At 37.6% G+C, this 288,358-nt stretch overlaps 1 protein-coding gene across 1 annotated transcript; it reads left to right on the top strand.

The window, feature by feature from the left end:
- The first annotated feature begins 47,747 nt into the window (after nucleotides 1–47,747).
- Nucleotides 47,748–251,857, top strand: CDH2 (cadherin 2). The gene is made up of 16 exons (XM_004455761.4): nucleotides 47,748–48,733; nucleotides 76,012–76,123; nucleotides 195,669–195,895; nucleotides 197,587–197,733; nucleotides 199,431–199,586; nucleotides 203,704–203,848; nucleotides 206,511–206,683; nucleotides 214,233–214,370; nucleotides 215,011–215,196; nucleotides 217,402–217,655; nucleotides 219,023–219,165; nucleotides 221,812–222,045; nucleotides 222,341–222,574; nucleotides 224,499–224,638; nucleotides 240,360–240,524; nucleotides 250,473–251,857. The coding sequence occupies exons 1-16, from the start codon at nucleotides 48,674–48,676 to the stop codon at nucleotides 250,677–250,679; spliced, it is 2,721 nt and encodes a 906-aa protein (XP_004455818.2). The 5' UTR covers nucleotides 47,748–48,673; the 3' UTR covers nucleotides 250,680–251,857.
- The last annotated feature ends 36,501 nt before the right edge of the window (nucleotides 251,858–288,358 follow it).

Below are 288,358 nucleotides of genomic sequence, written 5' to 3'. Positions count from 1 at the left end.
TAGTGCTTGGAAATCCAGATAAGCAAAGAATGACAGTGGACCCCTATTTCATGCCTATATACAAAAATTAACTCAGAATGGATCAAAGATCTAAATATAAGAACCAAAATTATAAACTCCTAGAAGAAAACATAGGAACATATCTTTAGTACTTTGTGTCAGACAATGTTTTTATAGATTTTACACCAAAAGCATGAGCAACAACAACAAAAACAATAGATAAATGGGTCTTCATCAAAATTTAAGAATTTTCTGCATCAAAAGACTTCATTATGAAGGTAAAAAGATAACCTAGAGAATGGGGGAAATATTTGGAAACCACATATTTGATAAGGCTTTAATATCCGGAATATATTATACAAAGAAATCCTACAACTCAACAACAAAAAGACAAACAACAAAACTAACAAATGGACAGAGAACTTGGATAGACATTTCCCAAAGAAAATATACAAGGAAACAAATAGCAAATGGAAAGATTTTCAACATTATTAGTTATCAAGGAAATACAAATCAAAACCATAGTAAACTATCATTTCATACCCACTAGATTGGCTACTATTGAAAAATGAACTATAGCAAGTGTTAGAGAGGATGTGGAGAAATAGGAACACGTGTTCGTTCTTGGTAGGAATGTAAAATGGGGCAGCTTTTGTGGAAAACAGTTTGGTGGCACCTCAGAAAATTAAGTATAGAATTACCAAATGATCCAGCAATCGCACATCTAGATATATACTCAAAAGAGTTTAAATTAGGGACTTGAACAAATATTTTCTCACAGATGTTCATAGTGGCATTTTTCACAATCGCCAAAAGATGGAAACAACCTAAGGTCCACCAACAGGTGAATGGATGAATAAACTGTGGTATATACAAACAATGGAACATTTTTCACTGGCGAAAAGGAATGAAGTTCCGACATATGTGACAACATGAATAAACCTTGAAGGCATCATGTTGACTGAAATTGTCCAGACATAAAAAGGCAAATCTTGTGTGATCTCATTGGAAAGAAAGAATTAGAGTAAGCAAATTCATATGGTCAGAAACTAGAATACATGTTGCCACAGGCTAGGGAGGGTAGGGAATGGAGAATTAATGCTTAATTGGTGTTGAATATCTGCTTGGGGTGATGGAAAAGTTTTGGTAATGGATGGTGGTGTAGCACAAGATTTTGAATGTGATTGACACCATTGAATTGTATATTTGCATGTGGTTAAAAAGGAAAATTTTAGTTCCAATGTATGTTATTAGAATAAAATTTTTTAAAAATGACATAGGAATTACAACACAAACTTTAATGTAAACTATGGACTGTAGTTAATAATACAATTAGAATAATATTTTTCTTCAATCGTTTCAAAGAAACCACTCTATTTGCAAGGTATTAATAACGGAGGGGAGGCAGTATATAGGAACTCAATTCTGTATCTCTATTTTCTGCAAGATTTTTTTTCTGTAAGCCTACATCATCTTCTCTAACTAAAATTTTCAATCTTACCTGCTGGGAAAAAAAGTGTAACAGCTAATTAGAAACTTGAATATATGATTAAGCTTCGATTATTCTTGGGATAAAGCTTACATTTTCATGGTTAAAAAATCATAGTAGGACTAATGACTACCTCAGAGACCTGTCTAAACCAGACAATCTAAACTAAATAAATTAGATTGCTTGCATCAGTAGGCAGTTCAGTCTATGTAACAGTTCCACATAGCCACATCCACAGTCTTTGTAAGAAGCATGTTGAATTAAAAATAGTAACAACCATCAGTCAAAAATTACCTACAGATTTTATTGATAAGGATTTTTATAATAATTGTCAAATATTTGACATATAGAAGTTAAACATAAAATCTTGATCAAACTCTAAATCTTGCTTCCAATATGACATGGTGGACAAATCAGTACTTTTGAAAGGAGCAAAGAAACAATATAAAACCACAGAAAAAATTATTCTAGTCTAAAACTTACTGGGTCAAGTTTGAGTATATATGAGCTACACGCCCTCAAATATACTGGGAACTTCTCAAACAGGAGGTAACCTGAGATTATTGAGGATTTGGAGGAAATCTATGGTACTTTTATTAAAAAAAACATTGCCCCATGACTGGGAATTTAATGAAGCAATGCAGTTGCCTCTCATTTCCCCACTGGATAGTGACAAAGAGATTTGGGAGTACTGCTAGCAGTCGGCCCTAAGGTAGTCTTCTCCTATTAGTATAATCTTTTTTTCCTGCAGAAGTAATAGTTTAAAGAATGTGCATGAGAACAAAATTAGTCCCATCAGGTGTTTTCTTCTGTGACTTTGAATGAGAATTCCTGCAATCCTAGTAGGTGATAGCAATCCTTTCATTCATGACAAAACCACCTGAGAACAAAGCCAACTCATGGCAGAGATAGATCCAACAGTGTCAAGAGGACCAATACGGTGTCTGAATTCTCCTCTACCTTGGGATGTTTCAATTACCTGCCCCAATAAAGACTATTATTAAGCCACTTACTTGTAACAAAAGCATGCTAACTGAAGTAAAGGGATGACCTCTTTATCCAGAGTTTAGCTGAAGTCAGTAGGCATGTTTTCTATTTCCCAAGTCAAAAGATAAGAGTTAGTCAACCAGTACTTATTGTGCTCTGACAGTGGTAGGCCCTCTGATTTGTTATCCATTGGAAAATGTGGACATATTGAGCTACATAGTTGTGTCCTCCCAGATGCTGTCACTTAAGCAGATAATCTGTTTTAGGTTGTCCCATAAAGTTTCTACAATAAATCTAGATCTAAGGTGATCTAGATCTAGATCTAGATCTAATTGGCTGTGACTGCCAGTTTGGAAGTCTGCCTCCCTGACCTCCTCACACTGCTTTTCCCAATCAATGAAAGCCTTTGTGTCAGAAGGTGAGCATTCCTGAAAATACCTGAAAATGGATAGCTCAATTCTGTTTCAGCCCCACTACTGGGAATGAATAGAACACCTGGGATTTTGTGCTTTCAGCCACTCCTCATGTTGCCTGGAGATCTAGGCTTAATCAGTTTCTAAGACATGAAAGGATGAAGTGGGAATTAAAAAAAAGAAAGAACAAATTGTGTTCTCTCACCCTTCAGGATCACTGAGGTGGCTGGTATAATCACCTGCACTGAAATTCCAATCCAGTGGTCAAGGGTTTCCTTCTCTCCAACCAGTACAGAGGAGGAAGCTGCAAGAACCTTTTAATGGTCCCAGATGGAGTTGCTGGTTCCAAAAATTAGTAAATAACCAGAAATATGTGGCTTTATTTTCTTTGACGAACGTGGACATGGATATATATGTAGCTTGTCCATCATCTAAAACTTCTTACCCCTCTGTGTGTCTGAAGAAAATAAAGAAGCAGGTACCTGTATATGCTACTTCAAGTAAATAGAATAGAATATTAAGTTGAAAGTTTATTGTGGCACCAAAGTTAAAAGATATGAGATTCTAAACTGAGGTACCTGATGAAGATGTGCATTATCAAAATAAACATTTAAAACTTGTTGATATGGATTGAATTGTGTATCCCGATTCGGATATGGTCTTGGTGTGCATTCTGCTGGAATCCACTGTAAATAAGACCTTTTCAAGATGTTACTTCAGTTGCAGTGTGGCCCAACTGAATCAGGGTTGAACATTAATCCAGAATACTGCAGCCCTCCAGATTACTGGAGAATGAAAGTCAGATGATTTAGAAAAGCCATGGGAAGCATCCAGAACATGGAAGTCAATGGAACTCAGAAGAGAAAGGACAAGACACCATCATGTACATTACCATGTGACAAAAAAAGCCAAGGAACCTAAGATTGCTGATCAAACTGAAGATATCCACCTTGGAGGGAAGAAGCCTTTTCACCTCTGAAACCATGAGCCAATATATTCCTCTTTTTAAACCAACCTATCATATAGTATTTGTTTTAGCAGCTAGGAAACTAAAACACTTGTTATGAGTTGCACAGGGAGGGTATAAAAAGAGAGAGTTGTTTATGTGCTGTGAACCTGGCCCACTTCTTCCAAGGTGTGCTCAGCTCAATTTTCTAAAAAGGACTCCAAATGATGACTGGAAAATCTTGGAATTGAGGGATACAGTGGACTGGGTCTGACTCTTGCCCACACCCAAATGTTCTATCTCCTTGGAAGAGAAGAACAGCAGGTTGCTGTTACACTGGGGTAAAAGAAAATGGTAGGTCATACACACAGAAGAGGACTAGGGGTGGGTTCACATTAGGTCCTAACAAAGAAAGGTCATCTTAAGGGTGAACAATCCATAGTAGAGAGAAGTTGACCCGGATTCTTGGGAAAAACAGAAAGAGAAATGTGGATCCAGAGGAGAAAGGATGGAGCAACAATTTCCCAGAAACTCCTTGATCCAACCCCTAGACTGATCAGAAATCAAAGCTAGCAAACTAAGGAGGATCTGGGAAAGAAAGTGCTGCCATTTCCTACTTCACCAACAGTTTTCCAGCAATTTTGAACTTTATGTGAATTATGACATTGTAATTTTGGACTTTGGTAAAAGGGAGACTCTAGCATAATTTTTACCTAATAGTGATCAGAAAAGTCAAGAAAATCACCAAATTTTCACTTGGTAGAGTGGAAAGGGAAGAACTTCCCTCATTGACACCAAATTTACAGGGATAATAGAAATCAGTATATAGTTATTTAATGATCTTTAAAGCATTACTAGAGTCTTTAAAATACATTCAGATAATAGGATCTTAAGAGAGGAGATGAGATTTGGGTTGGGAACATCTCAGTCATACCAAAGAGTCAAGAGGTAACAGAAAGGTAGACGTGGGAGCAAAAGGCTGTTGTTCTATATCTGATGGGTGCAAAATAGACCTCATTCTGCAACATAAACCTCATTCTTATCTCTGTCAGTGGAAGAATTTGTGTATAGACAGGACACTAAGACTGATAAAAGCAAAAGGCAAAATGAGCTTCAACAGTCTTCCTAGATAGAGATACTTGTAGAAGGTTTGTTGAATGCACGAACAATCTTCCATATTTAATGGCCATGCTTTTGAAATTTGTTGTGGTCTAAATGTTTCCTCCTTATATTAATATAATTGAATTTAGTCAAACAATGAAAACTCACTAATATACAAAGTAAAGCAAGGTTGTTCACTACTACAAATGTATTGCATTATGATCAGTATACATTTTAAATCTACAGCTCATGTTTCCTCCAAAGAGCTTAAAGCAAAGCAATTATCTCAGGTGTCTCTCTGAAGTATGCACGAGAGTTCATTATTGTGAAAACAAATAAGGCATACTGATTTGAAATGATTTTCCCAAATTCACACCATGAATTGACTCATGGCAGAGCTAAAATTAACTGCCTCCTTCTTAATTTCTAGCCTAGTGCTCAACAGCATTAGCATGCCTAGTCACCATTTTTAATACAATCTTGAAAATGCATGTTTTATAACCTTATTCATTAATTTGAAAAATATCCATTTGGTTCTTGCCCTGTCCAGCTACTTTGTTAGATGATACTCTAATATATAGTTTTAAAATTATAAATGGCTTACATAATAGGAACACTTGTAATTGTGACAGGCATTATTAAGTGATTTATTTTTGCTACTAGTCCAAATATTTCAATATTATTTTTCCTGGAGATGGAAGAAGGAAATGTGGAGTCCTTCATTGATTCCCTTCCAGCCAATAGATTCTTTACCTCACTGATTATGAATAACAAAAAAGTTTTATGTCAGAAGCTTAGAGTTTAATTCTATTTTCATTCAAATATTTATTTTTCTGCATTATTTGGTTTTCATTTTTAAAGGTATAAAAAATTTTCAAAACAGTTAATTGTATTGCATTGCTCTTGCTTTTTGGTTTCTTGTATAAGCCAAGATGTTACTGTTTCTATGCTTTTTTTTTTTTTTAATTCTAATGACAACAATGTTAGCAAATAACAACCTTAGGATAGATGGATGCATGCTCTTATGACTCTTTGTGTGTGTATGTGTGTTGACTGGACCATGAACTCTTTATCAACATGTACTGGCAAAACCTATATATCTATAATAGTTCCTTTTTACATCAAGTTGAAAGGAAAAATCAAGTTCATAGACTATGTCTCTAGCTACCTGTGCTTTCTGTGCAGCCCAGTCCCAGTTCTCCACCACGACCTCCCTTAGATCTCTGTGGCTAGAAGCCTGGCAATTACATTTCACACAACCTTCCATCAGGATTCCAGGTTATATGTTGCCAAGGAGAGGCACTTATGAAATATTTGAAAGATGGAAGAGATAGAACATAAGTCATATCATTGCTCCTTTGACAACGGTGGGCAGAAATACGGTCATCAGAAGATTGGAGGTTTTGCTGTAACCTCAAAAGGAATGGTAGGAATGGATTGTAGTGAATCACTTACTTTGGTGCTGTAGGCAGCTGCAATCATCCAGGCAGTTTTTTGTAGTTTCTGAAATTCCCTGCCCCTCTGTAAGCCAGTGGTAAACCTCAGAGTTAGCAGAACTCTTTCAGGAACTTTATTTCTCTAGACATTCCAACAATTAGAAAAATACCTCTTGACTTCTATTAAATTCTTTTCTGCCTAAAATAACCCAGATTGCTGCTCTTTTCCAAGGAGTGCCTCCTAAGAAACTATTTGGTGCTAGAAGTCGTTCTAAGAAACAGACTTTGAAAACAGGAGGATCTGGGATGTCTTGTCTTCCCTGTTAAGTTTAGAGATAACCTCCTTGCCAGAGGTGAATGGTGAATGAGATACTGGTGGCCCATGGCATTCAGTGATTTTTTTTTTAGCACATAAATTGTAATTTATCATTTGTTCCCTGAAATGAAGTGTTCATAACCATTGGTTGAGATGAAAGTGGGACAGTTATATGGATGTTTTTGCACAATAGACTGGTGCCACCTGAAAATGGATTGTAGCAGTGTAACTACCCTCACAGGTATCCCTGTCGAAAAGAAATACTTCACACACTCCTTCTAGTTGGTTTCTTTGTCTGGGAATAGAATTGACTAGAGTTCAGGTCTATCAGCTTATAAAAAATCTCTAATGATAGAACTAATGGTCTTGGAAGTAATAAGAATGATAGATTGGCTACATAGAAGTCTGTGGAAGAAGTGAGTGGACATGGAATAGCACAGAGTGTGAGCTTGCCTGTGTTCTATGTGAATGCTTGCCAAAGGAAATCCTATAGTGGAAGCTCTCAAAAATCAAAAGCCTCTTTCCTCAGCAAGCCATGGTTTGCCCATTGGGATCACAAAAGAAGTGTGCACTGCAACAAGGATAAAGGTCATGCTGGAACTCTAGAACTTGGAACTTTCCTCTTCAAGCCTGATTCGATTTTTGAAAGTGTTTCCAATGAAGAAACTCATTTTATTGTGAAAGAACTAAGGCAAAGGGCTCAACACATGGGACTTGTTGGTTTTGCCACATGCAAATCATGCAGAAGCAACTGATAACATAGGTAAGCGGAATGGTCCATTAAAGATGCAGTTATGAAACAGAGAGCCAATAACTTTCAGGATGGTTTCTACAAGGTGCAATATATATTCAATGACAGTGATGGTCCTCTTTCTTGCAAAACCAGTTGTGGCTCCTCTCACTATTACCCAAAAATTTCACTGGCAATTTTTAAAATCAACTCATTTTTTATTTAAAAATCACCCTTAGAAAAAAAGCTACAAGTACAGGACAAATAACATTTTCTTAAAGCTTTCAAAAGTAAGCTGCCAACATGAACCACCCCACCATCAAATATTTTAAAAGATGTTTTCTAAAACAAGGACATTCTCCTACATAACCATAATACAACAATCAAAGTCAGGAAATTATGATTGATACATTATTTTCATATACTCTTTAAATAACATTTAACTTTCACCAGTTGTTCCCACAATGTCCTTTGTAGCCAACGATCCAGTCCAGGAACATGTGCTGAATCTAATTGTAATGTCTCTCTTTTTAAAAATTTTTTATTTACTTATTTATTTCTCCCCCCTTCCCACATTGTTTGCACTCACTGTGTCCGTTTGTTGTGTGCTCGTCTTCTTTTTAGGAGGCACTGGAACTGAATCAGGGGACTCCCATGTGGAAGGGAGGTGCCCAATCACTTGAGCCACCTCTGCTCCCTGCTTTGTTGAATCTCTCATTATGTTTTCCTTCTTGTGTCTCTGTGTTGCATCATCTTTTTGCATCAGCTTGCCATGCCAACCCATCCCATCAGCTCGCTGTCTTGCTTATCTTCTTTAGGAGACACCAGGAACCGAACTTGGGAACTCCCATGTGGTAGGCAGGAGTTCAACCACTTGAGCCACATCCACTTCCCTGTAATGTTTCCTTAGTTTCTTTGAATCCAGAACAGTTCCACAGTCTTTCCTTGGCTTTCAATTCATTGACACAGACCCATTACTTTGTAGAATGTCGTTCAACTTGGTGTTTACTGATATTTCCTCATGATTAGATTCAGGTTATACATCTTTGGGCAAAACAGTAAAGAAGTAACTCTGGGCTTTTCTCATTGTAGCTTATCAGGTACCTCACAATTTCTAACTGTCCTATTACTGATGATATTAACTTAGTTCACTCAATTAAAGTGGTGTCTACAGGCTTCTCCCCTGCAGTGGCACTCTATGAGGATTTTTGAAGTTTATACATATTTTGTGGAGAGGTACTTTAATAATACAATGTGCATATCATATTCCTCACCAAATTTGCAATTTATTTGATTCTATTAATACTGATTCGCAGTTTCATATTTTATTCAGGGGGCTATAATTTAGTATTATTTACTCTAATATTCACATTGTGTCTGTTGGAAGCTGCTTCAAGTGTCTTCTACACGTTTTTAAAAATTTTTTAAACATTTACTAAGGTATATCACTCATATACATAAACATACATAAATAATAAGTGTATAGTAATAGTTGTGAACTTACAAAGCAAACATATATAACATCATACAGGACTCTCATACCTCACCCTACCACCAATACCTAGCATTGTTATTAAGCATTTTTAACTAATGATTAAAGAAAATCATGGGAATATTACTATGAACCAAAATATTTTCCCCAACCCACCCATTATTATTGTTATTATTATCTTTATATCACTTATATATGAGCATATATAAACAATAAGTGTATAGTAAAAGTTAACTTACAAAGCAAACATGCATAACATCATACAGGGGTCCTATACATCTACCCTCCACCAACACCTTGCATTATTGTGAGACATTTATTACAAATTATGAAAGAATATTGTCAAAATCTTACTACTGTAGTCCTTATCTTACATTTGGTGTATTTTATCCCCAACCCACTCTATTATTATTTTTTAAATATATTTTTATGACAGCAGTTGTAAACTTACAAAACAATAATGCACATGTGCAGAATTCCCAGACAACACCCCTCTATCAACATAACACACTGTGGTGGAACATTGTTACAGATTATAAGAAAATATCAATATGTAACAATGGGGATTGTTACCATGTCCATAGGGTACATTTGGCACACATTTTGCATACTCTGTCATTATCAACACAGTACGTCTTTGGCATAGATGCAAGAATATTACATTACTATTCCTGAACACAGTCCATAGGTCACTCCAGTTGTATTTTTCCCATGCTTCTTCCCATTCCCAACACCCTGCAATAATGATGTACATTTGCTCTAGCTAACAAAGGACACTCTTGCATCTGCACATCAGTGACAATTCTCATTCACCTGGGGGTTTACTGTGCTATCCATTTGATAGATTACTCTCTAGCATTCTGTCAATTGGCATTTACATCCCTAGACTACCATTTTCAGCCACATCCCCATTTATAAACTGGCTATTACTCACAATGTGTTACCATCCGCTCTATACATTTTCATACTTTTACAGTAAAGTTAATTAAAACTTCTGCATACATTAAATACCAGTAGTCCATCTCAGTCCTCCTCTTAACTCCTTTAAAAATCCATCACCTACCACCAGATCTTGAAGATATTTTCCTATATTTTCTTCTAGAAGCTTTATGGTTCCTGCTTTTATATTTAGGTTTTTGATCCATTTTGAGCTAATTTTTGGATAAGGTGTGAGATAGGGGTCCTCTTTTCTTCTTTTAGCTACGGATATCCATTTCTCTCAACACCATTTCTTGAATGGACTGTTCTGCCCAACCTAGGTGGGTTTGACAGGCTAGTCAAAAATCACTTGGCCATACATGTGAGGGTCTATTTTTGAACTATCAGTTTGGTTCCATTTGTATAATTATCTGTCTATATACCAGTACCATGCTATTTTTACCACCATGCTAATATGAATTAAAGTCTGGAGATGAGAGTCCTCCAACTTCACTTTTTGTTTTTAAGATGTTTCTGTTTACTCAGGCCCCCTAAACCTTCCAAACAAATTTGATAATCATGTTTTCAATTTATTTTTAAAATGCTGGTAGAATTTTTATCAGGATTGCATTGAATCTGTATATCAGTTTGAGTAGAATTGACATCTTAATGATATTTAGTCTTCCAATCTGTAAGCATGGAGTACTCTTCCAATTATTTAGGCTTTTTTGTTTCTTTTAACATTGAGTTGTAGTTTTCTGAATGCAAGTGCTTCACATTGTTGATTAAGTTTATTCCTGAATATTTGGGTTTATCTGTCATATTTTATTTTCACCACTCTTTTGACACTTTCAATTACTTTTATTGATCTAATACTCATTTCTATACTCTCTTACAGGCCTCTATCCCTTGTCTTCTTTTCAAGCTCTCTAGCACACCCTTTAGTATTTCCTGAAAATCCAGTCTTTTGGTTAGAAATTCTCTCAGATTCTGTTTATCTGTGAATATTCTAAACTTGCCCTCATTTTTGAAAGATAATCTTGCTGGATATAAGATACTTGACTGGGAGTTGTTCCCTTGCAGTATCTTAAATATATCATACCATTGTGTTCTTGCTTCCATGGTTTCCGGTGAGAAATCAGCACTTTATCTTATTGGGTATCCCTTATATGTCATGCATTGCTTTTCTCTTGCTGTTCTCAGAATTCTCTCTTTGTCTTTGGCATTTCACATTCTGACTAGTATGTGTCTCGGAGTTAATCTATTTGGATTTTTTTCAGATGGGAGTATGTTGTGCTTCTTGGATATGGATATCTGTGTCCTTCAATAAGGTTGGGAAATTTTCTAACATTATTTCTTTAAATATTCCTTCTACGCCTTTTCCCTTCTCTTCTCTTTCTGGGACACCCATGACATGTATGTTTGAATGTCTCTTGCTATCATTTAGTTCCCTGAGACCTTGTTAAACTTTTTCCATTCTTTTCTTCATCTCTTCTTTTGTATGTACACTTTCAGAGGCCATTTCTTCAAGCTCACCAATCCTTTCTTCTGCCTCCTTAAATCTGCTATCATATGATTCCAATGTATTTTTTTCTCTATTTTTAAATGTTACATTAAAAAAATATGAGGTCTCCATACACCCCCATTCCCCTCGCCCTACTCCTCCCACATCAGCAACCTCTTTCATCATCATGGGACATTCATTGCATTTGGTGAGTACATTTTGGAGCACTGCTGCACCACATGGATAATGGTTTACATTTTAGTTTATACTCTCCTTCCACAGTCCACCCAGTGGACCATGGCAGGACATACAATGTCCAGCATCTGTCCCTGCAGTACCAGCCAGGACAACTCCAAGTCCTGAAAATGCCCCCACATCATAGCTCTTCTTGTCTCTCCTTACCCTCAGCAGCTACTCTGGCCACTTTCTCCACATCAATGCTACAATTTCTTCCATTACTAATCACAATTGTTCCATAGTAGAATATCAGTAAGTCCACCTTAATCCATACTCTATTCCTCTATCCTGTCGACCCTGAGATGGTTATGTCCACTCCACCTCTATGTCGAGAAGGGGCTTAGATTCCACATGGATGATGGATGCAATTCTCCTGCTTACCATTGTAGGCACTCTTGGCTCCCTGGTGTGGTGGTTGACCTTCTTCACCTTTCTGTTAGCTGACTGGGGTAAGTCCAAAAATCCAGAGGAGCTGCAATCTATTGAGGCTCAGGACCTGGCTGTCACATGGACAGTCCAGAGATTCAGGTCCCCTGAGTATACACCAACCCCAGAGCCAACCACAGGTCTGGCAAAAGTAACAGAAGAGGCATATGTAGAAAGGTCACATCTGAGTCCAACTCCATCACACTCAGGAACACAAACTCCAAAGTAGGGCCAACTGACATGGCACTGAACTCCAGAGCCATCTGCCATGATCATGGAACCTGTGGGTCTCTGTAGCCCTCAGGAGAACCCATACCAGGGCTTGTATATACTTTGGCTATCTTTGGGACCCTGCTGAGGCATGCATAAGCGCAAGTCCTGACTATTTTTGGAGACTCATAGCCATATAAACTCATTTTTAATTTCATTTATTGCACCTTTCATTCCCGTAAGATCTGCTATTTTTCTACGTATGCTTTCAGATTCTTTGTGTTCACCCAATGTCTTGTTAAATATCCTTAATCTCTTTAGCCATCTCATTGAATTTATTAAAGAGATTTGTTTGAACATCTATGATTAATTGTCTCAACTCCTTTATGTCATCTGGAGGCTTACATTGATCCTTTAACTGGGCCTTATCTTCCTGTTTCTTGGTGTGGATTGTAATTTTTTGCTGGTGTCTTGGCATCTGGCTTACTAGAGTGTTTATTCTGGGTGCAGTTTTTCTCTTCAGTTTAGGGCTTTCTCCCTTGCTGGTTGTGCAGTAGGTGACAAGGATGTAGTTGGCGCTATAAGCTGTGAAAGTTCAAGATGCCCTCATTGCCTCAGGGACAGATGAAGCTTCTCCCAACTTTCTCCTTTGCTAGGGGTAGGGGCAGAGTCCCAGCTGTGTGGAATAATCCAAGTCATGTAGGCCTAGACTGTAGTTGCCCAGAGAGACTGATGAAGCTTCATGCCCCTTTCTCCCCTGCCTGGGGCAGGGATGGAGCTGCAGGTGTGGGCAGCAATCTATGCATTGTGGGTCTAAGATGACTGCAGTTGCCCTGGTACATTCCCAATTTTCAGTCTGTGCAGCCAAAGGTACCTGCAGTTATCTAATAGGCTAGTACAGGGCCCACCAGCTTCCTCCCAGCTAGAGTTGGGACTGAAGTCTAGGCTAGGGCTGCAGGCCTATCTGGGTGAAAGATACTGGTCCCTACCATCACTATGATTTTTGATCAGCCAGGCTTCCCCTTGGGCTGGGGGCAGAGTCAAAATGGCAGCTACCAGCCTCTTTCCAACTTGGACAGGTTAAAACTTCAGCTTTTCTTGGTGTTATACATTAACCAGCTGAATTTACTAACCAGTAGCTGAAATCAGTGGCCAACTGTCTCCTCTCCCTGACTTGGACTGGCTTAAACTTTAGCTGTTCTCAAGACTGTACTTTAGCCCACTGAATTTGGTGCCCAAACATCTCTTCCTCCCCTGATTTTGGGAAGTGGAGCTTTAAATTCCAGCCACAGAACAGCTCCTGAGGCAGCTTGTGCCTCCAGTGGAGGATGGGCACTGGCCTCCGTGGCACCTCCATTTCCAGTCCAACATTACAGGATTCCTTCCAGTAATCCTGTAATCCAGTAATCCAGTCTTCTTGGCAGATGGGCAGTCTCCTCCTTTCATTCCTTCAAGGATATTGCAGGATGCTCTTCTGGTCTTCTGGAGCCTCCAAACAGGTGCTTCAGCTGGTTCCAGAGAGTGCTGGGTGTTTGCTAACTGCCCTGTAGCAGAAGCTGACTCTAGGAGCTCCTTATTCCACTGTCATCTTGCTGATTCTCTTCTATGTAATTTTTACATGCATCCATCGTTCTTTCAGCATCTGTGTTTTTTTTTAAGATTTATTTTATTTATTTCCCTACTCCTTTGCTGTTTGCACTTTCTGTGTCTGTTCATCTTCCTTGTCCCTTAGGAGGCACTGGGAACCAAACCCAGGACTCTGATTTGGGAGGGAGGCATCTAATCACTTTACCCACCTCTGTTCCCTGTTTTGCTGTGTCTCTCATTGTGTTTTTCTTCTTGTGTCTCTTGTTGCATCATCTTTTTGTATCAGCTTGCCGTGCCTGCCTGTTAAGCCAGCTTCACTGTCTTCTTTAGGAGAGACCACGAACTGAATCAGGGAGCTCCCATGTGGTATGCAGGAGCTCAATTGTTTGAGACTCATCCGTCTCCCTAGCACCTATTTTCTGACACAAGATGTTCTAGATTCACCTTCAGCTTCCTCTGCCCTGGCTCTGGAGTCAGTCATTTATCCAAAGAGCCCTGATTTCTTTGTGGAAGAGTGGTATTTGGAACCAAGGTCTGAGTACTAGGTATGGTCATTGTTATTAGGGTGTCTCCTCGGTAGACAGAGACATGTAATATATGTGTGTTTAAATATGTATATATATATGCATATTTACTATCAACACCTCCATTTCCAATCCAACATTACAGGATTCCTTCCAGCTTTCTCTTTCTGTATTTTTAACTCCCTCCTCCAACAGCGAGAAATCTGGCTTTCTTTATCCTCCATATATTAAATTATTTGATCAACACCTGTGTGCACTTGTAATTTCCATTGCCTCTGCTCCCCCCTGCACGGATGATCTCATCACTCTGCTCAGGGTCTGACATCTGCCTGGGGCACCTCCCTTGCCAACACCCTTGTCACCTTGCCATCACCCACTTGTGCCAGGCCACCCTTCCCTCTCATGCAAGCCATCCTCACCTTGTTCAGGTCCTAGCACTTCTGCTGGGCTGCACTTCCCTGACCCACCCACCCCTGCTCAGTCTCCAGCACCTTGTGCTGGCTATTTCAACTCTTCAAAATTGTCTATATATTTGAATCTATTACTTATATATCAATAGAAATTAGTTTGGGCGGAATTAATCTTTTTTGTGGGAATGTCCCCACAAAAGAGGAAAAGATTGACTTAGAGTCACATCTTATTGGACTTTGAGAAAAGAAGAAATGTTGACGCTAAATGAACTAAAATGCAAGCGTAAGTACCCACAGAGGGTTTAGGGAGCACCACAGAGAAGCAGTTTCAAAACTCTAGAACTAAAACAGTTTGGTGGCTCCTCACAAAGTTTAACAGAGATCTACCATATGATCAGGCAATCCCACTTCTGGATATACACCACCGAAGAGCTAAAAACAGGGACTCAAGCAGATATTTGTACACCAACGTTCACAGCAGTTTTATTCACAATAGCCAAAAGGTGGAAACAACACAGGTGTCCATTAACAGGTGAATGGATAAACAAAATGTGGTATAGACATACAGTGGAATAATATTCAGCCTTAAAAAGAATGATGTTCTCCTACATGCCACAATGCGGATGAGGCTTGAAAACATCACAATGAGTGAAAGAAGTCAGACAGGAAGGGACAGATATTACTGTATGATTGCACTTAGATGAAATAGCTAGAATAGGCAAAATCCTAAGGACAGAAATTAGAGTATGGATTACCAGGGCTGGAGGGGCGGGGAGAATGGGGGGGTTAAGGCACAATGAGTATAGGTTTTCTGTTTATGGTGGTGTTTTGGTAACAGAGGGTGGGTGATGAGGGTGGCACAATGTTTTGAATGCAATCAGTCTTACCAAATGGTATGCTCTGGAGTGTTTGAGATGGGAAAGTTTATGTTGAATATGTTTCCACAATTTAACAACAACAAAAAAGAGCAACTAAAAAGGCAATGACTATTAAAAATAATTCATGATCCTGGACAGGATCTAATAATGGAGAAGAAAAACTCAAAAGGACATTATTAGGGCATATGAAAAAAGTGCAATATAGAGTATAAATTTAATATCAGTGTTAAATTGCTTGACCTTGATAATTGCATTTAAAGTGGTTACATAAGTGAATATACTTGTTCTTGGGAAATGTACATGCAAGTATTATGTATTCAAGAGCATGATGAATACAACCTACACTCAAATGTTCAGAAGATAGATGGATAGACAGATAGATAGATAGATAGATAGATAGATAGATAGATAGATAGATAGACAGACAGACAGACAGACATGGTAAATACGACAAAATGTGAAAATTGGTGGATTTTGGTGTCTGGGGTGAGTATGTTAGAGTTCTCTAGAAAAGTTTTGTATTATTTTTACATTTTTCCTTTAGGTCTGAAATTATTTCAAAATAAAAGTTAAATAAATCTATCTAAACACACACACAGAACTGGCACCTTCATTTTCCTCTAAAATGTGCTCATTCAGAGACTCCACATGAAAACCAATTTAAACATAACTTAGGAATAATGGAAAATGCTGTAAATGTCCTGGGGTTTGCTCTGGATGAGGACAGAATCTGATTTCTCCTGCCCCTCCACTCACTTTGAGGTTTTATAAATTTGGTTCTCTAGGGAAGCCCAAATCTAGTATTTGAACTCAGACATGTGAGGCCATTAAAAAAACAACTGTAATAGCTTCTGCTGTTTAATGCTGGTGGACCTGGAGGGGCAGGGAAGGCTAACCACGGTGCTGCCATGACCACGTGCTGGACTCGTGGCCACCCAGGGCCTCAAGCTTGGCCTAAGTGTTTGAGGTTGGACATTGGGTAACAGACATTCACTGTCAGGGCTGAAAGATGCACATGCTCATTATACCAGTTGAGACTGGGTCCTGTTACCAGACTGTATTTGTTTCCTATGGCAGCTGCTACTACCACACCCTTGGTGGCTTAAAGTCACATGCAGAACTTAGAGTTCTAGAAGCAGAGCAAGGCCCTGGGGGAGAATCTGCCTCCTTGCATGTTCCAGCCTCTAGAGCTGCCTGCATTCCTTGCATCCCTCAGGTCTTGCCCCTTCCTCTATCTCCAAGACCAGCAGGCTAGCATCTTCAAGTCTCTTTCTGCTCTGTGCTCATGTTCTCCTCTGTGGTAAAATCTCCCTTTATCTCCCTCTCATAAGGACACTTGTGATTGCATTTAATGCCCACCCAGAGAATCCAGAATCATCTCCTATCTGGAGAACCTTAATCACATCTGAAAAGGGGCATATCAGTAACATTCACCGGTTCTGGAAATTAAGATATGAATGTCTTGGCGGCCATTATTCAGCTTATCATACATACCAAGTCCTCAGTAGAATAATATGAACTAATGCTTTTTGTAAATTCCAAAGTGATGCACGCTCAAGTTCGGAAATTACATCTCTATTGCCTTGTGCCTGAACAAAGCATTACTTTGCTAAATGTAAATATCGAAACTATTTTATAACCTTGTCTGGGCATTTTTTTTTTTTTTTCCTTTTTAAGATATTGTAGGACCATCAAAATATGGCCTATCTAGGCCTCTCTTAACATCTTGGAGATCCTTTCCAAGACAGATTTTTGAGAAAACACTGTGCTGGTCCTTTCATTTGTGAAAGCTAAGGTCTGAGGTTCTGAAATGGGACAAAGAAAGCTAAATATTATTGTTTTTTTTTTAAACGAATTTTCCACATTTCAATTGGTAGCTTAAGAGGGAAAAGTTTTGGAAAAACTCTTGGACTTGGGGAAGGAAACGATGGGAGAAAGACCCTGCAGAGTGTGAGAGCAGGAGTCAACCACAAAGCATGAGACTGGGCCTTCAGAAGAAAGATGGCTCCCATGGAGAGAATCTCTGTGACCTAGAAACACTGATGTCTGATCTTGATATGCAGGAGTAAGATGTTTATTGGCCCCATCTGTATTCCCCATCCATTAATTCGCATACATTCTGGAAAATTACCCTACATTGTAAGAAATACAAATGTAAATGTTACTGTTTTTTTCAATGCTGCCTCCCAGGACTAGAACACCAAATGGCATATAGTAGATGCTCAGTTAAAAAAAAAAAAGGAATAATGAATGAACTAATAGGGCTTTTGGAAATGACTACATGATGCTTTATCCATGCTTGGGATTAAAAGTAAGGAGTGATAAATGCTAGCTTTAATGATGAAACAGCTGTAGGCAGGGGGAAAAAGTGAATTAGCAGCTGTGATTAGGAGTCAGAGTAAGAGATGCAGACACCAGGTTTATATACTCTGAACCGACAAACCTTGGAAATCCTGGGGTGGGCACAGGTTCTCCATCAATTACTTTGGGATGGAGACTCATGTGATATTATATTATGTACAAGGGAAAGATTGACTTCAAGAGTTTGAAGGACTTGGGGACATTGGGTAGCATATAATAGATCCATTTCAGCTGAATCTTATAAATGTTCACTCTGCTTGGTAAGAATTATAAATTACTGACATTGCTCTTGTCTGCATAGGGAAACTGCAAAAAGTAAAGGTACACAGTCCAATTTTAAGCCAACCAGGATAAAATTGAAGCTAGAAACCCTAGCAGCTGTCTAAGTATAAATACCATCTGATGGGCTCTTAGATTTTATGCTGGGCCCTTGAAAAGAGAGAATCCCTCTCCACTGGAGACTGAAAGTTGTTATTTGTCATGGGTGCATGAGACCCCTGAGCACATCATGAATGAGGCACTAAGCCTGTCTTTGCAGGGGCCCAGATGGAGAACTGTGACTGTGGGAACAGTGTTCCCAAGCACACAGATGTTCTGCCTTCTCGTTGCTCTCAGAAGGGCTGTCCACTCAAATTTAGCTCCTGTTTTCTCTGTCCTCTGAATAGGCCCAGGGGATGAGCAGTGTAACAGAATGGTGGTACCTGGGCCACAGAAACATCTTTGTTCTAGGTAGGCTAAGAAGCGAAATGTGGTATAACAAAGCTATACTCTAACAAAGGACAAAAACATCCTTTCTGAATGTTTCCTCCCCAGCAGTCCTTAACTTGTATTTCAATTTCAGTACAATGCTCCTACTAGCAAACCAGGCACTAATTTTCACATACAATTTAGGTATGCAAATGGTGAATTTCTGTGTTTCTCCACAACAGAACTGAATTTAGCTCTCAACCCCCAATTTCTGCTGCTGATGGTGAATGTTATGTGGAATTTAAGGTTCACTCAAATTAATGATTCAGTAGTACTTCCAGGAGTAAACTCAATTTCTTTGGGGTACTTTCACAGTCTATCAGGATGCAATCCCTTCTCTTCCTTCTTCACTTTTCTCCAAGGTCCATCTAAATTATGGTTGGTTGTGTGTGCACATGGGGAAGGCTTATATATCATTTTTGGACTGAGGGAGAGGCACTTGATCTAGAACAGTGCTTTTCAAAGTGAGGTCCTGGGGCCGGCAATCTCAGCAGCACCTGGGCACATGTTCTAAATACAAATTCTTGGTCACCACCCTAGAGCTTCTGAATCAGGACTCCAGGTGTCTGTGTTAACTGGTGATTGTGATGCATGCTCAAGTTTGGCAACCATCAGTCCAAAGTCTTCAGCATCCACTTAACTCTGTTGTTGATGAGATGTATGATCCTTGCTTTGATTTTGTGGCACCTAGCTCATTGTATCATGGCTCAAATGTCCACATCTGCCTCAGCTCTCTGGTCACCTCTCTGGTCATTTGGCCTCAGAAGAGTCTGCTGACCAGATCTGCTCCTCTCCATTTATGGGCCAGTGCAAAGCTTGGGATACTGTTGGATGCTCTTCTCCAGCCAGTTCTCTGTTACAGCTGAGGTTCCACACTGGGCAAAGAGCTGCTCTAAAGGCTTGCAGTCTTGCCACTACATTCTGGAACCTGGGCAATGTTCGATTCTTCCTTGCAATCACCCCAGACTTACTTGGAGCTTCTATCACCCTTACTCATCAGAGATTTAATCTCAGGAGAAGGCAGAACGATGGGCTCAATTCTCAAGTCCCTGAGCCATAACCTACTCTGCCATCCTCCTCTTTACCACACCTCTCTTCCTCCCCCACAGTCAAGCAAGTTTTTTGCTTTGTTTTCGTTTGGTTTGGTTTGGGCTGTACCTCCAATCTAAAGAGGTAAAAAAATCCTGGCTAGATACACATAAACTCCCAAATTTACCATTTTTGGAAAGGGCCCTTCTCTTTATACAAATTATTTTTCTCTGATAATGTTCATTATTATAATTGAAAACCTTCATTGCAAGATGATTGGCTCTTCACAAGTTTCAGAATATTTTCTAATATCACAAACTTAGTACTGAAAAGTTTTGCATCCTTGCTATAACAGTCCTAACATTTTCCTTAAGATAATCAATGATACCTCTGACTGAATTAGGAGGATGCAGTATAAGGTATGTGGTAAACAAACACTTAATAAAAATTTCAAGATATTATCTCACCACACCTGAATTAGAAACACTGCAATCACATCTTAAATGTACTCCCCAATTCTAATCACTGCACTCTCAAATCCTTCTGCTACGAAATTAATTCTTACAAAATACTTCTTTTAACATATCATTTTTCTTCTTGGTTTCTTTCAATAGCTCCATTTTAAACATAATTTGGTAGACATTTCTCCACATGTAAAATGCTTGAAAATGAATGAATTCCAAACCATCCCTGGCCTGTTCTGCTACCTGTATTAAACATTATTTCCAATGTATCATTATTCCCATCATACTGACTAATTAACCTAGCAAACAGATTCACATTAAAGAAGCAACTTTTTAAAAATTCAATTCCACCTTCCAGGAATGTGTCCCCACTAGAATCCCATCTCTGGTCTCAACCTGACTCAAGCATCAATCCTTACCTTAGATGAGGAATATGTAGGCAACTTTTCAACCAATGTTCTAGACTTAGAAATAAGTCACCCTTTTGGCTGATCAGGATCTGCTATAATTAGGGTTCTGCCTTATTCCCAAGAATCAGTCCTTACCATATTCCAAGTCAATATTTGTTTGGCTTTCTTTCTACTCAAATTTAATAACAAAAACAACAAAATTAAATATTCAATGATATTGTTTTAATTCATTGGGATTTTTCATATTAATTTGTACTCAGAGTATTTCCACTGGTATTTGCAATATCAAAATTTCCCTCCATTGTGTGCAGTATTAGTACTATGATATGAACCAGAATGTATTCCATTTGTCAGGATTTCACAGAGTTGGGAGACTGAGCCCTCTTTAATAATTTGTTCCAATACCTTGGATTTGATGAAATAGTCATATCCAAATTCAGAGTAACTGATCATAATTTATGCACTTGTATAATGTAATCTTTGTAGTTTCTTTTTCATTAAATATAAAGATTACAATGGCAGTTCCTATTCTACATTTTTAGTCTTCTGCATTTCATATTTCATTGCTTTGTGAAATTCTGTGAAACAACGGAGGGAGCTATAATAGTTCGTTAAAAATTTCTCACAATACACCACGTCAAACTTTCTACAGCTTTGGGCACTCTATTTGATGACAAAATCATTTCCTACTGTTGTCCCAGGTAATATAGAGTATTTTATTATATGCTGTGTCCTTTTCTGTTCTATATCGCCACCTTTCAATGCACTTCTGTAATGAGATCGTAGCAATACAGAGAAGCTTCGGGGTTATTTTGTGGTTCTGTGTGACTCTTTTTGAAACCCTCTTTTTCTCACTCTCTCTCCCTCCTGGCAGCCTTTCAGTTTGGAGAAAGATCCACTTGTTCAAAATTACCCATATAGCCATGCGTTGAATTAGTTAAAGAGAAAGGATCTCTGTTAGAGTCAAACGACTCCATGACAGCCACATTCTGGTCTCCCTGGGAGCTGCATGGAAAATTAAAGACATAGATTGGCTAACACTCTCTCATATTTTTGTAATTCTATTACAGTATGCTAATTCTTGCAAAGTGAAATTGAAACTCTGAAATGAAAATATTTCTTTATCTAAAATAACTATAAACAATAACTCAGATTTCATGTCGCAGAAAAAACATGAGTGCACATATTTTTAAGAATATTTGTGTTCAGGGGCTTTGAAAAGAATCTAGCCTTTTTCTTAAAGTATGTAAACTATTACACCTATAGAGAAGCTGATGTGAGTCAAATTTTAACCTACAGTGATTTTTACAGCCAAATAATAGGTCTTTGAATAAAAGAACTACTATTATTAACTCAATTGTCAATGAAGGCATTTCTTTCCAGAGCATCCATTCATAATTTGAAATATTTCTAAATACTCTAGACTTCTGGCATTACTACAGCACCATAGAAGAGAAGAGCTACCAGCACCAGAATCTTTTTCATTTTTTGGTTTAAGAAACTATTAAAATTATCTCTCAGAGATATTGTAAGAAAATAACATCATGTAATTAATATTGTGACAAGAACTTCGATGTCAACGAAAACCAATTCATTGTCTAGATTAAATTGCTACCAGACCTGAGAGTAGCCTTCTGACCCAAAGGCCTTTATATTTATTTAGTATTTCAACACCAAGAAAAAATTAAGGTAAAAGAATTCTTAGTTTTAAAAGTGCAATCAATGTATTCAGTAGATTCATTGGCTCTAGAAAACTCTTCAAAAATGTTAAGTATAAATGGCAATTTATATACCATTTATTTAACAAATAATAGACTAATAGGTTGATTTTTTAAAAAGATTATAACGTAGACAAATATACTTGCCCTTATCTTAAATAACTGAAGATTGTTGTTTTCTTTAGGTAATCCACATTAAAAAACAACAAATCGAGATGAGATATTTACACAAATAAGTTGAATATAAAAGTATCACAATATACTATGAATAGACCATAGTATTTTATATTAAAATTATTTAAGCTTACAATTGTGAAGCCAAAAAGACATTAGGCTTTGCTGAGATAAAGTCTTCTTCCTACTCTCCTGGTGAGAGCGAGGTTGGCTATTTTTAACCCTACATTGCTTGAGATTGGAGCAGAAGTACCTCGGGAAAGAGAGACTGAGGAATGAGATGGGGAAGGATGGCAAGGGCTCACATCCCTGCTGGCCCGGCAGGACTGGAGAGGGTCCTGATGAAGTGGGGCTGGGCACAATCTGGGGGAGGGAAAGAGGGGTCACCATGGAGGGCCAAGAGGGACTTCCAGGGAAGGAGGAGAAGGGAATGCTAATGTGGCCATTCCAGGAGCTTCTAACTGGGAAATTAGCTAGCAGTTCAGACTTCAAAAATAAATCCTTGCAAACCAACTAACAGTTTTGTTAAGTGAATGTATGAATGTTGCATTTCATCCCAAATGTTAAGCACCTGGTGAAAATCTCTGCTGATCAAAGATCCAGAATCATTTTTAAATCAGAAAATAGCATGTAATGTAAGTACAGTATGTTCCTAAAAGAAAGAGAGAAAAGAGTCTAGCCAAAAGATTTGACCCCCAAACTTTGCTCTTTCCTATGATGCATGTGTATAGCACCTAAAACAATGGAGGAAATATTTAGGTTGGTGACAATTTTTCCATCTTTTTTATTTTTAAGAGGCACATCAAATCTTTTTTGCTCAGACTGGAGATAAATATGGATTAGTATTTCCTAGTTAAATTTAAAGGTTACCAATCTCCATGTAATCTACAAAGGACCTGCTCGACACCATGAGACCAACTTTAATGCAAGCAGATTTTATGAAGACTGCATGGGGAGAGTAATATCATTCCCTGAAAACCCCTCATGGTTTTGCTATACTGGTTTCTACCACTTCATGATGCATATGTCCTCTGGGCAATTTAGCTCTGCAGCAGAATTTACCCAGATCTCAGACTGCTGACTAGCACCCTTTGTGGTAAATTTACTAGTTCACAAAATGTTTATTTCTGAAAGAAACTTCTGCTGCTGTCTTAGTTTTCCAGACCACTATGACAGATACCACACAATGCTTTGGCTAAAACAATGGAATTTATTGGCTTGCAATTTTGAGGCTAGGAGAAGTTCAAAATCAAGGTTTCAGCAGGGCAATGCTTTCTCCCCAAAGTCTATAACATTCTGGGGCTGACTGCCAGAGATCCTTGGGGTTCCTTGGCTTGTAGCCCTGCTTTGGGTCACAGGGTGATGACCTCTTCTTTTTCTTCCAGCTCTATTGACTTCTGGCTTCTGACTCCTCCCTGTGGCTTTCTTTAAATCTGGTTTCAAATTTGTTTCTCTTTATAAGGCCTCCAGTAACTCAGATTAAGACCCAATCTCATTCAGTTGGGCCACACCTTAATTTAAAATAACATCTTTTATAGATCCTATTTACATTGAGTTCACACACACACAGAGGAATGTGCATTAAGATTAAGGACATGTTGAATTTGGGACACATTACTCTGCCACAGTTGTCATCACCTGGTGCAGAGCTTGGCTCCCCTGCCAGTGGCCTGAGAAACCCTGAAGGTCAAGCAATAAGTTTCAGAGCTCAGCCACCTACCTCCCACTCTAACCCCACACCACCTACTGCCCCTATCCTCTAGTACTCCCTGCTCCCTTTGCCAACCTTCCCTCCTCCTTTCTCTTCTAAGATTTCCAGGTCCCTCATTGGGTATCAGTGGTCTAATACTTGTGCTTTAAGTTTGTCTCACAATGATTACAGGCTTTCTCTAAGCTAGACATTTCCCAAGGTTTTGCGAGTTCCAAGAAGAACTCTTAGAACATAAGTCCTTGAAGAACTTTTGGTAAACTGGGGGTAGATCTCCCATCAGACAAGGGAGAACGATGTAGATGCCCACAGAGACTTTATAGAGTCAGAGCTTACAGCTCCACAGGCGGCTTCAGTCAAGGCTTCCTGGAGCAGAAGACTCTTCGACTAATCTTGAAAAATGAAGGCAGATTAGCTATTTAAGGAAAAGTGGGAAGAGCTTTCAGACCCAGGGAATAAGTAGCATAAATGAAGACTTCAAGGGTTATAGTATGCATATGCATTTGGATCACTTAGAAAAGTATACTTAGACTGTCAAGCTTGAGGACTGTAGTAGGTGAGATGAGACTGGAGACATAAGGGAGGAAGAGGCGGAAAAGAGGGTGGGAAAAAGAGACAGACACCACTCAGAAGAAGCTTTGGAGAAGGGGAAAAGGGAAGATCATTCCTTAAGGTTCTTGGAAGCAAGTCATATATTAGGCATCCTCAGAGGAGACCCTTCACCTCACTTCCTTCTCCATCATTCTGCCTACTGTTTGCAGTGATCAATTCCATCCCCTTCAGATAGCTGTCCAGATCCATTGAAATTCTGGTTCACAGTTCACTTCTACCTTGTCTCCAAAGTGCAAAGAAACTGGAGGATTTAGGAATATTTCTCTGGCCTTTCAGCTGTGAAAGTAGTGTTCCAACAGTTCTTACAATACGCAACTCCAGATAATAAAATTCAAAATATTTGATATTAGGGTAAAAGATGCAACCATTTAAACATTCCAGTTTTCTGAAAAGAGGACTGTGTAGAGATATACTGATGCCAAAGTTTACATGATTAATTATTGAAGACTGGGAAGGAAAAAGTGGGTAACGGAACTGATATTAGTAAACAAGGGCCTCTGGTGCTATTTTGATTAATGAACAAAAGTTATGAATATATCTTAATAATGACAAGGTAACCACTAGCAGAATTAAACACAGATTTCCTGCTTTCTAAAGCACAGAGAAGATAAAAGTAAACAAAGCAGCCTGTAGAACAAAAGGCCAAATGGTGAGGAAACAGAAAACAGAAAACAAAATTATCTAAGTCAGACCAACATAATTAGTGAATTAATTTAAATTTCCCTACTAAAAAGCCAAATATATCAGGATGAATTTTTAAAATCCAATGATTTTATTTCAATCTAAATAATAATAATAATAAAGGCAGAGGTGACAATTTACAGAGTTCAGTTGGGGACTAAATAAAGGGTTGCTATATATTGGTAGAATAACAAACACTTAAAGAACGAATGACAATTTAAAGCATAATAACTTAAATGAATAAAACAAAATTATCAAAAATAAAGGGAATGCCATTTTAAACACACAACATTATATATCTGAATATAATTATATACGCTGTTAAACATAACTCTGGATAGAAAGAGAACAGAGAGAAAAACATAATTATCTTTTTATATCTATCTCTATATCATCTATATCAATATATATACCTACCCATATCCAGCTGACATAAACAGTTATAAGAACTGTGGACAAGGTAGAACTCATAAACGTGAAAACGTATCTTCTTCTCACCTGTTGGGAGATAATTCCTTATGGGTGCCTTGCATTTCTGCACATCTTGCTAGCAGAGGCACTAAATGCCTTTGTTCCAGATTATCTTTTCAAGGATGTATGTGTAGAGAACAACCTTAGAAGAAAGAGATAGCATCTCCGTCTAGAGTAAAGGACAGATGTGCCTACTGCCAATTATAAAAGATTCAGGTACCCTAAGCTTAGGATTCCTCTCCTATAAAGCAATCCACTGTGTGTACAGGTGTCACCTGGTCCTTTTCACATCATCTGTGAGATTCCTTTGTCTGAGAGCTAGGAATTGCACGTCTTCCCCCAGCATTCATCAAAACATGGAAGCTAACTTGTAAGCTTTCAAGGAGAGTAAGAGCTCAGATCTTTCCCAGTTTTTGCCATCACCAATAAATTTGTCTGTGTAAAATATGCAAGAAGTATATATGAAAATTGATATCAGATCAAAAAGAAAGTCAGTAATCCAATAGAAAGCATATCTAAATGTGGACCATGTTAGCTAACAATAGAATTAAAGTATATTTTTTCTGTTATTAAAAATAAAGTTTAGCCACTTGAAAATTAAAACATACCTTTCTAAGTAACTACTGGGCCAAGAAAGAGATTAAAAATATACAAAAATGTCAAAACAAAAGTAAGTGCTCAAAAGTGAATTCATCTGGACAAATATTTTTCTATGTGTTTTAAAGAATGCAAGTTAAAATTTTAAAAACTCAGTTTGGAATAAAAGGAATTAGGTAAAAAAAACAAGCTAAGAGAAAATAAAGAAAAATAGAGATGTATATATAGTTTTAAAAGTAGAATAAAAGCACATGTCTAATAAAATTATTAGTAAATACTACATAAAATTATAAATGGTATAGGCAATATAATGGTATTTTTATAAATAAGTAAATACAAAATTCCTCCAAGGATATCAATTAAAGAAAAAAAGCCATACATCTCCAAATAAATGAGAGTTTTTAAAATCCCAAATAAAACCTTAGAACTCTGCACTATGTAAACAAACTATCAAGTAGAATTAATTCCAAAAATGCAAAAAAGATTCACTATTATAGAATTTATTATTATAGTGCATTAAATTATTAGGTCAATTAAGAAAAACAGTACTCTTTGAACAAGACATTGAACATAATTCAACAGTCACAATTATTGAAAACACCAAAGAATGCAGAACATGCCATTAACATAATTTAAAAATAGTCTCTACTACCATACATACCTATGGTAAAATCCAAGAGAGGCTACAATTAAATCTGGAAAAAAAATTATTGATGTCTAACATTCTTATTAAAAGGTTCTTGCCAATAGTGGAAGACATTACATAGAACTAAAGAGGTATAAATTACAAGAAATAAAGAAAAATTATTTATTTTATAAAAATTCAAAATGACAATATAGGAAATACATACAATTCTTATATTTATTTCAAGAGAAAACTACAAAAATAATAGCATGCCTACATGTAGGTAATGGAAAAAATTATAAAAATGAAATTATATGAAGAAATTTCAGTCATTGTTATCACAAAATTATAAAATGCCAAAGACTATTTCAATAAAGGCACATTTAACATACAAAGAAAATTACAAATATTTTTGAGAGATATAAAGGATTTACAAGGGAATACTAAATATTTTATAGACATCAGTTCTTATGAAATTAATTGGTAAGTTAGCACTAATAAAATAAAAATCAAATATGATTTGGGGTAATCTAACAAAATAATACCAGACTTTTTCTGGAAGGATAGTCACATGAGAATAACAAAGAATATTTTAGAAAAGAACAATAAAAGGAAAGGAATAAGCCTTCTCATATAGTAAATGTATTAAAAGCTAAGAATTAAAATAGTGTGGAACTAATGCAAGTACAGAAAGACCCTGGTCAATGATCCAAAAAAGATATCCCCAAATACTTTAAAAATACTCATAAAACACTCTTAATATATGATCACAAATTACAGATCAATGGATAAAAGGAGAATTATTCAGTGAATATACTTGGAAAACCAAGTTAGTAATTAATGATGGGGCTGGAGATGGAATTGACTTTCAGTCTTCACTTTGCACGTTTCATCACCAATCATCTGCAGTAGACATGTACTGTGTGTAAGAATTAAATCTTTGGTAATTTAAGCCATTGAGATTTACGGGATGTTTGCAAACACAACACAACGTACCCTATCCGAACTAATAGTCGTAGTCCAAGATATGATTTTTCCAGTAAAGTTGAATGTTGGCTCTTAACATAATCAAACACTTGAAATACCTATGTCTATATTAGACAGCTAACAAGGGGCTTCAGTGTCTTATGGAACTAGGGTGCAAAATCCTTTGTAGCCAATAGGTGTCACCATCTACATTTATGCAGTACAGGCTGAAACTGCCTGGACTTAAACTTCCTATTTGGGTACCAAATATATGAAAGTGAGTAAAATAAAAAGTTCATGTTCACTAGAAGTTAGCTCCAAGTAAAGAAGCAAAAGCAATTAGCTCCTTATTTTCTCAGTTCTACAATTTTAAATTTTTGAGAATCAGTTTCTTTCAAAGAGGAAATGAAAAAAATTAATGTTCCGAGTCGATATTTGACCATCACACCGAACTTAATAAAGCTATTGAAACCATCACTAAATCAGTTAAGTAATTTATGCATTGTTTTCTATCGCTGCAGTTTTTGTACAGAACCTTATAACCTCTTAACAGTAACTTCTCTTGCAAATAACTAGCCCAAATTCTTTTCCACACAACTTTCTTCCAGACAGTGTTTTAGGGTCCAAAGGAAACCTATCGGGGATTCCTGGTGGCCTGACTCATCCTTTAGTCACGGAATACATGGGTTCCATGTATTGTCCATACTTTATGCCACACACTTGTCAAGTAGCCAGTTTGGACCTTGCAAATATAAAGCTATAATGCCAGAAAGAAAATGAATTGATAACTGTCTGAATGACAATCGTAATCAACAGTTGTGAAACTGCTTTAAGCAAGTAGATTCTAGCCTGTAGGCAGGTTCAGGACACAAATGTGCCCTCCTATTACAAAATTCTCTAAAGCCCTTGGGAAAATCTGCCTGAAGACCACTGCTCTATACTGATTAACATCAACTCTCTCTCCTGAGGCAAAGTAGCTGAGAAGTTTTCCCTCCTCAAATACATGTTTTTCTTTCAACCTGATGTGTTTTTCTGAGGGCCTATTGGTGTTCTGTGGTGATAGATGCCACAGAAACATTTGTTTTTTGGACTAATTGGATGACTTCAGTTTCCAGAGCTGTCAGCTTGGCAATTTTTACAAGTAGTAAGTTGGAGGGAAATTAAATTTCTAAAATTAAAGATAAGTTCTATGAAATAAACTAGACTAAAGCAACCTTAAGGGTTTGAAGAGTTTGTTCTAAACTATGAGTACCTCCTAATGGCTGGTGCCAAAAGCAGGGTTACTCCTTTTCACCTTAGAAAAAGTCAAAATGTGGACAACTGATTATCTTTTTCTTCCTTTCCATCTACTCCCTACTTTTTTTCTTGCTTGCCTGTTTTTAAGATATTATTTTAAGCTGACTCAGAATAAATACACATTATATATTTTTTATTGCATCAATTATGAAGAGCTAAGAAATATCAGTTAAGAGTTTCAAAGCAAAGGAGAACAAAAGTAGGACTTCTGGGAAGATGGTGTCAGAATAGCTGGCCAGGGCTCAAATCTCTCACAAAAACAACAGAGGAAGGGCAAAAAGCTATCTGAGGGAGCTGCTTTGGGGATCTGCCGACTAGGAAGGTGCTGTGCATCATCCAGGAGGGAGAGGGACAGAGAGACAAAGAGGCCAAACAAAAACTGTGAATTACTCGCCCCTGTGGCTGGGAATGGCACACAAGAGACTCCCTACTCTGCAGTGAGTTTTACCAGTTGGGCCCACTTTGAATCTCGGCTATAGTCAGCCCAGCAAGTGGAGGGTGCAAGTGACCCATCTGTGGGGCAGCTGAAAGGCAAATAAGTGTGGCACAGGCACCCAGCAAACTCAGAGAGAGAGAAGTGTAAGGGGAAGGAGAGAGAACGCAGGCAGAACAGAGGGGGAAAAAAAAAATATATATATATATATATATGTATATAGACCCCAGCCAGCACTGAAACAGCCCCTGGGGTGAGGGGAAGGGAAATCAGATCAGGTAGGCTGTCACAGCCACCCACCCTGAGAGAGAGAAACTATTTCAGTAAGCAGGTAGGCAGGCAGGTCCCTAACCCAGGAGAGAAGAAAGCCAGGAAAGGTAGCCGCTGGCAAATTGCTAGAAGCCCAAATAAGGGTACAGAAGGAGGGGAGAGAGAGATAAACTTTCAGAATGCCACCTAACCTGTGGAGCAAGGGTAGCTCAACGGACTGATACCTGCCTCACATCTACTGGGTCCCTGGTTCAATCACAGGTACTGCTTATGAGAAGGGATCCAGAGAGGGAGCCAGAGAGTGATCCAGTGGGTTGTCAGGCATCTGGCTGGTACCTTGTGACAGGGAACTTATAGACGGAGGCTTTTTGTGTGGTTTCTTTTTAGGCTTTTTGGTCTGTTATTTTATATTTCTTAACTTTTATCTTTTTTTATTCTTTGATTCTCTGAAATCAGTTAACTCACCTGTGGGGGGTAGGCTACAGGGTGATTGATTGATGAGCACTGGAACCCTGAGATAGTTCCCAGTAGCCTAAGAGTGAAGTCCATTTTTCTTGGGTTATTTGTTTGTTTGTTTATTTATTTGAATGTTTTTTGCATTCCCCTGCCCCCTCCACCCAGGAGCTTGCTTGCTGTCTGCTCTCTGTGTCCATTTGCTGTGCTTTCTTCTGTGTGTCTGTATTTTTATTTATCCTTCCCCCGCCTTGCAGCTTGCTTGTTGTCTGCTCTCTGTGTCCATTCGCTACGCGCTCTTCTGTGTTTTCACTTGTCTCCCTTTTTTTGTTGTGTCACCTTGCTGAGTCGGCTCTCTGTGGTGCTTGCGGGTGGGACTCCACGGCACCCGGGCCAGTGGCTCTCTGCAGCATGCAGGCGAGCCTGCCTTCACAAGGAGGCCCAAGGACCCAAATCCAGGGCCTCCATATGGTAGACGGGGGCCGAACTGACTGATCCACAGCCGCTTCCCTGGGATGTTTTTTGATTTTGGCATTTTCTCCTTCTGTTTCCTTTTGTTTCCTTTTCCTTCTTTTTTTTTAGTTTCTTTATTCCTTTTCTTTCTTTTGTATTTCCTTCTTTCATTTCTTCTCTTTCATTCTACCTTCTCTTGTTTAGTCTCCTTTTTTTATTTTTTTCTTTTCTCATCTTTTCAATCTTTTATAATATTTTTTCTAATTAATTCCTCTTCTTGTTTCATTTTTTTATTCCACCTCTTTTATTCTCATACTTTATACTTTTTGAATTTTTTTCACTCATTACTTTTTTTTTCCTGACTCTTTTCTTTTCTACCTTCTTTTTTATTATTATTATTACTATTATTCTTTTCTATCTTTCCTTTTCCATGGTCTTAAATTTTTTTTCAGGAAAACACAGACAACTACAAGGATATAGAATAAGTGGAGTCAAGTGTAAAAGAGGAAACAAACACAAAACAAAACAAAATGAGACCCTAAAGTAGAGAGAGGAACTAACAATCTGAATAAGCCCATCAAGAAAAACAGATGCCTAGACACCAATAAAAATTCCAAGCCATACTAAGAAACAGGAAAACATGGCACAGTCTAATGAACAAACTAAAAAACAGGAGGAGAGGCAGAACATGGAACAACTAATCAAGGATGTCAAAACAAATACCATGAATCAACTTAATGAAGTGAAGGAGATAAAGGATAGGAAGAAGACACTGGGCCAACATACAGAAGAAGTTGTAAAAATACATAAAAGATAACAGATCTGATGGTGTTAAATGACACAATGCAAGAAATCAAAAATACACTAGAAGGACATAACAGCAGATTTGGACAGGCAGAGGTAAAAAATGGTGTTATGTTGAAGATAATACATCTGAAATCTAACAGATAGTAGAACAGATAGATAAAAAGATAGAAAAAATCCAGCAGGGACTCAGGGAATTGAATGACAACTTGAAATGCACAAACATATGCATTATAGGCATCCCAGAGGGAGAAGAGAAGGGAAAGGAAGCAGGAGTGTTGGAGGAAATAATGGCTGAAAGTTTCCCAACTCTTTTGAAGGACAGAAATGTACATGTCCAGGAAGCACAGTGCACTCCAAACAGTGTAAATCCTAACAGGCCTATCAATTCTCAAATGCTCAAGACAAAGAGAGAACACTGAAAGCAACCAGAGAAAAGAGATCTATCACATATGAGGGAAGCGCAATAAGATTAAGTGCTGATTTCTTACCTGAAACCATGGAGGCTAATGGCAATGGTAAGACATAGTTAAAGTGCTAAAAGAAAAACACTGTCAGCCAAGAATTCTGTATCCAGCAAGGTTGGCATTCAAAAATTAAGGAGGGGGGGATGCGGATGTGGCTCAGCCAGTTGGGCACCTGCCTATCACATGTGAGGTCCCAGGTTTGGGTACCAGTGCCTTCTAAAGAAGATGAGCAGACACCACACCTGCCACAATGAGCTAGACACCACACCCACTGGAACAAGCAGATGCCATAACCACCAGATGTCACAGTCCTTGGGGAGCAAATGTGGCTTAGGCCATTCAGCATTCACTTCCCATGTGGGAGGTCCTGGGATTGGTTCCTGATGCCTCTTGGAGAAGGTGAGCAAACAATGAGGAGACAGATGAGAGAACCATCTTGGGAGAGAGAGTATATAAAAAAACTAATAAATAAATAAATCTTTTAAAAACAAAAAAATTTAAGGAGAGTTCGAAATATTCACAGATAAACAGAAATTAAGAGAGTTTGTCAATAAGAAACCTACCCTTCAAAAAACACTAAAAGGAAGTCTGCAGGTTGAAAGGAAAAAAACAGGAGAGAGAGGATTGGAGGAGAATGTACAAAGGAAAATTCCTAATAAGAATAACTAAAAAGATAAAAATAGAAATAAAAACAAAATATGACAAAAACCTAAAGAAAATATGCCTTAAGAGTAATAACACTGGATGTTAATGGATTAAACTCTCCAATCAAAAGTCACAGATTGGCAGAATGGATAAGGGAATACGACCTAACTATATGCTGTCTACAAGAAACTCACCTTAAGCCCAGGGACTCAAGGAGGATGCAAATGAATGGCTGGAATATGATTTCACATGCAAACAATAAACAAAAAAGGGTGGGAGTAGCTATACTAATATCAGACAAAATAGACTTTAAATGCAAAACTATTGTAAAAGACAAAGAAGGACTCTATATATTAATAAAAGGGGTAATCTCTCAAGAAGAAAGAACAATCATAAATATTTATGCACCTAACCAGGGTTCCCCAAAATACATGAGACAAACACTGGAAAATCTAAGGGGAGAAATAGATACCCTACAATTACAGTGGGAGACTTTAATACACCCTTATCACCATTAGACAGAACATCTCAACAGAGGTCAATAAAGAAAGAGAGACCTTGAATAATACATTAGAACATCTGGACCAAATAAACATATACAGAACATTACACCCAAATATAGCAGGATATACATTCTTCTCAAGTGCACATGGATCATTCTCCAGGATAGAGCATGTGCTAGGCCATAGAACAAGTATCAACAAATTCAGAAAGATTGAAATTAGGGAAGCAGACTTGGCCCAATGGATAGGGCATCCACCTACCACATGGGAGGTTCAAGGTTCAAACCCCGGGCCTCCTTGACCCCTGTGGCCCTGGCGCATGTGCAGTGCTGATGTGCGCAAGGAGTGCCGTGCCACGTGGGGGTGTCCCCTGCATTGGGGAGCCCCACGTGCAAGGAGTGCGCCCAGTAAGGAGGGCCACCCAGCACAAAAGAAAGTGCAGCCTGCCCAAGAATGGTGCTGCACACACACAGAGCTAACACAACAAGATGACACAACAAAAAGAAACACAGATTCCCGGTGCCGCTGATAAGGATAGAAACGGTCACAGAAGAATACACAGCAAATGGACAGAGAGAGCAGACAACTGGGGGGGAGAGGCGGGGCAAAGGGGAGAGAAATAAATAAAAAATAAATCTCAAAAAAAAAAAGATAGAAATTATACAAAATAATTTATCAGACCACAACAGAATGAAGCTGGAAATTATTAAGGGGCAGAGAAACAGAATAGGCAGAAAGATATGGAAATTAAACGCTATTTTAGATAATCAGTGGGTCAAGGAGGAAATTGCAAAAGAAATCAGTAATGATCTTGAAACAAATGAAAATAAGAATGCAACATATCAAAATCTATGGGATGTAGCAAAAGCAGTGCTGAGAGAGAAATTTATATCCATAAATGCCTATATTAAAAAAGAAGAAAGAGCCAAAATCAAAGACCTAACTGCATACCTGGAATTAGAATAAGTACAAAAAATTAATCCCAAAGCAAGTAGAAAGAAGGAAATAACAACAATTATAGCAGAGATTAATGAAATTAAGAATGAAGAAAAACAATACAAAAAATTAACAAACCCAAAAGCTGAATCTTTGAGATTAATAAAATTGACAGACCCTTAGCTAGACTAACAAAGGAAAAAAGAGAGAAGATGCAAATATATAAAATAAAAAGTGAAAGAGGAGATATCACCACTGATCCCACAGGAATAAAGAGTTTCATAAGAGGATACTTTGAAAAATTATACCCCAACAAGATGGATAATTTAGATGAAATGGACAAATTTCTAGAACACACAAGTAGCCTACATTGGCAAAAGAAGAAACTGATGAACTCAACTGGTTAATCACAAGTAACAAGATTGAATTAGTCATTAAAAACCTCCCAGCAAAGAAAAGCCCAGAACCAGATGGCTTCACAGGTGAATTCTACCAATCATTCCAGAAAACAACACAATCCTGCTTAAACTCTTCCAAAAAATTGAAGTGGAGAGAACATTCCCTATTTCATTTTACGATGCCAGCATCTCCCAATACCAAAGAAGCCATAAGAAAATGATAGACCAATCTATTTAATGACTCTGGATGCTAAAATCCTCAACAAAATACTTGGTAATTATATCCAGCAACAGATCAAATGAATTATACAGCATGAGAAGTGGGTTTCATCCATGGTATGCAAGAAAATCAATCAATATAATACACCACATCAGCAAATCAACAGAAAAAAGCACATGATCATCTCTCTTGATGTAGAAAAAGCATTTGACAAAATACAGCACAGTTTCTTGATTAAAACATACTTTAAAAGATAGGAATATAAGGACATTCTCTCAACATGATTAAAGGTATATATGAAAAACACACAGTTAATGTCATATTCAATGGAGAAATGCTAAAGCCTTTCCCTCTAAGATCGGGAACAAGACAAGGATGTCCACTGTCACCACACTTATTTAACATTGTTTTATATTCTAACATGTAGAAGTACTTGGTCAAGCACTTAGGCAAGAAAAAGAAATAAAAGGCATCTAAATTGGAAAGGAAGAAGTAAAATCTCACTATTTGCAGATGACAAATAGTGTCATAGAAACAAAGCTTCAAGAGCGAATAAATGAGCTCAGTAAAGTGGCAGGATATAAGATCAATACTCAAAAATCAGTAGTATTTCTGTATACTAATAATGAACAATCTGAGGAGGAAATCAAGAAAAAATTCCACTTATAATAGTAACTACAAGAATAAAATATCTAGGAATAAACTTAACTAAATATGTAAAGGACTTGTACATAGAAAATTTCACAATATTGTTAAAAGAAATCAAAGAAGACCTAAATAAATGAAAGACTGTTCCATGTTCATGGATTGGAAGAAAAAACATCATTAAGATGTCTGTCCTACCGAAATTGATTTACAGATTTAATGCAATCCCAATAAAAATCACAATAGCATTTTTTCCTGAATTGAAAAAGTTAATTATGAAATTTATTTGGAAGGAAAAGGGGCCCTGAATAACCAAAAACATATTTAAAAAGAAAAACAAAATTGGTGGAATCAAGCTACCTGAATTAAAAGCATACTACAAAGCTTCAGTAGTCAAAACTGCATGGTATTGACACAAAGACAGACATGCTGACTAATGGAACTGAATAGAGAGTTCTGATATAGATCCTCTCATATATGGCCAAATGATATTCGACAAGGTCACCAAGCTCACTCCATTGGGATGGAATGGCCTCTTCAATAAATGGTGCTTGGAGAATTGGATATTCACATCCAAAAGAATGAGAGAGGATCACCATCTCATGCCCTATACAAAAAATTAACTCAAGATGGATCAAAGATCTGAATAGAAGAGCCAAGATCATAAAGCTCCTAGAAGATAATATAGGGAAACATCTAGAAGATCTTGTATTAGGAAATGTTTTCATAAATTTCACACCCAAAGTACAAACAACAAAAGAAAAAATAGATAATTGGGACTTTCTCAAAATTAAAAACTTTTGCATATCAAAAGAGTTTGTCAATGTGAAAAGACAATCTACTGAATGGGAGAAAATATTTGGTAATCATTTATCCAATAAGGGTCTAATATCCAGCACATATAAAAAAATCTTACACCTTGAAAATAAAAAGACAAACAACCCATTTAAAAAATGGCAAGAGATTTGAATAGACACTTCTCCAAAGAAGAAATACAAGTGGCTAAAAAGCACATGAAAAGATGCTCAACATCACCAGCTATTAGGGAAATGCAAATCAAAACTACAATGAGATATCATCATGCACCTATGAGACTGGTCGTTAATAAAAAAAACAAAACAAAACAGAGAACTACAAGTGCTGGAGAGGATGTGGAGGAGAGGGAACCCTCATCCACTGCTGGTGGGAATGTAGAATGGTGCAGTCATTGTGGAGGACAGTTTGGTGGCCCCTTAGGAAGCTAACTGCCATATGATCCAGCAACACCACAGCTGGGTACATACCCAGAAGAACCGAAAACAGGGACACGAACAGATATATGCACACCAACGTTCACGGTGGCATTATTCACTATTCCTGAAAGGTGGAATCAACAACAGATGAATGAATAAGCATGTTGTGGTATATACATAAAATGGAATAATACTCAGGTGTAAGTAGGAATGAAATATTGACACAAGGAAAAACATAGATGAATCTTGAAAACCACATGTTAAGTGAAGTAAACCAGTCACTGAAGGACAAATATTATATGATCTCACTCATATGACTTAAGCAAATTGAGCAGACTCACAAAGCTAGAGTCTGGAAGATAGGTTATCAGGAGATAGAAAGTGCGTAGAGTGTGGAGAGGTGATGCTAAGGTGGAAGGAGGTGGTTGGGAAATGGATGTGTGTGATGTTGGTGCAGGGATGTGAGGGCGTTCAACAGTGCTGGAATGTGATGGTGAGCAGGGTGGGGGGGGTTGCATTTGACTAGCCATGGAACAGGGGACAGGGCTGAAGGAAGGAACAGGTGAACTCTGGGGATTTGTAGGTCTGTGGTTAAAACTACTACGGTGGAAATGTTCTTTTGGTAAATATGGCAGTGGAGGGTTACTGGTTGCAGGGTGTTGAGGATAGGGGGATATGTGGGATAGGGTGTACCTGGGGCTTGCTTCTGTGGAATATGAAAATGTTCATCTTATCATAGTGTGTTATCTCAGTGGATGAACACCCACACAATAAAAAAGAAAATATTAAACCCCCATCCTGGGGAGCCATGTATGTTCTCAATTAGGGGGTCAAGAATCTCTTGAGCATATAAGCAGTGCCTAATAAAAGACGACAGACCAATATGTCAAGTCCTCAGTATTAATGCATGTAACTATGAAACTTCTTCTCCAAAAATTGAAACTCAGTTGTTCCCATAGTTTTGAAGGGAGGGGAATGGAAGAATAGAAGAGATGGAACATAGGGCATTTTTAGGCCATTAGAATTGTTCAGCACCATCTTGCAATGATAAATACAGGCCATTATAAATTTTGTCAAAGCCTATAAAAGTGTATGGTGCAAAATTAATCCATAATGTAAACCACTGACCATGGTTAGTAGTAATACCTCAATATTTGTTCATCAATTGTAACAAATGTACCATACTCATGTAAGATGTTATCAACAGGGAAAATGTGAGACGGGGAGAGGGTACAGTATATGGGAATTCCCTGTATTTTCTATATGACTTTCCTGTAATTAAAGCTTCTTTGAAAATAAAGAGAAAAAAAATAAGGGAAAACATACAGAAGAAATTGTCACAGCACATAAAAGATAACATCTTATGGTGATGATAGACATAATAAAAAAAGTTTTTTAAGTTAAATATTTTTTATTATTTTTGTATGTTATTTGTCTTTTACTATTATTTTAAAATTATATTTACTTTATTTTTTGGCTTTGTGTTTGGAGAGGTTTTGGATTGCAGAAGGGTCACAACTGTGACTGGGGAGGATCACTGGTGTGGGGTGTGGGTGATGGGATGATGTGTGGGGATGGGTGCACTTGGTGCATGCCTGTATGGAATATGAATATGTTTAAGTGGTCATGAGGTGTTGTCTTGGTGGACTGAGACCCACCAAGGATATTGAATTCCCATCCTGGGAAGCCCTGGTACATTTTCTAATAGAGCGGCAAGAATCCCTCGAGTACATGGAAGTGCCTAGCAAAGGACTGACCAACATGTCAGTGCCTTTACAGTGAGGTTGCACTTATTAACCTTGTTCTTGTGAAACTGAAACTTAGCTTAGTATTATATATTGCCTAAGAGTTACCTCCTGAATGCCTTCTTGTTGCTCAGATGTGGGCTCTCTCTAAGCCAAACTTCACATATAAACTCACTGGAATGCGCCTCCCTGGTACTGAGGAATTATTCCCAAGCACAAACTAGCAATGGATTTGAGAAAAGACCTTGACCAAAAGGGAAAAATATTAAATACAAATGAATTTTTATTTTTATTTTTCAAAGTGAGTAGGGAGGTCATTCCAGAGGTTATGCTTACACTTGTCTCAGCAGGATCTCATTGATTGCCACGGTGAACGGTATCTCAACCAGCGGGCTCCTGAGGGCTCTAGAAACAACTTGACACTGTAGCCAGGGTAGACAATCTCAGGAATTTGGCACCCTGTCAGAAGGCCTTACCTTGGAATATGTATTCCCAATATAACAGAGCTAGACTCATTTATTATTTCCCTATACATGGCTCTTCTGCCCCTTTCATTTGAACCTATAATTAGCACTACAAGTACCAAATACATGTACAAGAGACTTAAACCTTCAGTCTTTTCATATGCCAGTTGAGTCCCAAATCTCAGCAGAGTTGTAATACCTACCCTCCAGTTGACTAGACTCACCCAGGACAACTAGCAAAAGGATGATAATGGAGAATGACCATCCTCCAAAACAGAGAGTTATGTACAACTGCCAGTAAGACAAATCCATCCATCTGCCCCATGGACTCTAAACCCCTCCTCAGTCAGAAACAGAGTGGGCATCACCATCCCAGAATCCTCAAGACTGAGGAATGAACAAACATAAGGGGGAAATACAACTATGGACTAAAGTAGATATTATTATTCTAGCAATGGAAGAACTTGTAACATGGGTATAAAGGCAGTGGTCAACAGAGTTTCAGAGGGGAGGGTGAGGGAAGAATAGGTGTAACATGGGCAATTTTGGAAACATTGGAATTGTTCTGAATGACATTGCAATGACAGATACAAGCCATTATACATTTTGTCAAAACCTATAAAATTGTGTGGTGCAAAGTGCAAACTATAATGTAAACTACTGACCATGGCTGGTAGCTGTTCTTCAATATATGTTCATCATTTGTAACAAATATACCACACTAATGAAAGATGTTGTTAATGGGGGAAAGTGTGGGAGGGGAAAAGGGTGAGTTATAGGGGAATCCCCCTATAGTTTTGATGTATCATTTATGTAATCCAAAGCTTCTTTAAAAGTAAAAAACATTTTTAAAGTAGAACAAAGGAGGATAAAATGTTTAATGAAGACTAGGCTCGAAAGCAAATATTTCTAAATGAAAATAGAAACTTGTAAATTTGTGAAACAGTAAACTAGAAAAACAAAATATTTATTTTTTATTTTCAAAGCTTTGTAAAAAAGTAAACATTCTATTTCTGGAAAAATAATAATTATGATATTGGTTGTTTAATATAAATGCAATTTTTAGAAGGACCATGTTTGTTTGTTTTAATTCATAGATACTGAGGATTTTTTAATTCAGATTTTTTTAAAACATTAAATTTGGAGAACTTTTTAAAAACAGCAAATATATCATCTTTAACTTTAATAATAAGAATATTTTATTAATCTGATTATGGGAGATGGTGTCAGTAATCTAAAATACATGAGTTATAGAGAATGTAAAGGAAACTACTAAAGGTTTACCAGGTGCAAGCAATTGGTATGATCTGATAGTTCTTAAAACACACACATAACAATGAAGAACACCTCTAAGATTTTAGGTAGGCTTTTTTTTTTAAAGATTTATTTTATTTATTTATCCCCTGCTCCCCTCCCCCATTGTTCGCATTCACTCTCTGCTCTCTGCGTCCATCCATTGTGTGCTCGTATTCTTTTTCTTTCTTTTTTTTAGGAGTCATCTGGAATCAAACCTGTGACCTCCCATGTGGGAGGAAGGCGTCCAATGGCTTGAGCCACCTCTGTTCCCTGCTTGTTGTGTTTCATTGTGTTTCCTTGTTGTATATCTTTGTTGTGTCATCTTGTGTCAGTTCACTGTCCTGCTTGTCTTCTTTAAGAGGTACCAGGAACCGAACTCGGGGATCTCCCATGTGGTAGGCAGGCACCCAACTGCTCAAGTCACATCCGCTTCCCTATATAGGCTTTTGAGCTTAACTTTTCTAAATTTGCTGATCAAACTGAAGAAATCCCTCTTTATCTAAGGAGGGTGATTTTCCTCTAGCAGTAGTTTCATGAACTCTTCATTTCTTCACTGCTAGCTTTTGCCAGGCACCTGGCAAAAAACCCCATACTTTCATGCTTCACCTCACCATGGTGCTTCTTGCCTTTCCAGCTTATTGGCTGTTCCACAGTTTTCCTAAACTCTGTAGAAGGTGCACAGCTGGAGGAGTGTGGTTTTCCTCCATATACCTAAAGAGCACTAAAAAAATTCCTTATTGGCTTAGTGTTCTTTTCTTACTCTGAGATAAGATCCTTCCACTTAGACAATATCTTTTTAAAAAAATATTTTTACTTAGAGAAAGGATTTCTTTTGTAAGTAATAATAGGCTGTTACATCCCATATGTTAGTAAGTTTACTACTAATCAGTCATCAATCTACCCAATTTTACTCTAAGCTAAAAGTCAATATTCTAACCAGGAAAGACACATTTCTTAGAACTGATTATCTGGAAATACAACTTCTGGGGAAATGGTTACTGATTTCTCTGCATCTGTTAAACAGATTCTGATATCCCCTTTATCTTTAGGCTTGAAGTCATCATGCTGATAGAATTTAACAAACCCCTATAAGGCAAAGCGAGGGCACACTACTGTTGACTATGATTTGTCCTTATCAAGTGATGCAAACTCTGGGGAGAGGACAGATTGAACAGGCCTGGGTGGAGAGTTATATATATATGACTTGCCACATCAAGTGACCTTTCCTATCATTTTGGATGGTGAAAGCTTGTCTTCACTCTCTTATCCGAATTCTATGTCCCGTTTTTCTTTGTGACTCACTCCTAAAACTGAGCAAGTATTCAGGCTCTGACCTTGTCCATATCCTGTACTTTTGCCTGACAGTCCACATTCAGTCTTGAGCGCCTTCTTGCCAGTAAGAGCACAAACTTCAAGTGCTTTAGTTCATCCTTCTCCTGAGGTCCAGGAGCCCGTTTGTCCATGCCTCTGTCTCGGCTCTGATGAGCAGGCTTCTTTTAATTTTCTGTCTGGTTGTGTCATCATATTTTTGGTGTGCCTCTCCACACCGGGGGCCTGTGCCTCTCCACGCCTTGGAGGTCTGGGACACCTTTTTTTTTTTTAATCAGGAGATCTAGGGGATCAAACCAGGTCCTCCATATGGTAAATGGGAGCTCAATTGTTTGAGCCACAGCTGCTTCTGATGAGCAGGCGTCTTAATATACACTTTTCTAAGTTTGAGATATTCCCTGCCCCAGGAACAGTATGTGCTCAACAGTGAGCTTTCAAGAGTTTGGAATTTCATATAGGTTGGATAAATTAGTTTTGGAATGCAAACACAGGTTTATCATTAGCTGTCATAATGGCTTTAGAAGTGAGAATATCCCATTTCTTGTGAACTCATTTTTGAAAAACTTTTCTCAACGATGACTCAAAATAATAGGAAAATGTTGTTTGTGATAATCAGTCTTTTGAGTTATGTAAAGAATGGATGACAGTGAAATACATTATAAATCCTATAGTATTGTGAATATCTGTTTTATATCCATTATTTAAAAGGAATACTTGCACCATCTCTTCCCAACTAGTACTGTATTCTAAGGAAAAGTAAGTATAATCTTTTATAAGAATGGTTAAGGTACATTTAATTGAATATAGTTTTCTCAAAGATCTATGGATGAATATGTGCTGCTTTTGTAAAGGAAAAGATAAGAATATTACTTTTAATATCTATGGATAAGAAAGTGAAAAAAAAAGATTTAACAAGCACTTAGTGGCTTGTTGGTTATGCCACATCATTATAATGTGATTTAAATGTAGACACTCAAATTTATTCCTCTTATGATAGGTGAATCCACAGGCTTAAATAATACCATGTATTTATCTAGAATTTCTCTCTAAAGAACTAAATAAGCTTTATCGACATTATTTCTTAGTCCTTCCAGCATTCCTATGAGGAAAGGGGCTTTATTTCTGCTCCATAGATGAGAAAACATGTAAGGAAATTAAGTGGAATGCTTAAGATTATTCAACCAGCTATAGAGCTGGGAACAGAACATGGGTCTCCTGAGTCTAACCCAATACTTTATCATCTGCCTTGGTTTTCATTGGAGGAAAGAGTACAATCAGAATAAGTTCAGCTACTAAGTATGTTTTACTATCCTCCAAATACTCACAGTTGTATTTCAGAGCTTTCTGGAAGACAAATCTTTGTTTTTAAAAGGACACAAGGGCAAAAGTTTGGTACAACTAAATGTTACCAATGTCTTCTGTATGATGTTTTATTTTTTCATGATTCATTTATCTGACTTCTAATCAATCCAAAGTGCTGGTGTTACCCCATACATACCCACACTTTGGGTGCTAAGGTAGATTTCTTGATTATCATGAAAATAATATTTTCTCAAATGTAGCAGAAAGAGGGCTCCCAAAATCAGCACTGGAGACTCCAAAAACAGTAAAAGCCAGGTTGGCAGGAGAAAGGTCCTAAGCAAAATGAGTTTTAGTCCTGGTCTTGACATTATGGAATTGTGAGATAACTCACAAATGAATTAATTTTCCTATATCTAATCAATAAGTTAATATTGAATATATTATTTATCAGGAGTGATTTCATATGCCCAGATTTGGTTTTGTGGAGATTATAAAGCCACCATATTTTCATAACTTCTGTCAGTCTGTAGATAATTTACTCAGTCATTACGTTCTGCATTAGATTTTGTGCTGTTCTCTAAAAAGAGAAAAATTTCTATTTTTGAGTTAACAGGGCTGGGGATTGAACCCTGGCCCTAATATGTGGGAAGCCAGTGTTCAACCACTGAGCCACATTGGCTCCCGAGTTGATGTTTCGTTTGTTTGCTTGTTGTTCTTTGCTTTTTTTGTTTTGTTTTTAGGAGGCACCAGGGATTGAACCTGGGGTCCCCCATGTGGGAAAAAGGTGATCACCTGCTTGAGCCACACCTGCTCCCTGTTCTATAAAATTTTAACCTCCTAAAAAAACATATGATAAAAGTTTCATTTCAGTTTTTAACTGCAGACATTACTGGGGAAAATGGGAGGAACATTCACTAGAATTGCTAAGGAACTTTTCTCCAAATCAGCTACGGAAATACGCATATTTAATACGTGTACACATAAAATGTCAGCCCCTACTGTGTTTCCTTTTGTTTCCTCAGAATTACTGGTATTATATTATTCACATTTTAGAGATAATGAAAAACTGGCTTAGGAAAGTCAAGAAACTCACCCAAGGTTTTAGAGCTAGGTCTACCATAAGTTAAAGACCCAATCTGTTTATGACAACTACTACTTCCCAGAATGGGATTCCTTTTTTTGAGTGTGCACAATTCCTTGTAATGCAGAGGCTGCTTGTGAATTCTTCCCCTCTGCTGAGGAGCTCATCAGGCAAATTTACTCGACTCTCTCTATATCAAGTCACTTAGAAATATTTTCTCTGATATACTTAGATATATTTTCTATGAAACCAGTAAATGTGATTTTTAAATACTAAAAAAAAAAAAGGTAAATAATATCTCCAAGCAAGAACAGATTTTTAAAAACACAAAACAGCCAGGTTTTTCTTTTAATATTGGAAGAGATAACTGCCTCTCTGGTTGAGTACCAGAGGAACTACTGGCTTGTGCTTAGCAGCCAGGATGTTTCAAACATGGATCTTTAAATGCCAGAATCACACTAAGGTGAGATGGTCACATTAAGAAAGGCACATGAGAACTGAAACCAGGGAAAAGAAAGGCAGAGTCATGTGTTCTATCTTACCCATACTTCTGAGAAGAATAAACCTAAGAAAAATAGTGGCCAAGTCTAACATCATTTAAATTGTCTGTTTTAACAACAACAACAACAAACCTACCTCCCATCCCACAAGGTTGAATCTTCTAAAATTCAAAGGGACTCCCCCAAAGCAATGTCAAGAGTCTAGAAAAGCCCAGGAGCATAAGAGAGCAAGGGTCCCATCCTGAGTTCCCTACTTGCCAGCTAGTAGCTTTGTGTACCTCTTTAAGCCTCAGTTTCCGTATCTGTAAAATTAGGGGGGGGGGACACAGACATCTGTAAGCTTCACTTAGACATTCCATGACTCCACGAAAGGGAAATTACCCAGGAAAGGTCAGCCTTAAAGTAAAGGAAAGCTAATTGGGGAGGAAAATGCAATACGAGGGGAAGGGATGGCAATTCTATCTTGTCCTGGAGAGTGGGGAAAGAAGCATGGAGGAGGGTCTTCATTCAACATTTGGAAAGGACACTCTGCTGTGTGTTAGAGATAAAGGCAAATGCAATTCCTGTCTTGTTGTAGGATGCAGACTGGACTGATAAATATTGTTTGGCATTTGCTGAAAAAATGAGGACCTTTTACCCAAAGCAAAGGTCAGAAAGCAAGGCTGATTTTTTTCTAGGTATGAGCGCAGCCTTAGTTTTTAAAATTATTACTAGTTTTTCTCCTCTCCACACCCACCCCCACCTCAGAGTGCCTCTCTGGTTACTGAAAAGCCTCCTTCACCCCTAAGCTCTGTAGGCTAGGCTGTTGGCAAGCTAGTTTTCAGACTGGCAATGCTTTGAGCAGCTGCTAAACATCTGAGGGCTTGTTTACCACCTGTCCAGTGAACTGAATGGTCCAACTATGTAATCTTAAGCATGAGTCTAGGAAGGTAAAGCTGTGTTGGATGCCACAGTCAACTAGATTTACTTTTATTAACATCAAATGAATGCACAAGATTTTAGATTAGGCCTTTTTGTGATCAAATGCCAATTAGCAAGATTAGGCTCACCACAAGATCAGGTTACATTCAGACAAGATTGCAAAACAATTTACAACCACCGAAGAGTGAGAGACAGGTAAGTTGGATTTAAAAAAAAAATACTGGAAGCACTTACCTGTGTGATCAAAAACTGTTGGAATAAGATTGATTGATTGACAGGCATTCCAAAGCAGAATGTGAAGTCAAACTAAGAGTTTAATTCATTAAGGGACACGCTATTTAAACTTTCAAGCAGATAATACTAATAGGTAATAGAGTTATTTGTGCTGAAGTTTTTCTACCTTTAAACTAATCAGAATGGCAATAAACATTGATGACTAGCTACTGCTGAGAGTGGTGAGGATGTAACTAAGACCCTGTGTCCAGGATCACAGTTTAATAAATCCTAGACATGGAGAGAAATCTATAAATCCCATTTCGGAATGCAACAACAAATAGTATCTCCCGATTGCTGTTGAATGTTTTATTATTATGGATGACTCCATAAAAGTGGAATTTATAAATATCCTATTGCAAAGACAATTTTTAGGTCTGTTAACAGTAATGTGACAATAATATGTAGTAAAAAAGAAAAAAAAAAAAAGCAGTTATTACTACTGTACCAGCCAAGCTTTTTATGTTTTACATTTAATTAACATAACCTTCCCTATACTTTTGAGAGGAAAGAAAAAAAAGGAAAATTTTTTAATTTCTTAAAACAGTGGTCTACAAATTGAAAACTGAAGAAAACCCTATGAATATCAAATTTTTTAAAACCTAGTCAGCAAAATCCTTTATTAAAGGCTACATCGGTTATGTCAAAGAAATTGGTAAATGACCTTTAGAGGCTCATCATCAAGCTTTTCAATGATTACTATCCAGCAACACAAATTCAAGTAATGCTTATATTTGTTAGCCAAACAGAAGAGTAAGCATTAAGGGCAAAAATGTTCATTAACTGCAAAAAAGTTCGATGACCTCTAAAGTGTTAAAAGGCTTAGGTAAAACGGTTGTTTTTATTTACCTGCAAAATCTTTAAAACAAAACCAAAAACAAGTAATGGTTCCGGGGGGAAAAAAACGTATTACCTCGTCAAAATCAACTGTTCCCGCTCCCTCACTTGTTCAACAAATACTTGTGACCGAAACTTGTAAAATCTCTCACTTTTTGTGTTCCACCCCAAGTTCGTCTTCTGCTCTAAAGGGAGGAAGTAAAACTCCATTACTTGGTGTGAACTCTCTACCGGTCATTTTATCTTTTAGATAATCCTATTTTCCCCGGTGCACCTGCGGGTTCTTGCTTTTATTTATTTACATTTTCTTTTGTGTTGTTATTGGGGGTGGGGGGGTGCAGGGAGGCAAAGACCCTGGAACTGTTTGCTAAAAGAAATGCGAATCGCACCTCTAATGGGTAAAAATAGCGAACAGGCGATTTCAAATAAAATAACAGGCACCGCAAACTTCCAGAGGGGACAAAACAAAACAAGAACCGAGAAACTTGGGCTGTTTCAGCAAGTCGGCGAGGGTGGGAGCTGGAGACCGGCGAGCGCCCGAGAAATAGGAGCCGCGGCCTCCGCGCTCCCCCGCCCGCAGGTGGCTCGCGGCTAGCGCCGCAGACAATGGCCAGGATGGACTTTGCCTTCGTACCTAGTTTGCTGTGTCTGCCTCTGCCCAGAAAAATAATCCATTGCCAAAGAATGACAAACAGAAAGAGGTGGTGCGTTAGGCTACCCAGAAGGCAGGTCCCCCCCTTCCCCCAGTGCTCTTCTCCACCCGATTCCCGACAGCGGTCTTTTAAAGACTGTGAACCTGTCACTGATCAAGTTCCTGCGCAAGTTATTTCATTTTCCGCAGCCCTCCACCTGCCGGGGCGGTGCTCCGCGCACCCCCCGGCTTCCCCGCCGGCGACCCCCCGCGGGCTGCAGCAAAAAAAAAAAACGGGGCGCTCGGGCAGGGCGGGGGCGGGCGGCTGCCGCGGATTCGGCCGGCTACCGCCGCAGCTTGTGGGCCTCCGATTGGCCACGACGCGGGCGGGGAGGCTCGGCGGCGGCGGGAGGCGGGGGCGAAGGCGGCGGCGGCGGCGGCGGGCAGGGAGAGGAGCGGGGAGCCGGCCGCGCAGCCGGGCAGCGCGTGCGGCGAGCTCGGGGAAGCGGCTGCGGCTCGCCGGATCGCGCTCTCGGGGACCGAGCGGGGACTGCGCGGGCGGCGGCGGCGGGGGGCGGCGCAGGGCGAGGGCCGGCGGGCGGGCGCTCGCACGCAGGCTGCGAGGGCGGCCGCGACGGGCCCTCGCCTCCTCCCGGCGCAGCCGAGGCCGGAGAACAGTCTCCAACTCGCCAGGAGAGGAGCGACGAGAAGCGGCCCCGGGCCCCCGAGCAGACCCGGCGCAGGGCAGCGCTTCGCCGCCCTCTGAATTGCGGCACACGCGGCCCGCGGTACTCTCCCCGGCGTCTGGGTCGCGCCGAGTAGCCCCGGAGAGGGGACCCGGCGGCAACCAAGCCACGAGCCCGAAACCTCGCGTGGCAGAGCTGCTGGGGAGCGCCATCCGCTCCGCCTCCGCCTCTTCATTCTACCGGGCCAAGGTCCCAGCCTCCCGCATCCCTCGCGGCTTCCGCCGGGCTCTGGGCCGGAGCGGAGCCGCCTGCGCTGCCATCGCCGCCTACTCGCGCACACACACACACGCGCGCGCGCGCACACACACACACACACACACACACGCACGCCGCCCGCCCCTCTCCCCCGCCCGCTCCCCAGCCCCTTGATCTCTCGGTCTGTGTTATTACTCCTGGTGCGAGTCCCGCGGACTCGGCGGCCCGCTATTTGTCACCAGCTCTCTCTCCATTGGCGGGGAGAGGAGAGCCCCGGAGAAGGGGGTGGGGTGGGGAGGGAGGGGAAGGGAAGGGAAGAGAAGGGGTGGAAACTGCCTGGAGCCGTCTTTTCGCGCTGCTGTTGGGGCTGCCGCTGCCTTCGCCGCCGCCGCCGCCGCCTCCGGCTCCTCGCTCGGCCCCTCTCCGCCTCCATGTGCCGGATAGTGGGAGCGCCGCGGACCTTGCTGCCGCTGCTGGCAGCCCTGCTCCAGGTACGTGGCGGTCCCTGCGGGCGGGGTGGGGCGGGTGGTGCCGGGTCCCTTTGTTCCCCGCGCGACTGCGGGGCTGGGCTGCGCACCCAGGCAGGGAGTGCCGCACCGTGCGGCCGGGAGCTGCGCAAGCACGAGGCTCCGGCGGGCGCTGGGGCAGGGCTGGCCGGGCCAGCAGGTCTCCCGCGCCTCTCCTGGCGGAGCCGCAAGGGGCCGATTGCGGGCACCCTCTAGCCCTCCTTCGGGGCCGGCGAGCGCGCGGGGGATGTCCCCAGGCAGCAGAAGGGTGAGACAGGGGACCTCCTAGGTTTTGCAGTTTTGTGCGCTTTTCATCACCACCACCCCCCGCATTGCACTTTGCTCCAATTTTTGTTTGTTTGTTATTTCTGCAGGAATGGGTCGCGAGTTTGCAATAGGAATTCTCACTCTGGTGTCTTAGTTACGGGACTTGCCTCCACCCCACCCCACCCTGCCACCCGCGCGTCTCCGGTGCCCAAAGGCTCCAATCTCCTATTGTCTTTATCCCGGGCCAGAATTGCCTTTTTTCTTGCTTTCCTGACTCAACAGTTTTCTGCGTCAGTCCCACCTGGAAAAAATATCTTGCCGCCTCGCCCGGAGGGGTCTTTGCCGGCAGGCGTCTGCGCTTACAACCCTGGCCCCGCGCGCCCCAAATCCCGCCGGGTGGGGAGAAGTTACGTTATTCGGGTATTATTCCTTTCTCTCGGTTGGGTGAGCTTTATCCTGTGTGCGGCCCGGGGACGCGTTGGCCAAGAGCCTCGCGCACTTTTCACACCCGCGGGAGAGCGCCAAGCTTTTTCCTTTTAACAGTATTGGAAGGCTGCTATGCGGCGGAAAGCACCTGCTCAAGCCAGGCTGGTTGCGGTGCCCTCCTCTCTCCGCGCCGCGGGTGGCCCCAGCCCGGCTGCCCAACTTTCCCGCGGCCTCCGGCCCGAGGATCCCTCGGGGTCCTTTTCGGCCCACCAGCCCGGTCCCGGGAGGCCACGCTGCGCAGCTTCGCCCGCAGCCCCAGCGCTGGGCGGGGACAGTGCGGGATCTTCGATTCTGACCCCACCTGCGGTGGGTCCCCGGGGCGGCGGCAGGAGAGGGGCGTGTCTCTTCTCATCGTGGGACAGGGCCCCGGGGAAACCCGCGCGGGAAGGTCTCCTGCCTACCGCCGGTGGGTAGGGGCGGCCCGCCGGCTGGAAGCCTCGAAAAGTGCTGGAGCGGCTTTGCAAGTGCAGCTGCGCTGGGGGCGGGCCGGGCGGGGACAGATGGTGTGGATCTCCTCTCCTCTTGGTCTTCAAGGGTCAGGGCCTGGGCGCGCTCCGGCCGCTGGGGGTGCTGCGGGCGCCGGGGGCGGGCGGGGGCAGGCCTTCTCTGGAGATTTCTCCCGCTCCCCCCTAGAGGGGTGTGGGCCACCGCCGCGCCGAGCCCTGTCCATGGTGCGCCGTGGTGCGGCGCGCCCGACCCTGCCCAGCCCTGCCGCGCTCAGCCGGCTCCGCGCGCTCCTCTGGGTCCGGCTTCCCACTTTCTGGCTCGCTCTCTGTCACGGGCTATTGGGCAGCCCCGGCCCCGTCGTTCCTTTCTGCTTTCTTGGGTTTCTCCTTTTGTTCTTTCCCCTCCCACCGGTCTTTCTCCCTCCCCTTCCCCCACTCGCCAGAACTCCCTCGGCTTTTTTTTTTGACTCTGAGATTTCAGAAGTATTAAACTAGACATTTTTGGCCTCTGCAGTTTGGGAGAGTGGATGGAATTTCTTCCAACTTGGGGGAGGAGACCTGCCAGTCACTTGCTAACAAAAGTACCTCCTGTTATAAAACCGCCCTTTATTCTTGGAGTGCGCACTCCTCATTCTTTCTTTCACCTCCTGTCACTTCATTTATTGTTTCTTCTTTAAAAAGAGGTTAGGCTGAAGGGAAATAAAGGGAAAACGTGTTTTTTCACATGTTTGAAGTTAAGCGGAAGGCAAGGCAAACTTAAGAATCCTATGTCCATCAGATATTTTCTTTCTTGTCTTTTTAACAAAGGAATTGCATGGATCGAAAAATCTTACTTTTAACAACAGTATCATTTGGACATCATTGGGTGGACTTATTTAGGAACCACTTAAAAATTCTCAGAATGTGAATCGAGCAGTACGTGGTTTTCAGTAACTTTTTGATCTGAAAGTAAGTTTTAATTGCACACTCCCTGTGCAGGGAAATTAGGACAGGACAAGACATTTGTTGGTTTTTATACTGGGTGTATCCTAAGTATGTTATGACTGGAGCAGTCTCACTTCCTCCTTAGTCTTTTTGCCTTGAAGTCAGGTGTGAATTTTGTAGGTCATTTTCTTTTTTTCCTTAAGCATGTTTTTAAAATACCACTTACAAAAGTCGAAGCATGTGCTTATCTTTTCCATCCTATATTCTTTATCAGTTTCTTCTATACCAATTTTGCCGTTTATAAACCTTCATGGAAGGGGAAATTATAACTTTGTCATCAGGTTATTTGGCAGTCTTCTAAGTGATGCGTGCAAGTCGAGCAGTAACATTGAGTGATTTGCAAGGTCCTTAGGAGTGGAAGCAGAACAGTTTATGCATCATGAGTTTGAGGGTTATGGGCGTCATGTGGATTGTACATCTGAGATTAGAAATGACTTCATGCTAATGGTCTGCTTTACACACCAGAGCTATCTGCAAGGGGAAAGTGCTTCTCTGCAGTCATCCTTATGGTTTTCTCAGGCCACACTAAGCCAGCCAACAGTTTTAGAAAAGAGATTATGTAGGTCATTAGTTTAGATATGGAGCAACCTTATTTTTTTCAGACTAGTTAAAGAAAAGTAATTGAATATTGAAAGAAGGCTCTGTATAGTTGACTCTGTATTCCTGGCTTTACTTTGAGAGATTATTAGCTCTCAGTTATTTTGTTATCTAGAGTTGCACACATCTAGTCAGTTTTGCATTTTATGATATTCAGCTGCAAGATTTTCATTTGTCTTCCTCATTTTTATTTAAGGTATCAGTACTGTCCTCTGCAAAAAACAAAGAAACAGAAAACCAAGACAATTTCAGTGGTAAACTTCAGTAACCAAGGAATAAAATATTTAAATCACAAAGTTAGGCAAAGTTATGACAAGCTTCTTTTAAATTTCTAGAAGTGACTTTCAGATTCTTAAATAGGCTTATCATTAGGGGAAAAGTAAAAAGCAATTTTACTTTTACTACCTGTTAGTAATTACAGAATAGAAACTTGTTTTGTTTTACTAGTTTACATTTTAATTGCCTAGCTCTGTTGTACTTTGAATATACTTGTATTGGATTATGACGCATCAAAGAGATTATCTTAATGTTCTTTAAAATACTGGATTCTTTATCACACAGGCCCTGCTTTCAACTTTGGATGAATGACTTGAAAAAGCCTTGTATGTTTTTAACCTGTTAGATATAGAATTTAAAGAGAATAACATTTAACATATAAAATGCAAATAAAAAAGAGAAGCTTGTTTTAATAGATGTGAAAAATCTAGGATACAATAGTCATTTCCGGATAAAATTCATGTATTTGTTCTTAGTGTTCCTTTGATTTTCATGTGTCTTTGTAACATAAGTTCTTGTGGAAGTAAAGAGAATTAACTTAGACCTTGGTGTTAAGAGTTTATTTTCCTTATTGGATGTTGTTATACATATCTCTGCCCTTTTCTTTTCATCTTGTGACCTGTGTTCATTATTAATAGTTGGTGCATTGTAAATGAGCTAGAGTAATTCCTACATCCTAAAATTATTTGTGGGCCTATACTCAAAGGAATATATATATATTATATTTAAGTATATATGTACAAATATATATGAAGCCTCATTTGATAGTTTAGAAATACATATAGGGTGCTTTTTGACTATCACATTTCATCCAAGTCTCTGTTTTTCTTCTAAAAGTTTGAACTGAGATTTTTAAGAGGAAGTTCTTTTTGGATTGTCCTTATTTTTAATATGTAGAGACAGAAGTCTTCCTGATGACAGTGTATTGCACTGAAATGTACTTAATTTCCTTTTCATTAAAAATCTTCAATTCTTAGATGTTTTTGTGCCTCATTAACCTTTAGGGTATGTCAAGACTTAAAGCAACAGTTAATCTTGCTTTTTTTTTTTTTTTAATACGAAGTGACTCAAATTCCCATCCTGTATTCAGAAGGATATTCTCATGTTAGAAGAGTGATTTTTTAAACACAAATCAGATCCATCAAATTTGTTCTTTTGGCTCAAATACAAAAAGTATTCAAGTTAAACACTTGGCAATGATTTTTATCAACCATTTAAAAATATGATGCATTTGAAATTTAAGTTATACCATTTGTGTAAGTATTTCATATCTGCCACCAGTACACCTTCTAGACCTAGGTATATTCAAACTGGGTTAAGAATTATAATCTGAAACAGCATACCAAGGGATTATTATGCCTCACATTTCTGTTTTGTTCCTACTAAAAACTTTTAATTTTTTAAAAAATTTTATCAGGGATATGTGCTGGTCTTAGTTTTAACTAAATACCTTTAATTAAAAGGTAAATTTTAATTAACTATATTCATGCTGGGGAATAGGTAAATTCAGATTAATCTTTTAATAAGAACTCTTATCTTCTCCATGGATAAAGTGATGGACTTAAAGTAGGACAAAGGTCAAGTCAAAGCTAAATGGGATCTTTTGAAATATTTAGACTTTAATATTATGATTTGTGCTACGATAGAGTTTTTAAAAAGGAAACCTTAGGTTAGACATAAATCCTGTGCAGTTCACAGTCCTCTGGTGCTCCCTGTGGTACGTTGCGCTCTCCCTCTCTGAGCTCCCAACTGTACTTAACCTCACTGCGTTGTGTTGCTGCCCTTAGGTTGCACATAGGTATGTGTGAGGACTTTCCAATATGTGTGTCTTGCAACATTCACCACAGTTTGACATGAAGTGTCAATAAATAGGTGATTGATTACTTTGTGGGTGTAATACAGTGTGATTTGGGCATCAGGAGCCTACTTTGTTCTGTGCAAATGAGTTGCCTTTGCAAAATGTCAAGGGCAGGACCTAGTGTTACGGGCAGGAAGCATGGGGTTCAGATCTGGTCCTCGTGGAGTCTGCTCTCTCAAACTCCCCTGACCTCATTTTCCTCAACAGTGAAATCTCAGGCCTGGTTGGATTGGTTGATCTCTAAGGGACTTTCCAGGTCTGTGATTCTAGAGACTGCTTAAAAATATCTCCAGTATTCCTCCTTTTCCTTTATATTCAAGGGCTTTGGAATGACTTTAATTTTCAAACTAAAAATGTGAGTATTTTGCATATTCAGTAGAATGTGATTTCTGAGGCCTTATTAACAAGCTTATCATATATATAATGTTAGAAGCCATCTGCATTTTTAATATGCTTGACCTTTAAACAGAATTTTTCTTCATTGGATATGCCTACTTGTACTTGTAAAAGTAAACTTTTTGGGGGCAGGCGACTAGGCTTAAAGGAAAGTAAGTGTAATATTATTAAGAATAAAAATCATTCATCTTACTACTTTTATACCCTCATGTTTCTTTGAGAGAGAGAGACATAGTCTTCGTGAAAACCATTGAATTCAGTGATGTAGGTCAACTTTTAATACAGCCCTTTGACATTAGCAAGTCCTCCTCTAGTTACTTTTCTATAGCTACTTTTCTGTAGATAGGCCAGCATCGATGATATACACTTGCTATAGATAGATATTCATTGAAGCATTGTTTATAATTTTTAAAAGATTGGAATAAACTGAAATTCCATCAGTAGGAATTGATTAGATTAGTTATGATGTACTGCACAGTCAGATTTGAGAATCCCTGGTGTGAGGAACAAAACACGTTAGTTCTACAAGTTACAGTTCAAACGAATGATTGCTAAACCACCCCAAGTTATTGGGATGGCCATGAACCTAGAAAAACTACAGAGAAGGATAGACAAAAATAATCAGTGGGATTTCAAGCCTTATGAATGAGGCTAAATTGTACAAAGACATAGATATGCAGTATTTATACAAGATAGAAACTTACAGAACAATCAAGCAGAGTAGAGATGATCAGGTAGAGTAGAGATAAGATGAAAATGAACTAAACTAACACAAAACAACCTAAAGTTGTTATGCAGGCTGAGCTGTAAGTAGGTTCAAAGGAAGATTGGCTGAATTAATAGCTACTAAATAATGGATTAGTTTCTAGGTTGACATAAAGATGACCACATGTGCTGAGTTATCTGTGCCTGAGAGATTATACTAATTGGTTAAACCACTGTGGTATTTCTTGAATCTCTTAACTGGATATTTAGTGTTTTAGCTGTCTTGACATTGGAAGTATAGTCTATTGCGGGCATTACTGGTATCTTGAATTTGAGAGATAGAACATATAGTTCAGGAATTGGGTGTGCTGCTCTACTTCTTTGATTGGTTGGTTGGGTAAACATTTGAACATGGGTTTTTCCTAGGTTGCATTGTGTCTAGCTTTTAAAACAGCTTAAGCTATTTAAAAGAAAATGCTATTATAAATGTAATATGGCACTCCTAATAGAGTAACTTAGAAAGATGCTTGATCTCTGAAGTTTTCTTTCACAAAATATGCCTACCTATAATAAAAATAAATAATTGTAATAATAGTGTCTTTTTATACTACCATATGTTGTAATTTAAACATTGGTTCTTGGTCAAATATACTTGACTATCATAATTTAAAATTTTATACTCAGTTTCCCCCCATTCTAATATGTTATTTAAGGTTTGGGGTAGTTTAAGGAGCTAGTAAAAATAAATAAATCAAAAGGAGGCATAATTGGTAATCACTGTTATTCCAGGACTTACTGGAACTAGGTATGTGAAAGGACTATTTTTTCCTTCATTTTATAAGAAAAAAATTGAGTTTATTCAACTTTCTTCTGTTACACTAAATATTGAACTTTTGTGTTACTGTTTTCAGAAAGGATTGCAAGGATGACCCTTTCAGTTTTTTTTTACATCCACAGTTTTATGACATTTCACAATTTATTTTTAGTATTTTGTCATTAGATAATTCATATAACGCAGAAGAGCTCACAGATGAGAGAAAACCAGTGAAATGTTAGATAACTTAAATATAATATTTAGATGCCACCTCTTCAAATATTCTTTTCAAGCTAATCCCAGGTAATAGTAAACAAACCTTAAAAATCAAGTGTTTGTTCAAAGGAAGTAAACTTTTTGCATGATATCTGTGTGCCTGGCACTGTTCTAGGAGCTTTTCATGTTATAATTATTTCTATATGTTAGATAGGTACTTCTACTCCCATTTTAGAGATGATGAAACTGGAACTCAAATATTTTGAATATTAGGAGAGTCCAGAGTAAATAATGCCTCATCTGTCAGAGTCAAATCTAGCTCTATTCCAAAGCACATGGATTTCTCCCTCTACGAGGCTCCTACCCTTTTAGTATGATCCTTGGGGAATTAATATAGGATCAGAGAGGAATTTCAGTTCCTCTCTATTGAGTTTATATGAGGATTTTTTTAAGTTAATTTTGAGTTGTACACTCTATTTGGTCTCAGCCTTAAATATTTTACCTGATTTTGGAATCTGATGTCAAAATTTAGTGCTTGGCTAGGATTTTTATTTATTTTTGATATATTCTTTTGGAGAAAGAAAAATCTTACCGAAATGATTCATAGTAACTTGTATAATGTTTTTCAAATAGCCTTGATAAATAAACAATATGATAGTAAGTGCTCAAAAATAATTTTTTTGAGTGCATCCTGTAACTGAAATACTACCTAAGAGCCTAGAAACTCTCTGGCTACTTGTTTTTTGTTTTTTTTTTTTTGGATACTGCATTTTCTTCCCATGTTCTTTACTGTGAAAATAAATTAATAAAGAGATTTCATCACTAAGCTTTGAAATACTCTGATGGCCATTTTTCCATGCTTGAATAATTTGAATTACTTTTTTCTTCCGTAAATGAATTTATTTGGCACCTTTTAAAACTATATTCCATGTCTCAATAAGAGCCACATTACACTTTCCTGTGAGTATTTTGTAGAGTAATTGAGTGTAGATACTGATTTGTTTGCTGCAGAGAAAGCCTGGAACTATTTTGTTTGTAACTTGACCTATTGTCAGTGGGTGGATACACTTGGTTTGACTATAATCTTGAACAAAATGTGTGTTAGTTGTCTGGGGAATTATTAAGTAAGCTCTGAAATAAATGACTAAAAAGCCATTAATTTTATTAAGTTTAGAGGGGATACAATATAATCCACTCCTTCTGCTTAACATAAATCTTTATTAAACTGTGACTTTTTATTTTTTTTTCTTTTGTTCTTTTAATTGGTTAACACAGAGGTTCAAAGTCTGAAGTTCATTCTTTATGGCTTTCTGGTCTAATAAATAAAGAAGTGTGTGTTTTGTGCAGCCAAAATGTTAGCCTTTTGCAGCTCCTTTAGCACCTACCCCCAGGAGAGTCTGTCTGTTGCCAACATCTCGAAGGTCAGGTTCTAATGTCCTGCCTTTCCATATTACATTTCATGGAATTCAGAATTCAAATTATGCACGTTTGCATGTGTGTGCATGCGCACACCACTCACTGTATGAAAGTATAGATGCATACGGGAAAGTGCACATATAAGTGGACAGCTTGATGAATGTTCATAAACTGAACAAATAATTTAGTCGCAATGAGATCAAGATACTGCATCACTAGTACCCCCTTCCAATCTTTAGTTATCCCCCAATAGTAATCACTCACTTGACTTCTAACAGCATAGATTAGTTTTGTATATTTTTGTTTATATAAATGCAATCATAATATGACTCTGGCATCTTCCACTCAATTTGAAGAATCATCCATATATTGGTATCATAAATATTTTTGATAGTCCCAAAAGTAGGAAGACTCATGGATATTCTAGTTCATAATAGAGGAGAGATTGGTTCTTTTAGTGCAGTAAAAGGTCACTTTCATGTTTATGTTGCTAAGCCTTGGAATGTCTTCTGTGGGCTTTCCTAAACTGATATCTTTTTTCTGAAATCCTAGTCATGTTGGCCATATTGCTTCAGCCACAAGCAAAAGACATTTGGGATTCAGTAGTTTATAACATTTCTTGCCCTGACCTTTATCAGAAGGAAGGTGAAGTCAAGGAGCTAAATATCTTTTTGACTTGACATCTTGAAGGTTTGGGGGGTTAAGAGAATCAAATCTTTTTGGTGATACTTAATTTTTTGTCTGAGCTTACTAGTGACCACTTCTCAATAAACCCCTATGCAGGTTTTTTTTTATCTGTAAAAGTTTAAATCAAGTTGTTAAATACAACAAAATGCTAGTTTTCCAGTTGTCCAGTATATGCTCATGTACAGTTGACCCTCGCGTTCATGTGTGTCATTTTTTTAAGATTCCAGAGGTTTGCCACAAGGAACCTAGACCTAAGATCTTTGTTTCAAGAGACCTTTTCTCTCCATTTACAATAGTGGTTTAGTAGATATAAAAGCTTTAATACAAGATACAACCTGTAAATGGAGAATTTCAAGCAGAACAATGAGAACTAAGGAAAGAAATTCCATAGGTAATTGCCTACTAAGGATTGTTTTGCTTCATGGCTTCTCTCATGTGTTTATGTTCTTACACATGTGATCTTTGTGTAGCCTTAGTTCATTGATACTTGCTTTGCCCCCTCCATGTACTTTTTCTACCTAAAGAGTAATTGTTTACATACAGTGTTTTTATTTTCAGTATTCAGTTTTATTCACAGCTCTGTTTTTCCTGTTTGACAGGTAACTAAGAACATTTAGGGGAGAATATCATAACCATTGATTTCATTTATGAATTGGTTTAGACTTGTCAATGAAAATGAGTTAAAGCCATGATTTAGTTTATAGTGTTTCCCCTTATCTGAGGCTGTCTTGACGGAGCAGTGTTTTAAAGGGGGCATAGTGGTATATTTAAATATGTGGCCATGGACTATTTGGCAGGTCACTTACAACATTTTGGGGCTGAAAATGAAGACATTTTGAAAAAGAATGAGGTTAGATTTTTAGTATTTGCATATATAATGAACATTGCCATGATTCTGATACCTTATTTTCCCAAGTCCAACTCTTCAGGATTGAAAGAAAAAAGATATATTATGTGTATCTGGAATATTACTCTTTGAAGGGAGACCTGACATATAAGCTGAGGCTTGTCAATCTCCAAATACAGCGGTTTTTTTTTTTTCATTTAAAAATTGTATTAAAGTATATCACTCATACATAAACATACATAAGCAATAAGTATATAATAAAAATTGTGAACTTACAAAACAAACTTGCATAACATCATATAGAGCTCTCATCCCTCATCCTACCACCAATACCTTCCATTGCTATGAAGCATTTTTAACAGATGATGATAGAGCATCCTCAAATACGGTTTTCTCAAGCCTTATGCTATATTAAATTTTACCTATCCATTTATAGTTTCTCATTTGGGTATCTGACTTATCTGGCATTTATTTTTATATGTGATGTGAGGCAGGGGGTCTTGCTTTATTCCCCCTCGCCACATTTCATATATGTAACATGTATGTACACACTTACAAAAAGGTGACCATCATTTATCAAAGAAGATTTTTGTGAACTGAAATGCTTCCTTTGCCAAATATAACATTTCTGTAGATATTTGGATCTATTTCTTTTTATGTCTTCAGTTATACTGATTTATTAGTCTCGAGGCAGTGTAGCACAGTGGCTGAAAATGAAGACTGGAGCCAGACTACCTGTTTGTGTCCTGGCTCTCCCACTTGGTTGTTGTGTGAAGTTGGACAAGATACTTACAGTTCTGTCCCTCAGTGTCTCCATTTGTAAACTGGGGATAATGCAGAGTTTCTGTCATAAGGCTGTTGTGCAGAGTAAGTGGATTAATAAATATAAATCAGGTTACAGTGCAAGATGCAGGTGCTGCTAACCTTGCCCAGGCCTTTACTTCTTTGATAATAGTTGTTTTGTAGTAAGTTTTAGGTCCTGGTGAGCAATGTTTCCATTACCATTTACAGGATGATTTGGGAGCTTAATTATGACCCATGATTTACGCCAACACAATCAAGGGATGATTTAATTACTTGAGTGAGTTTTGAGCACTTGATGGGTACAAGGCTTTGCTCACTATTACAGCCAGGTAACCTGTAGCTCACATGGACTACCTCCAGTGTTGTTTAGACTACTCTCGGAAGCCACAATTGAAGGGCACGTGTTTCAGCATTCCTCCTTAAATTCTACCAGATGTTTCCTAGGCTGACACAATTGTACTGGTTTTATAACTAGGGAAAGGATTAATGTATATAAATTGTTATGCTGCCAGTGATTTGATTTGGGAGTACCGGGGAACCAGTCAGGAGCTATTCTAGTATCTTCTCCTAGGTCTGCCCTTTGTTTCTTTGATTTGATTCTTTAATGTCCTGACATGAGCCCATGTGCTCTTGTGTGTGTGTGTGTGTGTGTGTGTGTGTGTGTGTAAACTAGCATGGAAGCAGTTACTCTGCCTGTGAACACTTTCAGCATGATGCTGAGGGCCTAATAAAGGAGAAGGTGAGTGTAATGATGTTATGTTAGTTGGTACCAGCACAGAATTTCCCAAAATAGAGGGAAGTAGATTCATTGTTCTCTTAGATACTGAAGGCTTACTGACAATTCATTGTAGGAAATGTGGCTTTCAATTCAGTATCTTTCTATCTTAATAATGGCTTATGGTTTTTGGTAATTTCTATGTGCCAGACCCTGTTCTAAATATTTTACATGTATTAATTCATTTCATTATACACACACATGCACCCATTTTACACGAGGACATCAAAGCACAGTTGGGTTAGCTAAGGTATCCAGTGCTATTTTGCCAAGTGGTAGAGCTAGGATTTGCATGTGAGCAGTCTCATGTCATAGTCTCTGTTCTTAGGTTTGATATTTATTTGAATCATGTAAAATAAAAAACCTAACACATGGTTGGCATCCATTTCTATTGTGTTTGTGTGTATGTGCTCATCCTTTTAAAAAACTGTTAATTTAAAATGTGGTATATATATGTGTGTGTATGTGAGTATATAAAACATATATGTTAGTTGAAGAATAATTAAAGTATATAAAATGGCAGCAGTATATTATACTCTGTATAAAGAGGTATGCTGCACTGTACCTCTCCCATTCTCCGTTTTTTTCCAGAGATAACTGCTATTCTAATTTTTCTTGTATTTATTCAGTTTTTCTTTATAGTTTGATCATATATATATGCCTTATATATGTATTTAGAGAGATGTTATATGAATTCATATATCATGGATATCTGTATAAATGTATCGTGCACATTTGTGTATATGTGTATACATATAATGCATTTTTCTATGATTTGCTTCTTGTGCTTAGCATTATGTCTATAAGATTTGTTCACATTGAACCATGTGGCTATAACTTCTTCATTTTCACTGCTGCTGAGTATTTCATGCTGTATTAGTATTTGAGCTATTGTAGATGGACTTGTTTGTATGGTTTCAGATTTTGCTCCCATGAACATTCCCCTACATGTCACCTGGGCATAAGGGCTAGAGAAATTCTTGGATTATGCTTCCTGAAACTTAGCTTGCATAAGAATCACTGGGAAGTTTGTTAAAACATAGACTCCTGGCCCCATCCCCTGGTTCAATCAGTCTGTGAGTGGGGCCTGAGAATCTGTATTTTAAGCAAGCTCCCAGGTGATGCAAATGCTGGTCTGCTTTGGAGAGTGTGCCGCTGACTCAGATCTCTGGGTTGTAGGCCATGTGCATGTTCAACTTTGCTAGCTAATGCAAGAGTATTTTCTAAACTAGTCTACCAGCAACATGTATATTTTTTTTGTTTTTTTGTTTTAGAATACTTGTTGTGTAGTCTCATTCAAATATTTTTTTAAGTCTGGTAGGCTGCATAATGAGATCTCATTGTGGTTTTATTTTACATTTCCTCTGGTTACTAATGAGGTTGAGGATCATTTTTGTTTTGTTTTGTTTTGGTTTTTTGATGTACTGGGGATTGAACCCAGGACCTCAGGCGTGGGAAGTAGATGCTCAACCACTGGGCTACATCTGCTACCCACCGAGGGTCTTTTTACATGTGTTTTGGTCTTTTCTTCTTCAGCAAGATGTCTGTGTGAAAACTAGCCTTTTCCATGAGCATTATACATGTCTGTGGCTTGGCCTTGCTGTCTGTTGCCCATTGCCATCACCTAACACGTTCAGGCATGGCTCGTATGAAGGTGGGTGTCCAAGGGCTGTGAGGCTTTCTGAAAGCTGACTTGTGATTAAGTCTAATATTAGATGAATGCTTACTGACTACCAGGCCAAATGCTTTCCTTGCATTGTCTCATTTCATCCTCACATAATTCCCTGACAGAGGTAGGCATTATGATCATTCTCCATTTTATGAATGTCAGAATGAGCCTGGCTTAAACCATTTACCCCAGAGCACATGGGAGTAGGTGACAGATCTGGGCTTGAACAGCACAGGGCTTCCTGGGAAACAACTCAGCTAGTTGCTTGGGAATCTGCAGAAGAGTCAAAACCTGGAGAGCAAGACACCTCTAGTCAGACTCTGCAGGAAGATTTGACTTCAGAATGAGGATTTCACAGATCACAGTTAGGAAGAGTAAACTGTGCGCCTTATGAAGGGGGAAATCTTAACATATTGAGCCAGATACAGGACAAAGGTGATTTCAATGGCCAGGGGCCACTTGGTGGTGATACAAGTATCTGATGAGTGATTGACAGTTCTGTGAGTTGCCCTTTTTCTCCACCTCACTCCAGCTTGGCCCAGGCTATACTGCTCCAGTGTTCCAGATAGTAAAGGTGCCTTCCTGTTCCTAGCACTTAGGCTCCCCAAAGTCTTCACTGTTTGCTCTCAGACCCTCAGGGCCAAGGCATTCTAGTGCGACTGTGGGGCTGCTGCCCATACACCATGTTATCTGGCCTGTCTTCTTTTTTATCTTTTCTTCTTGACCTTTGAGCGTTAAGATGGAGACCTTCTAGGTATGATATCTTTAAAGGGATCTAATAAGTAGGTCCTGCCTAAGTTTTGGACAAATATAAAATTAAACCGAAAAGCCAGTAGATAGAGAACCAAAATACCTCTTTTATTAATGGTAAAGACCGGTTGAGGAGTGTGTCTTAAATGTATTGGATCTCAGAATTATCACCCCCCTCAGCTCCTGTCTTGGACAGTGCTGGGTGAGGTCTGGCCTCCGCCCCTGGGGATCCTGTCCACATTAGAATCACAGCATAACAATACTCACTCTGTAGGCAGGTTGGCTTCTGAGACCAAACAGGTGGTGAAGCAACAGGACTCTGCCCAGTTCCTCCATCCAGACTCACTGAAGGGGTAGACAGAGAGCCCAGGAGGGTGATTGCTGATGTAGCTCCCTCTACAGGGAAGGAGTGGATCCACTCTGACTTTGGATTAACCATTGAGTTAATGCCATGCCCTTAACATCAGTGTGCGCTTGTCTAGAAGTGTGACGATCCTTAGACGAGGGGAGATGGGCAGACTGCCAGGAGCCTTAGAAGATCTGTAGCTTTCCTTTTTTTTTTTTTAAGCACTTTTTAAAATTAAAGGTAATAGATCACAAAGAACGTTACATTAAAAAATATAAGAGGTTCCCATATACCCCACTCCCCACCCCCACCCCCATCATTTTTGTAAATTGTATTTTTTGAAGATATATACATCTCAAAAAATGTTACATTAAAAAACATAAGAGGTTCCCATATACCCTCCACCTCCCCACCTCACTCCTCCCACTGTAGCTTTACTTTTTAGAGTCCCAGCACCTAAAGGGACAAGCAGGATGATCACTGCAATAGTTACATACCCTACACATTTAGAAAGCAAACCGATCCCTGCTCCTGGAAGTGTTATCCCAGGCTCTGTCATGTTCCCAGAACCCATCCCTGGTGTTCCAAAGACTATAATAGAGAGCCACTGACACCCAAATGAAGGACTTGGGGGGGGGGGTGGTTCCACTGTAGCCTTTCCTGGATGCTAATCTGTCTAAGCCAATAGTCTATGGTAATCCATGACCTTTAAACTAAATACAGAGTTGAAAGGGGAAATGGAAATGGGAGGATATTGAATGTGCTGAATAAGAAAGAAAAGTATCTAAAAAATGATAGGGATTGTCACCATCGGGCATTTCTGCAAGTAGGTGGCAATACCTCAAATGCCAGCTTTCTAGGGAAAAAACCACAACAGTATCAAGGGTAGATTTCTCCTCACTCTCCCCCTACCAGGTGGTAAATGCATAGATAGAGTTAATTTAACCTTCCACTGGGAGTCTCTCCCAATTGAGTTCCAGTTCCTAACCAGTACATTCAAAACCTCCTGGTCAGCACTTCCCTTGAAGCCCCTCGTGTGTGTATCACCAGTGTGGACTCGGCCTGGTGGGTGAGCCAGGGACCCTATCTTGGGATCAGGTAGTTTCAGTTGCTGCCACATTGGCTCTTTGCATGCCACCCTCTGTGGGGTTCCTCTGGCTGAAGGAACCTGTCTCCCAGAAAAGACTTCTTCCTCAGGTATAAAGACCAGTCTAGATCACTTGCTGGAGGTTGGCCCGAGCCTGTGGTCAAGCTGAGAAAATTCAAGATGTGCCCCCTTGGCCCTGTGAAACTTGAGGCAGCCAAGCCAGCACTGCCCTCACAAGCCTGTCACTAATAATTGAAGGTGGGAACACTGGTCTTGAACACAGTATCATTTTGAAATAGGAAATATTGTTCAGCCCATGAGTCATTAGGTGTTGTCTGTGAAAGTACTTGCCCATTTCTGAGTCTCAGCTGCTCTGCTTATGCAGGTCTGGGGACCCCAGCATCCCTAGAAGTCCTGGGCTGCCTCGGATTCTCACTGAGACCAGTGCCTGCACTGATCCAGGGCAGGCTGTACCCCGCAGTGCCCGCTTTTGGCTAAGTTCACTGTAAGTCCTACCTCTTTTTTGGGACCCTTGGCCTATGACCTTTCCTGACATCCACTGCCTTTGCTTTGCCTGAGATCCTAACTCTATGGAAACATCTGCTTTCCTGGAGAAGTTGCCCTAAGTTGTGGTCACTCATCAAGATTGGACTACTCTGGTTAAGGAATGAAAACCTCTTGATATTAAAAGTCACCTGCTCAACTATAAAAACTGGCTGCATTGCATGATAAAGGCTGCAAATCACCAAGTTAAAAGAAAAACATGCAGGGCCTGGAAAAAGCACCCTTTCTGCCCTGCCAGAATCCCAGTCCCTCCACACGTATTTTGTTCCTCAATATCCCACTCCGTTTAATTTCTCAGGCTTCCCAGCTAGTATACCAAATGCCTACATGTTTGAAAGGACCCAATATATAGGACCTCTCTTCCTCCCTGATTTCTACTCCAAGTGAAATATAAGCCAAAAGCTAGCAGGTAAGAGCTAGCAGAAAGGAAAATATCACCAAGATTCCAATAAGTGCTGGGCTGGAAGGTATGGCTTTTTATCTGTGGTCACAACTGCTTTCTAATGCTGAATTCCAGAATTCAAGCAGACAACCTACCCAGTTGAAGACAATAATAGACCCCTCCTCCCTTAATGCTGCAGGAGATCTGCACCGCCCAGCAGGGAAAATTAGATCATCACACTTGTTGTTTGTGGGCGGGACAACTCCCAGGTGGGAGGAATAGAGAAGGAGCCTGGGCACCAGCTGTCCGGTTGTACTTTCAGATGCAGCCTTCAGATAAATTCAGGCCATCCCTTTTCTCTCTAGGGCAGCATTTCAAAGGATTTTTGGTCTCTAGATCTTTTGACACTCTTGAAGATTATTGAGGACCCAAAGAGCATTTGTACATGTGGGTAATATCTATTACTGTTCACCATATTAAAAATTAAACTGAGAAAAAAAAATATTTATCATCTAAAAATAATAACACCATTCATGTGTAACATAGATACAGTTTTTTAAAATGAAAAATAACTATATTTTCCAAAAAAAATTGTGCCAAGTATACCACATTTTACGTTTTTATAAGTCTACTTTATGTCTGACTTAATAGAAGACATCTGGTTTCTCATATCTGCTTTTGCATTCTTTCCATTGAAATATTACCTATCGTGTAATTTCTGGAAAACTCCACAGTACACTTGTAAGACAGTGAGAGTGCAAAAGGCAAATAATGTTTTATTATATTGTGAAAATAGTTTTGCCTTTGCAGATTCCCCTAAAGGTTTTGGTAGATCACCAGCGTTCCTGGTCCACACTTTGGGAATCGCTGTTTTGGGGCTGTTCTCTGGAGTATAAAGAGGTCAACTGTTATAGATAGTATAACTCCTTCCACATGAAAAAGAAATATCCGGAGCGGGGATAAGCATGTCCTAACCAGACTTAAATCATTCTTGAGACCCATGGTTGGAAAATGGTCGACTTTACTCCTTGAGTAGAAGCTGGACTGGCCATATTAGCTCTGTAACTCTCAGATTGCCTGCAGGACTTTATTGCTAGATCACCACTACTGGACAGGACGTTGCTTCAAGCACAAATTCAGGACTAGCTTCATGCACCAATGTGTTGGCGGTCTCTTCTGTACGCTGCAGTGCTTTTCTGGAAGCTGTGTCATAAATTTTGTTTTCTCACAAGAATAATCTTAAACAATTGGGTTGTGTTAATCTTATCAAGGACTCAGAGTTAGATAAATCATTACTATGGCCAGCAATTTAAATTAAAAATCAACGTTATGGGAACTGTAGACAATGTAACCATTTTTAAAAAATATTTTTTAGAAAAGGTATTTAGATTACATAAATGTTACATAAAAATATAGGGGAATGTAACCATTTTTAAAAAGTGAAACCCTTTTATGAGAAGGGTCTAAGTGTGCATGAGCACAAGGGACTCCAGAGTATGGAAAATGTGCAGAGAGTTTATTACAGACTCTAATTATTTCCTCATAAATATTACCTACTGAAAATTAATATGCTAACCAAGAGAAGTACGTATTGATAATTTTCTGTGTATACCTAGGACTAGAAGCCTTTGGGGGAGGGTGTTGATTTGGATGGCATGGAAAGCAAGACGCTTAAGAAAGTATGACTTGTAACTTTTCCTCTCCAATTTTTCCATAGTGAGCAGAAGCATTGAAATCATTTCATTGGCATATCATATATAACATAAGATCATCTATGAAAATCATATTTTAGGAAAAATTTCACAGTGTTAGTGGGAAAAACTTTTACTTGGTCTTAATTCATATAGGACAATTTCGAGCCCTCAGCCAGTTGAGTATTATATGTCAATGCATATGGATGCTTTTGGATGCCTTTTTAGATGGTTGGGCATTGGGTGGGTAAGGGTGCTTCCCAAAGCCATTAGGTCCTGGTTTGAATATCTTTGTTAGGTTAACTGGCTAAATGACCCAGGGAATTTATTTTCTGGCTGCTATCTCACCTGCAAAATGACACTAAGAGTACCCACCTTATAGACCTGTGAGAATTTAATAAGATAGAATGCACAGAAAGCATGGAGGGTAGCACAGTTCCTGACATAAGATATGCCCTCAAAAAATATTATCAATTGTCATCACTCATTGTATTTAATTGAATGAAATCCCAGGTTGATTGTAAACACAGTCCACTGTCAAGTACCATACTATTTGATGACATCTTGAGCATCACATACAAGCATGTTGCAATCTCTGGAGAGGGTAGTGAGTAGTGGGGTGGAATCAATCTAAGCCGTGATTGGCCATCCCTACTGGAATTGTCTTAGGTGTTTCTGGCACTTTTAATGGCAGCCAAATTGCATAGTTGCTTGAGCAGTTAACAAGTGCCAGTGTTGTACTTTTACAGGCCAGCTAAATCTTTAAGTGTATTGTTACTCATTGCATTAAACATCCAGCAAACTTACGATAAGCTCCTGCCTATCTTTGAGTCACCACTCAGCTTCACCCTAGGAAGCCCTTCTCACTTGTGGGCTTACACAGATCTATGTGGTCTAGACCTGTATGTTTGCATATTGTTCTAAACTTCAGGTTCAACCTCTGAGAAGCCCACACTGATGGTGTAAAGCACATTTTGTATGTAGGATTCAGATTTTTGTCTATCAAGCTTATGTACGGTGTATTGCTTCTAAGAATTCAGTTTCAGCAGAGTTGTCAGTTTCTTGTGCCAGCATCAATACTGTTATGTGGCTGTTCTATTTTATTTGTCCTATCTTGATTACGAGAAATGACAATCAGAAAAATAAAAGTTCTGGCAGTAGAGATATCCAAGGACATTTCCTAATAATACTGTTGAAGCAGAGAAGGAGATCATTAGGTGGGTCAAAAGGAACAAAAATGTGGCCTCAGTGAGGTAAGCTTTGCACCCAAGTTAAAGAACCCATAGAAGGGGATGTACTCTCCCTCCACACAGTATGTGACGAAACAAAAATATCCCTGTCCAGTGTTAAAGTATTGCACATTTGAAGCATATATCCAGGGATGTTAATTTCAAAGTGTCATCAACGTCATAAATGACACAGAGAAAATCTTTAAAGAGTGGCAGTAGTTCTTGAATAATCTTCTTAACATAGCCTCCAACATCTTGAGTGAGATCCTGTAAAATGTTGAGAATCTGGCAAATGAAATTGTATGGTGATAAATAGGATTAAAAATTTTTTTTTAAATTGCATTGCAGAATTGGTCTTGAACAATTCCATTCTATTACCATGTACCCAAATAACTATCTTAAAAAATGCCTTCATTAATCATTTATATTCACCTTACATCATTCGGAAGACTCAACTACCTAATAAAAATATTACCATAGTTGAACCCATCCCTCTGCCACCAAAACCTACACCCCCCCCGCCCCCATCCTGCAGAGCACTTATTACTAAAGAGATTCCATTTGTGTTTCTTTTCTACATGTTTGTGGGATGAGTTTCTTACTTCTTGTGACTTTGCTTTTTTTATGGTATTCCTACTTCACAAGATTCTTTAAAGATATTTCTCAGGCAAAAGATAGACGTGTAAAGAGATAGATGTGTCTACAACAAAAACAAAAAAAAGATAGTAATACATAATAGCTAACCCTTGTCTTATGAAGAATCGGGTGTTGTTTTTAAGCCTTTTATACACTTTACAACAATCCTGTGAAGCTGATATTCTTTATGTTATTATTATTATATTTATTTTTACTATGACTGTTATTGTTGCAGAAGGGAAAACTGAGGCCCTGATGAAGTTCTAAAACTTGTCAAGGTCACACAGACTGTAGGGGTGGAGTCAGGATTTACACCTAAACAAATTTGCTCCAGAGTTCTTGGTTTTAACCAATACACATTATTACTTGCCTTCATTTCTGTAAAGAATAAGAAGAACAAATAGTGGTTGAGTGCCTGCTTCCCAAGTATAAGGTCCTGGGTTCCATCCTGCTAAAAAAAAAAAAAAAAGGAAAAATATTAAAATGAAAGGAGTTTTCAGCTTCGTTGACTGCTGTTGGGAATCTGTTTCACAATAACCTAAGTGCTCTTACAAGTCTGGCCATAGAATATCTCATGGAAGAGATGGATGCCTTGGGTAACAGCAACAGATTGAGTATAAGAGTTTATGAAAACCAGCATATTCTGCATTTAGTTAGGCAGTCTTCAGAGTCAGAAATAAAAGGTAATGATTCCAGTAACTTTGGCCTACTTTCAGATGTGACATTCTAAGCAAATAATCATAAATGTTCTTGATCAGGAAGAAGATGAAGGTTGAAGTCTCCACATGGAATATGTAAGAGTTTGGGATTAGGAGGAAGCTAGAAAACAGAACCTGTGACCAAGGATGATTCTGAAAAAGAATCATAATGGCAACTTCAAAGAGTAATGCTCAAGGCTTTAAAGTTTACAGAAAGTATAAGCTTTATATTTATACTTTATGTACTTATAGAGAGTATAGAAAAATTTTGACTGTAAGTTCAATGCCAGAAGAGATAGACTCCTACTAACAGGCAAGCAGAACTTCTCAAATCCTATTATACATCCGGCCTTTTTAGACAAGGAGGTCGATCTTCAGCCTGGAAAGACTAGAGCAAGTACTTGTAAGAGGAAATTGAAACTCAAGATAGGTGAGCTGATTGTGTGAGGGCACGGAGCAGCACTAAATGAGTTCATCTCATCTGGCCAGCATGAATTTTGCCCAAGTGGGCTGGGAAGACTCGCCGACTGCTTTTAAACTTTGAGGAATTGTGGAGAAGAGGGGCATTACTAAAACCTGGAGAAGGGATGATATTCCAAGTAAAAACAAAAAAAATTCTCCAAATTAAAAAGGTATAGGTTTCAAACCAAAGAATAGGGAGCCCCATGCTGACCTTGTCATTATGAAAGGATGGCTTACAGTTTTCCTTTTCAGATGTACCCGGTAACTAGGAGACGGCATGGGATGGCTGAGAATGGGAAAATAATTGTTTTCAATTACTTTTTGTTTTTGCTAAGTTTTTATACTTTAAGACTAGGGCAAAAGGTAGGTTCACCATTCTGGTCTTCCAAAAGGTTTTGGGATATAGAGAAATATCTCCTGTATATGTGTGGCACTTGTGAAATGAACAGATTTCTCCAGCCTATGGCTTGAGGTCCTGTTTTAATGAGTGTGCAGTTGGGACCCAGGAATCTGTATTTTAAACCTATGCCCCAGATTGCTTGCTAGCTGAGCAAGTTAGGGAATTACTGGGCTGTTGTACGACAGACATTTCCATGAGTTGGATTAATGTTGTAATAATAGTGTGAGTACGACTATTGCTGCTAGCTTACATGTCAGATAACCCTCTGCCAGGCACTCTCGTAAGTGCTTTACACATCTTAACTCATTTGATCCTCACAACGAACCACCCCATGAGTAGGGAGCTTTATTATTGTGACTGTACAGGTCCGGGATCCGAGTTCTCTGAATTTGCCAGAGAAGGGGCCAGGGCTCCCACTCAGGCGCTCGGGCTCACTGCCAGCCGTGCCCCTGGCCACTCCACAGGACTGCCCCTTCTCCAGAGCTGTGCTACGAGTCAGTGGATGGGCATGTCCAGGGATGTGACACACCTTGGCTTTAGCATCTGAGCAGCCACCTGTCCTCTCCTCTGGGCTCCCCTCACCTCTCAGCATTTCTCTACCTCAGCGTAGCCAGCTTATGACGAGAGCATTGGGGTGCCTCACTAGACTTCCAAGACCTAAAGCTAGGAGGAATGTCCAAAGCTAGCTGGAGTTATTCACTTATCACGATCAAATATTAGAGGGTTAAATGTAAATTGTACCCCTAGAAGCCCCAAATCAGCAGCAAAAGGACAGGAGGAGAACAGCATGGCAACAGTTATCTGATAAAATAGATCAGGGTTGTTTTGGCCGACTAGGAGCTTAATTGTAAATCAGCATGGGCTTTTCCATTTCCAATCCCTCCTTTTGCCTGGAATGCCCTTTCCCTTTTCCTCCTCTTGGCAAATTTTTAATCATCTTTAAAGACAGAACCTAAATGTCACTTTAGCTCTGGAGTCGTCTTTGACTTGCACAGGCAGATTTATCATCCCATTCTTTCTGCTTCTTTAGCACTGTGTTCCTGACATTATATTTTTATGATTATCTTTCTTAGTTTGGGATACCCATGTGCACAGTCACCCAGCTGGAAAAGTGGAGGAGGATATCATTTCTTCCCTTCTTCCCCTTCCACTGCGAGTCCCTGTTCTCAGAAATTCCTATCCATTTTAACTCTGAACATTGATAAATCTGCCCCTTCTTCCTGCCTGCAGCCCCTGTCCTGATTCAGGACTGTGTGCTAACTTGGCTCTCAGCTGTGGCTTCTCCTCCTTCCCCCCCACCCCCACATTTACATTTCCCACAGCGCTGTTGGAGAATTCTCCATCAAACACAATCTATCTGTACTTAAAAATCTGTCTCCGGACTCCCTCCAACAAACAGGATAACCCCAAGCTGCCCCGGCAGTCGGGCCATCTATGATCTAACCCCATCTAACTCTCCAGCCTCTCCTTCTGACTATTGGTCTTGCTTCTTGGGCTGCAGCGACAGTGAACTCATTGTCATTCCCCAGGCACTGTGCAGTTTCTTGCCGCCTTGTTCTAGCTCAAGCAGTGCCCGCCTGGGCTGGCTTCCCCGCCACCCACTATGGCCTGCTGCTTCCCCCGCTCTGCTTGGGAGACCCTGGCTCCTCCCCTGGGGTCTCCCCACGCCCTCTGCATATTTCTCCCTAAGGGTCACCCCTTTCTATTGTGAGCATCTCTCTGCTTTGCAGCCAGGTTACTCTGAGAGTTCCTAAAGGACAGGGACTGTGCCTTGTTCTCTGTGTCCTGTAGCAAATAGACACTCAGAACATGTTTCTTGAATGAACTGTGTTGTAATTATTTGTGCTTGGAAAGGGTTAGAATCCTGTGTCCATCTCTTACTGGATGTGTGAGAACTTACTTGTAAATACGCATAATTTCACCTCCCTTAGGCGGAAACTGTGAAAATTAAGTGAGATAGCAGTGTTTTCTTTTCTCTTTTTATTGAGGTACGGTGGCTGGGGATTGAACCTGAGACCTTGTATGCTGGAAGCCTGCGTTCGACCACTACATTTGCTTCCCCAAGTTGTTTTCTTTTGTTGGTTGTTTGTTTTGTTTTTAGGAAGTACAGGGATCAAACCCAGGACCTTGTATGTGGGAAGCAGGCCCTCAGCTGCTTGAGCTACACCTGCTCTCCAGCAGTGTTCTATTAAAACTGCACTCTATTCTAGGCACCTGCAAACTCCGCTCCTGTTGCCTCTTATTGTGTAGCCAAAGAGCCAGGAATGTTTTTTTCCTATCTTTAAAGGCTGAAATGCTTTCAAAAAATCAAAAGATGAATGCTATTTTGTGACACTTAAAAATTCAAATACCAGAGTCCATAAATAAAGTTTTATTGGAATGAACTCAGCCACCCTCATTCATTTGCCAGCGAGCCATGGCTACTTTTGCCCTGCATCGGCAGAATTGAGTACTTGAGGCAGAGGGCCTAGGGCCTGCAAAGCCTGAAATATTTACTACCTGGCCTTTGACAGAAAAAGTTTACCAACCCCTGCGTTATTCAAATATTAGGAAAGTGTGTTACTCATAACCTCTTCCTCACTCATGGTGAACTTCATGAGAGGAGGTTCCTCTTTATCGTCTTTCAACTTCCAGAGCCTCGTCCTGGGCCTGGCATTTTGGTCAGTTAATGTTGGGAATCAGTCATCGGGGCTGAGTTTTGGGAGCATGTTTTTTTTTTTTTTTTTGGTAATGAAGTGTCATGGACTTTTTGAGGAAATCGTGTGCTCCCTCCTGCTGGGCATGTTTAAGGGTGATGGATACCCCTTTTTGGGGGTTGTTGTAGAAAATGTTTCTCAACCTGGGCACTGTTGACACTTCGGGCTAGATAATTCTTTGCTATGGGTGCTGTCCTGAGCATCGTACAGTGTTTAACATGATCCCTGGCCTCTTCCCACTAGATGCCCATAGCTCCCCTCTTGCCAGTTGTGATAATCAAAAATGTCTCCAAACTTCTCCAGATTTCCCCTGGGTAGACACAGTTGTCCCTGGCTGAGACCTGGGGTGGGGGATTCAAGTGTTAGGTGTGGGTTAGACTAGAGAACTTACGTCCTTAAAATGCTGTTGCTGCCAGGAGCTTCAGGACTGGAGGCAGCTTCCCCCGGTGGACCTGACCTGCCAGCCCTGTCTCAGACCTGGCCAGCCCCAGCCTTGCAGGGGAGAATTAAATGAGGCACTGATGGCAAAGTACTTAGTAGCACAGTGCTTGGCACAAAGTACACCCACAGTATCTCCAGTTTAGAGATTGTATTCATTTGCATGCATCCTGTTTGTTGTTTGCGCATGTTAATTTTATTGGTGTTGGACTGAGCTGAGAAGGGAAATTAATAAATTAATAATTAATAGGGACATATATCTAATATAAACAATTTTATAGATATTTTTAATAAAACACTATAGATTAATAAAGTATATTGTTTGTGAAATCTTTTTTTTTTTTTTGGTGGGGGAAGAATTTAGTAAACTTAAAAATGAATACAAACATCTCAAAGGTAGTACACAAGATGCGTGAGTAATATCAGTAGCCAGCATTTGTTAGAGATGTGCTTTACAAACATTGTTTCAGTAATTCTCATAGCCAACCTGAGTGCATAGGTACCATTTCATATAGGAGGAAAACGAGGCACGGAGAGGTTAAGTAAAGGGCAGCCTGGTGAAGACGGAGATTCGGAGATTCCTTCTCTGAAATACGGCGAAGAGTAAAACTCAGAGGCAAACATTCGTATTATGCCTGATGGACTTTGTGTTACTTGAAATACCAATCCTATGAGTATCTACAGGGCCTGCTGCTGCCCATTCCCCCTTCCTAGGGCAGAGTGACTGGAAATCAAGACACTTTTGGGACAGGTAAAGAAAAGCAAAAAGTTTTTGTCTAGTCTTTAGACTTCATTGCTCCTCCATTTTCACCTATAAAAAAGAATGCTGCCCTAACCCGAATGCCCGGCTGAAATGTGATGCCTCTTTTCTCCAGGCCTTTTGTTTGCTTCTGGGGGATTGGGTCCTTGACTTTATTTTTTTATTTTTTATTTTATTTTTTATTATTTTTTAAAGATTTGCTTATTTATTTATTTCTCTCCCCTTCGCCCCCAACCCCGGTTGTCTGTTCTCTGTGTCTATTTGCTGTGTAGTCTTCTTTGTCTGCTTCTGTTGTTGTCAGCGGCACAGGAATCTGTGTTTCTTTTTTTTTGCATCATCTTGTTGTGTCAGCTCTCTGTGTGTGTGCGGCACCATTCCTGGGCAGGCTGCACTTTCTTTCGCGCTGGGCGGCTCTCCTTACGGGACCCACTCCTTGTGCGTCGGGCTTCCCTACGCGGGGACACCCCTGCGTGGCATGGCACTCCTTGCACGCATCAGCACTGCACATGGGCCAGCTGCACAGGGGTCAAGGAGGACCGGGTTTGAACCGCGGACCTCCCACGTGGTAGATGGACACCCTAACCACTGGGCCAAGTCCGCCACCCAGGGTCTTTGACTTTAACAAACTTAAAACTTTGCTAATTTGATGAGTAGAAATTCAGTTTTGCAACTAATAGTATTTTGAGATTAAAAGTGGTGTGGTACTTAATAAAGTTCAGTTTTATTTTCTTCCGGATTTTTTGCAGATTTGAAAAGAACAGTTTAACTATTTGGTTAGTCTGGATTTTTGTGACATTAATATTTGCAAAAGTTTACATGTATAATCCAGGTAGTCCTTTAATTATGAAGTTATGCTCCAATTGCTTCATCCACATGACTGTTGGGTCGATCTCTGTTTCTGGAGATCTCTCCCTCCTTCCTCCAATCTCTGCTTCTCCTCTCCCCGGCAGACTGTCCCTAGTGCTGTCCACTAGGTTACTCAAGTCTTCCTTCTTGTGGCCTCCATCCATTCTAACTCCTCCTGTTTTTGGGTTCCCACTAGTGCTGGTTGGAGCCTTTTAAAAATTAATACAAATGCTACCTGCGTTCTACTAAGAATGACCTATTCCTGGGACTGTGTCAATGGGATGGGACGAAGTAATGAAATTGACCTTGAGGTTTTGGTGATAGCACCTGCTATGATTCAGTTTTGAGCTTTCTGGGGAAATTAACAGTAATTATAATAGAAAGATGGCAAAAGGTACTTAGTTATTTTCTAACTTTTAAATGGAAAAATAAACATTTTATTCTCTTTAAATAAACATAATTTTATTCTCTTTAATGTATTCTTGTCTTCAAATTAAAAAAATATATGCTTTTGGTTGACTGGTTTTACTTATACGAGACACCATATATCCTGCCTTATGTTGCAGTTTTGTTTTTAATGAACATGGTATATTGAAACAGTTTTCAAAGTCAGAGAATTACATGAGATTATCAAAATCTCTTTACTCAAATGTATACATTTTTCATGCTTATATGAGAAGTTGAGTTATTAGTAGTGATTTATGGAGCGTAAATAATGCTTGGCTGTCTCCGGCGCCCAACCCTGATTGGTAGTTTTTCAGTTACAATGATCATTTTAATTGAAATATTCAGTCCTTAGAAGAACCTAGAATGTGTGTTATTGAGATTTTACCGGACGAGACAAGTGGGATTTGTTTCTTCTACTGCAGTTATCAAAAAGATTAACCCTTTGCCCTCTACATTCTAATTGTAACCATTCAGAAACAAAGGGGGTGTTTGTACAAGATAGTTGAAAAATGAGGCTTTATGCCAAGTGGAATGTTTCTCAGTTGAAGGAGGTAGCAATCATCGCACACATTTCTTCTTGTGTTGCAGGCTTCTGTAGAGGCTTCTGGTGAAATCGCATTATGCAAGACTGGATTTCCTGAAGATGTTTACAGTGCAGTCTTATCGAAGGATGTGCGTGAAGGGCAGCTTCTTCTCAATGGTACTATCTCAAAAGATATATTTGTACATATAGTGCTCTATGCTCTTGAAACAAACTAGCCATTAAAGAAGTCTCTAAATCATCTCTACTGTATAACAAGTATGAATTTTTCACAATCACTCTAATGAGACTGTGGGGACTTTATTTTAGGATTAGAGAGGAGCTCATGAATCTCTCATGCACATAATTGGAAGGCTCATGATCTCTTGAAAACTTCAGATTACTCTCTTTTTAAATTTGCAGTAGAAACCTTTGCACAACTCATGTTTCCTCTTTTTCTGCATACATTTTACTTATTTTGAAGAACAATATTTATCAGACATCTAGTTCTAATGGTTGTAAAAATTATTTATAGCAGAAATCCACTTAGTATTTTGAAGGAAAAATAGGAAACTACTATAAAAATCTTTAGTGAAATATGTCAGACTTTGCTATTTAGCTAAATTATAATGAACAAATTTAATAAATTTTCAGTGCAGGAGCATGAAATACGTATTTTTGTTAAGGGATTGTTTATAGAAATTACCAGATAGCTTATTTACTTGTTGCTTATGTGAATTTCAAATATTGACTCATTTCCCCTTAAATGTGGGTCAAGTTCCTTATAGTTATCCCAGGAAAACTCTTGTCAGTAAATCTTGATAAAATCTGAAATAAAACTTGAACATTGAAGGGAAAATTGAAAGCTCCTTCCTTAGCTCTAATTGAAAACAAATAAAACTTTGGTTAGTAGTATTTGCATGGACTTATTTATTATTACACAAAATGTCATTGAAATGTGAAGACAAGAAGAATTGATTAGTAAGTTGTATTTAAATTTTAATTCCCCACAAATCTCGCACATCTCTGAGGCTGTTTTAGATAGCTAGCTGCTTTTAGAGAATCTCTGTAACCTCAACTAATTAATTTACGGGAGGCTCTGCCACACAGCCTTAATTGAAGTGTTTGCACAGCACTGACAAACCTTAGTGCCTGTACTTAAGAATACCATAGCCAGAGGACTTTGAAATGTAAATGACCTCTTAGCTACTAAAGCTCTTTGATGCTGGCTATTATTTTATTTTAATTTCTAATCTAATTATGATTTTCTCACACCTGTGTGATCTTCTGAATTTGAATTGTTATTTAGATGTCCTCCTGTCCTCTTGTCCTTGCCTCCTTACATGGTATTTTAATGAGCAAATGTTTGAGCTATCAGTCTGTTTGTACACGGAATTGTTATCTCAAGTTAGTGGGTAATTGGCATGAGGGAAGTTTAATTTAAATCAAGGTTTATGAATTTTGTCACCTAAAATAATTCAGACAGATAAAAAAAATAGTTATTGGGATTTGTTGCATTTATGCCACTTATTTTTGAGATTTTTCAGTGGGTAATTCCTTTTCCTCTTTTCTTCCTCAAAGCTTATAATTCATTGGTTACAAATAAACACATTTTCCATCACTAGAAATTATTGACTTCAGATTAATTATATTGGCATGTTGGATGGTATTTAAAATTCAAAGCCGGTTTTCTGATTAGTAGGTATAGTGCTGATGACAGTGGAAATTGAGCATAGCTACTTGCCAATACCTTCTTAGTATATTCTAGAAAGATGCCATTTTGCTAGCATGGTAAATGTGAAAGATTGAAAATATTTTTGACTTTGTACTCTTGTCATCACTGAGAGAAGTGAGCAGATCATGCCTGCGGTTTTGGTACCACCTTGAGCTTTTAGTCTTTGTTTTAGAGCTATTGTTCACATGATACATGATTATCTTTTTCTTAATCTTTTTCAGAATGTTATTAGTATATGACATATTAGATATTAAATATATTAATGAATATATTAGAATATCAGAATATGCTGTCTTTTTTAGAATATGTTAAAAGATGCTGGCATCTTAAAGCTTAAAATATAAAAATCAAGATACTGATTATTAGAAAGAAATAATTTTTTTGGTAGGAAGAAAACGTAGTTCAGGCTTTTGTGAACCATTAGCATTCCTTTTTGCAAGTCTTGTCACTGGTTAATGTTTCTTTTGGTATACTGTTACTTAGAAGAATTCTAGAAGTTCACCTTTTATGTCTTTTTGGAACTTTTAGTGGATGATAATCTAAAATTGTGTTTACACATTGAAGCCAAATATCCTATTATAATTATGCCCATGAATTCCATGTATTGTAGTAAGCCCATTCATCTTATATTGACTGCAGTGGAATGGCCAGGCCGGCTAGCCAGAGTGATATCTTTTGCCGTGATTGTCATCTGCTTTTTGTGACCTCTCCACAAAACTACTTCTTTAAGGAAAGAAGTAATTGCACAGAAGAGACCTTTGCCTTGTGACATGTTCTAGTATATTACGCTTGACTTTAGTGTTCAAGAACCAACTGGAATCTTAACTTCTCACTCTTGATGCTTCCTTTAATTTCCCATTGATGATAACTGGGAGAGGAGGAAGAACATTTCTGGCCCAACCATAAGTATAATGTGGTTTCAGAGGATGTGTCCCTTGCACATTAGACCTTGTACAAAAAGCATTTTGATGTATAAGCACCATGAATGCTGATGAGTTTTCAAACAATGACATAACCTAACTTTGTGAAAGTGCTAGAAAAGCAGTATACAGTAGGTTGAGATAAAATTTGCATTAATCATGTTGGAAAAGCTATATAGAATCCTGAAATGTAAAAGCTGGGCTATAGTTTAGAGTGCATCCCTTCTTCCCATCCCCCTTTTGTTTTCTTCTAGTTTTAATAAATTTTACAGAAAGAAAGAACCCAGTGAACTAGTTATGTCCTTCCAGTGTCACTTTGGATTTTGGTCACTGTGTTTTACATACTTATAAAGTGGATGAATATGTTCTGTGATTAACCTTTACATTTAAAGGTACTCCACTTGAATATTTCTACTCTTTGAAAACAGTTGAGTACTTTAAGGAGGGCTATAGAGTCCTTTGTTCCATTTTGTTAGCAAAACCAGATTTTGCCTGACCGTACATCTATTTTTGAATATGCAGGTTGTTTCCAGTTTTTTTCTTATATAGAATGCTGCTATGGAGATTTTTTAAAAAGAGAACTTTGGTTTTCTTTAGGGACATTTTCTTTGGGGATGTTGGATGAAAGGGGTTATGGAACTTTAGGGTAATTTTTTTTTTTTTACATTTTGTAGGACTTTTCTTTAAAAGGCTTAAAGCATGTTATTGCTTTCTTGCATTCTTGTCAACAGTTAATTTTACAGTGTTTTTCATTTTGTTTTTTCTCCTCTAGTGAAAACATTCCTTTTTTATCCTATCGCATTCTATGTGTTTGCCTTTGTATTTATATGTTTGGATAAATTTTAATGTATTTAGGTAGTCCTTTTTACTTTATAGTTTTCTGTTCTGTTCTAAAAGCATTTATTGCCCTCATTTTATAGATAATCAAACTGGAGTTCTGAGAGATTATGGGCTTTTTCCATAATTATACAGTTCTTTAGATTCCACAGCTCATGAGTGATGGGTTAAGAATTAGAACCCAGGATTCCTGCTTCATAATCAAGTGCTGCCGATGGCAATGATAAAAATTATTCTGGTAGCATGCAAGGAAGAGTGAGGGCTGATGGGACCCGGCCTACCTGTCCAGGTGTGTTGTGACAAGTTTATCTGAGAATAGACCTTCTTTATTCCCTACTTAATACCTTGATTTGTGTGTTACTAGACACATTTAGGAATTGGTGACTATAAGGTAAGCAAACCTCCCTGCAGCTAAAAAGTACCTTTCACTTTTTGCCACCATTAGTAATTTGCATGTACCTGTTTATAAGTAGAAAAATCTAGAGCTATTGAAAATAATAGTCTTTAATATTTGACTTACACTCCACTGAACTAGGGAAAAATCTCTTGTGGTAGCACATTACTTGAAAATAAAACAACTGCAATCATACATTTTCATTCTGTCACCAGCAGCATATCTGACACTATGAAAAAACAGCCACACTGTGACATTGCAGAGTAGATCGTGGGCTGTTTTTAGTATGAATGTCAGGAGTGATATTCCTGTGTGTTTGCATTGGTGGCCTGCATGTTTAGAGATTTCACTAAGTAAACTCCTCCAAATCTGGTCAACAAAAATAGCAGCCTGCAATTACCATGAATATTTTCAGTAATCCATTCATACTCATCAACTCTGGGCAGTGTGTGATGATTATTTTCAACTAGATGGAATTTGATTTAGATTAGTTTACTTACTGATTGAGGCTTGTCTATATTAGCATGCTTGGAGGAAGCTGTAGTATGGAATCTTTAGATAAAAGCACTGAAATATTTGTTATTAGTTTAGTAGAGCTAATCAACTGCATGGATTTTTTTATAGTGTCGGTACTTTTGTATGATATGTATCAATGAATTGTAAAGTAACATATATATCTTAGGCAGTTCTATGTTAGAGACTTGTATTAATTTGTTATTAAACCATGGTGTTTGGTTTTTATTGTTTTACTTTAATTTTTTTGTTATTGAATGTGATTATTTAAAAATATTTAAAATATAGGTTTATAAACATCTTGCTTATAAAGCGTGCCAGGTTCTTGCACTTTACAGATTTACAATTGATTGTGGGAAATAGCTCTGAAGTACCAAGATTCTTCTCTTGGATATTGATAATACCTGAGAAGGAAGCAATGAAACAAAGCCATGCAGGTTCTCAGGAATAGAGAATGTTTTTACAATATGTGACAGTAAGTTATTTTTTTGTTAAGTATATAAAAAGATCAGCATCATACCTAAGAGTTGCTACCTTATCTACATTATAATCATCTAGATCTATTTAAAACTTAGAGTTTTTTCTATCTTTTTTGATATACTTTAGACCCAACTTTCTTAATGCAATACTGCAAACTAATCCAGCCACTTTGGGTGGTCGCTTTATTTTAGGGCCTTTTGCATTTATTTGTAACCTTCAGTAATTTGGAGTAGCTGAGATCTGCTCCCCTACCGTGACACAACCAGGGCATGTGTGTTAAAGAAAGCAAATCATAGTCTCCATCTGCCACACACACACCAACATAGTAGCAAGCAGGCTCCCAAATGGTTTAAAACATGTTCTTAAAAATCAGAGTGGTGCTTGTTTGCTGTCCTTTTACATTTTCAGATAAGCAACTAGTGGGTTAGGAAGTAAACTCCGTAAATAAGTAAAATATATTGTATATTGGAGGAGAAAAGTAAGGCAGAGAAGGGAAGTAGGGAGAATATGTATTTAAGTGGGATGGCCAGGGGAGGCACTGTGGAGTAGGTGACATCTGAACTAAGATCTGATGTCCGTGATGGTCCAAGAATTAGTGATACCTGGGGATGAGCAAACAGCAAGTGCAAGGGCCCTGAGGCAGAAGTGTGTCTAGAATCTTGAAGGGCAAAAGGAGCTCAGTGTGACTGGAGTGGAGAGAGGAAGGGGCACAGGAGTAGGGGATGAGGTCATGTGAGGTCAGAGGGATAATATGCCAGTTTGTGTGGGGACTTTTAGGCCACTGTAAGGACTTTGGCTTCAACTATGAGGAGGAGAAACACTATTTGAGGACTTTGAGCAGAGGAAAGACATGGTCTGACTGCCAAAACAGACCAAAGGGGGACAAGTGGAGAAGAGGGAACCCAATTTGGAGGCAAGTAATAATCCAGCTGGGAAATAGTGATGGCTCGGACCAAGGTGGTAACCAGTAGAGGAGAGAGAAGTGGCTGCACATTGAATCTGTCTTGAGGACAGAGCTAGCAGGATTTGATGGCCTGGATGTTTGGTGTGAGAAAAAGGATTAGCTCCATGGTGTTTAATCTGAGCACTGGACAGGTAGAGTTAATGTTGCATGAGATGGGAAAGATTGGGGTGGAGCAGATTCGAGGGAAAGATCAGGAGCTCGGTTTGAATCTGTGAGATGGGTATCAGAAACGCCAACAAGACATTACTGGAGTAGACTGAGGTTCAGTGGAGAGGGCTGAGCTGCAAAGTAGGGAATCTTAAAGTGTAAAAATTATCACTGACACAACGACACAGGGTGAAATCCCTAAGGTGCTGAGTGAGAAGAGGGGAAAAAAAACAAAGAAAGAAAATAAATGGTCTAAATATTGAGCCCTTAAGCACTCCAGTGTTAGGAAGTCAGGGAGAAGAGGAAGAACTAGCAGCTGAGATGGGAAAAGAGTGACCAGTGAGGTAGCAGAGAAATCCATAGGGTGTATTGTCTTGGCAGGTAAGTTATGATGTATTTCAAAGGAGAGGGAGTTATCCTCTGTGCCAAATGCTGTAGGAGGGTCAAGGTGAATGAGGGCGGAGGATTCACCATTGAATTTCAGCCACATGGTGGTATCTGGTGTCCTTGGCAAGAACTGCTGGGTTGAACAAAAGCTTGACTTGAGTGTATCAACAAAAAGGTAAAGGAGGGAAGCTGGATACAGGGTGAGCTTTTCATTAAAGGGAAGAGAAATTGGAAAGGGAGATGAGGTCAATGTATTATTTAAAGATGGATATTAGCATGTTTGTATAATGATGGTAAAAAATCCAGTAGGGAGGGCAAAAAGAATGGTGCAAAAGAAAGGAGACAATTGCTAGAACAATATGTAGTAGGCAAGAGAAATGAGATTAAGTGGGACTTAGAAACTCATATTTTTGACCAGCTCTGGAGATGTTTTCACATACCTACATTTGGGAACCATTCTAACACATTTTGTTGAGTCATTCTTAAAATGGTTAAAAATCCTTCATTTCACCTTGAGATTTTATGTCAGCAGGAAGTTTTCTGTACAGATAGTGTAAAAATCAAACCCTTGTGGTATTCTGTGATGTAAGCAGTATTTTCATTCCTGCAGTACCCTTGACAGATGGTTATCCAGTTTCTGTGCGAATACTACTGCCACTCCCTACCTTCAAATGATGAGAAGCTTTCAAGAAGTCTGCTCCATTTTTGGAGAGCGCTAACTGTTGCAGTGACTTTTTTTTTAAAGTTTAACTGAAGCATATGTCCCTAAAATTGTTCCCCACTGGTGCCTATTCCATCCTTTGGCACCACACAGAACAAATATAAATATACTTTCTTATGTTCTGAGGTCATTCACTCTATCATTTATTCATTCAACAAGTATGTTTGAGCATCTGTCACATGCTAGGAAGATTTCAAGGAACCTGGACATAGGAATCAACAAAACAGGCAAATCCCTGTAGCATCTCAAATATTTGGCTTTCTAAATCTTCTCTGCCCTGGGCTAAATATCAGTTTCTTCAGTGGTTTTTGAGCACCCTGGCCTACTCTTTCCTTATAAATAGAGGACACTGAGGTTCCCGCCACTGCGGAACTCAATACCGTATGTCCCCTGGCTTCATGCTGCAGAGGCACTCTTCTTTCCTTTGATGGGGATGTGGTATTTCTCCTAGTGCAGCCCAAGGTGGAATTGGCTTTGTGTACAGCTGCATCATCCTTTTGGCTTCCGTTAAGCTTGTGGTTACCTAAAACTTCTGGGTACTTTTCAGATGAACTGCTTATCATTTTGCACTTGTAAAATTGATTTTTGAATGCAAATGTTATACCTGTAAGTTGATTTTTTTAAAAAGGCCGTTTTTAACAACACGTGGAGTCCCCACTATAACCCAAACACAGAGTTGGAAATCAGTGTTGATATTTGTTTTAACATAGGGATGTACAATTAAAATCTACAAGTTTTAGAAAGTATACGCTACCAAATTTTTGGAATAAAACCATACTCCCTCTGTCCTCCACCAAGAAGACACATACATAGACTCTTTACATTGTTAAGTGATCAAAAAACTCACCAAGTGCAATGAATGTCTCATGATGATGGAGGAGGTTGTTGTGGGGGGAGGAGTGAGGTGGGGGGGTATATGGGGACCTCATATTTTTTGAATGTAACATTAAAAAAATAAAGACAAAAAAGAAAGTGGGCAGTGGATTTCAGTGTGTAGCAACTCCAGGATATGTGCTAAGACTGCATTTCAACTCATAGCCTATGATTTTCTCAATAGAAGTAGAATTTCCTAACCTGAGGCTATGGAGAAAAGGCTCATGGCAGATATATGAAGGTATAAGTAACTGGGATTTAGATCATGCCAGTTGCTACTATTTCACATCCCTGCTGAAAATGAATTTAATTCATTTTAACTATAAATAAAAATTATCTTTTTTTTTCATAATTCATATAGCTTATTAACACACATTTATAGCTGTTAAAAGTCTCCATTTCATCTTGTGGGTTTTTATGTCAATAGATAGTTGTCCCCTAAACTAATAGAACAAAGATGAATTCCTTATGGCGTTTGGAGATGAGAAGTTTTGTTTTTCTTATTTTCCTTTTGGTAACTTTGTGTTTGAACCTTGTTTCTACAGGAGTCTAAAGTTTGCTTCTTTAATTTTTCATTGTTGAGTATTTATAGATCACTGTGTTTGGGTTTTGTTAAATCATTGATACCTTCATCTGTTATTTTCCCTTCTTCCATGTGGATTAGGTACCTTTCATGGATCCTTTGTTTTGCTCTCATATTGAAAAAAATGTCTTTTATGTTTTATCTAAATGTAATTATCTTTGATGCTAATATTCATACTCAGGTTTGTATCAAAAATGAAAGTCGGAACGCCAGCCACTGGGGAAGAAATGTGTCTTTCCACTAGGATGCGCTCTTCCTGTGCCTTGGTCTGGGAGTTGGTCATTCTTTGTGACCATGCCATCGTTTATCTCAGTTTAGACGTTCGTTAGTGTGAGGAGGTATCCCTTTAACTATGCATTAATGAAAGTTCACCTTTCTTGCCTTTTGAATTGACTGTGACTTGGTTCTGCACTATTTAAATGCTTTTTTTCTTTCCAGTTCAACTTATGCTCCTAGTGGCTCTATTAAAAACTGGAGAAGATAAACTCTCCCCAAGTTCTATTTTAATTTTTCTTCCAAATCAATAAATAATATTGGTTTTCCAGTTTTACGGTGCTGGAGGTTTGTCCCAGGGGAGCTTGTTAAAATGAAAATTTCTGGGCCCCCACACCAGAGCTCCCGATTTTGAGTTCTAAGTCTGAAAACTGCATTTTTACAAATGAAATCCAAGAGATTCTGATGCAGGTCGTCTTTGTGCTGCATTCACATAGTTGGCCCTAGAAGCATGAATCATGTTCAGCTACATTTCCTTCATGTTTATGGAGTCAAACCCTGTTAGTTCAGATGGATTTTTGGAGGTGTTATACTTGGGAGGTTGTATATATTATCTCTTCCCTTTTGCCATTATGTAGTAACCTACCTTCTGTCTTTAGACAGATATTACCAGCTTCTAACATACATGTTGATGAAACCTTTGTTGGTATTATTGATTAAATCAGAATATATCTACATGCACTATTACATTTTTAAAAAAATTTTCCCCAACTCCTTGTTGTTTTGCATTTGCTGTGTGTTGTCTGCTCATCTTCCTTTTTAGGAGACACTGGGAACCAAGGCTAGAGGCCTCCCATGTGGGAGGGAGGTGCCTAATCGCTTGAGCCAACCTCTGTTCCCTGCTTTGTTGTGTCTCTTATTATGTTTTTCCTCCTGTGTCTCATGTGGTGTCATCTGGTTGCATTATCTTGTTGCGTCAGCTCACCATGCAAACCCGTTGTGTCAGCTCGCTATCTTGCTCATCTTCTTTAGGAGGCACTGGAAACTGAACCTGGGACCTTCCTTGTGGTAGGTGGGATCACAACCGCTTGTGCTACAGCCACTTCCTATATTACATTTTTGTTTGTTTTTAAGCATCCGAATAATGATTTTTCCAGATGCTTAAATAGGGACACCAATATTCTTCATGTACCTGGCAGTTGAGAAAAATAACAGCAAAGACCATGGCCCATAAGATCTACTCCCCAGTTAATTCTTAGGGCTCAAAGTCCCTTCCACTTGCGTCTTCATTTACCTGCTGATGCTGTGGCCTAACCAAGGGCCCTTGTCAGAGGGGAAGCACCTGATACTGCATTTGGTTTGCCTCTAGCATTCATATCGGCAATTATCTTTATTTAGCAGATCGTTGCCTTGTATTTACAAACCTTATGAATGGCAGCAGTTCATAACTTTCAAAAGTTAACTTTAAATGCAGTATTCTCAGATTTAGCATGCATTATGAATTTAAGAAATTGTCGATAGAGTAATTCTCGGGGCCTGGAAAGTATTTGTGTTTTGCACGTTGATTCACTAGTACATGTTTTCTATTATATGCTAGAGAGTCACTGTGTATTGCCTTGGAAAGTGTCAGTGCCCATGAACACCTGCTGTTGAATAATTATGGTAGTGGGGAAGGTGGTCATAACTTTTGGTAGTCATTTAAATTATAAACGTTTCTTTATAGAATTACTATATGGCTTTGAAGGCCTAAAACTCACGGGTCACCTTAATGAAATGAGCAAAGGGAACTCTCAACAGAGTTGAATATTTATTCTCCTAATTCCTTTGTGAAATTAAATCCTCCAGATTTTCATATTATGCAATTATTCCTGCAGTTCAGTCAGTTAGATCTGCTATGGCATCTTTTGTTGACTTGTCATCTTTTGTAATGATGCCAAAGACAAATGTATTAAAGCATCTCCCTGCATTTATATTGTAGGAAAATGGTCCCTTATGGGTAATCTTACACTAACTACTCAAACTTATAAAGCCCCTAGTATGGTATTGTCACTTCCAAGGAGCCAACAGCCATCAGTGATTAGCAAATTGGTCGATTTCATGAATTCTTGATTGGATTAGCACCCCATTCTCAGTGCTTATTTAGTAGTTTTATATAACTATTAACCCCTCTCAAATAATAATTATAATTTATTATTTCCCAATCAGTCATTTAAATAAACAAGAGACTTATCAGAGGCATCCTTTGTTCTCCTGATTATCGAGAAATCTATAGATATAGATACATTCACACAAATACATATATACATACATGCATACATTTGCATACATTTGTATATAATGCCCGGTGGTTGCAATGAGGACATTTCACCACTCTTCATTAAAATTTGTAAGAAATGCTTTATTGTCAAACATTTAGATTGGTTGTTTGTAAAATGTCTTACATATGCACAGCATTTTATACTTCCTGAGCAATCTCATAAATCTTTTGGGTGCCCCATACTCTGTGAGTCAGACAGAACAGGGAGTATTTCTATTTTGGGGGCATTAAGACTGAGTCCACAGAGCGGAAGTGAGTCGCTTTGAATCATAAGATTAATGAGTGGGCGAACGTGGTTTAGATTATTGTTTTCAGATTTCTATCCATTGTATAGTGTCATTACCCTACAGCCAATGAGGTCTGTGCTTCTCCTGGAGCATTTTGTGGACCTTCCACTTTCTCACACTCTACATGCACATACTCACTTGTTTGTCTGGCTTCTGAAAATACATGTTGCCAAACTCAGTACACATTCATTTTGCCATCTTTTCTTCAAAAATAATCCCAAAACCTTGTTTGTTGCCCTTGAGAGGTCAGTAAGGGAAAGCTGGCTCTTCCCCATTCCTTGGTCCTGTTGCTCTCCCTTTCTCAACTCTGGTGGGTTCTCAACAACGCTTGGTTCTGGCTTTATTTGGGGATGGGTGGGGGAAGGATAGTGTTGAATTTGTGCCAGCAGCCATCTACCCAACATACTTTAAGCCAGGAATGTTTTCTCTTTAATTTCTGTAGAAGAAGATAGAAAACAAATGTACCTCCATGAAACAGCATCTCAATATTACCGGTATACAGTGGTCAGCAGTTAATTGGGCACAGATATAAATACAAGTCTTCCTATTTGTCCCAGAGATACTTGTTAAGGATTAGAGAGTAATGAAAGACTGCATGCAAACAAGAGATTTCATGGTTTGTTCAATAATGTTTATCAAGTAACTATATGTAAGCTGTTTGTAAGTGCTTTACCCGTGCTGTAACATTAGCAAGTGGCAGCACTGGGAATTGAACCTAAGTCTCTGTAATTCCCACTATTGTGCTTGGTCTGGTGTAGTGCTCCCTCTATTGAAGATACCTCAAAATGCAGGTAAGTGAAGGAGCAGATTAGGTGAGGATGACTTACTGGAAAAGGCCGTTGAGCTGCCCTTGGAAAAGTGGCTGTTATATATAAGGAGAGGGGACTGTGTGCATGTAAGATCAGGTTGACATAGAAGGAATATTTTTATCGGAAAATACTTCCCTAAACTATAGAATGTGTAATGGGACCAAGTCTTGAAGATGCTTGAGGGACAGAGTGAAGAATTTGAGTTAGTTGGTGGGGTGGGAGTCCTTTAGAGAAAGCACTATGGATGAGGCTCACTTTAAGGGCTGCAGACAGTAGCTGTATAATGTCAGGTGCACAGTGGACATGATGGTGGCCTCCCCAAGAGCCGTCCCTCCGTTAATGTCTGAGCATCTACTCCCTGTTCCTCCCATGCAGTCTAAGTGCTTTAGGAGAAGCTAACTTCACCTCAGGTTCTAGGGACTCCTTCTCAGGCTCTCTGTGCACCCCTCTCCCCATACATTCCTCCTTCCCTCTTCCTCTTTGATTCTCTCCCTCCCTGGATAGGGAAAAGGAAGAAATAATCTTAGAAGTTCTTGTCAGTCCTCTACCCCCAGGCAGAGTGGAGAGAAGAAAGAAACCTGACCCTCAGTGAAATGACTGACTGCTGAATTAATACTATTCCCTCTCGTTGGGCTTCCACTTTGTTGACTAGGAAACCTCACTGATTGTATAAGGTGCTGTGAGGTAAGTTTTCTGTTACTTGCATCCTCACTAATGGTAGATTTCACTGAAGGCCTGCATGATGGCAGCACAGGCTTAGTGCTTTAGGTGGGTGAAGAGCTGGTTTACATGGCTATGGGCAGAAAGGGGAAGTGTTGCTTTGGTCATGGGTCTGTTTTGTTGTGTTTCTTTTCTGATGTAGGCCTGAGACGATGGTCAGCTCTGTGGGGCAGGGACTCTATCCCACTTATTTGCCTGGTATCCACAATACCTGACAGTAGTAACCTTTTGATACTAGTTGATCAATTAAATAATTGAACAAATGTGGACAAAAGTTTAGAGATTTACTGAGAAATAGAACACAGAGCTCATGAATAGTATCCATTACTGGTAATGGTACAAAAGAATTTGTTTTTTCAACTCCAGGTATATTAGTCAGCCAAAGGAGTCTGATGCAAAATACCAGAAATCGGTTGCTTTTTATAAAGGGTATTTATTTGGGATAGGAGTTTACAGATACCAGGCCATAAAGCATAAGTTACTTCTCTCACCAAAGTCTTATTTTCATGTGTTGAAGCAAGATGTCTGCCGATGTCTGCCAGGGTTCAGACTTCCAGGGTTCGTCTCTTCCCAGATCCTGCTTTTCTCTGGGCTCAGATCCTCTATTTTCTCCATGAGGTGAGCTGTAGACTATGAGGCTCTCTAGGCTTTGCCTCTCCACAAGGTCAGCTGTAGACTATCAGGCAAACAGCTTTGTCTCTCTCCTCGGGGCTTCAGCCATGCCTAAGGAGCCATCTCTATTCCTCTGTGTTCTTCTCCTGGCTCAGGTCTTCTCTTTCCAGGGCTTGCTTCTCTTGCCTCTGCATGCTCACTTCCTGGGGCTCCAGCTTAAGACTTCAGCATCAAATTCCAACATCAAAACTCCAATGTTAGAAACCCTCCACTCTGTCCTTTGCCATACCTTTCATCTGTGAGTCCCCACCGACCAAGGGGCGGAGACTCAATGCCCTATGTCATGGCCCAATCAAAGCCCCAAACATAACTCAGTCACGCCCAGGCACAGACCAGATTACAAACATAATATATGTATCTATTTTTGGAATTCATAACCATATCAAACTGCTACATCAGGTAATTTAGTAATTTAGAAATATTGAAATAGGATCCAAGCTTGTGAGTTGGTGGACAATATTTGGGTAAAAGGAAATTTTAACTGAGTAGTGGATCACACTATTTCAGACCATGAAAACAATTTGTTTTGGAAACTTCTCCACTTTACCCTTAATTTTTTTTTTCTTTAAATGGACCATTTTTTCCTTTTAAATGCCTTCTAAAATAGTTTGGTTTTCTTTTAAGAATCTATGGTAAAGTAGAGAGTACAGAAAAGATTTAAAGATTTTTGTAGGTCAAATCTTAATAGAAAATCACCATGGCAGTGATTGATGTGCTTGTGTGAAGATTCTATCAAAGTGTTCCTGTAACTTGCCCAGATTTGAGGTAAAGTGGTGTCATTAAAAACCCACAGTGTGCTTGCATAAGGACCTTGCTCTCATCGTCGTTTCTCCTGTGACCTCTTTTCTCACCAAGTGGGAGTGCAAAAGTCACTCAGTGTTGGAATTTTTAAGCTGACAAAAAATTTTCTATCTGAGATTTTTAAATTCTAATAAATAGTACAAAACATAAATTGTGATATTTTTGGAAAAGTCATGTCATAATATCCTATATTGTGAAGAGGGCAGAAGAGATTTAAAAGGAAATTACTATCATTTTTCAGATACTATAGAACTTAAAATACTTTATTTGAGCCTTTGGGGACAGGTCATTTTGTCAACAAACTGTAGTATTTCTTCATCTTAAATGACATTTGCACTCTCAGATTTTGAGAATTTTTTTGTTTATTGTATGTCTGATTATCTGATGAAGGTCTGTAAAGAGCTGCTTTTAAAAATAAGGATTTCATTGGATGGACAAGCATGTGTGCTCATGTGTGCATCAGGCTCTACATTTTTAACTTTTGATGATCCAGAGGTAGTTCATCAAAACTGGGATTGGGAGCAGAAGTGGCTTGAGCAGTTGGGTGCCACCTCCTACATGGTGCCTCCTAAAGAAGATGAAAAGACTCAATGAGCTGATGCAGCAGGCTGATGCAATGAGCTGATAAAACAGCAGGCACAATGAGCAGGGAGTGGATATGGCTCAAGCGATTGGGCACCTACCTCCCGGGTTTGGTTAATGGTCCCTCCTAAAGAAAGGGAGCAGACACAATGAGAAAACAAAACAAGTGGACAATGAGCAAGCACAACCGGCAGACAGACGAGAAAGCCATCTTGGGGGTGGGGGTGGGGTAAATAAACATGTAAGTAAATAAATATATAATTTTTTCAAAACCAGAAAAACTTGGGGTTACTTAAGTCTCATATTCCTATAGACATTTAATCATTTTACTCTCCTAGACTGTTTTTAAAAGAGAAGCTATTGCTCTTGCAGTCTAATTCCACTTTGGAAAGTCTTGGCAGCATTACAGCTCTCTGTGCCCCTAGGGAGGTAACCCAATTTTAGACTTCAATCACTGGGGACAGAGCCCAAAACCTCTCCTACAGGGCTCACTGAAAGAGGCCTGCTCAGCTGCTGTGTTCACAACTTAATGCTCTCAGGTTGTATATCCCAGGTAGCTTGATTATAGGTGTCCTGTTTTGAGTGGGTGTATACCCACACCTTTTAGGGAGGTAGTTTTCAAATTGTTAGACCATTAAACATTGTAGGAAATATATTTTACATCTATATAAGTATATATTTTAAAATTATCTATATAATTTAATTGAAATAAATGTTTCACAAGAAAATGCACTTACCCTTGATTGTGTTATACTCCATTTTTTCATCCCATCCCATCTCATCCCATCCATCCCATCTCATTCTATTCCAAATTATGCTAATAATCTTACTATCTGGAATTTGAAAAGCATTGCTGCCATCCTGCTTTCTAGGGTGGAAGGAGTACTCAGCCCCAGTATTTCCAAGAAATGTTTCTATGTGTTCTCCAACAGAAATGGACCTCTGGTGACCAGTCATGACTTATCCATGCTCATGGTCACTGTTAGGGCAAACATGAGCAGTGACAAAATGACAGTAATGCTTCTGACTAATAGTTATCGAACGCTGTATGCTAAGCATGAAAGTGGTTTTGAATGAATTTGCTTCCGTATGCCTCAGAGTCACCCAACCATCTGTGTTGTGTGAACATTCTGATTATATATCTATTTTACAAATGAAATCTGAGTCCAAGAGAGGTTCATTATTTTGCCACGGAAGCAGCAGAGCAGGGATGCTATGTTTAAAGCCTCGTTGTTCCCCAAGTTCTGCTTTTTGGCATAACACTTTTCTTATGATGTTCTAGGTGTCCTAAAAATGCATAATAAGAAAGGTGTATAAGTTGTGATTGTTGATAAATAGCATCACCAGTCAACTTTTATAAGTTACCAATTTATATTTTCTGAGTTATGACCAGAACTAGAGTCTAAATGATATCCATCTGTTTTGCAAATCATAAGCTGGACTTCTATTTTAAAAAAGCATGAAGTTTTGATATTTCATTTTTGGTTTATGTTCACTAAATACATCAAGGCAGACTTATTTTACATAATTTTTGAAAGTTACCACAGTTAAACCATATTTGCTTAAGGTGTTGGTAGATTTTTAAATATTTTGTTTATAAGTTTAAAATTTTCAAAGCTATGATTTAAAATATAAACTGATAGAGGTAAGTTTTAAGTTTTTTCAGAGAAAATATGTTTAAGCATTAAGGATGTGTCAATGTTTTACTCAGTGATGCTTTGAGAACACAAATTATAATTTTCATTGGAATAGCTGGTAAACCAGAAAGTTACACAATGGCAATTCCAAGGTCTGTTTTTGAATATAAGGGACAAAAATCACATAATATATGATGCCTAATTGTTTTGAGCAGACTGAGATACACCTGAAACTTGTATATGAAGGTCACATGTAATTAGAAATTATGGGAGTGACCTATTGTTGGTTGCATCTGATATTAATTTATAAACAGGCTTATGTCAAATACAAGGAAAAGGACTGTTTAGATAGACTTTTGCTTTGTACTACTGGCATATGTTCCAGAACAGAGTGAATAGTGTCTGCGTTCAATGTGCAGCCAAGTTCATATCATTTATTGCTTTTGTGTCGCTCTGTGGGAGGTAATCTCATTAGTAATGGGGTTAATCCAAAACTCAGCATTCACTTTATTATTTATTTATTTATTTTAACGGTTTATTTATTTATTTATTTATTTATTTCTCTCCCCGTCTCCCCCACCCCTCTGCCCCAGTTGTCTGTTCTCTGTGTCTGTTTGCTGCGTGTTCTTCTTTTGTCCGCTTCTGTTGTTGTCAGTGGCATGGGAATCTGTGTTTCTTTCTGTTGCGTCATCTTGTTGTGTCAGCTCTCCTTGTGGGTGGTGCCATTCTTAGGCAGGCTGCACTTTCTTTCGTGCTGGGTGATTCTCCTTATGGGGTGCACTCCTTGCACGTGGGGCTCCCCTATGCAGGGGACACCCCTGCGTGGCAGGGCACTCCTTGTCCGCATCAGCACTGCGCATGGGCCAGCTCCACACGGGTCAAGGAGGCCCGGGGTTTGAACTGCGGACCTCCCATGTAGTAGATGGACGCCCTAACCACTGGACCAAGTCCACTTCCCAGCATTCACTTTAAATTAAATAAAAATCTAGCTCCTTAATTCACAAATGCCATTGAAACATATTAAAACAGAACAATGAATGTTACGGTTTAGCAATCCATCTTCTTTGGAAGGTTGCCACAAGTATGAGAAGTAAACATACATACATCTGATATTTTGGCACATACACCCAGTGTTATATTGTGTACAGATAATTTTTATGCATAATCTACAATTATAAGGGATAAGATTGAGGATTAATTAGAATTAAAAGAAGTTTTTCAATATTTTGGCTTATTAATTCACTTTAATATTACATTTGATTACAGAAAAACCAAATGAAAAATGGACAATATATTTTATGATAAAAAATTCTAAGTGTATTAAAAGTGTCAATAAACCAATGTAATTGTTAGTGGCCTGTTGACCTTATTTTTTTTTTTTTTTACTATTTCCTTTATCACATGCCCTCTGATGTGGGGGAAGTACCCAGGATGGCAGCCAGGTAGTCATCAGTTATTTATTATGCCTTTCATTTGTTATCCAAAATGTTGGTCATATAGCATTCCTTTAGGATCATAAATTAATATGTCATAGTTTACCTTACCAAAATACTGGGCCACCACCATTCTCGGCCAGCCTCTCCCATGCCCTTGGACTTAGTTTCACAGCATATTAACCATACAATTAGCTGAATTCAAATGTATATAAAATGAAAGAGGAAATGTCACACATTTTTGTTTCTTTGTGCAAGAATTTTCATAGCATTTGAACCGAAATAGCCTTGCATGACTTTTATACATTAGGTGCAAAGGGCCCCTGGATGTGGAAGCCGCAATAAACCTCACTTGTTTCCGATCTAATTGTATTCACATATGTTTGCAAAATTTTTTTGCCCTGTCTTAAATTACTATATTGTAATTGGCCTTGGTGCTTTGTGAATAGAGCACTTTCCTTATTAAAAAGTGGAATGAGCATTATTTTAATGATGCTAAATGAGATCTTAAATGTATTTTTGATTACTTAAGTTGGTTTGACCATTGCTCACTATGAACAAAGTATCTTCCTTAGCCTCAGGGCCTTCCACTAATGACTGCTTCCCAAATTTCAGATAGGGCTAGAATAGCCTGTCACTGTGGGTACCAGAATATGAATTTGCTGTTATTAGGGGAAGCATATGCATTCTCAAGCTGCTCAGAAGTTGAGTCCATCAACTGAAACCATAACTGTCCCCGTGGGATCCAGGAGACAAGCCCAGTAGATTTTAGTATTACTTCTCCCACATCAGATTTTATTTAAGTTGGTGGATAGGATGACTTGACAGCTATTTTTTCTCTATAAAAGAAGATGATTTAATAAGGGACAAAATCCTTATCATTCTTTTTTAGAATACAGTCCTCCAAACTATTTTCCCTACTGCTTCTGGAATTCTTTTGCTTAGCATAACTGATTTTCTGCTACTCAAGACCTCACCATGCTTAAGAACTCACCTAGCATGCAAGGCCTTCAGGTGGAGCCCTGGAGTGCCTCTCAAACCATGGCCCTGTGATAATCTGGGCCCCAGCCACATGTAGTTATTGATGGATCCTGCTTTACCAGGTGATCACGTGACCATTTCTTTGCATGTGCTGGTTGGTCTGTTTGGATTCTCCCAGCACCCGCTGCCCAGCTTTCTATTCTAGGATATAGCTTTCCCCCAACATGACTGGAAGTTCCTCAAAGGTGGCCTGCCTTATTCACCTCTGTGTCTCCCATGCCATGCACAGTACACCCAATAAATGTTTAAAGCAAATGGACATATATCACTCATTCTCCTTATTTAAGAGATTAGAAAACTGGAAAAATTTGCTCCAAATTATGATCTATCTCAAAGATAATTATTTATAAATCAGATTAGAAGGACCCTGACTGTATTTTATATTTAGATAAGTATTTTATATTTAGATAAGTATTCCAAAATTGCTTGAGTTCCAGATACTGTGGTAGGTACTTTAGATGCATTACTGTACTTTATTTATCTTAACAACCAGTTGGCATAGATTATTTAATTTTTTAAAAAAGGATGGAATAAACTGAGATTCAGAAAAGCTAGGGAGTTTCCTCAAACATCCAGCTAGCATGTGAATGATTCCATATTCTTTCAAAGGCTGCCTGCCATCTTTTTAAGACTGGAATACACTGTTTGTAATTTAAAGATAATTCATTTTAATTATTTTAAAAGTTTATTATCTAGCTACCTTACATATTATACCCCCGCATTAGTCTATTTAAGTGTCATTTCATATATTTATTTAATGGCAGTATATTACTGAACAAAGAGTCATAGATACCCAGCATCTATTTTTCTTAGGATTACCACCTTCAAAATAGAAGTATGTGTATGTTTTTAAAGCATATACCTCTGGATATTTTCTATAGAATAAATAACATCTGACCTTTTAACAATCTTATTCAAGTGTTAGAACACACAGCTGACCCTAGACTACCTTTTTTTCCTATAGAAATAATATCCTTAAGATAAATTTTCATGTTTCTCAGTTTCCTTACTATTTCCTTGTCAAAAATTAAGAAAAATGACAAGACCATTTTCCATATTTTTTACACCACAATATATTTCCCAAGTGTAAATTTATATATTTTATATTTTGTAATTGGAATGGTGATCCCTACATCATGGGCAATACCAGAGCTTTAGCACCTTGAGTTTCCTTATAGAAAACTGAGGATAATAATCCTTATTTTACACATTTGATTGGATTTGTGCATGACTTTAATACATATAAATTGTCTAGAACAATACCAAGGATGTACTAAATAAACATTAACTATGGTTTAATAATTATATTCTTTCCCAAATCAAGTTAATTAACATTTATGTTTACATTTAATTAATGAATATATTAAGGTGGATAAGGCTGTTCTTCTAAAACAGATTTTCAGGTCCAGTTCCTTATTCCTATGTCTCCACCATGTATTTCCACTTAATCCTGGCCCCTGTTTTAAGACGTAAACTAAGACAAGAAGAAATATTTTCTTTGAGTTTTACTACCTTCCATCACATATCATCCTTGGAATCACTGCTGGCAAGTTTATTTTTGCACTCCGTTTGTGGGGCAGCTCCTTTTTTTCACTCTAGGTATTTTGCAAATATTGTTTAAATAAATCAATGGCCACATAGTAGTATGCTGGACTTCTGGCTCCTTGACCTTCAGGGGAAGGAACTCAGACTTTAAAGAGTAGAACCTAAGTATTAAACTCAAAATACATCCTTCCTCCCTCTTCTACCCGGCTGAGAAGTCCTATCGGTGTCACTGCTGTGCCATTATCCTGATAAAGTGTACATGAAGTTATTAGACTCTAAATGTCAGTCAATTTTAAAAATAATTCATATTTGTATATAATATTGTTTTCAAATAGTTATCTTAAAATTTCAGAACCAGTCCAACAAATATGTATTACATGCACCCTAATATTGAATCGGAGAGGATGGCGACTTGCCCGAGATTGTCTACACCCATTTTGTGGCTAAACCAGGATTTGGACTGCATTCAAGTTTGAATTCCATGTCCAAGGCGGGGTGTTTTTTATCTTCTGAAATACAGCTGTTTGCTTTCTTTCTCTACATGAGTCACCTTTTGATCATTATTAGTCAGTGAGATTGAAAAGAGGTAAGAAATATCAGAAAGATTAATGCAGTGATTTTATACAAAATCATTTTCTTCCTCTCTTTTAAATATCAAAATATTAGGATAATAATGGCAGGGCAGCAATGATGAGTAAATATGGTAGTAGATCAGAATACTTAACCCTTTGAATACAGAACAAAAGGTAGAAAGGCTTTCGGAAATGTTTTCTTGGCTGATGTTTAGAAAAACAGGTAGTTATTCCTTTTATTTGTGTTTAAATTGGGAACTCTTTGAAAGTATAAAGATACCAGTGAAATTTGGAAACATTTTTGGCCTGTGCTTTAAAACCTAGATAAAAGGGTGTGGTTTCTCTTTTTCTGAGATTAAAACAAGCTGTAAATTTTGGCAGCAATATTTTATTGTAATAAGATTAATCCACAGCATATTCAGGCTTATTTTGAATGAAAATTGGGCTTGACTGAAGAAAATCATGTACTTCTCAAATGGAAATGAAAATGAGCAGATGTACAAAATGAACCTTAAAATTAATCTTGGATTCACCCCTCCCTGCATCTATCCTTTCACAGTAATATTGAAAGTGACAAGGGGGAATAATACAGCCGCATATTTAGAATAAAAAAAAAAATCACTGCAGACATAATATTTTGAGGGTTTGAGGGGAACAGCGGTATTAAGGAGACAAACTTGCCTTTATGCTTAGAAATATGCAAAGAAAATATCCATCTTTTTAATGTCCTTTGACCTTTAACTTATTTCGTCATTTTTAAAACTAAGAAATCTTTGAATTTCGCACAAATCCAGTCTCCCTCCCTGTACTCTAACTGAATGCTGTCTATTATTTTAATCATGTTAATTTACGTAGTATAAAACACTGCTCTGTAGCTATCCGAGAACAAAAATGCTTTCTGTTCCTTCCTTCTCCACTGAACCTCGGCATCACATCACGCATGGTCTTGCAAACAGTTAGGGGTTTAGTTTGAGCTGGTCAATACATTCAGGACCTTTATTTAGTGAGATCGATACAGTGTAATGAAGTCTGTGCTCCAATTCCCTTCCAAGGATCACTGCCCAGGATAGGAAGGCGTCTGTTTTTTCTGTTCTAAAGCACAATCAAAATTATGTTTGAGGTTTTCTCTTATTACCCAGGATGGAGCAGCACTTGATCCCCTTCCAGACAAGCTCGGCAAAGCTCATTCCCGTGATGTAGCCATCCAAAGACTTACCCTCTCTAAGAATAAAGAATGAGTGACGAGAAATCACTTGATTCAGGAAAGAAAAATTGAGTATTAGCAAAACACGACCTTAGTTAATATGTATGACCTAATCACACAAGGTGATTGCTTCTAAGTGGTTTTGAATACAACCCTTCTTTTAAGAAAGTGTGCCCACAGGTTAGCAACATGCTTATGAAAAGTGTATGGATAATCATCGCATCTGAAAGGCAGTCTGTCAACTGTAATTTTTATATGGATACATTTATAGGCAGTGTGAGTAAAAAATTGGAATATATCATATATACTTTCCTTTTGAATTTTTGTGCTTTGTTCAGGACTTGTTCCTGGTGAGACTTTTAAACAGTTTTCAACTTAACTTGCAAAAATATTTATATATTTTGGATCATTTGGGATATTAATTCACTAACACCTCCATCAGCATAGGCAGTACTGAGGCCTGGAAATTGATTCCTTGTATAAAGAGCTAAACACAATTTGTCACATTGTTGGCTACTATATCTTAATAAATCTTTTACAAATTTCATCGAGACATAAAAATACCCTAAGCTTGTTTCTGCTCATAAAGCTTCTCTTGAAAAAGGTTGTCCTATTTATTAGAAATTACTTACTTTAAGTATGAGACAGTGAACTTAATCAGAAACACATTGGAGAGTTTCTGTTCTCTAGGTTCTATTTTACTAAGTGTTGTAATAAAATGTTTATATTCTTAAGTATTAAATGTTTATTCTTAGCATTAAGCATGTAGTACTTGACTTGCAGCATGCCTAAAGAGTTGTGTTTGAGAAAGTTTGGAAAAATCGCCTTATAAGGTATTGTTTTAAAAGTTTATTTCTCAGTGTTTTATAATTAGAAATCTTAACACCAACTATTTTTAGTTAACAATATTTTATAAGATGGAAAACTAAAATTCTGGACTTAGAAGGAATTTTACAGGTTACCTAGGCCCCTCCTCCCATGGGGTCCATTAATTTTTAAGCACACAGACACAATTTAGCGAACATAATTTATACTGACTTTGCCAATAGATGAAAATGCTATTGCAGAATGCTCTAAATAACAAGAGCCAGTGTAATGATGAATGGGGGTGGGAATCTACGTGGGGAAAAGACAACACCTTTGAGTACCTGGTATGTACAAATATTGTATTAGTACAAACATCAATAGAAGTAATTTTGCATTCCATCAAATAGTGGAGCTAAGCACAAATACAGACAATCATAGGATTAGCAGATTCCTGAAGTAGTGATTACCTCTGTCTATGGTGGAAGTTTTGGAGAAGTTTTCCTGGAGACACGGCAATTGAAGTAGGTCTTAAACCATAGGCATGATTGGGTTAAGAGTAGAGGACCAACTGTCATTTTCTGCTTCTCATTTTTTGGCAAGGGCACCAGGAAGAGAAGAGAGTCTAAGACTGTTTCAAGTTTTTAAGGATAAGTAACTAGAAGAAATAAGGAAGCAGTAAGATCAAGTTTAAAGTATGAGAAGAGAAAGCTATCTCATTCTCTCAAAGCCATCTCAAACCTTTGGTTTGAGCTCTCTGAATGAAGTATTTATTGTTCCTGAACTATCTCAACTGTACTCCTTTGAACACACCCAATCTTACCCTTCTCATCCCATCCTCCCATTCCACCCTGCTAAACTTCTGTTTATGTGGTTTACACAAGTCCAGGTCAGACATTTCAGCTTTTCACAACCACTGAGATGGGTGCTTTCATGCTTCCAGTAAAAACTTTGATTGTGTATTACACTAATGTGAGCTTGACTATTTTATAGGATTACAGTGCCTTTTTTTTTTTTTAGTAACCCTAATTCCTGGTGTGCAGTCAAATCTCAGTAGATTTCTGTTGAATTAATGAAAGAAGATGGAATTAATGAAAGAGTACTGGTCATTGGTCAAATAACTCAGGGGGCACAATTCAACAGTTGCAGCTAGGGTCTAGAGTTGGGAAGAGGTGTGGATCCCTAGTGCGGTAGAGTTGGTGTTTTGAAGCCAGAATATAGAAGAGAGAAAATAGTGCCGAGAACAGAACTGTGGGGCCCACATGTGGAGCTGAAGGGAGGCAGGGGAGCCATCAGTAAAATGCAAGCTAAGAACAAAGGAAATTGCAAGAAGGAGGGGATAACCAAGGAGTTAAAATACTGCGAAGAGTCCAAGAAAAATGAGACATAATGAAAAGGTTGTATTCAATGAATGGGCAATCTTTGGGGCCCTTTGAGAGTAGTTTAAATAGAGTGGTTAAGAGGAAAATATGTGTTTCTTTACGAAAACATTCACATGTTTTCAAATGTCATTTGTAATGATATGTTGGACAGTTTAGTTTATTTAGGTGTTTTCTATTGACCCTTCACCCCTGAGTAAACAGAAGGCTAAGGATTTCTTGTGGTCTTTTATAGTTAATTGAAAGCTGGTTATTTGGTAAAACATATATCCTAAGTACTGGATACTTGTGTGAAACTGCACAGCATAACATTAGTGTTTCCCTGCAGTTTCCATGGATTTCTCTATTTGTCCTTGACTTGTAATGAGCCTATTAGCTATTAGCTATCACAGTGCCTGTGGGCAGAGCCAGATTCCAAGAGGAAAAGCTGACACCTCTGAACAAAGGGAATTTCTCTTGAGAAGTGCTAGAACCCTTGCCAAACAGTTCATTTTCTAATCATTTTAAAAACAAATAAGAACAAGAAAACAACTTTTTAATATTGTGGGTGATGTTTGTGTCTAGGGATGACCCATGAGTATTTCTTCAATACTGTTTTTTCACTCTTAGGTTTACAATTTAGGACAGGATAGATGGTGTCGATGAATTACCATAGGTTTTCTGGCTGACATGGGCATAAATCATACTTTCCTTTTATATCTATCGCTCTTATTTTACTGCTCATCTGTCTTCTTTATTACTGGTCATGTATTGTCTCCTAAATACACACAGGCTGTCTCATCGTGTACTATTGGGTGAAATACCAATTTTGGTCATTTACAGGCATGTATTTATCTTATATGTATTGCTATATAACAGCAAATTTTATTGTAGAAAATTAAGTGATGTATGGACAACATATGTACCAAAATCCGTATTCTATATTTTTCTATTATTGAATTTTCTAATTTCTTTGTTGAAGTTCTCAACTAGTGATTTTTATTTTTTTTAATTTTTTTAAAGATTTATTTTTTAATTTATTTCTCTCCCCTCCCCACCCCTGCCCCAGTTGTCTGTTCTCTGTGTCCATTTGCTGTGGGTTCTTCTGTGTCCGCTTTTATTTTTGTTAGTGGCACCAGGAATCTGTGTTTCTTTTTGTTGCGTCATCTTGCTGCATCAGCTCTCTGTGTGTGCAGTGCCACTCCTGGGCAGGCTGGACTTTCTTTCACACTTGGCGGCTCTCCTTACGGGGCGCACTCCTTGTGCGTGGGGCTCCCCTACGCGGGGGACACCCCTGCGTGGCAGGGCACTCCTTACACGCATCAGCACTGCATGTGGGCCAGCTCCACATGGGTCAAGGAGGTCCTGGGTTTGAACCGTGGACCTCCCATGTGGTCGGCAGACGCCCTATCCATTGGCCCAAGTTTACTTCCCTCAACTAGTGATTTTTAAAAATATCCAATCCATGGGAATGTACTGGGAAGAGGGCATGGACAAAATTTCTTGGGACTGTTAGCAGCATGATATGCCATCTGAAAATGATTGGGACCTATGTACTCACATACATGTATGACACACATGTGCATACATGTATGTCTTAATAATGGGATATATGTGTGTTTTATATCACATAATTGCACCAAATTCCTTAGGAATAAAATAAAAACGGGGATTTGTTCACTTGGTTTATGAATTAGATGAGATACAGGTTTGGCTTTGGCTTTGTGGAACACACTAGAATTAACAATAAGTTAAACAAGAAAGAAGTTTTTCTTGAATATAACTGGACCTTGGCATTCTGAGGCTATTATGATGCTTTTTTCCATGAAGTTATCCAGGGATCCAGGCTCCTTCTCTCTTGTCTTACCTTCTTGGAGTGTTGCCCTCATTTGCACAGTCCATATTCCAAGCAGCAGAAAGGCAGAGAATGCCCCTTCTTTTAAAACATATGACTCTGAAGTTTACCCTTATATGCATATTGGCTAGAGCTTAGTTACATGATACAACAATCAGCAGGACAGAAAATGTCTTTTTTTCTGAGTCTCAATGCACCCAGCTAAACCCTCTATTACCATGGAAGAAGGTGAGAATGAATATTGGGTTGCAGTTTCTGTCCCAGGACACAATAGAGTTAGTGGATATAAATAGCAAAATTGTCGTTTTCTCTATTTTGCATTCTTATTGATCATTTATTGAATGTCCACTCAATATTGCTCAGTATTAAAACATTATCGAATGCTTTATAAATTATGCATGAGGCATTGCCTTCATTTGGGAAACCCGAGGATCTCAAATTCCAGAACTTTAATCTCTGAGGAGTCTGGTGGTGATGTGGGTAGCAGTTAATCACTGATGGAGATCCATTTGTTTCCTAGCAGGTTAGGAATGCCCTGTGTCTGACTGGCTTTGGATGTTGTTGGAGCCATTCATTCATTTCAGCTATTTATTAGGCTCCATTATGTAGGGGTGTTGAGCCTGAGATATAAAGTGAATTAGACCCAGGCTCTGTCATTGACTTTTACAATTTTGTGAGCATCCCTGTGAAAATCTGGCCTTGACAATATTGGCTGGACCTGCTTAAAATCACAGGGAAAACTGGCCAATGAGGAGGACTCCTCATTTGCTCAGAGTCAATTTTGCACCAGATTCCCCAAACATAATCTGCTTGAACCTGGTTGCTATTGTGAAGAAGACTCTTTGAAGGTTAGAGATCTTTACATTCCCTTAATCATTTTTTGTAATAGATTATGAAGTTGCTCTCACTGTGGTCAACTGGACGTGTCAGAGAGACAGCAAGGAAAAATTTTAATTTATATCAAATTAATTAGAAATGTTTCAGAATTTGGAATGATCTTTTGAAGATAGCCACACATTTGCTAGTAATTGTGCACATTCTCTCCTTTCTTAGAAATTCAGATGTAAAATTTGCCCTTTTAGCCAGACTATAACTCTGGATTTTTTAGAATGAACAATCTTAAGAAATAAAAGGCTGGTTTTGATCCATAATAATGGGATACATAAATAGCCATTGAAGTATACTGGTTAAGCCTTCCTTAGGTGCTCTGTTGGTTTTTATCCTTAAAAATTCCAAACACAGCAAAACCTGCTACCACCTCCATATTGCTCACAACCTGAAGTCAGCACATACACACAAAACCTGTAATCAAAACGTAAATGTATTTAAAGCCAAATAGCAAAGAACACTTAGCTCACCAAGTTTTATCTTTATTTTTGTCATTCTCTTTAATGAGAACTTTGGACTTGTTCTTTTTAACAGTATTCTTTTGAAATAGGTTGATTATTTTCTGTGATTATCTAATTACATTAGCACAGCGAGGACCAATATTGATGCCATGTATAATAGAAGATGGAGCACTTTGCTGTGCTATAAATATGCAGCAGTACATTTATGGCATATTCAGCATGTATTCCTAATTCCTTTTTTCCTGGTGCACCTCTATTCCTTTATTTCTTACTCTTCTATTGACCACTTTAGTCTATTCTCTTTAAAATAGATGTATGAATATGAGTTATCATATTGATTCTTAAAAGATTCCACTTTATGGTACAGGTGAAACACATGCTTTGGAAAAAGCAAAACTAAACAGAGAGAAATAGACAAGGAGGGTTTATGTGTTGCCCTGAACTTGGCGGGAGGGTAGGAAATATTGAAATAAAGATGGAGATAATGACACTACTATCTTTGCTTTTGATTTTAATAAATTAAGTCAAATGAAGCCCTGAGGTTGGCATTAATGAAAGCTCTTCAGCGTTTTCCAGGGTCATGCATTTTATTTAGATAAGAGGCAGCCTAACATCTGTAGGAAAAGCAATAGCCTAGGAGGCAGGAAACTTGGGTTTCAGACACAGCTCAGCCACTAACTTCAGAATGACCTTCCCATGCGTGTACTATCTCTGGTGCCTGTTTTCTCATCTGCAAAAGGCAGAGATTGAACTATGTGATTACCAGAATTCCTCTTACATCCTTGAGCATTATTTTACTGGTCACTTTCATCTTAAAACAACACAAAATAAAACCAACCAATAACAACAAAAAAAAAAAAAACAGAGAAAACCAAAACAGAAAACCCACAAAATACAACAACAAAACCCCAGCATGTCTCTTAGAGCCAAGTTCTACAAAAACAGAATTTTTATGCACACATCTGTATGATCCATCTTACCTTTAATGGTACATACCTTTCTTGATAAAGTGCCTTGTTGACCTAGTGAGATTAGGCTCTAGGCCCTGGTTGATAGCACTGAGTCTTCTTTCCAGTGTATTCTATAAAATCTGCATAAAATCTCCTGAGCCAGCTCACCTGTGAAGCTATGGCCTAAGCTCTGGTGTGGGTAGCCCTGCCTCCTCCATGGATAAGGGGCCAGAGGGCAAGCCTGCAAGGGATATTCGTGGCCTGCTGCTCATGAACATTTGTCCCAGTCATATATTTTTCCTTTAATCATATTCCCCTGTATCATATGCCTGGCCATATGGTTTTAATTGACTTAATTTGAGGTTGGGGTTTTTAGTCCCAGTTAATTTTATTTAGAATGGTCTGGTTTTTACAAGTAGGTGAATGGACCTTTGTGGTAGAAGATCTCTTTGTGTGTCATTGCTTCTTCCTCTTTTGGTAGCAGCAATGAATTTTAATTTGAAGGGAATATTAAATATCAGCATGAATAAAGTAAGACAAGCAAGCCACTTCTCAAACTTCAAAAGTTAGAGGATTTATTTCAAATACATTGTAATTTGTGAGGGAGGAAGTACAGAAACCAGATTGCGGGCACATTTGTGGGAGATGAGTCTGCTTAATGAACCTAACCCGCCTACAAAATTTGAGTAATCTTTTTTTTTAAAAGATGAAATACTGCTTCTTCCCCTTTCATTCCAAAGACAGGTACTTATTACATAAAGCAAGCTGTTACTCTTTCAGTGTGCATGGTGTTGACTCTTTTAGGTCCCTCAGTTACTTGTGTAAGGTGTGGTACGGTTCACTGACTCAGGGGTTTATACTTTGGGTCATTGAGCCACTGAGTGTCCATTACATACATAATGACCCCAAGTCAGGAGCAAAGACAAATGGGGAAATGGCATGAAAACTAGTAACAAATCCAAGAGTTGTTAGGGAAAGGATAAAACATAGTCTTTGTTGCTGACTGGTTTTATATAATATCCGTGAATGTCAGTGACCTTTGATACCCTCTGATTTAATCCCCTGGCCTTTGGGGAGTTCTTTCTAAAATTGGCACATGCATGGGCCTTAAGTACCCACGTAAAATCTTCCAGCGTTAAGGAACTCAGCCCCTACTGAAAAGGTTCTTTATCTGAGAAACTTTTGCTTTGTATTATAAGCTAAAGTCCATGTAGCTTGACTCAGAATGGTTCATAAAGGGCATTCAAAATAATACATAGCATCTGATGAGAAAATATGTTAAAACATTTAGCAGAATTTAAATCACCATTCAAATATATCATCTGTTATCATCATTTTCTTTAGTGCTATCAGATTTCAAAGTAATCTCTTCCCCAAATTATTTGACTTTTAAGTTCTCTTTAGCAACTAGTGGTCTCCTCTCAACAAGTCAGCAATTGCAGATCATTCAGGTTAAAAACAACAACTAAAATTTCCAAGATATGCCTTGCGAAGACGTTAAACCAGGGCTTCTCAACTACTATTGACATTTTGGACCAGATACTTATTTGGTGTGGGGGACCCATCGCGCACATTGTAAGGATTTTAGCAGCATTCTTGGCCCAATAGATGCCCCAGCTGTGATGACCAGAAATATCTCCAGACCTTGCTAAATGTCCCCTGGAGGGCAAAATCACCATTGCAACAAATAAACAAACAAACAAAAATTATCACTGTTCAACACCAAAAACAAGACTTCCCTGGAAAGGCTATTGTGACAAACTTAAGTGAACCTATTAAAAATGCGTTATTAATATTTTACTATGATATTTATTGCATTACTTGCTTTCTTGACTCATTTGACAGATCTAGACCAGATAGTACAAGGTAAAGTGGAGTTCAGATGTCTCATTTGTTCTGCCACTTAAAAAAAATTAGTCATTGCAACAATTCTGATTCACAGAGGCATGCTTGTATAAGTGGAAGTAATAATTTTAATGTCAGTTCCCTGACTTTGGAATATTCTGGGTAAGCTGATGAAAGCTAGGCCTGTGCTCTGAAAAATGGGTTGTGGTGCTTTAGGTCCTTTCCTAGGCAGGGCTGCAAACATCTCCCTGCCTCTCTCAGGGTAGTGCAGCCTGGGCCCTGATGTCAAGAATTTGAGAAAATTAGCAGAGACTCATTGGATCTTTGTCACCAGCCAGTAAGAAATGGCTGCCAAGCCCTTTGTTTGAGAATCCTCAACGGTTCGTTAGTTTGAGTTCCTCTTCCAGGTCAATGAGGAGTGTAGAACCTGTCACTCTGGAGCAGAGCATGGTGTTTCCCTGGCAGCCTTCCTGCATCGTCCAGCTTGGAGGGTCTGAGGACCCGGGCAGGGATTAAAATGATTTGACTCATTCATTCCCCTTCCCATATGGCCTTTCTGGCCATGGAAGTGAACCTTGTAGCACTGGACAACTTCAGTTCTTTCCAGAAGGTCAGTCTGATTCCCAGGCTTAAATGAAGGTTGGAGACTCCTGGCACCCCCAGGGTCTTGATGCAGTGGATTTGGGTAGGCAGGATATGCTCTCCTGGAGTGGGAGTGTGGCGGCGTGGCCATTCCCCCTGGGGTCACTGAGTCGCCCCCTGGGAGCCCCTGTTACTCTCGGGGATTTGTCACATCCCTTAGGTGGCTTGGGCAGGAAAAAGGTTGAGAACCACTGGGGCCCTAAAAAATCTCAACAAACAAGCTAAAATTTCATGCTACATATTGTAAGATATTTTTTCAAGTATTTGTTTTCCTTATGAAGGCAGCCTGTGGTTTAGATGGAGGGTATTATATTCACGCTTTAGGAGATGACAAGTTGAGCCAAAGGTTGCAGTAAGCCCTGGGTCACAGCATTTTAATAACAGATTCAAGGTCTCAAAATTTAGAGGCCCTATAACTAAATTCTCCCATGACATAATAACCTAAGTGTTTTACTGACACCGAATTCGGATAATGTCAACGTTCAGCTACAGCTTGATGGTAAGTGTCGTTATTAAAAACCATTTTTGACATCTCCATGGCACAGAATTTAAAGAACACAATTTAAATAAAACTGTGGCCCATTTTTTTTCCGTTCAATTTAGAAATAAATTTAAATAAAAGCTTGGGTAATTAAACTATGGCATATTTAGCCATTTCTTTTTTTTTTTATTATTGAATGTATCTTATTGTACTGACTATGGGGACTGTAGTGCTTACATACAGGCTTCGAATACATTGGAATTATTTTAAGATATTATTCTCTTGCCCCACCTAACATTTTAATGGTTGGAGGATACTACTGCTAGAAACTATGAAATCTGATTTCTTTCCAAACGACTGCAGTTATTTTAGATAGTGTTTTTCCTTTTTCCTTTTGCAGATACTGTCATTTTTTCCTTAGTGTTCTTTAAAAGGAAAATACATATCTTCATTATGCCTCCTGGGGGTTCGTCTATATTACTCAGCCTTTTATAGAGGATTGCTTTCTCTACACTAGGAGTCATCATTACAAGCATGAAGGAATATACAACAGTAGTATTCCATATTCCCTATCCTATTTTCAGTGCTATTTCTAAGTAATTTTTTTAATCATACCAATTTTTTTACAGTATTCAGAGAAAGAGAATTCTGTATAAGTGCCTACAGTAGAAATATTTCTGTCCCCACAGCTATTAAGTTCTTGCTCATATTTAAATTTAAAGCATTATTTCATTTATGCCTGCTTTATCTCACCTTCCTTTCTCAGTCAGTGCAGAGTATTTGGACCACGTCTTTAGTGAACATATTTCTGTATCTCATGTTGTTTCCTTCTTCCTAACTTTATCATCACAGTATTTCTGACACTTCTGTGCTCCAGAAAGTTAACTGAGTAAATTTGCATGTATTGTTCTCTAAGCCTACATTGTCCAACACAGTAACCTGTAGGCACATGTAGCTATGAACATTTGTAATGTGGCTAGTACAGACTTCAGAGACTCAGTATGAAAGAAAGAATATAAAATCTCTCATTTTAAAAATATCGATCACATATTACGATGAGAATTTTTGTGATACTTTGGGTTAAATAAGAATATTATTAAAGTTAATTTTACCCGTTTCTTTTTACCTTTCTAAAGTGGCTACTGGAAATTTAAAAATTAATCATTTGGCTCACATAGTATTTCAATTGGGCAGTGCTGCTCTTAAACTCACAACTGTTTCTTTGCACCTTGACCCCCAGAGTCAGTATTTTGCTCAAGGCCTGAAAAATATCAGTTGTGTTGAAAAAGTATTTACAATGCACCTTCATAGTCTATGAATACTTGCGGTACTTTTGCCCACCCCCATAGCATTCTTAAATTTTAGCCAAAAGAGTCATACTTTTTATTGTTTTCAATTCACAGATTTGGCCTCCTGGGTCTCCTTTCCTATGTTGTCTCCGTGCTGTTGACTTTTCTTCCTTAAAAGAATTAGGGTACACTCTCAGTGGCTCTGTGCCTTGTTTGCTTGCCAGCCTGCAGATAAGGGTCTTAGAGTGTGGGCTTTGATCTGCATGTTTGATTTCCTTTCTTTTATGTGTTTGTAAATCAGCTGGCTTGAATGTGGGCAAGGATCCTCAGGAAGTTTTTATTTATTTTTTCCTTTTAAAATAAGTCTTGAGTTACCAATTAGATGGTTTTTATAAGAGGAAATTTTACTCCCTATAAGTAAGGTTATTGGATATTACAAGATGAGCAAACAAGCACTAAACTGTAGTTTGAAGAACTCGTTTTTTTTTCAGAGCAGCTTGTTAATCTTTTCTAAGAGTGTTTGAAGTTTCAAATGAAATTTTACATAAACTTAACCATCTTTTGCGGAATCCATCACCTCAGTGCCTCTTTCAAAGGAATTTGCATCTGGCCTTTTTACTGGCGGTTCAGTATCAGTGCTGCTGAGAGCAGCTAGGAATGCTTTTCTGCTCATTAAGGTCACTGCTTGTGGAATTCTGCAGGCAGGCACATCACTAACTCGTTTTAGGACAGTGAATACAGAAAGTCAGAAGGTTTTATTTTGGTTCAGTGAATTTGTCTGTGACTATGGAGCTCAAAATATGAAACAAACCAGCTCTGGAGACACTGAGTCTTGCATGGATACTGGGAGAGATAAGACAAGTTGTCTGCTGGTGACAGGGACATGACTAAACTTTCCCCATACTTTCAATGTACTGATAGCGCATTTCTTAAATGCTAAGTCTATCTCTAACTGTTCACAGCTCATTGTCACGCTCATTGTCTGTTACCCTTGAATGTTAAGGTCAAAATGTCCTTCTAGTTTTGTAGCTGTGAGAATACCTGTGTGTGGCCTAGGCTGGGAAATAAAATATATATAAAAATAAGTGTAAACTTAGAACCCTTCATTAACTTCATGAAATGGAAGTATCATTTTAAATGCAGTTGAATTGTTTACACTTTATTCTTGTTCAGTTTAGAACAGAGTCATAGAACTTTAGAATTAGAAGAAAATCTTTAATCATAGAACTTCGAATTCAGAAGAAAAACTTTAGAAATCATCTGTTTCAAGCTCTTTGTCTTTCTATGTTGTATATAAGTAAACTGGGCTTAAAGAAGGTAAATGAAGTTTTCAGGTCTCCACACTAATTGACAGCATGAGTCAGACCAAAATTTCATTCTCCGGCAATTAAGTTTTATGTTTTTCCTGCCAGAGTTTGACTCATCTCACTTAGAAAGTTGCAGGACAATCAAGACATCTGACAACGCGTTTTAATTAAAAAGAAATAACACCTGCTTCTGGTCCTAAGTTCATTTATAAAATGATATGTCTTGGTTAGATGATTTCTAAGATTCTTTGCATTCACACAAATTATAGCACAGTTATTTCTTTTTTTTTTTTTAATGTGGTCAGTATTTTTAGCTCAGATACAAATGTTTCCAGTGTTTCTAAAAGCTACTACAATTTAAACATTAATTTAAGTAACATTTAATATCCAGATGAAACCAACGAGAAAAGAAGGAACGTTGGTTGGATTTCCATGCTCAGGGGTGACGTGCACTTGTGGGAGTGCAGCCCACACAGTCCCCATCCAGGGTCCCCATCCAGGTCAGCAGGCAGCTCCACGGAGATGCCAAGGCTGAGGTCAACCTGCTGAGGATGTCGGATTCAGTAACAGAAGTCCTGCTTTGCCATTTTCTTCCTGGGCAGTGTTTGTCTTGCCTGCTTCCAGGCCTGTAAGTAAGCCAGGTGAGATGCTGGAAGCTCTCAGTCTTGGGAGCTGCTAGGAGATGTGATAGGAACCCTCTCCCCCTTGCAGTGCTGAGCAAGAAGACTCACCTTCTGCCACTCTGTGCTGACTGACTGACGAATCAGCATGTTCTTTCTTTCTTATCCTCTTTGATTTGGCTCCCATCTTAACCGCTTTCAGGTGATTCACCTTAAGTTCTGCTTCTCCTATGAAATGGATCATGGAGACAGTGTGGCTTGATGAAAAGAATCCATGGTTTGGAGATACCACTGATTTGGGTTCTCCACAAGCTGTGTCCTGTGCAGCTGGGGAACCTTGGCCAACACGTGCCATTTTTCTCTGAGCTCAGTTTTAACTCTAACCACTGTAGACATAGACATCTTTCTTTTTGAATTCTGATTACACTAAATAACATTCAATTTAGCCCTTAATTGTTACACATTTATTTCATGTTCCTTACTTTCCTTCTTTTGATGGCAGGAAGATGTCCTCAGTGTACCTTTAGCTCTCCCATAGCATATATATTGATTATTCCCTTCCCGATAACTCCCACTATTACTTAAGTGGGCCAGCCCACTCGTTTGCAGAACAGGCTCATTATTTCAGGCCTGGGGAACAAAGACAAAAGGAAAATACTCTGGTGACAGTTGCTGCGAGCATTTGGCCATTTGACTATTTTTGGGGGGTTCTGTCCTCATTATTTCTCACTTCCTAACTTTAATTCTGGCTGACTTTCTGGTTGAAGTTGCTGGAGAAATATTTTGCTTCTCCCAGTCTTAGAACATCTCATCCAAGGTGCAGGTTTATTCTCAAGAAATAATTTATGCAGTAGAAGAATGTGGCTAATAGAAGGTCCCATGTAGGAAAATGCTGTTTTATTATGTTAGTCCTTGAATGGAACTAAAACACAAAGCAGAATTAACCATGGGATAATGCTAAACAGTGAAGATTACAGCAGAGGTCCCCATGTGTAATTACTACAGCCTGAGCGTGTTCTCATTTCATGTGTTAACACAGGCCCTACCAAGTTCTTAATTCAGTAAGGGAATAAACTCCTAAGTGTGTCAGGCTTATTGCCTTTCGCCTCTTATCTCAAGAAAGGACACCATATGGCCCCTTATTTGTATGTTCTTGCCACAACAATTCCTTCTGTCAAAAATGATTTTCTCCAGAAGTATGGTATGTAAATTCTTGGCTAATCATTCAAAAAGGAAGGCAATAGCATTTGTTAACCAGCATTTTTGAAGATACTATTTTGGCATACAAAAGAGAAATTAACAGCCTCCTGTAAGTGTTGACACTTTTTATGTGCTTTCAATTATAAGTACATAATTTTACAAACAGTAAGGAGAGCTTTCTTCTTGGTCTTCAGATTATCTAGACATGAAAGTTTTTTGTTGTTTTATTAAAATTTTACGTTCCTAAGTAGTAGGGGAAAGTGTTAAGGAGATTTTGACATCAGTTATTTTTGAAATCACCTTGAAGCTAAATCTTGGTTCATTCTGTATTGAATGATCCTGAAGTTTGCAATAATAAATAATTCCCCAGTTCTTGCGAATGAGTCCAAAGTGTCTTATTTATACGGTCCTTTCAGATCTAGCTTCTTATTTTGTTTTCTTTCCTCTTATGAGACAGCAAGCAACTCGGTCAGAAAATTCAACTTTTAAGTTTTTCATATGCTCAATGAACCTTTCTCTTTAAATCCCTCATGAATAGTTTAAGGAGGAAGTTTTACTATTGTCTTCTAGGTATGTAGGGATATAGGAATTTCCCAACTTAAATTGGATGGCATTCCATTTTTTCATTTATTTCTTTGTAAATTAGTAAAATATTTTTCTGAGTGTTAATTTTTTTTTAAAGGTTACTTAGGGTTATAAGCCGAGCTACCAAGAGTGTATTTATTTTGTAGCATAGTTATCTTGTTTCTATGGAAGATTTCCTAATTTGTATTGGGCATTTGAAGAATGAATTTTCTCTTTTGTTTCTTCTTAGCTTCAGTAATAGGAATTATTAGATAAGGTATTTGTGTCATTAGCAGTCTATTTTCTCATCAGATGGCATCCATAGGTCACATACTGTTTTAATAAGATTAATCATACTGATTTTAGTACTAGAGAAAGTACTATAGTGTGGTCTAAAGTATTATTTAGTGTTCAACCTGAATGAAACCTGTTGAGTAATGGTAGGACTTTCTGCCTTTCTTGACCAAATGGAACTCTTCAGACTAGGAAGGAAGAGAGGAGAGCTTTTAAATTTGTTGAGACATTACTCCTGCCTCTAGTTAAGCTTAAGAAAATTAGGGAAATGCTCTTTTACTCTAGCTGTGGCATTGCTTTTTAAAAAGTTTCCTCTAAAGTTTTTGTAAAGCAAAGTTCAAATAGAAGATGAGAGTTTCAAATCTTATGCTAATTCATCTGCCTAATGTAAAATATTGTCATAAATAAACCAGATTTTGTCATTTTGAAGTTGATGTGTGCATATATTGGCCATGCACAAATGCACTTCGAAAACTTGATTTTTTGAAATTCCTCATTGGACAGGTGCTGTGCTTCATTGTTCAAGGGCCACAAATGTGTCTTTGAGCAGCTGCTAGTTTAAAAGCTGAGCACCAGTCTGTCAGGGTGAGTTAGAATTGGATGGGACTCAAGTGTATGAAATTGCATTTCATATATTTGCTATCTCAACAGATGGATCTATTTCTTTGAGTATTTGCAGTTTGTCCTTCAGCAATGACTAGATAAACCAATGACTGTAGATTCCATTGACCAGAAAGAGTTAATGGTGCTTTTCAGTAGAATGTTATGTTTCCCATAGCAGTTTTTAAATTTATGGATCAAATAAGCAACTGGGAGTTTTCAGTGCTTTTCAGATCTTTGGAAGTTGTCTCACAAGCCTGATCCAAGGAAAATGAGGCCATTTATCTTTCCTAGGGGTTTCTATGCCCTCTCAACACCTATGTGTTAATGGGATAAATAAGCAGTGGTTTTCACTACTTGAAACCTGCAGGCTATCAAATGGAGAGGGAAAAAAAATGGGAGGGTTATTGCTTCCTCTGTCTACCAGGTTTTATTATGGAAACTGGTTGCCAGATAATTGGGTTTAATTTGTAACAGAGGGGAAGATTTGTATTGTAAACAAGAAAGTTCTTTGAAGATAAATCTTGTCAGTAGCTGTTGGAAGGATGCTAGAGGAAGCCTTGATTTTTTTTTTTTAATGGCCCAGAGTGGGAGAGTGTTTCTCTTTCTCTTTCTTTTTTTTTCTTCCTTTTTGCTAGACTACAAAGTGTTAGTGGGGCTAGAAGGTGATAATTAGTAGTCTTCACCTGATTCCTATTTTGCAAGTTGGCTAATTAAAATGCATAAAGAACTTTCACTTTTTTCCCCCAAAGGGAAAAACACTTCTTTTGACATCTGCCTTTCTGACCTTGTGCACTCTTCCCTGCCATGTTCTTTGTTTTATTGACTGCTTCTTTGTATAACTGAGAACTCTAATAGCTTTTTTGTAACTCTTAAATATTAAGAGAATCCGTTCTACTTGTAAATGCAAGCTTTGTACCAATATTTATCAGTATTACAACCTACGTATTATATTCTTGTTAACTTGTTTATTCAGTTCTCATAATTTCTACATTGGACTTTTTATTATTTAGTTCCATGTCATTTTAAATGCCCATAGATAATTATATCCCTATAGTCTTCTGTGTGACAATACATCACTGAGTCAACAGTTTTTATATTGATATACATTACATTTTCTTACTCTTTGCCTTACCAGCACACCAAGAATCAACTAAATTTTCAGCATTTTTATACACAAGATCTGTATTGGGCATGGGTGTTTTAAGTCAGTTCATTTTTCACTTTTAGGTGTCTTACTTGAAATAACATATTATTCTTATATAAAGGAAAGAAATACACTGTTAAGTGAAATGCAGAACCTTGATTTTCTAGTCTAAAGTGGTCCTAGATTTTTCTGAAATGTTACTACAATTAGTATACTACAGCAGTACATTTCTAGTTTTGCTTGCTTTTAGTTGTCAAGTTCGTGGGTGTTTTCAGTTTTACTGTTTGCACATTTTTTCATCATCTCACAAAAATATTTGTCATAGAATTGGTAATGAATGAATAGTTTGGAGGACTTTTTCTGGAACCATTGCTGGATTGTGTTGCTTCTGTGTATGTAATTTTGACTTTTGCACTTATATCCCCAAAAGTTTCACCTAAACATTTGTGGAACTAGAGAAACTGTATAAAATAATTATCTTGTGTTACCTGTGATAGAAATGATACAATTAGAAATGCTAAATCAAAATTAGAAAGTATTTTAAGGACTTGGATTTAATTTCTTTTTAATGCTGATGTTTACCACTACGTAATGAGTTTTTAAAGAATAGTGTTTATTTAATAAGGACATAAGAATTTATTAAATGGGACAGAAACTCTAAAACTTTAAAAGAGAAAAGTAGTTGATCTGGTGGGTGCCCCCACTCTTTAGTAGCTTGGTATGTTATATTAATTTTTTTTTTGATAGTTTTTTCTTTCTTAGATGAAAAAAGTAAGTTCAAACCATTCAGTGAAAGAAAAAGAACCTGGTAAGTAGATGCTCATAACATAGCTATAACACATTCCTATCCCATGTTTGCTTAATGGTGACTAACTGTTGACAGGAAATTGAAATTTTCAAGACTCTCACATTCAGAGTCCCAGAATAGAGAACTTGTGAATAAGCCCTGTGAGTGAAGTAATACCATGAGATATTATTAAAGAGAATGCATTTTACTCATTTCCCATCTAATACAAGGTGTAATTAATGCTTTTATAATAAATCCTCAATTAATCCATATAATGGAGTGTTTTTGTTTGTTTTTGGTTAATTACATCATGGAGGCAGGGGAGATGTAACCATTTAATTTTAAGTTTTATTTTTAAACATCTTTAGAAAACACATTAGACCATTTTGGCTATTGTAACACCATTAATGAATGCAATTGTATTTTTTAAATTCAGGATTGCACAAAGACCTGGGTGATTTGTTCTGAATTTCCATTTTCATTTTAGAGTTCTGTGACCTAGGCCATGCCTCAAAAGTTAGAGGAGAAGGCAAAAGGTTTATTAAATCCCTGATTTAATAAATCTGTTGTCAGCTTCAACTTTTCTTCCAAGATGGGAATATAGAAATAATTTTAAAATCTTAAACATAAGTAATTGATAAGCTTCATTTAATGGGGACTTTACTGCATTTCTTTTTTATGAACAGCCTATTTTGAAAATGATAGAAGGAATTTGGAAGTATTCCAGAGCTTTCAAAAATTTCTTAATAATTTGCTTCATTCAGATTTATTTTGATTGGCGTGCGATCCCTATGTTGTGTTCTGAAATATCTGAAATCACAACATCTTGATAGAGTCTGCTCTATTTTTGAATTGTTTTAAATAGTAACTTTAAAATTTGCATTAATTGAAAGGTACCTTGTCATAACATTTGCTTTGTGTCATAAAAGGTTATCTATATTTGGAAGTAACATTTTGGTAAAAGGAAGATTATGGAATATTTATGAACTTTCTCTCTTAAGATTCATAGGTTATTAGAACAGGATGGAACTTTAGAGCTTTTTAACCACAGCCTTCTCAATTTACAGATGAAGGAAATGAGTTCCAGAGAGATTCAATGACTTGTCCAAGGACACACGGCTAAATAGTAGTTGGGAGACTTTGAACCCAGCATTCCTGGCTCCAGGCTAAGTGTTTTTACCATGAAAATTCCATTCAACAAATATAATATTATACTATTATATTTTTAAAAATCATGGTGTGAGGACAGAAGGGAATGAATTATATTTTAAGTATACTTCATTATGGTGAATTTGTTTTTGCATCTCTGTATATGTTCTTCTTTTGTAACCTACTAAAAGTACATTTACTTCTGTTTGTGAATTCATTATGATGACGAGGATAATTTTACTTCTCATGACCCATTTTTAGGACACTTTCATATGATAATTGACAGGATTAGGGATACTGCATAACATAATTAGTTTTAATTCTTGGATTGCTTCACGGTTTTTGAAAATATTTGAAAGAATATTCAAAGAATGGTGAAAATTAATATTGTTTGTCTATGACTCTTGATTTAAAGATCCCATCAGTTGTAATCTCAATTTTCATGTAACTAAGTTTTATGATATAGAACAGTACACTTTGAATTCTTTTAGTTAATTCCTTTGGAGGCAAGGGCCATGGGAGCTTTTTCATGAATATGCATGTGGTAAATATTTCAGTTATAATGTTTGGTACAGAACCAACAGAAACTTTTGATAACATTATTTATAATATTTCTTCACTGTAAATCTGATAAAGTAACCAAAATCGGTAATATAACTAACTGGAATTAACACTGATTCTGTTCTTGGAGAGGCAAATAGGAAAAAGTCACTGCCAGTAGGCATGAAGAAGGCGCTGCAAAAGCTAAATGGCTCTGGCCACAGCTGATAGAATTTGCCAGGAAAAGGGCTGCTCCAGCTTCTCCTGGGCTGTTGTTATTTTGGTGTGCAGACAGTTTTCATATTATAAAACAAAAAATTTTTTAAGCTGCGTTTTAAACTAGAATATATTTTTTTCTATGTAAGTGTATGATACTAAAGGCTTATAAGTTGGGCTTCAAACCCTTACACTATTTCCTTTATTTCTTCATCAGCTATTTACTAAGTTCCTACCTACTATGAGTACCTACTGCCGAGTAACCAGTGAAAAGAGGGTTTTCTTTATAAGTAAATAATACATGTTGATGATTATAATCATTTCTGCTGTATGTAAAAGGATTTTGCCTGACTTCACATTTAGACTCTAAATTTGTTTATAATCTGCAAGCCAATTTCCATTTGCAGTGTTACAGATTCTTAAGTATTTGACATTGCTCACTATGTACTGATAACCTATGCACAAAATAAATACTCTGTGTTTTTTTCTCATTTCCATTTCAGTTTCTCTGATAAGTCATTTTGGGGTACAACTTACTCTCTGCCACCATCTGTCCCCATAAATAAGCCAAATAAATAAGGTCTCTAATCACAGTAATCCGCTTCAAACCACAAGATAAAGTTTTAAGATTTTCTGTATTTAATTTACATTAAGTGCCTAAACTCTTGGCTTAAAAAGGACAGGGAATAATTTGCATATTCATTTAAAAAATAATCTGCACTGCAATTCATCTTTCCCTAGGAACCAACTGCGATGTTACTGACTATTGGATTCTTGATCTGGAAATGGCTCTCTTGTCTGTGCAAGATCCATTGTCCTGTGCAAGATCCACAGCCTTGACGGCAGTCTGGTAATTTAGAACCAGAAAGCACTAAGTTTGGACTGTGGTACTTTACTCTTTTTGTTCCTAACTTTTAGAAAATATTTCAAGAAATGATTCTGCAGTGAAGAGTCAGAATACCCAAACTGAGCTTGAAAATTTTTCATTTCTTAAGTGTTCAGGCACCTTGCAGTCAGTAATCCCAAACAGTTGGGATCTTCTTTCTCTATTTGATTTAAAAAAAAAAGATTTTTCTACTAAAATTAAACTTAAACCATTCCCTGGTTAATGGAAAATCAATAGTTTCCCACAAAGAGAGGGGGAAACCACTCCTTACTTTCCCTTCCAACTGGAAAACGACACTGGGCAATTTCATAGGATACCTAGCTTTTGCTCCATGACAGGGTGCGTTGGTGGTACTTCTGCCATTTCTTTCTAGAAAGCTCTGGGAACTAGTAAGGCTCTGGGACTCGGCTGCTATGCACCAACAAGTTGGGGCTGTCCACATATTTTCTTCTCTCACCCTAAACATCCATTGCTGGTTTCCTCTGAGCAGTTTGAGAAATGGGAGAGTTGTAGGTAGACATGGAGGAGGCAGAGAAAAACCAAAACAGGTGCACACGTGGCTAATTTTGGCTTTGGTAGAACACGGTCATTATAACCAAACAAATTGTTATTGGGTGAAGTAATTTTCTCCTTTTATGTATCTGTAATGCTTCTTAAGTAATCAAGGAAATTAGAAACCCCTTTTATGTTTAGGCCAGATTTGTGTAATCTATTGTGTGCTTTGAGCTACGCAGTTTAGTTTCCTGGATTCCAAAAAAAGTTTATTATACTTGAAACAATTCTTTCTCTTTTTAAAACTCTAAATCCCCAAGAACTGCTATTTCAGGCAAACCTAGCATTTGGCTCAAATTAAATTGCACATAGGTATTAAATGAGCTTGGTGAGATTAAATTCCCAAATGTGTTATGGTGTATTTGTTTATAAACCACAGGTGTGGTTACAGTTAAGTCTCCAGGTGGCTTTTGGAGAAATATAAGTTAATAGGGTGCTGTTAAAGCAATGCATACAGGTGCAGATGACTTTGAAAGGCAGAAAAATTTGCCACTAACTTCATTATGGTAGATGAAACTTGAGCAATGTTTAGTCAGGAGGACTTTATAAATAGTTCCAGGGTACATGCAACATTGCTAGGGAGGCAGAGGTTGTGTATAGTTCCAAATTGTGAAACATGGGGAGTTCTGGAATACCCTTGAACAAAAGTTTGTATGTATGAAATATTAAAAGGGAAGCAAACCATTAAGGTATTCTATATACAATGTGACTGGAAAGTCATTTAAACCATTACCATAGATTCTAGTCATTAGCAGAAACTGTGTTAGAGGTACGTTTTACATCCCCAAACCATCATGTACACTAGACGGTCAGTTCTCTACTGGGGTGCCCCGAAAGTGCAAGTGGACATCAAATATAAAGTGTCACAAGTAAAAGTTACTAATAATTTTTAACAAAGTTTATAACCAGTTTACTTTTCTAAAATGTACAATTGGATGGATTCTAGTTTACCCCTCTTTATGGGGTTAGTCTCACTCACCTGCATTCAGACTTTCTTGCTCAGTGGGACAGAAGAGGAACAAAGCTTCAGCTAGTGAGTTGGGAGCTGTGCACATTGCAGTGAAGCCTGTAGGGAGTTATATTTTCAAATTTACAGTAGTCACAGCAGAGAGCCTAATCATTTCAGTTCTTTTATTTCCAACAGAAATTTTCTAGTTTTTATTAAAATTTCTTCCACCTATGGGATATGCATATGTGAGTGACACTGAGTTGTCTTCTAGTTGAAAACATCTCCCAAGCTAGACTGAAGACCTCAGATAAGTTTTGCCATACATCAGGCTTGGAGAAACTCAGGCCCTTCTGACTTGCTCATACATACTCTAATAGTTAGGTACGGTCATGATCCAGGGTCTGGGACAGAACTCTTCTTATATCAGTGCTCAAGAAATATTGGATGGAGGGAGGGAGGGATGGATGGATGATGGATGGCTGGATGAATAAATGGATGAATGCATATTAAAGAAGTTAATAATAAATTTCCATATTGTAGGTCTGGAAATATTTCTGTTTTCACTAATTTGTTTAAAGTATATTGTTTGATATGTGTATTTAACATATGGGCCCAACCGAAGGTTATTCTTATTTTTGAATGTACTCAAAGATACTAAAAAAAAATCTCACCTCTTTTTCCTCTCTGATATTGCACTTGGTATTTGTGTCTTTAATATCAAAACTGCCATTCGATTTATTTTCTATTTCCATGGCCTCTTTTTCTTATCTAGGTGGCACTTACTATTTATTGCTATCTCTTCTCATCACCCTAACTCACTCAGGGTTTGGTTCGTTTTGCCCTTATTAAACTTCTTTCTAGCAGTTTCTTATCCATTGACTTTTTTCCATTGTATAGATAAAAACTTTTAGAATTTTAATTGATTCAGTAGTGTTAAGTAAATCTTACAACTGCTAACCTTATATTCATGAATACAAACATAAGAAGTTGTGCACAGCATCTGTATTTTGGAAATGCATTGGGCATTCTATAAATAATTGAGTCTATTTTCTTTTAATCTGGTATTTTCACCATAAAATTATAGTCTTCTTGACCTACATTCCTTTTTGGTCTTACAAAATTGCCAATATGTAGGGGGTGTGATTAACACCAAATAAATCCCAGTATTACAAATGGTGCTGGTATAAGGTATCCTTAAAATATAATGGAAACACCAATATTCTTAAAGTTTGTGATAGTAATAGTTTGCTTCCCCTAATCAAAAATGTAACACGTTTTCTGTAGAAAATTAGCATAGATAATCATATGTATTCATTTTTTTAAACAAAGTATACTGAATTTACCTTAAAATAACAGATAAGCAAAAGGAGAAAATAAATAATACTTGTAATAGACCGACTTAGCTAACGCTTGGAGAGACTTTTAAATATGAGTTACTTATATCCATTCAGTTCTTTCCTGTGTAAATTTATTTATTTATTTCAGAAATTGACTTCCACTGTAGATTTATGCAGTTTTCCTGAATGGCAATACTTTACAATGCCATTAAGTATCTTCAATATTATTTTAATGCTGATGTCACAGTACAACATACAGATGTTTTATAGTTTATTTAATAAAAATCCTACCTTAGAGGGAGAGTAGATGTGGCTCAAGCATTTGAGCACTTGCTTCTCAGTTCAGTCCCTTGTTTCTCCTAAAAACAAAAAAACAAACAACAAGCAAACAAATGACAAAACCAACTCAGTGAAGTCAATAATGCTTAGTGGTTAAGCACTGGCTTTCCACATCAAAAAGTCCCGAGTTCAATCCCCAGTCATGGTACCTCAAAATAAAAAAAAAACAAAAAAAACAAACCTACCATAGAACGTTTACTACTAATCCCCCCCAACTTTTTCTTATTATATGCATTTCTGAGATTAAATCCTTATAGCTTAATCTTTGTTGACATCTGTGATTATTTTCTTAGGATAAATTTTCTGCAAATGAAAGTATTGGGGCATAGAATATGCATATTGAAACTTTTTGCAGATTGCAAAATTTCTTTGTGATCTTCCTAATATGTTCTTTTCTGAATAAAAGGAAATTTACAAAAAAAAACTGTCCATTTTTAATCAAATTTTGAAAATGCCTAAGAATGTGAAAGAATTTCAGTAGTCATTCTCTCTTATTTCAGTGTCCATTTACAATAAAATTGTACTACTATATTTAAATTGGAGTGCAGAGAATCACCAATGAATTTTTCAGTCCAACCTCCTCTTTTTATTGATAAGGTCAGAGACTGGTTTTAATATTTTTTTATGATTTCAATTTTTAGAAAAGAACAAAACTACATAACTTTATTTTCTTTTGGATATTATAACTGTAGGTGGGAGGACTGTGTCTCCATTTCCAAACCCTCCTTGGTTTCTTTTTAGCTTTGTTTTAGATATCTAAATCCAGGAAACACAAACCACACTTCTGTTCTTTGTAGACACAGATCCAGAATTGAAGAAAGGATACTACTACCTCCCATCCAGCAAGTCAGAGTGGTTCAAATAAACCCTCTGCTATATGGCAGATCATGATTAATGCCTTAGGAGGAATCTAAGCAGAGTGATTGGAGGTATAGAGGATGGAGAAAATACTACTTTCTGCTGTGGAAGTTGGGCAGCTGCAAGAGGTGGCCTGTGTGCTAGACATTGAAAGATGACTTATGTTCATGGGAAAATTATCCAATGTTATAATAAATTTGCATACTTCTGCTACATTGGCGATTTAAAATTTTGCATATGATCTTTCTTGGGGAGCTAGCTTGCTTAGCTTGTCATCTTTTAAAAGTATTGCTACTACAGGAGAGCAAATGTTGATTCATACTGTTTAATTCTTATTTGAAAAATGCACATGGCATTTAAATTTTTATACATTTCCCCATAACACATTTTTTTCATGTCATGTTTTTGTGATTATTAAGTATTGGGAGCACAGTATTAGATTTTGTAAATGCATTTTAATTTGTTAAAATTCCCCCCTAATTTGGTCATTTGGGATCCCCCCCAACATACTTTTTGATTATTATAGATAATGTCAATTGAATAACTTAGTGCTTATTTTTTGTGGGGTTTTGGGAGCATATATTCCTAGAAGTGGAAATACTTGGAGCTACTTAATTGCTTTGGTTGTTTATTTTCAAATTGCCTTCAAAACTGTGGTGCTAACTAACAGTATTTCCTACAATAGTTACTCCATCATTATGTGTTTTGTGTGTTATAAAAAAATGCTGCTTCCTTAGCAGCCATAAAGGTTGCTTCAATTTATACATTTATACATTTTTTTGTTATTAGCAAGGATCAGTCTTTTTCTAGTATTGTTAATTATTGGAGTTTTATCTTGTGTTAAAATCCTTGTTCATATTTGCTCCAATACTTGCCTGATAAAACCTTTTCTTTGCCACACTTAAGGCCATTTATGTAGTTATTCCAGGTTAGATATTTCATGTATATAAAATTTTAAGTGTGTAATATGTATTTTTAGTCAACCAATGGTATAATGGGAATAGCCCCTCATGCTATTTGGTTCTCAGTTGGCCCCAGACATTTTAAGGAATAAAAACATCTCTAAGCCACTCTCAGAAGCAGGGCTGGTACAAAATGCATAATTCTCAAATGGTTTGTTTTCTGACATTAGAATGCACCTGGTTAATTAATAGTAACAGCCTCCTCTGCCTCATACCAATTCATTCATCCCTTTTCTCTGTTGTTGTTGTACCCTGTACAGACTTCCCATTGTGGAACTTTAATCAGAGTACATTGTAATTAATTTTTTTGCATGCTTATCTCCCTTACACCTTGGGTGTTTCCTGTGGAGTGAGTGGGAGCTCATAGTTATATTCTTTTCTTTTTTTTTTGTAATTTAATTCCCCATTCCTAACACAGAGCAGTCACTCCTAAGTTTATTCATTCAGCAAGGAAGCATTTATTGGCTATCTGAGTACTGTCCTAACCTTTATTGGGCAAAGAGTATATAAAGATGAAAAAGTCTTGGTCCCTGAAATCTGGCCAGACCATTTACAAGGAGGAATAACTTGGGTCCCTAGGTAATTCACAGAGTGTGAAATCTGATTTTAGAGCTTTGAATGGATTTAAGCACTGAAACTATGGGCTGAGACACCTTATTTAAACAGTAGTGATCAGAAGTTATTGGGAAAAATATGCTTACCACATTATAAATTCTTTAAAGGTTATTTTTCCAGGCTTAATAGATTTTTAATTAAATTAGTGTGGACAATTGTGAATTTCCCACCTTCATTCATTAAAAACTTTAAGTTATAGAAATCTAGGTATTTAGAGATGGCAGGAACTTTAGAAACCATCCTTTTTCATTCCTTCTTTTACAATTGAGGAAACTGAATTCCAGAGTAGTTGTGATTTTTTCAGACTACCTGAGATTTTTTTCCAAAATGACAGTACTTCAAAAATGGAGGATATATTTCTTCATAAATTTGGTGAAGAATTTTATGCACATATTTACACATTTGAGCCTAAAGTGTTGTTGTTTTTTTTACTTTTTATTTCAAAATAATCCCAAACTTACAAGACATTGTAAAAACAATAGAAAATTCCATACAGAGAACTCTGGTATAGTCCCACTCCCAGCCCCCAGATAACCGAGATCCTTCAGTCTCAGCATTGTGCCACTCTTGCCATATCACTCTATTTGCCCATCTATCCATCCATCCATTATGTCTCTATTTGTCCATCTCTCCATCTATCTATTCATCCATCCATGTATCCATCCATATATTTCCTGGAGAGCAGGTTGCACACATCATACTCCTTGAACACACAATACTTCCATGTACATTTCTTATAAACAGGGACATTTACCTATGTAATTACTGAGCCTAAGAATTTTTAATCAGATCCAAGAATAATTTATATTCGTTTGTATGTGGACTATAGGAAACAAGGTGACACATTTGTGGCTCAGACCCTCACTGCCTCCCTATTTCCCTCTATCCTATATATACCTCCAAGAATGAGTCATGGATCTAAGAACTGTGATATTTATTTTTCTTCTCTTTGCTTTTTAAAATGTGAGAATGAAATTTTCTTTTTGCATTTAGTTATGGTTCTCTTTGTGACAAAAACATCTATAAATTATTACTAAGTTTTATATGTAAAGGAACAGAATAGAATAGTCAAGGAAAAATCTATCATATTATTGGATTGGCATTAATAACATTTTAACAATATTTTATTTGAACCATATGGTCAGGTTTTTTTTAAGTCAGGTTTATTGAGGTATAATTTACATTCAGTAAAATTTACCTTTTTAAGGGTATAATTTAATAAAATTTGACAAACATATAGAACATATATGGCACACATAGAACATTTCTGTCACATATGGTCAAGTTTTTAATTGTGTTTGAGACCACTCTTCATTTTTTTTTTCACATTGCTTACTTTAAAAGATAAGGACTTTTATATGTTAATCACAGGAGGCACAGCTAACATAGCAGCCGCCATCTGGGATTAGAAGGCTGAAAGGGCAGAAAGAAACCTTTGAAACTCTCTATTATCTATTCACTGAATTTTTAAAACTTGGTTTGGACTACCACCTTATTACTTTATTACATGAGAACCGTCTTTCAGTTAGGATGAGTTCAGCTCAAGGTGGTAAGACTCCACTTTCAGCTTCTAACTCAATCTCCGTTTGTTTTTGGTCTATGTCAGTGGTTTCAATTCTAGAGTACTGCTCTCTGGGGAAGGGAGTAATAGAACTCATTTAAATGCCAGATTTGTGTATATAGGATGCAAGTTTTTCTGGAGAAGGAGGTTCATAGCATTAGCAACTGGCAAACTGAATAAAGGTGTTCTTGAAGAAAAAGATGATGAACAGAACTACTTTCCCCAACATTTTTGAGGTACCTGTTTGTGGTATCTTAATGAAGCAGAAGACAACTCTGTCGTCATTATCCTTTTTAACAAGACCTTTGGAGTGACAGAAGTGACACCTCACTGTTACCTACGTATGTGGTTTCCTCAATAATATGAAAAGCATTCAATTTCATTGGTTGTCTTTGGAAAGAACACATAACTTAGATGTAGGGGGTGGTCTAGGCTTGATCATTAACTGACTCCTCTTGGTTGTCAGGAAAATCATTTATTCTTAATGGGCCTCAGCCCTTGCTGTTAAAATGAACGGATTGATAAGATTTCTATAATTTACTTTCTCCTATAATTTTATTCATTCTATAGAATGAAAATAAAATTAGAAATAAATACTAGAAATGTGATTTGATACTGTCCGTGATTATAGACATTTTCTTGCTGTTTTTTTCCCAAAGATTTTGCATCTGGAATATAATAAAATATGTTTTTCAGCTGTTTAGTTCTTGGAGGGCTTTACAGTTTTAGATTATTTTCATGCTTTTTTTTTTTTTTTTTTTTTTTTGGTCTTCTGCTCAATAATTTAATCCTATTCCTTGAAATAGGACTGTTGAAGGACTTTTGATAATTGGATCGAGTTGCAGTTTAATTACATTGGGCTTATGAGGGGTGACCAGTCCAACTTTTATGTACGCTACTGTTCCTCATTCACTTATCTATATTTTGTTTTATATGTAAGCCTTTGAAATTTATACATAAAAGTTATCATTCCTTCAGTGAAATCCTAGCACTACCTGATGTTGGATTGGCATTCTGGTCAGGTATTTCTCTGACTTTCTGAGAGTCTTCTATTTGTGGTCTTGAAGATAAAGAAGAAAGACTATCATTAATGTTGACCCAAGAAAATGAGATGATCTTGTAGAGATAAATCTACCATTTTTATTTAGAAAGTTTATTAGTGTAGCTTCTATATGAGCCATTTGAGTGTGCCCTAAAACTATTGATGTTTTGTTAATTGATTTTTCCAATAATAGGTCTTTCAGATACAGATCTGTTAGATTATCTGTAAAGCAGCACTTTCTATGAGGCTTCAGGAAACATATACTTTGAAAAATAATTTGAGTTAATCATAAAATGAATTGCTTCATTTCCATCAAAATATTGTTTTAACTTCTTTGATGCTAAGAGAAATGAATGACTTTTTTTTTTCACTACTTTACAAAAACATGTTGAAAGAATTGTGAAATACCAGACAAACTGAAGGACAAACTTTTACTAACTGATCTAGAGGGAAACTCAATTAGTTACAGAGTAGGTGAAGGTCATTTTAGTACCAAGAGGTGTTTTCATTTTCTTCCTATTTTTCAAAGTAATTAAAGAACAGTGAGGACAAAAAAGAAGGTAAGGGGGAAAGTACACTTCTGTAACCTCTGCACTCACTTTGGTTTATGGTCCCTGGTGTCCATTTCTAGTAGGAAAAAAACCTCTTTGCAGTCATATAGATATTACAGAAACCATGATTCTTGTAAGTTTACATTCTTCTTTTTTGATTTCATACCAGAGTATATCTAGATCCTTTCATTTTTACAACTTTGTCCTGGAAAATATGGAAAAGTCAGGCTATGCAATTAAATACCAAATCAATGTAAATGCTCTAAGGACTAAAATACCTTGTAGAGACCAATGCTTTTTCAGTCCTCTTGTGATTCTACCACTCTTGAAATAGAAATTTAAAACTTAATCTCTGTTATCTCAATGTTTTAGTTATAGGCAGAGTGAAAAAGAATGAAAGGATTTTTTTTCCCTTCCCCAAACCAGAAAGATACACATTATGTTAGAAACCATCCTGGTTGGTGGGTGTTTTAGGCATGATAGATACGTTGTTCTACAGTACAATAAAGGGAAATTTGGCTTTTTCCCCCAAGTTATAGATTAGCTTTTGTTAAGTTCCTATCTACCATAAGATTTAAAGGGAAAAGCATTTATAGTATTAGCAAGAGTCTGCTGGAATGCAGTAGAAGATACTCTAGTCAATGTAATGAGGTTTACTTTTGAATTTTGTACCTAAAGGAAGAAGGATATGGGTAGCATCTGAGCATTTGTTCATAGACACTACTGGATGGAAGCTAGGGGACCTTGGTTCTCAATTCAGCTATGTTGCTAGCCAGTGGTATATCCTTGGGAAGATGACTCCAGCTTTTCTGACCTTCAGTTGTTTTTCAACTGTGACATGAAGGAGATGGATGAGATTTTTTGCTTCTTGCCTTCAAGGGACCTGAGAATTATTGCCCAGGACACAAATCCATATGTCAGCCAATATTATACATTTGTCACTGTTCTTCAAATTGATCTGGATGTTATTGAGATTAATGAAATACACATTTAAAAGCATATGGAATTCAAAGTAGTTGTTTCATTATCTATTATCTTAGTCAACAGATACTCAAAGAGAATAATTACTAATATTGGGGTGCATATCTCTGCGTTTTTGTGTAGTTTGGGTTTTGTTTCATTTTGTTTTGTTTTGCTTGTAAAGTATAAATGGATACTTGTATTTAAAAAGGAAAGGAGCAGCCTAACTGTTATCCAAGGCTCTTACAACTAAGACATTCAATAATTTTTTGAAACAAGCTAACTACACATTAGTCTTACCACTGAAAGCTCCAAGATTGACTGAAAGAATATAAAATTTAAAAATTCATAAAGCACAATCCATGTGGCTATTGAAGACTCTCTGCCAAAGGTGGGTCTGAAGCACGGAAAGCTCCTTTAGGGCAGGAATTGGCCATTTTCACATTCCTGCAGGAAGGAGGTGCCCAGTAAATACGTGGTGCTGAATGTATCTCTTGGGGTAAGACCTGGTCAGAGTGCTAACCATGAATTCAATTAGTCTTATTTCCTCTGGTCTTTCTCCTAGAAAACCAGTTACAGATATAACCAGTGAGGAAATCAATACTTTATTGTTATTTTAGGAAAGATTATCAGCCTTGAAAAGCTGCAACTGAAATTACTTTACTAATTTGAGTACATTTAAGAATGACTCTCTTTACAGAATGAGGATTTATCTACAACTTTTTAGAAAAGCAAACTGTAAAAACCTAGATAACCCTATTTAGACACAATAAGCATTTAAAATTTTCTTTACATTTATTAAATGCTACTGACTATAATAATAGTTAAAACATAAAGGCTATATGTAATTATAATGCAAAGACATTTATGTGATTGGTTATCCTAAGTTGCAACTGAATATTATTGTTTGATTTTCTGTGGTAGTTTGGAAGGACTTTATGGCTCCTTTATTTGAGGTCATCACTGTTTTTCCAGAAAATTATCATGGTTTTATAATCTGGTTTACAGTCAGAGAAGTTGTTTGGCATTTAGGTTTTTAAGAAGTTTCTTTTCCCTGTTCCTTATCATAAAAGAGCCTTTAGAAGAAACAAGAGAGTCTGCAATTGCAAGCAGGAGAATCCCATCCATCAGCCACGTGAGATCTAAGCCCCCTCCTGATTTAGAGTCGAGTGGACATCACCATCCCAGGGTCTTCAGGATGAAGGAATAAATTACGAATTAGAGTGGACTTACTGGTATTCTACTACAGAATTATCGTGCTTCTCGTGATGGAAGAAACTGTATTATTGATGTGGAGACAGTGGCCACTGGTTGCTGAGGACAGGGAGAGGGAAGAAGAGGTGTGATATGGGGCATTTTTGGGCCTTCGAGTTGTGCTGAATGATGTTGCAGGGACAGATGCAAGACCTGAGAGAGTGTAAACTACAATGTAAACTGTAACCCATGCTGTATAGCAGTGGTCCAAAATGTATTCATCAAATGCAATATATGTGCCACACTGCGGAAAAAGAAAAAAAAGAGCCTTTGGGAGAGCATGGATAGGTTTGAATGGCAAGTAAAAGTTATCTCTTGTTAAACTCTGTTCCTTTTTCTTTCCAAGTCTATACATATTCCAATGTGAGAAAGAACAAATGAACAAATTTAAGTCACAGGCATGTAAATTTTTCATTTCTTTACAAAGCTATTTAAGAACGGCTATTTGTAAGTTGCATTTAAATGGAATTATCTGTAATTTTTTTAAAAAGTCAGACTTGATTTGTTTCCCTTTGATTTTGCACTGTAGTCCTGATGCCCAGCCTAGAAACTGCATTTTCTCATGAGACACAATATCTGCTCCCACTCATTTTGTACTTACATTGTTGTGTATCTTGGTTATCTTTTGATATGTACAGACAGCCCCAAGTTTAGAAACACTTGATGTGTCATTAAAGTGGCTGCTGTGTAACCACACCTTTCTCCCCTCACCCGTGCCACCACCACTGCCACATAGGACCCCTTCCCCACCTCTGGCATAAGCTCCCGGTCCTGGAAGTCCTTATTCCTCGGGACCTACTTCTGGAGGTCCCAGGTTTGCTGGAATCCTCTGGGACACATATTTCGTCTCTCATCACACTCAGGGTTTTCACGCTTCACCCGTCCTCTGGAGGGTGGGAGACAGCCCTGGGAGGTTTTTTGTACTATTGATTAGGCTGTGCTTTAGGTTAGAACGAGTTCTCTGAGCTAACTTGGAGGTGATGGCATGGTTTTTTTTTTTTTTTAAAGATTTATTTTTATTTATTTAATTCCCCTCCCCTCCCCCGGTTGTCTGTTTTCTGTGTCTTTTTGCTGCGTCTTGTTTCTTTGTCCGCTTCTGTTGTCGTCAGCGGCACGGGAAGTGTGGGCGGTGCCATTCCTCGGCAGGCTGCTCCCTCCTTCACGCTGGGCGGCTCTCCTTATGGGTGCACTCCTTGCGCGTGGGGCTCCCCTACGCGGGGGACACCCCTGTGTGGCACAGCACTCCTTGCGTGCATCAGCACTGCACATGGGCCAGCTCCACACGGGTCAAGGAGGCCCGGGGCTTGAACCGCGGGCCTCCCATGTGGTAGACGGACGCCCTAACCACTGGGCCAAAGTACGTTTCCCAATGGCATGGTTTTTAAATGTAGTTTGAATGGAAAAAATGTGCTTCAAGTCACACTTATAAATGAACTTTCAAACCCATTTGTATAGTTCAAGACTTCTTATGTATGTCTTTTTTCTCATACCAGATATTAAGTCTCTCCTCAAGGGGTGAGGACAGTTACTTAGAAGTGCCTATGTTGATTTTTGTTTATATATTTTAAAATGTAGTTCATTTTCTGAGAACCAAATATTAAAAAACATAAAAGAAGGAAATTACACTTTAATCTGATATGAAATTCTCTTTTTTAACTTACTTTTGTTGAGTTAATGTTATAAATTAGTTCCTTCTCACCCATTAAGCCTAATTAACCAAGATAGTGTTTAATTTTCTCTGATTAACTGTCTGGTTTAATATTTTCACCAAGCAGCCTAGTAACCAAGGAATTATCTTTCCATTTTGACAACTCAAGTATATTTATTGAGGATTTTGCATTTGTAAGTAAGCTCTACCTGTCTGTACTCTCTGAAGGGAAGAAAAAGATAAGTAAACAAGAAAAATCTGAGTATCTGTAGCCTGGATTTGCTTGTCCTTTTGTGTAACGCAGCTATAATTTCCCAGTCTTAGGGCTCCCATGATGAAAGTTTGGTCAGCATTGTTTTTTGTATTGTTTTTGTTTTTATTGAGTGTCTTTCCCAGTAAAGTTTGGCGCAGAGGAGAATATGTATTTAGCAGAACATGATGACAGTTAAATGGTCTTATCATGTTTTTTTCCCTTTTTTTTGTAGGAATATTACATAAAATGAGGTATTGAGATGTAGAGAGGAGGAATCTTTTCTTTCTTTCTTTTGAAAAAAGAAATTGTTTTTCTCCTTCTTTTGAACCCAATGTCATAGAAAGTTTAAAAGAAGACAGTTTGAGGAGTGAAAACCATGTATGTCTAGATGGCATACCTGCAGGAGGCTGTGGTGCCAGTCACACAAATTCTGTGGCTTGCATGTGTTGGCATGCCCGCATGTAGAAAGGGCATTTTAAAATACCCTGGCAGGTGAGAGTGAGAAGATGCTTTTAAAAGTACTTTAACACGGTTACTGTTTCTCCTAGAACATGTGCTCTCGCTTTCTTTATGCAGGCTCCTTGTGTTTACATGGTTACTTTTGTCCCTCATCCTGGCATGGGGGAGAGCTGCTTTACACTGCTTTACACTGCTTTACGCTGCTTTATGCAGCTTTATGCTGCTTTATGTTGCATCATGCTTCTCTTCCCAGATGCACGGCCCTTTGTGTGCTCTGCATCAAACTTGTCTTTCATCCTGTCTTTTGTATCTTCTGCAGGGAAATTGATCTCATAAAGAATGCTATCAAATTCATCAACTGGCAGAAGAAATCATTTCAAAGTATAAGTAAGAGACATAAAAAGGATGCAATCGTAAGCTTGACTGTTTGAACAGAGCTGCTTAGCAGAAAATATTAAAATCTGTCCGCATGCCATTAAATCACTTTGGATATAACTAGCCAAAGAATTTCACAATGTGGATAACCTCCAGCCCTCTGACTGTGTGCAAAGTAGGAGGCCTGAATAAGAGCATTGTGTTCTAAAACCTTAAGCTGGAGCAAGACTAAAAAGCCCAATCTTGCTGGTTATTTTGGACATTCAAATGCTGTCTAAGAGAAAAGAACTCATTATGACTCAGTTCCGTTAATTAGACGTAAATTACCATCTTTTGTCTGATACAAAAGAAGGTAAAGGGAACTCTGCAAGACCAGAGGATACAGAAATTCTAATGAGATGAGAGCATAGGCTGGGAAACTAACTGAATACAAGGAGCCATTCAACTTGAGACCAGCCCCTGGTGTGTCTTGTGTATGAGCAAAAGGCAAAAACATACATTTGTGGTTGTCCAGATTCATATACTATTGAGAACCATGGTCAGTATCCCCACAGAGCTCACCAGACCTAATTTTGACAGGATGTGAGGCTGACCCCAGAAAATTTCTTTTCTTTCCTATTCCTAATTACATGCTGAAGATTTTTGTTATGTACACAGTCTCTTCTCAGTAGGAGATGAAAGGCTTCAAATGTGATTGAATGATAAGCAAGCAAACCTTTTCCTGAAATATAAGGAAGGCTTAATAAATAAGGAAATTAACAAAGTTTGACAAGGAGACTTAAGGAATTACACAGAAATAGATCGATTATGCATAACAATTGAACAATTATAGAAAGCTGGTTTTGGAAAGAACTGGCTCTGAAACTGAAAAGGTATTTCATTAGGACAAGAAAAGAGAAACCGTATTAATCCCTTCTTTAGAAATGTGTAAGCACATTTAAAAAAAAAAATCATACTAACTTCTCAATTGCAATCCAGGTTGCTCAAGGGTAAGTTTAGCTTTGCTTTTCCTGCCTGCTAGAAGGCTGAAGTTCTCTGGTGTGTTAACTAAAAATGAACATGGTCTCAAAGTCCTATCTATATTCTGGTCACTGAAAGTCATTAGTTTCTAAAACAAGTTTCTACAGTGCTGGACATGCTTCCCTTTTTTAAGATCGGTTTGTTGGGAGTTTATAACCTATGTCCTATGGTGCTATTATGTTATTAGTTCACATGATCCAAATACTAGTTGCATAGGAAATTATAGTATTGCAAGTAATTAATTGGTACATTCATTCTGCACATTGAGCACTTATTAAGTCCCAAATACATAGTTATATGCTAGGCTACAGAAACCACTATGACCCCAGGGCCTTTAAAAGGGATAGCAAGTACAGGGCCAGGTTTAGAAGAAAGTTAACACTTCCATCAGAAGTGTGACTTTGAGATGGCGATGGGCTTGACAAATTCAGACAGTGCTCAGGAGATATGTGAACATGGAATTCTGAAGATGAAATTTGTCTGGGCTTAAAGATGCCCATCTAGGAGTCACTAGCAGAGCGTCGTTATGAGGTAGTGGGTGAAATCACACAAGGTGAGTGAAAAGAGCCAAAACAAGGAAATGATGTCCAGGGGAATCAGCATGTAAAGGACAGGCCAGAGATTAGAAGCCTGAGATGGAAAATCAAGCCTGTTTAGAGAAGCAAATAGAACGCAGGGCCATGGTTGCTAGGGGAGTATCGTTTCTCAAGAAAATGTGTATGAGTTGTGTCGTGTGTGTTTCCAGTTTATGGCCTGTGTAAAAGGAAAGTATAAAGAAAGAAGTTGAAAAAAAAGGAAGAGGTTGTAGGGTCGGTGTCCTGTGGCTCTAGATGAGGTCAGGGTCAAGGACACAACTGGAAGGCTGGTGCTGAATAGTGGGAGGACTTCTAGCTCCAGTGTTGGCGTTAGGGACCTAAGGATAGGCATGGATGTAGGTAGGTTTGTATGTAGAAGGCAGGGTGGGAGGGATGGAACTTTGACCATGGCTGATGCTTCCATCTCCTCCGAAAAGTGGGAGACAGGCCATCTGTGGGTTGGGCCAGAGCCCAGTAAAGGTCCAGAGTTGTCCCCGAGGGGACTGGAGAAAGAGCTGTAAGCTTTCTGCATCTGTGTGAGAGACGGTGCTTTGCTGTATTGATCCTGGTTTGAGGTTTTGCTGGGTGAATAGGGTGGGCAGAGGGGCCAACAAGGATAAAGCATTGTTTGGTTGGCCAGTCAGCCATCAGGCGTGGGCTGGGGCTTAGATATTTTGACCAAGAACTGCCTTTGTGTGGGTGTGTGCTTTCTTTTCATAGTTGTTGTTTTTTAACACAGCTGCATTGCATCCCAGTACCCTTCTTCCTCTGTGAAACGGTGTTGAAACTGGCATTCTTCCACATGTGGTTTGGAGAAACTGGGAAGAGAGGGAGATTTTCTAGCCATTTCTCAAATGTTTGACAGGAGTGGGAATGTATGAATGAAGACACAAGGAGCAACTCTGGAAATCTTGGTGATTCTTGCTGTTATTATTTTGTACTCTTGAGTTATCTGGTAAAAGCAAAATAACAAACAAGACCAAATGAAATAAGAAAATCCCTTTCCTGTTGTATGAGGACCCAAAGACTCCTCTCTCCCCCCCCCCCTGAATCTAACCCCCCTGGTGTCCTTAGAAATTCCAAGTAAGTTGGATTTTGTCTTCAGTATAGTATTGCTTGCTAGTTTTCAGGCAGCATAAAAATGGTACACACTGCCTTTAGTGATATTTGTAAAAGCTCGGGGACTAATGACTATATAAGGAATTATCATTTATGCTAGTTCTTAGTTCTGAGTCTTGTATTGTTGGTATTTGGAATTGGAATTTGTCAGGCAAAAGTCTTCATGGCTGATTTGCTTCCATGTTACCCAGGGCAGGCTTCAGATTACGTATGAACAGGTCTCTAAGCACAGCAGTTTTGCTCTCTGCTGAGCAATATTGAATGAACTGAACGAAAATCCTAACCCTCCTACCCCATGTGAAAATGTGAATGGCAGGAGTTGCTCCCAGAGCCAGCCTTACTGTATTCACGAAATACTGAGTTGAGGACCCTGATTTCCAACCCTGATCTAATGACGTCTATTCCTGTTGGCGTTTGCACAACAGACAAACCTGATTTAACTCATTCTATATAGTGTTCGTATTTATATTTTCAATCCATTTTTAAAAATTTATCATACCTTTCAGGCAAGAGAGAGCATATTGATACCAACTTCAACGGGAGAGGGGAGTTGATGTAGTGAACCTCGCCCTGAAAATAAGCAAAAAAACTGGGTTCTGGTTCTTGCTCAGCAACTAAATTGCTCTGTGGTCTTGGGCAAGACATTTACGTTTCAACCATAAAATGATCTGTAAGGTCTTTTCCAGCTCTTAATTATTTATGAATTCTCTAAGTTGTATTTGAAAGATTTTTAAAGTTTCGTTTTTTCCCCCATGCTGTACTTGGGCCAAAGGGGTACATGTTCTGTCTGGGTACCATAGTGCTTATGATCCAACTGTAGATTACCCGGGTTTTCGTTAGGCCGTCCCTCTTCTTCTCCGGCTTCTGCTTACCACGTGACTTTTGGCTGTGTCTATTCATTAGCACCTCCAGCAGAGAGTGAACTGTGACAAGAATGGAAACTTCAGGTGAGGTGCTGCTGCCTTGGGTCTCTCTTGGTCCTGAGGCTGAAATTGAGTTTCTTGGGGGATGTTATCTTTAGTTACTTAATTATACTATCTGTGTCTCCGGGAGCTAATTGAGGGAACGATACTGCAAACGGATCAACAGCAACAAACACGTTTTACTAGGCCTTCTCCCCTAGGAAGTACAGAGGCAGGAAATTTAATATCAGCATTCTTTTCTGCTCAGTTGGCATAAATTGTTGCTTCCTTGTAGGCGATTCACAAGGTATTTTTAGACCCTTCGTTTGGTTCTCTGTGAAAAAGAAGAATAACAGAAAATCATAGCCCTGTGGTCATAGGCCAAGAGTGGGAAACTCCGTTAACTCATGTCTGTGGGGACTGGCAGTATTTTTCCTGTACTTTATCCCTGCATCCTAAATATTGAAATATTTTTCCAAAAAGTTAGATGTTTTTATTAGATTCAAGAAACTAAAGCATAAGTACAATTAAGAAAACAACCATTTAAGGAACAGCTGTGTGGTCATAAACCATGTGTAATGCACCTGTTTTTGTATTTTATATTAGATTACATAAAACATTTTGTAATCTAATATAAAATAAGGTTAGTGACATGATAAAAATTGCTCTGTGGTTCTTTGAGCAATTTACAGAAAAGTGTCATTTTTGCATCAGGAGCACCTATTGAAATCTCTTTTGTGACAAAATAATAAGAGCTTGATCTACTTTTACTTTTGTTAGTCTATATCAACCTTGTTTTAAATTCACTAGTGAAGAAATGTGTGAGTATTAGGTTTCCATTTTGAAAACTTTTTCTTTAAACCCCTTGATGACTGTGATATTTATGACACTAAATAGAAAATATTTGGATCAGTTATTTAGTCATGATAAACTTATCAGTAGTTCATAGCAAGATTTTGCTAGACTGTTGACTTAATCTTGGGCTTGATCAAGTAATTTGAGAAGCTGAGAGTTCAAAAGATGTTATTCAAGAGATAGTAAGTAGGAAAATGCTAAACTCTTGCCTATTTACCTGCTTCTACTATCTCTTGATTAAATTAAATACCCTGTTCTAAAATATTTTACCTTTGGCAAACATTATCATCCTATACATTTCATTACCTTTTTGCCGACTTATATTTGAGGTTCAGCAAGCACCAAGCTAACCATTTAACCATTGTCATAATTGAAATAATGCTTGCATCATAGAAAATATTTAATTATATAAATGCGGTATAATCGTTTTTGAGCAAAGTCTTGTGAACAATCATGAAACCAGATGGTAAATATTTTTCCCATGGAAGAATTGTTATAGATAGTAGGTGAATTCATGCAATTAATACTGTATTTGACCCATATAGTGGAGAAAATTTATATTCTAATATAAATTTCTAATAACTCAAAAATTTATAATAACGAAACTTGCAAAGCATTATCAGATAAAATATGGCACCTAGTTTGTAAAAATCCTTTTAAAATCGCCTTTTTGCTAGGGACTGCATATAGTTTTATACCTTTTCTAAAAGTTAATATCTAGCTCTAAGTTATTTGCTTTAAAAAATACAGCTTTTCTCAGTGCTTCAACAATAAATCGCTCTATGATTTTTCAGACTAGTATTTTACTGAGTTCTTCAGGGTACAAGGTGGGACATGCTTTAAGGGTACCAGGAGCGCTGGGGGGAATTAGTAACATAAGTAAACAAAAAGCATTTAAATAGGGAAACTGCATAGGGATGGGGGGGCGGTATTATATGGGTACTTTGTGTTTTCTGCATGATTTTTCTGTAAACCTACAACTTCTGTAAGAAAAAAAAAAATTTGTAAAGCAATTAACTGCTAAACTATTAGAGTTCAAGGCATCCAGAAAAGAAGAGATTATTGGATGAAGGAGTAATGTCTTGGGCTGGGTCTTCAACTATGAGAACATGGTAACTGATTCTTATAGAGTATAAGAAGTCATACGAGGCTCTTGAGAATGATTAAGTCTCACGGCGACCTGTTCACAGGTGAGAAGCTAAGGCTCAAAGTTTAGTAATTTATCCTTCATTATATGGCTGTTTAGAGGATTGCGTGCTTTTGGGGAAAGAAGACATTCAAGGTGGAAAGAATGCTTGATAAAAGGCAACAAGGTAGGCATGTCTGTGCTTTCCAAGAGTTGGTAGGTGAAATCTATATGTGACAGTAAATTTTATTTAAGTGTGAGGCATGGGACCTTTTTGGGTATTGCTGTTTTCCATTGTGTCCAAAGATGTGGAGTACCCTAGGTGCTCAGTAATATTAGCAGATCAAATGAAGGAGAATTGCATCTTTCCCAATCTATAGTGTAATACATAAATCTGGTTGATCATTTGCTTTGATTTTCTTGTGAGCATGACTTCACAATAAACTAGATTATTGTACAAATAAAATGAGTATAAACTCTATTAAAATTTATGATAATTTAGTTTCACCATTTTTTGGTATTCAGAGGTTTTAGGGTTTTTAAAGGCACTCCTTTCCCTCTGCTGTCTTGAAAAACCTACTTATTCAATTTGTGGGATGTGTTCTAACAACTTCAAAATTTAGACATTGAGGCATCTTGACAGCATCAAAGACTATAAACGTTTTGTTTTAACTTAATTTCTGTGAAATTTGTATTTGCTTTTGAAGAGGGAAAAGGATAAACCTCAAGTTGCCATTTTAAGTAGAAAATGAAAACACAGACTTCTGTATTCTGGAGTTATTAGTGGTTTTCAGGTTTTTTTCCAAGAGTCCTCTGGACTTGTGTTAGGTTTCAGGTAGGGACTTCCAATATTCATCGCTAATTTCTGTTTTTGGACCTAGAGCCAGTGTCTCTTTTGGGTTCTGCCTTGCCCTCAGGGTCTTGTCTTTCCTCTAACTTCTGGTAAATTAATTACCTGAGCGTTCTTCTTTCTCCCTTGAATAACAGCCCTGCATCCTCCTCTTCCCAATCTCTCATTAGTCCCTGAAAGCTCCTTAGGATCCCTGAATCATACCCTGGGTAATACCATTCAAGATTTTCAATTCATGACTTAGATACTTAAATGTAAGAAGATATTTCTCTGGTCTCATGCTTCCCCTTTACGAAAATTGTATTTTCCTTCTTTTTAATATATATATATATATATATATATATATATATAGCCTTTAAAATAATGGGCCAGTTTTAAATGCAGTTAAGGTCATATGGCACCTCTTCTCAGAGGAAAAGTTTCACTTGTAAAAATGTGTACCCCCCACACTTGTTCACTAGAATTAATATCTCCAACATAGTGTACTATGGGGCAGTGCAAGGCCATGGTTTCAAGCCAGCTTCCTGTCCCTCTGTTTCTCCAGGACGGTGTCCTCCCTCCGGCTTGATGGCAGAACTGCTATCTGGGATCCTTACCGCTTTAAACCGTTAGCCAGAACTTCATTTTATTTCCTTTCTTTATTATTATTTTTAAGTAAGTTGATCCTACAAAGGAACAAAACAGTCAATGGGATTATGAAAACTCAAAGCTATGATCTCTTAAAAAGCGGAATAATTGCATCAAGGGAGAATATGCAGCCGTGGAATAATGAATAATTGGAGAGACCTAAATACAGTTGAATATGCATTTTGAATCTGTGTAGACAAGACTTGGACCCACACAGGATTGGAAATAATGGAAATCTGCTAAGTCTCAGTTATAGAAAATTGCCTTCAGGTATATTGACATATTGTAAGAATGAATGGAGAAATTTAAGAAAGGGATAGCATGGATGATTAAAGAGCAAGAGTTTTTATAAACTGGGTAGGGGCATGAGGAATGAGAGATACTACTTATTGAACATATCACTATGATACAGTGAGAATTACTTTTTAACTTGCAGTTTTATTTTGAGACATTAAGCTAAACACAGGAAGGAACTTAGACAATTTAGATAATTGAATTTTAAATTCTAAAAAAAAAACAGTTTTATTGAGATACATTCACATATCATACAATCCATCCAAAGTTTACAATCAGTGGCTTTTAGTATAATTACAGAGTTGTGCATTTATCACCACAGTTTTAAAACATTTTTATTACTCCAAAAAGAAAAAACTCTTAACAGTCAAATTTCAATCTCTTTTATTATTTATTTGGAAAATATTTGTTGAGCACTTTCTAAATTGCTAGATGCAAAGATAATGAGAAACATTCTTGTAGGCTTAAGAACTGAAAGTCCATTAGTAAAGCCAGATAAAGAAATCATTACAGTTCAAGGTGAAATGTAGGTTGTCCTCTGATTTGTGTTTGGAGGAATGACATTTTTAATGTTGAGAGGAATGGTCAATTTCCAAGTTATCATGAATTTGATTGTTCAACCCAGTGTGAAATAAGCTCTCAATGGAAGAGTGAGAAATGTGCTTTGGATAAAAACAACAACAACAACAGAAACCCAGGGATTAAGCTACTAGGGAGAGGGATATAAAGAGCTTTAGATGTGTGGAAATGCTTTCCTAGGGTCTTGAATGATAAACAGGAGTTTCTCAGCCGGGAAAAGATACTTCTGACAGGGAAAAAACCTATAGGCAAATGTGTGGGTGCTGGAAAGAACCAGGTATTGAAAGGAGAATTTACTGTAGCTGGGGTAATAAATGGGGAGGGAGGGTCAGGTCAGGAGGGGAGGCAGCTGGGCATGGTCTGGAAGGCCCTACACTCCCTTTCTAAGGAGTTGGTACTTTGTCCTGAAGCCAGAGAGAACAAGCATCATTCCACGCCCTCACCGCCATTTTCCAGGTAGTCACCAACTATGGTCTCTACTGCCTAAGCCCATCTTCAGTTTAGTTCTCCCCTGTTGTGGTTTGAACTGTGTGTCGCCAAAAAGACATGTGCAAGTCCTAACCCCTGAGATCTGTGAATGTACCATATTTGGAAATAGAATCTTAGAAGGTGTTGTCAGTTACGACAAGGCCAAACTAGATTAGGGTGGAATCTGATCCCATATGATTGATATCCTTGTAAGATGGGAAAATTGAACACAGACACACAGAGGGAGAATGCCAGGTGAGGACTTGAGGCAGAAATTCCTGCCTCAGAAGCTAAGAGAAGCACGGAGTAGATTCATTCCTACAGAATTCAGAGAGAGCTTGCCTTCCATCACCTCGTTTTCAGACTTCTAGCCTCCAGAACAGTAAAACAATAAATTTCTGTTATTTGAAGGGTAGCCTTGAGAAACTAAGACAGTTCCTAACCCTCAGCCTTTCCCATTGCTGAAGTTCTGACAGCCCTCTTTTTTTTTTCCCCCAAATCATAGGGTTTAATGAATTAACATCTTCACTGATATGTGTATATCACTACTTTCCTTATATGCATTAAAGAGCATAATGTTTGCCCAAGGCAGGGAGCTCAACCAGCTGATTTGGAAAGCCCTTTTGCCCTGGAGAATCCTTTCAGTTAATCTCCAGAGTCCTGTGGGCACAGATTGAGTCTTGGAAATCACATTCCAAGATTTTAACCATGAACTCTGTTTTTATGTCAAATGGAAATGCAAAAGGAATGTAATATGTCTTGTGTGCAAGGAAATTTTGCAGGTAGTAAGAATATATCCTATGGTTTGCATGTCTCCTGGTATAAAGCCTATATCCAACTTTGGTGTTCTCTGAACAAAGGCCACTAAGTCTTGAAATTGATAACCAAATACTGCGTCTCTCGCAATGGCCACAGATTTGCATTAGTGTCTGGCATATTGTTCAGCTTCCACTTAATAGAATGAGAATAAATGTTAATGATAGCCACTGATCCTTCTCTTTTGTAGTGGGATAAATGTTTCCAATTTCTTTTCTTCTTTTCTGTTAATTTTTGGAGGACTTCTTGAGTTAAAAAAATAATGACGTTTCCACTGACATATGCTCTAATATAAGCAGAAAGTTTTATTTCTTATACTTGTTATTTCCTTTAAGAACTTCAATCTTGTTTTAATTTCTGATTTGATGACATCTTTATGACTTTTTATTCAGCCTTTTAGTATTTATTCCAAAGAGTATGACTTTTGCTATACGAGCAAAATAATACATGTTACTCTTTTATTGGTTTCTTTGGCAGTTTTAGTATAACTAAAGCAGCCAACAGTGTGGTCAATGTACCAGAAGAACAATAATTACTTAAAGTAGGAAAGGTAAAAATGAAGGTATTTTGCCAGATTGGCTAGTTGATTCAAACTATTTAGTACCCAAGGTTTCAATCTCGAAGTGAAAAATGGATGTGCCTCTGTGGATGGTGACGGATGATTAGGATGACAATGATAATGGCGGCCAAGCTACTGAGCACTAAGTGCCAGTCACCATATAAAGTAATTCCCATGCATTAGCTTATTAAATCCTCATAATGCTTTGCTTTTTCATCTCTTAGAGATTGGCAGTGCTGTTTTGGTATAAATTTGTGAGAGAGATCTGATAAGCTAATCAATGCAGTCCCTAAAAGCAATGTTTCTCAACTTAAGAGTATTGAAAGGACCAGTTTTGGTTAGGATTGAAATTATATCATGTTAGTTATAAATGAGCAAAATATAAAACTTTTGAGCACTTCTTATAATTACCTCCCTTATATAACTCTAAAAGCAAAGTAATTTTAGAGATGTGCAAAGAAACTAAAAAGCCATTAAAACTAGAATAAGAATGTGAATTTAATGTCGTGGATGATATTGTTTTGGTGAAACTAACCTTGTACAAAATGTGTCTGAGTAGTACTGGCGGGTTCTGGTGGGTTCAGCGATCCTCTGTGTGCATGTGTCATGTGATGGCAAGTTTCTTCACCACTTTCCTTATTCAAACTATTTCCGAGCTTCACTTGGCATGGCATGGCATCATTTGGCCTTTGCTTGACAAGAGAGTATCATTATAGACATATAAAGCCCACCTTTACATGACTATTTTGTACCATACATGGACGCTGAAGGTTGCCATCAACTATTCTTCTTTAAAAATTGTTGGGAAGCAGCTGTGGCTCAATCAGTTGGGCTCCCATCTACCATATGGGAGGCCCTGGATTCATGTCCTGGGGCCTCCTTGTGAAGGCAGGCTCGCCTGCACGCTGCAGAGAACCCCTGGCCTGGGTGCCACAGAGTGCCGCCCAGCCCACAAGCACCACAGAGAGCTGACTCAGCAAGGTGAGGAAACAAAAAGGGAGACAAGCGAAAACACAGAAGACCGTGCAGTGAACAGACACAGAGAGCAGACAGCAAGCAAGCCGCAAGGGGGTGGGTATAAATAAAAATAAATACAGACACAGAAGAACCCACAGCGAATGGACACAGAGAGCAGACAACAGGCAAAAAGTCGCGGGGGGTGGGGTAGATAAAAAAAAATTATTGTAGGGGAGCGAGTATAGCTCAGTAGTTTGTGTGCCTGCTTCTCACGTATGAGGTCCCAGGTTCAATCCCCAAAAATAATCCTAAAAATAAAAAGTAAAAATTATTGTGAATAAAATACGAAAATTAATTTCAAATATTTTGTAGAGAATTTGCTTTCTTCCAGAATTCCTTGGGCATACCTCCCTGCCTCCATCCCAACATGCTAATATTTGAAATGAATGCATTGGGAATAAAAAGTGTCTAGGCTCTGTGCTAAACTCTCATACATTTTCTCAGGTAATCTTACAGTCCTCACCCAGAGCTAAATAGTATTGTTATCCCTCTTTTACAGACAAAGACACTGATAAGTTTCAGATTTTAGATAAATACCTCCCAAAGTCACAAGGCTAATTAATAGACAAACTGGTTTTGTTCTTTTTTGTTTTGACTGATTTTTGAACCAAGTTCCCTCTTACTCCAGAGTCCATCATACCCTCGCAAATAGCTTTATTTTGTTCACCAATTCCATAAACATTTATATTGTACCCTTCCTCTATACAGGTACAAGGCCAAATGCTTTCCTTACTCTATAATCTTTACAACAATCTCCACACAGTAGATACTGCCTCTTTCTGTAAGCTAAGAAGGCTCAATGTCACCCTTCTGGTGACAATCTCATGTCACCTTAAACTATAGAAAAATATTAAGACTCATTATAAAGGACAGTTTTGAAAACAGAATTTCAAATAGTCTTTGTTTTGTAGAGCTTCAGAAGCTTGATTTTTCACAGAAAAATTGTTTGAAACCCTGTATTGATATTGATTTTTTAAAATAAAAACTTTTTAAAAATGTCATTAGATAATGGCCCCGTTAAGCTTCTTAAAGCTTATGTGAACCTTGACAAAGAGTATGAAATAAATGCCTTGTGAAATGAAATTCTCTGCATTAAAAACAATTTAGTCAGCAAATTTTGTGGTAAATTTATTGACGTAGTAAATATTTCATTTACTAATAGGGCTATTTGAGAGAAGATTATTTTACACTAGAAAACTGAAGGAAATGTAATCCGAATTACAGGCATAATGATTCTCATTGGTATTCTTGCAGTACCCTCTGGCTTATATGTATCTATAAATGATCGTTTTAAAAAGTATCACCATTTATGTAATTTATGTGAAATTACTAGCAATTTTCATATTTTTTTTATATATATATATATATACATGGTGAAGATATAATAGTAACAAGGACTCTGGTTAAATGTGTACATGTGAGTATCTATGTAAGTGTATATATTATACACATATATAGACAAAAGTAACCCATGAATCTAGCTCGTGTTCATATGCTTTTGGATATTGACAGATATTATTTGAGTGTACAGTACCATTCACATGTTCAGTTATTACTTCGCATAGAGCAGAAATTATTATCTTGTGTGTGAACATTTATTTAAGGTCTTTTTATTAAATACTGTTGTTTGAAGAATAATACATTGTAATATTAAATTTATCATAAAATCCAAAAGTCTCCCTCTTGTTACATGTAAAAGTTTCATAGGAAATTGTTTTGATTTGGTTTTCTATTATTTGGATATTGCTTTCTAGTCAGTTTTATGATTCAGAACAATTTTTTGGTTCCTTAATGTGCTTACTCTCTAAATCCTGGAGGAGGACAGTGGTTAACGAGAGGGACAGGGCCCCTGCCTCAATAGAACTTAGAGTCCAGTGGGACAAATGGTCAATGAACAAGTAAATGATCACCAGCTGTTGTTAAGGATGGAGAAGGAAGGAACCTCATGGGGTAGAGTCTTCAAGGTCCAGTAGGCCTTTGTCAGGCCAGGAGGGGAACATTGAAAAGGAAACAGCAGCCTCACCAGTGCAGATTTTCCGACACAGCACGACACTGCTCGGAGTCTGCAAGGCATGTGGTGTGGCGAGCTCACAAGACAACCGGTGGGACAGGCAGGGAGTTAGCATGGGGAGGCAAAGGGTCCTTTTGATCATTTACAGGGTTTCAACTCTATAAATTGGTAATGATGGACCTTTGAAAAGTTTAAGCAGGGGAATGACACGATCAGATTTGTACTTTTTTTTTTTTTTGGTACCTCACTTCGGCGCGAGGGCCTGTGCCTCTCTCCTACAGCTGCTTCCCACATTTGTACTTTAGAAAGACCTTCCTGCAAGGGCAGTGGAGATGTGATTGGAAGCATGGAGACTAACTAGGCGGTTGCATCTATAGCCCAGTTGAAAAGCCATGGGAGCTTGAATTAAGTTCGTGGCAGCTGATGGGGAAAATGAACAGAACCTGTGTAAGGAGTTAGTGGAGAAGGGTAAGCTATTGGTGTCTTCCTGGTTTCTGGTTTGAGTGATGCACTACTGTTACCTGAGAATGAAAATACAGGGAAAAGGGTAGACATTTACAGGGAAAACTGAGGATCCCATTGAGGAGACCCAGAAAGCTTTAGCCTATTCATTATTACCATTTCATTTTGCAGTTAGACACATAGGAAGCTTTTTAGAAGTGTAATCAGGTGTGGTGTGATACAGGAGGGGGGCTGTTGGCATAGAAATGGGACTAGACAGAAACTGAGAGGAGCATGTAGAGGCAGTTGGGTGCAAGCCAGGAGGTGATCCCAAAGGTGATTTCACAAGGGAGCCTTGGGGCACATCCACATTTCAGAGATAGTAGAAAAGAAGAGACCAGATGAGGAAAGGCACAATGGTGGGAGAAGAATGGGAGACAGGACAATCCAAGAGCTAGCAGGGTGGGGGCGGTGGTTCAAAGCCGAGGGAATGAGTCACCCACGGTATCAAATGTTGCTGTTTTTCCAAGACAAGTGCTCTACAGAATCATTGACTTCAGCAATTAAGCAGTCATTGGCAAGACTTATCAAGAGCAGCATCATTCTCATTATTGTATAATGAATTTCTAGGATCTTAGAAGAGGAATTATGTGCTAAGAAAGTCTCCTAAACCTAGTCATTTTTTTTTTCAAATGACTTTGGAATTGTTTTAGACATCTTTATTACTATATTTAGGAGTAATATCTGGAATCCCTGAATGTGAAAAGGAACCAAATTGGGGAGTCGAAGGAGGCACAAAGGGGAAGAGAGCTTTGCTCAAGTTATTTCAAGGAAATGGACAAGACAGTGTATATAGGTTCATCCACAATAGTTCAGTGACAGCATTTATCTTAAGTAGTTTATAAACAAAGTTACTTGGGTTGCTGATTAAGAAAACGCATACAATTTGTCAGAATGCCAGTGGTTTTTAAATTATTTAGCGGTCAAATAGGTTTCATTTTTGCTCTGCTTCTGGCTAATGGGGAGATAAGGAAGGGAGGGGAAGGGGGAAGGTCAGTGCTCCTGCATCCCAGAAGGCGAGGTCTGGCTCCTGTCTTCAGTGTTGTGTTGCACAGGCATGACTGTGGGAGTGACAGTTAGGGACAAATTGTGCCTTCTGTCTTTTTGTCCCCTCTGCTTGCACTCATGCACACTTTTCCTTCTTGACTTCCTGTTTCATCCTCCAGGGAGCAGAGTGACCTTCCAGCTAGTGCACACCTGCATTTCTGCTCAGCAGCACTTTTAATCTATCCCTTTAGGAACAGTCAGATACATATTTTCTTAACTCCTCCCGCTTACTTAAAGGAAGGCAAGAGACAGGGCCGGTGGAGAGGGAGAGAGGGAAAGAGGGAGTAAAAATTGGCAGGAAACCCTGAAAGAAAATGAGTTTGACAGGTTTGTTCGGTTCTGGATTTCTGTCTTCCAGTTTCCTAAATCTGTTAGGAAAGCTAAGGTCATACCCTGATGATGAATAAAATCCCTAAGGCCACTGTCTGAAAAGAGGGGGTGGGGTGGGGGTACACATGATTTTCTCTGCAAATTATCAGAGGAAGATCCATGCAGATGGCCCTAAGACAAATCATTATCTCCAAATTATTGGCAGAACGCAGATGAATGCTTGGAGCTTTCAAATGGGTGGGCCAATGTAGAGGAGAAAAACATAACTGAAAAACAGAATGTCTCATGAATAAGAAATAAGTAAGATCTAGTTGTAATTTAATCTGAATCCTCCCACTAATGGATAGTTTGAGATTAGTGGTGAGCTGCGCTTTTTCCCGTTTCCTGACATGTTCACCTCTGCTGCCTCTCTGCCTGTGCCTGTCTCTTCTACAAATGCAGGATGTTTATTTACTTGTTTACAATTTGTTGTCCCCAGATTGGCTGGGAACTAACTCACTGAGGACTGGGACCAGGTGTTCTGCATTGGCAGTGCCTGACTCACAGTAGGTATACCAGAAGGCTCCTGCGTGCATCAGAGAAAGTCCAGTAGCTTTTCTTCTGAAGACTTTGGCTGATGCAGTGAGAGTTCTAAGTCTAAAATGAAGGCAGACCAGGCCAGTGGTGTTTTCTTCTCAGTTGCACGGCTTTGACACTTTGCTGTGGGCTCTATTCCTAGCTACCTTTTGTGCTGGTTCCTCCCACCTGAGTTTCACTGGTTGTCTCATGCTACATGAGACAACATAGTGTCATGGAATCCGTGAAATGCTAGTGAAAATCCTATCTCTACACCCTGGAAGCACCTTAGGAACTTTTACTCACGTTTCCAAGCCTTTGCCATTAAATGGGGTTAATTATCCCGGCCTCGTAGGGTTTAATATGGCTCAAGTGAGAAAATAGCTATGAAAGCACTTTATAAATTATAAAGGTGGTAGCTTGCAGTTAGGATTGTAAAATGGTAGAATAGCTGAATATACTCTGCCTCCTATGAAACCTTTACTGTTGACAAAGTGCCTAATGTTTAGAATATAGGAATCTATAAGTTTAGTGGGAGTTTTCATGGCTTGAAGAATTCCAGCCCTCTTCAAAGCCATGTGCCCACCACACCCCAATTTCCACCTTGCCAGTGGCCCCATGTTTCTTATTCTCTTGGCTCTACCCCTTTCCATTGGGCTTCTTGTGGATGGCATTGCTTACACTGCAGATCTTAAAGTGGCTTTTCATTTCTTTTTGTATTATTTTCTGTAAAGAGGCTCTCACATCTCATTTTATATAGGTTCCCAGGGAAATAGTACCTTTGAGGGGAGTTTATGGTGACGAGAGGATATTTCCCAAGGTGCACATCCAGATAAACTGGAACTTTAGCTCTGCAAACACTTAAGGCTCCTTATGGTGGTGAATCTACTGCCCATATACTATATGGCCAGTGCCTTTTTGTGTCTCAGATTCTGATGGGACAGCTCATTCTCTTGGAGAATGCCATAACCCTGGTATCAAATGAGCCTGTGTGATCCCAAAGACAGGGCACGAATAAATCTATAGATGAGATGGACAGCAAATGCTATCTTTTTTTATTTTCAAGATCCTGAGAGGAATGCTTAATTAATCCATCCGATGGGGCTGAGATTCCCCAGAAAGTAATGCCAAAATGAGTTGGCTGTCACGAAATTTTTTGATTCTGGATACTTAAAAGTTGAAAAGAGAAACTGGGATTAGTATTATGAAAAAAGTACTAAATGAGGAGGGTAGTTCTTTTGGGAAGAAAGAAATTTTATTTTCTATCTGCTGAGTGAGAGTGACACTGGAGGTTCAGAATAATACTGATACTTGTTTTTACTTAAGCAGTAGTCATTTAGACCTTTTCAGCTTGCTTGCCTCAAAGAATTTTGAAGAAGTATACTACATTCTAGATAAGAAAGTCAAACAAAGATTATTGCACTATGATCAAATTTCCAAAATAGAAAATACTGTAATACAAAAATATGTATAAAACTTCTACTTTATGCAGAAAATTTAAAATGTTTATCAGCCCAAATTTTAAAAATATAAAGATTACTATAATTTCAAAGTGATTGTGCTGAATGAATTTTTGTAGTAGTTCCATGACATATGGTAAAAAGAAACACCCTCAATTATTTGTCAGGCTTAGTCTTAAATTACATAACTTTTTGAATTAAGGGAGTGTACCAGGAATATGCCTTTTGTACAAGATGTGACAAAGTTATGTTTTTCTGTTCTCCAAAAATAACAGAAAAGAGAGTGGGAGAAAGAACGAATAAAGATAGTTTATTATGTGTTAGGGAATGGCTTGTTCTTTTCTTATTTAATCATTTAAGATTGAATAGCTTTTCACTAGCTCAGTGCCTATCAGACTGTATGTCAAGTTAGTTGAGTAGTTAATGAAATAACAAGGGATCTAGCTCCCCACGATGAGTTGGCTCTGCAGCTCTGCTTTCGGCATTTCTTGTCAGCCTTCTTAAGACCAAGCTTAGTCTTGAAACTGCTAGTACTAATTGATAGTAGCTAATGTTATTATCTTCATCTGTGAACATCAGGTGTCATAACCTCACCTCAAGGTTTAATGAAGCTATTTTGATCATGCTGTTAATACTTCTTCTACTTTTAATACTCAGTGGCTGCATTATCTGCTGTATGAACAAATTTGGTTTATTTTTATTTTGTTGATATTACATTTTGCACTGGTTAAGAACATTTATCTCTGTGGTCCTCAGAATATTCAGAGTGGTCATGATAGTGACATGATGAGTGGTGCGTGTGTGTTCACATGTGTTTAATTTAGCTTACTTTGCACTTCAGGAATATATACTACTTATGTTTGGGCTATCTGGAACATTCTTTGTATTTGTAAATATCTATTGCGTGTGCTAATAATGTTGAGATCTTATTGCAAACAGCTCTGATACTTTCATTCCCTCTTTTAGAGGCTTTCAGAGTTTGAAATGCTGTTTGAAATGGTTGGGGAACAACTTATTCTCCTGGAATCCTAGTGCCTCACTCTCAGCCTTCGTGCCAGGGATCTTCATTTTCCCCTCCAGATCTTCTCTCCAGTGCTGAAGCTGACTTGTAAGAACGACATCTCTGGGTGTTTTGCTCTTGGGTTACTGGATGGAGTCAGTCAATGGGATCCTTGGCAGAGATGGAAGAGAGGGAAGAGAGAGGCATGTATTACAGTCTCTATCCCTTCGGAGTTGCTTCCAACCAGTGTCCCTGGACTAGAGGTCTTTCACCCACCAGGTGGTCTTCTCAAGGTGCTCTCTATTGGTGGGGCCCTGTAACTGTTCTCTTTCCCTTCAGGCCTGAGGATAATAACTGCTTTCCTGCCTCTAGATCCAGATAATTGAGCTATGATATATTAAAAAATACCTTTGTAAAGAAACCACCATCGGATGATCCTAATTTGAGAGGGCGTCAGCTTACTATTGGGACACTGAAACAAATTTAATTTTCCCTTTGTACAGTGGAAATGCTTAAGCAACACAATGACTTACTGTATTTGGAAGATCTAGGTTCAAGACTTGATTCCCCCATTTACCAATGGTAATTGCAAGTCCAGCCTGGCCACTAAACATTTGGGTAACATTTGGGCAATCTGAGGCTTGTTTCGCTGTGCACACATAACAGATCCAGTGACTAGACCATGGCAAAGGGCTTCTCCCGCAGTAACCCTCCTTTGCCTCTCTGCTGAGCAGCAGAAAAAAGTCATGATTAGGAATGCACACTTGGGATTGGACTGCTTGCCTGGTTCTACCCCTTCTTGCTGTCTAGCTGCATGCTTTAATTTACTTATCTGCAAAATGGCTGTAATGATAGTATCTATATCACAGGGTTAAGGATTGAATGAGTTAATAAACTTAAAGGACTTAGAAAATGCCTGACACATGGTCTGATCTCAGTAAGTGTGAGTTCTTATTATTGTACAGACTGTTCGTTTGTGGTGATAGCCAGATGTATATGAAAGCATTTATACCTTAACCTACATTGAAAACAACTGGAGTTTCTGGTTTTAGAAGTCTTAAAGTCAAGTGACAAGACTTAACAGATGAGGGATTTGACAAAATCAAGTGAAGGAAACATTCAAACCTGTATTCGAATCATGAGACACTGAGCAATTTAACACATACACACACTCCCTAATCGATTTTAGGTGATGAATATTGTAAAGGAATATAGACTTTGCCACTAGCTTGGAGCACTTATGCCATATACTACACTCTAGTACGATTCTCCAAAATTTAATTTTTGAGGTTAATACACTTTGCTTACAAAAAATCTATATAACTACTTTGTGCTAGTAACCTGAATGTCCATTTTACCTTGGAGTAATTTTTAATACAGAAATGTAAAGACATGACATTCATAAAACAAAATAAATAAGCTTCAGTGATGTACTTTTAGAGGTTGGTGGTTGCTAATATTGGTTCAGTCGCTCACAGATGCCTTCCAAATCCAAGCGCCTTTCCTTGGTTCTGTCATCCTTCTTTAGATAGATTTGCTTATGGACTCCTGAAGCTCCAAACATCATGTAAGTTTTTAAAGCATGAACCAATAGAGAAGGGAAAAGGAGTATGACATCGTCCTCTCAAATTCAGGAAAATATAAGAAATTCCCCTCCGATGTCACTGACAAGAATGGATCACATAGCCACCTCTTTCTGCCTGGAGACTGGGAAATCTGGGAATAGAATTGTAGGACTTAGTCCAGTCACTATGCATGAGTGAGGCTGCCCATGATAGGAAAAGAATTAGGGCTCTGTTTGCAAGGAGCAGGCACATAGGCCATAGGGATTTAAAGCTTTAGGTTGGAAATTTTGTCCTGACCAATTGACAGGCATATTCTCTAAATCAGAGGTCAGTAAACTTGTAATGTAAAGGGCCAGATAATAAATCTTTTAGGCTTTGTGGGTCATAGGGTCTCTGTCACAATGTCTCACTTCTGCCACTGTAGCCTAAAAGCAGTCATAGACAATTTATAAATGAATGAACATGGCTGGGTTCCCATAAAACTTCATTTACAAAAGTAGCCTAGGGATCGGATTTGGCCCACTGACTGTACTTTGCCAACCCCTACTCTAAATACATAGATCTGCCTCACTGTATTAAAGCATTAAGCACAATAATTGTAAATAATTGAATGTTTTGCTGCTTCTTTAAAAAAACGAACAAAACTAAACTTAAATTGAAACATGTTTCATAATCATATATAGTTAATAAGGGTCTTGAAATTGTGAGATTTTTATTGGGGATCATTTTGAGCTTTATTTAGAGAATTCTTCCCATTGCATTATAAGTAGCAATTTCTAGATTGCTAAAACTTTAAAATAAAATTAAAAATATCTTTTCATCATAACTAGACAATCCATCATTTTATAAATGGGAAAAGTAAGATTCATGTACAGTCGTGAACATTAAAACTAACTCTCAGGGGTTTTTAATACTTTGACACATAATCTTAAGCAGAAAGTAAATTATTTTACCTTGGGGAAAGGAAGCTTTATAGAGCTTGATAGGATGAATATCTTCAGTCAAGAAAGTAAAACTGGATAAGAGATAGTATTTTTTTAAAATTAGTCAAGTGTAACGACCCAAATAGCCATCAGCTGATGAATGACTACACTGAACGTGATGTGTATGTTATGATAGAATATTATTCAGCAGTAAAAAGAAATGGAATACTGATCCATTTTACAAGGAAGATAAACCTTGAAAATATTATGCTAATGGAAAGAAGCCAGTCACAATGTATGACTACATGATTCCATTCTTATGAAATGTCCAGAACTGGCAAATCTGTAGAAACAAAAGGTAAGATTAATGGTCGTCTGACGCTGGGTGAGGTGGGTGTGGAAAGGTTGGAGTGTTATGGCTAAGGGAGGTGGGGTTTCTTTTTTGGGTAGTGAAAATATGCTAGGTTTGATTGTGGTGATGGATGCACAACTCTACGAATACATTAAAAGCCATTGAACTGTACAATTTAAATGTGTGAATTGTATGCTCCGTGAATCATATCTCAATAAAACTGTTAAAAATTTTACTCAATTTCACTAAAAAATAAACCACAAAAAAAACAAAACCACAAACAAATATACCATGCCATATTCATAGCAAATATTTGCTTTCAGATTTTACAAAGATTTTTGAACTTGACTGATGATTACCATTACTAGGTAGTTGATAAAACCATGTAATCTATTTAAGTCATTTGTCGAGTTTGTTTTCCCGTCCGGTTTATGTAGTTTTGTTTTTCAAGGTTTGTTTATGAGGATAAAGGTCCAAGTAGAAAAATTAAACTTCACATAACATGCTTATTTTAGAGTTTTTATTTCAAATTTTACTTGAAATTCACTTCTGGGTTTTATATTTTGTGGACTTTGCCTGTTCTTTCAGGTAGGAGGAGTGTATACATAAATGCTGCTAAGAATGGAGTTTAATGCCAGATAAGCTCCCATTGTGGATTTCAGATTCTGACAATAAACACTTTTGTAACTTAAAAATTTTTCTGTCTAATGGCAAAACTTATTCTTTGTACAATTCAGATTCAATTTGACTATAATAGAAATCATTATTCAAACAATAGAGTAGTACCAGCTTTTTGGTGGTACCTAAACCAAAAAGAGAGTTAGTAAAACAGTTTTAATTACATGCTTGTCTCTGATAGGCAGTAAGAAAAGGAGAGTTTTGCTTTTGAAAAGGGAAAAGGAATCTATTTGAGAAAGGGGATTGTCAATACAATTCCATGCATCACCCTCAAGAATTATTCAGAAAATTGTTGATGCATTAAACACAAGAGACTTTGTCCAAGTTCTTGCCCTAAAGGTGGCAACCTTAAAGTCTAAAGTTACCTTGATTAGAAACCAGTTTTACTTTAATAATATAAGTGTTTCTCCTTTTGAAATTGCTGCATTTTGGAATTCAGCTATAATTAATTTTGCAGGTGAAATTATTTTGTGTTGTTTAATAAGTGTCTGCTTTTGGCTAGTCTTTCCTTTTTCCTGTGTGTGTGTACAATCAAAATATGCCATTCAGTTCATTACAGTTGAGTTATAATTTTCAAGATAAATACTTTGAATGTAAGCAAAAGAAATTTACAAAACAAGTACCTTTCTAGTGGTTGTTATCAGAGAGAGTTGTGGCATAAACTGACATGCAAATCCTGACACACAGCAGGCTCTCAAATATTTGTTGAAAAAATAATGGTGGGGAATGTAATCTGAACACTTTGACCTCCCACTCCCACCTTAATTGGAAAGCCCCAGGATGCTTTCTTCCCTGGATTTGGTATATTTGTGAGGGAGCACACAGTTTAATTTTGTGATCTTCTCTAACTCCTGGCATTTAAGTCCTATATTGCCTGTAATAACTAAATAGGTGGTAGTTTTCTTTTGAATCATTAATCACTCTGAAACCCAAGAGGACAACTGAGGTCTTTCTATACCTGTCAGATACCCTTGGTTATGGTGTTCTGCTAAATGTGATACTGGAGAAGGAACATGGTGATGATGATGATAGAGGAGATGGAGAAGATGATGATGTAATAGTTCTTATAACGTCAGCACCCTGAGAAAAGAAAGAGCCAATTCTATAGCTAGTGACCATGAGTTTCCTTAGGTTAACAATGACTGGATTATCAGTGTAGCCAACATTCTTGGCACTTGAGCAGCTGTCTGAGAATGTACAACAGTAATCCCTCTTCCATATTAGGAGATAGCAATATGTAGAGTTGAAAATAGAGTCTTTTCTAAAGGTTCCTCTCTAGAATGGATTCTTCTTAACATACAATCCAAGTCACTGCTTTTGTAAGACATACTCTGTAATTGAAATACAGTTTTGGATACTCCTTAATCAGCCCACTACCTGGATCCTCCTTTATGGGTATTATGTCGTACAGATGATCCAATTGTGAAGGCTAACAGAGTTGGGACCCTGGCATAGATCTTCACTTAGATCTTGTCATGTTTCTGAACAAAGTGCCAAGAAGAGATAAAACTCCTTGGTGATTGAGTTTCTGGCTCAGCTCCCAAGGGGTGCCTTTTATAAGATGGACTGAGGAGTGTTGACAAGAGCTACAGACTGGGGTGGTCATTTTTATTGTAGTACAAGTTCGTTTGCAGTGTCTGTGGCTATAAGAAATCCTCCTATGATAGGCAGCTGCTAGGAAGGAGGGGCCCTGAAAATTCATGGTTCTTGGAGAGGAGACAAGGCTAAGTAACTGAAAAACAGCAGAAGCAGGTTTATTATGTTTCTAAAGAAGCTGAAGCTTTAGGGCCCTGCAGTTTTGGGTCTTGCGTGATAGGATTTGCTAGGATTTTAGAGTGTTTTAGGAAGAGAGGAGAAGCCAGGTTGTAATCTGGAAACCTTTCTGTTAAATTGCTTACAGAGCTTACAGAAGAAAGTGACCTGAATCTCTCAAGACTCCAGTAATTCTGGTGATTACTTTTCTCATTTTAATTAAATAGTCTTTCCTTTATATCTTGTACTTTTCTTAAAGAGAGTCCCCAAATTATATGTGCTTTAGCCCCACAAAACCTGAATCCACCCCTGGGAAACAGGTTTTTGAATATTTCTGGTTTAGTTATCATCGTCTTTTTTTGTCTTTTTTTTCTTTGAACCACCTCAGAACTGGGGCATGTGTATTTACTCTTTTTATTTTAGTTCCTATTTTTATTTTCTTCATTATTTACTTTTTCTTTCTCTTATTTTCCACCCCTCCCTTCTCTTTCTTTCTTCATCACACTCTGGTCTGTCCTTGTATGCCAGGGAGGCACCTCATGGAAAAAAAATTGAGTTTGGGAAGTCAATGACAAAAAGGGGATGGGAACACTGTCCTCATTCCCAGGGATTGCTTCCTTCAAAATGCTATACTCAGAAATGGGGTTCATTTCAAAGGATGAAGGAGAAAATCTCCATCTTCCCCCTTTGAGGTATTCATAATTTTAAGAGATTTCCAGATGTTTCTCATCCAGACATGTCTGGAGAAATAAATGAAGGACAACGTATATTTTAACTTGTTTTTGGTTGTTAACACCTTTCAGGCAGGCAATAAATATTATACTACCTTTTCCTTTACCGAAGGTGATTTTGGTGAGAGAATAAATTGGGGCTGGTTATATTCACTCAACTGTGCTGCTAGTGATTTTCGAAGAGTGTAGAATATAGATGGTTAACAATAATAATATGAAGCTCCTTTCAGAGGAAAATGTAGAGAAGTCTTCTTGAAGCATGAAAGCGGATACTTTTGTCTACAAATCCCAGGGACTTATTTCTTAAATGTTGTCAAGTTTTACCTATGCAGTTATGCTGTCAGATCTGTCCTATCCAAGGAAATTTGACTCTGAAGACACCCTGCTGCAGATCATTACTGGGTTCAAGCTTCATTTTATGGCTTCCTGAAGCTACAGGCCTCCTGCTGACATTTAGTTTTGCATGTAGATGAGAAAGGAGCCCTGGTGAAAAGTTTTTATTAGGATGTGTTAATGATGCTTTAGTGCTTTCTACAATGGGTGAGACAGATCTGTTGTAGTTGTGGGTGTGTGCCACCATAAATAACTTGCTAGAATTCCCTATTCTTCTTTGCCTCAAAGGGGAAAGGCTTCCCCAATCTTCACTGAGCAATTCCTAAAAGGAGTCTTTACCCCCAAGTCCCAAAGTGTGATATTCTTCTTCTTTAGTCAGTGTGCTTAGCATTTTGATTCATCTGCTATAGGAGATTGAATCACGTCCCTCACAAAGTTGAAATTCTGGTCACAGCTCCTGATCCTGTGGGTGTGAGTCCATATTTAAATAGGACCTATGAAGATGTTATTAGTTAAGGTATGCCCAGACTGAATGAGGGGGCCTTCTCACAGTATGACTAAAGCCCTTTTAAGCTAAGGAAATTGGACACAAAGAGAGAAAGCCACCAGAACTGAAAGTCAGTGCAACACGCTGTCATGTGCATTGCCATGTGAGAGAATAGCCAAGGAACCCTAAGATTGCTGGCCAGCCAGAAGACTCTTATCTTGGGAGAAGCAAGCCTTCTAGCCTGTGCAACCCTCAGCCAGTAAATCCCTCTTGTTAAGCCAACTCATGGTATAGTATTTGTTTTAGCAGCCAGGAAACTAAAATACCTGCCTGCTTTTTTTTTTTTTAATTGTCTTTCTTTTAAAGATAAGTAAATAACTCAAAACTTTTGTTTTCTTTTAAACACCAAGTAGTGTTGTAGTGGTAGTGAAGGTAATAATGTTAAGATCCAAAATATAAGAAAAGTAGTATGAACATTGCTGTTGCCTTATAATAATCTGTGTTGTTTCAAGTAGTTTTTTTATGAAACAAGTAGGATTTTAGGAAACTATACACTTTTGTTAAAAATGCTGCTTATTTTAATTTTATGAAATTTATAATACAGTTTTAACAATCTGGAAGCCTGCTAAGCCTTTATAAAAACTGTGTTTTATGGATTGTGATGTTTCAGCTCATTTTTCTTAATGATGTGTCATTAAAATTCAGAACATTTTCATATATGCAGCTACCCGATTTTGTGTTTATGTGGCGAGTCTTTGCATTATGAGCTCCGTTGTGAGATGTAGATTACTTGATTTACAGCATTGGGGCTGTTGTGAAAATAGTTTCATAATTAAAAAAAGCTTGGGAAGAATGGCAGTTTTCATCTTTAGTATGCTATAAAAATAATGAAGATAGGCAAAACTGAGGCTTTGATGTTCACTCAAATCGAATATATTAACAGATTATAAATCGTGGTTAATTAGTTGAATAAGTTACATATTTTCTTTTGGAAGAGTTGAGAGATCATGTCATTTTGTGGGCAAGTGAATGAATATTTGCCACTCTTTCTTACTGCATTATAGTCTCTTCCTTTTGAAAAAAAAAAATTAGCAATTTTAGAGAAATAGCTAAATGGCTAGACAAAGTATGAAAAGCCATTTACCCAACACTGTTCATTACTGCTCTGTTTGTAAACTAAAGACTAGAACCAACCAAATGACTGTCAGTGGGGGACTGGTTGAATTAATTACACCATACTCATACAAGGAAATACTTACTTTGAGGCTGTAAAAAGGAATGAGGGTCATCTATATACTGCTGTCGTGAGATCTCTAGGATAAAAAAGTGTTAAGTGAAAACAGTAAAGGGAAGAAAAGTGCACGTTTTAGAAACAGTGTTTCTATGTAAGGGGGCATGTTTTGTGGATTTGACTTTGGAAATATGTATATATTTTACATGAATATAAAACAAAAACAATAAAATGAAGGCAATATTTAAAAATGAAATCAATAAACCTCATTGTATATTTATTTGCTGCTATATGCAATCACACAGAAAAAAAGCCATTTCACATGCTATTAAGACACAGATATTTGACTATATATTCCTAGAGGAAGATAACCTCAGGTCCAAAAAAGGTGTGTGTGTGGGGGGGGGGACAGAATTTAAACTCAGAACCATATTTGGTAGTAGTATCAGTATTGTTACTTGGAAACTGGTATGTGTTTGGGGGGGGGGTATACTGCAGGATAAAGCAAGTAAGTAACTATGTTAGTGTCACTTAAGGCCAGGTTTTTTGTTATGAGACAAAGAATATAGAGGTCATCCAAGATCGGTGTGACTAAGTAAAAATCCTAAATTCTTTGAATGAGAAGTATCAAATTGAATTTATTTAAAAAATACTATTTCTTAAATTTATCCTTTGAAAATGCCTGAAAGCTATGATCATCTAGAAGCAAAGAGGAGTCCAAATTGAGGTTCAACAGAGGGAATCAGGACTCTTTGGAGAAATAGCTAATTCCACATTTGGGACAAGAAGTAAAAAATGACTAAGAATATAGTGTTGTCCTACAAAGATATAGCAAGAGAATTACCAGTGATTATCATCTTCTTAAAAGGTCTCCCAAAGCCAAGATTACTTGGGCATTAGCAAGGTTAATAACCTGAGTGGATCAAAACATACTTGATACTTGAAAACAACAACTAACTTTTTGGTCACCACTTTTGAAAACTGGTAAAAAAAGGAAAAGAATCAAGAGTTTGTCTTGCTTATTCTATAAATACTGTATTCCAGGAAAACCATAGAGATGATGAGGGTAAGTCATACAAGTATCCCTGCTAGTAAAGGAAGAAAGAATTGCCTGTATAGAAATAGCTCGTGACCATTTAGCATCTTGTATTGAAATTGTGGATCAGGGCAGTGATGGCCAATGCTTGAAAGAAAATCTGTTGTGTGCCTGCTGATAGGAATTCGCAGCAGCATCTCTAGACTAGTCTTGCCAAAAAGTGGATCCTGAATCTGATCAAATTTTCTTGATCTAAGTACCAGTTTATAGGAAACACAGAGAACAGAGGAACATGTTACATGACATTACAGAACTACAATGAGCAAAACCTAGATTGTGGGGAAACACCGTAGGACAAATGCCCCAGTTTCGTCAACAATAACAAAAATTTTTAAAAAAGAAAAGGAGAAAGGAGATGGAGTGGGGAACACAATTGATTTTTTTTAAAGGAGACATCAATCAATATTATTGAAATCTGATTCAAACATTATTCTACGTGTGTTTAGTATATATATGAAACATATACATATACGCATATATACATGCATATATACATATATGTATGTATGCTTATCAGAAATTGGAATACTGACGAATTTGATAATTTTAATGAATTACCGTTAAGTCTTTGGTGCAATAGTGGTGTTTTTATCTTTAAAATATAACCTTTCTCATTTAGAAACTTATACTGAAATATTTAGTCAAGTGATATTTTAGGATTTGCTTCAAAATAATGCAGCTAGAGCAGTGGAGTAGAGGCAAGTATATAGAAGGAAAAAATAGTCATGAGTTGATAAGCATCATTGTAGTTAATAGTACTATTTTCTTGACTTTTGAAATGTTGGAAACTTTTCAAAATAAAATATTTAAAAAATTAAGTTCACATTAATCTAATTATGAAGCAGTCAGCTCATTTTTAGAGTTTAAATATCTCAGCATCACATGCAATATAGTTTTTTTTCATGATTGGGAGGGAAAGATTTAACTTTTTAAGGTTCAAAAACTATGCCAGCTAGTTTCAATGAACTATTTCTTAATGTTGGTAGTTAGATGCAGCCAGATGAAGTTCTGGCTGTTTTGTCATGACTACTTTCAGTTTCACTATTTGGCAGTTCATGCTTTTTTTTTTTTTACCATGCTGCTTGACTCCTCTTTTTCCTAGTATTGTTACTTCTGAAACATTTGCAATGTTAAAGTCATAGGATTACTCAATAACTTGAGAACACTCTCTACACCCTTTGAAATAAATGTCTTTACCTTTCCAAACAAGTATGAACTAAAACCTTATAGACAATCCTGTACTGTGCTTACATAAGGAGGTATTTCAGAATTCACTTCTGTATATTCATTAATGACAGGCAACACTAAAGTTTAAATTTATGTTTTCTTAATTTGCTACTGTTATAGATTTAAATATAAACTAAAATTCAAGTAATGATTTAGCTTCCTTATGCTATTTAATTACAAGTTTGCTATACCCATAATTCACACACATTCTCTTAGTTATATTAATACCTCCCATACAAAAATCACTTTTACAGGTTAAATTGTTGAAAATTGAAATTATGACTCTTGCAGTTATTTTTTATCATTTTTCCTTTTGGAAAACTATTGTAGCCCTGGAAAATACAATAATTTTCCTTAAAATATATTATGGGGAAAAAGAAATATTTAAATGCAAAAAATATTAATTTAGAAAAAAAGCTTTTTTAAATCTCAAGGTATGAGATATATTCAAGTAAAGTCTAAAATATTAGCTAATATTCCATATTCTATAACCTAAACTGCTTATTTTTAATCATTTGTGCATAAAATTGAGAATTGCGTATGTGGCTAAGCTTATCATTGAATGAAAACAAAAAAAAATTTTTTTTAGAAGGTACCTGGGATTGAACCCAGGACCCTCATACATGGGAAGCAGGTGCTTAACCATCCATTCCCCACTTAGAGTTGTTTTTTTCATTGTTTTTTAAGGAGCTTTGGAGATCAAATCCAGTACTGCATACATGAGAAGCAGGCACCCATTTGAGCTACATCCACTCCCTTCTAAGTAATTTTGATTTACATTCATTGTTGTTGCTTTTTTGTCTTCTGCAGGTCACTTTTTTTTCTTTATAGAAAAGTTATGGGTTTTCAGAACAATCATACTATTTTAACTACAAGAATCTAAAAGTGGAGTGAGTTTAAACACCTGTATTCTAGTTCTAGAACTGCCATTTCATGGCTTTTTACATTGTTAACTTTTGGGGGCCTGATTTAATATAATTGGACAATGCAACTTAAAGTTCTTTGTGAAAGCATACACGGTATATAAATATAAGTTCATTATAGAAAACTATTGATTTGTAAAAGCCCATTTCATAGCAGTTTTCCCTATGTAACAGCAACTTGAAAAATAATGAGACTTGGGTTTTCTGAAACAACAGGATATGAAGTATATATACCACCACCTATGAAATATCCTTGTCCCCCAGAACAGTGAACCTGGTTCTAATCTAGCCTTTTACTAAGTTCTGCTGTACGTAAAATGTGGAACGGGGAGTGACCACTTTAATGACACCATGAGGAAGCAAGCAGACAAATTTAAGGAAACAGACCCGTTTTCTTCAACAAAGCAAAGCGTGGGGATGGAGGTAGGGAGGACAGAGCTATTGCCCTGGGCTAGAGATGAGAAGTTCTAACAGCTAAATGAATTATGTGAACCTTGTTTGATTCAAATAGACCCATTTGAGATAGGCAATTTGAATATAGATTGGGTATTCCATGATGCCAAGCAGTTGTTATTAATTTTGTTAGGGCTAAAATGACGTCCTGGTTTTCTAAGACAGTGTTTGTATTTTTAGAGATATTCATCAATGCGATCTTGGATTTGCTGGAAAAATACACAGAAATAACAAAAACAGATGGATAAAGTACGTACATGGCTAAATAATGATAATTGTTGAATCTGGGGGTAGGTACAAGAGGTTGGTTATACTAGTCCCTCCATTTTTTAGTATTTTGCAATTAATTAATGCCACAGAATAGTTATCTTTATTGCTTAGTGATTTCTTAGAAAAATACATAACAGTAAACATATACTGCCTTGCAATAGGTTGATTCATGGAGTCTTCCTATAAACTTAAAGACGTTCCTAAGGGGCCTCACTTGGACATATGCTGGGAAATTTACCAATAAAGGAGTTGTATATGAAGGGTAGGGAAATTCTGCAATTAATAAAAGGCATTTTTGAGTATTATCCATTTGCAAAAAAGAATTCTCTTATTTTCTTTTATTAGAAATGCTTTGCACTTAGTATTTCATTTTTTAAAAGCCAAATGCTCCAGACATATTCAGATATAAAGTCTATTATCTTACATGTAAATCCTTTTCTTTTACTTTGTATACTGCATTTCTCAAGATGAGCAGATGTTTTCAGTTGCAAGCCTAATATTACTGGCTATAGAGATAACATCATCCTATTAATTATGCAGGGGTTATTTTTAGTGCATTGGAGATTTTCCAACATCATAGTTACTTCTAATCATAATATACAGTCTTTTATAGTTTTATTACATTTGGAAGTTTTGAAAGATATTTGGCTAGTATGATAGAGATATTATGATGGTCCTGTGTATTAGGAAATATATCTGATAAAAGCCTTAGTAAGCTACAGAAATATTAATAATATTTTAATGTAATGCTTGAGAAGACTTAATCTCTGCATCTGTATTTTTAAAAAGAAAAGCATTCATAGAAACTGTTATAGTTCCATATTTCTTTGTAATAATATGCCTAAGGATTGGAATTGGGAAACAAACTGAGAGAAGTAAGCACTTCCTTTTCAGTTTTTAGTATGTGTTAATTAGGAATATACCTGTTAGGGAAATATATATTAAAAGAAAAAAAACTCTCTGAGTTTTCCTTTGTGCAGTCCTTATCAAGACTGAATTGTCTTAATGATCCTAGATGAAAAGAAATAAAGTTTTTTTTTTTAAAGAATCTCTGGAGCCAAAACTTACAGCTATCTTAGGAATTTTCTAGCCTGCACTTCAGCTTTGCAAGAAGAGAGCTTTTTCAGACATCCCCAGGGGCCTTTCCTTGTCAAGTGGACCATCTGGGGGTAGGAATGGGAGAACTATTTCAGTGCTAGATATGTCCCTACAGAGCAATAAAAGTGAAAAAGACATTAGATCTCTTCTATGGAGTGTGCTTGTTCCCCTTTAAACATTTTTTTAAATAAAAAAAAAAACCTTTGCTGAACTATCGTATTCAGGATGCACACCTACTTGAAACCTAGCGCTGCAGCCTATTATTATAGCTCTGGAATCTCAGATCAGTTATTGAACCACTGTGAGTCTTGATTTCCTTATCAGTAAAAGGTTATAATATTTATATTACAAAAATTGTAAGAATCAAATGAATAGAAAGTACCTGCCTTGGTGCCTCAGACTATGGTTGAAGAGGGAGGTAATATAAAGGTCCAAATGGATTAAAGTTAGAACTCTATTCTATCAGCATAATTGAACTCTTATTTTCATTTCACCCTATACCATTTGTTTATAGGCACTATTTTTGATGATATATTAATTATATCACCATAATTGTTTTTATCTCAGTTAACTGTTTCCACAGCAATGCTCTGTAGCAAACCATCCCAAAACTCAGCAGGTTAAAACAACAATTGTTATTCTTACTCATGTATTTGTGGACTGGTGGCACTTAGCTGATCTTGGCTGGGCTTGGATCCAAGCTGCAGACTGAATGTAGGTGCTCCACATACCCTTTTTTTTTTTTTTAAGATTTTTTATTTATTTCTCTCCCCTCCCCCCCCCCCCAGTTGTCTGCTCTCTGTGTCCACTCACTGTGTGTTCTGTGTCCATTTGTATTCTTGTCAGCAGTACCTTAATCTGTGTCTCTTCTTCTTGCATCATCTTGTTGCTGTCAGCTCTCCGTGTGTGTGGTGCCACCCTGGGCAGGATGCACTTTTTTTTCGTGCTGGGCGTCTCTCCTTATGGGGCACACTCCTTATGCGTGAGGCTCCCCTATGTGGGAGACACCCCTGCGTGGCATGGCACCCTGTGCATCAGCACTGTGCTTGGGCCAGCTCATCACACGGATCAGAAGGCCCTGGGTTTGAACCTTGGGCCTCTCGTATAGTAGGTGGATGCTCTATCCTTTGAACCAAATCCGCTTCCCAATTCCACATACTCTTCATCCTCTTTAGGTCAGTGGGTAGCACATTCCTTTCTCATGGTGATGGCATTCTCCAAGAAGGCAAGCCCCACAGCACAAACACCTCTCAAACATTTGCTTATATCATGTCCACTAACATCACAGTGACCAAAGGAAGATGCATTGCCAACTCAATGCCAACGGAATGGGAAGGTATTTTCTGCCCATGGAAGAGAAAGTGAATGCTTACTGTACAATCCAAACTATTAAAATTATCATAATAGTAATTTATTCTTGCAACCAGGTTAAACTACATGGAAAGTTTCTAAAGGTCATATCCAGGATGTAGCTGAGAATTTTCATTGTTGTCCATTTGTTTTTTGACATTTGGTGTACATTTAGCCTAGACATTATTCAGTAACGAGTTAATCCACTCTCTCTGCTTCCTTACCATCAAGTGTGCCATGACTGATACACAAATTCATATAAACTTTATAAATCAGATTCATGCTTCTCTGGTGTCATTAACAATCTAGTCTAGTGAGGATGTTTGCTACCTGTTTTATCTGCCTGCTTTGCTGGATATGAATTTCCCTTCAGTATTACCACTGTGCATGTTTGTGCTCTACCTTTCTTCTTTGTGGGAAGAGTTGAATCTCTCACAGAAGGCAGAGTTTCAAGAGCATATTTAGCATTGTAACAGGTGAATTGGAAATAACTGGATAGTAACTATCGACTGTTCTTTTGGTGCAAGTCCTACATGCGCATACCATGTTTTTATGCAGTCATCACAGAGGAGGCTTTTGAAATGCATTCACCTTGCTGTTAGGTTTTGCCACTCACCACTTTGAAGTGCTTATTTTTTTTTCAAACTTTTCCTTTTACCTCACCATGACCCCAGACAAATCAGTCAGAAGTCCTCTGGTTGAAAACGTCTTCGTAGAAGATGTGACACCAGCAGAATCTCTTTAAAAATCACTGTATTTGAATTGACGATAACTAGGAGTACCGGTTATATTCACGGAGGGAAATAGGAACTAAATAGGCGTATTGGGCATGCTGGGCATGCTAAAGTAGATGACAAGGTTTGTCCTCCTGCTTACATACAGATGGTATTACCTTTTTTTTTTTTTCAGAGTAGAGGAGAAAGCTGTTTCAGTTGCCAGTGATGAAAATCAAACTCCCAATGTCTGATGGCAGGCTGCTATTTCACGCTCTACTGTTTTTGTTTCAACAGAAATTTAGTGTGTTGTCTTTGCTGGGAATGTTTGCCTATTCTTAAGCAGAGACACTGCTGTATTTAGTTAGGGGTTTAAGCATTCTTTGATTTTTTTCAAATTTGTATCGTGGTTATGTTCCTTAAGATTTACTAAATAGCCTGGGAAAATAGCATCAAGAATAACTGATGGTGGGCCTGAAGAAATGTCAGAAATTTGATTGGCTGTCTCTAGGTACCAACTTTGCGTGCTTTGGGGACATTAGACCCACATTACATAACTAATACTGTTAGGTTTTTAACAACCAGAATCATTACTTATTACCCATGTCAGGTACATTTTTACAGGGTTGGTTCTGTGTATACATTTAATAAAATAAAATCTCTGTTCATAGTTTCAACTGAAAACCAGATGGGTGAATGTAATAGAAAATTTTATCTCAGCTTCTCCTCACACACTTTTACTTTTTAGCATTAAACACTATAAAGAGGCAAAAACATCACAGTTCAAACTCTCGAAGACCTCATTCTTCATATGGAAATTATATGTTTATGTCAGTCTAAAATCTTACAAAATGAGAACTTTAGTAATCAAATGAAGACTTTGGCTGTCTTTCCTTTCCTGAGCTTACTGACCTGGAGTCTACCATAGTTTAAGAAGCAAGTTGTTTCCTTTATTTTAAAAGGGTAATCAGGTACTGCTATCATTATTGACTGAGTGCTTGACAAGCCAATCTCACCCTCTGGTCATAAAACATCTTCAGCTGTAAAATGAAGAGTATTTTGATGTTATTTTTTTGCTCAGCCATGAATGTAGAAAGCTAAGGCTTTCTATGATAGATATATAACTTATATCAGTATCTCATTTCTTCCTGGCTTCTAGCAAGCTTCTAGGTATTTAAATCTCTTAGTGCTTTTTTATAACAGTTGCTTCTCCAACAGCTAAGAGTTCCCTTCCTTATGGAAGTGATGTTAATTTGTATGTGAACAGCCTGGAGCATGGCAGATCATAAGGCCATAGAAGATTTGAAAGTGTAAATGAATCCCTTCAGGAATCACATCAAATATAATAATTTGGTTTCCAGCACATCCCAGTAATGCATGATTCTTTAAATTCATAGAGTTTTTCATTTCTGATCCTCTGCTTAATTTCACAAAGGTAATATTGTGCACCTGCCTAAAGGCTGCTTTAAAAGGAGACATTTACTTCTACTTAATCAATCATGGCTCCTATCGCTTTCATCCATTACTCCACTTCAACAAAAGTGAAATCTTAAATGCAAAATTATGGGGTTTACTCTGAGTGAAATCCACTGGAAAGTCCAAAAGAGATTTTAGAGACTTTATAAAAGATAGGTGAGGTAGTACATCTAAAAGTCTGAAAATGTTCATTCATTTCCTTTAGCTTTTTATTGACTAGACTGAATCTTGATGGATAAATCACATCAATTTTATTCAGGTCTGTGACAGTCTTTCATAGAAAATCTGTTGCCTAGGATGCATTCTATAAATTTGCAGAGAATTTTCTAAGAACTGAATCTTACAACTTAATTTGATTCAATAATTTAAGAATTCTGCTAAATTTGGGGTTATTTTTATATCCCTTCCCATGTGAATCATTGTAGTGAATACATTCCTTATTTATGTGTTTTTGACCCTATCTTTGCATATGGTCTTAAAATGATTTGGTTGCTATCTTGCATATGATTTACTATGGCATAGCTATCAATATTTTAAAGAAATAGTTCTCTATTTTAATCAGCTGATGAAAAGATTTTCCCAATGCATTTTTATCTTCTGTGTTTCTTTTAAAAGTTATGAAAGTTATGTGCAAATTTATTAAAGTTGCCTAAATATCCTAGTAATATAGGAAATGGTCACAAATTACTAGATAGTAAGAGTAAACTTACTTTCTGGTTTTTCTTCAATAAGGCATAGTTTGTAGGCACCATATTTTAAGCTATTTAGACTATGAATCATAAGTCTCACAAATTATCACTTAAGGGGAAATAGCCATCTTATAAAAAGGAGTGCTTGATTTAACCCCTTTTGAAACGATTTGTCAGCTTTATCCCATACCTTAAATAGGGGAGGGTATCCTGACAATAGTGAAATGTTATTTTAATGCGTGAAAGGCCTAATAATGAACAATTATTGTATTCTGCATTGTTGTGGGTCTTGTGAGACACTGAACTGAATGTCTGCATACTCTGAACTTTGCTTTACATTTTTAAATGCCCTCGGTTGTCTTTTCCTGTTATATATCCTCCTTCACTTGACAAACTTATACTAAGGGCCTGTGATGTGCCAGGCCTGGGCTGCACACTGGAGTCCCAAAAGAAGTAAAGCGCAGCACTCCTCTTCAGTGTGGAAATACGTCAATGAGCGTGTGAAATCCAAATTTGAATGCCGTGATACCTGTATTGTAGGGGTACGAACCTGGGGAAGGGTCATCTCTGCTAGGGCTTCATAAAGGGTGTGACCCTGGAATGATTAGTGGTTGCTTCCCAGGGTGCTGAAGTAAGGGCTTTCCACTGAGGTGCATCAACGTTCATGAGGCTACGGAAGCAGAAACTGTAAGCAATTGAATATGATAGCAAGGTGTGGTAAGAGATTGCCTTTGGACCATGGCCACATTGTTGAAGGACTTGTGTCACAGTCAGAGGAGTGAATCTTTCTTCTTAATCTATGAGACGCTATTGGTAGATTTAAACCTGATCAACTCTGAGTTTTAGAAAGATTGACTTATCAGCTATTGGGTGAGTACATTTGGTGAGTATAGCAGAGGCAAGGTATATCAATTAGGAAGCTGTCACTGGAGGCTGAGAGGTGCAGAGATCTTTGTGGCAGGGAGAAGGGGAGAGGTTGGATCCAAGGTTGGTGGTGTCCGGTTTATTAATGAGGCAAAATCTACAGGACCTGGAGACCAGTTAGGTGAGAAAAGAGTCTAAGATTGTCATACTTGTAGCAGGGAACTAACTGGTTGCGGTGAAATCATTCTTCAAAGTAAGGGATGCAGAGAAGCCAGATTGAGAGGAAGGTAGATGTTAATTTTCCTTTTGGAAAGATTGAATTTGAGGTCCGTCCACATGCGAAAAATCAAATATTTAGATTTGTGGCTCTGAATCTCAAAAAAGAGTTTTGGGTTGGAGATATAGATTTAAGTCATAATGAAATAATGAGGGTTCCTACACATGCTGTCTAACAGGCCACCATGTGCTTAGGTGGTATGTATACACATGTAATCTTTTTTAAAAATATTTAATATAACCCTGAGAACCAGATATTATTACCTTCATTTTAGGAAAGAGGAACTAAGGCTTAGAGCGGTTCAAAAACTTTTTTGCAAAACTTTCATGTCTCAACATTGGCAGGTACGTAATTTGAACCCAAGCCTATCATTAAAATCTATATTTTCCATTATCATTTATCATCATTTTTAGCAGTGTTTTAGGAATAAGGGGAAGCAAAATATAGAAGAGGTGATAGGTTCTTTTGCTTTTTGTGTGACAGTGAGTAGATAAATAGATCTGGATTTGAAAGCCTATAGGAATGTCATCGGGGAAAACTTTGGAATGTTGGTAGATTTGAGTTTATCTCTTGGCAGTAGGAAACATTGAATGGTTTTGGCAGATGATTAGAAGAAGGAAATGAATTTGAATACAGTATACAAAATGGACCAGTGTGGGGAATGTCATATTAACGTTCTTTTGGTTGCAGTTAGAGAAACCAGCTTAAGCAGAAGGGATTGTTTATTGGAAGAATACCAAGATGTCTCAGGAAAACAAAGTAAGAGGTTAACAGCCAAGAATTGGAACAGTTTGTAGAACTTTGCCTCCAGGATACAGCTGGCAAACTGACCCAGCTATCAATATCCCCCTGTCTTTCTATATCTCTGTTCAAAATTCCAAGAGGCTAAGAGAGAGATGAGTGGTTCAGCCAAAGGTTGGTCATTCGCTCCTGACCGAGTTAGCTGTCATCATTGACTTGTAAACACAATGTCTCTAGCTCCTTCAAATCTCTCGTCCAACTTTTGGCCATAGGGAAGTCATTTCTTCCATCTTGACTTCATTTGTTAACGTTGAGTGAAGATGAAATTTTTAAAAATGATCATAAGAAAAGTATTGGTGGTGATGTATTTATTTTGTGAGGGAAAAATCCATAAAGTTTGAAATGAAATGAGATGTAATGAAAATTCAGGGCCTTCAACCACCACAGAACTTGTTTAAGTACTCTTAAAAATCACAAGTCTTCATCAGCTTCTTCAAATCAAAACTGTTTTTCAAATACCAAAGTTTTATCTCCTCAATAAGAAGGAACTCTGCCCTTCTTTCCATCCCCCTGTCAAGCCTCTTTCTTGCTAGAAGTTACATGGTGTTTTCTTCTTCTTTAATGGGAAATGATGAAATCCCTTCATTTCATAGACTTTGAACAAAAACACAGCTAAACTATACTAAATCTTTAATTTCCTGCAAATAACTTGTTTTGTCAATACAGATGTCACTTTAATCTTTCTTAAACATTGTTTCTATGTGTGTTTGTGTGAGTGCGGGAGTGTCGATGTGTATTTTTGTCTTGTTTGTTCACTTCTGTATCCCCAGGGCTCAGGACAGTGCCTGAAATCTACTAAGTGTTCAGTAATTGTTGAAATAATGGATGATTTTATAGAGCATGTTAAAGTGAGTTGATTTGTCGAATTGTTTTCAGTATGAAAAATAGAACAGAATTTCTTCTCAATTCAAGAACTGTAAATGCTTTGGGAGCATAATTTTAGACCTTTGGTGTATATATACCAACTATAATATTGTTCTGTAAAGAGTGAATTTCAGAATCAAACAGCTTGCCTTAAATGTCACCTGAGGATGATTAAGAACTTCTGACCTAGAAAGCTAAAGAAACATAATAAAGCATCATTTCAATAATTTCAATGCTATATTATTGGGGTCATCAAAGCAGAAAAGCTTGTGTATGAATAAACAGAAAAAAATTATTCTGAATATGTTATAGTAGCTACAATTTTGCTTCCCTCATTCATCTTGTCAAAACATTTTAAAGATAGTTTATTAATAAAATACAAAAACACATATGCTGTTAATAAAAAGTGCTTCTTAGCAGGCTACTATTTCAAGTATATCAGCACCATCTTCATATGTGCTGTTTTTATGCTGATAGATGTCCTCCTAGTGTACAGTTATTTCTGATTTGGAACTACAAAGTACATAATAAAAACCAAGGATAGCCATATAAAATGGAAAATATTTCTTGGTTTTAATCTGTTTCTTTCATATATAAACTATATTTAAGTGAAATCCAAAGCAGCTTAAAATTCTTAAGGTAATTGGAAACATGTCATTGGAACTGTGAACTTTGGTACATTCATTTTTAGAAAATAAATGTATGTGTCATTCAAAGTTTTCTCCTTTTCTCTTATGGTTCTTAACTTTATGAATTGTTTACAAATTACAAGAAAATTTTTAAAGTGTAGGATTGTGGAAAAGTGCCAGAAGGGGTGCACTTAGAACAGACACCTCCATCAGTTCAGAAACAGGTATAAAATGATGTTTTTGAGACAGGTCCATGCTTCCTACAGTGTTCTTAATTCCATTTAGAAATGTGCATCTCCCAGAAGGAAGAGGTAGATTGATCTCCGGCTAATTCCATTCCTAATCTCTCTGAGCCTGCTAACAGCGATGCTTATGCTGCTATGGCGGTTTCCCCTGTTGTCATGGACACTACCCATTGAAAGCACACAGAGGCCTGCTGACTGTCCGTCTTTCCACAGTGCCTGGTGAGACGTGAGTCTGATTTCAGACTTTGATGAAAGCAGAAAGCTCTCAGAAATCCGTTCTTCTTGTTTTATATAAAAACATATGTGTGATTCCAGTCAGAAATTAATAAATTCTTGGTATATTTTAGAAAAGTCAAAAATAAGTATGAAGCCCAAGTGCCTATGGAAGCCTTATTTTAAAGTAAATGGATGAACACTTCATTTCAGAGAACCAATTTTATAGAAACATCACATTAAAAGAGATGGTTTCGAGATTGTATGAAATGATGAAGAGTTCATTAGTTTATAAAGATATAATCTAGTGCTGTTCCTAAGGAAAAGATATTTTATTCACAAAGATCCTAGTTTGCAGCTAAGTCTTTTACTCTGGTCTTGTGCTCACTGGGAAACAGAAGGACAATTTAGCAGTTTTAGAGAAACATACCAGGTTTTGGAGTCACACAGCCATGTTCAAATTCTAGTCCCAATGCTGTGTATACTTGGGACAAGTACTTTATCTCCTTGTAACTGTTTCTTTCATCTCTGAAATCTCATCTACCTTTTAGACTTGTTCCCAGGATTAAATGAGATAGTGTGTATTGTGTGCCTGCCCCATCACTGATCAGTGGCTCAAGATCTTTCAATGTGAGAATAATGAATTAGAATACTTGGTTTTTCTTTTACTACCTCTTGGGTCCATACTGCAAGTCTCAGGTGGGCTGGAGCTGGGCTATTCATGTAGGTACCCTGGGTTTAATATTTGTTTCCCTTAGTCTAGCAATATTTACTGTAGTGATGGCTTACAAAATTTTTCATTGAAACTTGGCTGGACTCTGTTGCTTCAACTCCTATGTTATACTGTTGGCTCTGCTCTCTGCATCTGATATTTTTTGAGCATTTGCCCATTTTGCTACCTGTGGATAATTTTACTGCTGTACCTCCTGTTAACAGAAGTTAAAGCCTAAGACGTTTTGTGTTGAATGAAGGTTCTAGGAACACGTTTTTTTTTTTTTAATCTGGGTGCTGACCTGAGAAAAATGAACATGGTCTGTTCATCACGGAATCTTAACTACTTGAAGTGAGTTAGTTGCTTGGCTGATGCCCTGGTCCTGGCCTCATTGATACATAGTCTTTGTAGGTACTGACCTATCAGGAATCATATTTTGCCTTCTGCTTATGCAAAGTCAGTTTGTAACTTTTAACTGTTAAAGTGCTTTATAGCTATAGAGTAGTGTTACTATTATTATCTTGATCAGATAGTACAGCTGATCTAGTTCCCTCTCCTTCAGAACCGTAACTCTCAGCTATAAAGTGAAGGAAATGAGGACCACAGAATGCCACACACTGCCTTTGATTCTTAACTTCAAGGCTCAGTCAACTTTCAGTGAGCATCATTGGCTCTCACTTAGCAAATATTTATTCTTCAATAGCATCATTTTAAGATATTATCGTAGTAAAAACTACTTGCAAATTTTATTGGTCATCTATTAGTCAGAAAGATTGGCTTCTGCTTTGGGCGTGGACAGTCCGTTGTCACTGATGTTAAGGCGTGCATGGTCTTCAGCATAAAGTTGAAAGGCAACTGACTGACTGTTGGTTGTCTAATTCTCTGCTTTACTTGAATCATAAATGTTGGCTGACCTTAGCTTTTGCTTTCTCTGTGTTTACAGTATCCCTGTAAAATACCAAGATCTATTTCATAAGCCACACAGGACTCTAAATCGTGTGGGATTGCTTATCTCTAGAAATAGTGGAATTGAAAGAACATTTCCTTTCAAATTAGTGGTGAGGGGAACTGGACTTGACAAAAAATACATGATACAGACTGTGAATTCCTGACTTGGCACTAGTAGAGCAGAAAATAGGTAATTATAACAAGCTGTAAACTAAATGTGAGCTAGCAACCTATCATTATTTGTAGTTCATTTGGTTTCTAATAATGGCAGTTTGTTCTGTTTGACAGCTGTGGGACCTAGGGCAAGTGTTTAATCTCCCCGAGCCATAATTAACTCATTTATAAAATGGAAATAAGAATTCCTGCCTACTTCAGGATGAGGGTGTGAAGATCAAAGTATGATCACGTAGATGAAATCACTCAATTATCAATACCCGTCTCCTTAGTCCTCCTTAGTGGAAGGAGCTCTGGGAGAATGCGGCAGAGCAGAGAGCACCTCACGCATCCCGGGCATCATAAGGCAGTGCCCTGGCCTGCGGCTCAGGTTCCCCACGTGTCAGAAGTGTAGACTCGGGCAGGAGGCCAGGCGGTAGAGGTTATGGGCTTCCCAGAAGTCACTTTGCAGTGACCTTGAAAAGGAGAGGAATGAAGACTCCTGATAATATTAGCCCCAGGCAGGACTGTGAAGGCATTAAGCAAGGGAACCGGAAGCCCAAAGAATGGCTCCTCAAGGTCCGCTGTCCTCAATGGGACACGGACTGCTCAGTTATTGCTAATACGTACCAAATTTCTAAGCTCACACAAATTGCCAAGTCAGCATAGGAGTTAGAAAAGCTGCAAAGTATTTTGCATTAGACAGATTCTCAAATGTTGGGATAGCAATACGTTGCCAGCAGATAAGCTCTTAAGGAATGTAGTTTTGTGAGTTCTGTATTAGAAAAAGGTAGTAGCGAATTAGACTGTGGTGCAACAGAAATAAATTATCAAGGGCCCATGTATAAAGGAACTGATAGATTTAATGGGGGGGCAAGGGGAGACAAAGGCTGACTTCAATAAAATTTTTTTGATCTGTTTGAGGAGATGTCTGCATGCGGGATGGCTATTGGATATTTTCTGTCAATAAAAGAGCAAAACAAGATAATCTCAGCAGGAAAGTTTTAGATTAGACATGGCTTTCTCCCTGCAAGACTTCACCCTATTCCTGTAACTTCCACTAGGCAAATAATTTGTGTGTCTGTCTCTGTTATCGGACTTGGAGCTGCTCCAGGGTAAGGCAAATGTGGTATTTATTTAAGAATCCTCTACACCAAGCCAACACAACGTCAGGCACTCAGAAGATGCAAAATTCATGTATTTTTTAATGCTAAATTAAATCAGCAGTTCTGAAAAACAATCTTTTCTAAAACTGTTTCCTCCTTCAAACTTAACCTATTTCCATTAATCTCTCTATTGGTCATCTGGTCTGAAAACTTTGGAATCCTTTTAGACTCCTTTTCTTTCATAGCTGTTCCTCATCCCCACATCTAATGAATTATCAATTCCCCATGGTTTCTTTCTTCACTACCTCCTTGCATCAGTTTCTTTGGGATTCCTGTCGCCAAAACTCTTGTTTCAGATCCTTAGTTCATGCTCAAACACCAACACTAACCCTGCTTTTGCAATCTTTGGGCATTCATTCAGAATTGCTAAGTTAGGTCACTTGTCCCAAAACACTTCCTTGGTGCTATACTTTCACTTTTCCTGTCCCCAAACCCTCTACATCTCTCTCCAAAATTTTAGCCAGGCTTGCAAGCCCTCTATGATTTGTCCATAGTAAATTTATAAACACATCTTCCGCTCTATCCCTATATAGAGTCTGTACTTTTGCCTTTCCTTGATCATACCATCTGCTGTCTTTCTTTGCTCTGTGATATTCTGCTTACTGGAATATCCTTTCCTCCTAACTCTCACCTCTCAACATCATTCGTGCTTCATTTCAGTATTGTCCCAAAGTATTTCTCTAGACTGTCTCACTCGTTTCCACAATATTCTTATACTTGAACCATAAAATTTAGCCTATGGTTGAACTAGAAAGTTAACAGTTGAAAGAGGAATGTTTAAGAACAAGAATTTATCTGATAAGTCATTGCTAAAAGTAGTTCTCCCGTCATGCAGAAAACCTGTCCGAAATCTCAGTTTCTTAGTGTGTTAATGTCTATGAAAATCTGGCAGAAAAAAAGCACTATTTAAGAGTCTTGAATGTACCCATTAGCAAAATTATTTTTAGGCAGAGTTTGTACTTAGAACATCTTTCATTTTTTAGGGTACATTTCTTTATGAAATTGTATTCCAGCAAGTATTCTGAGATATGTACTGTTTTTGATGTTTAACTATAGATTCATACCCAATTTGGACTTAAAACCAACTCTTTACCAGTCTTAATTACGTTATAAGTAACTTGAGTGCTGCTGAGTACGTGAAGCCATTTATTATTGATTCTTCATCCAAGTTGCTTCATCTGGGAAAGCAAGGAGAGCTACAGATTTTACTTAACAGAATGCTAAATAACAAGTGATGGATAGTGACTAACTAAAAGAACAAAATAGATAGAAGGTGCACCTAAGGTAGCCAAAAGGGAGATAGTCATCCTAAAAGAAATGCTGTTTTCCCCCCTAAGAATTTACTCTGATACTGTGTTTTGTTTTGCAAGACAGACAAAAGGAACAGCTGAGCTCAGAAAGGTTTTGTGTTGCTCCATGGTTGGGGGCAAGAATTTGAAAGGGATCAGTGAATCAGATGTAATAGGGGCTCTGTTTGAGCCACCCGATCTGTGTTTTGCTGACAGTCAGTATTCCAGTTATAAAAAGCTGCATAGGCATTTCCGTCAGCTAGAAAGAACTTTATCCCTGTTTTCATTCTGACATACCTACTATGACTTTGTTCGCGAAGCAGAAGGAACTATGGGAAATGGAAACCAGACATATTTTTTATTAAAGCTCTGTGCGTATCCTCACTGAGAAATTAAAGGACCAAGCAGGGTTTTATGTTTTCCTTTCAGGTAACAAAAATTGCCTTATTCATTTCCTCTAATGGTGATTTAGTTAACCTGTGAACAAAGTAGCATAAAATGAGAAAGCTGATGTGCAAAGCATATTTTATATTTTAACCAAGGAATTCAATGATTATATGAATTGCTGTGATTCTAAAATAAAACCTAACCAAAAACCCACAAAACTGTGCAAATATATGAGACAAGTGGTTTATTCATGGGAGGGTTATTTCTCTCTTGTCTTCTTTAAGAGATGTAGGCTTAGAGAATTACATGTCTGTATATCAAAACAAGCTACAGGCTTTCAAAGCTACCTGGTAATACTTTGCAGGAAACTATATTCACTTCTTTATATAGTAGACCTTTTTGTGAAAACTGCAGGTAAGTTGAAATTTTGTAAACTATTTTTGCAATAAATTTTTTGATACTCCATTTCATTATTTTATTAAATATCAACTTCAACTTTTAAAATCCTTGGCCTACCTTCCCTAATCCTGACTAAGTAGATCTTCATTTTAATCCACTTAACTTGCTAGAGAAATTTTTAGATAAAACCATGACTTCCTTGCTGGGCAAAGATTTGTCCCATTCACTCTTATATTTCCAGTTGCTCTCACGGAACTACCTGGTAGTAAAACATATTCTTAAGGCATGCATGGGAGTAAGAAGACAGAATATCATGCAGCTATAAAAATGAACCACTTTATAGTGGAAAACTTTTTTTAATGTCTCTTTAAATTTTAGTTCAGAGATTCCTATTTTCATAAATCTAATTTATTTTAAGTGGAGTTAAACTGTATTTAGTTGCTTAAATGTGCTTCAGATTAAGAAAGTGTTATGCACTTTTTTATTTTTTTTAGGATCTATTTTAGCATAGTAAATTTTCCTAAAAATAAAGCCAAACTTAAAAGCCCTTGAATATGAGTCATCTTTAAATGAGAGGTCTATGTTAAAATAAAGGAACTTTGCAAGTCTGAAAAATGAAGGTTAACCTCACAAATTTAATGATACTCAAAAAAATTTACTTGTTTTAAAGTCTAAACTGTAATACATGAAAGAATTATGAAAAATATGCGTGCATATAAAATAGGCTGTTAAAGAAAATGACTTTGAACCTGAGAAAAAGAATGCTTCTCATTAGAAGCCAAAATTTGCTGTCCAGTGTCTAAATTTGAGCATTATGATAAGAAAACTGATTCTAGAATATCTAGCTCCCTTTATTACAAATACCGAGTTTATTTTATTAGAAACTTTTAAAAAGAAAATATTTCACATAGAAGTTAAATTTGCGGTTATAATTTAACCTGAAATAGAGTCATATTGGTTTTATTGCTCTAAATCTCCCCAGGAGCTATATAGGTCTTCAATTTATCTTCCCTGAAGAACTTTTATGCCATCAAAATTGTAAACTCCAGAGAAATTATGCATACTTACATTTTCAACATTTACATTTATGTTGTATTTCTTAGTAAATAGTTCTAAAGAACTACTAAAGAAGTGTGTCCTAAAGAAGTTTAGTTTTTACTTTTTCTCATTGACATTTTTTAAAAAAGATTCATTTATTTTATTTCTTTCCCCTTACCCCCAACCCCAGTTGTCTGTTCTCTGTGTCTATCTGCTATGTGTTCTTTTTTGTCCGCTTCTGTTGTGTCAGAGTCACGGGAATCTGTGTTTCTTTTTGTTGTGTCATCTTGTCGTGTCAGCTCTCCATGTGTGTGGTGCCATTCCTGGGCATGCTGCACTTTCTTTTGCGCTGGGTGGCTCTCCTTATGGGGCGCACTCCTTGCGTGTGGGGCTCCCCTACGCGGGGACACCTCTGCGTGGCAGGGCACTCCTTGCGTGCCATCAGCACTGCACATGGACCAGCTTCACACGGGTCAAGGAGTCTGGGGTTTGAACCGCGGACCTCCCACATGGTAGACAGACACCCTAACCACTGGGCCAAGTCCACTTCCCTTGACATGTTATTTTTAAGAGATGAAACATGTATTTGAAACTCGAAGTTCTCGTTAATATCACTTATCTTCAAGGATTTATACTTATTGTGCCACCTTGGTACCACATGAAAATCTATTTCATGCAAAAGTAATGTCTGGTCTAGTCTATGAAGAGTTTTATTTCAAACAGTAGCTTGATATTCTTTTGCTTTGGGGATGGCATATGAATCTCAGGGGAGAGGGGAAAGCTTAGCATCTATAGTATAAGTTACAATTCATTAATGCTAGTGCAATTTTTAACCTTCTGAAAGGAAAAGTGACAGTTGAATAATTGCACTGATTTTTATCACTGCAGTTATTGCTATACTTTCATCTATAATTACTTGGAATGTGATATTTGGGTTTTAACTTTGCTTTTGGCAATCAGAGGAAAACAATTATAACTATTTTATTCCTGTATGCTTTCTCTTTTGCTTTTGTCTAAGAAAAGCCATTTTATTTTCCTTAAAACCTGCTCAACAAAAACCCCAAAACAAGTAAAACACCTTTAGCTAGTGCCTGAAGGCCAAAGTGGTGACATTAATTCAGGAATTGCTAATAGATCAAATTTAAATGTGTATTTTTGCATCCTTTGAGTGCTTTAAAAGATACTGGCAGTCATCTGGTGAGAGTCCCTCATCTTACACACACCAGAAGATACCAAGATTCAAAACTGGTTAAGAGAATTATTTGATGTGAGTGGAACCACAGCCAGAACTGAATTTCCAGGTTTGTAGTCCAGGTTGTTGTTTTGTTTTGTTTTGGCCTTTTTTGTTTTTTTGTTTTTACTTTGTCCCTCAAACAGGAACAAAATGATTTTTTAAAAAATCTATTATTACGGCAATTTCTTCCAATTCAGACCTGATGAAGGTTTGGTTCCACTGAGAATAAGATGATAGTGGTTTACTGAAAAGATTACTTGTAAAATATGTGTGATTAGAGCTGGCCTTTATACAAGTAGGGTTTTTTAGTATGTTTTAACATTTATTAATAATTCATTTCATTAGATAGTGAGGTTACTTCTGTACCATACTCCAATTAAAGTGCATATGTGGTACCTCTCTTGGTTGAGCTATAATTTATACAAGGCATGACTATTTTGTAATGCATCTGATTTAACTCTGTGACTTGTAGAATCAATCCGATTTCTTTAAAATCACATCTTGCAAATTATATTGTGTATTTTTGAAAAATTCCTGTGTTTAAAATTGTGACTAAAAGGCTTCCTCATATTAATTTCTTTAAAGCCTCGGGCTCAGGAAAAAGGGAAATGCCAAGCCTTTTCGTAAAATTTAAAATTGCATTTAATTGTTAACACTTAATCTTAATGTTAAGTGTCTTATAAACCCACACAATCCCAAATGCTGTGAACCAATTCATGTGCTTCAGTAATAATATCTTTAGTTTGTGCCTATGTTGACAGTGGTTTTTCTCAGCCTAATAGATTTCAGTCCACCTGAAGACTGCTTTTCTCAATAAGAGCCTTTCTTCCATAAAAATCCCTATCCCGCAAAGATAGTGTCCTAAAAAGACCATGCTAAGTAAATTTGCCTTAGAAATAAAACTTCACAAATACTCGTCATTAACAAAGGTATTGAGTCTAGAAAAATTGTGCCGATGCGCGCCCTTCACCACTAGCGCGGGTGCCTCTGTGATCAAAGCTTCATTTCCCTGCTTCCTTGTCCAGGTTCCTGCCGCAGCCTCCACCTTTCTGCCGGTCCCCATAAAGCCTTCTGGAATCCTGCTCATACTTTTATACTCAGCTCAGCAGCTGCCTGCCATTTTCATTGCGTTATCAATGATTCCCTTCCTTCCTCCAATAAAAATTGTCCATACTTAGGTTTTGCCCATCTTGTATTTTGTTTTACTTTAGCAATAGTTATGAGAAGACTTTTCCCTCTAGATTGAAACTCCTAGAGATTAGGGACCCTTCTATATTCATCTCTGTATTTACCTTACATACCTGATTAGAGATCATTTGATTAGTTTTCTTTGAGTTTGGGCAGTCTAAAAAGAAATAGGAATGTCTGTTGGTCCTGAAATATAGTGGGTGCCTCCCAAGATGCTCCCAAGAGCTTCTGATACCTTCATATGTATTTATATATATATATATATAAATTTATAACTGAAACTATTACAGTATCAATGCCACCACTTTCAGGGTGACCTTGTAATTTATTCTGTGGCCTTTTGTTTCTCTTTCTGTAAAGGTGGGAAGCAGTTGTGAGCAGCAAATGAAAAAAGTACGTGAAAGTATTTGGATTATTGTAGATGATATCCAAATGAGAAATTGCATTACAACATTGTAAACTCTGAGCTCCTGACTCAGATATAACAGCAAAGATAGTAGTATTTGACTACTTCCTCTGTCCACTGTACAGTGCTAAGCATTTTACTTTCATACATAAATGGATGGAGCCACACATACATACAAATCAAGTAAGTTAATGTAATCTGAGGTATACTCTCTGCCTTTGTTTCCTTACATTACAAGCCATCGTATATATGTTCTTACTGAGGCAGGGTTATAAATGGGGGTTGTGCTGGGCTGACAACTCTTTGTTTATACCTTCTAGTCCCCAATTTTGAGGAGACTTTTGCATACATGCATGAACACTGAATCCACACCATACTTTGTTGTTTGTCTTCTGCCGACATACTTAACAGACACTTGGAACGCCATCGTTCTTCCTGCAAGTTTCCAAATATCAGTATAGTTTGAGAAGCTTTATGCCGCAGGCAGAGCATGACTCTGGGTGATCTGTGGCATTTCAGCCATAGCTACATGTTACATGCATTAGAACAATTACTGTATTACAAATGTCAAACCCTTGCTTTCTGCCCAGCTCCTACCTTTAAAGTGCACACTATGCTAAACCCTTCTCTATGAATTTTATGATTCATACCCTTCATTTCTAGTCAAACCAGGTAATTAATTGAGACAGTTTCACATTTCTTTCATGCATTCTGTGGCTTGACTGGGAAAAAGGCAACACTAATCATTAAATTCTAGTGTCATGTAAGAAAAAGGAAGGGAGAAAGAAAGATTAAGGAAACCATAACTTTTATAAAAAACCTGTAAAAGTAAAAAAAATAACATATTATCTTTTACTTGGGTAGCTGGTTTAATCTCTTGTATAATTTTCCAAGTTTTCTTTTGTCATCTCTTCTTTTATGCTTTTCTCTCATCTCATCCATTGTGAAATTTTTCAAATATATTAAAAAGGGCTCAAAGCAGGAACCAATGAGGCTTATTGGAGGAATCACAAGAAAAACTGTGTGATAGCAGCTGAATGATTTAGAAGAAGAGGAAAAAGGGATTAGGTGAGTGACAGGGCAAGGTTATGTAGGGCTTTGTATTTTTTAAGGATTTTGTTCTATGTGTGATAGGAAGCTTTGGAAGGCTTTGAACATGATCTGATTTTATGTTTTAAAAAGATTACTAAGGCATCATGAAGAGCAGAACTGGAAGACCAGTTACAAACTATACCCATGACCCTGTTCAGACAATGGCTGGCAATAAAGATGGTAGCTGTGGAGGTGATGAGAATTGGCCCATTGGGGATATATTTTGAAGATAGATCTGACAAGACTTGCAAAGAGATTCCATTTGGAGTAAGAGAAGAATGGAGCTTGGCTCCAAAACTTGTAGTCTTAGCATTTGAGAAGGGTGACACTGTTTATCTTGGAGGAGTTTGTTGGGATGGGAACATGAATCAAGAGTTGGAACTTGTTTGATTTGAGTTGCCTATTAGATATCCAAGGGGGGATGTCAAGTAGCGGTTTTGACTATAGGAGTCCCAACCTCAGCAGAACAGTAAAGGTTTAGACAGACATTTTCAAGATCCATATCGTGCAGATGGTTTTTAAAACCATGGGCCTTTCAAAATCAAACCATAAAGGAAGAGAAGTGAGAATAGAGAGGGAACTGCTCATGGGTAGGGGAAACCAGCACAGCGCTCCATGAAACTCATTTCATTTGATGTGCATTAGATTCCGAGCGTTGATTTTGTTGGCTGTCCTTAGCATCGTTTTTTGCTATGTGATGATTTGCATGTTTCAGGCTCCTTGTGAGTAGGATTTTTTTTATTTTAATTTTTGTTGTTTTCATTGCTCTTTCATTCTGCCCTTAAACAAGCTCAGCCTCAGCCTCAACCACAGCCATAGCCACAGCCACCATCCTTGGCCTCAGGTGGTCTTGCCAGCTTCTTCTACCCTGCTCCCTGTCCCTATCACTCCCCTTTACTCTCCAGAAGGTAGACATCCAGTTGCCATTGCTTGCTTCCTGTGCAGGTGGCAACTCAAACATTTCTGTTCCACAGAGATATTTGTCTTGATTTTGAGTCTGACTAGCTTTTGTCTTATTTTATCTCTTTTGTGTTTCTGTGGTTTTTTTTAATACTTTTTCTTTATTAGGGAAGTTGTGGGTTTACAGAACAAACATACAATTCATAAGATACAGAATTCCCATATTCCACCTTATTATTAACACCTTACAGTGATATGGAACATTTGTTACAATTGATGACAGCACATTTTAATAATTGTACTATTAACTATAGTCCATGGTTTAATTTAGGATTCATTGTTTGCGTAGTATAGTTCCATGGATTTTTAAAATTGTTTTTCTGTTTCCATATATACAGTCTAACATTTTCCCTTTTAAGCACATGCAGACATATATTTCAAGGCTGTTAATTACCTTCATGATGTTGTGCTTCCATCACTACCATCCATTACCAAAATATTTCCATCATTCCAAATTGGAAACCTACACATATTAAGCCTCAACTTTCCGCTCCCTGTATCCTGCCCCATCCCCACCCCTCTGTCCCCAGGTAACATATATTCTAGATTCTGACACTATGACTCTGCTTATTCTAATTATTTCAAATCAGTGTGGTCATATAGTATTTGTCCTTTTGTGTCTGGCTTATTTCACTCCACCTGATGTCATCAAGGTTCATCCATGTTGTCACATATATCAGGACTTCATTACTTTTTATCCGTAAATAATATTCCATTGTATATAAGTATATACCACATTTTACTTATCATTCATCAGTTGATGGACACTTGGGTTGTTTCTGTCTTTTGCAATTGTGAATAATGCCTCTGTGAACATCAGTGTGCAAATATCTGTTCGAATCCCTGCTTTCAATTTGTTTTTCTCTTTATACTTTATTATTATTGCTATATATTTGGAGCTAGGCATATATTAAAAACATAAACCTGTTACACCGTGCTATGCCATGTGGAAGACTCCTTTATACCTCTTGTTTTCTTTCTCTGTCTGCCTTTAAAAAAAAAAGTTCCTTATTTTTAAGATGAAAAATTCACATTTAATTGGTTGTTCATCATTCCTGTTTAGATGTTTTTCTTTTCTATTATCATCCTAATTATTCACATCTGTTGTTCTATTTCATTTTCATGCCTCTGGAAATCAAATATCTACTGTTAGTTTTTTTAAAAAACAGGTTTAAAAGATATTGCCCTAAAACATTAGCTTTTGGGGATATTTAGGCTAAAGGATATCATTCAGACTAGTCTTCCTATTGCATCTACTGATCAGAGCAAGATAAGGATACTGTTTCAGCATAACTCAATTTATTATAGCTAATACATGCAGACTGAGAAATGTAAATTGGAAGCAAATAATATGTGCACAGAATATTTGCCTTGACATCATCTTATTTAAGTTAATAAAAATCCTTTAATGCATGTTTTTGTATTTACATGGGGTAAATTAAATGTGCAAAATCTTTGTATGTATAACATTTTTAAAAGACAACTTGGCCCTCCGGAAGTATATGCAACAGCTGGACAGAGAGTGCTAAGGTGGCATTTTGGAGGGGCCAGGGGAAAGGATTAGTGCTCCTAAGCAGGGCACACGTGCCCCAAGATGCTTTCCAGATAAATCACAGTATGGTGCACACATGAGCTGGCATAGAGTTACACTGTGTGACAATTAATCCCACTCAGTTTGATATAATTAATGAGAATGGTGAAATAGAAGTGTACTCATTTCTCGAAGAGGAAATGTCAGCCTGTTAAGGAGGATGAGGCTTATTATTGTCAGTTGAAGCAGCAGATTTTGCCCAGCTATTCAAGTTCCTGAGTTGGTGTGTTCACAGAGGTAGATGTTCATTTTGGGCTATGACAAAGGCAGAGAACCCTTTTGAAGAGGACTGTTTTTAGTTTGGCTTTTAAACCAGTAATAGCATTAAATTTTTTTTTGTTATTTAAAGAAAATGTCAAACTTACAGGAAAAGTTGCAAAAATAATACAAAACCCTTACAAAGAACTTCAGCATCCCCTTCCAGATACCCAAATCCAATAACTTTTAACATTTTGCCACATTTGCCTTATCATTCTGTCTATCCATCTGTCTATTCGTATATGTATCCATCTGTCTATTTATGTATCTATTTTGTGAACATTTGAGAGTAGGTTGTAAACATCATGCTCCTTGAACACATAATATTACCATTTATATTTGCTAAGAAAAGGATATTCACTTCTTTAACTTTCTTAAATACAATTATTAAGTTCAAGAAGTTTAACATTGGTATATATGTTATAGCATGTATCAGAGCTTCATTCCTTTACGTGGTTGAATAATGTCTATTCTATTGTATGTATATACCACATTTTGTTTATCCATTTCTCTGTCAATTCACACTTGGGCTGCTTCTAACTTCTGGGTATTGTGAAAAAATGCTGTGAACATTGAGGAACAAATATCTGTCCCAGTTCCTGCTTTCAGTTCTTGGGCGGTATTATTATCTAGAAGTGGGATTGCCAGGTTGTATGGTAGTTTTATGTTTAACTTTTTGAGACGCCTCCCACCTGTTTTCCACAGTGGCTGCACCATTTTACATTTCCGCCACAGTAGTTGTTATTATTTTTTTAAATAATAGCTATTTTATTGGGTGTCAGATAGTATCTCATTGGGGTTTTGATTTGTATTTCCCTAATGGTTAATGAAGTTGAGCATCTTTTCATGTGTTTATTGGCCATTTCTTTATCTTCTTTGGTAAAATGTCTATTCAAGTCCTTTGCCTATTTTTAATTGTATTGTCTTTTTGTTGTTGAGTTGTAGGAGTTCTGTATATATTCAGATACCTGGTTTCCAGGTATTTTCTCCCATTCTTTTAGTTGTCTTTTCTCTTTCTTGATCATGTCCTTTGATGCACAAGAGTTTGTAATTATAAGTCCAGTTTATCTATTTTTTCTTTAATTATTCATTTTTTTCTTTGTAAAGTCTAAAAATCCATTTCTAATATAAGGTCCTGAAAATATTTCTCTAGTTTCTTTCAAGAGTTTTATAGTTTTAGTTCTTGTATTTAGGTCAAATGATAGCATTGTGAAATAACTGCAGTCCTGGACATTGTAATAAAAAATTAGAAGGCATAAAAATATAATTTCTAAATAGAATTAACTGGTATTTTAAGATTATTACCTCAAAGCATTTATGCATGTGTATAAAATAAATTAATCTTTAAATAGATCTTTATTACTATTTTAATGCATTAAAATGTAGCCCATTTTTTATCATATATTACAGATTACTCTTCCTTTCCTTATAATTGTATATATTAAACTAGAGCACATTGGTGTGGGACTAAGACATATTGAGGTTGTTGGAAGAACACCTTCATGCTAGAAGAACTTTCTAGGGTTTATAAAATAATATTTCAGAAAGTTGGATAAAGGTGGACAGACAGTTGAAAAGTGGGAGACTGTGTTTTGTTTTGTTTTGTTTTGTTTTGTTTTGTCCGGATTATATGGTGATGTTTCCCAATACTGCATAAATGAATTTATATTTGAATTAGTTCATTGTTTTTACTACTTAAATTTCATTTCAGCTTAACATTTTTATATAACTGCTTTGAATACCTTCAATGTCTTTGGGATAGATAATAACTTTGGTAAAATTTTAAATGGAATTCAGTATATGTTAAATACTTTGTACCTATGTTGCTAATGTTAAAATTCAGGCAGTGATTAGAAATAATATGCATGCTATCATGGGATTTAGTATTAAAGTCCAAATTTTCTGTTTATTTCTTTATTTTTTATTTTTTTAATAAATGAATTTTTTAATTTTTAATTTTTTTTAATGTTATATTAAAAAAATATAAGAGGTCCCCATATACACCCCACCCCCCTCACCCCACTCCTCTCACATCAACAGCCTCTTTCATCATCATCACCACACATTCATTGCATTTGGTGAATACATTTTGGAGCATTGCTGCACCACATGGATAGTGGTTTATGTTGTAGTTTATACTCTCCCCCAGTCCACCCAGTGGGCCATGACAGGACATACAATGTCCAGCATCTGTCCCTGCAGTACTACCCAGGACAACACCAAGTCCTGAAAATGTCCCCACATCATATCTCTTCTTTCCTCTCCCTACCCTCAGCAGTTACCATGGCCATTTTCTCCACATTAATGCTATAGTTTCTTCCATTATGGATCACAATAGATCCATAGCAGAATATCAGTAAGTCCACTCTAATCCATGCTCTATTCCTCCATCCTGTGGACCCTGGGATGGTTATGTCCACTCCTCCTAAGTGCCACTTGTTCAGTTACAAAGTTCCTCCAATCTGCAAAGAGGTTTGAGTTTTAATATACTTTATACTTTACTTTAATTTCATTTAGCAACGTTAACAAGATATCACTACTAGGGTAAATTTGTTCCTTGAAAATTTCTATTCTATATACTATTTTCTTTTATTCAAATTTCATAAAACATTATAAAATCCTTTTGGAGTGCCTATGGCTTAGTAAGTCGGGCACTGTAGGGAGAAACTTCTGCTATCTCTGGATTGTGGGACATTTTGGGACTTTGTTGTTGGAATAGATTTTGACACAAGTGTTTACTTCTATTTTGTTGGTGTTTTTTCGTTATCTAGTGGTGTTTTTAAAAACGACAATTAGTAAGAATTATTGTTTCCTGTAAAGTGTTTGACAAGTTTTTTTCTTTTAAAACTAATGGAAACCCGTCTTTAAAAACATTAGAATTAGGATTCCTTCTTTGTTGACATAATAGCCTGAAAAATGAAGCTAATGAAATTGCATCAAATTTCTGAGTCTAATAACCATCCAGATAGGGGAAAAGAGCTTCTTCATGACCCGTCCCCTGTCAGAGTAATTTAATTAGAGGTACTGATATTTCAGTGTAATCTGTTAATGTGTATGCTCTGCAAAAAAGAGAATAATTCTGCCTGAGCACTGATAATTTCATATATTTTTAGCTGGATTCTGTCAAAAGCAAGACTTTTCATTGAATTTCATAGCATAGAGATGCCTGGAGGAAGAATATCAATGAAGTGAAGCGCAGCTTAAAACGTTTGAGTTATTAGGATTCATACAAGAGAATGCAGTAATAACCACACTGCTTTTCTGGTAGTTTAATACATAAAATCATTTGCATAGCATTATTGGACTATTGAAAATCTAAATTTCATATTTTTTTAATATCATAATCTTTCTGTAAAATCTCTACTGCTGTTTTGATTTTTTTTTTCAATTTCATATCAAAGAAGAATGTCATAGCTCTTTTTTCCTTTCCTGTATTTGTGGCAACTTATATATAGATGTTGAACATTACATGACTTTCACTGGAAAGAGAATGAAACAGCAGCTTCTCTAATAGATTTCATAACGTTTTAGGGAATGTCGTAATAAAACTTCCTTTTTTTGCAAATGGAAGAATACCAGGAGTTTTGGGAATAAAAAATGCTTTTGTTTTATGAGATAACCTACAATAAGTTTGAATCTGTTTTATTTCATTTTGTAGACACTTCAGGACTACCTTGAGAGGATTTTAATTCACTCATGTCAAGGTCCTATCAGACATGCTAGGTTAGGATGTGTTGCAGTAACAAAACCCCGCAGTTTTCTGTGCTTAACACATTAAAAAAAAAAGGTTATGTGTCATTCACACAAAGTCCTATGTGGGTGGAGGCTCTGCAGGGCAACTCTTCTTCTTGCTAAACTCACTCCTCCAGAGAATTTTGCTCATTTTGCCTCCATCAAAACCTTTGCATTCATAATTACCACTACAGAGGAAGAGGGCAACAACTTTCACATGTGTCACCTGGAAGTGATGTGTCCCGTCCACTTCACCCCCCTAGTTCACTGGACAAAGCAAGTGAAGATAAATGAAAAGAGTGTTCTTTCTGAATAGGAAGGGTGGGAAAACCTAAAATATTGGTGATCATTACTAATGTCTACGCAAGGCTTAACTTCAGAGCAGTGTGGCAGAATTTCCAACCAGAGTGACATGAATACAGGTGTGGTACTGATATTCATGATTGGACTGTTTTAGGTGACAAAAATGAGCAGCTGTTTTATAATAAAACTAAAGTTATAATAAAACTAAAGTTTTATTATAAGTTCCAGAAATCGTTTTGGAAATAATTTTTCATTATTCAGGAATATAATGATTACATTTATATGTTGAGACTTGAAAAATTATTAAATTAAATGAAAATGAATATTCAGTTATTATAATTTGGTTTTCTGTATGTCATTTTTAAAGTATTTATTTTTTTAGGAGGTATCGGGCGTTAAACCCAGGACCTTATACATGGGAAGCAGGTGCTCAACCACTGAGCTACACCTGCTCTCCCATATGTTTATTTTTGTCAGACTTTTCATATACTTTATTTTAATGCATTTTAAAGAATGCAGATGACCTTAAATACTTATTTTTTTTTAAAATACAGATTTTCTGAAGCTATACATGCCTGAAGTCTGTTTTGTCTTTAGATTTCATTTTTATATGTCTACTTTCCCATCAGAATGGATAAATTAGGGATGAAAGATGAAAGCTGGAAAGACCTAAGTCAACAGAAAAAGACCTGGTTACCAACTCCCCCACCCCTAATATTTAAGATACTAATTCGGTAATATAATAATGATTACCCTAAATTGGAATCCATGCACTCTAGTACTCTCATACTCGGTCTAAATATTTTATATGCATGCCAAAGTGATCAAATGAAGCTGTATATGAGACATATTTTGGGAACTCCCTATCTTAAAACAGCCATCTTAGGCAGAGCTTTTGGACACTCTTAAGCAGAAAATAAGAAACTTCCTCTACAAGATGGGTTATAACACTATATGATCAGCTTCTAAAAGCCATTTACAAGGTTTCACATTTAACATTTTAAACCAAAATGCCTCATCCAATTGCAGAATTTCTTCTTTTCTGACCCTTTTATACATTTATACATCATCCAGTGGTATGCTGAGAACCAGTGAAGCAGAAGTAGAAAAGGATCCACTTTTGAATAAAACTGTGAGGACAGGCATTGAGGACATGTCACAGGTCATAATCCCAAAAAGATGACTAAATCGAACAGTTATTGCACAGCAATGGTTTTAAATGTGCTAGTTAATAATAATAGTTAGAATCATTAAAGAGAAATGGTTGGCTGTTTTTTTATCCTGCCCCCACCAAAATGACCTTTTTTATCCTGCAAAATAATCAAAACAAACCATTGTAGATTATATATTCAAGGACGCAAATGATCACTATAAAACAAATTACAATATTAGAGCAAACATTTCATGAATCTAATGTTCCAGTCCAAATGGCATCATGGCATGAAGGTATAAAGGCTTTATTTTGCATCAAGAGTTTATTCTGCGAATCCCAAGATCCTATGTGGGTTTTACTCATATGGAAACTCTTGAATATAAAAGTTTGTTCCTAAATCTTAATTCCACAGAAATTGATATTATCAAAATGTAAATCTAAATAAATGGTTTTATTTATTTCTTTATTTATGCTAAGTTAGGGGATTATAATATCACAGTTTCCTGGTGAACACCAAAGGGCGTGGACTGTCTAAAGAACACTTCTTTTTTTCAAGAGCTCATTAACTCAAAGAAATTTTTTATACATGTGAATGTTGCTCACTGTAGATTTGTTAAAAGAGTTATTTGCTTGAAAAGATAGCTTATTTAACTGACATTTTGGAGCATCTGAATGAACTTAGCTGAAAACTGCAAACACTGTGTAAAAAATACTATACAAATTCACAAAATGCATAGATTTGAAGCAAAACTCCAACTTTGAAAAAGGATAAAAATGCACTTGTGATGTTTAGTTGATGTTATTTTAAATCCTAAAAAAAATTTATGAAGGCTATTAAGCATTACTTGTGTGTGCTTGAAGTAAAGTTTCATCATTATTTTGAAATAATATAAATAAATTTGAAGAGCATTTGCATTTCCACCACGAGGAATGTCAACATTACATTTATTGATGTAAGAAAAGGAAGATTCATAAAATATCCCTCCATTAAAATGTAATTTGAATAAATCACATTACGTGAATTCTGGTTCATGATAAAAAAGAACTTTGTCAGTTGAAGATAAAGTGATAAACATTGTGGCACCATGTGCTGCCACCAACTTTGTGAACAAAGTTTTCATTGATGGTAATTATCAAGAATTTGCTGTTTCAGTCATAAAATTTCTTATGAAAAAGTTATTTCAGGAACACAAGCTCAAATTTCTCATTAAAGATTTTGAAAAGATTTTCTTTGAAATGATGAGTATACCTATTAAATAACAATATTTTCCCTAAGCTTTATATTTCTTTTTTCTTATTGTAGTTATGTTATAAAGAGCTTGCAATGGCTTTTTTCACCAAGCTCCATACAAAAATTCCCAAATCCTCTCTAGTTTATCCATGTGCATGTGTAAAAAGAATTGTTAGGTCCGGTAATGGTTATTAACTTTTGTATTGAAACTTTGCAAGGGCCTGAGGTGGAAAAAGAAAATTTCAGCCGCTTTTTCAGACTTCTCAGCAAACTTGCCACTTAGAAATCATTCTCAATTGTTTACACTATGAAAAACAATGGTGAGAAAATTCTTCCCTCCCTTTTTCTCTTCTTTCCATTTCTTCACTAATGAATATCTAGTTCATTAATAGATACTGTTCTGTGCTTATGGAAGGAGAACATCTGTTAACACTGAACTATTTCTTTCTATTATCCCAATATGCCTTCAGAGGTAGAAGTTATGTGGAAAAAGACCATGAAAATCGAAGGCATGTTTAGGCACAAAATATTTTATAGTGTTCTCTTATAATTGTTTCTAAATTTGGTGTGATGTTTTCTTTAGCAAAAAATTATAAACCATTTATGAATATTTGCACATTTCCATTCTTATTGTTTTATATAGAGCTATTAACTGCTAATATATTTCATATATAAGATCCGTGGGATTTTGTTAATATTTTATAAGAACTTTATGGTTTTATGGTTAATATTAATTTGAAGTATTGCTTTAAGATTGCAAAAGTATTTTAAAATAGTTATTTTCCTATGTATTTCCTTTGGTATTAATGTTAACCAAGCTTTATGTTGTTTAGAACTCAGTAACTACCTATTATGCACATAAACTATGTAATAGGCCTAATAGTGAATATCTTGTTTAATATTATGATGCTTTTATCTACTCACATTCACTCATGAGTAGATTGGTTTTAAATTTGAATAATCCAGTGGGCAAAGCCTGTTCTTTCAATTGTCTGAGGAAATGGATTTTTCTCTGTTTTTAAGAAATTCTGGGGTTTCTGCTTCATGTTATCTGAGCACTTAAGTAAAATTAATGCTTTGAGGCGAGGAAGATTGTTCTGTCAGAAAAAGATTTCAAGTCAAGTTCCTTGATTTTTTTTTTAATTGTAGAATTTCAACTTTATTTCATGTCTCTGATAAAATATTATGACATTACTTAAACAGCTATTCAGCATCTTCACACATTAGACCCAAGGGCACTGATAAAAAATTATTGATTCAATTATAATATCCAGCTCCCACCAATACCAGCTTGAGGCAGTTCAGTCTTGCGAAAGACTGAGGGTGTTGACAACTCGCCAAGTCTTTCAGGTACCTGATAATCTAGCAGATTAGACCATCACCTGTAAGGATGCGTTTTATTTTAAGACAAGTTTGGCATCACCTTTTCTTAAAAGCCCATGTATTAAAATAATAATTAAAAAATCTGTGTCCTATTTTGCAAACCAAAAGTTGAACATCTTGTTCATTAAGTTACATAGGATTCATATGGAAAATATTTCCCTAAGAGAAACATGTTGGTTCCAGGTGAACTGTATCATTCCTCTTAGAAGAGTCAAATGTTCATGATGTTTATTTTCCTAATCTTCAAAGTTAAGTTTAAAAAATAATATTGAAAATTGAACTATATCTCTTGGACATCTTTCTCCCTTCAAATTAAGTTCTTAAAAACTTGCATTTTTGTATTAAGCCAGGCTTGTTAATACATATATTTTATCATAGGCCTCTTGAAAACCTTTTTGAAAGGAGAATAAATTATAAATATAATTTATAAATTATGAATATGTACTGGTACAGGGACTAAGATTCTTAATAGAGCAGTTTTGCAAATTTTTCCTACAGTAACATCTAAATTTCTATTTTTAAAAAATTCCTTTTGAATGAGTGCCAGCCCTTGTCCCTAGGGCAGAGATGAATCTTGTTAAATTTGAGAAAATATTCTTAGTCATCTATAAGTCACAAATGAACACAACAACAAGTAATAAACATTGACTAGTGATTAATTAATGGAATTCAGATTTTACCCAAAGAAATCAGCCAGCTTTTTAATATGTGTGACTTGAAAATAGCAAATGTGGTTAGTGTAGATGAAACAGGTGAGCCAGGCACCCTCATGTATTAACTCACAATTACCAGAAGAAGGCAGGACTAATATTTCACCAAACAGAACGTTTTCAGTTGGTGAATGGCCTATTTTTGGCTAAGGCGTTAATTCACATTTCTTTAAATCTCAAAAGTACCCCAAATGTTGCTTATTTTAATATTAAAGCCAATTGTTTTAAATGCCCAGAAAATTTTAATAACGGATCTGTTAAACCATTTCATAGTGTTTATAGGTTAGAGACATGGGTAATAGAAAAAAAAAATGAGTTTAAATAACTGACCTTTATGCAGTTTCCTCCAATGCCTTTTCTCCAGTGTGAGACTCACCAACACCTACTGTTTCTCCTTCAGGGGACTTGCGGTGACCCTTTGGAATATAAACACATTTTTTTTTCCTTCTTAGCAAATGCAGTTTTTTCGAAGGACCTCCTTCCTTCCTTCCCTGCATCATTCTGAAACTTGCATCCAAATAGATAGCTGAGCCAGAGTAAGGGGCAGTTCCCCAGTAACAGCTGGTGTGAATTCACCTCTTGCCTGCCATACCCATTCTCCCTGCTTGAAGGGGCTCTCCTGCTCCCCTCTAGAGTCATCTGGGGTACACTCCACCACAAGACGGGCTTTTTAATATGCTCTTTGCTGAGATCCTGTTAGAGGTCTAAATTTGGCATTATTCTGTTCACAAACATTTAATAGCCCTCTTTGTCATTTCTTTACTTTTATTGTTTATGAAAGTTTCAGGTTTTAATAACTTCAGAAAAATGAGTTAAGAGTCTTGCCCTTTTTGTAGGGCTGAGAATAAGGAGGAGTCATGGGGCGTAGATGCTGAAGATGCTCATTACTAGGAAAGCTAAACAGCCTGAGTTTCCTTCTATGTAAAATAGGAATAGCCTCTGTATGTAATTGTTAGGTTAAATATATACCATGATCTAAAGTGTCTTTTTCGATGCTTGCCATTCAATAAATATTAAAATACAAAGTCAAATTATTTGAAATACCCTGTATTGTTTTTGTTGTTGCTGCTGAATGTTGCTGTAGGAGGCTGTGCCTATTTCTATTTTAATCTATTTTCTAGTTTTTAAAAATACTGTAAGAAATGTATACAGTCAGCTTTCATATATTTAATGAGTATTTGTACTGCCCCTGTCGCTGGTATGTGTCACAGGAAACAAACAAGACTCCTGTCGGCAAACAAAAATGAATTTACAATCTGCTGAGGGAGAGAAGACCAAGTCACGTGAAACTGTTAAGGAGGAAGGCATTTGAAATAGAACTGCTCATTTGTGTATAGTAGACAAGAAATGCAAAAGCATGTGCAAGGAAAAATAAAAAATTTCAAGAAGTCCCAAATGAGGGCACAAGCTGACATTTTCCGAAGGGTGCCCCAGTGGACCAATGGCGGGAACAACTGATGGACCCTGGAGTGGTGGTGTGGAAATGGGAAGGGCATTCGGTGCTAGGGGTATGGGGGAACGATGATGGAGAAATTTGCCAGACTGGGCAGAATATGCTTTAGAATATGTGCTGAAGTAAAGCCCAAGATTTAAGAGACAATTAAGAATTAAGTGAGCATTCTTAACTGGGTTAAAGGACATACATGTAATATTACAGGATATTAAACAGAGAGGGAGAAATCACAACAGGGACTTTCTTCTGGCAGTGGGTGAGTGATCACCTGAAGGTGGGAGAAGACCAGGCAGGAGGCAGCTGCAGTGACCCAGGAGTGAATCGATGAGGCTTAACGCTAGAATGGTACAAGTTCACAGAAAAATGTATAAGCCTATGTATACTTTTCTGAACTGGATTTTATCTTTTCAGGTAACATGAATCCCCTTGGTGATATAAAAATACTTTTTGTATACAAAGATGCTTACAATCTTGTATTCTGATTTCTTGGCAGGGTTCCAAAGGACAGTTGTGCTATTTGTGTTCTTTTCTTTATTTAATGAAAGATAAGCAGTGGGTGACATTGCTCTATAGAAAGATCTCCATTTTCCACATTTAAACCACATGGTACCTAAGATGGGGTAATTAAGATACTAACACCCTTTGGGATACTTCTACTCCAAAGTCAAATATTTTGGTTTAACATAATTTAGTTTGAGAGATGGCTTTTATTTTCATTTTGAAAGATTTGAGATCTGAAGGATGAAAATTGTGGGATCATGTGGAAAATAATTTATTTAGTAATTTAAGTATTTTATTGCTCCTATCAAGGATTTTATGGTTACTATGGGAAATAAGCAGGCAGGTTCCTTAGCACAACTCAGTGAATTTATATTAATGGAAGCAAAAGAACTGCCTTCATTTGCTATGTGGGGTAGAGAGGGTTTACTTACATCCTGGAGAGATGCAAAAGGTGTAATTGATTATATTTTGCAATGTGTAACTATTATGTGCATCCCAAAATGTATCCTAAATAATTATGGTCAACCACAGCATCAGATATTTTCAGAAATGAAATATTGCTTCTTTCATATGATTCCTTTACTTGGTATTCACCATAGAATTTTTCATCAAAAGGAATGATTGAGGATTTCAAAGGAAATAATCTTCTTCCTTAAAGAATATTTTTTTTTAGCCTTGAAAATGTCTAGACCTACATTCAGAAGTATATGGTTTACCTTTTGTTATTTGAGAAGACATAAGCTATGATTGGCATTGCTTTTAAGAAAGCATTAGTATTTTTCACTTTTAAGACATTTCACTTAAGATAGAGATGATTAAGATTCTGAAAATTTTTTGTTCTATTCTTAAAGCATAGATACTTTTATTTAAAATTTATTTTGAGATACACTTTTATTTTCTGCTGCTTCAGAGAAACACAATGTGTAATAGAAATTGCAAATTATTGCAAATTATTCACCTTTTAATTGTCATAATGTCTTGTAATCCTGGAGAGGAGTGAGCATTTAATATTATTAAAAGCAATTCTTTTCTTCCTTTAAGCATTCATTCAAAAATTATATATTGAGATTATGTGCCAGGAATGAGCAGGATATAGGAGCTAACCCTCTCACTATGTTAGGCCTGGGCAGAGTGAAGTAGAGCTCAGATAGCCACATGGAGACCAAGGTCAGGGGGTCATTTCTACTTTCAGTGACTTTTGAACTGGGATCTGAAGGATGCATAGGAGTTTGTCTGGGGGTAGAGGCAATATCTGTGTGGTATCAGGACAAAAAGCAGGAATTCCTAAGGGCACTGTATCTAGAGAACTATGAAAGGTAGCAGAGGGCTTTGAAACAAATCACGACTGGTTTTCTATAGTCTGAGAATTCCTTTAATAATATAAAAATACAACTTTTATGTTTCATGTTACTGCATTTGATCCTTTAAGCTAAAAAGGATAGGTTTAGATGTTAGTTGCTTTTGCTTTTGTAGAATAATCAGGCTCTTATTTTTTTTTGCAGTGAATTTTAGCAACTGCGATGGAAAAAGGAAAGTACAATATGAAAGCAGCGAACCAGAAGATTTTAAGGTGGATGAAGATGGCATGGTGTATGCAGTGAGAAACTTTCCACTCTCTTCTGAGCATGCTAAGTTCTTGATATATGCCCAAGACAAGGAGACCCAGGAGAAGTGGCAAGTGGCAGTAAAACTGAACCTCCAGACAGCCTTGACCAAGGAATCAGTGAAGGTAGAGTCTCCAAATATGGCTTTGGAGCTGATATTTAAAAATCAGGTTTATACAATTTGAACTAGATATATGCTTTGCTTTATATCCTATTAGTGGATGGTTAATATTTGAAACTTTATCCATTTCAGTCACTTCAATAGTATTTTATTATGTTTGAAATCTTATAAGATATCGAAACAAAATATCTTTTAAGCACCTGAAAATTGTATTTGAAATGTTTGTACATTGAGATTTATAACTTAATTTAAATTAGAAATGGGTGTTTACTTTGAATTGCTTAGAAGCTTTACAAGCTGCTAAATGTAACTACAAAATAAACAATTCTTTGCAAGATGTCATCAGTCAAATTTATTAGATAGGAAGTACAGATTTACAGTAGTAACAGGAAAGCATTTCTGGCAAGGAGTGTTGGTTTTTGTCTTGTCCTTTAATAATCAAATTGGGGTGTATGAATTATTTATACTACTGACATGACTTTTAGGAATGATATACTCCCTCTGGTGGAAGCTGCTTTGAGCCAAGAAAAAATAAATAAGGTACTTTTCTAACAGAGTACACTTCTATTCAATTCCACAAACATTTATTGAGCACTTATTTTGTATGTCACCATATTATGAATTTTAAATAAACTATAGAAACTGCTTCTATAAAGATATGGGAGCTTTATTATTTTAATATAAAACAGAGAACAAAGGGGCACATACATATATATACATTCTGAAGTCCATGAATTTATGAACTAGAACAGTTATATTTTATATATTAATCTCACTGTGAGGGATAGGAATATATACATTTATTTCTGATATTTAATATATTTATGGTATACACTTATGAAATATGAATATATATACTAGAGGAAAATATATCATTTTTCTTGCACCAGTGTTGGGGTTTCACAATGTGAGTTTTAAGTTGGTAATTTATTAACTGTTGAGGGGAATCATGTCATTTGTGTAATATCAAGTGAGAAACTACTAGCTAATGAAGCAAAAGATGCTTTTGTTGTTGTTGTTGATCTGCTGTGTTCCAGCATACTAGCTTGGATATTTGCACTGATGCAGCAAGGGCTAATAGCTAAATCGTCTCCAGATATAGGAAGAAACAGGAGAAAATGTTGACATCCAGCAGAGATTAATACCCAGTGTGCAAAGTGGGTCATCTACAGCATCCATCATGGCTGACATAGGTTTAGAATAATTACCGCATTAATTCTGTGGGATTTAATAGGGTCATAAATATTTGAGACATTCCTTACCAGTGTGTATTAAACTTCTCTTGGAATTCAAATTATATTTTAGCACACCAAGATCTAAATTTAATGTACAGTAGCACGTTACTTGAACTGTGGTTTAAACTAATGAGAAATATATAAAAGGTTACTATTAAATTTTGGTCAATATTAACTACTATCTAAGATGCTTTATAGAAGCTGAAGTTAGTTTACACTGCTAAGCCACAAAATAAATTGTTTAGAATCCAGTTTTTCAATGAACATAGTGTAAGGCAAAAGTTTTATGGTATTTTCTACTCTTTTAATAGAGGAGATGAAGTAAAGAATCTCCAGATTTTGTTTTCTTGTTCATATAAACTCTGATTCCTATACTTTCTGGTATCCACGAATACTGGTATACATTCAGAACACGTTCCTCCTGATATTCAGGTATGTCTTATTGTATTTTCATGCAAAGGAATCACAAGAAATTGAAGACATAGTATTCCCAAGACAATTCACCAAGCACAATGGCTACCTACAAAGGCAGAAGAGAGACTGGGTCATTCCGCCAATCAACTTGCCAGAAAATTCCAGAGGACCTTTTCCTCAAGAGCTTGTCAGGGTAGGGTGGTACAATCTTAACTGTCTCTGTGGCATGTGGCAAATGTATGTGAGACATGTTTTTTATCTATTTTTCTAAAAGGGAGAAATTATGACATATAGAAACCAAAAATATATATATGTTTATATATGGATGGAATTTCTACAAGTGTAGTAGAAACCTTCTTCTCATTATTATATAATCTCTTGGATTATTTAAAGACTGAGTTTTCTGTAGGTCCTAGATGCCACAGGTGATTCAGTGTGCACAGCTGAATATGTCAGCCCCTAACTCCAGTTTATGAATTTTCATGTCCTAGTGCACACTGCCGTACTTCCTGTGTGAGACCTGAGGTCTCCGTGATGACCATTGCCATATACAGATAGCTCTTGGGGAAAGAAAAAAACTGAAGGGCCAATCATAGCTAAAAATGCCAGCACCAAATGCAGTTGAGAAATTTTTAAAGAAAAAAGACCTCTGATGCTATAAACAGATTCCTCAGTGCTGTGCAAAAACAAGCTTTCAAAACTGAGAAGTTGTTTCAGTTGCTCCAAATGCATACCTTCCCATGCAGAGTTAAAAATCATAGATTTTCTATATATTTTTGTGTAATTAGCAATGCCATTACAAAAGGAAAATAAGGTGTCATTTTATTCCCATTTATTAAAATGTAAATGTTTCTCTGTATGATTAATTTAGCATACCACCATATACTTACTGAAAGCTATATGTTTTAAGTCACTGATCTGTGTTGTATATCCTGTTCTAAAGCACATTGTAATTCAATTTAGCAATGAACAATATAACCTCCAAATAAAGTTTTTCTATTGTTTCTACTCTAATGGAAAATGAAAAAAAGAATTTTCCTTTAACTTAAAAAATAAAAACACCTAAATTCTATTAATGAATTAGGTGTATTTTATCTAATACATAAAGATCTCTTTCTGTCACCTCCCGACAGTGTCATTCAACCAGCTCGTTCTCTGTATCTTTCCTCCTCCTCCCTTTCTATAGCTTCCTCTGCTTCCCATGACTCTAATTTATAATTTACCTGGGTGTCGTTGTATATGGAGAAGAAGAATGTGTATCTATAATGGGTATAAATTTTGAGGGTATAAAATATATTTTAAAGTCACTTCTTGAATGCTTTGTTATTAGTAAAGAATTCAGGGTCATAGGTGCCAACTTGAAATGATATGGGAAGCTTTGGTTGCAATAAGTAATGTCAGCACCATACAAGGATAGAAACCTCACTTCCAGGCTCAACCATAATATTAGAGTTCCCTTGTGAGGATATTTCATACCAGGGTTAGATAACTTACCTTACGCCTGATGTGAAAAGGTAACAAATTTTCTTTTAATTAAATTGGACACCTGTTACTGTGTTAAATATTCTAACCTAGAAACTCCCAGGGTAGAACTGGATCCTTTAGAAAAACTGACACTCCTTAATTTTGACTTTTTGCCCTGTTCCTACTGAGTGTTCTTTTAGATGTTAATGTTGCCCCAGGCTTTCAGGTGATAAGATTTTTAAAGTGTCTCATCATGCAGCGAAGATGAACAGCACTGGTGAGACTTTCCATGGTAGGCCTTTTGCTGGGAAGAGATGGTCTAAGTTTGTAACTGAAAAAGGGCTTGAGATGTGGCATGCCCTCTCTCTGATAACGAGCTCATTTAGTCTCTCATTGGTTGAATACGATTGTCTTGTTGATTCTCAGATCAGGTCTGATAGAGATAAAAACCTTTCGCTGCGGTATAGTGTCACCGGGCCAGGCGCAGACCAGCCTCCAACGGGTATCTTCATTATCAACCCCATCTCAGGTCAGCTGTCAGTGACAAAGCCCCTGGATCGTGAGCTGATAGCCCGGTTTCATGTAAGTCTTCAGCCAGCTTCTCATACTATGTGGTTCTTCGAAATGTGTGCGAATTTGACATTTGCCTCTTGTATCAGTCTTAAAACCTTGATACTGAGAGTTTTAGCACCACATAGGATTTCAGTTTATTTTAATAATTTTCATGTTTTTACAGAATGAACGCTTATGGTAGAAACCAGACAGTGCTGAAAAAGGACAACGAAGAAAATAAAATTGCCTAAAATCTCGCTACTCTTTATATGTTGATACTTACTTTTATATACATGGCAAAGAACACTTACTAGAACAAATTTACCATTCTGAATGGAGTCAAAAGTGTTTGGTGCAAAACACATAAAAATCACATTTTTAATGACCGTACACTATTCCCTTGAATGCATATGCTAAGATTTTATTAACAATTTCTTATTTATAGACATGCGTGTTGCTTTGCTACATTAATCTGCTCCTGCAGTGTGATTATTGCCATTAAATAGAGTTCTAGAAAATGGTTAGTACATTTTTGCTTTCTTACTTGTTGGCAATATTCCTTCCAGAAGGTTGTACCATTTTCATATTCCTACCAGAAATTGAGATTTCCTTTTCCCATTTAAGTCTTTCATCAGTCTTTGCCAGTCTGAACAATCTTTTCTTAAATATGTTGTCTATTTGTATTTCTTATCTTTATTTTTATTTTATGTACTTTGTTTCTATTGTATTCATTATCTTAATGATTTACAACAGCTTTTTATATATTAGTTATTTGTTTATATTTATTAAGCTATGCACATTTGAAACTGATTTTTCCAATTTTAAAATAATATAATGAGTATTTTAAAAATCAGGCATTATCTAATATTAAAATACAAATTCAAGGAACACTTTAATTTACTTAAGCCATGCATGTACATTTTCCTGCAATAAAGCGTCAACAATTTATTTGTTAGTCTAATATAGAAACCTAAATTGATCTTTATTACGTCTCTAATTCTAAATGAATAACTAAAACTTTTATTGAAAATATCTTTTCCTTTCAGAGAGTAAAAGGAAAGTAAAACTTTTCAAATAATGCAGAAGGCTATTAATAGGAAAGTAAAAATCTTTAGTAAGCCCAGTACATAAAAAATAATCTTTCTCTTTTTGTTTTTAAATGTGATGGTGAATATATGGTCAGATGTTTCACTATGCATAGACATATAAATGTATTCTTTTGAGATTGGGATTATTTTCTCTGATGAACTTTTTTTACTTAGCAGTTGATAAAGTTTGACATCTTTCCATGTCAGATAATAATTATTTATATCATCATTTTTTATTATTCCAAATTATTCTGTTGTATGAATGTAATATAGTTTTACTAATTTCTTATTGGTAGATATATAGATAATTTACAATGTTTCATTTAGTGGTTTCCAATATAAGTAGCATCTTCTGTTTATTTTCCCATTATATCCCTGGAATAAAACTTTAAAATTGGAAATATTTTGATAAATAGAGAGTAATTTTTCTCTAGACTGGTGAATTGGGTTCTGCTCCCTCATGCTGTATATGATACACTCTACATGCCATTACATTCTCTATTTATTGTCAGTATTAGTGTAAAAAAAAATTATCTTGAAGCTTTAAGTGGCATAATTTGAATATCCATTCAAAAGGAATTCCCTGTTCCCTGTCTTTTGATAAGTTTCTTTTTGATTGTTTAGCTTTTACTCTTAACTGCTATTAAGAGCCATTTATCTATTAGGGATAGTAATGCTTGTTTAGTCATATATTTTGCCTTTTTATTGTTTGTTTTTAAACCTTGTCTTTGGTTTTACTATACTGTAACTTATAGTTTTACATTTTCACATTTGTTGTTTTGTTTTTTTTTGTTTTTTATCCTGCATTCTGACTGTCCGGAGACATTTTTAAGGGTCTTCCTTCCTCCAAGATGCTAATCTCCCAAGTTTTTATCCTTTTTTTTCTCTCAGTCAAATATTAACTTCCGTGGAATTTATTTTAATAAAAAGAGGGAAGAACAAATATAGATAATTTTGTTTTGCTTTTATGGCTACCCAGTTGTACCAACACTGTGTGTGGAAAATTTTCCCCTTTGATTTATCAATTCTTCTTAGTCATTAAAAAACTCTTTTCCCAGGTATTTATTTGCTAAAAAAAATTGTTGACGTCTGGTAGGCCAAGACTCTCCTAGATCTAAACAGACAAATAAGCATATAAGAAATTTAAAAATATTTTAAGTGCTGAGTATTGTTCAATACTCCCTTCTCCACAAGGCCTGGATTGCTTTCAGCCTATACTTTTAAAATCCTTGAAGGATGCTTTCTATATTGTTCCAAGACATAAAGAAAGAAGGAAAACTTCCAAACCTTTCACAAAGACATCACAGCACTTAAAGGGAAATTTGATAAAGATAATACACAATAAACCTGACACTAACTAGAAAATTCTATAATTTATGAGTATAAATAACATCAATACAGAAAAGAAACCCTAACTAGCTCTGTCTATATGAATGAACTCTCACTAGCACTAGCTGAACTCTTGTGGTTAAAACCCAGGAACTAAATATGTTCAGTTAAATTTGGGGGCAAATTCCTTGTTTTCCAAATGTATGCTACTTGCACATTTAAAATACAATGCCCATGTATTAGTTAGGGTTCTCTAGGGAAATGAAACCAATAAGAGAAATCTGTAAATATTACAAGATTTTATAAAATGGATTCACATAATCATGGGAACACATGAGTCCAAGAGAGCAGTCTGCAAGCCAGGAGCTCCAGTGAAGGTCCTGGGTGAGTTCTCCAGGAGAAGCTGGCTGTCTGCAGCAGAGATGGGAATTTTCTCCCAGACTGCTGAAAGCACTTCTTTTAAGGCCTTCACTTGTTTGGATGAGATGTCTCTCATTGCCGAGGGCAGTATCCTCAGTGATTGCAGATGCACTCAGCCATAGATTGCAATCAGCTCGTTGATGATTTAAGTCCACAAACATCCTCACGGTACAATTTGGCCAGTGCTTGCTTGTCCAAACAACTGGACTCTATTACCTTGCCAAATTGACACATGAGCCTAACCATCACAACCCATAGCAAAATAGAATTTATTCTAGAATTGCTCAGAACATTCAATATTAAGAAACCTCTTAATGCAATAGAGTGCATTAAATAAGTAAAAGAAAAAAGGATTATCTACATAAATGTTGAAAAGGCAATAATAAGATTTACATTGTTAAATGCATTATCTAACCTCCAAATAACAGAGGGCTATGTTGATGCCTCTTTAATTCAGTAAAGCATACTGAACAGAAACCAACAGCCTATATCTGACTTAAATGGAAGACTGTAGAAGCATTCCCATTAAAAGGAAATAATTCGATGGAACACTACCCAACCATTGAAAATAATGAAATGAATCTCTGTGTACTAGATAAAATGATTTTGAAAATATTCTGCCAGGAATGACTGAATGATTATATTTATTTAGAAAGAAAAAAATGATAAAATTTCTAGAAGCATTCCTATAAACCTGAGAAATGGGGCTGGGGAGAGGGAAAAAGCCATCTTATATATTTATGTACTTTTAATATATATGAGTAACTTTTGCATTTTAATAAAACAAAAATCGTGTCCAAATTCCCTATTACCCTTAATTCTTTCTAGAGTTTTTTCTGTTCTCTTGAACTTTATTACAGTTCTGTGCCAGTACAACATTTTTAATTGCATGAACACTTATCACATGTACTGATTTAGTAAAAGGAATTTGGAGCTGGACAGAACTGGCCTTAGATCCCGCTCTGTTACCAGACAGAACTGTGTGACCTGTGCAAGTTACTTAGCCTTTCTGAAGCTAGAGCCTCTCATCTGAAAATACAGTTCATTTCTGTCACATATAAATTAAATAAGTTAATATCCATAAGCTCAGAGCACAATACCTAGCATATGTAAGTGGTGGCTTTTTGCTACACCATCCCCTCTAACTATATGGAATTGGGCCAACTTAAATTTTGATGGGATGAGCAGCTTTTGCATTTCAGGTTCTCAGTCTAGTCTTGTGATTTCAGTAGCACGGTAATTATATATTTTATCTACTCACTTGATACGGGAATCTGTTAAGTAGTTATGTTTTCTAATAACTTTCACAGTTGCGGGCGCATGCAGTAGATATTAACGGAAATCAAGTGGAGAACCCCATTGACATTGTCATCAATGTTATTGATATGAATGATAACAGACCAGAGTTCTTACACCAGGTTTGGAATGGAACAGTACCCGAGGGATCCAAGCCTGGTAAGTCTGAAGATAATGACGTGGAGGTTACTTCAGGAACCGCAGTGTAATCCAGCGCCGTTGTATAAGCAAGAAAGAGGGAACTCGTGTGAGATGTCTAGCGTAATTTTCTTTCATTCATAATGCTTTTAGTTTTGGAAAAAGGAGGGTAATTTAGGAAAAAGAGGTTGAAGAGAGAAAAGATAAAAATATGACTCTCATGACCCTCAATAATTTTTCCCACCTTCGGAAAACACATAACATACTACATTATTTGACATGATACTATAGAATCTGTAGGATGTTTTCAGTCTGGTAACAGTCATTGCAACTAAGAAGTGAGCACCAGAAGATTTTTATCACATCAGTTGTAGCAGAAATTAAAGCACAGTTCGAAAGCCTTAAAGATTCTTGGTATACCTGGGGCCAGATGGTAAAGAAAACCAGAAGGGGAAAGGAGGTTGCCGGCCTCTAGCTATACTAGATACTGACTTTCAGGAAGGCCTTGCATGTCCTCTGCAGGCTTCTCTTTCAGACTGGCAGCCTGACCTAGAAAAGCACTTGCCAAAAGCTCTTAAAGTGATATTTGACTAAGATTTTAAATGTATTTTGTACAGAAAACACTGTAGACTTCAGTCACAGTAGAATGACAAACCCAGAAAAACCTATTTAGTTGATAATATAGTGGACAAAAAAATCAGTTGGTATAGAGATGAGAAAAATAAATTTTTGGCCAGCCTTTCAAAGATGATTTGACCTTTAGGTTGATTTGATCCTCTATATTAATTTTTTTTCATATATAAAAAAGCATCTACATTTAAAATTGTGCTACATCTTATTTTTGTCATCTCTACCAGTTTATATAGTTCCCTTATGCATAAACTTCTTTATGGATATGACCAGCTATGCCTTAAATTGGTGCTTTACCTTGGTCCAACTATGATTCTTTTCTTCCTCAGAAATGAAATGGGGGGTGGCGAGCTGGAGAGGGAAGACAGGGCGGGGACAGGGGTTGCTGTGTAGGGGCTCAACCATCTGTAGGTCCTTATGAGCTACATTTTCAAAGTAGATTTCTTAAGTGCACTGAAATACTGTAAAATCATAGCATGTTAAACATACCCTTATTAACACATGTGTTGTCCAAATCAAGACAAATAAATTTGGTATTTTTCTGGCTGGGGAGGGTTTTTGTTTGTTTGTTTGTTTTTAAAAATCATTTATGTTCGCTTTTCCCTTAGTATTTCAAACCTTATCAAAAATACTTCTTCCAAAAAATGCCAAAAACATTAAAAGGTATATTTATTATGTTTTTGACGTTGATTTTCAATCTAAGCTTCCCTTTCCCAACCGACCCTCCTGGGATCACCAGGAATAAAGACATTTCATTAACGTCTTTCCTGTGGTAGTTCTGTAAGGCTGAAAACATCCTTCTAGGCAAGGTTTTAAAACGTGATGAATCGTGAGTTAAACTGCGCTCTGTTAAGTACCTTGGCCTGAGATTCGGAAGCTACTTTTTGTGCTAACGGTTCGTTCATTCAACATATTTACAGAGCGTGTGCTGTGTATGAGGCATCGTCCTGGCGTTGTGGCTGCAGCAGTGACCAGCTCGTTCCTGCTCTCTTAGAGCTTAAATTCTAGTAGGGAAGATAAGTAAAAGCAAGATACAAGACAGTTTTAAACCATGACAGTTGAATTGAGGAAAAATAAAACTGTGAAAATGGCACATACATGATCAAAAAAGGCGGCTTTTTTCGAGGGATAAGCTCTTTGAAAAGCGATTGAATGTGGGGATCAACTCATGGTTCATTCTGGGGCAAAAGTCTACCTTGTAGAGAGAACTGCACTTTTAAAGACCCTAGCTTAGAAACAGGTTTAGAGTGGTCAGGAAGAAGCTAGACCAGAGATAGAAAAGTTTATAATTCCATTTTTTGAAAGGAAAACATTTCACATTTAAAAAAAAAAAAATCACCCTAAATAGTAACTACTCTTTTCTCTCCTAAAATAGTTTGTCTAGCTAGTTTGAAGTTGTTTCATGTTAATGCTTTGTAGATTTCCTTTCCAAAATGTCTAATAAATTGAAGTCCCTAAGTTGGTTACAATGTTCTTTTTAATCTCCTAGGAAATAATGAACCACCATGCCAAATCTGTATTCAGTGTACCAAAACAGTAATGCCTGAATTGGTTCCTTATGACCTGAATAAATGGCATGTGCCTCATTATGCACAGAGCTTACTTTCAGAAAGGAACTTTGGCATCAGGGAGAATCATGCTCAGCATGCCCTTTCAGATGTTATTGCATAACAGAAGAAAGTATGGCAGAGAGAAGGAATCAGTGGCCATAAAATATGTTTCTAACTGCATCTGTATTTCTTTTGATTTGCATTATTTATACATTAAGGTCTGAAGTGATCCTCTTTTAAATTGGACAGTGAATTTGTCCTCTAAGTGATGAAAAATTGTCTCTTTATAAATGAGTTTCTCTTTCAAATATTCTAAACTGTGTTTTATATATATTTTAGGTGAGTAGTGTTCTCATCAGTAGGGTTTGTAATCACATCTAAGTGATTAAATATTTGTTTTGAAAAAGTGAAAATAAGTTTCATCCAAAAGGTAATTGTATCTTCTGTTTAAGAGAATCCAAAATGAAGGGTAGGCATTCATTTTCCACTCATATTGTCCCCAGGAACGTATGTGATGACTGTAACTGCTATTGATGCTGATGACCCAAAGGCCCAAAATGGGATGTTGAGGTACAGAATCCTGTCCCAGGCTCCAAGCACCCCTTCGCCCAACATGTTTACAATCAACAATGAGACTGGTGATATCATCACGGTGGCAGCTGGACTTGACAGAGAAGTAAGCCAACCAGTAACTGTTTCAGTTTGGTTTTGCTCTTTAAGATGAATGGTATCACATATACATTATCTCCAGGTGATATATCTCATAATATTATTAAAATGCTAATTTTTAAGAAAGCTGTTTTATTTTTTGTACAGAACTTCAGTTTGGTGAAATGATGTATGCATTCTGGATAAAACGTTGCTAGTCTGTGTACTATTTAATGTGGTTATAGGCCATGTTCAGCCAAGAACTTTCTGGTACCTAATTTAATTTTTTAAAAGAGTTTCCTCAGTTTTCCTTTACTTCAAAGGCTCATGGTGAAAAGTTAAATTAAAAAATCATATCCAAAAATAAAGTGTACATAAATTCAGGATAATTTTTAGCATTTGTATTTTTAAGAAACTACAAATAACATGGAAGCAATTAGTATTTTTATAGCCTCTGTGGATGATCTGATTTAGTGCGAAGGAGATTGTCTCCTTTATCAGAATTTTCTCTTAACTCTAAAATTAACTTAATTTAACAGGTTGGAACCCTAGTGACTGGGTTAATTCTCTTTACAAACTGTTCAAGTTGCAAATGCAGAGAAACACACTTCTGGCATAGTAGTTTAAGTATATATAACTATAATAATATTTTGTTGAAAAAGCATAAAATGTTGAAGACATTGAAATTTTATTTCGTCTGGCCATTGAAAGGGAATGGCTGTCTCACTGTGATTGGTCTCAGCCCTCCCACTCCTTTACACCTTGATGTTTCTGTTTTTGTTTCTTTCCGTCAAGAATGCCTGGTACCTTCTTGACCTCAAGACTTCCGGTACTTCATGCTCTGATTCAAGCCCTGCTTATAACCTCTCCGGAAAACTCCACCCTTAGGGAATCTTTTACATCCTTTCCCTGTTCTGGCCATTTTCTTATATATTCTCAAGGTCCTTATTTGGGCCATCAGTAATCATTGTTTGAGTGAATTATCAAAGTGCCAGCTCATAGGGATTCCTGCTTTCTTGATTTCTGGCTGAGTCAGCTTTTATTTTACTGAGACCTCAGATCAAGTATGTCAAAAGGGAGAACATTGTATCTAGTATAATAAATACTATTGACAAGGATTTTAGGAGTTGGTTTTCTGACATTTTTTTCCCCTTAGTAGCAGTCACTTGAATTGGATCAAAGAAAATACTACTATTGCAATTAATTATATGCACAAGGTAGTATAAGAAACACTGTAATAAATAATTCAAGACTACTTTATTCACAACTGAGCTGAGAGCCTTACTTCAGACTTAGACCTGTTACCTGCTTGGTGTCAATGGTTCTTTTTCTAGGAATTATTTGGGTCAGAGATTATTGAAATGCATTTAGTTTTTGCAGTAGTACTTTCTGTTCAGTGATGCTTGGAACATGTCGATGTCTTTTCACCTCTTCCATTACTATATGAAATACATCGAATTCCTATGTATATGAATTTATATAATGAAATACATTACAATAGTTTATGGAATAACACAGTTTTCTTTTATTTTGATAAAATTAGCACACATGCTGTATTTAATATAAGAATAGGGGGTATTTTTTTAATATTCCCTCTTGAGTGCCAGGTTGCTTTAGTTGATTGCACAGTCCTAACAGTTCTCTTTCACACGCTCTTTTGTGAGCTACAGCGATGGGACTTCATCTTGTTTTCATAAAGGTTGTTTTCATACTCCCATCACATTTAGCCTGCCTATGTTATGACAAAAAAAAAGAGTCATAGAGAATTAAAGACAGTTTTACTAAAGCAGACCAACCATGTTTAAAAATCAAAGAGGCCGTATTTAGTTAAGAGGATGAAAGTCTGAAGTAGAGCTGTAATCGTGGTTAAGTATATCTTGCAGTGGTTGGAAGCAGCTAAACCCTGATGAAACAAATGTGGACACAGACTGGAAACTAGAGAATCAGGGGTAGGTACAGTATGAGAAATAGCTTCTTGACAGTGAAATTATTAAACACAACCAGTTAGGAAAATTATGAAAAACCTTCCCTTTCTGAAAGTCATTTAATATAGCAAAAATTGGATCTATCTTAGATGGTTTATGGTAATTCTGCCTGAGGTCTGGAGGATAAATTACTCTGACTTCCTCAGGCCTCGTCTAGGCTCAAGATTCTTTTATTTCTATTAAAATTCACAGTTTCTCTACTGTCAAAAGTAATTTCAGCTGCTCTTCTCCCAGGATATATGATATCGTTAAGTGATTGAGCTCCTAATAATTGAAATGCTTACTGAGATTCAGTTTTGTATTTGTCTTTAATCTGCAGGTATAAAAAATATCAGTCCTTCAGGTTGTCCTGCCCTGAAGCTATACCGACCACAGTTTCCAGTCTTCTTTTTTTAAAATCTCCATCTGACTTCCTGTTACATGGCTCAGTGATGCCTATTCTTGGCATTTTCTTCTTTTTCCCCTGCCCCTTCTCCTTAAGCCCACTTCTTGTCCTTCTGGGTCACTGCCATCAATTCACCCCCTGCTTCACTAGGTTCTAATTCAAGCTCTGCCTATTAGGGGTTGTGTGACCATCAGTGTATTTACCTGAACCTCAGCTTCTGCATCTGTAAAGTGGGGGTGATAAAGTTACCATCCCCCTGGACTGGTTGTACCAATTATGTAACGTAGAGCATAAAGCACTCAGCACAGGGTCCAGTAAATACTGGCAATCATTTCCCCCATTGCCATCATAAATGGTGGCAGCAATCTATTGGATTAGGTGCTACCATGTTTACTCCCTGTCCGTCATTTTTCTTAAGGCAAAGGAAGAATTATGTCTTCCAAGAATTCTTGTTTTCCAAGCCTAATAGTCCTTTTACTTATACTCTCAGTTCCTTGTTCTCTCCTGAAGGAGTGTTCTTCTGTTCTCTGTTGTGATTCCAGACTTCCCTTCTCTACAGGTTCCTTCTGCAAACAGGCCTAAGTCTCCACTATGGTAGAATGGCCCCCACAACCCATATAATGAAGTCAGACCTCTTTAACATGGCATAACAGACCCTCTATGACTTTGGGCTTTTGTCTTATTTGGTCTAACTGCCCAGAATTCCTTGCCTCCTACTTACAAGCAATTAATACCCAACTACTCACAAACCCATAAGCAAATCTTATACTAATCTGAGGTTTTATAGTCTCCTGTTCCTGCTGTTTCCCCTACTTCAGTATTCCCGTGTCTATCTAAAAGGCTAATTCTCATCCTTCCAACAGACCAATCCTCTCCCCTCTCAGCTCTCAGCCCCTCCTCTGGACACCCACAGTGGTCTGTACTCACCTATATATTTATAAAGACTATTTTATGTAGAAATTATGTCTGGATCCTTATTCCCAGTATTCATCAAGGTATGTGTTCCTCATCTTCTTATCCTGAGCAGGGTTATTAGACTTTGTCCTTCAGGTCAATACCAGACCTCTCAAAAGGGCAATCCGTATTCACTCTCACCTCCACTCCTTCCTCACCTCCTTGAAATCTGGCTTTCTGCCTACTTCCCCCACTCAGGATGCACCCAGGCTGCACACAAATTCTGACTTCCATGAAGGGCCCTATTAGAGTGGGGTGATTGATGATACAGACTCTGGGCTCAAATAGACTTGGGGTCAATTTACCTCTGTCACGTATGGCCAGGTACCCCTGGCAGGTTTCGTCACCTTCCTAAGACTTGTGTCTTCATCTGTAAAATGGGGAGAGAGCTATTCACTAGCCATATACGATTACTGTGAGAACTAACAATGATCATGTATAGCGTTTAGCATCTTGCCTGGCACATTAGTAGTACTCAGTAAGTGTTAGATTTTTTCTCTTATCAAGGTCATTAAAACAGTGTGAGCATACAGTAAGCATACAACAAAACTTAAAAAATAGATATTCCTGTCAGACCTAGTTGAGAGATGAGGGAACTGGAGCTAGAGGTTGAAAGTTTGAACAGGCTTACAAACCTGTACTGCCCTCCTAAATTCTGTGACATTACTACTTGATTGTCATGCCCTTAAGCCAGTGCATCTGAAAGCAAACCTGTCATCTTGTTGCTGACTCTTCATGAAGTTCCTATTTCATGTGACCGGGCCAAGTTCCCAGGCTCCTAAGACCGAGTTCTACTTGCCTTTCCCATGCACTGCCATCCCTCCATCCCAAACTACCTAGTGATCAACTTCTTTTCAGTTTATCCCCAAAATATCTCTTGCATTCATTCCTCACTCCAGGCTTGAGGACTCGGCCAGACGCTCCTATTAAGAACTCTCACCTTACTTTTCCTACCCTTACCACAATTGCAGCTTATATTGCTTTGTATAATTCATGAATATCTATCTCCGTCCCTTGATGAAAGCAAGGCCATTTCGGGTTTTGTTCATTATTTTATCCAAGTAAATACTATATTACCTGGCATCTAGTAGACAATGCTTGCCAAATGAAGAAGGATTGAATGAATGTTCTCACCTCCTCATTGACTTATACCACTGTACTTCAGTGATTCAAAAGTGTGGTATACATATAATGATTTTAATTGGTACACATAGAAAAACCTCTGGGACAGCCAGAGACCACAAGGCATTTAGACGCCACACCATCAAGTAGAGACTGCCAGAGTCCAAGAATTTTATTGTGTTTTTTATAGTTACTATTTATGGCAAGTGATGTTAGTTTTCCATTTACAGTACTTTTCCAATAAATTAATTTAGGTTTTAAGAAAGTGAGTCAATATCAAGATAAATAGTATGTGACTCAATACAGAAATATGAATATATGGCAGGATTGGGAAGATGGAATGTGAATCTCTGCAGTTTGGGGAGCAGTGACCTAATTTATGTTCCCAGTATATGTATTGGTGAATAAATGATAGCTAGCCATATAAATAAAATGTTTTTTCCTTAACCTGAAATGATACTTATAAGGTAATGCAAGGCCCAAGGTTTCTCATCCATTTATTTAGCCAACCACACATTCAAACACAGGTATTGCTGAATTTCTAGGTCAAGCATTTTGCTGTAGACCAGCAACACTCCCATGAAAAAAGCAAGAGTGTGTGTGTATTTGTGTGTGTATAGTGGGGCAAGGACAGAAATATGGACTCATAACAGCCATAAAAGCAAAAACAGACAGAAGCTAGTTGTGTGCACACAGTCCAAACGAGGCAATTAGCTCTGCCTGAGAGACTCTCAGAACTTGCGGAGGTGACCTTTAAGCTCTGTGACAGCCAGCTTCAAAATGGAGAGGAAGGGCAGCATCCCTAGCTACTAGGTCCTTCTCAGTCAGTAATTTTGCCTCCTGTTTTGACACCCCAAAATGTCTCTAGACATTGCCAAATATCCCATGGGGGGCAAATCACTCCCATTAAGAACCACTGGTCTAGGCAAAGGCAGTGTGGTGTAGGGTCATGATAGAGCATTTGAAGAGAAATACAAAGAGCTCAAGGTGTGGGACAGTGAGTGAAAGTTGATAAGTTGAGTGAAAGGTGTGTCCCAGAGGAGGAGGGACTGACCACAAGCTGATGAGCTGAGATTTTATCCCCCATAGAACAGGAAGTGAGGGAAAGGATGCCACTTGATCAGATTTGGGGGTGTAAGGGTGGGAAGTCAAATTCTTCTGGAATCTAAATGTCAGCTTCAGAATCAGATGCCAGTGACTAAATTAGACAAAGAAGCTCTAAGTAGTAAGGGTGACTAAAACTTAATCTATTGTGTTTTCCTTAAAAAATGTTAGAATCTTTTGTCAATCAAGCATTTGAAAATGGAGATGATGTTATTTGCCCATGTAGTATTTTTTATTTGAAGAGATTTCCTAGTTTAGAAATAATAAAGTTCTTTTGTAGCAAAGATTTCAAGACAAGCCTGAAGCACTAGGAAATTTCAAGTTCTAGCTTTTGATCCGAGTATTCAATTCATTGGCAAATTGTATATGTGAGACTTAAATGATTTTAAAGATGTTTTAAAGAGGAAGAATCAAAATCTTAAAAAGTACTGTGTCTCTGTATAATATCTATGAGGATTTTTAAAACCTTAGAAATCAAAACTCCCGTTTTTTTTTCTCTTTTTTTTTGAGAGTGTTCTTCTGTTTCTGCATATAACAGCTAATAAACATGGCATTTCAAAGTCATAATGAATTTTTATTTTCCTGGTTTTCAAATGGGAGGCTGAACTGACCGCCCTGCAAAATTCTCTCACTAACCACCAGGGCATGAAGCTGGAATAACTCTTGATCAAGAAAGGAGGCCATTGAGAAATGTTTCAGCAATATGTAAGCATGGGCTAAGAGAAATTTAAATGGCTCAACCAGCGATATTCTGTTTTGTTTTGTTTTTCTTATACAGAAATGTGTGGCATTTTCTGTTTAGAAAAACAAAAAAACCTAACATTAATAGCTGCTAGAGATTGACATTTGGGTGGACAGAGACTTAAAATCTAATGTATGAGGTTTGGTTTTCCCTCCTACTTCTTTCTCTTTCCTTGCCCTTCCCACCAACAACTAAATCCAAAGCTACAATTTGTGTCTGTTCTCTCCAAGCTCCAGAAATCCCTTAAAAATGGCCATTCATAATGTTAGCTATATTTAGAATCAGGGAAAACCATGGTTTGCAGTGACAGTTTATTTTTGTATGAAGAAGTGAGTTTTGTTTTAACATTTCCAAAAATGATCTGTCTTTTTAATCTGTGCTGGTTTCCACAGAGATGTCAAATGATTTTAGATAGGCTTTTTGGTTAGGTTTTCCTGTGAAACACTTTGTCAGCTAGTGCCACAGAATTCTCAGACAAACTCAAGAGTTTCTCTTGGATACATTACAGCTTAATTTGGCTCTCACTTAAAAAATTCAATCTGGAATTTGAAAACCATGAGTGCCTATTTGCTAATGAATTGTCCACATGTAAATGTAGACTTAGCCATTTTAGGTCTGTGCTCAAAACAAAGGGGCACAATGGGTGTTACATTACAAATGGCAGTCCATTCAGTATGCAATTATTAAATACCTACTTTCTTCTGGGACTAATGATATAAGGATAAACCCTTTATTTAAGCTTCAACTTTAAGAATATATTACTCCTATATAGTTGTAAATGGTATATGCTAGTGAGAATTAGGAGAAAACATTTTATCAACCCTATTATAATGGAAAGAATATATATAAAAATATGTGGAAGGAAAACATATATAGTTTGCTTTCTGGGCTTTTTCATTGTCTTAGCATCCTAAAGTAGATAGAAGTTAATAGATAAAAAAGTAAATACAAACCAGATAGCTTTTGTGCTTGATCACAATGTCGTGACATTCAGAAGAAAAGAGAGGCTGAATCCAGATGAGGCTACAGCTTAGCTGTGAGTTTCACACATCTGCATCACGTTCCTTTCTACCAGCAGAGGCGAATATACACAGTTAAATCTCTCTAGACAGGAACCAGACCTGTGCTTCATAAGTTAAAGTAAACTCCACTTGAGAAATTTCAAGTAGTGTTAATCAGAATGAATGATACCGTGTTCTCTGTGTGCAATAAAGAGCCATTTACAGAACAACTGTTATGTCTTCTTGAGGAATTAGTTTCATTTAAGTTGTTGTTATCTTTGTAGAAAGTGCAACAGTATACGTTAATAATTCAAGCCACAGACATGGAAGGGAATCCCACCTACGGCCTTTCAAACACAGCCACGGCTGTCATCACCGTGACCGATGTCAATGACAATCCTCCAGAGTTTACTGCCATGACTGTAAGTACACTTGTCACTTACAGAACTTTGGGTCCATTACTGAGAAGTTTGGTCATGAATACTAAATGCGGTAAGCAGAGGTGGAACTTGCCTAACCTGGTAATAGAATGGCTACTGCCTGAGACATTTTCTGTTACCAGAACGGAAAATAAAGAATCTAAGTAATTTGTTTTCTGATAGTCTCTAAATCACTGTTGTTAAAATATGCTGCCTGGAAATGAGGCCCGAAAAGACTCTGTGCTGTTATAACAAAAAAAACATAAATATTTCCAGGTACACGGATTGCACAACTGACTTATGCTAGTCCTCAGCGTATCATTATCTGTATCTGGAGTAAAATTATTTCCGACAGACACGTCCTCTCCCCTGCCCCCCTTTAATCACCCAAGTACTCACAAGTGGCTGCTAACTTAAATATTAATTAAATTGTAACATAATTTGGTAGAAAAATGGGCTACTGAAAAAAGTTATCATATTTTTTAAGTCATGTATAAATAGTGTGATTACCGGCATAACTGAGCCCCTCGTTTAGTGCAGGTAATAAAGATTTAACGGCACCTTAAAATCACGGCGATATCCCTACGTGTTGTCCTTCAGCCATGCCCCTCGCTGCTCTGATGGTGGTTTGTCTTCCTTGTAGTTCTACGGCGAAGTTCCTGAAAACAGGGTGGAGGTGGTAGTAGCCAATCTAACTGTGACTGATAAGGATCAGCCCCATACGCCGGCCTGGAACGCGGTGTACAGAATCAGCGGTGGAGACCCCACAGGGCGGTTTGCCATTCAGACTGACCCCAACAGCAACGACGGGTTAGTCACCGTGGTGAAAGTAAGTGCCCCGCAGGCCACTGGGCTCTCCCATCGCCACGCGGCAGTGACCGGCGTATGCCCCATCCTCAGTAACATTCCTTAGCTGTTGACTTTTAGGACTTTCTGTTTTTAGTCATCCTTAAATGTGGAATCAATCTGCATTTGGGAGGGGGGCATCGTTGTTAAGTTTTAAATTTAGGTGGAGACTGTGGCCAGCAGAGGTATTCTCATTTTGTCACTGGAATATGATTGTTTGTAAATTGTTGTGGGCAGTTTCACCCTGTCTGAACACTGACCTGGCCCTAGTAATGTTACATATTGACATATTGCATTCAGAAGTTTTGATTGTCATTTGGTAGCTTCTTGATATGATGCCCACACCTGCCGTGTCTACAGGTTGCTGTTAGAGGATTAGTAGGTACTGAACAAGCCTGAAAATCCCACAGATATAAAATGGAACAAGAGAGGGAGAAGAGAGCCTATGCTTTCAAAAGGTTGTGAATTTATGTTGCTGTTTTTAAATGCTGTTTTCAAGACTTGAAGGAATTGGATCATCTAATCTTCAATAGCAAAAACATAAAAAAAAGAGTGCTGGAGGCAAGGAGGATGTTTAAATGTAATAACTACATAGCATTAACTTAAAAGCTCTTTAAAGGGAAAGTTCCTTCCTGTTCCTCACCAGGTAAAGATATTTGCTTCTTTGCCCTCCACCAAGAGTGCCCAACCCTCTTGATTTGGCAGAGAACCCACTTACTGGCCTTCGATAGAAAGGTACATGAGGTACCAGTTGCCGAGAATGTTATTTGTGTGTGAATAGAGTGACGGTGGCACCCCCTCCGTGAGGTGGAGGTTAGGAAATGTCTGAACAAAAATGTGGAGTGAAAAGTATTCCAGAGTCCAACTACCTGTGTTGGAATCCCAGCTCTGCCTTTTAATGGTGTGACTGTGGCAAGTTACTTCTGCTCAGTTTCCTCATGCAGGCAGAAAGTGGAGATAATTGTGCCTACGTCACAGTGCCATGAGGGATGAATGAGCTTGACACCCAAGAAAGGACTTAGAAGTGTGCATCAAACTTAGCATAAGTAAATGTTATGCCATGGATGTTTCACATGGCTGAAGAATTCACTCAAAACATTATCTTACTCTCTGGCTTCGTTCCTGTCTTAAAATAATTGAGAAAAGAAAGTGTTTGGAATCTCTGTGTGCTTGACTATTTGAGGAGGTGGTCTAGGTTGTGAAACTGGTGCAGTTTGTGCAAAAATTTTGACTTTCTCATTAACTTTAACTCTTGATCACTCTTGGACTGCTGCTGATGGCATTGGAGCACTCCAGGAGACTCGTTTCCTGTTATTGCTGCACAATAATGTTTCTCTGCACCTCTGCAAGAGGGATCAAGGAAAATTAAGAGTGAAAGTCCAGTCTACTTACTTGACTCCTAGTAACATTATTGACAGCAGAATTCAGTAGAACTTTGCAAGTTAAAATTTACATTAAGGTTTTTTCGCATTTATCTAGAGTGTTGTTCCTAGATGTGAGATTTTTACAGACCAGTAAAACATCCAAAATTGTTTTGGAAAACTTCTACAATTTTAGTTTGCCATGTCAGGGCAAAAACAAAAAATTCGTCCCACCCCAAACACTATCATTGTAAAAAGGTATGTGGGTGCATGTATGCATTCTTCAAAATGTGCATTTCAAGTTATGAGTGTTACTTTTAAACGGAATCAATTTAGTTTTTTGAAAAAGAATTTTAAAAAAAGCATCGTTTTCTCCATTTTTTTGTTTTCCCATTTCGTCACTGGCTGGTAAAAGCTTTTTTGGGCCAGTAGTGCTCTTTATTTCCAACGTTTAAGAGTACAGATTGAGACGATCATTTTCTCAGTTGCCTTTAGTTTATATTTAGTATTTGTGGTAACAGTGCCTCTTAAAAATCATCAGGCTTTTAGATGTACCTAAGAAATGAATCAGAACAATAGTAATATGCATTATTTTGTTAACCTAAATCTTTGAAATGCTCAAGATTTGTAAATAGGTTAAATAGCAATAAATATTTGAATTGTTGACCTTGCTAATGCACATTTTCCAGGAATTTGAGAGAAATCTCATGGTGCAGTGAATGAAAGATTAATGCTTTGGAAATGGAGTTGATAGATGAATAACCTGCAGAATGCAAATGTTCTTATTTCCTACCAAAATATATTTTTCCTCTTTAAAATTTTTCCAGCCAATCGACTTTGAAACAAATAGGATGTTTGTCCTGACTGTTGCTGCAGAAAATCAAGTGCCATTAGCCAAGGGCATTCAACACCCGCCTCAGTCCACCGCAACTGTGTCTGTTACAGTTATTGATGTGAATGAAAACCCTTATTTTGATCCAAATCCCAAGATTATTCGCCAAGAAGAAGGCCTTCATGCTGGTACCATGCTCACAACGTTCACTGCTCAGGACCCAGATCGATATATGCAGCAAAATATTAGGTATGGAATTCCATTTGTGGTGTCCTTCAAAATTGTATTATGTTCTGTGCAGTGTATGAATTTATTTAACTTACTATTTGAGTAAGAAATTTTCAGTGGAACCAAAATTACTTTATTGCCAGATGGTATTAAATTCTTTGATGAATTTTCTTCTCAGTAAGTCAATGGCTATATTAGATAGGAAGTATAAAAATGAATTTACTTGTATTATTTTGAAGGAAAAAGGGCCTTTTGGTTTTTCCACTCTAACCTGTTTTTTAACAGTTAATGATTTAGCCTGTACTTTTATACCAAATATGACAAAAAAGGTTCTACAATAATTAAATAGTGGACTCTCAGAAGCATGTAGCATTCATCTTTTCTCTACACATTAAGAAGAAAACTTTTGCCAAAACCAAGAGCTAAGAGCTAATTAATTTCATCCTTTACCTGTACAATAGTAATGGCTCTTATAATACTGTAAAGATTTCCAACTGCACCAAAATCGAATTTATCCTTTCTGATGAGAGAGCAGACACTGGAGGAAGATACCCCTCACAACTATTATCCATAGCTGGCGATGGTCATTTTTTAAATTAGCTCATATTGTATTTAATTTCTTTCAGACCTGCAGCTAACAGATAATTGCCTATCCTTGTCTTTTCATTTCTAAATAGCTAATTATTGGGTGTATTGAAATCTTACACTTTTTTAAACCTCTGGAAACAGTCTATTTTTTTCCCATCTATAAATTCATTGGTCGTACTTGGTTTGTAAAGCTCACCCCACTTCACGCCCAGAAGAGTTCAAGGCGATAAATCCGCTGCTTGAATCTTATGGTTCCATTGGCAGGGTGTGGTTCTGAGGCTAAGCCCAGTGTGGGGGATCTTGGTGGGACCTGGGCTCTCCTCAATGTGGTGGCATCTCCGCCATGATGAGGTGGTAAAACGTGTTAGTTGTGTTCTGTGGCTGAAATGTCAACTTCTACTATACTTGCTTCTAAGTCCAATGCATTTAGGGCTCCTGCTTATTTAGGAGGTGAAGTGGAGCTATTTCTCTCCAGCGTTGATGTCCGTGAACTAGACAAGAGCCTGCAGTGAGGCCTGTCCAAGCCGCCTTGACCCACAGAAGGGAGACTGAGCTGGTAGTCTTGCCCCACAGGCACCTACAGAAGGTTTCCTGCAAGACCGAGCACAGCCTTTGTGTGCCTCCCTGAATCACTGCTACAGAAATACGTTCCCCCATTAAAGCTGCATTTGCAACTCTCATCTACCAAAAATGCAAGTTAACAGGCTGGTTATATATGGAATCAAACCTTTAAGACAGGCTTTATTTTTATTAAGTTTCGTATCAGAGAATTAAACTGGCTGTGCTTTCATTTTTTTTAGATACACAAAATTATCTGATCCTGCCAATTGGCTAAAAATAGATCCTGTGAATGGGCAGATAACTACCATTGCTGTTTTGGACAGAGAGTCACCAAACGTGAAAAACAATATATATAATGCTACTTTCCTTGCTTCTGACAATGGTATGTAATTAAATATTTTCATTTTATTATCCTGTGTGCTTTTAAAGAGAGTAGAGCCTTTAACATATAAGAATTGTCAGGAAATGAGGTTTTCTACCAAACTCAGTTATTCCCAACTTTTGTTTTCCGTTTCCAGTGGGCTTTCTATTGCCTGCTTTCCCTGTCTTCTGTAATGAATGTTCTCGATGTCCATATGCCTTCTATGATAACCTAGCATTGTGATTACAAACTGTAGTTATTTTAGGGCCCTGCCACTCGTCGATGATGCCTGATGACTCTAGTTTGAGTCTCCCCTCAGGGGTTCCAGGCACTGGTTTTCCAGGTGGTCTTTTCGTATTCCTGCTGGTCTGCTTGCTGCCGTCAGTATGTCTGTCTGCAGCAGTCGTCTTCTTTCTAATTCTTTGCCTCTAATCTGCCTTTGGCTAAGAAGCTCTTAATTTCATTCATAAATTGAGATAAGTGAAACCGAAGCTTTAGTGTAGTGGTTTTGGAACATCTACTTTAGCACCTTTTTTTTCTGTCTGGTCTCTGTTGGGTTCTAAATGGTGGAGATTAATAGTTAAGCACTTTTTCAGATCCGTAAGGCAAAAGCAAATGCCTTTTCTGAATGTGAGGATGGGCTTCTTTTGCTCTGCTGACACTCAATATGACATGCATCCAAGAGTGCAGGCCCTTGAATGCTCTCCCACCACCTGGGTCCTGATTCCCACCCTGCCCCCTTCTAACTGCAAGATGGGCCACAAGGTTTTAAATCTGTCAGTTTTCTCTTGTTATATAGGGACAGCGGTCACAGTACCCAACTCATGAGATTTGGGGGAGTATAAGATGACTTATACATATAGAGTGCTTAAAATAGTATATGGCATAAGCTAAGCAGTCAGCTCTTTCTATTATATGTTAAAAGTTTCCAAACCAAATCACAACCATATTTTAAAAATATTTTGAGCAGTAAACTATTAATGTTAGCATTTAATAAAAATAGCAGACTTTAATTTAGCAGTCAAGATGTGCAGTTTGAAAAACATGGCCTATCAACACTTTTGATAACATCAGTCTCAATGAATCTTTCCAACTCCTGTATAATAACATGCAATGAGATTACTATCTGCAGTAAAATTACATGGTGACAGGGCCAAAGCGGTATTTCTTATCCATTCCGAAATGTGACCAAATGTTCCAGTATTTAGAATTGGACCTTGGTAGGAACTGCTTCTGCCGTTACACATCAGAGCATAGAATTAGTGTTGGCTTTATGCTCTCTCGCCGTATGTAAGCAACAGCTTTCCTCTGCAGTGGAACTTAAAGTAATATATCTTGAGCCATTATGTTGAGATTTGAAGAGCCATAAAATTTCATATATAAACGTTGGCCTTATGCTCCATCCGGAGCTTTTCATTCACCAAGGTGGGTTGTTTTCTAATTGAAAGGGTATTTGATATGTGAGAGAAGTGAGCTGTTTTGTCTACATAGCTGTGATACATTGCAGATGCATTTGACTTTAAATCACAGGGCTAGATGTGGAGTCCCAGTTTTGTTCCTTAATGACTGGGCAAGGTCTTACCTTCTGTGCTTTAGTTTCATTATTCATAAAGTGTTTTACCTTGCCTATTCCAGAACATTGTCATGAGTCAAATAATAGTAAATATGATAATAAATAAGAAATTTCATCTAGCAGTGGAGCACCATTGTGGTCACAGTGGTATAGAATATTATGGCAGCCACCCTTCCCATCTGCCTTAACTTTCTGTTCTCAGAGCCATCTGTATTCCTCAGAGATGTGTTGAGGGATTTCTCCTTGTAGGAAATTCCCTTGGGGAGTGTGTGTATGTGTACCTTCCTAGTTTGATGACCTTAGGCGGGTCACTTAAGCCCCTGGGCTGTGGTAGGCAGCCGTATTTATAAAGCAGAGTGACGGAACAGGAGGCAACTTACTGGAGGTTTAGAGACACCGTCCTCTAAAGGAGTGGAAATGGATTTGGCATTAGGCACTACTCAGTAGCAGCTCCAACTTTTACAAGAGTATGTGTCTGTGGGCAGTTTAGGAAAACTGGGGTTCCTCATCTGTTTAAAACTGCTTTGTAAGATTGCAATGAAATAATGTATGTAAAGCCAGCCTAATGCTTTCTGAAACAGGTAGTTGGTTGATGAGTAAATATCATTCCTCATCTCCTTGGTGTTTTTTCCCAAGATGAGGTCTCTGGAACTATATTACTTGTCTGTAGGCTATTTCAGTATTTGATAGCTGTATTTGAACTTTAAAAAAACATTATGTCTTGATTCGCCATCAAATTAGTAGGGACTACCAGATCAGCAGCCCTGTGTTCTGCTTCTGGTAGAGTCCCCGTAGTGCCTAGGGGAGCCTGGCATATGCACAGGGCCCAGAGTGATGGACAGTGAGGACAGGGACAGCCACAGGGCCACCAAGGGGAAGGGGCAAGCATTGCAGGGCAGCAGTGGCTGCCCAGGATCATCCTAAGAAGAAAGCAAGAAGTGGCCTTATTCCTAAAACCGTCTGCCCAGATGAGGTGGCAACTAGATTTTTACAGGGTTACACAGTAATGAGGGCAAGAAAGCTAGAAACTTTGAGAATTTTGCAGTAATTGAGAATTGTTTAGCATTAGTTTGTAATTTTTCTCCCTTTTTAAGGAATCCCTCCTATGAGTGGAACAGGCACTCTGCAGATCTATTTACTTGATATTAATGACAATGCCCCTCAAGTGTTACCTCAAGAGGCAGAGACTTGTGAAACTCCAGACCCCAATTCAATTAACATCACAGCACTTGATTATGACATTGATCCAAATGCTGGACCATTTGCTTTTGATCTTCCTTTGTCGCCGGGAACTATTAAGAAAAATTGGACCATCACTAGGCTTAATGGTAAGAGCAGTTTAATTATTTAAATGTATATGCTGCCAAAAGGTTTTGAAACCTGGTATGAAAAGTTAATTTTATGTGTTTTAGAATTTTCTCATTAAATGTATTTTCAAAGCTTCTTAAAGTGTGAACAAACTAGTAAAAGCCCTTGAAGCCGAAAAATACCTTCACAACACTGCATAGTTATGATCCACTTTATTTATACTGTCAGCTAGTAAATGTATTCTGGGATGTGCTAGGTGTTTTTTATCATGTTATGTATTAACCCATCAAATTGTATATTTCCTTCTTCCTATAGGTGATTTTGCTCAGCTTAATTTAAAGATAAAATTTCTTGAGGCTGGTATATATGAAGTTCCGATCATAATCACAGATTCAGGCAATCCTCCCAAGTCAAATATTTCCAGCCTCCGCGTGAAGGTTTGCCAGTGTGACTCCAATGGAGACTGCACAGATGCAGATAGGATCGTGGGTGCTGGGCTGGGCACGGGCGCCATCATTGCCATCTTGCTCTGCATCATCATATTGCTCAGTAAGTTCTGGGTCTCTTAGATATTAATTCTTTTTGCTTCTGTGATACTTACCAGAGAAGTTTGCTGCCATTGCTTTTAAAAGTGATCTAGCAACTCTATTGTCCCTCTGAGCATTTTCTTGCCAACCATGTATGAGAGAGCCAAGTCCAATGTAGAATGAAAGAAAAAAACCAACCCCTGAATTTGTCTTATGCACTGAATTTTTTTCAACAAAACTAGACAGCATGCTCTGTTATTGTTTTCTCAGGTTTGTTTCTGGTTTCTTGGGGACTTATAGCCATCTTTTCATAGTAAAATGTTTAAACAGTCCTAAGTTTGAATACTTAGGATGTGAGTATGAATTTATAGCACATAGTTGGTGATGGAGGAAAATAAGTGTATCACTTTCCTTCAATTTCTTTCAAATAAAGTGCAGTGAGCACCTGCTCCAGTCATGCAAGGGATTTGTTTCTGAAGGGCTGCATAAAATTGTGAGAGATTGTACTTCACATACAGCACATTTGATAGCAGAAATGGTTACACAGCTCAATAAATTGTGTCTTCACAGTAAGTGTCAATTAAGGAATTGCTCCTTTTTAAAGATATTTTGGCATCTTTGGTTCAATGGAATGTGAGAAATTAACCACTGGAAAGGACTTTAGGAACCATTTCTAAGTACGCAGGCTAAAGGAATAAATTGCCTGGGCCCTGAGCTTTATCGTGGAATAGCCGCAGGACTTAAGTTTATTGTACGATCATGCTATGCTCCAATCACTTTCTTGAAAATGTTGGCCATTTCTTTTATGTTTTCTCCACTTACAAGGGTTCTAGCAATTTAGAATTCTGTCCTTTTCATCTAAGCAATTACTACAGAAACTGAGCATTTTTTACTTCCTGTGTGGAGACTGTTTTGGCTATAATTTGAAACCTGCATGCTATACTAATAATCCCCTCGCTAGATTTAGCCCTAGAACAATGACAAATGAGATCATGTATCTGGCTTTAAAGGAAGGAAATTTACTTTATGGCCAATAATAAAAATGTGCTCAAATAGGGGTCATTAAATCTTCTGCTTCAGAATATGAACTGATATCCCCAGATTTGAGACAAGATGCATTCCTAGATGTACACTTAGGGATATGTCTCCGTTTCACCTGAAGTGTGACACATATGCCAACGTATAAAGAAAGATGTAGATATGACAGACTATGGCATGAAGTGACTAGAACATTCTGAAGGAAAATGAATTGTTGCTAATTTTACCAACTCCTGGGACCATTTATGGCTCCACACCTGGCACAAAAGTGTAAAACACAAAAGCCTAATGCTGTTCCACTGCGCAAAATCCTCTAGTCTTCTTCCCAGAAACATGCAGTTTAATATGAAAGGGAATGTGCATAGTGCAGCAGAAAAAACACTGGCTTCAGAGAGTCAGGAAGACTCGGGATCCACTTCCAATTTACCTCCTGAGTCATCTTGGCAAGCACTTACGCCTCTTGTGGGTTGGCATTCTCTCTGAATTTGGGCTTATAATGGAATTGACCAATCTGAATGAAATAGCAATTAAATATGAAGTGACAGTTTAACTTGCTGTTTGTTTCATATTCTTAGAATTTACAAAACCTTTTATTAAAACCATCTATACTCTAGCAAGCTGAAGCAAAAGATAAAAAAATTTATCCCTGTTTGTAGATGAGGAAACTGAGGATGGAAAAATTCACCCTGTGAGTTTGCAGGCACCAGGGACTAGAACCCAGATTTTGCTCTCTAAAGCCAGTGCTTATTACCCCTGCTTTGTCCTCTCTCTCTCAATGCGAGGACTGAACTAGAAAATAGAGTGGAAGTACATTATAAGCTTTCAACCCACGTAAGTATACATTATTAGTGTGAAACACTAGGGTTTAAAAATTATGACGTGATGTTTTTTACTCCTTTCCTACCAAGTCCTGGTTCTGATGTTTGTGGTATGGATGAAACGCCGTGATAAAGAGCGCCAGGCCAAGCAACTTCTGATTGATCCAGAAGATGATGTAAGAGACAATATTTTAAAATATGATGAAGAAGGTGGAGGAGAAGAAGACCAGGTGAGCAGTAGTTGAAAGCTTAAAAGAAAATCTTTGTGATTTTATCAGTGGTAGGAAAATATTACTAAATGCAGGATAAGAGTGCTGTTAAGTTTTCATTTTATCACATTATCAGATGTGGGGTGCATTCTTTCCAATGTGCCCTGCACATTTCCTGCCCTTTTTTCCAACTAGAAAGTGCAAGTCACAAGATTTGAATCCATCTGCCTGATGTCACAGACTAAACGTCTAACGACTCTAATATTATCTAATACCTCTTGAAATTATCTGGAAGGTATTAATGTAATCCTTGAGAAAATTCTATGGCTGTTTTTTCTTAGATATAGCTGAGAGTTAGGTCATTTCCACCTACTAATACAAATGTAAGGGATAGTGTTCACATTCATAAGTACATATAGAGATATTAGTGATAGGGCAATTAACTCATGAACTGAATGTTCTCTTTCTTTAATCCTTTGAGGAAATAATGTATATGCATATCACATTTTGTTTTATAAAGCCCATTCACATCCATTGCTGTGTTTAATCTTTGTGGCAGCCTATTAAGAGTTTCTGATTTTCCATTTGCAGAGAATTAGTGATTTGCTTTCAGAGTTTATAACCAGCAGAACCAGGACTCAAAACCACATCTTCTGATTCCAGTTTCAGTGCTTGTTTTACAATACCTCAACTCTCTCATTGAGAAGAAATGCATGTTTAAAATATTTTGAAAACTTGACTCAAGTATGCAAAGCTGTTTTGAATACTGACTAATTAAAATGGCTCTATAAATATACCCCAGGGTTTCTTGTTTATAGATGTCTTTGAATATTAAAATTCATGTTTGGTTTAGTCCTTAATTCATCTATCCTTTCACTTTCATACATTATGTTCGAGATCAACAAATGTATATTGACAACATTCTCCCATAAATCTTCTGCTTTCAGTATTTTACCTTTCATATCATAGTACGTAATTTTCTGGACATAAACCTAAACCCAACTCAATGATGCTTTAGTAAAAATACTAATAACTGCTATGCATGAGGATGTTACTCAAAGTTGAAGGACCAGAGCCAGGAACCATGTTAGGGGATTTTAGGCACTTGACCAGGGAGCTTGATGCCATCTGATCTGGATCTTTCTCCCTTCCTCACCAAACCCTTAAAGAAGTTGTTTGAATAGATTGTATTATTGTAGTTGTTTTAAGGATAGATTTCTTCTTTATTAACTTTATCCCCTTAGATTGATGCTTGAGATGAAATGGTAAAACTTACCTATTGCAAGATTTATTAAAATGATCATAAATCTTCAGCATCTTCTCTTCCTGACTTCAGAAATTGTTTCTGCCCCCAGTAAACTCTTGGGTGTGACTGTGTTGTTCCCTCCTCTCTTCCGAGGATTTTTCCAAAACTTTTTTTTTATTCTCTCTGGCTAATTTTTTTTTTTTTAAGATTTATTTTTTCCCCGCCCCCCACCCTGCAGTATTTTGCTCTGTGTCCATTCGCTGTGTGATCTATTTCTCTCTTTTTTGTTGTTTTCTCATTTTTTCCCTCTAGGATTGAGAGAGATTTGATCCTGGGGACCTCTGATATGGAGAGAGGTTCCCTCTCAATTGCACCACCTCAGTTCCTTGGCTGCTGCTGCTCTTCACTGTGACTCTCCCTTCGTCTCTCTTTTGTTGTGTCATCATCTTGCTGCATGACTCACTTGCGCAGGCACTGGCTCACCACACAGGCATTCATGTGGGCACTTGGCTCACCATGCGGGCACTCGCGCAGGCACTCAGCTCACCGCATGGGCACTGGCCCACCACAAAGGCACACTTTCTCATCTTCTTTTTCACCAGGAGGTCCCAGGGATTGAACCTGGGTCCTCCCATGTGGTAGGCGGAGGCCTTATCACTTGAGCCACATCTGTTGCCTTATTTCTTTTTTCAGTGCTAGTTTTCTTGGGGTGTCTCCTTATTTCTTTAGTTCTTTAGTAGCAAACTTAGCATAATGAATTTTTAAAAATTCATTCTAATTTTTACGTTATAATGACAAAATAAAATATACAGTGTAGGAATGCTGCACCCAGGGATCTATCACCTCTGCCTCTCAAGTAGTTCATGAAATCCATTCACTTCTCAGTAAGTCAATATCATTTGCCTGCAATAGCTGCCTCAATGGATGTCCTGTCTCTGGTTTAACACTCTGTCCACTTTTAGGGATCTATGTAACTCCAAACTGCTTCCCTAGCATCACAGCATTTCCGCTCTGCCCCTCACCGTGGGTGCACCACCCTCATGCACAGGTGAAAGCTTGCGAGACACTGGTGATGAGTGGGTGCACCACCCCTAAGATGCTCACCCATCAAGCCTGTGCATATGAGGCTGGGGTCATTCATCCAAGTTTGGGAGGTTTGGCCCTATGCCATTTAATGCAGATTCCTTCCATCTTCCTGGCAGTGCTGCTCCAAAAGTAAAAGCGCCTTTGGGTCGCTTTTCTCCCGGGAAGGGCTCCTCAGTTTCTATACTTTATTCATAGGTTCATTATATGTTCTCAGCCATCTTACCATTTCAAAAACTGATTTTGTAACATATTTGGCTTGTTCTTGGCTTTAGATGGTAAATAATAGTCTCATAACTTTAATATCCCAACCAGAAGCAGAAGACTCCTTACAGGTATAACCACTGCTGATACTGAAAGGACCATTTCCAGCATCCTAGAAGCGTCCTTGTGCCCATTTAATTGGGATATTCCTGATGACTTATTAACCTTTCTAATATCTTTTTTTGTGAAGTTTCTGTTAGCTCATTGACCTTTTTTCTATTGGTTGTCTGTCTTTTTCTTACTGATTTGTAGGAGGTCCTTATATATTATGGTTATGAGTCCTCTGTCAGAGAAATGCATAGTAAATATCTAATCCAATTTTGTAGCTTGCCTTTTTTATTTTCTTAATGGTATCTAGTGATAAACAGAGGTTTTTAATTTTAATGAAGTCCAGTTTATCAATTTTTTTCCATTATGGTTAGTGCTTTTGTATGCTATTAAAGAAAACTTTGCCTACCCTGAGGTAATAAATCCCTCCCTACTCCCATATATCTTCATATTATCTCCTTGAAGCTTAATTTTTTACCTGTCACATTAGATCTGTGATCCATCTGTAAATGTTTTTTGTTTGGGGTAAGCTGAAGCTCGGTGTTCTTTTTTTTTTTTTTAATTTCTTCCTCCCCTCCCCACCCGCCCCTCCTTATTGTTTGGGATTGCTGTCTGCTCTCTGTGTCTGTTTGTTGTGTACTTATCTTCTTTTTTTGGGAGGCACAGGGAACCAAACCTGGGACCTCTCATGTGGGAAGGAGGCTCTCAAGGGCTTGAGCCACCTCCGCTCCCTCAGGGTTCTTTTTGATTGTTTCCCTGTATAATTATCCAGCACCCTTTACTTGAAAGATAACCCTTTCCCTGCATTGCAGTGACTCGTGTGCCTTAAAACACATGTTTATATATGCGGATCTCTAGATCTGTTTCCAGACTTTCTGTTGTGTACTCCTTGTTCTATTTGTCTGTTTGGGGGTCAATACCACACTGTTTTAGTTGCTGTCGTTTCCTAATGTCTTGAGTTCTGATAAGGTAAGTTTTCCAACTTTATTCTTCAAGGTGTTTTTCAAGGTTTCTGGCAGGTTTTATATTTTGCTTATATTTTCCTTAAGTAAAAGCAACAATTTATTTAATAATCTTACTTTCTCAGTGAACTTAATCCAAGTACTTCTCTGTTTTCTAAATAGCTGTTGTTGCTGTAAATCTTAAAATCATGATAAGTGCATGAGAAATTAAGTTTTATGAAATCCACTGATACTGTTTTTCCATGATACATAGGTGGCTTCCTATTAGAAATTCTATTACTTTGTAGTGTGCATTAAGTCTTTTTGGCAGTGGAGTATGATTCATGCTTTATTAGTTTGCTCGAAGATATTATCTCTTTACAACAATAGGCCTCAGAAATGGGATTGGTGCCATGTTATGTTCTAGACAAGTGTTAGTTGATTTTTATTGTGCAGAACTTTTTGCATGTGTGCTACGTCAAGAAGCGGATGGGGATTGGGCTGCAGCGTGTGGCTATGGCTTGTGTTACCAGGCAGTGGTCTGATTGATGGCTCAGCTGCAAAGTCTTAAAAACTGCCAGCCTTTAAAAGATTGGGTAGTTCTCAGGTCAGTGCAGGTAGTTAATAGAAGCCAGGTATCAGGAGATGTCAGTGGCATCAAACCTAAAGCTAGAAAATAACCCTTCTTACCGGGACCTAACTTATTAGAAAGAGAACAGAAGTGCTTTACAAGGGTAGTCTTTTTCTTCCCTGCTTTTGATTAGCATCTCTATATGTTTAGAGTCTGTGCCAAGATACATGCTCCTAATTTCTTTAACAAAATAAATGAGAGGGACCTAAGAGAAGAAGGGGAAAAAACAAAATAAAAAGCACCTCCAGATCTTTCCTCTTGTGTATGCTGAGACTTTTTTCAGTGCTTTTGGATATCCTCCTGTAGTTTAGATAGTCAGGAGCCTAGGTTGGGTCTCATTGGAAGCTAACATTAGATATGTTTTGAACAGGAGCATTATCTATTCTGACTGCTGCTGGCTATTGGGCAGACACATTTATTAGAATGTCCAGTCTTTTTTCAAAGGGTGAAGTTCTGTCTTTATCTGCCTCACTGCCATAATCAGCAGGGATTTGGGTGGTTAGCAAGTCATATTTAATTGCCTTCATTAGTAAATGTCCTTCCATGCCCTTTTTGGCCAGTGGAGCTGGTTGCAGATACTGTATCACCTTTAATTTTCTGTGTACCCAGCTCCTACCATATCAGTGCCACTAATAAAATCAGTGCGAATGTACCATACAGCCCACAGCTCGCTTTTCCTGAAACCATGCACTGTTAGCCCTTGGATAGGAAACACAAACTGGTAACTTCCTCCTCTTTAAAGTTAAAAGTCAATTATAATTGTACTTAAACAAACATTTATTGAGTTTATTATATTCACAGTGCTCACTGGTGCTCACTTTAAACAACTTCTATTTACCTCACTTAACAGGTGGCATCTTTCTCAAGAATAACAGGAAAGGCTATTGTTTCAGTATACCCAGCCTCAGGCACTGTGCTAAGGGCTTTACACACATTATTCCATTCCACTCTCACAAACATGCGGCAGAGTGGGCACATACTATGAGAAAGTAGAAGAGTGGGGATTAAATCTAGATCTTTCTAGGTCAAAAGATGTCGCCTCCACACTAGCCTGTACTATCGTTGGCAAAGCTTAGGCTCACCAACAACATCAAGACAGTGCCTTGCAGAATGTCATTTAAATTTCTCAGAAGAATGCTCTCCCATCCATAAGGTAAGTTCTGGGACATCCAGCAGCCTCCTCTGCTCTAAAAGTTGATTTTGACAATTTGCCATTCCCACGCCCTTGGGCTTTTATGAAAACTCTTCATCTATGAAAGAAGGTGCTGCTGTTGATCTCTGGGTCCGCAAATAGCAGAAGACCTTGGAATCCTTTGGACCACGGATGGTGATTCAGGGGAGCAATGCCAGCTTTTAGGGAGCAGGGCTCGTTGTCTCCACAGGCAGAGTTAATGCATCACAGATTAAAGCCGTTCAAATCCAGACAGGGCAGAAAGTCAGAGTGGCTGTCCACAACATTTTCTCTTCTCTGCATCAGTTTTCTCTTCACCACTCTTGGGGCCCTGGCCCTTGTCGCACCTCTTTTCTGGTCTGTCTGCCCGTGCTAACTGCTGCTGAGTGTGGCCTCACACCTGGCTACGTTTTCCTCCCTCTGTCTTTTCAGACACGGCCCAGCACCTCTAGGACTGAGCGTACTGTAGGTTTTACATTTCAGGACTGAGAATATTCTGCCTGAATTCCCAAATTTCATTTCTTCAATTCTAGGTACTTGTTCAGGCCTAGGTTCTTTTGCATCATAAATGGTTCTGAACTCTCCAACAGCCTGGGGGATGTATCTAAAAGGTGAAATCTGTGTTACTTGGGGACCTGTGATTTAGGTATGACCCACAGGGGTGTTTTATTTAGCTTGCAGAAAATGAATAAATTCACATAAAATTTAGATTCCCAACTTTTCACAAAATGGGAAATTTGGGGGTAAATACTTATGCATCAAATTTCAGGTTAAAGGAAGTCATGATAGGAGTGGCTTTTAGTGGCCCAGGTCTCCAGGAACCAAAAGGTCTGGAAGGAATTGCCCTCTGAGTGGTGTGTGACATTTCTTTCAAAAGTAATTTGGTTTCTTAGGTGATTTGTGGAAATTAGCCTCAGCATATAAGTCAAGGAGGTCCCCAGAGTCACCATGACACAGAAAGCACATCTGGGAAAGCACAGGTGCCTGAGATGGGCCCACAATTGCTGTAACATACCTGGGATTGGGCTTTTAAGAATAGGGAGTCTGAGTGCTAATGACTTAGTGTCCCTCTCATTGCCCCTCCACTGCTCATTTTAAACTGCAGTGGAATCAAACCCCTGTGCTTCTGTGCTAATCCCATGTTATGTCCTGGTTCTGGGGCCCAGCCCACAGTTTCCACCTGCCTGGCTCTCTTTAGACATCAAGATTCACCTCCAGGCCTCTTGTCCTGGGATTCCAGGCTAAGTCAAGAGTCCTTCCTCTATTCCCACAGCATCCTGTGTCTGCCTGAATTTTGAGTTTCCAGCTCTGGTACTGACCTCAAGCTCTGTGAGATCAGGAATTTGTCATCTTCATTTTTTGTTCTAGTACTCAGGACATTCAACATCTGGCAGGTACTCACACAAAGAGCTTCAGGCACTCTTAGTGAATCGCTAACTTACTTTGCAACTCTAACGACAGAGTTAATACAACCAGTAGGTCCCTGATACATTCACCTTCATTCTTTGAGATCTCTGATGTCTTCAGTAAGTGAAACTAGCTTTCATAAATGCTAGCACTGACTGCAGACCTGTTTTGCATCAGGCACTGTACCGTGTTCTCAGCTTGCATTTTTCATGTAATCCTCCCAGTAACCCTGTGAGGGAGATGCTGCTGTTAATCCAGTTTCCAGACGCAGGTCCCTGTGATTTGAGAGTCTGAGCTCTTGTGCATGGTGCTGGAGGTGATATGCTAGGTGTTTTGTTTAGTCCTGCTGGTCTGTAGCAGGCAGGTGTTACGGTTAAGGTCAGCAAAGCTCAGCACTCTGCCACAGTTTATTAGATGATCACTGGTAATCTGGCTTCAGAATAGGCAAAGGGTAAGACCCAATTAATTGGTTAAGCAGGGCTTGCAAAATTGAGCACATTTTGACATTAACAAAGTTAGAATCTGGAGAGGCAATCTGAGCAGCCAAGCTACTAAAAAAAAAAAAAAAATCTAAGTATGCAATCTGGGCAAAAGGAACTCAAATTCAGGCAGGATGCCTAGAAAGAGAAGGTTGAGGCCCAAGTAACAAGAAAGCTCCTTGGCAACAAGCCAAACATTGCCCTGAGTCAAGGGATCCCTGCTTAAGCCAGGGGGTTTTTATGGACTTCTTACCAACCTCAGGAACCAGCCTACATGTGAGTGACCAAGCCCACCACATGTGTAGTTTAAACATGATCTATTTGATTCTTTATAATATCTGTTTTACAAAATCATCTGCCTTATGCAAACTAACAGATGGCTGAATCTGGACATAACTGGAGACCACTGTCAACATTTTTTTAATTTTGGCAAAGACATTCTCTGGTAATGATGTTTCCAAGTTACTTCAACATTTATACCCACCTGCAAATGCTGGTATGTATTTGTTATCTACAAAGTGACACTGATTCCAGAGGAAAGTTTCACCAGGAATTGGTTTAGCACTTTTTCATTCCCTTTTCACGTGCTATTCTCAAATTTCTTATGGCCGGGTGGTACACATTGGTAGGTACATGGCCAAATACATTCTGGACTTGTTGGTGTCCGTGTCTTACTATTTTGAATGTGCACATGATCTGCACATGGCTATTTCCCTCCTATTCCTGTCATTTGAAGCAAATGAACATAATACTTCATGTAATTTTTTTATATGCATTCTTGCTGACTAATCATAAGTTTACATCTGATTTTAGGGGAATGGAAAATTATCTATATCCCATTAATAACAATGCCAAAGAGTATGTGTTAGCATTATGCAAAAAAAAAAAAAAAGTTAAGGCACTAATGCTATGGGCCAAAGTTCAGCCACTTGCTATATCTGCTCACTGCCTATTTTGTAAATAAAGTTTTATTGGACCACGGCCATGCCCAGTGTTACATTTTCTGTGGCTCCTTTCTTGCTGCAACAGCCCATTTAACACATGACAGAAATTACATGGCCCACAAAGCCTAAATTATTTACTATCTGGCCTTAACAAAAAAGTTTGTTGACCCTGCTGTAGATTTATTATATTAACAGAGCTTTCATTAACATTTTTCTCAACAAGAAGGATAATCTGAAGGCTAACACATGAAATTTTTATAATCTGCTTAATGTCACAGTTAAGACCTAATGGAGACAAGATTGGAATCAAGACTCTAATTTCAAAACCCATCTTTTTAAATCATAATACCATACTCCTTTTGCTCAATTGAGTTTATGTGTAATTGTTTCATAAATCAGTATACTTTTTAGGAAGTTCCAAAATGATGTGACATAAATTAAAAAAGGATTTTGAGGCTCTGTCACCATATTCCCAACCAGATGTCATTTCTTCTTTATCAACTTTTCGGTTCCTTCTAAGATGGAATATTAGGTCAAGCTCAAATAAAATGACTTTGATCTTTGTCCAAGTAGTGACATTTTTACTTTTTACAAGGAGAAATTGAGGCCTAGGGTAAGAATAGGTACCTGAAGATGCATTTTGATGGATATACTTTTTGTCTTCCAAAACACAGTGCATGGAAGAATTAAGAAATATAATATTCTTTGTAGGGCTGTAACTGAATCACATGGAAACGATGAGAATACGCACAAAAATTAAGAGAACATGTATATTTCCAGTTTGGAAAGAAAAATCCTTTCTGAAACCCTGTTAACTCTGCTAGATTCTAAAGGCTCCATTCCAGCACCTCCCTTCTTCCACTAGCTCCTCATTTGCAGCTATTTACATTTTCATTTCTCATATTTTTGGTAATCTTTTGGGTAGAACATTAGTTTTTCATTATTTCTATATGCATACTTTTTAAAAGCCATTGGAAGAAGAGCCCTATGATTATAACTAAGTCTGTGGCTCCAGACACTCTTAGGAAGGTGTTCGTTGAATCAAATCTAATTAAATTGATTTTGTTGCATTTTTTCCGAAAGAATGTGCCACATATTTTACAATGGGAAATGAGTTGTGAAAAAACTGTGCCAGTTCCAGTTTGTGAAGCAGAGCTGTTATTGTGGTAGCACCAAAGAATGAACCTTCAACTCATTCATAAAATTTGACTCTCAGGTAACATTTTTAAAGAAGCCATGACAGAAATAGCATGGATGGCAGTCCATAGAAGCAGGAACATGACTGTGGTCCCCCGTAGTGAGGACTCAGGTATCTCTCTTGCAGAAGCAGAAAACTGGGTATCCAGTGGATTAAAATGTCTGTGAAAATAAAAAGCCAGGGGGCCCTCATTTGTGTATTTTTAAGTCCCCAAGTTATTTCATCTCTATTAGGTTTATGATTCAAACCAGAACATTTTTAGCAAATTTTTATTCAGGGGAGGCTTTAATTATACATAGAATTTCCTTAGTTTTCCACACCATTTTTCCCGTGTAGATACTGTTGCCATCATAACGGCATTTCACTAGGAAAGAAAATCAGGTCATAACGTAATTTACATAAAGCTTGGAAAGGATGTGACTTACTTGTCAGCAGTTGTATGGTAATGTGTTGACACCCTATCACCATTTTATTCAATTATTTTAATGCCAGGAGCTATAGAGGGTGAGATAATGTTCTTCTATTGCACTTCCTTTCCTTTTTGTGTCTGTCTGAAGAGTTTCTCGCTTGTGCCACAGTCAGCTTTTTCTAAATACTTTTCTTCTTCAGAATTTTGTCCATTTACTTTCATGTTAGTATTTTTATTTCTCAGTCACTCAGGCTTAAAACATTAAAAATGCTTACCTTATCTGTGTGGGAATTTTAAGTGACTTGCTTTGCTACTATAGAAGGAAAATTTTCTCTCTGTTGTATAAATATAGTTGTCCTAACAAACCTAAAGCAGATGGACATCAAAAGTAAAGTCAACACTTGAAACACTGAACCTGAAGATAGTTTGGATGTTCAAATCAGTTTGCTTGTTTAATTGTAATCCCAGAGTCTCAAAAGTCCACCTGCCCTTGAAAGAAAGCTGGTGGTCTTGGGAGCCAGGTCCAATGGGGCTCAACGAAATAGCATCTGCACTGGATTTATAGGAAGCACCCCCTTGGCTGGCATCAAGCCAGTCCAGGTCACATTCTCACACATGTCTGGCTTATCACTCGTTATAAAAACATGTTTTCCTTAATTTGGTTACATTCTGATTGTGGTCAACGGGTTTACCATGTTTTGGGGGATTCAAGATCATTAATATATCAATACACAACCCACTTACACCAGCTCTTGCCTAGGAGATAGCATGAGGCTGCTAAAGGGCCATGAACTTTGAGTGCCCACTCTGTGATAGATGCTTCTGGGACCTAATTAGATGTCTTCCTGGCCCCAAAAAACATTGAGACTTCTTTTAACCAGCTGCGCACTGTCCTAGAGTCTCATTCCATCCTATCCAGAGTGCTAGATGTCAGTGCCTAATCAGCATAACCACCTTGAACTCCTCTTCGAGGACTTAAACCCCTGACATTTCCCCCCTCAATAAACTATTTCATGACTCTTCACTGGCGTATGGCAAAAAGTTACAGATTTTTCTTTTCTTGCTCTGGTGGTCTGTTTTGTCTTTTGACATGTCTTATCTGAGTCTCTGACCTTGGACAAATCATTTATCTCCCTGAGCTGCAGTAATTAAGAGAGTAGGAACAATAACACCCACTGGAAAGGATTTTTACTTGGATAATATGAGCTTCCACATGGGAAGGCACCTAATGAAAATCCTGACAGGTGATGGGCACCAGATAGAGGTTGATTTCCTTCTTCACACTCTCAGAACTGAAAACAGCATCCAGCACCCAGTTAGGTACTTTTTTAATATTTGGAATGGTAAAGGAAGATATTCACTGATCCCTTAATATGTTGATTGGACAATTCTATAGGTTCTATTTGCAGTTCAGCCTGCTGAAATTTTTGGCCTGGGATTCCAGGATTTCAGTTTATACTGATAAAGCATTTTATTTAAATGTAACCAAATGCCCTACGGTAGGTTTGTGGTATCATTTTCTATACCAATTATAAATCATTGCAAGTCAGTGGAATTTAATAAGAAAAGCAAGAACCAGAGTTTTAACTGCTGACTTAACTTATAACTAACTCTCCCAGAACCCTTAAGACATTTTAAGTCATCAAAAAAAATTTTTTTTTAATTTACACACAATGTTAATCTTCTAAAACCCCAAACTCCACACTATTTCTAAAGATAGTTGCCAAGTAATGCACATTCTATCATTAGCTCAAACAAGATTTCCCCCAGCCTTCATTTGAAAATTAAATTTCTTGAGGGAGTTTATAGAGTAATGGTTGACAATCATAAAGAAATTTTCAGCTCCACTTTTTCTCTAGGGAGTTTTAGGAGCCAAATAAAGATTCCCTCTTGAATTGTTTCTTTATATCTTCAGAAGTAAGGCCATGAACCCAATGACCTTGAGAATGTATTCCTTCTCTGTAATTCTCTTTGTAATTCTCATCCAACATGTTGTAATTTGTGTGTTAAAGTAGGCCATTATGAGATTTTAAAGATGTATAATTTAGGGGATTCGCCCAGAGGGACCACTTATCAAAAGGCCTAAAATTGGACCCTCAGATCAGGACCTTTGCCATATAGCGCAGATCCAGACGTCAGCAGCAGAGCCCAGCCGTGCGGCCTGAGGACACTTGAATCTGCTCCCCTTCGCCAGATGCAGATTTGTAGATCCTATGTTTGCAAGCAGAGGAAACCATCACAGAGGAACTGTAAGCTATATTTTTTATGCAGTTTCCAGCTTCTTGTAAATCAGCAATTCCTGCCTCTTTTTGGATATCATCATAACTGAGGAGCTCAACATGTTTCCATCAGTATGGGCACTTCAGGGCAGTGATTCTCCGCGATGGAACCAGATTCTTTTTCTTCCTGTCCCCCCATTGTGAATTACTGCTATGCTCTGATCCAAGCCACATTTCCTTGAAGTGGTTGCTCTTTTGAACATCTGGCACAAATACCCTAGCTGAGATTATATTCAATACTTTTTTTAAAGTGAGCACTTACTATGGGCTTGACACAATGACGGTAGAAAGGACTGAATAGGACCAAAGAACTCTTAGGACTATTCTGCGCTCTGGTTGCTAAGAAAGGTATCAAAAGAAGAAAAACTCAATCTATAGATTAACATGCTGTTATATAAGTACTATCCATTCATTATTAAGCAAAGCAATAACATTGAGATGGTATCCTTGTCCAAAGGGAACAATTATTACTGGCTGCAGCACATCATTATGTCAGAATGTGGGCTCTGTTTTGCTAGATCGGCCCATTTTCAGGATACCCCCCTTTGTCTAAAGTTTGGTGTTGGAGAAAAGGCATGCTCACTGGGATGCAAAGACTGATGATTGCAGGTAGAAAGTTTATTTGGAAGCTCTGTCAAGGGAGTATGTCTGAAAAGTAGATTTCGCCCACCCCTTGGAAAGGGGGGGATTTGAATTTATACAGTACCTTCCTAGGTGGGGAAATGATAGTCAGTGGGAGGAGGTCAAGGGTTCAAGTTAGCCCAGAGGCAAATGTTTTTCCTTGTATGGCTAGAGGGGTAGTGGGTTAGGGAGTAATGCTTTCTTGGAATGCTGGAGGAGCAGGTGGTGCTTTGACCTGGAGGGGGTAAAGGTCTCTATCTCACTTTACTCCTGGCTCCACAGGATTTCTTTGTTCAACCTTTGGGAAGTGCCATGCTTTCAGACACATAGACCATGGGAGGTGGGGGCTTGCCTTTCCTCAATGCATGTCAGGGGGACCTGAGTCACAGCTTGTTAATTTTTGCAAACCTAGTCAGGGGGAGCCCCTAACAGTTAGCAACAATGCATTTATGTTTACAGCCTTTGAATGCAGTGTGAGCTATTTGAGAAATCAGGGTAAAGAAGTACTTTGCAGGTAAGGAATAGCATGAGCAAAGCCTAAATGCCTCTTTTGTCTCTAGTAATACCCGACAAATTCCTCCACATTCCTACAACTTGTTCATGAACCATCATGAAATGTATTGACAAACATCAAGAAACTTATCACCTGGTAAGAGACAGTCCTTAAACCTAAGATTCAATCACCTATTTTCATGTAATTCAGACTTCCAATAAAGTATTTTCATCTTCACAGTAGAAATATTAATTGACAGTCATAAGTGTACCTAGAATCTATTTTTTTCTCTTTCTACGAAGAGCTTCAGTAAGTTTTAGAAAACACACCTATCCCAGTTTATACTGTTATATTATGCTTGGTTCTTAGGCAGTTATACCTGCCGTGGAAAAAATATGCTTCTTAGTGTGTAAGCATTCACAGTTCTCTTTTTATTTTGTATAGTGTTTTAGCATTTCAAAGACTTTCACATCTGTAACATCATTTTATACCTTTAAGATATTCTACAAATAAATCATAATTATAAATTCTATGAAATTTAAATGCTTATTCAGTTTTGTGTAAATGATTTGCAATATTCAGCTCTGGCAAGAGAAAGGCTCTTGTTTCACCCAAGATGGTCCTTTTGCCCTTTCCCATGTTTTGTTCAGGGTTCAAACCACCAGCCAGTTTCCCATCTCTGAGCATTTTATACTTTTCGATAAAACAAGTTTATATCACACCCTGGGTTTACACGTTTCTGCAATGAGGACCTTTGTAAGTTGTCTTTGGCCTGTGAGGTTAGTTGACTCTTTGGGGTAAGGGATTGTTTGGGGGAAGTGCTGTCAGGATCAGAGTGTCCCAAGGAGAGTGAAGTGTTAGATCAAACATTTTGAAGTCAAACACACTTGGTTTTGATTCCCATCTTAATCACACGCTAGCTGCTTGGCCTTGGGCCTCTCTGGGTCTTTTTCTTCATCTAAGAAGATGGTGGTAAAACACTTCTTCACAGGTTTATTAGAAAGTATTAGTGAGAAAATATTTATCAAAAGCCTGGTGAATGCCTTGCACGTAGTAGGTGTGAATATCAGTGACCTTTTCCCCTCTGTCTCCTTTGGTTTTTTCATCATTCCTCACATTCCTGTCCCTGTGCACTCATCTGTCTAGTTTGCTGCTCTCTAAATTGAGCATTGTAACTCAGATTTGAGTATTCTCATGCATAGCTGGGAAAAGAGCCAGGCTTTAGAGTCAAATCGATTACTCAGTCTGTTTCTGTCCCTTAATGCATCTGGAAAGTGAGTAAAGTTTCTCAGTTATTTGTGACTCAGTTTCTTTATTCTTAAATGGAAATAATAAAACAATATTTTTTTAAAAATTAAATAAGCAAACATATGTAAAACACCTAGAACATTGCCAGAACTTGGTCATTGTCCAAGCATTCAATAAATCAAAAGCACTGTAGATACAGTGCAAGTGATTTTATTTAGACTGGTTTTGGACAGAAACCCAAAGTCTGAACTGAGAAGAGTACCACAAAATCTGTACTTTTGTAAATGTCAATGTTAGATTGGAGAATTTTGGTTAAGCTGGGGATATGGCATTCTATATTACCAGAATTTAGAGGTTTGAAAACTATATAGTATTTGCTCAAACCTAAAATTGTGAGGTAGCTCCACATTAAAGTCAGTTTCTTAAGATATTCCTGTCCAGTTGGCTGATGTTAAAGCTGAAAATAGTTCTGAGGGTCCAGCCTGTACTCAGAGCATCCTTTGTCTTCTTCACAAGGTCTGCTTCACATTTCTGAGAGTGACCAGGCTTATTTTTCTAAAACGTTCCCATGGGGCTGCCTCAGAAGAAAATCTTGGCTCATTGATCTAGCATCCTGGACCAGCAGTTGGGCCACGTAGTATATATTTTAGACTTTGCAGGCCACATAGAGTCTCTGTCACATACTATTCTTTGTTTTTTGTTTGTTTGTTTAATAACCCTTTAAAAATGGAAGAGCAATTGCTAGAGAGAACTAGGCTATCAGTCACACTGGATGCACAGGCCATTGTCTGTGGAAGGGAGGGAAGAATGAAAGATGGATTTGAAACCAATGGTCCTGATAAACTAATGTCTTCCTTTAGGGAAAAAACACCTGCATTGATTTTTTTAAAAATATTAAAGATGTTATGTTAGTATTTTTGCCCCTATGGTACAACTGTATTTTATAATCAGGTTTTAGTCATTTTATAGTGGGACTTCATCTTGCTGCTGTTTTCCATTGGAAAATGATGAGAAGATTTTAAAGCAGATGGAGCACAGACTGTAGCAATGAAAAACACAGAAGAAAGAACTGTGTGAAAAGAACTGTGTGAAAGAAATATTTAACCATAACATGAAAAAAATCACAGTGGCAACTTTTGCATTATGTTAAATTTCGCTCATTTCTATGCATTGGGTTAAACTGTTTAAAAATCACAGGAAAATCATTTTCTACCTTCATTCCCATCGACATTCTTCTCCAAACTCTAGTGGTCATGGTTTCTTGATTTTGTCTTTTGCAGGACTATGACTTAAGCCAGCTCCAGCAGCCTGACACTGTGGAACCCGATGCCATTAAGCCAGTTGGAATCCGACGACTGGATGAGAGACCCATCCACGCAGAACCCCAGTACCCGGTCCGATCTGCGGCCCCTCACCCTGGGGACATCGGGGACTTCATTAATGAGGTAAAAGGGGGACTTGTTTTCTCTGAAAGCTTTTGTTGTTGTTGTCATTGTTGTTGGCCAATGGAGGCCACACATTGCTTGGAATATGGCTATGTTTTTCAGTAAAACACACTTGGTTTTCTTAAATTTATCTTTATGGGAAAGTAAATGTGGCTTTAGCAAGTGAGAGAGCAAATTTAATTGCTTTAGTCAACTCAAAAGAGATCTATCAATTAATATTCTGTCTGTGTAAAATTATGTTCATCATATATTTTCAGTATTAGGTGCACTACTTCCAAGAAGGATATTTTCCTAGGTTACAAGTAATAAATAGGCTAACAAAATGAAAGTCTATTCTGATTTCATTTATTAACACTGATAAATGTAATAATAGTTCACTCTCATTTTCCTCACCCTCTACCCTTCGAATCCCATGAATGGTGAGAATTCAGTGCTTCCCAAATGGCTAGATAGTTCCATCAAATGAGATTAGTTGGAAGAGCAGCTAAATTAAATATTATGTAAGTGATTTAAATACTTGTCTAGTGGAGGAGTTTTAAGAGCCTCTGTAAGAGGAAGCTAATTCTCTGTTGGATATAACAGATACGATTTTCACTGTCAAAATTATGTCATTCTTCTATATCATTACTGACCAAGAGTTCTGCTATATTTAATATCAAGTTTCACAGTTAAATGACTTATGTTGTTCCTTTTGACCATGTCTCTAACTCTACTTTAATTCTACTTTAAAATTTCTGTGGCATGTATAAGAGAGTGACACATAATGTCATTGATTATGTGTATATGGCAGGGCTTTTATTCTCTGACCATATCTTTCCATTCTTTATCTCCAAAATCAGAATTGGTCCCAGTGCATTATGAAATGGAATGTATCTGTTATCTGTGGCCTTCAGTCATTTATGTGCTGATAAGATTTTTAATTCTTGGGCTTCCTTGAAATAGTCATATAATTTGTAAATTATCTAACTTACTTTAGGTTTCTAAATGCAAAAACACTTGTAGGAAAGGTTTTAAAAAAACAATTGGAATATTTATCTGCCTCTGCAACCATCCATTACAGTCTATTCCTAAAATATATACTTTTTTCTGAACGTATATATTCATTCTGTTAACTAGGTAATAGTTTAATTTATAGTAGACATATATTTAAGAACAGATGGAGGCCAAAAACAACAGAATGCCAGTTGCTCCTTTATTTAAAATATATCCCAACTTTTCCAGCTCAAATTTTTATATTAGCCTGGTTAACAGAATTTGGAGGAATATATATATTAGAATATGTAAGGGTGCCTGATGATGGTTTTGTTTCTAATTTAGCTTTTATCATTATGAGAAACTGTTTAGATGTTTAGATATTCCTAAGGTTGTCAGGTTTCAAGACATGGTGAATCTTTTGAGCATAAGTTTTGTGATCGGCATTTTTTAAACCAAGAATTCCGGTTTCAGTGTAATTCAACAAATACCTACTAACTGTTTCTGCCTGTCCCTGAGGTTCCAGAATTCCATGCGATTGCATCACTAACCCTTTCTTTTCTCAGCGATAAAGTTCAAATTCCTGATCATCGTCTTTAAGATCCTTGATAATCTGATTTCTGTTCCTCCCCCACCACATTCTTTTCCTGGGCTGCAGCCACAGTGAACCATTTGTAGTTCCTCAAAGGCATCATACTTTTGAACATACCGTAACTTCCCCACGGCCCTCAGCTTCTTAACTACCTGGAAAACTCCCACATTACCTTCGGAATTCAGCTCAAACATCCCCTTCTCTGTGAAGCCTTCCTTCCTGGAAAGAGCTAGAAAGATAATCGTTCCGCCATAGCCCTTAACGAGTTGGATAAGTTGGATGGTAACTGTCAAGAGTTCTTCCTTCCACTTGAGTATGTTAGTTCTCTCCAGGATGATGGAGTCTGTTCTCTAATCTTCTCTGTACTTAAGCATCTCTGCTGCCTCCCTGTCAGGTTTTGTTTTTAAGGAATAGGAGCATTATGGCAGGTGCATAGGGCATGACCTGTGGGCACCATCCAATCTGCATTTGCTTGGGATTCAAAAGAACCTGTCAGGAGCCCTTAGTTCCATTGTGCTGATTACATCAAAAAACAAAGGTATTAGCTACTCTGAGTTTGTGTTTTCATATATGCTCTATGTGTGTGTGTGTGTGCATCTATGAGTGTGTTCATTGATTTTATTTTTTTACAGTGATCATGCTTTCTTCAGTAGAGAAGAGTATCAAGTTAATAAGATTCAGTTACCCAGTCCTTCCAATATCACAGCAGAAAAAGTCACAGTAGGGATTTCCATTTGGAATTGCTTTTCCCCAAATAGTTCTCAGGTACACAATTTAAATGGTGGCTTGAGACCAAAACAAGTATATATAATTACTTATATGAAAAATTCGGTTCCATACAACTGACTTAGCAATTAACACCTAGGTTGTAATTGAGTCATTATTTGAGGAATGTCTGCATATGTTAAAAATGGCTCATTTTGAAATCATCTTGAGTGCAGTTTAGGATCGTACATTAAGCAAATAATGATTGAATGTCTACCATGTGTCAGGTGACTTTGCCAGCCATAAATTAGACATGGATTCTCTTGGTGTGTGTTCCTTACTTGCTGCCCCTACAATCTCTGTAAAATGCAAACATTGCCAAGTCTGAAGTTTCGTTGCTAGGCATAGGAGGCTTGGTGTGGTCTGGTCCTTACTTGGCATTCCAGCTTTATCTCACTCCCCTCCCCAGGTTGCATCTTGCAGGCCAGTGACAGACTTTTAGTTTGCAGTCTTAGCCAGTGAGGCCATGCCAGGCCAGTTTACCTGGTAAACTGTGACTTCCTACTGAAAGTCTTTGCAGACCCACATAGGGGCAGAAACACAGAGTATGGGTTAGGCACCGTCCAGAGGTGCCCACTGTACCTGGTGCTCTGCTCCCTTCATAACACCTATGCCAAGGTTCCCCTCTGCCTTCCCTCTGAGCCCTTGCCTGACCCAGGCGAAGAGGCACAGATCCCTGGAGCTGAAGTGTGCGGCACCTTGGTTTGGTGAGTAAACAAATGGCTGAAAAAATCAAATTTGGGAGTCATTCTCCAAAAGGTGATACCTGAATCCCTGAAATAGAATGCAATTGCAAGGTAGAGAAATGTGCAGGAGAAGGGGGACCGAGAATCTGTTCCAAGGAATGCCCTACAATTGGAGACAGGAAAAGGGTTAAGGTGCCACAGAAAACAACTAATAAGTGGGTTTCAAGGAAGTCATGGTTAGTCCTTTAGTAATGATTAGTTTAGGAAATGAAAATTAACAAAATACCTAAGCCATTCTTAACTTTCAAAAGCACCATATAGAGTCTTCCAATAAGACACCCATTAAGATTTGTTCAATTTTTGTAACTGAACAGACAAAAACAAATAGATGGAAAAGTGTTAAGACAGTATAAAGCACCAAAAGGAACCCAAGCACATTTCATAAATACATTTAAAATGCACACCGATTTATTTATCTCTAAGTCTTATTTGATTTAGCAGAGTCCTGAATGTTCCAAAGGAAGAATAATATGGTAGTGATTGTAATTGGAGTGTTTTTTAGATGTAGGAATTAGGTAAGTTCATGAGAACATTTTCTAGTTTGTTTATTAAAATAGTGAATGAGTATTGCCTTGATTCTTAAAAATGATAACTTATTTCCAGTCTGGAAGGTAAAATAAAACAAGTCATACACTTTTCATTTTCAGCTAAAGAATCTTGTTCTGTTTTGAGGTGGTTAAGCATGATTTTCACAGGGTGAAAAGGTAAAAGCAATTCATTTCATCCCAACCCAACAGCAGGTATTAGCATACCTCCAATAATTTTGTTAATCCTATATATTTCTTTATCTCACAAGTATAAAAACTAAGTGTCTTTTAACTTCTGTTAAAAGACCAACTTTTGATTAATATGATTTTAATACTTTTAATGAATGTTCTTTTAGAACAACTTGCTCAAAACTATTATTGTTTAAAACTTCTGCCTTTTTGTCCCATTAGTTAAATTTGTCTTCTTTGAATAATCTTTGTCTACTCTTAACAGGAGTCGAACATGTGTGTGAGTTCAAATCCAGTAGCCTAACCTAACAGCTCTGTGACCTTGGACAAGTTATCTAACCTCCTGAATTTCCACTTTTCTTATTTGTAAAATAGGGATATTAAGGATAGTAATAGAACATTCTTTTAAGGTTACAGTGAGGATTAGATGAGATAATCCATGTAAATGTTCATATAGTGCCTGGCACACAATGAAATCTCTTAATTATCAGTATAATATTATTACTACAAATAAGTTATGTTTCAGGATTAAAATACTGTCTACTTTCCTCTAATTTTTAGTAAAACAATTTAAATCCTCTCCTTCCAAAAGGATTTTAGTAAATTGTTTTAGTGAAACAACTAAAATCCTCTCCTTCCAAAAAATTTGCTTTAAGTGAAATGAAATTTCCAGGACAGGAGTTGGTAACTTTGGGCTTGACCAGACTTTAAATATAATTTCTTCTTAAAAAAACAGATATAAATATGAACAGGATTGAGGAGAGGGGAGAAATTAAATCCAGGGCAGTGGTGTCAAGTTATCTTCTAGAAAGTTCAAGGCATCCATCATGTAGCAAGTGTGTGATACCTATGTATGCCAGGCATTGTTTTGGCCATCAGGATATGACATGGGCACAAAAAGCCTCTACAGAAATGGGTGCCACAATCAAAACATCCATGCAGCAGAAGTGTTTTTAATGCACTTCAAAGGATGGATGGGTTGATGGGTGGGTGAATGATAATCAGATGAAAAAACATGAAAGAGGGCATTTCAAACAAAGGGAATCACATTTTAGTTTGAAGGTAATTAATATACCCATAAGTAGAGGTACACAAGGCCATGACAGTTTTTGGAGAATAGTGAAAAATTTAGTTATGGTGGCTGGGGCTGAGAATAGCTGAGATAGAAAAGGTAGGTCAGGTTATGTTCACTGACTCTTCTCAGTTTTGACTTTGTCCTGTAAGTGAGCCAGACATCAGGCATTTGTGTAAACATCTTCTAGCTCTTTCTATGTCCACACATCCCTTCTATTATTTACTTAAAATTGTAAGTAATTTTTAACTTAATTTTTAAAGGAATCATTTTTAAATGTCCATGCACTAATTAAAAATAATCTTGCATACCATGGGAGAAAACCCTCTCTTATTTGGGAAATACCACGATAGGTGATGAAGAATACTCAGAGGGTTTTACCTGGGGGAGAGACATTGAATATTTGAGACAGAAACCCATAGCAGCTTGTAGGGGAAGAGCAGGAACAGGACTGGGGCCAGGAATTCCAGCCAGGTAGAGAGGCTCTGCTGTGGCCAGGCAGGATATGAAGGCCTGAGTGACAGCAGTGGCACCGAGGCTGTAGACGACAGTGCAGTCGAGGAATCTGGGGGCCTCTTTCCTCTTACAGCCCTTACCTGCTCCCTCGCTGAAGGACGTGGGTTTTCATTGTCCCTGTAGAAGCATGTCTCTGCCCTTATACCATAGGATCAGAAGTCTATAAATAATCTCAGTTCAGCAAGCATTGAACCAGAGCCACAGATCTCTCACTTTGCTGAGGAGACTCAAACTCTAGAAAATCGTTCCGATTTATATAGCGGTCAAGATCTGCCTCTCCAGGAATGGTGGAACAAGGGCATATTTTTCTAGATTTAGTCAGTCTTTGAGGGGGAAGGGAGACACCCACACAGCCCTTATATTTAGTAACAGCCAGACACCATGGGAACTGGTGTCCACATCTAAAGAAGAAACAAATTCCCTAAGGGAGGCTGGGAAGGTTACACTGCCCCCTGGGTTGCTGCCCATCCACCCTCTAGCCGAATGCATGGGTGCTGTCAGTACCTCATGATTTGACTATGATGTTTTTTTAGAATTACCACAAACAGTACCGAGAATTTATGTAATACCTCATCCAGAAGAGTTGTATTTTATTCTCAGATAAAAGTCAGTGCTATCCAAGTAGAAGGGACCTAAAGTATTTAACCTTCTGCTTAGAAAGATGACTCACCTGAGAATTCTTGAAAAGTTCAGTGGCTTTTGCCTTTTCATAATTGTTAAAACCTCAGACAATGTGGGATGCTCTAACACAGCACAGTGCTCTCATGTATTTTATGACCTTAACTTCCTTATAAAAAGGAATAAAGTCAACAGATAGATTCAGAAACTACTGGGTTGTGGAGTGGGTGTAGCTCAGTGGTGTGCACTGCATGTTCGTGGTCCTCCTAAAAAAAAAGTACTAGGTAGATCAGGATGTCAAGGCACAAAGAGCAGACAACAGGGAAGGGGGGACGGGGAGAGAAATAAGTAAAAAATAAATCTTTAAAAAAAATAAAAAGAAAAAACAATGAACAAAAACAAGCAGCCAACAAGCAAAAACAAAATGAGCAGGGAACAGATTTGGTTAAAGCAGTTGAGCGCCCACCTCCCACATGGGAGATCCTGGATTTGGTTCCCCATGCCTCCTAAAGAAAAAGCAGACAATGAGCAAAAAGACAATGAGCAGACAACAAGCAAACAGACTAGGAATCCATCTGGTGGCAGGTGGGGAGTGAGAACCTCAATAGTGGGCATAGGAGTAGATTATCCGTCATGTTATATTTCTTTTAAGGAATTGACTAAGTGGCTGAGACATTTGATGAAGCATCTCAGATCCTTCACCACATCAGTGAGGACCAGACAGGTTCTGTTTATTCTCAGGTGACAGTGAGCTCAGGCTATCACTTTCCTCTCTGCTAAATCCAGACACAGTTGGCCCTGTCATTGGCTCTCTAGGGCTAATTTTAGGCTTAACCTTTCCATATTTCCAGTTTGCTGCTGACCTCATAAGGATTGGTCAGGACTCTGCATGTATTTTCATTTAAAAATTTAATTGTAATAAAGGAGATGACCTGAACAAAATGACCTTGGCCATTGTCTCTGTTTTCTTGATTATATAGCTGTTTTACTTAAGGTCAGAATGAAAATGTATTATTTATTTTCAAAGGCCCATTCATTTCTCTGAGTTTTCTTGACTTTCCCTCAGATCTTTCTTTCTTGGGTCCAGTTTTTATGTGAACCCAAGTTAGACAGTAGTGAATTAGAAGAATCACTTATCGCTTAAATTTGCAGTTGCTAGATTTTCTAGGGAAGAGAGACATATACTAATATCATGAATATATAAACTCCATGAGGGCAGACATTGGCTCTAACTTATTAATAGAGCTGTGTTCCCAGCACTACGCCAAATATATTGCAATATCGATGCTCAACGAATATGCCTTGAATTAAATAAATAAATGCAAACAAAATGAATGAAGATATAGTCTTTGGCTTTTGCTCGATAAGGCTACAGTGACTAAACCTGGTATTGTTGACTTAAAATAACTTCTTGCCCAAGTTCTGTCAAGCACAGGTCATCGCAGCTCTGTTCCTGATCCACATATCCTTACTTCAAGATCCACATGTCCTTTTTTCAGGCCGTTCTCTTGGCAAAAAGGCAAAGGAGATGAGCACTGGTCTAAGCCTGGTAGAGTTCTTAGTCTGCTCTTCACTTGCACTTACATTTCATTGGCCAAAGCCAGTCCTGCAGCCAAGCTCAACAGGGGCTTGGAGAAGTAAACTCTGACTTCAGAGAGGTCACCAGCCACAGGTGTGGGCATGTGGCCCGCCTACAGAAAAGGGCAGTGAATCACTGAGGATAGCAACACAGTCTACCACACAAAGGAGTTCTGAATTTTGAGAAATTGTAGTTCACAGCTCTCACCCTCAGTAGAAGAGCATTGTAGCTTGTTCTAAAAATAGGATAAAGAAGATTTTATCTAAAATAGGCTTATATTGAAGTAGTTTGCTGAAGACTCACTTCATTTTAGTCTATACAGGCTTTTCAAGGGTATATATAGTATAGCATGACCTGAGGAGAAGTGATGTTCACTTAAATAGTTCCAGTTGTTGATGAGAGATCCTGGGAGGCTGGAAAACTGGGAGCCTGTACTTTTCTCTCTTGTTTTTTATGGAGGTCAAACAGTTGCCATTTTGTTTCTTAAAATATTGTGTCTTCACTTTTTTTTTCCCTTCAAATTCCAAAACAGGAAAATTTTCTCAACATGTAAAAGTTTAACATATGTTGATATACTTTTTACTCAGCTCTCACCAGTGCCAGACACTTTGGTGTGAACCCTTGATACCCTTTATCTTATTTGGTCTTCATGATAATCTTATCACCATTGTTAACATTTCCAGATGTGGACCCTGAAGCTATAGAACTCAGCTGAGGTTCAGAGCTAGTGCTGTGCAGAGATGAGATGCAACCTAGAATCTGATCTCTTATCCATTATATTCTACTGATTCTAATTTTCATGCTCTTTTTCCTTCTCCCTCCTCTGTCAACTTGTAAGAATAAATAGATCAACATATGCTCATTAAAAAAATCACGTGTAGGCACTCATAAATTACATGGACTGGAAGGATTGATCTCTACAGTAAGATGAGCCATAATGCATCTTGAATAAGTGAGACCACAAAAAGCCCACCTGTATTCAAAAAACAGAGTTGTGGAAAAAGAGAGTGATTGCTTGAAGATACATGTTAGTATATCTTGGAGTGCTAGAATGAAATTTGGGGGGGAAAAAAAAAATATATATATATATATATGCCAAAAGAACCTAGTTTCAAATCTTTGTAGAGCATAGTTATGAACTAACTGCAGACACTTGAACTGTACATTAAAACACATCCTTTTTGCCAGTGTTAGGAATGTAGTGATTATTCCCTTTGCCCTTATTTTTTCCAGATAAACAGGTTATTTTAGATGGACAGGACTTTCCCCAATACCATCTACAGATATTGCATCATGACTTTCCTAGGGTCCATGTTCTCTAGAAGTCACCCTAGTGTTTAAAAGTAACACCTGTTCACAATTTATCAATTAATTTCACATCTTCTGTTCTGTTAAGAACGTAAATGATTAAGTAACTCCGTATATTGTAATAACATCTAGCCTGTTTCTGTCTTCCATTGATATCCTTCCAGTTTCAGATCAAATACATTCCATTTCTTCCTTGAAATCCTTGTTCTTATCAACAGTTGGAAAATCTCTTTTTTTCAACATCCTGTTGATTTTGTTATATTTTTCATATGGTTACTTTTCATTTGCTTCTAGTGTTTTGTTATTTTATCCCTTGCTTGTATTGTAACACCTATTATGCTAGATTGTAAGCTTGTAGAGGGGCAAGCATCCCTCTCTTTGCCTGGCCTATAATTTCTGTTCAACCTAATTGTCAGAATTCCCTGACCCTGACCCTGACCCTGACTCTGGGTAGATTAGGATCCATGTATTGATGTCATAGCCTTCGGTGCTAATTCCTGTAACCTACTCCACCTGTAATTACTCACTCCAAATGGCCTTGCCCAATGGCCTATTACAAAATGCATTTACCAGACTTACTAGCAGTAGTAGCAGTTGTTCCATAAATGTTTGTTAAATGAGTGAATGAATTTTTATAGTCATTACCCTACTATAATTTAACTTGTATTTAAATGTATCTTTTTAAAAAAACTAGTAATTTTGTTCTTTATATTCTGTTATTTGTAAATCATCCACTCTCAGCTTCAAGCAGTTGTCCCTTCACTTCCACTCCTGTCAAACATATTCTCCCTTTAATCCCCTCCCAATATATGTCTTGGCTTCACAGAGCTAGACACAGTGAGGTTGTTTCTTTGCAGATGACAGGCATGAGTTAGTTTTTATCGAATTTACAAATAAGGTGATAACCCCAGTCACTGTGTGCATAAAATGTTGTGGCCTGCAGATGACAATTGACAAACAAGTGTTGGAGCCTGCAGAACCACTTAGATCTGCTTGTGATTTTTGCAAATTGTCATCCTCTCTTAATTTGTTCTCCCTTTCTTTCTTATCTTTCCAAATTGCAGGGCCTTAAAGCTGCCGACAATGATCCCACTGCTCCGCCATATGACTCGCTCTTAGTCTTTGACTATGAAGGCAGTGGCTCCACGGCTGGGTCCTTGAGCTCCCTTAATTCCTCAAGTAGTGGTGGCGAGCAGGACTATGACTACCTGAACGACTGGGGGCCGCGGTTCAAGAAGCTCGCTGACATGTACGGTGGAGGGGACGACTGAACTTCAGGGTGAACTTGGTTTTCGGACAAGTACAAACATTTCAACTGATATTCCCAAAAAGCATACAGAAGCTAGGCTTTAACTTTGTAGTCTACTAGCACAGTGCTTGCTGGAGGCTTTGGCATGGGCTGCAAACCAATTTGGGCTCAGAGGGAATATCAGTGATCCAATACTGTTGGGAAAAAACACTGAGCTCTCAGTTACACTTGAATTTTACAGTACAGAAGCACTGGGATTTTATGTGCCTTTTTGTACCTTTTTCAGATTGGAATTAGTTTTATGTTTAAGGCTTTAATGGTACTGATTTCTGAAATGATAAGTAAAAGACAAAATATTTTGTGGTGGGAGCAGTAAGTTAAACCATGATATGCTTCGATGACACGCTTTTGTTACATTGCATTTGCTTTTATTAAAACACAGAACTGAACAAACAGACAAACTCATGGAGCGATTTTATTATCTTGGGGGATGAGACCATGAGATTGGAAAATGTACATCACTTCTAGTTTTAGACGTTAGATTTTTTTTTTCACTAAAATCTTAAAACTTATGCAGCTGGTTGCAAATAAAGGGAGTTTTCATATCACCAATTTGTAGCAAAAGTTGAATTTTTTCATAAACTAGAATGTTAGACACATTTTGGTCTTAATCCATGTACACTTTTTTATTTACTGTATTTTTTCCACTTCACTGTAAAGATGGTATGTGTACATAATGTTTTATTGGCATAGTCTACAGAGAAGTACAGAAACTTCAGAACATGTGTATGTATTATTTGGACTTTGGATTCAGGTTTTTTGCATGTTTATATCTTTCGTTATGGATAAAGTATTTACAAAACAAAGTGACATTTGATTCAATTGTTGAGCTGTAGTTAGAATACTCAATTTTTAATTTTTAATTTTTTTTTCTGTTTTGTTTGGGGAGGGAGAAAAGTTCTTAGCACAAATGTTTTACATAATTTGTACCAAAAAAAAAAAAAGGAAAGGAAAAGAAAAAAAGGGGTGGCCTGACATCGGTGGCACTACTAAGTGTGTTTTTTTAAAAAAATGAAAAAAAAAAAGCTTTTAAACTGGAGAAACTTCTGACAACAGCTTTGCCTCTGTATTGTGTACCAGAATATAAATGATACACCTCTGACCCCAGCGTTCTGAATAAAATGCTAATTTTGGATCTGGTGACTGGTTTGAACTTTTTCTTTTCTACTTGAGCTGCTTTGAATGTTGTGAAAATCCAAGTTCTGGAGTTTCATTGAGAATAACAGTATAAACATTTGATTTGTTCTTGCACTATTCAACACTACTGAAACCTTAGCAGGACAACTATTTACCTACAGTGAGCAATGGAGAGAATCACAGTGAAACTTCTAATCATCTCAGAAGAAAAGTATCAAGTGGCACAAGAAAAGACTATCCTGTGGTGATTAAAAAATTACACTTAAACTTTGGTGAATTTTGTTGGGATTTTTAAATTAACTTATGTCTTTGTTTCTGCTCAAGCTAATGGTTACCTAACTCTGCTTAACAGACCTTTCCTGTAAAAGTGCCAGCACAGTGACAACCTCAGTAAAATTCTAGGATGGGGCCTGGAACACCTTGGAATTCTCAGGCAATTCATTGAAGCCAGTGTTTTATCACTTCAGTTGTATCACTTAGGTTTGACTAACTTAATCACTGACTTCACTATTTGTTATAGCTTGATAGACCCACATGATGAAAAAGGAAAATTATCTTACCAAATTTTATAAAATTATTTGTATCTAATTATGGTTCATAAGTGAATTTAAGAAACACAAAGTCATTGTCACTGTATTTTTCTATTTGCTTCATAATCATCATCACATTGTTTACTTTGAAAAACACTTATCTGATATACTTCTAATTAACTCATGATATTTGCTCAATATAAAGATTATTTTATATTAGACAGTGAAATTTAGTTTTCGGTTGATTCAATCTATAGGCAATATTTACTTTTTACTTTTCTAATCATTAAATGTCAGCACTTGCCTCTGGGAATTTACATATTAAATCTTAGTGAATTTGCTAATTGGAATAGTCTTCTAAAATTGATTATAAAACTGTACCTCAATATTGTTGTACACCCAAATGAATAATGGAACTGTCTGATTAAATTCAAACACTACAACATTCTAAATTAAAAATTTAGCTAAATAAACATGATCCAAATTATTTTCTTGTGGATATTCCATCACATATCTAGTTTATATATAAACTTAAAGCATTAATAAGTAACTATATATATACATAATCAGCATATGTAAATATTAATATTTTCATAACTTCCTTATTTTGCGGAAGGAACTTCTATTAGCAGTTTGATGTGTAATTTCTAGCTTTTTCCAAAAAGCGTTTATACTCACTAACATTAAAATTTTACTTTTTTGTGTTCATGGAAATGAGATTGTACACATTATGTATTAGTCTGTAACTTATATTTTTCATTGAGTGTATCTTGAAAATATTTCCACAATAGTGTGTGTGGGTGTGTACATATATATATTTGTACGACTACCTCATTTCTTTAACTAGTACATAGTAGTCCATAATTTGGACACAATAGTTTAACCATTTCTTAATTGGTTGTTTCCGATTTTTTCACTATTAAAAAAAATGCCAGAGTAAACATTCTTGTACATGTCTCTTTGCATGAGAATGTTTCTCGAGATTACAAGCCTGGAGATGAAATTGCTGGTTTAAAGAGTGTGGAGAAAAGTTAATTAAATATTCCTAAATTATAAATGTTTTAACCTGACTTTAAAGCGCCTGTTAGCTGAAAGAATAGGAGGCTTTCTAAAAGCCAACAACTTCTTCCTTTGGCAGAGGCATTTATGTTGCTCAAAATAGTAACCATAAAATGTGATACAATCAAGCAATTGGGATTTGGAAGTTCGCCTTTGAGTCCGGCCACACTTACTAGTTTGAAGAGCTCTGTAAATTATCTGTAACCATGTGACGTAATAACAACTTGAAAACTGTACTTAGGAACATGATTTCTGAGTCCCATCCAGTAACATACTTTCCTAGACCATTCTGGTGATTTGGGTCTCTTCTGCAATGCTGGCAATAAAAAATATATTTACAGATTGCTGGAGTCAGTGTGAAACGGGTTGTTTTCCATGATAAAAGTATGTGCATTTTAAATTTCCTTAAAACATTGCCAGTTGCCCTAATTAAAAACTATAATCTACCAACACTGTATACAAAATTTATTTACCCTCATCCTCAACCATCTTGGCCATCAGCCATGTTTGAAAGTTTTGCCAATATGCCAGACAATAAAAGATGCTTAATATTAAATAAGGCTTTCCTGATTACTAATGAGGTCAATTAGTGATTTTTATCTTATATTTACTAATCATTTCATTACCTTCAAAAAATCTTTTTCATTTCTCTATTGAGTTATTTCGTGTTTTCAGTTAATCAGTTCAAGCTCTTTTATATGCATATTTTTCCTGTTTTTTTGCCAATCCTATAACTTTGTCTCAAGTGTTTGTCTTACATAAATTTTTAGGTGGTTTATTCTGTCAGTGTTTTCGACCACAGTTTTGGTTTTTTTTAGTACCAGGGCTAGGGACTGAACCTAGGACCTCAAATATGGGAGGCTGGCACTCAGCCACTGAGCCACATTGGCTCCCCTGAATTGTTTTTTTCATTTGTTTCCTTGTTGTTTGTTTTTTGTTTGTAGGAGGCACCAGGAACCAAACCTGGGACCCCCCCATGGGGGAGGTAGGTGCTGAACTGCTTGAACCACATCTGCTCCCCTTAACTTTAGATTTTTGAAAGTCTTCCCACCTCCAAACTATAGAATTATTTTCCTATATTTTTGTACTTTTTTCTACTGTTTTGCGTTACTCCTTTAATTCACCCAGAAGTTATTTTGTATGAGTTAGAAATCTAACTTGGAAAAAATTTTAGATACATGATCTATCTTCCAAATGCCACTTCTTTAGAAGTCCAATTTTAACTCAATCATTCGAAATGTACCTTTATCATATACACAATTCCCGTATGTGCATATATTTGTAGAAACAAATCTTTTATTCTGTTCCATTGCTCTTTCAGTTTAGACCCATGTAATACTGGATCTCTGTACTTGAACATATAGTTCTGACAAGCTATTCCTCATATGGTTATCAGAATTTTCTACATTACTTTTCCCCATTTTCTCCTGTGGATAAGTTTTAGAAACATTTTCTCAAGCTCCAAAACAAATTTTACTGAGTTGTTAAGAGTTAAGAAATTTATTTGAGATACTTAGCCTTCTCATCAATACAATTATTGCCACTCTCATTCTTTCAGATCTTTTATGTACTTGGCATAAAGTTACATTATATATCTCATCTACTACACATTTATTATACTTTTGTTTCATCATTTTTGTTACTATTATTAGTGCAGGAACTAGTGTCTACTTTTCATATTTTCTCTTTGTTTTACTGCTTCACTGGAAATTTATCACCTTTTATCCCATTTCTAACTGCCCTATTTTATTCTTGTATTAGTTGTAATCATTTTTTGTTGATTCTCTTGGATGTCTTTGACAGATGATCATGCTTGCAAACAATGACAACTTTTCCCCCTTTCCAAGATTAATACCTAGGTGTGTGTGAGTGTGTATTTTTCTGTACAGATAGTACTAGTGATGATAGCAAGCATTATTATATGGGTCTGACTATCGTAGGAAAGCTTTGTATATTTCACCATTATACATAACATTTTCTATAAGCTTTTTTCTTTCAAAATTTTTCCCCTCAGCCCCCCCTCACCTCCCCCCCCGCCCCGCGGCTTTGCTTGCTGTCTGCTCTCTGTGTCCCTTCACTGTACATTCTTCTGTGTCTGTATTTTTTTTATTTTTACTTTTTATTTATTTCCTCCCCCCTTGCAGGGTGCTTCTTGTTTGCTCTCTGTGTCCATTCGCTGCACCCTCTTCCGTGTTTTTTTTTTACTTGTCTCCCTTTTTGTTGCGTCACCTTGCTGAGTTGGCTCACCGCGCACTTGCGGGCGGGCAGCTCTCCGTGGGATGTGGGCGAGCCTGCCTTCCCATGGAGGCCCGGGGATGTGAACTCAGGGCCTCCCGTACAACCACTTCCCTCTATAAGCTTTTGATAAATACTTAACATTTCATTGTATACCTCACTTATTTAGGGATTTTGTGGGTGTACATGTTGAATTTTATAAAATGCATTTCCTTCCTCTATAATGATTAAGATTTCACCATTAATATATTGAATGATACCATTAGATTTCCTAAGATTGGATCATACTTATATTCCTGGAATCAACTCTACTTGGTCATAAAATTATTCTTTTAGAGCTGATATATTTGATTTGCTGCTATTTTACTTAGGAATTTTGAATTATAATTGATTGGCTTTTACTTTTGCTTTTTCCATTCTTGTTCAGTTTTAGCCTGAGGTTTATGCTGACATCATAAAGAGTTAGGAAGATTGCCATTTTTTCTGTACTCTGGAATGGTTTATATATATTGAGATGATCTGGTAATAAAAAATTTGTTAGAACTCTCCTACAATAGTGTCAAATAACTTTTGTAAAAGGTGTATTTAGGTGGTTTTTTTAATCAATTTTCATAATTTATATTTTCCTGAAAAATCCTTATATATCTAGTATATTTTTAATTTTATTGCTGGAAAGTTGCATGCAGTCATCATTTTAAGTTCTATTCCATGCCTTGTTATGTTTCCCTTTCTCAACTTTTTTTAAACTTTTTTTCTTGATCAGAATAGTCAAAAGGGTCTTATTTCCTGTTGAAAGAACGAGTTTTTGCTCTATTGATACATAATGTTTGTTCATTATATATTTTGATTTGGGGTACAAATTTCTCCAAACCTGTTAGCTTTGTTTCTCAAGTACCTTGTGTTTTACCTATGTTTTTTGGTTTGTTAACCCAAGAGATGTTTCTTAATAGCTTTGTAGATTTGCTTATTTCCAAGTCATGTTGATATGTCATTAAAACTGTTATATCCTCTATTTGAATTGTGACTTTAATCAGTAGGAAATATATTGCTTGGTCACTTTCAGTGCTTCTGGCTCTAAATTCCATTGTATTTGAGCATTTGCCAGCTACTGAGTTCTTTTTGTTTTTACATATAAATTTTAAAACTTTATTTCACTTTATTTTGCTGTCATTTTCAAATAATCTAACAGTGAATTGGCCAAAATAACAGTCTTGACAATGATTTGGTTTTGCGCCTCACCCTTTTCCAATCTTGTATTTTTGGAGGTGGCATCAGTGAATGGGGCATGTGAGACAGGCCCTCACTTGGAGTTTCATACGGCCCTCTGGGTATCTCCTGGCCACTACCATGTGAATCAGCATGGTGTAAAAAGCAGAGGTGGCATGAAAAATGCCAGGTCTTTTCCGCCTCTCATTTTTACCAGGTCATAGCTTCATAATTATTCATTCAAAATCCACTGTAGTGTTTCCTCTTAGAAAATAAAAGTATAATTTTTATGTTCCAAGGAAAACCTGGAAGAACTAAGAGATATTATCCTGAACTATCACTTTCTTTTTGACTTACATGAGAGATAATGAGAAAATACAAATATAAAGCATCTGATGGTGTTTAATTACCATGTCCTCAAGAAAAAAAAAAAAAACCCTGTCTCCGTCAAAAGACAATAGGGGGGGAAAGCAGAGAAACCCTTTCTCTCCTTCTTGATGCAGCCAAATCAGTATGCCTAAGAATATTCCTTTTTGATTGAGTTAGTACCTCTGTAGGGTTGTAAAAGATCACATCACCATTTTTCTGTTTATTAGCTAATCTAGCAAAAGTTCAGTGGGTGAAAAGAGATGATGCTACAGCAACTAAATGAGTTTGGGGGAGATTATTTGTAGGTTTAAAATAATTCCAGTTCCCTGAATTTTTCCTATAACAAATGATTGTGCTGATTGCAGGTACAACTTAGAAGTTTGAGAATATATTTATCCTTTAAAAATGTCAACAAAAAATAAGTGCATGTGAGAATTATGAGACTGTTTAGTAATTGCATACTATTAGATGGGAGAGGAAAAGCAAGTTTCATGATGAGTTTTTTTTCATGAAACAAAAAATGGACAGATTGTAGAGGGATTCTATGACTCTAAACCATTATTTTGTTAATATATTAGATACATTTAATTAGTTTTAAATTTGAACATTGTAAGCTCAAGAATAATTTGTAAAGGTATGTACATATTCAGGATGCATGGTGAATTTGATTACTATATGGATGTCAGTCAGTTTATGCAGTCATTATTTTCTTCATCTTTCTCAACAACTAGTGTACTTTTTACCAGGAGACTTGAACTTTAAGAGTATTGATCTTTATCTTATAGGTTTCCATATATATTTTTTTCCATGACAATTTTTTCAGTTTCTAATTTGTGCAAAAGTTATTTTTCATAGTACAATTTTAGAACTTGCTGCCCATTTATAATGGGGTTTTTAACTGTATGTGGTAACATCTATTATATTAATATCTCGTGTCAATTGAGATATATGACTCTTGGATGACTTTTTCCTAATTTATTTTAATTTCATATTCTTGACACTATATTTTAATAATGCTTTTCTTGCTTCATTAGATATTTTTCTTATTTTCTGTTTCAACACCATCTAGTTCTTTTCAGTATTGATAACACATCAGTAACTACAAACTGAATGGAACTTCTCTTCCCTTTGCCCCAGGGCTTCATACCACTGCACTAGGATCTCACCTTAGGAATAATTCACACAGATTCAATCTATTTTCCCAGCCCCCTTAGGAACATTATAAATTGAAGTTGACTAATATATTTTGTAAATGGAGACAATATGTCCTTATAGGCTATATTGTATGAAAACTACTAGAGTCGTAAACCCATGCACAGACAAATCAACAGCATGGATAGTTCTTAATAATTCGAGTTCTTTCTATGTGCACAATACTGTTCTGAACACTTTACATATTAACTCATTTAATCCTTTTAATAATTATCTATGTCATCATTTCTAATAGACTTGCTACTTTTTACCCACATTTTAATGACTCTAAGGTAAAAAAAAAGTATCATACAATTAATGTATCCCAGCCAGGTGGCAATGATGATGTAGTTGTGTGAAAACTTTATATTGCCACATTTTGGAAAATCCATAGAGTGCTAGCATTACAGTATCTGAGTCTATGAAATATGTGTCAAAATTTATAAGGTTGTTTTTATTTTCCCAGTTTTTGTTTTTTTAGTTGAAGAAACTAAAACAGGAGAAGTGAAGTGGCTTGTCCACTGACACTCAGCAACTAAGTGGCAGAGCCAAGGTCTTGGCCCAAGTTTCAGACTCCAGAGCTCACACTTATCTCTACCACATGGCTTCAACAGGCACTGAGTGAAAAAACCCAGAGCCAAGCAAACAAAGGAAAAAATAGCTTAATTACACAATGTCATTTATGTATTAGGAGTTGAAAATCTACATTTCCATATACCTAAATTACACTTTTTATTGAGTTCAACCTAAAAATTTTTAGAAACATGCAAAAAATCACATATTTTTACAACAAAACAGACATATCCTAGGATATACACTAAATTCATTAGTGTGGATGCATGGGGAGGGAGGGGATTGAGAGAGGGGCAAAGAGAGAATGTATTTTTAATTGAGTATTTTCTTATCCTAAGTCCTTTTCTTTCATTGCCTTTACCCAGACTAGAATATTCCTAGCATTCTTATTCATCAGTCTCTCCCCAGTCAAAGACAGAAAGTCCTGTGCCAGTGAACACAGAGCCTAAAAAGCTACTGAACTCCTTCCTCAAAGCCGTAATCAAAAATCTTGTTCACACAGGTGACGGGACCTGCCTGCCATCTAAGGCCCAAACATTTCATTTTCTGGTTGTAAGCTGGACAATTTTGGAAATCAACGTAACATTCCCAGGCTCTGGGGGAACATTGAATCTGCTTGTAGAAGCTCATTTTTCTTTCAGTGAAGAAAGGTGAATCCTTTATTCTTTCTTTTTATCCAATCTAGCTGGTTTGTTTTCCCAGTAGACTAATTGTTGACTAGCCAGAACACTGCATCATCCTAAGGTCCCTTGAGGAGAAACTAAACTTTCTCAAAAGGCACTGCCAGAGGCCCAAATTTCTCTGAGTTCAAATCCCACCTCTACTCTGCAGTAGCTGCATAACCTTGGGCAATTGGTCAAGTCTCTCCATGTCCTTTTCTGTTGTGAGGTCATGCCTGGAACACCTGGGACATGGTGAGACCTCTGTAAAATTAGCCATTGCTGCTGCTTGCTCTTAAGACCTGCGCATACTTATCTACATAGAAATATGAGCATGTCTTCAGAACTTTTTAGGAAGATTTACCTTAAAAATTTAAAAGAGAAGACGACATTTTCACTCTCAACAATCTTTTTTACCTGAAATTTCAGTTTACTCTCTATTTTTCAAATGTTATTGACAGGGCTTCAGGAAGAACTTGCATGAGAACTTTACAATTCTAGGGTAGACATTCTCTTTGCCCTTTCAAAGTATGTACAACCTTAGTAAGATTCTTCATTTTACCTCTTAAAATTGAGCAAAATCCCCATCTTAGTTTTTTCATTCTCCATTTTATACTTACTTATCACTCCTTTGTTATCAGCTCCGGAAGAATATCCAAGTATATCCAGGAAACTTGGAACCACAGAAATTCTAAAATTTATTAAAGTGCCTGGAAGTGATAGATCCTAAAGAGATCAAACTTTATTGCTTTGGAGATTTTCCAAAATGCAGATTTAATAACTCGGCTATGCTAGCAGAATCATCCATTTTAGACTGGCTCACCTAATTCCATATCCACTTTCTAATAATTCCCTTCTTAATAGGACCATTCCTCTTAAACCCTTCGACTGCATGTATAGGACTCTTTCAAAAATTAGGTCATCATGCAACATTAAACTTTAATAACTGGATATAAAGGGCATAGAAGCAAATATGTTAAATTGCTTTTTGTTAATCATGATCACATTCCTTATAAGAACTCAATGCTAGTGTCACCCAGATTGTTAAATCACTCAGCACATCTGAAGAATGTCAAATAAGATGATTGGTGCAAAGATATTTTATAAACTGTAAAGGGATGTCACATGTTTGACTTTAAATATTAAGTCAATAACTTGGAAAGCTGAATTTTATATGTATCATCAAGAACTATTATGAATACTTAAGTTGAATCCTCAAATATCTATCTCTCTTATGTATTGAAAGCTAATAGTTACAGCAGAATGTACTGATGTTACAACCCAGAGGCAGGATAAAGATGGAGCTATTAGTTTGTCTATTTATTCCATGATTGCTTGCTTGTTGATTTTTTTTTTCAAATAATGTATTGTAATTGTGACTTCTTAATGGTGGGATAAACTGACTGAATGAGACTGATTAAAAGTGACAAACTGATTCCTTGTCCTCTGAATGATACTGTCTTCTACTGTTTCTGCATGTTAAATGGATTATTCTATTATAAAACCATAATTCTCAAAGGACTAGTCCCCTAGAAAAGATGTAATGTGTGGAATAAACTAGACAGTCCTGAGAAATAAAGGCATGGTAACCTGAGCCCAGGAGAAGGAAGTCATTCATTAGTCTTAGGGAGGGGAAAACATGGTTTCCCAGATGAGCACGAAATGATCTAAGACAAGAACTCCAAAGAAGAAGCCAGGATTTTCATTAAAAGGGAAAGACAACCACTGGGAGGTAGAGGGACCTGAAGAGTGGTGGAGTTTATTGGTGAGTGGTTCCAAACTTACCTACACATGAGGCTCTTTAAAAAATACTGATATCTGACTCCCATCCAATATACTTAAGGCCACAGTCTGAGTAACTGGACCTGCTATGCAGAATCACCCAAGAGAAGAAACAGTCTGGGTTTGCCTATAAGTGTTGGGCTCCCATCTGACTTAGATAGCTGAGAGCCACATGGAGGAGTACCAGTTAAGAGATGGGTTCCAAAGGAAGCAGAGATTGAGAAGGAGATTAGCAAATTAGCATGCAAAAAGTTTATCAGGGAGTGCTTCTAGGAGCCATAACTGACGAAGGAAAGGGACAGAGTGGGATTAGGCAGAAGGAGAAGTTGAGTTGCCATGCAGTCTCAAAAGAGGCCTCAGCTAACAATTCTTCCTTAGGCTCTAATGCACAACTAACTTGCAAGGAATAAAAGGGGCAGGGAAATGCAGAATGAATTCCCTAAAACTTGCAGGAAGAAGAAAGGAAGGTCGTCTGATCTTTAAAACCCACATTCTCTGGACCAATGGAGAAAAGTACCTGTGTAAACCACGAACGTTCATTTCTACAATTTAATGGAGTTTCTTCTACCCAGACTGTAAATATCATTATGTGACCTGAACATTTGAATTAAAAAAAAAAAAGTTCTTGCTTTCCTAAAAAAAAAATGCTAATTTAGCAGATGAAATTTGCATGCACATGCATATTAGTAGACCAATTAATTGGTGTGCATGACTTAAATTCTATTAGATGACAAATATAAAAGTTTAGATGTGATATTACACTATAGTGCTCAGTGCTGCCTAGGAGCTTTTTTTTTTTTTAATCTTAGAGGTCTGGTTCTTCAGATAAAAGAAATAATTAGAAAGTAATAAAGTATAATTTGTTACAGTAACAGGATGTGACATAAAATTATTTCCTATTTGATAGATATAATTAGCATCTTTTAAAGCAGTGGAAACATTTTAAACTCAGAGCTTTGAAAAAAAAATGTGTTTAACTGGAAAAAGATAACACGAATGTGGATTCATCCTATTCTTCTCCTACAACTTTTTTTTCATCTTAAGTATGTTGATGACTGTGGCAAGTGAGGATCATTGGTGCAGGGTGTCAGTGATGGGAGATAAATGGGAGAAAGGAAACTCACCTGAGTATACATATAGGCATATAAATTTGTTCAATTGTTCACAGGCATTGTCATGTGGGTGGAGATTCACACAATAATGGAAGGAATATCAAATTCCCATCCTGGGGAGCTCTGTGCCATTCTCTAACGGATCAGCAAGACTCCCCCAGTTACTGGGGCAATGACTAGTAAAGGAGGCTTGTCCTTTGGCAGGCCCTTGATATTGATAAATGTTTGTATGAACTTTTACTCTTGAAATTGAAACTTAGCCTAGTATTATAGGGTGCCTAAGAGTTGCCTCCTGGGAGCCTCCTTGTTGCTCATATGTGGTCTCTCTCTAAGCCAAACTCAGCATATAAATACATTATCTTCCCCCCAGCCTGGGACATGATTCCCAGGCATGAGCCTCCCTGGCACCAAGGGATTATTACCAAGCACCAACTAGCAATGCAACTGGAAAAAGTCTATGATCAAAAGGGGAAAACATAAAGACAAATGAGTTTATATGGCTAAGAGTCTTCAAAGTAAATCAGGAAGTCATTCTAGAGGTTACACTTATGCATGTCTCAGCAGGATCTCTGCCTGCCAAAGTAGATACTACCCCAAATAGCAGAGCTATTTGTCTCTTGAGGGCTCTGGAGACATTCAGACACTATAGTCAGGGAAGGTAGCTCAGGAGTTTGGTGCCTTGTCAATGGGCCATATTTTGGAATTTATGCTCACCAGAGTGACATAATTGGACTCAGTTATGGTTTCCCTACACATGGTCTTCTGTCCTTCTATTTGAACCTATAATTAGTATTAAAGTTAGTAAGTGTATGCCCAAGAAACTTAAATGTTTGGGCTGTCCATGTGCCCCTTGGCTCTGAATCTCAACAGAGTTGTGAAACCTACTCTCCAGTTCATTGGTCTCACCCAGGACAACTAACATGGAGGTGATGATAGACAGCAAGCAACCGAGGGAGTCTACAACTGCAAACAAGAGAATCCCATCCATCAGCTCTGTGGGATCACAGGCCCCCACTTAATTAAAGGTGAAGTGGACATCACCATCTCAGAATCCTCAGGAATGGGGAATGAACTATGGACTAAAGTACGGTTACTGGTATTCTACTATAGACTTATGTGATTCTAGCAATGGAAGAAATTTTATCATTGATGTGAAGACAGTGGCCACTGGAGGTTTCTGAGGGCAGGGAGAGGGAAAAACAGGTGTAATATGGGGGCATTTTTGGGACTTGGGAATTGTCCTGAATGACATTGCAATGACAGATACAGGCCATTATAATCTTGCCATAACCTACAGAATTGGGTGGGAGAGAGTATAAACTACAGTATAAACTTTAATCCATGCTTAGCGGCAATGCTCCAAAATGTGTTCATCAATTGCAATAAATGTGCCCCACCAATGAAAGATGTTGTTAATGTGGAAAAGTGTGGGAGGTGTGGGGAGCGGGGCATATGAGAATCCCTTATATTTTTAATATGACATTTGTATAATCTAAATATCTTTTAAAAAATAAAACAAAATAAAGAAATTTTTTTAAAATCTAAAAAAAAAGAATGTTAATTTCAGAGATAAAAATTATGCATTTTTAAATTCTTTAAGATATGAAAATATGTGAGGTCAAACATGGTCTATAAGTATTGCCTGTATGGTTCAATGCCATAACCAATTCATAAAAACAATATGTGTTTTCAAACTGTGTGCCTATATTTTTAAAGATTGCAAAAATATTTACTGGTGTTTTAAAAATTAAATGGAAGCTGTAATTTCCATTTTTAACTGATAATTTCTGACTATCTGGATCTGCATAAATTCCTTCTGGAGTGAAAAAGAAATGATATATTTTCTTGATTTATTGAAGTCCCAGGTCATTAGTTCAATTTATGTCAAGAAAACTTAAAATGGTAATTGTCCTGAATGACATTGCAATGACAGGTGCAGGCCATTATATATCTTGCCATAACTCACAAAATTATGTGGGAGACAGTGTAAACTACAATGTAAGCTATAATCCATGCTTAGTGGCAGTGCTCCAAAATGTGTTTATCAATTTTAACAAATGTACCACACTAATGAAGGATGTTGTTAATATGGGGAAATGTAGGAGGGATAGAAAGTGGGGTATATGGGAATCCCCTATATTTTTTTATGGAACATTTATGTGATCTAAGTATCTTTTAAAAAAATTTTAAAGTATATTAAAAAAAAAAAAAAGAAAGCTTAACTATAGTTCCCACACCTTTGACTCCCTTCTAATGCTACCTATTATGTTGTGCACACCATTGGTCTTTTAGATAAATAACGATCAGAATTTTGAGAGAAAATTAGATCAGACAGTTGAGTGTGTAAATTATTTTCATATTACCCAGGAAGACAGGTCAGTGACTATTGAATAAAAGCTAAAAAGATAGGTTAAAAACAAAGAGGTGAACTGATCTAATATCATAATAGTGATAACATTTATTATATTTACATAACATTTACTATGCACACATCATATACTTGTCAATGTACTTTAAATAAATTATCTCAATTGACCTAATATCAATCCATTTTACATTTATGTAAACTAAAGTTCAAAAAGACTGAGCAACTTACCCAAAACCATCTGATGAATTAGAGTTTGGAAACAAATTCAAGCACGTCTTCTTCAAATATCCATGTTTTAACCACTCCATATCTTTTGATTAAGTTTTCTTATAATTATAATAAAATATTTATAAAAGTGATTTTACCTCCAATATAGCTAATTTTCAAATTTGCTCATGAGTTTTGTATATTCTGGTGAGATGTTAACCTTATAATCTATTTGAAAGCTGACCTTATAATTTCAATGCTGTTAATGTTTCCAGAAAAGAGAAATAAAATGTGGGATTTCAGCATGTTAGCTATCCTAACAAAAAATTTACTCTGTATTTTAAATTTGAGTGAATACAACTGCTCTGTTTGCATTTTTTCTTTGTACCACTACATTAAATTGGCATTAATAAAGATTTCCTTTTGAACTAGAATAACTTAAAAGATTGAAGTTGTTTTTTTTTTTTTTTGAGTAAAGTTAATATGTCAGTCTTTTACCAAAGATTCTTCCAGACCAGGTAGAAATAACTGATGTAGCTCAAAAGCAGGGAGAGGGGATAAGAAAGAAAAAAGAATAATCTAAGGAAGGATAAAAGAGATATAGCTTGTTCTGCTTATTAAAAAGAGTTTGCAGATAACTAGATTCATGGAATTAGAGATACTGTATAGTTTAGTAAAAATGGAAAGGCTTTGGAGCCAGGAGCCCAGAGTTACTGTCCCAGCATTCCCAGTTGCTAACAACACGACCACATATGGACCATGAACTCTGTCAGCATTTGAACCCTTATCTGTACCATGGGCATAGTAATAATGCCTGCCTTGTACATAATTTATGATGAGAAGTAAAAAAGAAAATGTATATAAAAGACCTTTGTAGAATGTAAATGATATAAATGTTAATTGTGATCTTCTAACCTTGACTGGTAATTATCAAAGCAGTTCATTATGTATAGCCATATGAACTGAGTTCATAACGTCAACTCAGTTGACTGGTCAAGGAGGAGTGAAATTTAAAACATAAACTAAATGTATCTGAACTGCCCTTGATGATCTGTTTTCTGCCAATATTAGAGTACCATAGCAGAGATGAGCCCAATTTCCCTGATGCATATTAAGGGGAGTATCTGACTCTCTTTTGTCCTATTCTCTCATGGCAATGCTTAATGTGAGTGTGAAAAGATGTGAAAAAGAACATTCAAAGATGGAACAAACAGCATAAATAAACATGCTGTGGTGTAATCTCAAGACATATTTTGGGAAAGGTCAAGTCAATTGGCAAGACTGGAGAATAGAGTAGAATGGTCAAGGATAAGGCTCAAAGTAAGGACAGGTTCAGATAATCCTCAGCCCTGTGAAGCATGCTAAGAATTTAAATTTTCTGCCTTGGGTTATGAAAGCTGCTGAAGGATTTGGAATGAGAGGAAGATATCATCAGATTTATTTTTTTGAGTAGTCACACTGGTAGCTCTGTGACGTTTTCAGACCCAAATAAAATCTTTAGAGGTCCTAGGCACTGGAAATATTATGGTGGCTCTGTCACATGTGAAAAATAAAAATAGTTCATTGTAAAACTAAATGTACAGACGTGATCAAGTTCTGCTTCTTCTTATATTGATTATCTCAATGCACTTTTGAAATGTTAGCTATGAAATCACTTCCACTGTTTCCTCAGCTTCCTCTATACAAATATCTAGTTCGGCACAGAAAGAATTAATAGCAGCAGATTGAGGCTGCCATGGAGAGCTGAGTTAGGCATCTACTGGGGGAGTCCAAACAAGCATAGATGAAGACATGGAAGTTAGGCTTCGATTATAGGGCTTGAGAAAAGGGATATAGCAAACAGATTTAAGAGGTAAACCAATATGGTTTGAATAAATGAATACATAGATATAGTAGAAAAGCAAGGCAGGGAAGCAATCTGTGAGTGGGGGTTAGTGATGGTCAAAGCAGACAGAGAAAGACCAGTCAACAATGAATTTGGTTACTATTATAGATTTTCAGATTGGCGATTGGGAGGGTGGGGGTTGCTATTAGGCAGTCTAAGGGAACAGACGAAATGTAGGTTGCCAAATAGCATAATGTCAAAATGCTGGATCTACAAACTGACCCAACAGTGAAATCCTACACATGGCTAGTTGTTTTCTCTTCCTGGCTAATGAAGAAAAAGAATGCTACAGGAGAAAAATATTGGAATTCTTACTATTAATTCAAGAACAATGAAATTTTAAGGCATTAAGCAACATAATAGCCCATCTATGTGGACAATGTTGAGATTTAACCCCCAAAATCTCACGAATCACTAGGAATTCCACAGGGCTAGGGTAAGTGTCACAGACAAGAACTTTTCCCTTCTTGCTTCCAGTGCAGGTATTACTCTATTGTAGACTCTGGCACCCAAAAAATGAGTCTCATAAATTTCCATGGCCAAAGACCACAGAAAGCACAGTTGTGTGACTATTTCGTTGTATTTTAATGTCATTGGGATAGTTGAGCACTTAGTGTGATTATGTTATATTTGATAAATGTATAATGAAAATGTTGGGATGGACCTTTAAGGGAGATGTTGGTTTAGAAAATAAATGATCTTTAGTGCAGGAAGTGGATATGGTGCTAAAATTGGAAAGGGTCCCTGAACTAAAAGTTCAGCAGTATCAAAGAGACAATAGACCACTCTGATTCTGGTAGAAAAAGAAATCTATTCCTCCTGGTTACAGTAATGGAACCTTCAGTCACTTTAAAGGAAATCTGTACATCAAAGCACAAATGGCACTCAGATTACTCTCAGAATCATGTCAGAAGGCGACAGGGAGTTAACTGAAATGACTTCCTGGCTTTCTTGAGAGACAGAGACACACAGCAGCATAAACCAGATCTAAAATAAAAGTGGAACAGAACTAGGATGTGAAACAGATCTTAGAATACAAATATTTGAGCATGGGTGTATATTTAATTTACTTGACACAGGAAAAGGAAATGATATCAATAGAGGAATCATAATATTATGTGGTATATTGTATCCTATTATATATTTCTTTATTGATTAGAATAAAAAAGGCTTTGCATGTCACTCATCATCTCACTCTTTAATAACGGAGTGAGAAATACTTTGTGTATCAGCTAATAATGTCCTGTCTTCTTTTAATTTACATTATCTCAATGAGACTTCACACATAAATCCCAAATAGAACAAGCGCTTCAATCAGAGCTACATAAAAGTTTTTGGCACTTGCTAATACATGATGGCATCTAAATCAACAAGTTCTGGTAAAATTCTTCCCTGGTTTTAAAAAGTTTTGGTTAAGAATAACTTTGCGGTTCAAACCCCGGGCCTCCTTGACCCGTGTGGAGCTGGCCATGCGCAGTGCTGATGCACGCAAGGAGTGCCCTGCCACGCAGGGGTGTCCCCCGCGTGGGGGAGCCCCACAAGCAAGGAGTGCACCTCTAAAGGAGAGCCGCCCAGCGCGAGAGAAAGTGCAGCCTGCCCAGGAATGGCGCCGCCCACACTTCCCGTGCCGCTGACGACAACAGAAGCGGACAAAGGAACAAAAGCAGACAAAGAAACAAGACACAACAAATAGACACCAAGAACAGACAACCAGGGGAGGGGGGGAAATTAAATAAATAAATAAATCCTTAAAAAAAAAAAAGAATAACTTTGATTTCCAAGAAAGCATACATCGAAGTACCTTGCCATGTTGTTTAAATCCAAGATGCTTCTAGCTAGCTTTTTCTGAAACATTTGACTTATCAGTCAGTTTCAAAACTTAATGACTTTGAGCATCCAAAATAGGTTTGAGTTATAAGAGGCTTAACCTCTCAAATTACAAGCCAGTATGTTGCATTCTGAGACATATCTTTTCTTCTAAGGCAGTATCTTCCTCTTTCTCTTTCCACTCATTTCCCCTTCTTTTCTAACTGAGGAAGAGTAATTAAGGAAATTTAAACAGATAGTTGTTGTAGTAAAACCATAACATTCATGAAATGCCATAGAAGTTTAGTAATGACATGCATTTTGATTATCTAGGTCATGTGAATGACTAAAAAGTTATCTGTCTACAACATACTTGCAAATTTTTTGAGGTTGACCATTGAAAGTAAATAGGATCCATTTTCATAAAGGCTAGAGCAGACTGGTTTGCTGGATTTGCTCTTGGGCCTATATATTCCTCAAACTAAAGAAATTCCCTTTGCATATAAAATTGATATTGCATACAGAAAAGAGAATATGCAATTTTAGTTAAGTAGGATTTATTCCATTATCAGTTTCCCTTGTGTCTAAGGATATGTATTAATAAAAAGAATGGCTGAGGTTAGACTTTCCATTTTATCTCTACAGAAATCCTGGCTTACACAGAGCTCACACCCATGACCTTGATCATGGCTTCATTGTCACTATGCTCTCAGCAATACATCTATCAACCCTGACTTCTGACCTAATGAGTATGAACCACATTACATCAGAGAAAAGTGCCATGCTCTACAATTAATATTTTAGAGTTATAACTACCCAGGAACCTATGTGTTTGCATTTTCAGCAATATTATAGTCTAGCATTATTTATTTCTTTAAAAAAAAGAAAAAGAAGCAAATGTATTATAAGGTTTGCGACCAATATGATTCCATCTGGGCATATATTGTTAATTCCTCTGGGCAAAATAGTAGATAGAAGAACGCAATAGTCAAAGATTGCAAACCACAGCCAGCTCTAGCTTTCTCTTAAATAATGCTATAGATATTTTTTAAGGCTACCTGAATGATCACTGATAATACTGAAAATCAATTCATGGAACTGACCAACCTAATAGACCATTAATCTATTTTTTTGGTAAGTTGAAATTCCATGTAAATGATTTGAGAGTTAATAACAAGGCGTGGGGACCCAGGGCTCCCCCCAACCCCAAGTTCTCACTACATTGCTGTCCCCATGACCTAGACATAAGTTAAACAACCTGGCAAGTGGGTTTGGCTCAACTGATAGAGCATCTGCCTACCATAAAGGAGGTCCAGGGTTCAAACCCAGGGCCTCCTGACCTGTGTGGTGAGCTGGCGCCCACACAGTGCTGTTGCGCACAAGGAGCGCTGTGCCAGGAAGCCCCACGTGCAAGGAGTGCACCACACAGGAGAGCTGACCCCACCCAAAAAAAGTGCAGCCTGCCCAGGAGTGGCACTGCACACATGGAGAGCTGATACAGCAAGATGATGCAACAAAAAGAGACACAGATTCCTGGTGCCACTGACAAGAATGCAAGCGGAAACAGAAGAACACACAGAAAATGGACACAGAGAGCAAAAATGGGGGGAAGGGGGGGAGGAAGAGGAGAGAAATAAAAAATAATTTTTTTAATCTTAAAAAAAAAAAAAAAGTTTAACAACCCTCCCCAGAGGGGAGAGAATGTAGAGATAGTATCATAACTAAAAGCTTCCCAAAGCAGCAAATGTTCTTGATAAACATCCTTCCTACAAGCATAGTAAAAACATCACCAGAACACATATGTACTCTTCTTGTGACCCTAGCAGAAACTCTCTTCTCATACCCCATAGAAAGTCCTTGCTCTGAAACCCCTTTTTTTCCCATCTCTTTGTGGAGTGCTATCTACATTCTCCTACCAGCTGTCATTGGAGAATCCTCCTATTTGTACGTCCCAATACATATTATGCCTGACCAAGTGCCAGGTATATTCTTTGGTCTTATCTCTGTACCAATTCATGTCTTCATAAGCTGGGTTGGAACAATTGGTAAGCCACCAGCCAGGAGACCAAAGGACCGCCGGTAGTGGTGGACATGAGCTCTGGAAAGAGAAAATCCACAGGAGAATTCCCAGATTGGCCTACAATATCCATGTAGGGAGGGGTGGCTGCCCTCCTGGACAAGGGGAGACAACCAAGAAAATATGGTGGCCCAATTTGCTTTTCTGTTGTGGAACTCCATGTGAGTGCAAGGATGTCCTAAAAACGCCAACGAGATGTGCTGCAAGAAGAGAAGATAATGAAGTTCAGTAAAGATAGCAGGCACACCGCCAAGGCAGTTGGCTGGCTGTTTTTCTGAGTGGTAGAATTAGTTACAACAGATTGTCCAGAAAAAGACAAAGAAATCTACCATTTAAAGGAGGAGTTAAAGTAGAAAGGAATATGCACCTGGCACAGGCAAAAATGAAAGATTCTTTAACTGCTTGCTTGTGCCAAGTTGAAAATCAGTTAAAAACCTTGGCTTGTAGGAATGCTTAGGCTAGGAGCCATAGACAGCTTCAAGTTTGGTTTACATGAATATTAACAACTCCTGGGTAGGACCCTAAGGCATGGGATCCTATGGACTCCTCCTCAGATAGGGAGAGGGAGGAGGAGTTGGCAGTGGAGGAAGATGAGGCACCACTAAGTATGTGCTCTATAATACAACAGAAGTGGAATTAGTTCCAGGCAAGTGGGGAAACTTAGCAACATTAATGTTACTAATAAATAGTTTAGTTGCCTAGTTAATGAATAAAAGTGCCCATTGTGGGTTATTTGTTTGTTTTTAATTAACTAAATTCTACACTTTATTCAGATTTCATTTTAAATTTTTTGCATTTATTCAAGTATATCACCCATACATAAATATACATAAACAATAAGTTTATAGTAATAGTTGTGAACTTACAAAATAAACATTATAACATCATACAGGACTCTCATACCTTACCCTACCACCAATACCTTGCATTGTTGTGAAACATTTTTAACTAATGATTAAAGAGTATCCTTAAAATATTACTACTAACCAAAGTATTTTACATTTGGTGTGTTTTTCTCCCAACCTACTCTATTATTATTATTATTATATCATTTATACATGAACATACATAAACAATAAGTGTATATAGTAAAAGTTGTGAACTTACAAAGCAAACATGCATAGCATCATACAGGGGTCCCATACATCAACCTACCACCATCACCTAGCATTGTTATGAGACATTTGTCACAAGTTATGAAAGAATATCATCAAAATCTTATTAACTACAGTCCTTATCTTACATTTGGTGTATTTTTCCCCAATTTACCATATTATAATTTTTTAAATATATTTTTATGACAGAGGTTGTAAACTTACAAAACAAGCCTGCACATGTGCAGAATTCCCAAACAACACCCCTCTATCAACACACCACACTATGGTGGCACATTTATTACAGATTATGAGATAATATCATCAAATTATTACCAGGTCCATAGTGTACATCTGGCACACTTTTTCCATACTCCTGCATTATCAATACAATACATCTTCAGCATAGATGAATGAATATTACATTATTGTTGTTAACCAGTCCATAGGTCATAGCAGTTGTATTTTTCCCATGCTTCTCCACATTCTCACCACCCTGTAATAGTGATGCAATAGTGCTCTAGCTAACAAAAGACACTCTCGCATCTGTACCATCACCACAATTCGTATCTACCTCTGGGTTTACTGTGTTATTCAGTCCCTAGATTATTCTGTAACTTTCTGTCAATTGGCATTTACACACCTAGACTACCCTTTTCAGCACAATCCCCTTTACAAACAAGCTGTTACTCACTATAATGTGTTACCATCAACACTATAGATTTCTACACTTTTACAGTAAAGTAAATTAAAACTTCTACATACATTAAACATCAGTAGTCCATCTCAGCCCTCCTCTTATCTTCTTTAAGAATCCACCACCTACCACCAGGTCTTGAAAATATTTTCCTACATTTTCTTCTGGAAGCTTTTGGTTCTTGCTTTTATATTTAGGTTTTTGATCCATTTTGAGGTAAGTTTTGTATAGGATGTGAGGTAAGGATTCCTCTTTCCTTCTTTTGGCTATGGCTATCTAGTTCTTCCAGCACCATTTGTTGAATGGACTGTTCTACCTGAGCTGGATGGGTTTGACAGGCTTGTCAAAAATCTCTTGAACCTAGATGTGAGGATCAGTTACTGAGGCATCAGTTCAATCACATTAGTCTGTCTGTTTTCATGCCATACCATGCCATTTTTTTTTTTTTATCACAGCTAGGTAATATGGTTTAAAATCCAGAAATGAGAATCTTCCAATTTTGCTTTTCCTCTTTAATATGCGTCTGGCTATTCAAGATCCCTTACTCCTCCAAATAAATTTGATAATTGTAATTTCCATTTTTTTTAAAGATTTATTTTATTTATTTCTCTCCCCTTCCCCCACCTCCCCCCCCCCCCCCGCCCCAGTTGTCTGTTCTCTGTGTCTATTTTGCTGTGTGTTCTTCTTTGCCCACTTCTGCTGTTGTCAGTGGCATGGAAATCTATGTTTCTTTTTGTTACATCATCTTGTTGTGTCAGCTCTCTGTGTGTGCAGTGCCATTCCTGAGCAGGCTAAAATTTCTTTCATGCTCGGCGGGGTGCACTCCTTACACATGGGGCTTCCCTACGCGGGGACACCCCTGCGTGGCAGGGCACTCCTTGCGTGCATCAGCACAGCACATGGGCCAGCTCCACATGGGTCAAGGAGGCCCGGGGTTTGAACTGTGGACCTCCCATGTGGTAGGTGGATGCCCTAACCACTGGGCCAAGTCTGCTTCCCTCCATTTATTTTTAAAATGCTGGTGGAATTTTTTTTATCAGATTGCAATGAATCTGTATATCAATTTGAGTAGAATTGACATCTTAATGATATTTAGTCTTCCAATCTGTGAGCATGGATTGGAAGTGAGCATGTTCTTCCAATTCTTTAGGTCTTTTTTGATGTCTTTTAACAATGAGTAGCAGTTTTCTGAATACAAGTGCTTTACTTCATTGGTTAAATTTATTCCAAAATATTTGTGTTTTTTTCTGTCTTATTTTATTTTTGACACTCTTTTGAGATTTTTAATTACTTTTACTGATGTAATCTTGATTTCCTGACCCTCATCCAAGCCTTTCTCTCCTGTTTTTTCTTTTCGGACTGTAGTACACTTTTTTAGTATTTTCTGCAAAGAAAGTCGCTTGGTTGTAAACTCTCAGTTTCTGCTTATCTGTGAATATTCTAAACTCACCCTCATTTTTGAAAGACAATCTTGCCAGTTAAAAGATTTTTGGCTGGGAGTTTTTGTCTTACAGTGTCTTAAATATATCATACCGCTGTCTTCTTATGTCCATGGTTTCTGATGAGAAATTGGCCCTTAATCTTATTGGGTATCCCTATATGTTATGCATTGCTTTTCTCTTGATGCCCTCAGAATTCTCTGTCTTTGGCATTTGACATTCTGATTAGTATGTGTCTCAGAGTTGGTCTATTCAGATTTATTTGGATGGGAGTATGTTATGTCTCTTGGACATGGATATCCATGTCCTTCAATAGGGTTGGGAATTTTCTACCATTATTTTTCAAATATTCCTTCTGCCCCTTTTCCCTTTTCTTATCCTTCTGGGACACCCATGACACATATTTGCATGTCTCTTACTGTCATTTAATTCCCTGAGAGCTTGTTCAATTTTTTCCATTCTTTTTACCCTCTGTTTTGTTGTATGTTTGCTTTCAGAGGCTATTTCTTCAAGCTCACCAATCCTTTCTTCTGCCTCCTCAAATCTGCTATTGTATGATTCCAGTATATTTTGAATTTCATTTATTGCAACTTTCATTCCCATAAGATCTGCTATTTTTCTATGTATGCTTTCAAATTCTTCTTTGTGCTCCATCCAATATATTCTTAAAATCCGTAATCTCTTTAGCCATCTCATTGAATTTGTTAAGGAGATTTGTTTGAACATCTATGATTAATTGTCTCAACTCCTTTATGTCATCTGGAGGCTTATCTTGTTCCTTTAACTGGGCCATATCTTCCTGTTTCTTGGTATGGATTTTAATAGTTGTTGGTGTCGTAGCATTTGGCTTACTAGATGTATTTATTCTGAGCACAGTTTCTTTCTTTAGTTTAGGGCTTTCTTGCCCTTTTCCCCTTGTTGGTTGTGTAGTAGGAGCCAAGAATACAGTTGGTGCTATAAGCTGTGGAAGTTCAAGCTGCCCTCATTGGACAAATGAAGCTTCTCTGAACTTTCTTGCGGCGGCTTGCTCGGTCGGTAGAGGTGGGGTCTGGCTGCGGACGAGGGGTCGGTCCAGCTCTGGACGAGGGGTTGGTCCCGCTTGGGACGGGGGGTCGGTCCCACCTGGGACGAGGGATCGGTCCGGCAGCAGACGAGGGATCGGTCTCACAAGGGGTTGCGCGGTTCGGCTGACGGGGTCGCCCGGCGAAGCCGGCGACGAAGGGGTCGCCCGGCGAAGCCGGCGACGAAGGGGTCGCCCGGAGAAGCAGGCGACGAAGGGGTCGCCCGGAGAAGCAGGCGACGAACTGGGGACAAGGGAGGCCAGGCCCTTGTCGGGGGCTCTCAGGACTGGAGGGCGCACGGCAGAAGAACTACCGCGGAGACAAGGTAAACACGCAAGTCCACTTTACTGAGGGAGAGGCAACAGTTTTATAGGGGCTGGGGAAGGCTGATTGGTCGAAGCCACGCCCTGTTCTGATTGGTTGCCGGCGAAAGGTCAGTGGGCGGTACTGGACAGGGGAGGGGTGGTGGTTAGGGATTGGCTGTCGCTGTTGCTGGGGGAAGGGGCAGGGTTTAGGGATTGGTGGCTGCTGTTGCTGGGGTGGAGGGCAGATTTGAGTTTCCCGCCCACGCCTGGCTGTTGCTGCTGTCGGGGGAGGGGAAAAGGGCGGGCTGGATTTCTCCGCCCACGCCTGGCTGTTGCTGCTGTCGGGGGAGGGGAAAAGGGCAGACTGGAATATTCTGCCCTGCGCCTGCGCAGGGAGAAGGAAGAAGAAGGGTGCCGCCCCACAAGGCATCGGGTGGCGCCATCTGGGAGGAGGGGTGGCCGCGGAAGCATGGCTGCCGAGAAGGGGAGACCCGAGGGCACTCTGCACCCATGCCGAGCTTCCTTCAGAGGTGGCGGTGGGCCCGACCAACCACCCTATTATGGGGGCAGCGGAATTAGGCCTACTGCGGCCGCTCCCCTGCCAGGCCAGCAAACCACACTTCAGCCCGAGGGGTGACCGCACTTTCTCCTTTGTCAGGGGTAAGGACAGATCCAAAGCTGTGTGTAATAATCCAAGCCATGCAGGCCTAGACTGTAGTTGCCCAGAGAGACTGATGAAGCTTTACTCCCCTTTCTCCCCTGCCTAGGGCAGGGATGGAGTTGCAGGTGTGGGCAGCAATCTATGCCATGTGGAACCAAAATGACTGAAGTTATCCCAGTAGACTTCTGACTATTCAGTCTCCCTGCAAAATGTACCTGCAGTTACCTGGAGAGGCTGGTGCAGGGCCTGCCAGCCTCCTCCCTGCTGGAGGTGGGGATGAAAACCAGGCTACAGCAGAAGGCCAATCTGGGTGAAAGAAGCCAGTCCCTACCAATACTATGATTTTCAGTCAGCTGGGCTTCCCCTCATGGGGATGGGGGTCAGAGTCAACAATGATGGCTACTGGACTCTTTCTGATTTGGACAGGTTCAAACTTTAGCTGTTTTTAGGGTTATATTTTAGCCAGCTGAATTTATTAATCAGTAGCTGAAATTGAAGGCCAACCATCTCTTCTTCCCCTGTTTTTGGGAATTGGAGCGTCTAATTTCAGCCACAGAAAAGCTCCTGAGGTGGCTTACACTGCCAGAGTATCATGGTCACCAACCTCAGTATTGTGGTCTGTATTTTCCTGGAGAGGCTGGTACTGGTCCCCCCAGCTTCCTCCCTGCTGGAAGTAGGGCTGGGGCCTATGTTAGAGGTACAATCTGATCTGGATCGAAAGAAGTCCATCCCTACCAGCACTGTGATTTTCAGTCAGTCTGCTTCTCCTCATATCTGGGGAGGAATTAAAAATGGCAGCTACTGGTTTCTTTCTGACTTGGACAGGTTCAAACATTAGCTGTTCTTAGGATTATACTTTAACCTGCTGAATTTACTAAGTAGTTGCAGTTGGTGCCCAATAGTCTCTTTCTCCTCCACTTTTGGGAAGTGGTGCTTCCAATTCCAGCCACAGAATAGCTCCCGAGGTGACTTGTGCCTCCAGTGGAGGATGGATACCAGCCTCCAGAATGTGGAGTGCTCTACTTAAGAATCTTCTCGGCACATGGGCAATCTTCTCCTTCAATTGTTTCAAGAATGTCACAGAATGCTCTTCTAGTGTCCTGGAGGCCCCAAACAGGTGCTTTAGATAGCTCTGGGTGATTACTAATTGCCCTATAGCACTAACTGACTCTAGGAGCTCCTTACTTTGTTGCCATCTTGCTGGTTGTCCTCTGCCCTTTGAGTTTTGAAGTAAATACTTAATAAAAATTGTAGCTAAGAGTTAAGATCATTATATAGATGACTTTATAGTATAAATCAGCCAAAGAATAATCTATGAAATTGTTATAACTGGGTGGATTTAGTCTAGACCTAACTTTGAAATAGTAATCTTAGACTAATTTACCTTTGTTTATGGTTACTTCAGGTCTAGCCTCACCCTTGCCATAAACTTGCATAGTAATAGTAGTTCTAAACTGAACTTAACCTTTGCTTATGGTTATTTCAGGACTGGTTTCATCTTTGTAAAGTTAGCTATTATATTCTAAAATTGTAAGTTTTTAATCTAATGAAATACTTATAAACCTCTTTTTAAAAAATTGTTTTTGCTTAAATTAAAATGAATACTTTTTTTCCCCCACAGAACAGAATGAGGTATATGAGATTTAAATGGATATAGAAAGAAGTTAAAATTTTGTGAAAGTGAACTCATAGTCAATGCTAAAATTTGATGTTTGTTTAAGGGAATGTGTTTTGTCCTAATATAAGATGGTTGGTTTTCATAAAACGAGGGTGGAAATATATGAGAAGGCTTGAATGAATATAGAAAGTTGTAGTATGTAGCATTTAGTAAGGGAATGTGGTTTGTAAAGGTGAAATTTGCCTTGAGATGAAGTAACTATAGTCTGTGTGGTTATGCATAGTTATGGGAAGTTTGTAAAAGTATTTTCTAAACTGAAATATTTAAATGGATAATTCCAAGAAGCCATTATTAAGTTGAAACCTGAATTGATATCAATAACAAAAAGTAACTTATGGTGAATTATAAGAAGTTTGTAAAAGCATTATCTAAACTGAAGTCTTTAAAAGGCTAATTTCAGGAAGCCATTATTAAATAGCAACCTTAACTGAAACTGACAAAAAAAAAGTAACTTCACAAGAGGGAAACCTGTCAGAGACCACCTCAATCGGCATATTAAAGTGGTGGTAGGGGGAAGATAATCTTGATTCCACTGAGAAACTTAGTTTTTCAAAAAATAGTGGAGAAAGTAGTTTTTCTTGTACAACTAAAGTAAAATACCTTTTAATTTAAAAAATCATGGTAAAGGTGTAAAAGTAAAAAGTAAAGTACTAAAATAATTATTTAATATATTATAAACTGCCTTGGAAGTATTTCGAAAGTGTGTAAAAATTAAGAGATAGATTTCAGTATTGTCAAACTCTCTTGTGCATTCAAACCAGGCCCTAGTACTCTGCATGGTGCCTCTCCATTTTGGTTATTGGCTAAGTTGATCATTAAGACCCCTAAAACAATAAAAGTAACTACCACATCTCTGGAAATGCTCTTGAAGTGGATGGAAAGTATGTTGCTATTTCAGACTCCTGCAGCAGCCAGCATTGGCTCAATAAGACCAGATATGCAATGTACATTGCCTCCAAACTGGCTCTGTTTCATAGCGCCAAAGGTGCTATGCACCAGGCCAGTGAAACACTGGAGCTTCCCTCCAAAGGCCAGTGGTGTTGCACCATATGAACTGTATGAAGGATATCCCAAGTGACGCAATAATTATCAGAATATTCAGGACTTGGAGTTGTCCTGAGTGGTGCTGCAGGGACAGTTACCGGACATTGTATGCCCTCCCATGGCCCACTGGGTGGAACGTGGGAGAGTGTGGGCTATGATGTGGGCCACTGATCACGAGGTGCAGCGGTGCTCAGAGATGTAGTCACCAAATGCAATGAATGTCTCATGATGATGGAGGAGATTGTTGTTGTGGGGGGAGTGGGGTGGGGGGTATATGGGGACCTCATATTTTCTAAATGTAATAAAAAATTAATTAATTAATTAGTTAAACAATAATAATTATCAGAGTAATGTGAGTAGAACCTAAACAGACACAATTGACATTATGTCCATTTCCCATGGAAGAACAACATGTATGGTATTGCAAACCTGGAACTTAGCTCTTAACTGCTGTTCAAAGAGGAACCTGTGCATTGATTAATATTCAGTGCTGTACCTATAAACTGCTGAATATAATATCACTTCTATTCCAGATCATATGCAGAAGGATATTGAAAGTATTGAGAGACTTTACAAACTTAATTCATTTTCTAAGTAATTAATGACCATACCTATAAGATGAAAGAATGGGTCTCCTAACCATTGTCTTTACTTTGCTTGCCATATGTATATCTTTTTGTTTCCTATATTGTCTTTGTGAGTTTATATCCAGGGCAGTGCTTCTTCTCATACCTTTCCTAGCTGTCCTAGGCATAACCACTGTTGTGGGAACTGAAGGTGGCAGTTTATACCAAATCCAGCAGGTCTATCACAATTTCTCCCTAAAGTTAACCAACAACATAGCTTATCAGCTTTGGGAGAATGTGGTCTTTCTCACTCCCATGGACCAGTATGTGATGGCTGGCTTCCCTTTTGTGGCCACTTACTACCATTTTCTTTATTCTTTTAGTAGGACCATGTATCTTCGAAATTCTAACTAAGTTTATTTTTTCCAGAATCAATGCCTTCCAGAACAAGGTATTCGTCATGTGGGGAGTTCATCCAGTTCCAAGCATGGTGCTGGACCTGCCTTCCATCAACCTCAATGGAATAATCAAAGAGTTTCACACCCCATCAGGGAGGGACTACTGCCCCTAACCAGCAGGAAGCAGCCACAGAAGAAAGACCACCACCTTTCAGTCCCTCCTTAAGAATAAGGGTGTAGGGAAACGGACTTTGGCCCAGTGGTTAGGGCGTCCGTCTACCATATGGGAGGTCCGCGGTTCAAACCCCGGGCCTCCTTGACCCGTGTGGAGCTGGCCATGTGCAGCGCTGATGCGCACAAGGAGTGCCGTGCCATGCAAGGGTGTCCCCCACGTGGGGGAGCCCCACGCGCAAGGAGTGCGCCCGTGAGGAGAGCCACCCAGCGTGAAAAGAAAGAGCAGCCTGCCCAGGAATGGCACTGCCCACACTTCCTGTGCCGCTGACGACAACAGAAGCGGACAAAGAAACAAGACACAGCAAATAGACACCAAGAACAGACAACCAGGGGAGGGGGGGAAATTAAATAAATAAATAAATCTTTAAAAAATAATAATAATAACATGCCTTAAAAAAAAAAAAAAAGAATAAGGGTGTAGGGAAGCAGACTTGGCCCAATGGTTAGGGCGTCCACCTACCACATGGGAGGTCTGTGGTTCAAACCCTGGGCCTCCTTGACCCATGTGGAGCTGGCCCATGTGCAGTGCTGATGCGTGCAAGGAGTGCCCTGCCACCCAGGGGTGTCCCCCACGTAGGGGAACTCCATGCGAAAGGAGTGCGTCCTGTAAGGAGAACCGCCCAGTGCGAAAGAAAGTACAGCCTGCCCAGGAAAGGCACCGCACACACGGAGAGCTGACACAACAAGATGACATAACAAAAAAGAAACACAGATTCCTGCTGCCGCTGATAAGGATAGAAGCAGACACAGAAGAACACACAGCGAATGGACACGGAGAGCAGGCAACTGGGGCGGGGAAGGGGAGAGAAATAAATAAAAAATAAATCTTAAAAAAAAAGAATAAGGGTGTAAACTCTCTGAGGGAGCTGCTGAGACAGGTTTGTATAAGAAACGGTGAAGTCAGCTGTCAGAATAAAGCCCGCCAACGACCCTCATCACAAGGTCCAGTTTGAAAGTCCTGGACTCAGAAGAAGTCCTGGATAACTCCAAACAGAGAGGCCTCCCCACTGGTTCCCTGAAAGCTCACAGGTGAAGATAGAAAGGCAACCAGTAAAGACAGCAAAGCACTGGGGCCCTAAGTGTTTCTATGTGGACTTTCCACATGCCTAAACTAATTTTTGAGGTCTCTGTAGAAAACTCAGAGAATTTAGAAGGTGAAAATGTGTGGTATTGAAAGCCCCCTCATAGTATTTCCCTACCTAGTACTTTGTTATCTACTAATGGAAATGTTGCTTGTATATTGTTATATCATCATGATTTGCCCCTTATTGTTTCCCATAAACATTTTTCTTTACACCCATAGTGCCCTACCCAATACTTTCTACAGTGGGCTTTAGCAGTAACCCATGCCCACAATCAAACCTAATGTTAGGTTTGCACAGACTTACCAGCCTCAGGTGCTACTGGCCTTTCTTGAACCATAACTCCTGCAAATTAGACAGTGTGGAGCACTTTGCTGGCATGGCAGAAAATGGTCCATCAGCAAGTATGGAACAAGACCTTCTCATTTAAGACTGAGATTTAGCTGCTGTCTTTCAATGAGACTAATAATTATATGTATTTTGCCCCTTTTAAGGGGACAGGTGAATAAGTGTAGGTTGGTGAAAGACTGAGTCTGTCACCCTAGATCACATCACCTCTGTCTGCATGGAATCACTAGAGGAAATCTTTGATATGGGGTGGTTACCCCCTAAGTTGTGTAATTTTACTATGAAGGCTAGATATAGAGTAAAGCATGTCTCCTGTTGGTTTTACTTTTTGTCCATTTTTGTGACAGAAGAATTGCAATTGTCACTGAAAAACACATAACGGCTTTAGCCAATCACACTGTTCAAGCCATTAATGACTCCAAAGAAGCAAGTTCCTTACTAAATGAAGAAACTACCCAACTACAAAAGGTAGTTTTACAAAATAGGATGGCTTCAGATATTCCTACTGTACCACAAGGTGGGACCTGTGCCCACATTAATGTTCAAGGTTGTGTATATATTCCTGATCACTCCCTTAATATTTCACAAGCTCTAAATCATATACAAGAGTACACATAAAACATTGATAAATTAGCTACTGACCCCTTATCTGACTGGTTTAATTCCTTTTCTTGACCCTGGCAACATATTTTTATAGGTCTACTAGCTTTTGGTGGAGGACTTCTATTATGCTGTTTTCTTTTATACTGTTGATGTGAAATTTGGATGCAATGCTTATAAAATGGTCAATGCAGGCTTCTACATGGGGGTGGATTATGGGGACCCAGGGTCTCCCCCATATCCTCAGCATGTAGCCACCTACATGACCTAGACATAAGTTAAAGGTTAACAACCCTCCCCAGAGGAGAGAGAATGTATAGATGGTATCATAAATTATAATCTTCCCAAAGCAGTAAATGTCCTTGGTAAATGTCCTTCCTACAAGCTGAGTGAAAACATCATCAGATCCCATGTGTATGCTTCATGTAACCCTAGCAAAAACTCTGTTCTCATATCCCGTGGAATGTCCTTGCTCTGAAATCCCTCATATCATCCCCCATTTCCCCATCTCTTCGTGGAGTGCTATCTTCATTCTCCTACCAGCTGCCATCGAGTCTCTCTTGTTCATAAGCCCTAATAAAGCTTATGCCTGACTAAGTGCCTGGTCCATTCTTTGGCCCCACTGCCATACCAGCTTGTGTCTTTAGGAGTTGGGTTAGAACAGAAGGCATCTTATGTTGCCTTCAAAGCCCCAACCTATCCCCATCCGGATTTTGTTTTTTCTCTCCCCTTCCCTGCCCGCCCCCTCCACTTGTCTGCTTTCTGTGTCCATTCACTGTGTGTTCTTTTGTGTCTGCTTGTATTCTTGTCAGTGGCACCATAATCTGTGTCACTTTTTGTTGTGTCGTCTTGTTGTGTCAGCTCTCCGTATGTGCGGCGCCACTCCTGGGCAGGCTGCACTTTTTTCACGCTGGGCAGCTCTCCTTATGGGACACATGCCTTGTGTGTGGGGCTCCCCTACATGGGGGACATCCCTGTGTGGCACAGCACTCCCTATATGCATTAGCACTGTATGTGGGCCAGCTCATTACATGGGTCAGGAGGCCTTGGGTTTGAACCCTGGACCTCCCATATGGTATGGCAGATGCTTATCCATTGAGCCAAATCCACTTCCCTGGATGTTTTTAAAGCAGGAACAACTCTTCTTGTGTGACACAAATCAGCTTGCTGGGCCAAGTGGATTGGGATAATCCCATTTTGCCTCTGAAACCTTGTCATGGCAAACAAGATACTAGTTCTACCTTGTTCATCTCTCAATACGAGCGATATAAATGTGGGAGTTAATAAAAAGCCACTTCTATCATATGGATTGAGAAACAAGGAGAGCTGGTCTGCAGTGAGGGACTAATCCAGCAGCTGCACAAAGAGAAAGAGCAATGAAAGTGGAAACAGGGTCCCTTGGCCAGCAGTTCAGTGCCTCCTTCTTAGACAACCTTGAAGACAACCCCCACTGCCACCTGTGGGGTCCAGAAGAAATTTATGAGCCTTTGCACTAAACTTGACTCCTTGCTTAAAACAGTTCAAGCGACTTTCCTTTCCCTGAAACCAACAGAGAAAATATAATGGGCAAACAGGAAGTCCCAAAGAGAAATCAAAGAGAATTAATCAGTGACCAATCTCCAAAGAGTCTGACCTAAAAATAGCTTGCAAAAGAAAAAGTAATTATCATTTCAGTGTTTTATTTATGTACATTGTATTGATCAACTGTCATAAAGTGATGGTAGAAAAATCTCTAGTTAACTTGAATTAAATTGACTATATTAAGCTTAATAAATTTGAAGAAGGTGAAGCCAGCTATTGTGTTAATAGTTCACACAAACAAAGACATGCCATGCTGCATGTGGGGCAGGTGCCATTCATTTCGTAGAATAAGCAGTTTAAAATAAAATATGAATTTGATTTTGGTTCATTTAGCCAGGGGAAGACAAGATAGTGCCTAGCTTGAGACAGAGGCACCATATGGAGACAAACATAGGCAATGAGAAAAAGAGACTAGAAGAGGGCATGTTGCCAAACATTATGACTTTTAATCTGTTTACCAATCGCATCCCAGACATCTCTAAAGGCCTTTACTTTTTACCTCTGAGTTTTCAGGAAGAATATGAATATGTATAAAAAGGGATAAATGATTCAACTAAGATTTATTTTGTTAGCTTAGAGAGCCAGAGGCAATTTTATATTTGCATTTTACTACTATCTCTTTAAATAAGATTATGTACATTCTAAATTATCAAGTTGTTTTCCCAAACATTTTTTTTGCATCAAATTAAAATTTATATTTGAAATAAATAAAATCATTTTTTGGACAACATTACTCACCCCTATGAGATTTGAAGAAACAATTTAAATTTCTATTCTCATGTAATACTTTTTAAAGACTGTGGACTAAACAATGAATATTTTGACTTCTAAGTACAAGACCCATTGTTGGTCAATGTCTATATTTTTAAAAATACAAAATGGCACCATTAAACAAGGTAAGCAAAATGGTTCATACATCTATTATGAATGGGTCAAAACTCACATAACCAAAATTTCAATGAAATAGAATATCCTGTTCTTAAATTATGCTGAATAATTGAGGTGCTCTTATATTTTCATATTTCCATATACTCATTAATTCATATACATAAATATATGTGTAATTTTCAATTTCCACAGAATTCCATTATTTTCTGGGGCAACATAGTTTAGAAATCATTACAAATTGAAATATTGCCCTTCTGACATGGGGTTTGAAAATCAAAGAAGGAGAGTTACAAAGATATTATCAATTCTTAGGAACTTTAGTCTAGGAAATTACATTTCAACTGCTCACTCATTTTTCTTTATATAAACAAACAAACAAAAATGTTTTTGCTGGTGTAATTGTGGGATGTCTTCCAGGGACTGATATTATTACATGGTGACTAAGGCATTGAATAAACCACAACTTAAGAAATAGTCAAATTTGACATGCTCCTTCAAGAACACTTATGGGCATAGTGTGCTCTCAATGTGAATGGCTCGCTTCTGCTATTGTTAGCAGTATTTTCTCATCTAGGTGTCTCAGAGAAGGAAGCTGTTTTCCTTTTATTTGTTTCCATTTCCATGTTTATTAGCGAGTACCAAGTCTTTACAGATTGAACTAAAAATACCAATTCAATTTAAAGTGAAATACTAATATAAATGAATATCAAATCTCCCCTTAACAAGATGGTGAGCTTTATGATATTCACTAATTCTAGTTTTTTAATAGTAAAGCAAAGATGACATGCAATGGTACAATATTGTGAGATATTATTCAATTGTTCTGCATGTACAGTTAGTACTGTATTCTTATATTCTGAAAAAGAGTATGCTTATGAAAGTGCAAAAAAATTTACTGTGTCTTTTATAATTTCAAATTCTTAACACTTGGTGACATGATAAACCAAAAAAGAAAGGATTTATCATTCCCTTTCAAAAGGTCTTAGGACCTTAACACCTACATGAAATGAGATAGGCCATATCAAATCAATCCCTACTGGATAGTAACGTGCATCAATGTATTATTATAGATAATTCAACATGGAGGAAGCCAGCTGAAAACAGGCTGAGGACTGTTGTTATGGGGACATAAATTGCTTGTCAACTTGTGATTGGAAAAGACGACTTCAAGTCAAAATTAGCATTAGTGACACATAGTGTGACAGTTCAAAGAACAAACTGGAAACTCACTGGCAGTGCTGCAGGTAATGGAATATTTGCCAAGATTTGAGAGTGTTTTTAAGCACACAAAAAATTAGAGTTTGGTTAATGTTTTCATTTTCTGGCTCTGAAAGGAAATACCATAAAATAAGTTGGCTTTAAAAACTGGGAATTTATTGGCTCACAGTTTCAGAGGCTGGAATCCTTGCTTCTTACCAGGATTGGTATCTTCTAGCTGACTGACACTCTTTGGAGTTTCCTGGTTTTTCCATCATGTGGCGATTCACAGAATGTAGCATCTTCTTTCTCTTCAGGCTTCCGTTGACCTCTAGCTTCCGGCTGCTCCCTGTCGCTTCTCTCTTCATCTGAATTTCACTTGGCTTACAAAGAATTCCAGTAATCCAGATTAAAGCACAATCTGATTTAGACACCCCTTAACTGCAGTAACATCTTGAAGAGATCTTATTTACAATAGGTCCACACCCACCAGAATGCAGGTCCAGGCCAAGAACATATCCGAACTGGAGTATACAATTCAACCCACCACAGTTAGCTTGTCACTATTAAAATATGTCAAATGAATGCATGAAAGGTCCAACACAATGTATTGGGAGGAGTAAAGAGTTGATAAAATAAAGGTACCATAAACAAGTATGAGGAAAAGGATAACAATCAATCCCCACACGGTAAATTCTTAGTTACCCAAAAACTTATTTAAATTTCAATTTCCTCAACCATGAAATGGGGGTATTAATAATTGTACATATTCTGTAGCATTGTTTTGAGTATTAAATTAGTTAATGTAAGTGAAACTCTTTGAATAGTACCATAAATACAATAATATCTCAATAAATGTTAGCTCTTGCTATTATTATCACACTATTATGAGAAAGAGAGCATTCAGAAAGTGATCACTGAATTAATTATCATGTGAGTCCCTTACCCTTATGATAGAAAGAGATAATATATTATATTTTTCTTTCCAAAGGGTATATGACAGCATTTTTTTATCCCCCCTTGTGGCTTTTTGCGTGCTGTGTGATCTCTGTGTCCATTCACTGTGTGCTCTTCTGTGTTTTTGCTTGTCTCCCTTTTTTGTTGTGTCACCTTGCTGAGTTGGCTCTCCTCAGCACTGGTGGGCCAGGCAGCTCTCCGCAATGTGCAGGCGAGGCTGCCTTTACAAGGAGGCCCCAGGATGTGAGCCCATGGCCTCTCATGGTACACAGGGTACACAGGGGTCCAACTGATTGAGCCACAGCCGCTTCCCCTATGACAGCATTTTAATTCATCAACTACCTTATTTTTAAGAAGTCCTCCTTTTCCTTTATGAACAGATCCAACAGATGTTTATATTTCATCAAGTTTACAATCAAATATGAGTCTTTAAAAGTGTCTCTGAGTGTAGTGGGGCAGTGTGTCACTTCACACACACTCTTCCTTAAGCCTCCTCTAGAGGATTAGTGAAAAAGAAAGCACTGGAAATTTTGATATTCTGAGAAGCAAAGGACTTCCTTAGGACAATAACAACCTTGTATCCACATCCAAAAATGATGTAAACATTTGTTCCTTTTGGAGTTTTCTTTCACCAAATATTTTTAGCAAAATCATGGGCTAGGCATTAACGGTATAAAGATAAATAAAACATAACAAATGGCTACAAGGAGTATATTTGGGGAGGCAAGCATGTGCAAACAACTAAAACACAAATTAGATATCAATAACTGGTGAGAAAGGAGCAGAAATAAAATGCTTCCAGGGGGCCCAGTGTTCAGGATGTTCATTTTCAGCAGTCATGACTGGGCAAGGTTTTACAAAGAAAATGTCATTTTATTAATATGTACAGGGGACAGTTGAAAATCTGGGTCTGGAACTCAGGAGAATGGTAAGGCCCAAATGGAAAGATCAACAAGGGCTATAATTGATGCCATGTGTATTGCTGGGGATTGAGTCATCCTCCACTAAACACGTGCTCAACTCCCAACCCCAACCCTAACCCCGGGTCCTGGGAGTATGAACGCATTTGTAAATAGCAACTTCGAAAATGTTGTTAGTTAAGGTGTGCCTAGACTGAAAGAGGATAGGTCTTAATCCAATATAGCTGAAGCCCTTATAAACAAAAGAAATCAGACATGGAGAGGAAGCCATGGGAGCAGCCAGAAGCTAGAAGCATGGAAAGTGAAAGGAGGAGATGCCACTGTGTGCACTGCCACGTGACAGGAAAGCTAAAGTCTAAGAGTTGCCAGCAGCCAGCCCCAAAACACCACAGTGTTCCTGGAGAAAGCATCACCCTGTTGATGCCTCTATTTTGGACTTCTCCTTGTCTCAAAACTGTGAACCAATAAAGTCTCATAATTTGAGCCAACCCATTGTATAATATATATTTTAGCAGCCAGGAAACTAAGTTATGGAAGAAATTACCCAGAAAGATTATAAGACAAAGAAGAAATTTTGATTCGATCTCTAAAATCTGGTTGCTGGATCTTTTTCTTATTTTATATCAAGAAATAGAATGTGAAAATAATTAAGATCAGTTTGGAAGATTCTACATCTGGTAATGGCAGATTAGTTT

Source organism: Dasypus novemcinctus, chromosome 16 (assembly GCF_030445035.2).
Source record: "Dasypus novemcinctus isolate mDasNov1 chromosome 16, mDasNov1.1.hap2, whole genome shotgun sequence".
Taxonomy (NCBI): domain Eukaryota; kingdom Metazoa; phylum Chordata; class Mammalia; order Cingulata; family Dasypodidae; genus Dasypus; species Dasypus novemcinctus.
This window is presented reverse-complemented; position numbering and strand designations above follow the sequence as displayed.

Bases quoted from the DNA above. Each gene is read 5' to 3' on its own strand.
- CDH2 (XM_004455761.4), top strand. From the start codon at position 48,674: ATGTGCCGGATAGTGGGAGCGCCGCGGACCTTGCTGCCGCTGCTGGCA. The intron at 48,734-76,011 runs GTACGTGGCGGT...CTTGTGTTGCAG, and splicing joins TGCTGGCAGCCCTGCTCCAG to GCTTCTGTAGAGGCTTCTGG. The intron at 199,587-203,703 runs GTAAGTCTTCAG...TAACTTTCACAG, and splicing joins AGCTGATAGCCCGGTTTCAT to TTGCGGGCGCATGCAGTAGA.